The sequence below is a fragment of the Chiloscyllium punctatum genome, chromosome 20 (assembly GCF_047496795.1).
Source record: "Chiloscyllium punctatum isolate Juve2018m chromosome 20, sChiPun1.3, whole genome shotgun sequence".
NCBI lineage: Eukaryota > Metazoa > Chordata > Chondrichthyes > Orectolobiformes > Hemiscylliidae > Chiloscyllium > Chiloscyllium punctatum.
In genome coordinates this window covers 21,059,853-21,274,891 of record NC_092758.1, presented here as the reverse complement: position 1 = coordinate 21,274,891, position 215,039 = coordinate 21,059,853, and the positions used below count along the sequence as shown (strand labels likewise).

At 40.3% G+C, this 215,039-nt stretch overlaps 5 protein-coding genes across 18 annotated transcripts; 1 reads left to right on the top strand and 4 right to left on the bottom strand.

The window, feature by feature from the left end:
- Nucleotides 1-8,606: 8,606 nt before the first annotated feature.
- Nucleotides 8,607-96,143, bottom strand: hmgxb3 (HMG box domain containing 3). Of its 11 annotated transcripts, none has more exons than XM_072590479.1 (22): nucleotides 96,020-96,143; nucleotides 87,561-87,717; nucleotides 83,221-83,395; nucleotides 80,357-80,962; nucleotides 71,610-71,699; nucleotides 68,938-69,084; nucleotides 68,389-68,448; nucleotides 66,717-67,093; nucleotides 63,665-63,783; nucleotides 60,273-60,374; nucleotides 58,406-58,524; nucleotides 56,564-56,668; nucleotides 55,417-55,569; nucleotides 53,378-53,676; nucleotides 43,064-43,191; nucleotides 41,608-41,739; nucleotides 34,956-35,140; nucleotides 32,637-32,856; nucleotides 31,942-32,075; nucleotides 16,617-16,736; nucleotides 12,298-12,507; nucleotides 8,607-11,253 (listed from the first exon to the last, which is right to left on the bottom strand). In XM_072590479.1, exons 2-22 carry the CDS (start codon nucleotides 87,707-87,709, stop codon nucleotides 10,807-10,809), a joined length of 4,077 nt encoding a protein of 1,358 aa, XP_072446580.1. In that variant the 5' UTR covers nucleotides 87,710-87,717; nucleotides 96,020-96,143; the 3' UTR covers nucleotides 8,607-10,806. The 11 variants fall into 11 exon arrangements, 9 of the variants coding, with proteins under 9 accessions (XP_072446580.1, XP_072446585.1, XP_072446581.1 ...); XM_072590484.1 differs by having other exon boundaries at nucleotides 58,406-58,476; XM_072590480.1 differs by having other exon boundaries at nucleotides 95,959-96,034.
- A 6,235-nt stretch (nucleotides 96,144-102,378) lies between these two features.
- Nucleotides 102,379-120,892, bottom strand: LOC140491965 (signal peptidase complex subunit 3-like). The gene is made up of 5 exons (XM_072590489.1): nucleotides 120,750-120,892; nucleotides 108,729-108,793; nucleotides 106,848-106,924; nucleotides 105,578-105,693; nucleotides 102,379-102,547 (listed from the first exon to the last, which is right to left on the bottom strand). The coding sequence occupies exons 1-5, from the start codon at nucleotides 120,890-120,892 to the stop codon at nucleotides 102,418-102,420; spliced, it is 531 nt and encodes a 176-aa protein (XP_072446590.1). The 3' UTR covers nucleotides 102,379-102,417.
- Nucleotides 120,893-122,264: 1,372 nt separating this feature from the next.
- Nucleotides 122,265-131,021, bottom strand: sra1 (steroid receptor RNA activator 1). 2 transcript variants are annotated; one of them, XM_072590477.1, is made up of 5 exons: nucleotides 130,951-131,021; nucleotides 129,353-129,481; nucleotides 128,421-128,638; nucleotides 124,416-124,524; nucleotides 122,265-123,562 (listed from the first exon to the last, which is right to left on the bottom strand). In XM_072590477.1, exons 1-5 carry the CDS (start codon nucleotides 130,973-130,975, stop codon nucleotides 123,408-123,410), a joined length of 636 nt encoding a protein of 211 aa, XP_072446578.1. In that variant the 5' UTR covers nucleotides 130,976-131,021; the 3' UTR covers nucleotides 122,265-123,407. The 2 variants fall into 2 exon arrangements, with proteins under 2 accessions (XP_072446578.1, XP_072446579.1); XM_072590478.1 differs by having other exon boundaries at nucleotides 128,487-128,638.
- Nucleotides 131,022-133,205: 2,184 nt separating this feature from the next.
- nudcd2 (NudC domain containing 2) lies at nucleotides 133,206-144,875 on the bottom strand. 2 transcript variants are annotated; one of them, XM_072590476.1, is made up of 5 exons: nucleotides 144,792-144,875; nucleotides 138,458-138,648; nucleotides 135,856-135,904; nucleotides 135,511-135,662; nucleotides 133,206-133,763 (listed from the first exon to the last, which is right to left on the bottom strand). In XM_072590476.1, exons 2-5 carry the CDS (start codon nucleotides 138,644-138,646, stop codon nucleotides 133,680-133,682), a joined length of 474 nt encoding a protein of 157 aa, XP_072446577.1. In that variant the 5' UTR covers nucleotides 138,647-138,648; nucleotides 144,792-144,875; the 3' UTR covers nucleotides 133,206-133,679. The 2 variants fall into 2 exon arrangements, with proteins under 2 accessions (XP_072446577.1, XP_072446576.1); XM_072590475.1 differs by lacking the exon at nucleotides 144,792-144,875 and adding an exon at nucleotides 144,465-144,726.
- An 87-nt stretch (nucleotides 144,876-144,962) lies between these two features.
- Nucleotides 144,963-202,263, top strand: lars1b (leucyl-tRNA synthetase 1b). 2 transcript variants are annotated; one of them, XM_072590473.1, is made up of 32 exons: nucleotides 144,963-145,065; nucleotides 147,129-147,250; nucleotides 152,815-152,902; nucleotides 155,747-155,827; nucleotides 157,030-157,170; nucleotides 158,729-158,890; nucleotides 159,603-159,715; nucleotides 161,176-161,239; nucleotides 164,348-164,415; nucleotides 166,315-166,540; nucleotides 166,677-166,764; nucleotides 166,870-166,946; nucleotides 169,007-169,060; nucleotides 169,592-169,732; nucleotides 170,609-170,686; nucleotides 171,103-171,188; nucleotides 171,788-171,853; nucleotides 172,616-172,698; nucleotides 174,112-174,250; nucleotides 176,353-176,565; nucleotides 176,967-177,024; nucleotides 178,593-178,656; nucleotides 180,492-180,675; nucleotides 184,219-184,309; nucleotides 184,434-184,574; nucleotides 186,144-186,284; nucleotides 188,555-188,665; nucleotides 190,280-190,390; nucleotides 193,649-193,753; nucleotides 195,414-195,509; nucleotides 196,211-196,343; nucleotides 200,784-202,263. In XM_072590473.1, the coding sequence occupies exons 1-32, from the start codon at nucleotides 145,060-145,062 to the stop codon at nucleotides 200,987-200,989; spliced, it is 3,537 nt and encodes a 1,178-aa protein (XP_072446574.1). In that variant the 5' UTR covers nucleotides 144,963-145,059; the 3' UTR covers nucleotides 200,990-202,263. The 2 variants fall into 2 exon arrangements, with proteins under 2 accessions (XP_072446574.1, XP_072446575.1); XM_072590474.1 differs by lacking the exon at nucleotides 144,963-145,065 and adding an exon at nucleotides 145,140-145,156.
- Nucleotides 202,264-215,039: the final 12,776 nt, after the last annotated feature.

Below are 215,039 nucleotides of genomic sequence, written 5' to 3'. Positions count from 1 at the left end.
AGCTCTGCATCCTATCTAAGTCCCTCTGCAGCCGACAACAGCCCTCCTCACTGTCCACAACTCCACCTATCTTTGTATCATCTGCAAATTTACTGACCCACCCTTCGACTCCCTCATCTAAGTCATTAATAAAAATTACAAACAGCAGAGGACCCAGAACTGATCCCTGCGGAACTCCACTTGTAACTGGACTCCATGCTAAATATTTACCATCTACTACCACTCTCTGACTTCGACCGGTTAGCCAGTTTTCTATCCAACTTCGACCGGTTAGCCAGTTTTCTATCCACATGCATTACACATGCAGTAAAATAAAATGTAAAAATATCTAGTAAAAAATACATGCATTCGAACTCATGCAGAATATGAAAAAAAGGCTACTATCCAATGCAAAGGCACCTATTGTGCCTTGATCAGACAACTGTGATCAACACGATACCTGACCATGCAGAAGTTGTTGTTGTGTCGCCATAGTCTTAGCAGACCATAGGAGCTGCTCTCTTATTAGAGAGAAGTGACTGGTGGTGATTTAACCTGAGGGCCACCATACCTCAGATGATGGAAGAGGTTGAGAAGGAGAGTCCTTCATGGTAACCTAAAACCGGTGATGGGAATTGAACCCATGATGTTGGCATCACACCATTCTGTAACCCAACAATCCAGCCAACTGACCTGAACCGATTCCATGTGCAGAAGTGCCTTGAACAGAAAAGAAAACTTCCAGTAACCTGCATTTTAAATGTTGCTTATGATGACTGTAGAAACATGGGTAATTTAGGGCACAAAACAGGCCACTTGGTTCATTCAATCTGCTGGCTGAAAGAGCTATCCAGCCTAATCACACTTTCCAGCTCTTGGTCTATACCCTTTTATAAGCTATGTCATATTTCGTACTTCTTAAAGTATTTCTTAAATGTGAGGGTTTCTGCCTTTACCAATCTTTCAAGCAATAAGTTCCAAAGTTCCACAACCCTCACTGAAATAAATCTTCTCCGCATCTTGTGAACTTAAAATGATGTGCTCTGGTGGCACTTCATGAGTTACAGATTGCCAATCTGAAAATTACCTCTTATCCTAATCCTCTTCCAATATCCCAATATTCTATTAGTTAGCCAATCCTCTATCGATGCTTTATAAACTACCTCCAACATCATATGCTTGCATAGCTGCTAAACACTTCAATTCCATGGGCAGTTTCTGTTAAATTAACTTGGAACAATTCATGGAATCAATCTCTTTATTAGCATGAAAATAGATAACCTCTCTGCAAAAGAGAATTAGGACCCTATAATTTTATAGTTCTCACTTACAAGTTCTCTCCCCTTGTCTTCAGCTGGAGGGTGACCACTTCTTTGAGCATGCTCCCCATATCTCAGCCTCAGCAATGGGCTGCAATAAATAGAGCAAATACTTAACTTGTGAAACCCAGAGCTTGAGCTCCTCCAGCTGCCATCTCCTACACATACTAAGCAACGAGTTCTCCATAGTTCATCTCGCATAATTGATTAGAACGAGTTACCCTGCCATGCAATTTTTTTTAAATGGAAGAATTGCAGATACAGATTTGGAAATCAGAAACAAAAACAGAAATTGCTGGAAAAACTCAGCAGGTCTGGCAGCATCAGAACTGATGTTCTGAAGAAAGGTCACTGGACCCAAAATGTTAAATCTGATTTCTCTCCACAGACGCTGCCAGACATGCAGAGATTTCCAGCAATTTCTATTTCTGTGCCCTGCTATGCCCCTTTTATTAGACTAGCCAACGTTCTTAGTTTAACCCATCGCTTACCCGAAAAAGAAACTACAAATACCATCTAACCCAATTGCCTGCTGACCTCTGACACCGTTCCTTGGTTTTGTTAATATGTACCAGCACCTGTGCTCAGTTCGGAGTTTGCTCTGTTTATACTTAGCTTACAAGTTTCAATCACTACTTGATCTGGTTCAAGTTATAGATAAATGAAATGCTTACCTGCTGCATAAACCATAAAATTGTAGCAAAAGCCAGCACCCTCTTTCTGTATTCCTGCTAAATTTCCACAGGCAGCAAATTCTCAAGTTCTGCATTGTTTGCAATGCATGTCTTGCCACCAAACAAGGTATATTTTTGTTAGCCTTTTGAGTAATATACAAATTGCAGCTACAGATAAAGCTTTTTTGCTCACAGTAATTCACAGCCATAATGACTGATCATTTAATCCTCAACTCCACTATTCTGTCTTTTCCTTGTAACCTTTGATTCCTCTAGTGATTAGACATCTATCTATCTATCGCACCCATGAATATGGTTGAACCAACTTCTGTAGCTTTTGTCGCAAAAAATTCCACTGTCAGAGAGAAGAAATTCTTCCTCATATCTGTCTTAAATGAATGTTCCCTTACTCAGAGATATGCCCTCTGATTTCAGACTCTCCCACAAAGGAAACAACCTTTTCACATCTATGCTGTCAAGCCTCCCAAGAATGTTATATATACCAATTGGATCACCTCTCACTTTGCTAAACTCCAATGAATACAGCCCAATCTACTCCACCTTTCCTTGTAAGAAAGTCCTTCTATACCCAGTATCAACATAGGAAGCCTTCTCATGGAGTATTTCCAACACCAGTACGTCTTTCCTTAGTTAAGAAAGCCAAACTGCATAAAAAATTCTCGGTAACTAGTGCCTTGCAGAGTTTAAGCAAAATCTCTCTACTTTTATACTCCATTCCCTTTGAAATAAAAGGGACCTTACATGCTATGTTTTTATGTGATTAATTCACAAGGAATCACAAATCCCTCTCTGCTGTAGCTTTCTGGGACTTTTTAAATTTAAATGTTATTTAGCTACTCTACTCTTCCTGCCAAAATTTAGAACCTCACATTTTCCCAGTTTACATTCCACTTGTCAAGTTTTTACATTAAGCTGTCTGTATCCTCACCACTACAGCTATTTTTGTACAATCTGCAAACTTGGCTCTAATTTATTCACTTTACTCATCGAGGTCATTATATTGTAAATAATTACTGTAAATAAGCTCTAAGCGCTGGTGGCACTTCATGAGTTACAGATTGCCAATCTGAAAATTACCTCTTATCCTAATCCTCTTCCAATATCCCAATATTCTATTAGTTAGCCAATCCTCTATCGATGCTTTATAAACTACCTCCAACATCATATGCTTGGATAGCTGCTAAACACTTCAATTCCATGGGCAGTTTCTGTTAAATTAACTTGGAACAATTCATGGAATCAATCTCTTTATTAGCATGAAAATAGATAAGCTATGCTAAATAGTACATTATATTCTGCACATATAGTCAGACATTTAAACTTGCATACTGTTGGTTACCATAAGATTTTTTTAAAAAGTTCTCAAAGGGTGATGCTGCAGTTTTGAAGGATATTTGCCCTGCTTTCCACTTTGAGTTACTTTAGGATGAAACAGGAGCTCTATTGGTTGGCATGCAAGTTCCCCAATTCCTTTCGGTCTCCAAGCTATTTCTGAGGAGATGGATTTGGGGCGACCAGAGCTACCTGCGCATGCGGGGTCATCAATTGAGGTTATTTGAAAGGGTGATCTGAATTAGACTGAGGTATCTCTGTAGTCAGATTTCTCCACAAAAGCGATCCCACATTTTGGTTTGGTGCTATATCTATTTTTAATTTAAAGACTTTACAACATTGGAGAGAAGTCACTTCCATCTTGAACTACACTGTCTTTAACTTGCCTTTGATCACAACGTTTTGCTCCTCTCAAGTTGGAAGATCTCTGACTTGTCAATGCATGGGTTTGACCTTAGATACTATCACCTCCTGTTTCCCCATCAACAAAGGGAAAATTCAGCCCCTTCTTTTTCAGCTGCATTTAATCTTGTCCAATATCCATAAAACAATGGTTGATGATTTATACGACTGACACACCATTGATTTTTCATATCATAAAAATCCCTACAGTGTGGAAACAGGCCCTTTGGCCCAACAAGTACAAACCAGCCCTCCGAAGAGTAACCCATCCAGACCCATTTCCCTCCCCTATTATCCTATATTTACCCCGACGAATGCACCTAACCTACACAACCCTGAACACTATGGGCAAGATAGCATGGCCAATTCACCTACCTGCACCTCTTTGGATTGTGGGAGGAAACAGGAGCACCTAGAGGATACCCACGCAAACACGGGGAGAATGTGCAAACTCCACACAGTCACCTGAGGCTAGAATTGCATCCGGCTCAAGGCACTGAGGCAGCAGCGCTAACCACTGAGCCACCCTAAATGACCTTCCCTTCCAGCAAAGAACTATCTGACATTTGGTCAACATCTCCCTGCAATAACCCATGTATGGAAAGGCAAGGACAAACATTCACATCAGGTGTATCTGGAGCAGTCAGTCATAATATCCTCCCATTAAATATCAATTAACTTTTTGTCAGGATCATCTACAGTAAAGTCCTGAACTTTGACTAAATGACACATTGTCAGCAGACAAATCATTTATTATTTTGCACACTTTTTCATTTAAAGTCCACAATCTAAATAAATTCCAAGTGATATGCTTTCCTCTTGCACTTTAAAGGCATTATTTTTAGCTGGGACAAAACTGAGGTATAAATTTGATTTGCTTTGTTAGTATTTTAAATGTTTATTAATTCAGCATCCTCTCTGCCTGCCCACTTTCGCAGCTCCTTCGCCATTGAATCAGAAATCACAGTTCAAGGATAAAATACAGATACAAGTAACCTTCCCCTTCACCTGGTGACTCAGCTGTTATATTTTAGTGCATAATCCCACAATATGGGTCATTTTCCCTTGATGGCTGTGCCAGTCACTTGAAAGAAGAGTATCTGATTCACTTTAATGCTCTTTCCCCACAGTCCTCAAAATTTCCACTGTTAGACAAACATTAGGTTCTCCCCTGAAAATCACTAATGGGAGTCTCCTTCCACCACCCTTTCAGGTACAGTCAGATTATAGATTTTTTTTTAAAAGAAAAATAACTCTTGCAGCTTTATTGCCAATGGTCTTAAATCTGTGCCCTTTGAATACTAACCCTCCTACATAGTTGGTATATTTTAAGTAATTCCAATTGTTAATTTGTATATTTACTATTTGTAGTCTTTCTTCCATTGGTCATTTCTTCAGTTAACTACCTTGAAGAGAAAAAAAACAAGACACCCATGTAGGCGAAGGCTATTCACCTTGATATTTATCTCACAGCCTAACGGAACCCAGAAAGTAAAAACTGCTACTCTAGAATGATATACTGTGTGAGAATGTGTTTAAAAAGTGGACAGGGTCTCAATGAGACTTGAAGAATGATGTTGGATATAATTTTTCCAGTGATGTTTGCTATCAGCAGCAATGTGATTTCACTACTGGTAGTATATTAAAGAGGTCAATTAATGTAGTCATGATTTGGAGATGCTGGTGTTGTACTGGGGTGTACAAAGTTAAAAATCACACAACACCAGGTTATAGTTCTACAGGTTTAATTGGAAACACAGTAGCTTTTGGAGCGCCACTCCTTCATCAGGTGATTGTGGACAATTAATCAATTAATGTAGCTCTTTTACAAACCTTTGGTAACATTAATGCACAGGGGTCAGTGGATGGTTGCACAGGCTTACTTAAGGGTGCTTAAATAACATTATAATTATGGAGAGAAGGATAGAATACGAATAGTTTTGTTTTGGTCCCTTAATTCAATCACCCTTGATGCATGGACACAAATCTGGGATTTACGGGACAGTAACAGTGGTCCTGCTCATTGTCAGATTACTTTAGGGGTTCTATCATGTGTCAGTACTCTCAAAAACTTGTTCATCAATAGCAATTACTTACAGAAGATGTGAGGTGGCAACAATTACCGATTGAACTGAAATTCAGCAGAGACAGATCAGGAGAAAAAAGAATAACAGGAGGGAAAGGTGATCTTTTTAATTATTTTATGATTGCCACACCACGATGGTCAGTGGTTAATAATGTGCATCCTGTTATCTTCCATAATCATTCCTAGAAGATTATGATGTGCTAATTCAAACTATTGAGCAACAGCAAAAATAATTTTATAATGCAACTATTCAACCAATTTAATGATATCTCAGTCCAAGATATGCAATCATTAATAACATTGCCTATAGTTTGGCTGATGTGATTAATGCTACATTAAAATAGAGCATACATTATAAGCTGTATCATTCCACACATCATCACATAGGAAAATTAATTTCCATGAAATGTTTTTGATTACACTATGGGTAATTTTCTATACAGAAGCTGTGAACATATGTATTAAACACAAATTTTCTTTATCAAAGACAAAATAATTGTATATTTATTGCTGGCTCAATGTTATAGTGTGTTTTAAGATGTGTACTAGATTTTTTAACCACCGAACATTTTTAAAATAAAAATTATATTTGTAAACTGGTTTGTACGTGTTCAGTATTTCACATTTCAATTTATAAGACAGGAAATCATTTTGCATTACTATACCAACGGTACAAGGGCTAATTTCTTTCACCAGCCACTTAGAGAGGATCAGTTAGAAGAAGGGAGAATACATAATAAACACTGATCAGCAGAAGGTGCATAATTATTGGGAATGGCTTGGTTCTTCTAAGCAGCTACCTTGTTATACTACCTTAGTGCATCCCTTTAATCAACTAAATCTTCTCCAACATGATTTGTGCCCTGCCACAACATACATAAAGATTAATGAACTTTAATACAGCCATGTTCCTAACTTTTGCCTCAGCATCCTTCCTGTACCTTGGTGGCATTATTTTTTAGATTAGATTAGATTACTTACAGTGTGGAAACAGGCCCTTCGGCTCAACAAGTCCACACCGCCCCGCCGAAGCGCAACCCACCCATACCCCTATGTCTACCCCTTACCTACACTACGGACAATTTAGGATGGCCAATTCACCTGATCCGCACATCTTTGGACTGTGGGAGGAAACCGGAGCACCTGGAGGAAACCCACGCAGACATGGGGAGAACGTGCAGACTCCACACAGTCAGTCGCCTGAGGCGGGAATTGAACCCGGGTCTCTGGCGCTGCGAGGCAGCAGTGCTAACCACTGTGCCACCGTGCCGCCCATTATCAGTTTGCTCATTCACCCTGCAGCTCCTACTTTCATCTTTGCAAGCTGGAAGAATCTTAAAATAGTTGATCAATTCACTGAGGCCTCTGCAACTCTACCTTCTTCATCCTGTTGTCTGATCAGTCACACCTGCTTGTTCTTGGCTAATAACCAATCAGACTTGCTATGCTCATGCGAACCTTAATCAAAGTAATGTGACTGCCTTCTGGAACCGCATGTCTAAGTAACCTACTGCTCCTCCATCATCCCCAATCCTATATATTGCACCGTCTGCAACTCAAACTGCAGATCGCTGACTCAAGACAAAGATTGTTATTCATGGTAATTACGGTTTGAGAATGTTGTCCACAAGCTCCCACATGCTTCAGCCATAAGCTGTTATCTTTGTTGTGTTTGAATTAATCAAATAATTTATAAACATTCAATAAAATGTCTCTCCTCGCTACCATTAACTACATGAATTTAAACTTAATACAATAGAATTTTATCACTTAACCATGCCATGCTGTTTTCCTTCTGCTGGTGACCCTTAATAATGAATGAGATAGCCATTTAAGGACTATTTCTAACTCAGAATCCCTACAATCCATATAGAGGCCATTATCAAATCTCACCAAACCTCCGAAGAGCATTCCACCCATACCCATTTCTCCACACTATCCCCACATGAAACATGGCCAATCCATCGAGGTTACACATCCCTGGGCACTACAGGGCAATTTAACAGGGCCAATCCTCCAAACCTATACATCTTTGGGCAGTGGGAGGAAACCAGAGTACCCAGCAGAAACCCATGCAGACATGTGGAGAACATGCAAACTGCAATACAAACAGTTGCCCAAGGTTGGAATTGAATCTGGGTTCCTGATGCAGAGACAGCAGTGCTAACCAGTGTCACCCATAGCTTTTTACACATACTCCCGAAAAGTGTTAATTCACTCACCAAACAACTTACACTTTCCTGTGATATTATTTTGTTTGCATTCTGTTTCAATTCAGGGCACTCATACATTTCTCAGTCTTCCTCCCCAAAGATGCGTGCCACACTTTCCAGTCTTTGTTCCTCCCAGGAATTGATGACACAATCCTCCCAAGGTACCAAAGTCCACACCACACCATCACCCCCCACCTCCCCGCAGTCAATTATACCATTACCCTATTTTTTGGATCTTTATTTCCAGATGGTACAACTGAGGTGCTCAACTCGTCAACTTCTCATTATCCAAGAAGAACACATCATACATCATGTGTTCCAATGAGACTTCATAGGTCTGAAAATGAATTTTAATTTAAACACAAGGATAGCTGGGAGGGGAAAAGTGCTTTTAAAACATTTGCCAGATGACTCCAAAATCCTAGACACTGAAGATACCTCATGTGCGATAACCAGTGTGTGCATTAGTTTGTAGGTTAGGTTTTACATTTACAGAAAGGAAGCATGTAACCACTTAACTCGTTAATTCTTTCTGCAGTCTAACCCACCGGTAAACCTTAATAAGAAAAACTACTAAATGTTGAAAATGAATAGTTTATTAGGGATTTCCATAACTCTCTGAATAAATCATCTTCATGAATCATAGAAGTAAGCCCATTGTGCTAATATGGAACATCATCAACAGCACAATCATTTAAAGACTTGGGCACTGTCATCAAGACATGGGGCAACATTCCTGTGGATCTCCCATTCTTGTTACAAAGGTATCCAACCTGGACTTGGACACCAGTTATTTCCAGAGGCAGTTACACATGATAAGATACATATATATTTATGAACAATTAATCTTTCAAGGCAATGGAAATATATCTTGACATAGAGAAGTAATATTTCAAAAGTAAAGAGGGTAAATCATCCTATTGCCTAATTGTTTCAGCATCCTGCTCTCAGAACAGAATTTTGTCCTTGTAATAACAAGAAGCTCAGAATTACTCAAAGTCTTTTAAATTAATCAAATAACTGTGGTGTCAGTCTGTCAAACTGTAAATCAGCATTTACGATACTTAAACAGTATTTACTAAAATTGTATGAAATGGTCTTGGGAACAATTGTACAGTCAGCAAAATGGTTGAAAAACAGCTCAGCACATTATTTCTGTAAATTAAGAATGATGTTACATTTCCATTGTACTTTTTTTAATTAACATCAATGTCCCAAAGTGCTTGAAAGACAACTTGTGTACTGTTGCTAAGAATGTTTAGAAGGAAACATCACACTGTTGCATGGAGTGCTCTTCTGAGGTTGGGGCGGAGATGTGTAGAAGGGTCAGTTACTGTGCAACAGGCTGTTCTATTATCTGAGAGTGCCTGATGATCTAGATACTCAACAAGGGAAACACTTCTATTCACCAGAATCATCACTGCTCAATTAATGAGTATACAAGCGATAACAAATTTTAAAAATACTCAATAGTACAGATGTTGAATATTGCTGGAGAAGAGACTGTGAAATTTTTGTCTTGCATTCAAGACAAATTCAAGAATGGCAATTCAACTCTCAGGCTTTGCAGTGGAGAAATGAACAGGAACGATAGGTTCTCCATTCTGGAGGTAAATCAGAAAAGGTGCAAAGCTTGACCATATTCCTTTTGTTTGCAGAGAACGGATACCTGAGTATGAATGTATTTTGCTTCTAGAGAACATAAACAAGCCATGTTTAACTAATTATCTTAAGTTGATTGTTACTGTAGCTACTAGTGCATTCAGGTTTGCTCCGTGGGGGTGACACACCCGTGAAGTTACACTAAAAGCAGACACTTCATTTTGGACTTTGCAAGTCTGGGGTGGTTCAGTACAGCCTGTAGGAATATGGTTGATTCAATCATCCAGTCATTGGGACACAGGGCCTACACAACTAGTATCTCATAGGCACAGATTCATGCACAATATTGCTCAATTGTGTAATTATAGAATGTCTGTTTCGACTCACTGCAACACCAGAGTTAAAAATACCACTCAGCTTTTCACTGCATAGCAAGAATGTAAAAAGTTAGTTACGTTGCCTTTCCATGGTAAGTTAAGGTAGACTGGGCATTTTTTTCAGTACTGAGGCCAACAGCCTTTGGCTCACTTCAAATTTGTGCACTAAAGGTTTATCATTATATTCTAACTTAATTTTTATATGCTCCATTACTGCGTCAAGCTTTTAAGATGATCAAATGGCTATGGCCATATTTACAAGATGGCTGGTAAGGCTAATCTTGTACAATATGAAATTGTGCAAATCCCAATCCATATGTTGGCCCATGAAATTAGAGTTTTGGTACACAGCAGTGTGGAAATCATCTCTCAACTAGCATATCAAAAGAGGGAGAGTTTGTGCTCCAATACAACTTTTAATTGGAGCAAGGGATGGACTGCATTAAAGTATGAAGGGAAATTTTCAAATGCAGTTTATTGTTAATACTTCATTTATAATTTGGAAATGTGCCCGAGATAGGTGGTTAAGGTGCACTCCGTCACAAGAAACACATGGAAATGTTCATTAAAAAAAATTCTGAGCAGGTTTCTCTTTTTATCAATAGCAAATGCTCTGTGGTAATTTAATGTCATGTAGAGCCCAAATCAAAGCTAACCATCCCTTACCAACATGATCGCTGACAGGTTTTGAAAAAAAAACTTTAAGAAATTACAAACACAATATTTTTAATTAAATAGAAGCACTGAATAAATACATTACTTGAGAAATTATTTTCCTTAACTATTTTTAAGGATCAATTGTTATGCAAGCTCCTCAGTTTCACTCTCTGTGTTAAGGTGCGCTATTCCCAGTCTGTACAAGCTATCTCGTATCACCACCTCTCCAGGTTGACAGCTCTGCAACACTTCACTGATTTGTTGGTTTACAATGTCTCTGCTGGTGAGGAAGTCAACCAAACGATTATATAGAAAATAGTAAGTAGCATTTTCAAAAGTGATGGACTTTTGCCGCACATTTTGCACCTTGCTGTCTGGAATAGATTCGAGTACATCACTGTATGGTCCTAGTTCACTGCAAAGACTGATAGAGTGGTGTCCTGCTGTTGTGTTCTTTCCTGTGCTCTGGTCTTTATCATGGTATACAATTCTGCGAGCATTAGACTTGGTGATAGGATGTTGAATGTTATTCTCTGTTAGTAATACATCCATAGCATAGTGTTGATCAAGTAGCTCTGGACAGGACACATGCTGGAAAAGGAATCCAATATTAGGTCCAATAGCAGAATATTCACCAATGGGCTCTGATATGCCTACTTCATTACCTACTTATTTGTAAAAAGCAGAATATAAGAATACATATAACTAGAATAAAATGGAATTATTCAGGTGGGTAGTTGAGAACTGATTAGCAATGTTAGTTTGCAATACTGCTTTGTGGCTCCAAAACCTGAACTGTCGAATGAGTGGCCTTCTACTGTTCCTAGTCTCTATCAGTATTTTCACAAAATGCTATATTCTTGCAAAGAATAGAAAAATATGGAAATACATTGGTATTGCAATCTTCTCAGTGTCCAAGACAATCAATGCCAAAAATGGAAGAAAGAACAGACAGAAACTCAAATAAGCTCATGTTTACATTGCGTCTCTAATAGCCTCTGGAGATTTCAAAGTGTACAATTTTTTTCAAACAGAGTCATGAAGGAAAATATGTTAACGATTTAAATTGTTGATCTTGGTTCAATGGTATCAAATCTTGCCTGAGTCAGTTCAAATTGCACCCTAAATATCTACATACAAAATCTCATCAATGTATGGAGGGAATGTTGCACTGTTGGAGAGGAGTGTCTTTCAAATGTTAAACCAGAGCTCCAAAAGCCCCTTCATTAAAAAGACTGCAATTATTTCCTGAAGAAGTGACTGAAAGAGTTGGGTTTAATGGATTTAAAGGAGGGCCTTTAGTGTGAAAACTTAAGAACATTCAACTTAAATGGAATTGTTACTAGTCGGATGAAGAAATGAGATAATCATAAAGAGTGGGTCGTGACCAAAGAGATTAAATTGATGAATTGAAAAAGAAAAAAACCCAACAATGTATGTTAAAAGTAAGTCATACTTCATACTAACTAGCTGACAAATGCAATGCAAAAGAAGGTGGTATTTTTAGTTTAGAAACTGCTTAAATGCAGATTATAAAAAGAATTAAACAAAAATAATCCATTAGCTTTCAGGCAATGTGTACATAAAATGCATTAAATTTCAGATGATGCAGTAGTACAAAAATACAATACAAACCTTTGGTGCTTCCAGTGGATCTGAAAAACAGCCTTGTTTATGTCCCCATATTTGTCCAGCAATTTCAGGATACCGCACATCTGCATTTAATGCAACATGTGGAGCCATGTCAACCACATACACTGGAGGCCAATAGCGCGAAGATACCAGCAGGTCAACATGGTCACGTGCAGACTCTCTTCTCACAAGGTACTTAGATCCACAAACAACCTGATCACAAAATTTGACAAATTTATTTTGCATAAATTGACTGACAACGATGCTTGATTCAGCAATTTGAGACTGAATTTAAAAAATTGAAGGACCTGCATCTTTTACAACCTCAAGGTACCCAAAGCAAGTAGCAGTTCATGAAGTTCTACTGAATTGCAGGCACTGATGTACAGAAATGAAACATCTATTTTTAAACATTTAAAGAAAGGGAAACAGCAGCTTAATAATGTCATTGGACTGTAATCCAAATGGTCCAGGTTAATGCTGTAGATAAACGGATTCAAATCCCTCCATGGCAGCTGATGAAATCTGAATTCAATTAATAGATCTAGATTATAAAGCTAGTATTAGTGACGGTGGCAATTGCTAACTGTAAAAACACGTGGGTTTTCTAATGTCCCATCGGGAAGAAAATCTTCCATCCGGAGCAGGTCTAGCCTACATATGATTCCAGACCCAAAGGAATGTAGTTGTCTCTTAATTGCTTCCTTCAATGGTACAGAAAGTCACCGATTCAAAGGGCAATTAGGATGGGAAACAAATGCTGACTGCTATTATCTGTTTTAGTCACGTTAGCTGGAGGGTGAATGTTGGCCAGTATACCAAAGACTCCCCTAATATCAGAAGCTCCTAAGTTGTCAGTTACACTGCAGGACTAGAGCACAAAATTTAAATTGAAACACCACAGCTGTAGTCATTTGAAATTACATTCAATGTGCAGAGTGTGAAACCAAATGCTGTTGACCTAAACAGATGAGTGTTAAAAAGAATTCTTTACTCGACTTGAACACCACCAGGGAGTTCTCTAAATCTCCTGGTCAACATCTACCCTACAAAGCAAATCATTAAAATATTGACCCGAATTTTGCCATTTTTGAAAGCTTGTTGTTTGCAAACTGACTGTCACCTGTGCTTTTAATTAATTTTAATGCACTGGCTGTGAACGGTTTGAAAATATCCTGTAGATATGAAAGGCACTATATAAATGCAAGTATGTTATCTCTATCATAAAAAGGAAAAAGAACAATGTAAGTTAAAAGTTACAATGCAGAAAAATAATTCTCTGCAACACTCAGACAATTATGTTTGCATTTGAAGAACAGGCTTTAATACTCTTATTGTAGGTGCTTGAATCCAATTCTATTTCTACAAGATAAATAGGATAAGGTTTCCACTGTGTTAAAAGAAAGCTTTAATATAACTTTGATTGATTTGTTTCAAGAAAATTAAGGCCAAAATAAGAGAACTTTTGATTACCACTTTGTGGCTACAGGACTAAGATATGAGTTTCCTGAGGTACTTAGTCCAAAGAAGCTCAGATATAAGAAGCTTTAAAGAAAATAGCTCCGGTCTCAAGCAAGTGATATTATCAAGCCATCCACCAACTCACTTGGGCTTTTTGAACTACATACAATTAAATTAGGTTTCTATAGGGCGGCAGCAGACTTACAGAATAATCTTACTAGCTTCTGCAAGGTGGGAACATACCAGGGAGGCTCAGGGAAAAACTGGTCCTCATTGATGTAGTCTCTGCTGCTGACACATCCAGTAGGATAAAAATTATCAGGGCCATACTGACTGTCAAGTTGAATCTATCATTCAAGTTGGTCAAGGCTGATCTGTATCTCAAATCCATTTATCAGTCTTTTATCCATTTAACGATATTTTTACCCAAGTAGAAAATGTTCTCAAATTTCAACCGGTGCAGCATTTTACAGCATTTGTTGCAACTGCCTTCAGTTTTGAATTCCACCTTCCAAGAGACAATAGCCAACAGTTCATCAGAAGTTTGAAAAATATTGAAACATTTTTTAGTTATTGATATAAAATGAGCTTGCCCGAGCTCCAAGTCTCTCAAAATTAAGTAAATATCCTGATTTTTCTAAAGAATATGATAGTGCCAGTGACATATGCAAGGAGCTCTTTAAAGCACACTCAGTCCTTAAGACTGCTGATCAATCATTTGCTTGGTTTGTTTAAAAACATTTCGACTCTTCCTTCTATTCCATTTCCCAATGTACACTTTCAGGATTTTGTTATTTTTTTTAAAAAGAAAAAGAGCTAACGATATTATTCGGCTGCCCAGTTATGATTTCTAAACGGGCTTCTGTAAAAGTGGCCGAGATGATATACCCTCAATCGATCATTACTGTGAAACAGGGTGACTTCAGACTTCATTAACCAAACATTTCCATTGACCTGAATGATGCACACATACTGTCAAAGAAGCCATTGTGATTTCACTTCAACTCAGTCGTACCAAAACAATTTTTTTGCACTTGTATTTTAAATGCTGGAATTACAAATCATTGAAGGAAAAAAAAAGGTCTTTTTAATAAAAGCAAATTCCCACATAAGGCAGTCACATAGTGTTCCATTAATATCCTAGACAGTTTAAATGGAGCAGACCTAGAATGTTGGGTTGTTGAGCTAAATTTGGCCTGAAATTTAGATTACAATTCAGTTGCCTTTTACTTGTTGCATTATACATGATTAGATGTAGCTAATACATCATAACAAAGAGCAAAGCAACACCCTGATAATGCAATGTAAATCATTTCCCAAGTCTCAGCTGTCTCAGAAATGCTCTTTACCAACCACAGTATGTACTTCATTAAGGCAAATGCAGAATGAAAGGAAATACTGTGAAAGCCGTCCAGTGCCACTCCCAATTAACTCCCCAAAGAAACTCAATATTGTATCAAGGTAAGGAAATAGTATTTGGACTAACCATGAAAAGGAGAAGTTCAGACAACATTTTGTGGAAATCTTGTGGAAAAGCAAAATACTGCAGATGCTGAAAACTTGAAATAAAAATAGGTGTTGGAAATAGTCAGTAAGTAGGGCAGCATCTGTGGAGAGAGACCTATATTTCACTACCAGTTTACTGACAAAGGGTGGTAGATGCTTGGAACTCACCTCCACAAATGGCAGTGGAGGGAGGATCAGTAGTTCTTTTTAAATCTGAGATAGATAATTATTTTATTAAGGTTTTAAGAGATATGGGCAGGAAAGTACATGAAGTTAGGTCACAGATCAGTGGAACAAGCTACGGGGCTGAATAACCTACTTTTATTTCTAGGTCTGCGGGAAATTGTTCCATACTGTGCCATGGATTCAGGCTTATTCCAGATCTCGGTGCAACTAAGTGTAGACAACTCATTTCTCCAGCTGAGAAGAGGGGCAAAGAGAAAATAAAAATCAATCTGCATTGATATACTTTTCGGACTAAGTCTAACAGCAGGATTGGTACAGACGTGAAAGGAGATTACTTGGAATGTGTGTTTCAGCAAAGGAGAATTGGAATTAACCTTTAAAATAGGCAAAGAAAATATTGCAAATTTTGCAAACTAGTCCCTCAAAGTGGGACTAGTTCATTGTAGATTTAAAGAACTTCACTCAACTCTTCACTCATACCCATGAAATTGCTTCATTAATGTTTAAGACTTCATTTTCAGACTTAAGAAAATCACTTTTAAATTTATTATGAAATACTACCATATTAACATGGTTCACAATTTCCCAAAGGATCCTTTACTAGTTACCTCTAAAATTGCCTGTTCCTTACTTGGTTCCACAATGTATTACCATGAGCAAACTGTCCCAACTGCATTTCATGTACTCTTCTTCCAAGTTATGTACCAATTTATGAAAATTAAAGTTCCATCTGATCACTTTATTGTCACTGTTACTCACATCTCTAATTTCTTGCTTTATAGTCTACAATAATTATAAGGGTTCAATAAATGAATGTCACCAGTGTTTTTACCCCTATACTTTAACTCAACCCACTGATTTTTTTACAGCACCTAGTTTTCATAATTTGTTACATCACTAACACATTTAAGTGCATCAGTGTCTCTCCTCCACAAAGAAAAAGGACAATCTTCCATTCTATACAAAGGCTACTTATTACCTGCAGCACAAACAAGTACAGCTATTAACTGGAACAGTTTTAAATTGAGGTGGTGATGGTTGCAAAGTTCAAAGCTGACAGGTTTAAAATGGAAGAGTGAGAGTTAAATAAAAGGTAATACCTAGAAACTATTTTAATAAGCATATTTCAATTACACAGGAATATTTACTCTTTTCTACACATTCCTTACCTGATGTAGACACAACTTATAAACTTTTCCTCCTGTCACATCACATGGAGGTTGGACCTGTGCAGTTGATCCATCTAGCACATAGGAATATAAAGCGAATAATGAAGAACACAGATGTTCCTGCAAAATATGTATCAGGCAAATATGACAAAGGGAAGTCAAAGCATATATATTAGCTGCTTGTTTTGGCAATGAAGCAAGCTACATTTTGAAAATATTTTGGCAAGCAGCCAAAAAACATCTATTTTTGAGACTCATTTCTGGTGTACTTTCAATTTAAGGCTGTTTTTTTTTAATTGCGAACTTTGGAGAGAAAGTGTGCTTTATCAATAATGAACACAGTGAATGTGTTTTTGTTTCCCTTCCCAAATTTTCTCCATCATCTCTTGACCAGTTTGACTCTTGCTGGAATTTGTTTCCATTGAAAATCATAAACATTAAGGTCAATTCCTACTGACACACCACTCAGCTGATTCACTTGGATAGCTGGGACTTTAATTGTTAATGTCTTAATTAACTACAACCATTATAGCTAACTGAATAAGCTGCCAGAGGAAGGTGTAGAGTGGAGTTCAATTACAACATTTAAAAGACGTTTGGACAGTACATGAATAGGAAAGGTTTAGAGGGATGTGGACCAAACAGAGGCAAATGGGACTAGTTCAGTTTAGGACACCTGGCTGGCATGGACTTGTTGGACTGAAGGATTGTTTCCGTGCTGTATGACTAAGTGCCTATCCCAGCCAAATCAAGTTTATGTCATACAAAAATGCTATTATTCTTGCAGCATCTTCAGCTCTGTATGGCTTCACTTTTACAAAGGGCAGAACTTTTATGCATCAGGTTATAGGGAACTATGAATGAAACTACAGAACTGCTACTGCCATTAATGGAAAAATGTTGGTCTAAAGTTGAATACAAAGTCTACCACAAACAGAAATTTCAAAAGACCACACAAGTTCCAGTGCACTGTGCTACTCATACAAAGACAAAATTTGGGTAAGATATAACATGCTTGCAATCATGCTTCACAGAAGGTTTCACTGACACAAAACAGGTAATTGTACACCGAAACCTACACCGAATGTTCTAAATAAAACACTGTATTCAGTTTCCACTACTCCATTCCTGTCGAACATAGAACAGCATAATATCTGCTTATATATATTGCATAACACCTTTAATACAAAATGGTTCAAAACACTTCTAAGGCACATTATAAAATACATGGCATCGATCTACACATGAGATATTAGGTTAGATGATTTGTGGATTGCAAAAAGTCTTTTAAATGAGGAAAGTATGGTAGAAAGGTTGGAGCAGAGTACATAACATTGTTTCCAAGAATCATACAGTACAGAAGAGACACTTTATCCAATCCAGTCTGCTCCAAAAAAGTTTATTATAAATCTATACTCGCCCCACATTCCAGCACTGGGCCTTGAATGTTATGACATTTTAAGTGCTAATCCAAATACTTTTTCTAAAAAAGGTAGTCAGATTTCCTGCCTCAAGTATGCTCTCAGGCAGTGAATTCCAGTTTTCCGCCACCATCTGAGTGAAAGCTTTTTCCTCACATCCCCTCTATACCTCCTGTCTTTCACCTTAAAATCATGCCCCTCGTTATTGACCTTTCAACTAAGGGAAACAATTGCTTTCTCAGCACCCTGTTAAGGCCCTAGACGTTTCCTTGCTTAGTATTATTTCCCCGTTAAAGACAGCTAGTTATTGTAACTGAAAATCTTACTGAATATCACAAAGATTAGTTTTAACGTTATCACCTGTTGCACAGTATCAGACCAGAGTGATATCGTCTTGGGGTGTATGCATCCTCCCTCAGACTTGAGGCCACTACCAGTGCCCAGTCTTGTGATTTGCAGCCTCTTCTTGTGCCACATCACTGTTTTAGGTCTGCCAAGGAAGCTACTGCCTGACAGTCCAAGCCCACCCAAGCACCCACTCCCCCAACCCTTACCCAACACAACTGCCACGAGACAGAAAGCCCCAAGAGGCCTCTGACCCCAAGGATCCTTTTGGAAATAGTAGAGAGACCGCCCTAGACTGTCCGTGAACACTGCCTTTCCCACAACCCTGGCCAGATGAAGGCTGGGCATGACTTTACCCGGCAGCGTTTCCTTCCTCCTCAGAGACCGCAGGTGAAATTGTGGTGCCTTGCTGGTAGACTGCAGCTTATAGATGGCTAAAAATGCAGGCAGTTGGTAAACTCAATTTGATCTAGGACTGCCACTATTCTCTGCTCCCAATGTTATCCCATGGGCTGAAAGCCATGATCTGCTGCTGAAGCCCATGGCCCTTATTACCACAGAGATCAAGAGATAGAGATAGAGGGACACAGAGAGAGAGCGAGCCACGGGGAGAGAGAGAGAGAGCGCGAGAGAGAAAAGGAGCAATGGTCCAAGTGGACCCCAGAGATATTAACTGCCAGCAAGACAGGTGCTGCAATCATCAAGACAATGCCACCACCCAGTGCAATGGAACAGCCAGTGACTGTCCCAGCATGTAGCCTGGAACTCAGTGCATAAACGTGACCCAGTGGAGACCACGGATAGAAATGCCCTGGGCTCCACCTTTGGAGGGTCCACATTTAAACCATTGTATTCCTCTAATTTTAACTGTTTTTCCATCTGTGACTGTGCTCAATTATGTAAGGTGACATTAGAGTGTCCAGTGAAGAGTGGAGAAGTTGTGGTAGAAGTACTAGACAAACTCTCAGCTCCAGGAATACAATCTACTGTGGTTGAAAGGCCAGTGGAAACTCAGGCAACCGAGGTATTGCAGGAAGCATATCCTGGCATTTTTCTTGAGTGCGTGCTTACGAGGTCACAAAGTCACCAGTTGAAGCAGAAGAGATCAAAGAGTACAGATAAGAAAGTTGAAGCCTATTTGATCAAATTGTTGATATAAACCAGGAGCAATGGCTGACAAAGTAGAAATCTTTAGCTCAGAGTAATTAACTGAGTTATAGCAGATAGATGAAAATTTGAAGCAATTGTATTAAAAGGCATACACGGAAAAATAATCCAGATGTATCTCGGTGTGCTACTATCTTAACAATGATGTTTTAATGAGCAAAAAGAGACCATCACACGTTAGAGTCATAGAGACATACAGCATGAAAACAGACCCTTCTGTCCAACTCATCCATGCCAACCAGATTTCCTAACTTAATCTAGTCCCATTTCCCAGCACTTGGCTCACATCTCTCCAAACATTTCCTATTTATATATCCATCCAGATGCCTTTAAATGTTGCAATTGTATCAGTTTCCACCACTTCCTTTGGCAGCTCATTCCATACAGACACCAAACTCTGTAAAAAAAAAAGTTGCCACTAATGTCCTTTTTATACCTTTCCCCTCTCACCATAAGCCTATGTCCTCTAGTTTTGGACTCCCCCACCCCAGGGAAAAGACCTTGTCTCTTTATCCTATCCATGCCCCTCATGACTTTATAAACCTCCATAAAGTCATCCTCAGCCTCTGACACGCCAGGGAAAACAACACCAACCTATTCAGCCTCGACCAATAGCTCAAATCCTCCAACCCTGGCAAGATACTTGTAAATCTTTTCTGAACGCTTTCATGCTTCAGAAACTCCTTCCAGAACTAGAGGGCATAGGTTTAGGGTGAGAGGGGAAAGATAAAAGAGAGACCTACAGGGCAACTTTTTCATGCAGAGGGTGGTACGTGTATGGAATGAGCTGCCAGAGGAAGTGGAGGAGGCTGGTACAATTGCAACATTTAAGAGGTGTTTGGATTGGTATATGACTAGGAGGGGTTTGGAGGGATATGGGCCGGGTGCTGGCATGTGGGACTAGATTGGGTTGGGATATCTGGTTGGCATGGACGGGTTGGACCGAAAGGTCTGCTTCCATGCTGTACATCTCTATGACTCGATGACTGTGTCAAAAGAGATGCACCAAATGAATCGACCCAATTCAATCCATCTGAATGTAGGTTTGCTCGCTGAGCTGGAAGGTTCATTTTCAAACGTTTCGTCACCATACCAGGTAATATCTTCAGTGAGCCTCTGGATGAAGCACTGCTGGTGTTTCATGTTTTCTATTTATATGTTTGGGTTTCCTTGGGTCTGTGATGTCATTTCCTGTGGTGATATTGTTTTCTGTTCTTTTCTTTCAGGGGGTGGTAACTGGGGTCCAAGTCAACGTGTTTGTTGATAGAGTTCTGGTTGGACTCCCATGCTTCTAGGAATTCTTGTGCATATCTCTGTTTTGCTTGTCCTAGGATGGAGGTGTTGTCCCAGTCGAAGTGGTGTCCTTCCTCATCCGTATGTAAGGATACTAATGAGAGAGGGTCATGTCGTTTTGTGGCTAGTTGATGTTCATGTATCCTGGTGGCTAGTTTTCTGCCTGTTTGTCCAATGCAGTATTTGTTACAGTTCTTGCACGGCATTTTGTAAATGACATTAGTTTTGCTTGTTGTCTGTATAGGACCTTTCAAGTTCATTAGCTTCTGTTTTAGTGTGTTGGTGGTTTGGTAACCCACAAACCCACTGACACACTAAAATAGCAGCTAATGAACTTGAAAGATCCTATACAGACAACAAGCAAAACTAATGTCATTTACAAGATTATGTACAAGAACTATTATCAAACACTACATTAGGCGGCACGGTGGCACAGTGGTTAGCACTGCTGCCTCACAGCGCCTGAGACCCGGGTTCAATTCCCGCCTCAGGCGAGTGACTGTGTGGAGTTTGCTCGTTCTCCCAGTGTCTGCGTGGGTTTCCTCCGGGTGCTCCGGTTTCCTCCCACAGTCCAAAGATGTGCAGGCCAGGTGAATTGGCCATGCTAAATTGCCCATAGTGTTAGGTAAGGGGTAAATGTAGATGTAGGGGTATGGGTGGGTTACGCTTCGGCGGGGCGGTGTGGACTTGTTGGGCCGAAGGGCCTGTTTCCACACTGTAAGTAATCTAATCTAAGTAATCTAATCTAATCTAATCTAGACAAATAGACAGAAAACTAGCCACCCATACACCTGAACATCAACTAGCCACAAACAAACAGACATAACCCACTTTCACTGGTATACTTACAAACCAGTAAGCAAGGACACCACATCGACTGGGACAACACATCCATCCTAGGACAAGCAAAACAGAGACATGCACAAGAATTCCTAGAAGCATTGCATTCCAACTGGAACTCTATCAACAAACACGTTGACTTGGACCCCATTTACCACCCCAAGAGCAAAAGAACAGGAAATGACATCACCACAGGAAATGACACCAACCACCCAAGGAAACCCAAACATAAATAGAAAGCAGGAAATACCAGAGGTGCTTCGTCCAGAGGCTCACTGAAGATGTTAACTAGTAGAGTGTCGTAACGTCTGAAAATGAACCTTCGAGGTCAGCAAGCAAATCAACATCCAGAACCTCAACCTGAGCTACAAATCTGGTCAAAACTTTCTGTCAGTCCCTCCAAATTTGTTTTTGGGCAAGAACTGAGGGCCGCAAAAATTCGTTCAGGGAGAAATTCATGTCATAATTCAGAGACCACACATTTGGACTATGTGCCAAATTTTAGAGAACGATTAAATACAGTTGGCTAGACAGCACTTAAAAGTATCACAGCATACAATGAAACAGAAAGCAGACAAGAAATCAAAAACTCACAATTTTGCTATCAGTGATAAAAGTGGTGGCGTTACAGCCAGCGATAGGTGAATCCTTAAAAGCAAGTTTTAGTGGACCTTATCAGGTCGAAAGGAGGTTGAATGAAGTGAACTAATCTCACAGTGTGCCATATGAATAAGGTATTTTGACAGGGATGGAAAGCAAAAGGAGACTGTGTTATTAGTTACAACACAGAGTGACGAACGAAGTTCAGAGGATTTTGAATTGGACATTCCTCAAATTCAATTGGACAATGAGAAAGTTGTCAAAAATTGGGATAAGTTATTGAGTTACCTTCCAGAGGAAAATTGAAATGACCTGAAACAGTTATGGGGAGATATGTGGAAATAAGCTGAGAAGTACTAACCTAATTATGCATGATCTACATATAGGAGATGCTGTTCCAATTAAGCAACATCCTTATAGGCATAACCCTCAAGTTGGCACAGGTTCAAAAGGAGATTGAACTCATGCTCCAAGACAACAGTGAGTTACAGTGACTGGAGCTCACTCAAAGTAATGATGCCAAAACCAGATGGTACTCAATGGTTATTTGTGGACTATCACAAAGTCAATACAGTTACCAAGTCTGATGCATATCTGCTTCCACTTTTGGAAAATTGTGTTGAAAAGGTGGGACAAGCAACTTAGAAATATAAGTTGGACTTGCTCAGAGTATACTGGCAGGTATTGAAAGAGCAAAGTCAATTCTGGCTTTCGAAATGCTGAAAGAACTGTATCAGTTTAAAGTCATGCAATTGGATACGAAAAATGCAGCAACCACATTTCAGAGACTAACCAAAAAGGTAATTTCCGGATTACCGAATTGTGCAGTTTATACTAATGACCTGGTGATTTTTAGTCACACATGGAAGGAACATTTACAACTTTTATCAGAATTGTTCGATTGACTTCAGGAAGCAGGCTTGATGATAAACCTAGGTAAAAGTGAATTTGCCAAAGCCCAAGTCACCTTCCTGGGCCATGTTATTGGACCCCAGGGAATGCAAAAACAAAAGATAACTGGTGAGTTTCCCATACCATCGACAAAAAGAGCAGTGTTACGATTCCTGGGATTGAGTGCATTTTATCAGATATTCATACCAAATATTAGTAATATGGCTACTAAAGAAAGGCAAGAAATTTCAATGGACAGTGGACTGTCAGAAGGCATTTGACAGCCTGAAAGTTGTATTAACCACAGCCTCAGTGTTAGCCACACAAAGCCATTCAAGATGGCTATCGATGCAAGTGATGTGGTTATACACTGATCATAACCCATTGAAGTTTGTGGACAAATTTAAGGACAAAAATTCCAGACTGTTTAGATGGAGCTTGTTGTTATAGCCATTCAATTTAGAAACTGTGATTGTCGCAGGATGGGAAGATGTGATTGCTGAAGCATTGTCGAAATTTGGATAAGAAACTGAGGCATTCGGTGACAGGAATAAAAGGACTGAAACAGAATGTAGTAGTGCATGTTTGCAAGCTTATCGCTAATGTAATGTAGATCTGTGTTGTGGTATACTAACAATTTAAGATTAAGGTGTTTTAAAAAGAAGCCATTTTGGATACTGATATTCTTTTTTTTGGGGGGTGGGGTATAATGATGCTGTCCTTTAACAAGGTTATTTTGTCCTTGATTTTTTTTTCAAAAAACGGTTGTAAAGGCAGATTCCGATATGGTTGGAAATATTTTGCGCAGCATGGTGGCTCAGTGGTTAGCACTGCTACCTCAGAGTGCCCGGGGCCGGGGTTCAATTCCAGCCTTGGGCAACTGACTATGTGGAGTTTGCACATTGTCCTCGTGTCTGCGTGGGTTTCCTCTGGTGCTCCGGTTTGCTCCCATATTCCAAAAGATGTGCAGGTCAGGTGAATTGGCCATGCTAAATTGTCCATAGTATTCAGTGCATTCGTCAAGGCCAAATGTAGGGAAATGGCTCTGGGTGGGTTACTCTTTGGAGGTCGGTGTGGACCTGTTGGGCTGAAGGGCCTGTTTCCACACTGTAGGGACTCTATTCTGCAGGGAATCTAATCTACTTGAGAAGGCTTTTAAGTCCTTCTTTTAAAACACCTACACAATGGAAGGGCAGTGACCAGTTCTCCCAGATCAGGGTTTGGTTGGGTTTGGTTTGAGTATACAGTCAGTTTTGGAGCTCCTGGTCCAAAACGGGTGTTGATGGGGATGTTGCAAGTATTTGGAACAGCATCACTAAATTGTGATACAGTCAACTGGGCTTTCAGATAGATTAAGTAATTCTAAATTTGGTTCCCTTTTGTCAGTGTTTCATTCAGTAATCCGTAAATAAATTTTTTTTTGAAACGGAGTGGTTGGGCCAGCTACATCACACCTTGAATATCCACTTTACACATGCCTAGACTAACTAGAAAAGTTAGGGTCTGGGCTCCATTCTTGAAATGTTTGAGGGGGTCTGGCCTGATCCGTAACGCATCTATAGTGTAGGAGTAATATGGCATGACAAGTACTATATTTGAACTGACAAGGTACAAGATTTTTCTTTTCCTCTCTCTGCGAGGGAAAGGCTGTATGGAACCCAACTCCATTTTTAACATTCCAAATGCTCCACTTAAGATTTGCTTCACTTCAAATTTGCACTTTTCAGAATGCAGAATAGGTGAGGACTACCTTTAATCAAGAGCTTAAAGCTAGAAGTCTAGAATCATAAGTATCTGAGGGCTGTGGGACTGGAGGTGTTTATAGAATTAGGAAGTTCAGGGTTCCTGTGAAGATTTGTAGCTCGGGTGCCGTTTGTCACGGTTGTGGGTACATTGCCCTCTATAGTATACCAGCCACTACAACAAACAACCGGAACTGGAAGCAGCAGAAACTGAACCAAATAAATTCCAACTAAAGTACAGCAGCTCTTCACAGGAGGCTCCAAAGTACTGAAGATGTCACCTCGACAGGGGACGAAAAGCCTACAAATCAACTTCCCAGCTCAGTAAACATACCCACACAATTATGACTTGAAAGCAATGATAAATTATTTAACATTAAGACAATGTTTGAGAGGGAGTCAATGTAGGTCAGTGATCTTAGGGGTAAATTGGGATCATGCCTTGTTGCAAGGCACAAGCAATGTTTTAGAAGACCTTAAGTTTACACAAGGCAGATTATCAGAGACTTGCCATTTGTGTCTTGGATTAATTGAGTCTAGAAGTAGCAAAGGTACAAAGAATGATTTTAATCGCAGATAAACTTTTACAAGATAAAGTTACAATGGTGGCAATAGATAGTTTTAGTGATGGCATGAATCTGAAGTCCAATGTTAATTTCTGGACCAAATGTTGTGAACAGACGATTTTATTCTTGAGGATTGCCAGGGAGAGGGATGGAGTCAGTAGCCAGGGAACATAATTTGAAACACACACTGAACAAAGTATTTCCAGTATTTAATTGTTCAGTGTTGGATATTAAATTAGCAATCTGATAATTTAACAACAGGACAGGAGTCAAGAGAGATCATCACGAAAACATTAACATACATGTGAAAGCTAACACTGCTCTTTCAGATAACATCATTTGGGAGAAAAACAAGGGGAGTTCAAAGATATTTCCTCGAGGGACATCAAAGTCAAAGGTGTGGGAGCAGGAAGACAAGACACTGCAGGTGATTCTCTGGCTACAAATACATGGATCAGAATTTTTTCCCTGTGCTGATGACATTATGGGTACTTTAATAGTTTTCTAGGAGAAAGTGAGGACTGCAGATGCTGGAGATCAGAGCTGAAAATGTGTTGCTGGAAAAGCGCAGCAAGTCAGGCAGCATCCAAGGAGCAGGAGAATCGACGTTTCGGGCATGAGACCTTCCCGAAGCTGCCTGACTTGCTGCGCTTTTCCAGCAACACATTTTCAGCGCTACTTTAATAGTCTTGACAGGGAAAGGAGTGGAAAGCCTCAACTAAGGCAGGAGGAGATATCATCACTCTTTAGCCAAATTTTTCTTAATGTCAATGTATTCATCCACAATAAGTTAACAAATAGCACGGGCCTTGTTCACAAATGAATAGATATTCTGGAGTGAGTTGTGTACAGTAGTTGGGTGATGAGAGCTGATTTGCTGGCAGAGTCCACACAGTCAACAGCTGGAGAGGCCAGTTAGACAGGAAGACTATCAAAGTTAAGCCACAATTGGAGCCCAATGCAGAAGTTGCAATGAGTGTAAAATAGGACAACTGACCTGCTGCTTGTGATGAGTCAGGGGCAGAGGGAGGACAACTGCGATGTCAGAGTACAGAAGAGTGGAGTAGTGAAAGAGATATGAGAATAGCACAAAGTTAGGAGAACTAAGGAGAAAATAATTTTAAAATGAAGAACAAAAGTGAAAAAGAGTGATAGAATCAGATTCTGAGTGGCAAACAAAATGCACACAGGAACAGGCACAATAAGAGCTCAAGCTATAGGGGTCTGGTTAGAACAGAACAGAACCTCTACAGCAGGCCACTTGGCCCATCAAGTCCACACCAACCCACCAAACAGCGTTCCACCGAGACCCAGCCTCTAACTTATCCCTACAATCCCACATTTACCATGCCAAACCAACCAAACCTGTTCATCCTTGGACATAATGGGCAACTTACCCAGGCTAATCCACTTAACCTGCACATCTTTGGATTGTGGGAGAAAACTGGGGCACCCGGAGGAAACCCACGCAGACAGAGAGAGAACGTGCACACTTCCCACAGACAGTCACTAGAGGCTGGAAGCAACAGTGCTAACCACTGAGTCAGTCATTTTGCTGCCCGGTTATGTGAAGATGTGATAGCCAACAGGAAGTAGAAAATAGGTGGTGATAACAAAGACATATATATTAACTCTCAATACTACACCTACATCTATAGGGCCATTTGTATGCCAACAGTTGGACAGGCAGATAGAAGTTCTGCATTTGTCATTGCTTTTTTTGAGAATGACGTTTGCCTTGCAGAATTCATTGCAAATTGTTAATGTGAAATCTAACACTGGTTCACAACTTGAGGCTCTTGGCAATCTTCATCACACAGATGTGAAGTGCTAGCTAGATTACAAGGGTTAGAGTTGAAGTTCACAATGCACTGGAACAGTCTGGTAGAGGCAACAGTCCAGCTTAAATCTCTTCTTCATACTGGAAAAACCATGTCAACTTCTTTTGAGTTGTTTGAAAGCCAAATGGCACAAGTTTGAAATGGACGCAAACAAGGAAGTCTTCAGTCTGATAGTTAAATTCAAATGCCAAATAATAACATTTAAAAGGAATTATTCCATTCAACCTCTGATCATACTTGCAGAATATCAAGAAAATTATCTTGATTAATTGCGAACCAGAAGCATTTTGTTTGGACAGAAAATTTAGTTTATTCTACTCAATTGCTTCTCAGCAATTTTAGCAAATTCTCTTATTGAATCTTAGGCAATAAGCTCATTCATAGATGGTTCTGAAATGAAAAAGTTAAAAATTGGATTATAATTAAATGGTATAAGAGCAATTATATACATCACAATCTATAAAACTGCTCTGTTGCAGTTTTTATTTCTACACGTGAAGATTTTGCAAAGAAACTAATTCTCATCTGAACAGAACAATCTGTGAACCTCGTTCTGTAGAGAAATTAGAGCAAAACTAAATTGCTCAAGGACTGCCCTTTTCCAGACATTGCTGGGATAGGGTCATGATTAATGTTATTTAGTCGGACATGCATATTATGCTTCAGAATAAAAAATATTGAATAATAATTGTCTTAATGAGCTCCATCTCGCCTAATCTCAAATAGAGCACACAGTAGATTTACAAGAACAATACCTGGACTCCAAAAGTTGCATTGTGAGGGGTGATTACACAAAACACGGATGAACACCCCAGAATTTGGAAGGTCATTGGGTGAGATGATTGAAGATTTCAAGATATTGTTATGAAGATGTGGGTGTACTGTACCTTTAAGAAAGTCAAAAGCTAGAACTACCTGATAGCACCAAGTGTTCTGAAAAAGGTACAATGTAACCTTTTGGTCCAGCAGCTAGTAGCTGGTGGCTTGGAGACAAAAACAAATTCAAATTAGGCCAGTTTAAATTATACCCCCAAAGAATACCAAACTCCAATCAAGTGTGAATTTAGTATATTGATGATATTAAAAATTAATGACACAATCCGGTGCTTTGGGGGTATAAGACCAGGAGGACGGGAACAGTTGAGAGAGCACTGCCAAGCCACCAATATCTGCAAACTGCCCGGAAAATTAGCTCCCTTAAAAGGTACTGCTATCTATCAACCATGTCTGAAAGAGAAATCCTAAGAAGAAGAAAACCTACAGAGGAAGATACAAAGGGAAGATTTGACAGCTACCTGGTTTTGAAATCTGAATTTTTGGAAAATCTTAATCGGGAGATTTTATCGAGCTAATATTATAGAAGGGGAAGTAAAAGATAGGTTAGAGGAAGGAATTGTAAATTGTTGTTAGTTAATTATTCTCTGCTATACTTTAAGAAATAAAGTTGTTACTTTTTATTTTAACTCACAAATTTTCACAGGTTACTGCATGGGCGACACCCTTTCTATGTTACTGGTTTAAAATTAAGAGTGAGTTTACCCTGTGTCATAACAATATTCAAGGGGAGGAGATAAGGTAGTGTGGTGCAAGGTATGATATATAAATCTCACTTACTTTAGATTTTGGATTTGAGTGGCATGTTGTTTTTCATCTGAAGGCCTTGGGGTTTATTAATTATCATATAAGCATTCTCGTGATTACTGTTATAAAACAATATGAGAGGTAGCTCTTCAGTCTAAAGAGAACTTTGTTTACATGGAGAAAATTTTAAAAACAACAGGCAAAACTCTTGGGATTAGGCTTCACTTAGAAGCTTTTTCGTTGTCTTGGGGGCAACACCCATAAACACTGGTTGTAAAGCCCTTTTAGCTTTGTTTTACAGAAGTCATGACTCAATCTTGGTGTGTAATACAATTTCATCTGAAGAACTAAGATAGTTTAAAACAGTTAAGAAAGAGATTACCTCAGTGAAAGGGGTTTAGCCTTAAATGTTCAGACAAAAATTATTCAGTTAAAACTTCAAGGGATTATCTGAAGCTGAGAAAGTTGAAGCTCAGATTCACAAAGACTCAAGGAAGACATGATCAGATACTCGAGACTAGAAAGTGAAGCACCACTTAAGTTAAACCCTTCAGATATCAAAGATTTGAATTTTCTCTGGTGTTTTGAGTACTATAGAAGGGCATTTTTCATTTGTTCATAAAATATAGGCAAACTGGTAAGGTAAATGTTTATTATCCATTCCCAAGTCTTTTAAAGGTGTGGGTGAGCTGCCTTTATGAATACATGTGGGTACTTTGAACTTTGAAAACTCATCTAATGCAATATTGTTTGAGATGCCATTTACAGATTCTATGGAGACCACTGAAATTTTAATTTCTTTTGAAATCAATTTTCAGTAACATTCACCAGGTTTCTGGTGATGAATCAGAGAAAACTAATTTTTGTTAAATTAGAGAAGTAAACTGAATCATCCCATAATTACATGAAGAATAACAAAGTCTTTTTCGGGTACTCACAAGAAACTAAAATTAAACCAGCTTTACAAAACTATGTCTCCAAGAGAAGATCAGAGGCCACGAGTTCTCTATCAATAACTTCCTAAGTCAGAAATATGATAGGATGCCTTTAATTTGTCTGGAGAAGCAGTGCCAACAACACAATAGATTTGCCATCTTCCAGGACAAAGCAAAGCAGCCTATTTGATTGGTGACTCATCTACCACACCCTTAACCACAAACCTACAGCAATCACAGTGTGTAAAACCTACAAAATGCACAAACAACTGTAGAGCTTCCTTCTACAGCACCTTCTAAACCTGTGACCTCTTACCACCAAGAAGAACTGGGGCAGCAAATGCATAGGAAACATCACCTAATATTCACACTATCCTGACTTGGATCAATATCGTCAGTTTCTTCACTGCTGTTGAATCATAATTTTGGGAATCCCATTCTAACAGTGATAAGGGTGTTTCCTACACTCCATAGAATTTAGCGATTCAAGAAGGAAGCTCACTATCACTTCTCAGGTGTCAATTAGGTATGGACAGGAAAAGTCCAACCTTGCCAGTGACACCTACATCCCATTTACAAGTTAAAAAAAAATCTTAGTAATAAAATGGATACACCACATACAATTAATAATTCATGTACAACTTCTAAATTAAATATAAGTGAAACACTGTGGACCTTTCACTGTGACATAAAATCAAAATGCTGGAGAAATTTTGCAGGTCTGGCAGCATCAATTCTGAAGAATCATATTGGACTCAGGACGTTAACTGTTGCACTATCCACAGGTACTGCCAGACCTGTGGAGAATCTCGTAGGTTTTCTGTTTTATTTCTGCTAAATTAGATTTCAGCATGAATGCTTTCAGATTTCAGTTAAGTTTTAAAAATATTTGGGCTTCAAAATATTGTGGTAGTAAACTTTTACTCTGAATATTAGTTTTAAGTAGTCAAAATGTTACAGCACAAAATCCATCTAGAAAAGCTAAGCCCCGTGCATTTTGCTATTAAAGTAGCATCGGAATATTACAAGGCTATGGGAAATTACATAGCTTTCAGACCACTATTCAGGTCTGCAAAGTGGCAGTGGTAGAGTCAACGACCATGGGTTGGCAATTTGATCTGATTAGTCTCTTGCATGTTTTTTGAGGTTTATGATTAAAATAAAAATCTGATTGAAAAAAAATCTCTTCTCTAAATTTATCCCGATTTTTCACTTTCTAATTTTCACTTTTATGTTGATCTTTTGAAACAGAAAGTAAGAATGGAAACATTTCCCTGAAAATACCTGGGATTTTACCCAGCAATAAAACTATCTTTCCAGATCCTTGCATACATTTTAAATACATCTCTAAACTAGGACTACATTAGGTCTTGCAGCACTATTATTCAAAAATAAGAAACATTCCTCCCACTGCTTAATTTCTTTTTATTCAAGGATGTGGGCCTCACTGGTTGGACCAGTTTTTATTGCAAATCCCTAATTGACCAGAGGACAGGTAAGAGTCAATCACATTGCTGTTGGTCTGGATTTACATGTAGGTCAGGTAGGGATGGTAGATTTCCTTCCCTAAAGGACATTAGTAAACCAGGTGGGGTTTCCCCCGACAATCAGCAATGGTTTCACAGTCATCGTTAGACACTTCTTTCCAGATTATTCTCGATATACAATTCTATAATCTGGGTCTCTGGGATTAATAATCTCGTGATAATACGACTATGTCATTACCTCCCAAATTAAAAAAATATGGTAAGGATGATACGTTGCTTAAACCCTGAAGTTTAGAGGATGGGTCAGGCAACTACAGTCAAAACTTCAGTTACTCTTCTACTTCAGCACAATGGCAGCAAAAGTAGTTTGGTTGAAAATTGCCTGTAATGCGATTGTGTCCTTTCAAAAAGATCAATCATACTTGACGGATTCACCTTGAGTGCACTAACTAATCAATTAGTTGAAATATTCTACATTAAGTTACACAAATTCCTTCATGTAGATGAAGAACAAAGATAATAATGAGTTTTCTTTAATAAAAAGGCTATAGAGTGGGGAGTACAAACGGGTAGGTAGAATATTCGATGTTCGACTTTTTGTGCACAGATTACTTACCTTGGAGTCATCGGGGTGAAATGGGATATCACATGACACTAGCAAGTTTTTTATTTCAGTTTCACTGTAAAAGTTGAGCTCTTCTGGTTTGAAAACTTCATCGCGCAACAATTTTACCAGCATTCTTGGATTTCCTGTTGAAATGAAGAATGGGCATATAATTCATCCAAGATCAATTAAATAAGTTTCCAAATGATGCAAATGAAATTAAAGATCAATATTTAAAATAACATTTCCAGTTTTAATACTTTTCTCAAGGATAAAATCATTAGCATCCTTCTTTCCTCTATATTAATGCTGCAGATACTGTAGAAGTAATGATCTTATTTCTCAATGGGGTGGATGATGGATATCAGTAGGAAGTTCGTTCCTTACATGTTGCAAAGTTTCCAATTAATAGTGAGGCCCTCTGAATGCCTCATAGTTAATACATTATATTAAATTAAGAGATTAATGCTTACAGCATAATCAAAATCCAATTATCTAGCAATAATAGATTGTTAGTCAGTATAAAAAGTATTAACCAAAATAAAATGTTTGGAATATATTATGACGGTTTTTTGCTCCACTCCAATTCAGGGAAAATATCAGGAAATCCTTGCGCCTTTGGTCAGCGCCTTCTTGTTGTCCTTCATCAAGGCCGGAAACCTGTGGAGAAATGCCAAATTTAAATCAACACACTTGCTGAGTCTTACCAGCAACAGACTGTGGTTGAGGGTTTTTATCTTTCTCACTGTTAACTACAACAGGTGCCCTCAGGAGTGGTGGTATAAATGGAGCAATTATGGATGCATCAAATTTTGTGATTGGGATACTGGATGGAAATGCTGCTTGCTCTATGGCTTCATTCTCCATTGTGGACCAAAAATCCTCCACGTTTACTTCATCTGAGGTAGGAAAGTCAGGCCATGTAAACTGGAAAAGATGTTAGAAAAGGAAAATAAGAAATACAACTGAAAAGACAAAGGGGGACAATTGGTTAATGCCACCACCTGCAGTGCATTCTAAACATATCGACTTAACGTCCCATTATGCGGTTGGGGGGGCGGGGGGGGGGGGGGGCGTGGTTGTGGAATGTAGAAGTTGTCTGAAATCCACATTAGGGATTACTCCATGACTTTTAGCACATTAATGCATTTACACTGCTACTGATATGCACAGGTATTTGGTTGAATGTGCATTTTCTTGACTGCTAACAGACTAGGCAATTGTCTAGAAAGATGATTGGTTTCAGATTAGAGCTAGGAAGATAGGGGATATGCAAAGTAGCAGTCTGGGTTACTACCGCAGAACATCAACTCTATCTATGGACATCGAATAAGGAGAGGATTCATCTTCGTTGTGACAAGACCAATGTCCATATTGAGGCTTACGTTTGCACAAGGTAAATGAATTTTAGGAAATATTAAAGTATTAAATATTAATACTTTATTAACTATAAAATATTAACAAGTGAGAGGGAACTCAATAAAGCACTGCCTCCATTAGGGGCTCACTAATTAGGGTAGAGATGAGCAAGAATTTCTTTTGAGGGCAGTGAATCTGTGGCATTATTTACCATTGAGAGGTAAACGCGTTTGGCCGTTACATTTAGTGAAGGCTGAGACAGACAGATTTTTGAGCAAACGAATCATGGGTTATGGGGAAAAGATAATAAATTCAGCGATGAATTCACTGAATGGCAAAACAGATGCAATGGGCTGAATTGTCTATTTCTGTTCTGATGTCTTATGGTCTTTTCACACCATGTTGATATTCTTTCACAACCACTACCATCTCAAAGGACAAGGACAGCGGATATATGGGAATAGGACCACCTGCAAGTTCCCCTCCAAGCCACTCACCATCCTGACTTACTAATAGATCAACATTCTTTCAGTGCCACTGGATCTCCCACCTTAATGGCATTATGGGACTACCTACATCAAATGGACTGCAGCATTTCAAGATAGCAGCTCACCACTGCTTTCTCAAGGGCAACTAAGGTCAGGGCAAAAATTGCCAGCCCAGCCAGCATAGTCCATGTTCCCTCAATGATTACAATAATTATACTGCTCATTCTTGGGAATTTTCCCTGCATGGTTACTCCTCCATAACTACAAAACTGGAAAAAAAAAACACCTTTTTAAGAGAGTTCCTATTTCATTGAGAGTTCAGATGAATCCACAAATTACTCTGGAATTTTACTCATATTTGGGCAGCTGACAAAAATTCTACACAACAGTTGAGAAAATATGACATATTCTAAAACAAACTGCACTCTTAAAAGCAAAAAGTCAATTCACTTCCTCTCCCAACCTTAATGGATTCTTTAAAGAAAATTCAGGATCTAGACCCGCATCTTGGACAAAAACCAATCTGTTCTTTCTTCGTCCATTCCCAAGCCAAGTTTATTGAAATTTGTCCACCTGTTCTTTTAGATATATTGTTGAAGAACAGACCAAGAGGGGTGAAAACATTGCCTTCTCTCACCTTCAATACCGTAAGTCAAATGAGAAATTGAGTTGTGTCTTGAGAAGAGTACAATCAAGAATAAATTAATACCAACACTTTAGCTTCAATTAAATGACTCCTGTGAAATTAATAGCATTTTCCTCCTTCGTTGACACCCAATTACTTTGTCAATGCAGCTCATTTCCTTCCTCTAGCGGCTTGTCAAATTGGATAGAGAGATACCAAATGTACTGAAAGACCAGAATGTAGATAGTTATGGTATTTCTGATAAGTTCATATTACTTCAAGAAAGCAAAAATGTTTTATGATCAAATCTAGAGACACGAGAAGAAAAACAAATAAAGTTCCGATTGCTCAGCAAAATATCATCCAAATTAACATACATCAGACGTCTAGAAGTAACTGCAAGACAATAATCAGGACATAAACTTGAGATGGCTGAAACAATTTAGAGGCAGCGTAACACAAAGACAAACTGGCTTTTCCAATTAAGCTAGAGACATAAATATCCAGAAAATACGTAAAATCTGAATGATTAATTCACTAGTGTTTAAATATACCTCAACATTTTTCAGTGCAAGAATATTCTCGGGGCTTCTCTGTGCTACCTCGAGTTTGGGTGCTACTCCACAGATCCCACAAATCATGTCATTATAGTCACGAATGGTGAGGGATTCGAATGCCCAATAACCATTCCATAGAAGCTCTTGAAGCTGATTCAGCTGCTCGTCTGACAAGATTTTCTCTGAAAAATAAATCAGTCCACATATTAGTTAATAGCACCACATGTTAGTTGAGGCAAGAGGTTAGTGTGGGGCCCAGCAGCTGCTTGCCATGATATATTGAGATGAGATGGGATCCAAGGCTCATAATCATCACAACCTACACCATGTGCCCACATCTAGCAGGAATGACCTGGAGGTCAGCAGACAGAAGAGAAGGGGAAAGTTAGAAGGATACCATTGTGGACTTGCAGTATTTTCTGTGTGTTTGGTTTTTTGGACACATGGGGGATAGGGAGGTGAAAGATGGACAATGAAGGCCTGGTCGTGGTATGCACTAGGCGCAGCCATTTTGCCGCGAGCGATTTGGCATGGCCTGTTTGGCGCAGCCTAGTTTGCTGCAGACCCATTTAGGCACAGAACTATTTTGGCGCAGATATACGGTAGTCATCAACTAAAATCAACATAATAGTAGAATTATTAAATGAGCAGTTTCCAGTCGTTTGTAGTTATTATCAAAATAACTAGTCAAAGAAAAACAACTGTCGAGGGAACTTTACAAGTGATTAACGAGTGCCTAGAAAATTTGTCAGAAGCTTGCCAAGGAACGATGCCTAACAACAGAGCACTGAAGAAAATGGTTCGTAGGACCCAGTAAATCCAAGAAATTTAGAAGAACTTGAAAGGATTCAGAAAAGATTTCCAAGGATGTTGCCAGAGTTGGAGGATCTGAGCTACAGGGAGAGGCTGAACAGGCTGGGGTTGTTTTCCCTGGAGCGTCAGAGGCTGAGGGGTGACCTTATACAGGATTACAGAATTATGAGGGGCATGGATAGGATAAATAGACAAAGTCTTTTCCCTGGGATCGAGGAGTCCAGAACAAGAGGGCATAGGTTTAGGGTGAGAGATCTCTTTTATATCTTTCCCCTAAGGGGCAACTTTTTCACGCAGAGGGTGGTACGTGTGTGGAATGAGCTGCCAGAGGATGTGGTGGAGGCTGGTAAAATTGCAACATTTAAGAGGCATTTGGATGGGTATATGAATAGGAAGGGTTTGGAGGGATATGGGCCAGGTGCTGGCAGGTGGGACTAGACTGGGCTGGGATATCTGGTCGGCATGGACGGGTTGGACCGAAGGGTCTGTTTCCATGCTGTACATCTCTATTACTATGACTATAACTTGTAATTCCAAATAGCTTTAAAACATATTCTGTAAATGAATATAATGAAGAACAATGTTTACTAGCCGACAGCAGTAGCACCACCTGCAGAATTTTTATATTTGGAAGAAAAAGGAATGCAGAGTTTCTGAAACAATCAAAAAAGTTATATGTTGATGGAACATTCAAAATTTCCCCACCTCTATTTTCACAAATTTATGTTATTTTAGGGGAAATACATAAAGGTGTGTTCCCACTGTTGTATGCTTTACTCCCAAATAAGTTACGAACAACATATGATAAATTATTTGAAATGGTTCTGGAAATACAGCCTGAATGCCACCCTGACATTATCAACTGTGACTTTGAACTTGTACATCTCGTAGCAGGGCATGATATTCTGTAGAAATTATACAAATTCAGAGAACTTAATGGGTTATACCTTGTTTTTTTTTGAAGAAATTTTGAGGAACCGCAGTTAGGAGTGGACTAGTCACAGATTAAATGCAGTTGATACACAAATAACTGCAAACTACTGGAAACTACCCATTAAGTAATTCCATTATGATGTTGATTTTCATTGAGGATGACTGTATTTCTGTGCCAAAATAGTTCTGCGCCTAAACGGTTCTGTGGCAAAATAGGCTGCACCAAACAGGCTGTGTCAATTTGCTCGCGCCAAAATGGCTGCACCGAATGGTCCCACTCTGGAGCAACAGCAATGTGGCTGACACGCAACTGCACTCTGAAGTGGCCTGGTTGTAACAATTGCTACAAAATCTCCACGAAGAAATCAAAACGGGTGGACTACCTAACATCGACTAGACACCAGAAACAACAATGGCAAAATATCGTGCCCGTCAACTCTCCTTACAACATCTGGAGGCGAGCGCCAAAGTTGGGAGAGCTGTCTCAAAAGGTTGTCAAGCAACAGCCCAACATGGTCTGTAAGATATGATTCCATGAATATGCTCCAGACGCCACCATCACATCCTTGGATAGGTCCTTTCCCAGCAGCAGGACAATCCCAACAGAGGTGATAGCACAGTGGTATATAGTTGGGAGCTTCCCTGGGAGTCCTCAAAATTGACTGTGGACCCTTTCAGGCATAGGCAAGGAAACCTCCTGATGATTATCACATACTGTCCTTCTTCGGCTGATGAATCAGTACTGCTCCATATTGAACAACACTTAAAGGAAGCACTGAGGGTGGCAAGGGAGCAAAATGCACTCTTGAAGGAGCTTTCAAGCTCACCACCAAGAACATATCTCGACAGCAACATAACCAATTGTGCTGGTGGTGTCCGAAAGAACATAGCTACTAGATTGGATCTGCAGCATGTAGTGAAGGAATAAACAAGAGGGAAAAACATACTTGATGTCATCCTTACCAATCTGCCAGCTGCAGATGCAGAGGTCCATGACAGTATCATTAAGAGTGACCACTGCACAATCCTTGAGATGACAAAGTCTCACTTCACATTGAGAATAGCCTTCATCATGTTATGTGGTACTATCACTGTGCAAAATGGGACATACTTCAACTAGATGTAGTAACTCAAGACTGTGCACCTATCAACAGCAGAATTATATTCCAGGACAATGTGTAACCTCATAGCCTAGTGCATACCATGAGCAGCACCAGTTATACCTGAAAATGAACGTCAACTTGGAGAAGCTACAAACAGGACTACTTGCATGCCAAAAGCATTAAGTGCTCGACAGAACTAAACAATCCTACAGCCAATGGATCAGATCTCAGCTCTGCAGTCCTGCCACATTCAGTCACGAATGGTGGTGGATATTTGAACAATTCATTGCAAGTGGTGGCTCCACAAATATCCCCATCCTCAATGATGGAGGAGTCCAGCACATCAGTCCAAATGATCAGGCAGATACATTTGCTTTAATCTTCAGCCAAAAGTGCTAGGTGGATGATCCATGTACAATGGTATCCATCATCATAGATGCCAGCCTTCTGCCACAATTTACTCCACATGAGATCAAGAAGCAGATGGAGGCATTGGATACTGCAAAGGAAATGGGCCCAACAATATTCCAGCATCAGTAATGAAGACTTGTGCTCCAGGATTTAGTGATCCCTTAGCCAAGCTTTTCCAGTACAGTTATAACATTGGCATCTACCCAACATTGTGGAAAATTGTCCAAATATGCCTTGTACACAAAAGTCAGGACAAATCGAACATGACCAATTACTGCCTGATCAGTCTACTCTCCTAAATGTAAGATATCATCAACAGTGCCAACAGGGAGCACCTGCATAGCAATAACCTGCTCACTGACACACAGGTTGCCTACGATGACAACTCTGCTCCTGACCTAAACACAGCCTTGGGTCAAACAGTGACAAGAGTACTGAATTCCAGAGGTGGGGCAAATGCGATAGCCTTGATATCAAGGCCACATTCAACTGAACTGAGTGTGGTATCAAGGATCCCTAGCAAAACTGGAATCAATGGGTATAAGGGGGCAAACTCTCTGCAGGTTGGAGTCATACCAGAAACACAGGAAGAAGGTTGTGGTTATTGGAGGTCAGTCACCTCAGCTTCAGGACATCTCTGAAGATGTTCCTCAGGGTCATGTGCTAGACTCAACCATCTTCAGCTGCTTCATTAAAGGCCTTCCCGCCATCATAAGGTCAGAAGTGGGGATGTTCATTGATGACTGTACAATGTTCAGCACCATTCGTGACTTTTCAAATACTGGAGCAGTCCATGCCTGAATGCAACAAGTTCTGGGCTGACAAGTGGGAAATGCCAGGCCATGATCATCTCCAATAAATGACAATCAAATCACCCTTTGACATTCAATGGTGTTACCATCACCAAATCCATCAAAATTAATATTCTGAGGTTACCAATGACCAGAAATTCAATTGAACTCACCAAATAAATACAAGGGCTACTACAGATGCTCAAGGGCTAGGAATATTGTAATTAATTTATCTCCTGACAGCCCAAAGCCTGTCCACCATCTTCTACAAGGCACAAGCCAGGAGTGTGATGAAATACTGTCCACTTGCCTTATAAATAGTGGGCAGACTTGGGGAGTCAGGAGTGGAGTTCCTTGCTGCAAGATTCCTAATCTCTTAAAGCATATAAAGCATAGAAACTAGGAGAAGCAGGAACAGGTCATTCAGCTCTTCAAGCTTGGTCTGCAATTCAGTATGATTATCCCTAATCCTCTGTCTCAAAGTCATAGACCCATATTCTCTCTTGCTCTTGTAATATTTACATGGCTAGTTCAGTTGCTGATCAGTAGTGTTGTGGACCAGACCCGCAAAACATTTCAAGAAGGCAGCCCAGACCCTAACTTTTCTATCTCTTTTGGGTGGGTTATTCTTCAGAGAGTCGGTGTGGATAGGGTTGGGCCCAAGGGCCTGTTTCCACACTGTGGGGAATCTGATCTAATCATTCCAGGAGTGATGCAGCCAGCCCAACCACTCTGTGTATAAATAAATTCTGTTTTATTTAAAACTAATAAAAGAAAACTGAATTTAGAATAACAACTATTGGAAAACCCAACCAAGACAAAAGTGATACTTAACGTTTGGTAGAAGATTTGTAGCTCGGGTGCTCGTTGCTGTGGTTCTGTTCGCCGAGCTGGGAATTTGTCTTGCAAACGTTTCGTCCCCTGTCTAGGTGACATCTTCAGTGCTTGGGAGCCTCCTGTGAAGCGCTTCTGTGCTGTTTCCTCCGGCATTTATAGTGGCCTGTCTCTGCCGCTTCCGGTTGTCAGTTTGAGCTGTCCACTGTAGTGGCTGGTATGTTGGGTCCAGGTCAATGTGTTTGTTGATAGAGTCTGTGGATCCACAGACTCTATCAACAAACACATTGACCTGGACCCAATATACCGGCCACTACAGTGGACAGCTCAAACTGACAACCGGAAGCGGCAGAGACAGGCCACTATAAATGCCGGAGGAAACAGCACAGAAGTGCTTCACAGGAGGCTCCCAAGCACTGAAGATGTCACCTAGACAGGGGACGAAACGTTTGCAAGACAAATTCCCAGCTCGGCGAACAGATCCACAACAATGATACTTAACAGCGAGCTGTTCTAATTTCCTGCAACATCCCAAAAACACCCACTTGGCAAAAAAAAAGAGAGAGAAAGAATCACTATGGAACTGCTTGCAAATAAAACAGCTTGCTAAAACCAAACCAAGTACTGAACTGGGAGAACTGGCCACACCCTTTCCATTCTACAAGTGTTTTAAAAAAAAACGCTTGAAAGGTTTTTCAAGTAGATATTTCCAGACATATTGGAACCTCTGTCTTTACGACCCCTCTGAAGAAAAAACATGGATAACATAATCTTGTTAAAGGAGCAGCATTGTCACAATGGCAGTACGCAGGATATTGATAGAGAGGTATGCAATGATGGCAATGCCACTGAATGTGATGGGGCAGTCATTAAATTCTCAATTGTTGAAGATGATCATTGCCTGACCAGGATTCTTTGGATCAACAGCGATGGCGAGGACATATTTTTGACTCGTGCTCCTTTTCTTCCACCGTCTTTGCCCTGCAGCCTAGTGCTCTCTCCATCTTTCCATTCTCCTTTGGTGGAAGACTCTGGTGTGAAACAGGCACACCCACTATACCCAACTGCTTGCAAAACGTATTTGTTTCGTTAAAATAATTATTAAAACATGCCAGCATTTCCATATGATTATGACTGAGATGGCAGTAATTTATGATTATTAATCCATTTGTAAAGAAACCTTCAATCACAAAAGTTTAAGGCAAGTTTGCAAATACACAAATGTATTTTCAGGGCTAGTAAACATTATTTTAACTTTCAACACCCAAGTTATGGCACATCACTATTCAGTTACACAGGACATACAAATATTGTAACTACTATCATGCTTTCAATTCAAGAATATTTCATAATCAATCTCGTTCAGGAACTGCAAACAAAAATTATTGCGTAGCCCAAATGTTCAGAGCAGTTTAGTGAAGTTCCCACAGAGAGTAATTAATTAAAACAGCTACTGCTAAACTAATAAGTACAATAGCTCACAAAATGCCTCATAGCAAATGAGTGTACCACAAGACTGCAATGTTGGAACTTCAATACAGATTATCCAGAATTTCCTGGCTACATTTTAACAATGTAATTGTGGCCACTTAAAACCAACTCATGCAAAAGTTATTAAACCTACCTGTGATGGACTTTGAGGCGCAGTGGTAATGTGTTTGCCTCTGTGCCAGGAGTCCCAGGCTCAAGTGCCACCTGCTCCAGAGGTGTGCGTTAACATCTTTGAACAAATTATTAGAAAAAACAAAAAAAAATGTAACCTACCTGTGAATTTTTGGACAGAGTTCAATATGGGAATAGTCACATCCCTGGGATCTTCTCCGAGCTTGATATGGTTTCTTATTTTGAACAGCAAATCCAAACTGACCAAAAGCTTGTTTCCAATATTAAATAAGCCTGGATCAGAAATGATCAATTAAGAGAACTTTCATATTATCAAAAATTTATTGAAACCAGCACAGATGTTTGTTTTAAAATTGCTAGATTGAGAATTTTAGCAATTGTGCAACTAATTCATCAAGAAATAGAAACTAAAGCGTGCAGCAAAAAAAAATAGATTGAATGATAGTAACACAGATTCTTCAATAAATCCAATCTACCACTGCTACCACATGGTGAAAATAGAATGGACAGTCACAGCTATACAAGAGGTGAAATCACAACATTGAGACATGGCCCAACATACAATTCCTCCCCATTGCAATCTGAACCTAGATGGTCAAATCCTAAGACAAGTAAATCAAGACTTATACCTGCATATGGACAGGAGTTGTTCAGCAGCTAGTCACCCACAGTTTGATTCCACAACATAAATCACTGTGACAAATGGTATATAATGACTATATATACAAATCGTTTTTGGACTTCAAAATAGAGGTGATTGGTTGGTTTTTTATTTCAAGCATTTTCTTTGGAACAATGACAGAGCCCTTTTCTGGTTCAGGGATCAAATTTAGAATCTGTTAGAAACATGTGACTGAAGGTCCTGGTAATGTTACAGCTCAGGGCATCAGCTTTGTTTTCAGGTCACAGGATCCTAGGATTGAGCAAGCTTTTAAATTAAACTCAGGAGAAAGCAAGGGTTGAGTTCAGAAGCAACGTTAGTTGCTCTGGTTGGAGTTCAAAGAACCAGTCAATTCAGCAGAAAGATTCAGTTAGTGAAACTTCCAAACTAGGGTAGTTTGGTTAGAAATATAGAGGTTATTAGAAGTGAATAAGTTTAGAGTCTCAGATTTGTGAAAAGTTCATGTCAGCAGACATGTAAATAATTCAATGAAGCGGCTCCACAGTATAGAAACTGAGACATCAGTCAAGTATAAATTTAAGCAGTGAGATTCGGGTGTCTATTACAGAGAATGTCAACAGACAAAGTTTCAGCCATTTTCCGATGTGCTTTGAGGTCTTGCCTACCATCACTTTATTTAGAGAGCTTGCTTTTAAAAAGTACAATAAACTTCGACTCTGTTGTTCAAGAAACTTCTGGAGCCTCATATATGAATGTTTTAATGACTGTGTTAACCAATTAAACAAAACAAAATCCATCAAACGAATTTCTGGGATTACACTTGTCCTTTAATACTATCAGCTGAAGTTATAACAATAAAGCATGTTGACCTGGAGGAACTCCAGAGATTGGTGGCTCACAGACGGTATTGTCTGCAACCTTGGACAATTGTGTGGGATCAGAAAAATAAGTGCAACAAAAGAGTGAATCTCTTACCTGAGCTGATGTCCGTGAAGTTATGAAGTGCAAGACAGTGGGGATTCAAGCAGATTTTCGCCTGAACTATAACCACTTGAAACTGGCTTTCGGTCAATAGCCAGCATTCCTCAGGACCAGCTACTGAGCTGGAACAAAAGTGAAATACACCTCATTAGCAATTTGACACTCAACTATAGTAGCACTTACAAAGCTAAAAAATCTGACTTGCAGGAACTGGAATAGTTATTAAGCCATCAGGACTAAGTATATTGGTTGGACATGGAATGCTGAGAACTTTGTTTCCTCTCCTTGTATGCCCTGCACCTCAAAGCATGTATTAACTCTACATAAACTAAATAGATTGATGAAAAAGGCACAGGTGTTATACTTACTTCTGGGACATGCAACTTGATCATGAGATGACTTGCTTTCTGTATGTGTTTGGAGCTCAGGAGAGGTTTACCACTCTGCACTTACTCTTAGTTTAATGATAGGCTGTTAATCTATTAGAACTCCATTCATTTCTGCACATTTCTTAATTATTTGTTAAAACAATAACTATCCCATTCCTTCCTCTGTTAGGAAAATTTGCCAATTCTCCTGTTGCTTGGCTGAAGTGGTGGAGAAAAATCTACATACAAGGCTGCTTGGGCACAATAGCAAAGCTGAATTTATATTCCAATTCACTGCAACAAATAAACAAAAAGCATGGCACTGAAAAAGCACAGCAGGTCAGGCAGCATCCGAGGAGCAGGAGTCGACTTCTTGCGCATAAGCTCTTCATCAGGACGGTGACTCTCCTGTGCTTTTCCAGAACCACACTTTTCAACTCTGATTTTTCTAGCACCTGCAGTCCTCACTTTCTCTCAATAACAACAAAGTGTAGTGTGATTTAGATTCAGGTATCAGAGAAATACCTTAAGCTAAAAATTTGCCACCCCAAAATAGGCTGCATTTATTACCACTGCATTGGAGAAGTATACTCACCATCCACGCAGCTGAAGTGCTGTGACACCATAGCAAGGTGCCTGTATAAGGATTTGGAGCAATAAAATGAGTGCTTTTCAAATATTTTAAATTAAATTCAAATCCTGGACTCGAGATGTGCTCACTTCTCCCTCCCTCCCTCCCACTCTCCCTGTGCTGCCATGCTGTTCATTGTTTCTGGGACTTAGGAAGCAAGGCAACAAGTGGTAGAAAGGGAGCATGAGGTTAGGAGTGCTGACCAGTGAAATAGCAAGTGAGGTGCTGAATGGGATATGAGGGCGACTAGTGAAGTGGTGAGCAGGAGAGCTGGGGCCTGTTCTTAAGAAGTCACACTGGATTTGAAAAGCTAACTTTTTCTCTCTCCACAGATGCTGCCAGATCTGCTGAGTTTCTCCAGCATTCTTTGTGCTTGTTTCAGATTTCCAGCATCTGCTTTTGCTTTTATTAAGGGAATTGGTTATGGAGTTGAATGGGACGCAGGAAAGCGGCTGCCAAGGAAAGCCAGAAGTGGCGCAGGGGTGGCAACAGTGGTCACCAGTGGCATCACACACGCAAATATGAGCAGAGTCCACACCAGCTTCCAGTTCTAGGCACATATCAACGATGACAACGGCCATGACTTCCTCCACCAATGCATTAGTAGGTGATACTCTTGGTCCAGAAAATCATGCTACAGCTTGTAGACATGACTTCTTCCACTCAGATCTTGATTACTCAGTACTCTACATCAGAAGCTATTTGGACCATCTCACATACATAGCACTAGAACACTAACTAATGGAAAGTGGGCAAAACTTATTTTTTCTTCACACCATCATTAAGAACACAAGTAAATTTTCAAAACAGGTCTGGGTACATTCTGGAGTCAATTGGAAATCAAGGAAACCTGAAGAAAATATTTTTGAGTAAAAAGCAAAACATGGAAAGAGAGAAGTTGCTGTATATTTTAGACAGAAAATGGAGAGGGGGGCATTACCTTGAGGTACACATCACACACAATTGCATTCTTGGTGAGCTCCAAATTAATTTGCTGCATTCTTCTTGAACAATTACAAAGTCAGAGCACAGTTAAATGAAAAACGCAGCATAAACTAGTAATTAATGAGCACAAAGATCGCATCCAAAAATACTCAGCAAAAGTAAAATACTCTTACTGGATATGGTTCAGCGAAAGTGCATCTCGTTATACATTATGATAGACATCCAGACTCATTGCATAGCTGAAACTGAAGCACAGAAATGACCCGTGATGGCCTCAAAACCGCTACGTACACTGAATAGAAAACATACTGCCATCTATTGGTGTATGTTTGATATGTCAGACTAAGAAATAATACCTGATTGCAATGCACTTCTAGCATCCTTTTCATTCCAACTATTTAAAAGTACAATAATTTTGACAGTTTACAAAACAGATATAAAATGGACTCTATTTTTACATGTCACCTATGATTCAAGCAGATTGTAACAGTTACTATCCAACCCTGAAAAGATAAAGTTGCCATGATGCTACTGGACATAGGGCTGCTTTCACATTCAAGAGGTGGTTTAACCTGAGGGTTGCCATGTCTCAGGCAAGGAGAGAGATTGAGGAGGAGAGTCCTTGTATCTCAGCCAGTGCAGGACCTGAATTTACACTGCTGGCATCATTCTACAACACAAACTGACCGTTAAACCAACTGAGCGAAATTACTCCCCATATAATCTTTAGGACGTGTTAAGACAGTTCTGACAGGAAAACGCTTCTTTCGAGAGCAGTTCACAAAGCAAACACACTATACAAAATGTAACTATCATCATTATCTAATTAAAGACCATTTGTCTTTCATCCTGACTTTGTCCAAGCAGTGAATAGTCAGATCATAGATTGCAAATAACTGGTCCTAACACTAAACTAAAACATTTAATTACAGAGATCACAGAAAGGCATATATTAAAGAGCATCTCTTCCTAAGAATACTTCAATGACTGGTCCACACACTTGCATTGCCATCCTGGCTATTATGAAGTCAAAGAACCTGTTGCTCACAATAGAATATCCTGGCTTGCATGAGGAATATTCAACATCAGTGAGTCTGCAGGAGGGGAAAGTCGGGAGGATGGTTGGATTTCTCGTTGATCTGATTGTCGAGCTGGTTGATACTTTATTCCTTTTCTTGGCGACATGATCAGTGCTGTGTTGCCTCCTGTGAAGCACTGATGTACTGTTCAGCTTTGAATTTATGTAGTCCTGTTTGAACTGTTGCCAGTTGGTGCCAGTTATGGTATTTCCATTGTATATTGGGTCTGGATCAATGTGTTTATTGATGAAATCAGAGGATGAGTACCATGCTTCCAGGAATTCCCTTGCTGTTCTTTGTTTAACCTGTCCTAGTATTGTCGTAATATCCCAGTAAAACTCATGGTTCTTGCTGTCTGTGTGCATGAATACTAGGGAGAGTTGGTTGCGTTGCTTGGTTGCTAGTTGGTGTTCATGGATGCGGGTCGCTAGCTGTCTGCCTGTTTGTCCTACATAATGCTTAGTGCAGTCGCTACATGGGATTCTGTAAATTACATTCATCCTGCACACAGTGGGTAACAGGTGCTTTATTCTGCTAAGCTGCTGTCTGAGTGTGGCTGTTGGTTTGAGAGCTGTCAAGATCCTTAGTTGTCGGAGCAGTCGAGCTGTCAGTTCCTAAATGTTTTTAATGTGTGGGAGAGTAGCCAATCTATTGGGGCCTGTCTTGTCTTCTTGGTGTTGCTTGTCTGCCAGTCATCTGCAGACAAAGCTATGGGGGTATCCGTTAGGGCATTTTTTATTTCAATTGACATAACTTTAGCCAAAGTAACTACAACAAAACTCCTGGATAACCAGAACATACAAACAGACCACAAACCCATCAACAAAGACAGCATATTCAAATTACTTGACCTATGCCTGACAACACATTTCATCTTCAATGACCAGGTATATGAACAAATCAAATTAAAATCAAAGAGAGACACCTATGGGCTCACTCATTCAGGGCTCATAGCTGAAAAGTAATGCAAAGACTTGAACAGACGACCTCTCTCAGATCCAACCCAAGTTATGGATGAGGTACATGGTTGCCATTCATGTGATAGTCAGAAGAACTGAAATTGAGAACCAACACCAGAAGATCAACAGCATTTTCACTAAGATCAAATTTACTAGAGAGAACAGCAATCAACTCCCATTTCTAGATGTAATGGTAACAAGGACACAGAATGGTGAATGCACAGCAAGTGCACAGAAAGACCACACATACCGATCAGATCCTAAACTACAACAGCAACCACCTGAACATCCACAAGAGAAGCTGCATTAAGACCCTCTTCAAAAGAGCAGCAACGCACTGCAGCACCCCTGAACTGCGACGAGAGGAAGAACACCGCCTATACAAAGTCTTTGCTAAAAACAGATACCCAACAGCTCAAACAGAACCACATAAATTCAAAGCAGAACAGTTCAGCAGCACTACACAGGAGGCAACACAGCACTGATTATATCATCTGGAAAGGGAACAAACCTACCAGCTTAAGAGACCAACAATGAATCTAATCAGCTCCCAAGTTACATATCTTCACAAAAACTTTAAAGGGAAGAAGGTGCACGGGAGAAAGTCCTGAATTGGCATGCTCTCCTGCTGAGTGTATTAGCATCCTTTAAAGTTGCCTCTTTCGTCATTACTTAAAAATGCTGGAAATACTTCCAAGACTTTCTTTCCTAGCACTTGGGGATGTGTGCGAGTTCACAATATTAAAAATTAAGTCTTCCTTTTGCGTTTTCCACATCTAACCAAAAGGCTCTTAATGTTGATGCGAGCACATGCTTCTACTAATATCACTTTGATATAGATTAATACGACTGTTTCACTAGCTCTCTCTTCCTGACAAAGAAGCTTTTAGCTTCCTGTTTTCTTTGAAATTTACACATTTGTAAGTGCTCCCCTTTACAGATTTACCAATAAAAATCCTTACAGGTTGAAAAACCCCAAGATGACAAACACTTTGATAATCCAAAGATTAATATGCACAGACATTCTCAGTTGGTCACTCTTTGTTGTGATACATCACAGTATCAAGTACGCAACCTAAACTTGAAAAAAGCAAGTGACATTTGGACCTTGTATCAAATCCATACAACTGCAAGCAGAATGAAAGAAATTGCTGAAGAAAGGAACAAACATTCAGCCCGATGCACCGGCAACAAGCATAATCGTGATACAAAAATAAATAATTTTGCAGGACAGGCTGACCTCTCACTGAAAGAGGTATCAGACCAGAAAATAACATAACTTAATGCTTCTTGAGCCTGCTCTACCCTTAAATTAAATTAAGATGACTAGTGAATTTATTTGGCCTCAATTTCATATTTCTATCTGTTCCCCAAAACCCTTGACCACCTCCTGTAGAATTAAAGAATTCCCTACAGTGCAGAACGAGGCCATTCAGCCCATTGAGTTTGCACCAGCTCTCTGAATAACATTCCAGCCAGTCCCAGTTCCCACCCTTTACTCACAACCCTGTCATTGCTAATGCACATAGCTTGCACATCTCTGAACACTGTAGGCAATTTAGCATGGCCAATCCATCAACCTGCGCATCTTTGGAGGAAACCGGATCACCTAGCAGAATCAGGCACACGCAAGGGGAAAATGTGTAAATTCCATAAAGATATTCACCCAAGGCTGGATTTTAACCCAGGTCCATGGCACTGTGAGGCAGCAGTGCTAACCAGTGAGTCATTGTGCAGTCTTATAGTTTGACAATCCGTTCAACTCAGATTGAAAATATTTCATGACTCAGCCTTTACACAGCTTTTGGAGGCAGAGAATACCAAAGATTCACAACCCTCAGCCAGAAGAAATTTCTGCCCATTTCCATTTTAGACCAACAACACTTAACTCTGAATCTGTCCACAGTTCTAGATTCTGTCCTGAGGGGAAATTTTCTCTCACCAACTGTGAAATCCCTGGTAATTTTACACCATTCAGTTAGATTACCTCTCACTGTTCTGAACGCCAAATCTAAACTCCATGGAGTAAAGGCACAACTAGCTGAAGCTTTCCACATAAGACAATTTTCTTAACTTATTAACTTCCATGATTGCCCTGGGAAAAGCCTGTATTTTCTACTTGTGTGGTGTCCTTTTAAGACCAAATTGAAACCAAGTTAATTCTGACAATACGTTGAATCTCTGGAAATTGTTTGTGATTCAGGTTGCTTTACAGCTGGAATGAAAAGTATATAGACAGCTATCCAATTACACCTGGTCTAAAAATCCACAATAATAGATATCTGTGTTAAGAACAGAAGTTGCAATTCAAGAAAATCTTGGTGAGGAAAAAGGATGAAGATTCTGAGAATAAAGCAAGGGCTGGTTATGTGAGAGCAGATCTGATTTGGAGATTTTCACTGATCAATGTACAATGTTCAAAGCTATTAAGCTATTCGTGACTCAGATACTGTACCAGTCCATGTTGAAACACAACATTCAGGTTTGTGCTGACAAATGATGAGCAAACTCTGTGCTATAGTGTCGGACAATTACCATCTCCAATAAGGGAGATTCTAACCATTGCTCCTTGGTATGGCGTTATCATTGCTGAAATGTCAACTATAAAAAAACCTGGGATTATTAGTAACCAGAAACTGAACTGGACAAGTCACATAAATACTATACAAGAGGCTAGGAATTCTACAATCATTGACCTCCCAATTCCTCAAAGCCTTTTGCATCATCTACAAGGCACAAATCAGTAGTGTAAAGCTCTAATAACATAGAAACCCATACCAAGGACAAAACAGCCAGATCGTCTAGCACCCTATCTGACGTTCATTCCCTCCATCACCGATGCAGCAATAGCAGTGTACCTTCTACAAGATGCACCGTAAAAACTGAAGTCCCATAGAAGAACATCCAAACTTACAACCGCTAACAACTAGAATATCACTTTTAGCAAACGTGACTTGAAATGATATTCTATGTATTGGAGATCAAATTGATAAAATTGAGAGATTGAACATCTGCCTGCCACTTGTATATGGAAACTGACGAATGCGCTTGTAACTATGTGAAGCAAGAGCTTGTTATATAGAATACCCGAGATGGAATTCACCTTTTCAGTTGAAACCTCCTTTCCCCGCTAATTAACATTAGAATTATATTGATTTTAGCAGTAAACATTTTACAATGTCCAATTATTTCTCCTTATATAAGGAGACAACACCTGCACCCAGTACTCTAGGTATGTTTCATAAAGGTCAATGCAATAGGACCAATATTCCATGTGATTTCCTCTTTACTTTCAGAGTACTGCCAACATGATTAGTGATTTAGATTAGATTAGATTAGTGTGGAAGCAGGCCCTTCAGCCCAACAAGTCCACACCGACCCGCCGAAGCGCAACCCACCCAGACCCATTCCCCTACATTTACCCCTGCCCTAATGCTACGGGCAATTTAACATGGCCAATTCACATAACCTGCACATCTTTGGCCTGTGGGAAGAAACCGGAGCACCCGGAGGAAACCCACACAGACAGAGAGAGCATGTGCAAACTCCACACAGTCAGTCGCCTGAGGTGGGAATTGAACCCGGATCTCTGGCGCTGTAAGGCAGCAGTGCTAACCACTGTGCCATTGTGATTAATTGCACACTTCAGGTACAAGGACAACCAAAACACTGCGCCGCATAACATGCTGTTGTCACTTTTTAAATCATATTCTTTTTCGCCTATTCCTCCTACTAAGATAGATAATAATTCTTTCATTTCACCTCAGACGTAACAAAATCTTTGCATTTGTACATAGAGTCAGAGATGTACAGCACAGAAACACACCCTTTGGTCCAACTCGTCCATGCTGACCAGATATCTGAAATAAATCTAGTCCCATTTGTCAGTCTTTGGCCCATATCCCTTTAAACACTTCTTATTCAGATATACATTCAGATGCCTTTTAAAAGTTGTAATTGTACGAGGCTCAACGACTTCCTTTGGAGGTCATTCGATAAACACAAGACTGTGTGAAAAACTTTCCCCTTCGGTCCGTTTTAAATCTTTGCCCTCTCAACTTAATCCTATGCCCTCTAGTTTTGGGCTTCCCTCCCCCAGGAAAAAAACTGTCTACTTACCATACTCATGCCCCTTATGATTTTATAAGCCTCTATAAGCTCGCCCCTCAGCCTCCGACGGTCCATGGAAAATAGTCCCAGCCTATTCAGCCTCTCTCCATAGCTCAAACCCTCCAACCTCGGCAACTCCTTGTAAACCTTTGCTGAACCCTTTCAAGTTTCACAACATCCTTCCTATAGGAGACTAAAACTGCATGCAGTATTCAAACAGTGGCCTAACCAATGTTCTGTACAGCCGCAATAGGACTCCTAACTCCGATAAAGGCAAGCCAAATGTCTTCTTCACTATCCTATCTACCTGCGACTCCACTTTCAAGGAGCTATGAACCTGCACTCCAAGATCTCTTGGCTCAGCAACACTCCCCAGGACCTTACCATGCCCTGGTTTGCTTTTTCAAAAAAATGCAACACCTCACATTCATCGAAATGAAATTCCATCATTAAAAGGGTTATTCTAGTTTTTAATAATTGTAATTCTCTATAAACAAATGGAGATGTTCTTTGTTTACAATTGTTGCTCTAATCAGTTTCCCTGAAATCACAGAAGGTCAAACCTTCTTGGTTCTGTACAGCTCAGTTACTGGTTAATATTTAATTAGAGCACTGTTGTGCATAGAGTCAGAGAACACGTGAACTGCTCCAAGAGTGCTCCAAGTACATGCTGTCCTAACATCTTGAGCTATATTTTAATTTTCATGATCCTCAGGGATCAGGAGCCAATTTTATTTGTCTTAAGCTACACAGGATTTTTTTGTCCTCCTCTTCCCATGTTGAGCAATTTGATGGTTCAAATGTTCAGCAATGAGCTATGGATTGGTAAGACCTGGGTTTATGTCCGAGATTCATTACACAATCAGCTTTCAATATTAGCAAGTCTATCTGCAGAAGTAACTGAGCAAATGCAAAAACTGGCCACAAATTAGAAGGCAAATAAATAGAACTTGAGTGTGAACCTTCCCTCCTTCAACATAGTTACCAATCACAAAAATGGAACAGCCAATTTGTAGCCCAAGTCATCCAGAGCCTCTGCAGCTCATTAATGGTACATACTCTCTAATTAGTCTTCTTCTGCAAATTAAATATATTCTTTTAATGTTCAATTTGGGAGGAAGACAGTGGCACAGCAGTCATGTGTCACTGGAGGCCCAGGTTAATGCTCAAGGAACATGGGTTCAAATCCATCACAGATGTGAGGTGAATCCATCTGGCATATCAGTGTTGGTGACTTTTACAACTTATCACTGATTAATGCAAAAGGTCCATCTGTTTCATTAATGTTCTTTAGGGAAGGAAATTTACCATTCTTATCCAGCTTGATCTACACAGTCTTCCAAATCCACTGCAACCTTAACTGCCCTTAAAAACGACCTAGCAAGCCAACCAATTCAAGAATAATTAAGAATAGGAAATAAATGGACATTTCAGTGAAACACATACCACAGAAAATAAAATAAAAAATAATGATGCTCAAGAAGTACTAGCAAAAATGGTCTCTAAAGGATGATAAGTAAAGCATGCCAAAGAAGTCTGATGCTTTCAGGAAAAGCACACTATGTGAATAATTTTGCAATACATTGACACTTAATACATCTCACATGAATCTATCTCAATGTACAGTCAGTTTTGATATAACATGATAGTTCTGTTCCCGTATTATAAGAAAATGATTTAATAGCAGCACCATTTAAAATGATGGAGCCGGAATTGCATTATTGCGAACACAGGTAAAGAAAGTTCAGTTTCTACAAATAATGGTTGATATTCTTCAATCGTGTTATAGCCAATTCGCATTGAATAAACCCACATTAGAGCAGAACCAACTGTATTCAATGAACTTCCCTTTGAGGACGACAGCAGTTCAAGAAAATAGGTCATTATCACCTGCAACTACCCAAGGCAACAAGGGTGAGCAATAAATGCTGGACTAGCCAGTGATGCCCACAGGTCCACAAACAAACAAAAAAGCAGGCAGCAGCAGTAGATAAACAAATAATCTGGAATGCAGCTTCCTAAATGTTGAAACTTCAAATTATTTTATACAACATCACAGCAGTGAGCTTTGACCCTTGCTCAGCAACATCTAATTCCCCACAGTATGGTGAAAGATTAGTAACAGATAGACACACTTGTTTCTCAATTCCAAGGCATGCCTTGTATAACAATGCAGTACTCAAGTAGATAACACTGGAGTAAAAAAAGATCCTTACTTCTGTCCACCCTTGTACAACTGGCTGTCACACAAACCACAGATAGTGGCTGAAGATTCAAAGTAATTTGGCCACGAATTTTGTTCAAGTGTTATGGTCTCATTTACTGTCGATAAGATCAACCTTGAGCTGTTCATTTCCTGAATTAGACTAAAAACTTCATGAAGTTCAGCCTCATTCTCAGGGATTTGAACTGTTCTCCTGAGCAGTAGCAATGTAGTCTGGCGTTGTAAATCCTTTGAGGCCTGAGTTAGCCCCTCCTCTGGATTCAACAGACCCAAGGAAAGTGCGCTGTTTATCTGAAATTAAAATGGAAAACTTCATATTTTTAAAAATATAAACAAATAAAAAGGAACCAGAAGCTATCTGCAATACCTTGAACATCTAGTTTGGTAGTACAGAACATGAGTACGCATGACAAAAGGAACATGCTGCAAAAGTTTTTAATCTTGCACTCATCAAGGTTGTCAACTTGTGTAAAGGTTCACTCCTTGTTTTTTGCTGAAAAATACATGAACATATATGGCATGTTTTAGAACAAATAAGTGGGCATACGTTGTTAGGATCATTGATCAAATGAATGCAGTTAACAGTCCAATGGCATGAGAACATTTGTCAAATAGTCATCATAATACAAATGACTCAAGTTTGGTACTTGAAAGGGAGAAACACAAGAGCTATAGGTTTAGGTCCAAGCAGCATTAAAGATACAGCCTGTCTGCAGTTAACTGGGTATATCTGATAATAGGTTAAAAAAAATTGAAGGGTGGTAATGTTTGAAAACCAATTAAAGATACAGAATCTGGTCATACCCTTAAAGGACAAGAACTCTATTTGCCAAATGACAGCCATAAACAACAAAAGACATAAGCAGCAACATGAAACTTATCAGAAAAACAAAAAAAGACAGACTCTGAAAAATGAGAAAAGTGCAAAGCAAAGCAAAGCAAAGGGTGATAAAACATACAGTAAGCACTTCAAAAAAGTATGACAAAAAGACAAAGCATTTATAAAAAAAAAATCAACAAAATTTATAATTATATTCAAATATAAAAGAGGTTGTCAGGAGCAATGTAGGCCCTCGAAACCGATAACCTTTCGTAATAAGAGAAAAGAAGAAATGCCCCACTCCTAGGACGCCTCTGCTGTGCTTTTCCAGCACCACACGCTTGACTCCTCCCTGCTGAGCTAACACTGAGAGACAATATTTTCAGGATTGTTTGAGGCTGGAATGTCAGAGATTCAGAGGAAACAAATATGGAATCAGGTACTCAGGCAAATTAACAGAACCAAACACAAAAAAAGAGTGACAAATCCCCAACTTTAGATAGTTTCCATTCAAAGAATTTGAAAAATGTTGCAGATACCCCAAGTATAATTTTTTGAATTTCTCACAATTCAGTAATCATTCATTCAGACTGGAAGTCTGCACTCCACCATTTAAGAGAGGTGACAAAGATAAAAATAAGGGAATTAGAGACCAGTTCACCTAATCTGTTGTCAGGAAATTTCTAGGGTCCACAATTAAAGATGGGTGACTGAATATTTGAAAATCTTCAGTTGATCAGACACGGCCAACAAGGCCTGTGAATGGTAGATCCATGACTGATAAACCTGATTTTTTTTTTAAAAGAGATAGTTGAATTGGTAAACTGAGGAACTTCAATGATGCTATTTACTTGCAGTGCTAGAAACCAGTGGAACTGAAGGAACATAAGTGAGTAGTTGTGTCGCACAAAGTTCTGCATCGATTCCACAGCTAATCACCGTGTGCACTAATGAATTGGGTTGGATAGAAAACCACATATCTAAAATTACAATGACACAAAAATAGGTCACACTGTAAACAGTGCAGAAGTCATCCTTCTGTCATATAAAGTTCTGGTTGGATCACATCCAGAATATTCAGTAGAGTTCTGGACACCAAACCTTTGAAGAAGATGTATTAAATTATGAGACATGCTCAGAGGCTAATGGCTTACTTTGTTCCTTTCTGAACCTTGTTACTGTACACTATTTATCTTGGATACAGTACTCACAGCAGGTTTTGATGGCTTTATATCCTGTTTGTCTCTTGTGAAGTCATAGCCACACTTTGGACAGATTCCTGGTTTGTACCGGTTCATGTAGACATATGTACATTTGGGATTCTTGCAACGTCCTTTACCTCTGCAAGTTGCCAAACCAAGGTCCTTAAGAGCACAATAAATGTTAGATTATTGACACACACCATGCTAGAAACGTAAATACAGAAGACTTCATAAAGAATCACGTAATACACTCAGAATTACCTCAGGAAGAGAATCTAAAAGCTCATAATTCATAAAACAACAAACACTTTACAAGGTTACTAGGAACACAGCAACATTGGGACTCTTGGTAAATGGCCACATAGATAGGATACAGCTCCATACTTGGTTTCTTCCACATTCTACTGATGCCTGCAGTGCCATCAAAAGAAATTTGAGTGGACAGGTATTTGCTCAGAGGAACAAAACTCTCTTTTCGTTTTCTCACCTCTTCCCTCTACTCCTACTGCTGTACTATAAGTAAAGACACTGTAATTCCACTTGGCAGCAACATATAGACTATTTTAAGTTCCCAAAAAATGGGTGGGTTAGGGTATACAAAATGCTGAAATTTGACAAGGCTCAACCTCATCTCCAATCCATTCACCTCCAGGTTTAATGTTGGTAGGACAGATGAAAGGCAAATCAACACACTCCTGGCAGATTGGTGGAATTTTAATATCTTAATGAGATTAATAGTTTCAGATTAAAACCAGGTCACTTTGTAAATCTAAACAAAGCAAGTCAATTTCTGGGAAATTCTGCAGCTTGATGGAGCTAAAAATAACTTTGGGAAGAAGTGAAACTAGGTGCAATAATGTTGTCCCCTAACACCTTCTGAGAGCTCATATCTAATCCTCGGCTTCGTCCAAAGCCTTCTCAAGGCAGGGATTAACCCTTCTACGATTTCCAGTTTCTCAACTGGGGCAGCATTTCCACTCAACTGCAAGTCAAATCTGCCATCTGGGCTAGGATCCATTAAAGTAACAAATGACCAAAGAGCCGCACTTTGCAGGATGACTGATGCTTTCATTGTGGAAATTGTAATGATAATTAAAAACTACAGAATATTGCAATCAAAGTTCTAACTGAGTTTCAATTACTATACTGTACTTACAAAGGCGCTGGCTTTGTTTGTTTTTGGAAGAGTCAGACACACAGTTTTGACTGAAACAGCAGCCGCCTGAGGTGACCCATTCTCTGTGGCAGCTTTTAATCCTGTCTATAGATAAAGAAAAACAAATGTTCTTTATAACTACACAGTTACAAATGAATGACTTGCAGCTTCTGCAGCAGGACGTTGAGCCCCTGAATTTAAAATAATACCTTAACTTTTATTTTAAGTCAGTTCATCTCATTATTAAATTATTTCTCAAGACAACCTGTCAATAATGGTGCTATGACCATGAAACATTCTAATCTCTTGGAGGGAACACATAGCTAGACCTTTCTGCACCACCTGCCTAACAATTTTTTTAAAAAAAGGTGAATGTTGAAGATACAAAAACCAATTGCCCCTTAAAATGACAGAACAGACTTCATCAAGATCAAGACTGATATACATTTCTCTTGACTCAATTCACCTGCTCTTGCTCCATATTTGTTGATTCAATTATTAATTTAACTTTATATTCTAGTATTGCTAATAGCCTCAGATTAGATTATCCCTCACTCAAAAGGTATAAACACAAGAAAATAATATACTATGAGGTAGTGCAGTCTAGATTAAAGTGCTGCTGGAAAAACACAGCAGGTCAGGCAGTTTCAGAGGAGCAGGAAAATGGACATTTTGGGCTAAAGCCCTTCGTCAGGATGATGCCCTTCCTGATGAAGGGCTTTTGCCTGAAATGTCGATTTTCCTGCTCTTCGGGTGCTGTCTGACCTGTTGTGCTTTTCCAGCACCACTTTAATCGAGACTCTGATCTGCAGTCCTACCCAACTGAAAGGCAAATCTATCACCTAGACAGACATCCTTTAAATTAACATGCACTCTGGAGGATGATATCAAAGCACAAAGCAGCAATTTATCATTCTAACCAAAATATGGAGAAGCAATAGCTTGAAACTCTTTTGAAGTTAGCAATGGCCTGGTCGGCAGGAATAAGCGAAGGTTTATAAATCATACTAAGCTTAAAAATGATATCAAACAGCTTACTATTAAACAAAGACGGCTAGCTTGAATGCTACTTTTAGGAGAGTCCATTATGAAATGAAACAACAGTTTAGTCATTTGTACAGTGGAATAGAGCTTGATTTTAATTTGGAGTGAAACCTCTTCACAGAGAACTTGCATGAGAGCGACATGATTTTAACATGAAGTCTCCCAAAATAATGGACTGTGATTTGCCTGAAGTCAGTGGGAAAAGTCACAGGTTATGGTGGAAGTGGAAAATTCATCCTTTGAATGACACTGTTACAGGCATAAGGCAACAATGAGGAATGTCTGGTCTAGAGGAGCCGAGCACCTCTTGGTGCAACCTGGTAAAACACCTTTACTTCTCCTGGCCCTCAAAGAATCTCAAAGAGCAAGTTCACTAGGCCTTTTTGGCCATTCTGCTGTCAGATTTGATGCATTTCCATAGCAACCCATGGAAATGCAGAGAACAAAAAGAGATACGTACAGCCCCTCATGGATTATAGCTAATTAAGGGTTGACATTTACAATTTCAGTATAACAGTGAAGACATTATTCCAGGCTAACCTTTCTTTCCTGAGGGAGGTTGCCCTCTCAAACATGATCAGTAAAAGTGCAGGAATCGCAATTAGATTGTGGGACAACCACATTTTCCCTTCTTCCCTTCAACTCTGTCAGCTCAACTCAGATGAAAGCAAAATTAGGAATAATGCATGAGTTTTTAAAATAAAATGAGCTAACATTCTTTAGCTGGAATGCCTATTCAAGTTACTTTGATATCACAAAATATTAAAATCGCTCATTTTGGTAAATGCGCAAACATACCTGTTCTTCCTCTTCATAATTCGGATGTAAAACAGAATGCCCCAGTTGCTTTAAGGTGCTGGGTTTCAGACCTGATGGAGGAGGAGAACTCAATAAGCTCTTTGCCAAGGAACCTCTAGCTAAAAAAGAATAACAATTTTTAGTCTTCTCCTATCGCATGAAGTTTTGTTATTACATTATCTTTTGATATAATCATTTTGGACAATAGAACACTATGGTGACAAACTCCAAGATTCCTGCATAACGATCAGTTGGTTTAAATTTATTTTTTCATCCTAATCCTAGGCCACATGTTAAATTCCATGATACAAATTGCTGGTGTTTTTTTTTTAAGTAAAAATGTGATAATCTTCAAAATGAATTCTCAACTAGCTAAAGGTTCAGGATTCACTCTAATTTTACATACATGTTACAATAATCTCCCCATATCCAGCATGCACAAGCAATGGGGCTGCCAGTTACCTGAACATGTCAGTTGCATGAGAAATAATATTGGTGGCTGGGAAAATTCAGCTCATCACTGCCACAAGTTGAATGTGTTTTAACAACAAGCACTGGGACCAGTCATAAATACCCGTATCCTGGTCATTCTGGGTGCTTTTGTCTTGATCAATAATTCAAGTCTTGAACTAGCTTTATTAAAGAATCTGAACCATAATTCCCTTCTAATTTAAATGCCAGTAAAGTCCCCTTTATCTGAATCCCAACTATCCAGAATTCTCCTTTTCAATCTTGGATGTTGGTTGCATGACAATTCCAGATGCTTGTGATCCAGACAATGTGGACTTCACTGTACTTTGCCTTACTCGTATTTTACTTACAAAATTGATAGCAATTTCCCAGCATTAAACAGCTACAGAATGGCAGTCTTTCAACCATTAGCTATATACAAACAAAAGCACAAAAATTTATAGAAAGCTATAAATGAGTTTTAGGATTACAATTCCATGAATAGATTCCTATAATGTAAATAGTCTTCAAATTTTGAATTACACTCTCAAATTAGAAGGAAATGCAATGTACTAGAACAGAACAGAAAAGTTACATGCAAGTAAAATGTAGTGACATTCAAACTTGAGACACATAGGGTCAGACTATCAGAGACTAATTCAGAATGCAGTGGGAGATGAATAGTTGAAAAACAAACCCAGCAGTGGTGTCATGCAGGTTCATGCGACATTTGGAATGGAGGAGGCTGGGTGAGTTTCCAAACATGCCTGTGCTCTGAATTAGGCCAACTAAAGTAGATAAGTGCTTGTTAAAAGCCTGTCTTGGGGGGGCGGGAGTTGACAGCTGTCTTTTTCAAATCAACTGAAAGCAGGCAAAGACCATGCCCGGGCTTGTCACGGAATTAGGAGACGTTTAAACAAGTGACCATTTTGCTAGGTTACAGGGTTTAACTCTTTGCAGCAAAGTTGTAGCAGCCAAGGGAGTATTAAGAACGCCATCAGATCAAAGGCTTGTAACCCTCCTGATACCACTTAGGCATCAGTGGGCAAAATATTTTGGCTTTTAGCTGAGTATGAAACACCACTGTGGTGAAATGCAGGCTTCAACCCAAACTTATTCCCTCAGGAAAACAGCACCTCAGTGATAGCTTTTAATCCAATTTTAATTACATGCAGTTAATTCAAATGGCCTGGAAGACTGTCTTCTATAAAAGAACATTTGCCAAATATTGAATTTTGGAAAATTTCCAATCAGAGAGATTGTTGACAACAAAATTAGACTCAACTATCCTGCTTTCGGGTTAATATTCAGCACATGATATCATGGAATAGATATTTGATAGAGAGTTTTTATACTAGCAAATTACTAGGAAATAGAGTGGGAAATATTGCTTTTAATTGACTAAAAGGTTGCATACCTATGGCTTTCTGACTTGGTGAAGACACATTAGATTCTGCTGGTTCTGCTTGATTGACAGGCATTGTAACCACTCGAATATAGGTGACCCCAGACTGTGAAGCTAAAGAAAACACAGTATAGTATAACATTCATGACTGGGCTTCCACTAATGTCAACTGCCGATGAGCACATTTTAAGAAAAATGCCAAGATGTCGAGATCTATTAGAAGAATACCAGGGATACGTATTTTTATCGATGGGGCGAAACTGTTCTTCAGCAAAGGATATGGGGAAATTTGTAGAGATGGACAAAAGGGCACTTAAAATAAAATTGTTTGACATCCACACATATTTTAAGCAGGAGCTCTGCTAAGACACATACTTGCTGTGTTACAACGACAATGCATGATTTTGATTGCAAATCTAAAATCTGATTTCTAAAAGCAATATTGATCAAAGAATCAATTATAGCAATAAGGAGAGATAATATCATGAAAGGATCAAATAAAACCGATGGGTACAAGTGAAAAAAACACGAAAGGGGCAAACATGTTGCTGAGTGCGTACTATTAGGCCCATACAGTCAGCAGGACTTAGAGGAATAAATATACAATCAAATTTCAAAGAAGTGCATGTATAATAAGGCAGTAATAGCATTTATGAGTTTTTTAAAATACCCAAAATATTAACTGGATAGTTTTAGTACTGAAGGTCGGTAAGGAAAAAAAGTTCTTACGTAACAAAGAGAAGGTTTTTTTTGGCTAGCACGTAAAAAGCCGAACAAGGAAGGGGGCAGTTCTCGAGCTAATATTTGAAGGTGAGCTCCAGCGGGTCAAAAGTACACCAGTCAAGGAGCATTTTAAACAAGTTGGGAAAAGAAGTGCTAAATTGGGAAAAGGCTAATGTAACTAAAATATGATTGAGGCCAAGGCAGACTAAAGGAAAAAACGCAGTATTTTTTTAAAACGTGGAAAGGGTAGAAATAATGATACTGTATGGTCTAAGAAGATGTGGGCAGAGTCTTCAATAAAACTTTTATGCTGGCCTTCACAATGGAAAAGAATAGACAACTCTGGTATAGACATTAGGACGGAAGACTGCAAAACTTTAGAAAAAAAATTAATATAGATAGAGAATACGGAGATTTGAGAAGATTTGTAGCTCAGGTTGAGGTTCTGCATGTAAGTTCTCTCGTTGAGCTGGAAGATTCATTTTCAGACATTTCATCACCATACTAGGCAACATCATCAGTAGGACTCCGGTGAAGCAATGATGGTATGGCCCGCTTTTTATTTATGTGTTTAGGTTTCCTTGGGTTGGTCATGTCATTTTTTTGTGGCGATGTCACTTCCTGTTCTTTTTCTCAGGGATTGGTGAATGGGGGAACTTCAAACCAGCATCAACAGGAAAATAACACATACAGACCAAATACTGAACTACAGAAGCAATCATCCCAACACCCACAATCGAAGCTGCATCAGAACATTATTTCAACGAGCCACTACACACTGCAGCACAGAGGAACTACAAAGAGCAGAGGAAAATGACAGCGTATTCAAAAAGAATGAGTACCCAATGAACACAGTCTGCCGATTTTCTCAGCAACAAACCCAAACAAGCAGACAAAATGCATCCAGAGACCCTAGCCACTCTCCCCTACATCAAAGACATCTTGGAAATGACTGCCAGACTACTCAGACCTCTTGGCATCATGGTAGCCCACAAACCCACCCAACACAATAAAACAGCAGCTGATGAACTTGAAAGACCCCATACAGACAACAAGCAAAACTAATGTCATTTACAAAGTACCTTGCAAAAGCTGTAACAAACACTATATTGAACAAACAGGCAGAAAACTAGCCACAAAAAGACATGACCCTCTCTCATTAATATCCTTACATACAGATGAGGAAGGACACCACTTCGACTGGGACAACACATCCATCTGAGGACAAGCCAAATGTGTGAGAATTCCTAGAATCATGGCACTCTATCCAGAACTCTATCAACAAACACGTTGACTTGGATCCCATTTACCACCCAGAGAAAAAGTACAGGAAACGACATCACTAACTCAAGGAAACCTAAACACAAATAAAAAGTGCGCCATACCACCAGTACTTCACCGGAGATAATGCTGTTACCTAGTATGGTGACAAAACGTCTGAAAATGAACCTTCCAGCTCAGCGAACAAACTTACATCCATGGATAGAGAATAGGTACTGATCAATTGAGCTGCCTTAAAATGAGGACAAATCTGCAGGACCATATGAGATGTATTCCTGAATATTGAAGGAGGCAAGGGTGGAGCTATTAGGACCCTTGGCAGTAACTTTAAAATCCTCTCCAACTGCAGGTGAGGTCCAGAGGCGTGCTAATGTTGTCTACTTTTTAAAAAGAGCCAGAAAAGGACAGAAGAGGAAATTTCTGGCCAGTCTAATCTCTGTGGTGGGGAGATTAGAAAGAATTGTGATGAACAGAAAATATCTGAACTTGGACAGATAAGGATCAAGGATAGTCAATATAGATTCAGGGAAGATGGCATTTGACAAATTTGATCAGGCTTTTAAAAGCAGCAACCAGTAGCGTTGATTGGGCAAATTCATTTCGTTTAGTGAACATGGACTTTAGCAAGGCAGACTGATCAAGAATGTAAGAGTCAATGATATCCAAGGCAAAGTGGCACACAGCAGCCAAAATTCACAGAGAGACAGGTGATAGTTGAGGAATATTTCTATGACTGAACATCTACTTGCAGTAAGGTTCCACAGGGCTCAGTGCAGAGGCTGTCTGTAGTGCACGTTAATAATTTAGACTTAAATGTAGGGGAAAATGATCAAGCAGCACACAGATGATATGAAAATTGGTTGGTGGGTAGATGGGTAGGGAAGGGAGAGGAGGGTAAATTATTGTGAGTTATAGACAGACTGGTCAGGTGGGAAGCTGAAAGAAACGTACTTGGGGAGGGGTCATAAGGTAAGGAATTACACTTTGAATGGTAGGACGCTGGAAAGTACTGAAGATCAGAGGAATTTTGCTTTTTGAAAGTAGCAGGGCAAGAGTACATAAGGTGTTTAAGAAGGCATATGGGGTAATTGCCTTTACTAGTCTCACATTTAAAGGTTTGCCTAATTATCAAATTACACTCTGGCCTTGCTCCTTCCGATTTCCATAGCCCTGTCCACTCTGAGATCAAACATGCCTCCTCACCCCTCAAACTTTCACTGCCATGACCCTCAACTCTGGAATTATCCCCCTAAATACTTTACATCTTTGGAAGCTAAATTTGACCAAGGATTTCGCATCTGTCCAGATATCTCCATACGCAGCTCAATAATTGCCAATAATCTGATTATTTTTTTAAAGTATTAAGACCAAGATTTTTGTATCACCACACTAATACCTACCTGCATTGGATGGGGTTGCTGGCAGGATAACACGTGGACGTGACCGAGCAGCACCAGTCATCAAACTGGATTTTGCTCGCCCTTTGGCTTTGTTTCTGCGTCGTACTTGTAAACCTTGTCTATTAATATGACAGAGGTAGAAAAAAGTATAGCATTTACTTGATAAAATATATTCTGTGAAATTATTTACATTCTTCACTGGACATTAGGACTACCTTATTTCACCCTGTACACATCCATCTGCCATGATGGAGGCCTCCAATCCTTCAGTTTCTTCCTCTCCCGATGACCCAACCAGTACCCTTCCACTGACGCGCTCATTCGATTGGCTGAGCTCACCCTCAGCAATTGTTCCTTCAAATCCTCCCACTTTTTCCAGACTAAGTAGATTGCCATGGGCACCCGCATGGGCCCCAACTATGTCTGCCTCTTCGTCAGATATGTGGAACAGTTCATCTTCCGCAGCTGTATCGGCACAATTCCCCACCTTTTCCTCTGCTGCATTGATGACAGAATCGGTACCACCTCCTGCTCCCACTAAGAGGTTGAGCAGTTTATCAAATTCACGAACACCTTCCACCCTGACCTCAAGTTCATCTGGACCATCTTGGACACCTCCCTTCCCTTCCTGGACCTCTCCATCTCCATTTCCATTTCCACTGACCGACTCAACACAGGAATATACTTCAAACCCACCAACTTCAACAGCTACCTGGACTACAGCTTCTCCCACCTCGTCTCCTGCAAAAACACTATCCCTTACTCGCAATTCCTCCGCCACATCTGCTCCCAGAAGGACCAATTCCACCATAGAACATCCCAAATGGCTTCCCTAATCAGGGACTGCAATTTCCCCTCCCACATGGTCAACAATGCCTTCCAACACATCTCCTCCATTTCCTACACCTCCACTTTTGAACCCCACTCCTCCAATCACAACAAAGACATAAAACTCTGGTCCTCACCTTCCACCCCATCAACCTCCGAATACAATGCATCATCCTCTGCCATTTCCGCCAGCGACAAACAGACCCCACCACCATGGATATATTTCTCTTCCCACCCCTACCTGTGTTTCGCAGAGATCGTTCCCTCCGCAACTCCCTTGTTAGGTCTACACCCCCCACCAACCCAAACTCCACTCCTGGCACTTCCCTTGCCATCGCAAGAGGTGCAAAACCTGCACCCACATCTCCCCCCTCACCTCCATCCAAGGTCCCAAAGGATCCTTCCACATCTGACAGAGATTTACCTGCACCTTCACACACATCACCTACTGTGTCTGTTGCCCTTGGTGTGGTCTCCTCTACATTGGGGAGATAGGATGCCAACTTGTTCCCTGAACTGTTCCACATGTCTGGGACACATGCACGGGCATGGAATGCGCTGCCCGTGGGAGTGGTAGAGTCAGATTCATTGGCGACCTTTAAGCGGCATTTGGATAGGTACATGGATGGGTGCTTAATCTAGGATAGAAGTTCGGCACAACATCGTGGGCCGAAGGGCCTGTTCTGTGCTGTATTGTTCTATGTTCTATGTTCTATAAACCCCACCGCCCTGTGGCCGAATACTTCAACTTCCCCTCCCACTCCGCCAAGGACATGCAAGTCCTTGGCTGCCTCGACCACCAAGCTCTCGTCACCCCAAGCCTGGAGGAAGAATGCCTCATCTTCCACCTTGACACCCTCCAACTGATTTCACCAGTTTCCTCATTTCCCCAGCCCCCACCTTATCACAGATCCAACCCTTTAACTTGGCACTGCCCTTTTTTAACTGTCCTACCCGTTCATCTCTCTGCCCACCAATCCGCTCCACCCTCCTACCCAACCTATCTAAATTGCCCATAGTGTTAAGAGCATTAGCCCAGGGTATAGATAGGATAGAGGAATGGGTCTGGTTGGGTTACTCTTCAGAGGGAAGTGTGGACTTTTTGGGCTGAAGGGCCTATTTTCATATTGTATGGAATCTAATCTAATCTAATCTATCACCATCAGCCCCCACCTTCATCTACCTATGCATTCCCAGCTAGTTTCTCCCTAGCCCCAGCAGCCCCAGCAACCCCCCCCCATTCCTGATGAAGAGCTTATGCTCGAAACATCGACTCTCCTGTTCCTCAGATGCTGCCTGACCGGCTGTACTTCTCCAGCACCATACATTTCGACATTACCTTATCGACATATTTTATTTCTTCTGTGATTTTTTTGTGCATCAGTTTATATTTGCATGTGTGTTATTAACTGTTTTTGAATAAGGGGTAGAAACAAACCAAAAAATGCATATAAATCTTTGAAATTTTAACATCCTTAAAATGTACAATGGACAAATCAAGAAACATGATGTTTTGTCACCTTTGCCCAAGTATTCAAGTTAGCAAGTATACAATTACTCAGCAAATAACAGGGTTACACGCTGCTAAGGTACTTTCCCTGCAGATGACTTTACCAACACTTACTGTCTAGGATTAAATGTGAAAAGTGGATTAAAATATGACAAACGGTAACCATTCATAATAAATTAATATTCTCATTTGTATTTGCATCTGACCAGCAGTGAAGGGAAACAAGTAGCTTATTTTTAGCTATTTTTCATTCCCTCCCTTTCCTCCCGCCAAGTCTACTACATATGCTCATAAATACAAATCAGGGACCATGAATAGATCAGCTAATGTTATGTACTGTATTGTTATGTGTCAATATGCTGTAAAGCCAAACTACTCTCTGCTTTTATAGGGAATCATTATTTTCCAGTGCATGTTCTGATTTTGGTATTTGCTTTCTTGAAGAATGTGGTGCTGGTAAAGCACAGTTGGTCAGGCAGCATCTAAAGAGAGTTGATGTTTCAAGCGTAAGCCCTTCATCAAGATCTGCTTTCTGCTCGTTTTGCTGGACTCTGGGACTTGGTAAATAGCATCAACATTTCAACTTGGTTTTACTCCTTGCTGCAAATTACAGAAGTCTCCCAAAACTATGTCAGTCTTGATTTGATGCAATTTTCCACCATTGGCAGCAAAGTTCAGAAAAGTATCAAATTTGTGTGGCAAAAGTAAACTAACCTCGATCCCGGTTTCATATTGTTAACTCCATGGGAGCCACTGATTACGGTGTTACTGACACGTGAAATTTGGTGTGTTAGAACCTCCAGCTCCTTTACGACAACTTCAGACTGTGATTCCATTGTATGCTCATCTGTCAGTGCTGCATTGCAAAGCTGTACTGGAAGTACCTGTTCCTCTGTCTGTACAGTGGACATTGCTGTAGCTGATTCATCAGGTCCAACATGTACAGTTTGCTGCCAATTAGTTTGCATTTGTTGCTGTTCTTCCTCCCCTTGATCTTCTGACGCAACATTAAGCAGCTGGGTCACTGCCTGTGAACTTTCCAAACTGGACTGAGCTGTGTCTTTTGTGCCGATAGATACATCTGTTGTTTCCTGTCCGTTTACAGAGAAAATATGCTTTGAGAGCTTGCTAAACAAAATCTATTCAGTATTGTGTATATATTCTTGCTTTTACTTAAAGATTTTACCACAAAGCATAAGGAATAAAGCCAAATATTTTGTGCAATTTGTTTGGAAAGGAATTGCAAATTGAAAATGTGAATTCAGTCTATAATTGCTTATGAACTTCAACTAATCATTGCAACTGACTGAGTAAAATGACCTAAAATACTAAGAAATTAAAGATTGGAAAATAGTGCAAGTCCTTTAACTTTAATAATGTTTATTATCTTTAATCTAATACAGCATGTCTCCATTTAACAACAGAAATGTTGAGACTTTTAAGCAAAGCCACTTGACTTTTTCTTCTGAAAAACAGAAATTAATCTGTGAGCCATACTTCCTCTGGCATGAAAATATTAAAATAAACTAAAAATGATTTTAAAATATCTACATTTAAACACAATGTTTCTAAGAGAATGTATTTTCTTTTTAAGAAAGTGCAAAATTAGAAAGAGTCCCTCCATTTGGAGGTTTGAAGAAGTTCAATTCCTGGACACCTTAAATGAAGGCAAGGGCTTATGTCATTCAATCTTATAATCCTTCCATTGACATGTGTGATCAATATTAAAGCGCTTTGAGCAATACATTAAAATATGAATTTTGTTAAGTGGAAAAGTTTCAGCTGCTAGTTACAAATTCATGAATTTGAAATATTCACACTTGGTACAAACAATAATGGTTGAAAAAAAAGTCATTAAGAATTGGCTAAGTACAGCAAATGTTTTATTAATTAGCTTCTATGGGACCAGGAGTGTGATGGTTGATCAAATATTCTGGATAATCAAATATTCTGGATAATCAAGAGGTGCACAAAATAAAATAAAAACACAGAGTAATAGGAATGTAATGCAGGGGGTATACTCACTACTTTTATCTTTATTTACAGTACAAGTCACTTAAATAATAATGCAACTTTGCCTGAAATAAAACTTATTGGCAGAGAGCCTTCTCAAACCCACCAATTGACTATTTGAACATTGCGGTAGGATTGTGGTGTTTGAGGACAAATTGACTTGAAATTGAATCATTTGTTGATATTGCGTTAGGCCATTCAAGTGAACAAGTACATTTATAGAGTAAATAACATTTTTATAAACTATAATAATTGGATAGAATAATGTAGTAAAAGTCATGGTATTTGAGATACATATTTTTTGCAGGTTTATCAAGAATGTCAGTTCATAAGGTGCCTGTTAAAACAAAAGTTTGCTAAATATTTAGCTTACCTTATTTTGCTTCTCTTGATTACACTCCACATGTACATTTAATACCTGCAATTCCTTACCCTGTTATAAACAAATCAAAATCAAAACCCTGATACACATGAAAAAAAAGATTTCTCAAAAATGCAATTTACTTAAACAATGCATGACCCTCACCTCAAAGTCCTACTTCTAAAAATGGTTTGGGAGAAGTATGAAATAACTGATGAATCTTCCCTCCAGTGTTACTATGTTAAGTCCAATAGTAATCACACATAGGAACCAAAAGATTCAGTTCTTTCTAAAGGAAAATAGCAATCATCTCAAGTTGATGAATATTCTGAGTAAAGAGAATTTCCTAATATCTAAGCTGTATGAGACAAACAAGTCAGAAAACCACCTCATCTTTTGTCCAACTATAAACTATAAGTTCATGAAATGGTTTACGACAATATAACCTGATCTCCACTCTCAAGGATGGCCACGATAACTGAAATTGGCTTTTACTTTCAGATGTTCCTAACTATTCTACTTAACTAGATTTCACTGTTGTCAAATGTGTTACTAAATTACCTTTGGAATCCATTTCCCTCCCAGCCACTTGCCACAATTTGGACATTGTGGAGGTTTGTGTCTTGTGACATATGTAAACAAACAGCTTGGATTTGGACAACTGCCACGGCCTCTTCGTGTATAGGTTGTCTTGTGGGAAAAGATGGGCTGTAGAAACCAAAATGGATTTCAAACACCTTATTAGTTTCACAACATTCACAGCAACTTTCTTTGGACATAGAAAAATTCAAGGTTATGACTTAACATAGATGTACTATGCCACAGGGTGACTGGATGTCTCAGTCTTGCTCCCCATTAATTTATTTTCAAACCCAGTTGTGGTGCAGTTTTGGGATGTGAACGTAGATAATGTTAAATGTGTTGTTTCCTTCTACAGTTTGTTGAACCAATGAGTTAAAACTCATCCAATACAATGGAGATTCTGGTAATAATTCGAAAAAATAAAAAAAATGTAACAATGAACTTGGATTGAAAAATTCATAAAAGTTGAAAATACCAGTTGTCCTGGCATAATTCTGTGTAGGACTGAATGAATGGTTTGTTTGGTGAGCCAGCAGAGACAACAGATCAAATGGCCTCATTTTGTGATGCTCTGGACAACACAAAAACTACATTTTTCATAACACAGTCATTCAAACAAGATGGAAAGATACTAGAAATTGGGCAAAACAAAAAATCTTAAGTACTTAGCACGTCAGTTAATTCTTCAAGTGAGAAGAGACTTGTTAATTTTTCAAGGATGCAACATTTGTTGGAAATATGAATTTTTTTAGAATGAGCAACAGCTAATGCTCTTCCCCAAAGGGAAGCTGCTTACACTACGTATGGCTGAAAATGTGGAGTGTACTAAAAAGTATATTCCAAAAGAGCCATTTAAATTATAACACAAAATCATGGTCAAAATATGAACTCCGCTTAACCACATGAACTGAAGGTCAGAGCTTCCAAGGAAAATGGGAGATATAAACATTGGACTAAGGGGCTGTTGAATTCAGTTGGAAGCATTCCTTAACAGCACATGAACTGTAGTGATTCTCGAAGGAACCTACCAAGACCTTCACATGGACATCAAAATGACACAGAGATGAGCAATAAATGCTGGTCTACCTCGCAGAATCCACATCCAATACAAAATGAAAACTTTTGATAGGGAAACACAAATGACCATGATTTTCTAGGCTGGCTAATGACAACAGATTGGAAGATAATTAAATTGTTTCAATCGCTTTGTTTTATTCAAGTATTGATTTAGACAGAGGATATTAAATGTGAGATGCATATTGTGGCCTTCACTTGACAACTTTAAGGAATATGACGATACCAAAGTACTAAGGACAGAGAAGAGTGTAGTTCAGCACTGAGATATTTCTTCAAAATGTATAACTTGCTATCACATGAAATAATTAAAGCAAATAGTTTAGATACATTGAAAAGTAAACCAGACTTGAACATATTAGAAAAGAATAAAATAGGATATGCTGGGGAATTGGGAAGGGCAAGGGCTGAGACAAATTGAATTAAAGTTGACATGCATCTAGTACAAACACTGACACAGACTAGTTGGCCCATTTCTGTGCTGCATATTCCAAATAATTGTTTATAATCTATCAAGAAAAAACACTCATTGGAGCTTTCTACTTATTATTGTACATAAATATTCCTGATAAATATAAAATCAACTAATATCCTAATTTAAGGGTAATCTCAACTAAGTGACTGTGATAGTGTTATGGACTAGGCCAGACCAATCAAAATATTCTTAGGCAGGCAGCTCAGACCATAACTTTGCAATTTGTTTTGGTAAGTGTACAGTGAAAATTACCCGAAGTTGGCAAGGTTGACTACCAGGTTAAAAACAGAAAACTTTATTCATAAAGTTACACAACAAAACACAAAGAACAGAATAAAGACCCCCTACAGAACTCAGCCTATCCAACTAGACTTAATTCTGCTATTCTGAATATACACAACAGTCCCAATAAGCAAACTCCCTTTACAACACAGTACAAAAAAGGGTCAGATGCTTACAAATTGTAGTTAGAAGGGCAGCAGAGAGTGTTTCCACACAGGTCAATGTTGAACTCCCAGCCAGTTCTGGACTGAACTCATTTGCTCAGCTAGAGAGCTGACCACTCCCCTTTCATTCTACAGATCACTTCTAAAATATGACCACTTTGGCCTGAAGTCTCATCTGTTTACATATAAAGGCCTCTCAAAATCCTTTTCATCTCTGTACCAAACCAGTCTGATCGGAGCCCGGCCTAGTTTACTACCCCTCTGAAAAAAATCAAGGACAGAGTATCCTTGAGCCAAGGGACAGCTTTTAAAAACAAAAAGGTCTAGCTTTGTGACAATGGCTAGTCACAAGATGAAATTTTAATCAGTAAAACATGACTATAATTATCAAGTTTTCAGGTCATGAAAACTTCAAGAGTAGATTATTCAAATACAGTTTTGTAGTTTTCAAGTCAGAAAATAAACAACATATGCTTACAGAGACGGCTACCAAGAAAGAAAATGTACTTTTAAAAAGCTGAAAAAAACAATACGATGACCTAGCAAATTTTGTTCTATATTTCTATTCAAATATGGTATAACCAAGCACTTAGCATGTCAGTCAATATATCAAGTGAGAAGACACAGGTTAATCTTTCAAGGATGCAAGCTCTGACCTTTTTTGTTGGAGTTGTTGATGATTGTTTGCTCGTCAACGGTAACATTAAGAACTGTGCAGTTGATGCTGGAACATTTTCCCCTGAATCCTAAGAGAGAATTAATTCACGCTGTCACTTCTTTATGTAAGCATGTAAACAACGACCATTAAACTCAAACTACTCATTTCCATCAGAAATTCAAGCATTTTGTGAAGTGGACCTGTTAGAGAAGCCCTGCATTTGCCTCACAATAGCTTAAAAATTGCCATTATTTCCCCACCTACTACCTATTCCAGCAATACGTAAGCACATGAGCAATGCAAGATGTGGTTGCAGATATCACACATACTTGTGACAATGCTGCTCCTTTAACAAGATTGAATGGTCCTTAGTTTTCCCAAAAGTGTTATAGGTGGCAGAGTTGCCAAAATGTCTGGGTTGATCAACTTGAAGAAGCTTTTAAGTTTTTTTTTTAAAATTGTACAATGAAAGGGGAGTGGCTAGTTCTCCCAGCTCAATTTTTCTCCACTTTGGTTTTGTCACAAAGCTAGCCCCTTTCTTTCTAAAAGCTGTTCCTTGGCTCAAGGAGACACTGCCCTTGCTTTTTTTCGAGGGGCAATAAACCAGGCTGGGCTCTGATCAGTCTGGCTTGGTACAGAGATAAAAAACAATTTTGAGAGGCCTTTTGTTTATATGTGCACAGATGAGACTTCAAGCCAAAGTGATCATGTTTTAGAAGTGACCTGTATAATGAAAGGGGAGTGGTCAGCTCTCTAGCAGTCAGTCAGTTTTTGAGGCTGCTGGTCAAAAGAAACAGCTAATTGGAAGGAGGTGTGCCATGCTGAATCTCTCTGCCACCTCTCTCTTTTTCTCTCTCCTGTAAGATCCGGTATTGGATTTTACCTTTTTTGCCAAGGGGTATTTAGAGATTGTGGCAGGAATTTGGAACAGCATCATTAAGTTGGGAAAATCTGTTGGTTTTTCAGTTAATTTATTCTATATTTTGCTTCTTTTTGTTTGTGTTTCATTTGGTAATCTTGCAAATAAATTCTGTTTTGTTTAAAACTAAACAAATGTGTTTGGGCCAGCTGCACCACTCCTGGAATATCCACTTGACACCTGCTTTAAACAATTAGTAAACTAAGGGTCCGGGCTACTTTCTTGAAATGTTATGAGGGGGACTGGCTTGGTCCATAACATACTTCTCTGGGATTAATTTAGTATATTTTTCAAAAATATTGAGACCATCTTTATTTTTCTCAATTTTTGTTTGGTGCTGAGAGTTGAAGTTAAGAATTGAACTTTGAATAGTAGTTTGTTTTAAAAGGTCAGAACAAAAGATGTTTACTGTTCAGAACTGGCCTGGAAAGATTATGCAGTTAACTACAGATCTCAGGACACTGCAAACTATTTGGCATTGAGATGCTGCTATACTCAGGACTGGCAGAAAAAAGTGAACTGTTGCAGACTGGGTTTTGATCAGGAGGCAGTTGAGCCAAGGAAACTCCAGAATTCTTTTTTTGGATTTTGTGTTCTCGAACTTCTCTCTAGTTATGAATTGTTGAATGTTCTGAGAAAAGAATCTCAGTCTACAAGAAAGTATTAAGAATCTCTAGAAGACAACTACAGTTATTTACAATAACTAGTGAATTCCAAATTCAAGCAAGATGTTGAATTTTATATATCTGAAATATTACCCCTCATCCAAGGATTTCACAAAGAAATGGTTTTCATTGTTCAAACCTCAATCAAATTATGACTTTTTTTGTAATTTGTTTTAATTTATCCCTCAAATCTGTTTGTCTATCAGAGGCAATCTAAGGAGATCTAAGGAGGTTTGGTTTAGATAGAGTCATAGAGATGTATAGCATGGAAACAGACCCTTTGGTCCAACTCGTCCATGCCGACCAGATATCCCAACCCAATCTAGTCCTACCTGCCAGCACCTGGCCCATATCCCTCCAAACCCTTCCAATTCATACACCCATCCAAATGCCTTTTAAATGTTGCAATTGTACCAGCCTCCACCACTTCCTCTGACAGCTCATTCCGTACACGTACCACCCTCTATGTGAAAAAGTTGCTCTTTAGGTCCGTTTTATATCTTTCCCTTCTCACCCTGAACCTATGCCCTTTAGTTCTAGACTCCCTGACCCCAGGGAAAAGACTGTCTATTTATCCTATCCATGCCCCTCATAATTTTGTAAACCTCTAGAAGGTCACCCCTCAGCCTCCGCGCTCCAGGGAAAACAGCCCTATCCTGTTCAGTCTCTCCCGATAGCTCAAATCCTCCAACCCTGGCAATATCCTTATAAATCTTTTCTGAACTCCTTCCAGTTTCACAACATCTTTCTAATAGGAAGGAGACCAGAAATGCACACAATATTCCAACAGTGGCCTAACCAATGTCCTGTACAGCCACAACATGATCTCCCAACTCCTGTACTCAATACTCTGACCAATAAAGGAAATCATACCAAACATCATCTTCACTATCCTATTTACCTGCGACTCCACTTTCAAGGAGCTATGAATTTGCACTCCAAGGATCACAGACATTAAATGCCTTGTTGTTTATTGGAGCTCACCAAAGCGACACTACTAATAATAAATTGTTAACTTTAAGTTATAAACTTAGTGCTGAGGATCTGTTACTTGTAAAATTTGGATAAGAACAATTGAACAAATTTGAGGTCATTATATGTTTTGATGTCACTATGTTGTGAATCCAGTGGTAGTGAGGATGTTGGATTTGGATTACTATCTCTGTCTTATAACTACAAAATTCAATTTTCTGCACAGATACATGAATTCTAGTCTGGAGGGTTTGATGAAATGAAAGGTAAAAATAACTTGCAGAAATCCCTTTGGTTCACATCCAAATGCTGGCCAATGTGTTGTGCAGGATTTTGATTTGAGACAAAAAGATCCTGATTGCTAAAACTTCATTCCTGAATGAAGTCAATTGGACAGGACACATGCAAGGAGATCACACAATTTTCCCTCCAGTTTTCAATTTCTTTTAAAAATGCATTCACGAGATGTAAGCTTCACAGGCAAGGCCAATAAATAGTACCTTCTTCAACTGCCCTTGGCTTATTATTGCCTTCCTGAACCACTGTAGTCCATGTATGTCAGCACACTGTATTGTAAGGAAAGGAAGTCCAGGATTTTGATCCAGTTACAATGATTGATACTGTGGGGAGTTAACCAAAAGCTAAGGTATCCGTTGGCAATTAATTCAAACAAACCCACTTTCACATTGGGTCTTTTGTGGCCTCAGGATATCAAGTTTTCTTTTAATTCATTGGGATGTAGGTACCACCAGTTAGGCCACCAATTATTACTCATGCCTAACTGCAATGATATGGGACTGCTTAGAGTTGATAGACTGGTCAATATTTGAGAACTCAGTAGCCAACCTAAATGAGTACGCCACTACTATTACGGACTCTGTGCTAAAGAAGGTAATCTGAATGCTTCCCAAGTGGAAACCACAGATGAACTGAGAGATCGACTCCCTACTGAAGTCCAGGTCTGAGATGTTCAAGTCCAGTGACACTGACCGACACAGGAAATTCAGGTATGACCTCTGCAAGGACATCAGGGACTGTAAGAAGAGAAACTAAACTAAGCTTGAGACCCAGATGAACCAATTAGATACCTGTCGTTTGTGGCAAAGCTGGCACAACATAACTGGCTACAAAGCGAAGTCAAACAGAATTGCCGGCAACAGAACAGCCCAAGCTGATGAGCTCAATGCATTCTATGCTTACTTTGAACAGAAAGACAGTGAAACAATATCGGCGAAAGTGAGGACTGCAGATGCTGGAGATCAGCGTCAAGATTCTAGTGGTACTAGAAAAGCACAACAGGTCAGGCAGCATCCAAGCAGCAGGAAAATCGACGTTTTGGGCAGGGACCCTTCAGCAGGAATGAAGGTTGGGACCCTCCGGGGTGGAGAGATAAATGGGAGGGAGGTGGGGCTGGGGAGAAGGTAGCTGAGAGTGCAATAGGTGGATGGAGGTGGGGATAAAAGTGATAGGTCGGAGAGGAGGGTGGACCGAATAGGTGGGAAGGTTGATTGGCAGGTCGGACAGGTCATGAGGATGGTGATGAGCTAAAAGGTTGGAACTGGGGTAAGGTAGGGGGAAGGAAAATGAGGAAATTGGTGAAGTCCACATTGATGCCCTGGGGTTGAAGTGTTCCGAGGCAGAAGATGAGGCGTTCTTCCTCCAGGCGGCAGGTGATGAGAGACTGGTGATGGAGGAGGCCCATGACCTGCATGTCATCGGCAGAGTGTGTGTGGCGGGGGGGGGAAAGAGTTGAAATGTTGGGCCACGGGACGGTGGGGTTGATTGGTGCGTGTGTCCCTAAAGCTTTCTGTGAGAAGGCGTCCAGTCTCCCCAATGTAAAGGAGACCACATCGGGAGCAATGGATGCAATAAATGACATTTAGATTAGATTAGATTACTTACAGTGTGGAAACAGGCCCTTCGGCCCAACACGTCCACACCGCCCCGCCGAAGCGTAACCCACCCATACCCCTACATCTACATTTACCCCTTACCTAACACTATGGGCAATTTAGCATGGCCAATTCACCTGGCCTGCACATCTTTGGACTGTGGGAGGAAACCGGAGCACCCGGAGGAAACCCACGCAGACACGGGGAGAACGTGCAAACTCCACACAGTCAGTCGCCTGAGGCGGGAATTGAACCCGGGTCTCAGGCGCTGTGAGGCAGCAGTGCTAACCACTGTGCCACCGTGCCGCCCACATTTGTGGAAGTTCAGTTGAAACTTTGATGGATATAGAACATACAACAGAACAGGCCCTTCAGTCCAAGATGTTGTGCCGACCATTGATCCCCATGTAAGGTAAACCTAATGTAGGAACCCTCAAATTTCTGTGACCATATGCATGTCCAGCAGTCTCTTAAATATCCCCAATGACCTTGCTTCCACAACTGCTGCTGACAACGCATTCCATGCTCTCACAGCTCTCTGCATAAAGAACCCGCCTCTGACATCCCCTCTATACTTTCCGCCAAACAGCTTAAAACTATGACCCCTCATGTTAACAATTTCTGCCCTGGGAAAAAAGTCTCTGGCTATTGACTCTATCTATGCCTCTCATTATCTTGTACACCTCAATTAGGACCCCTCTCTTCCTTCTTTTCTCCAATGAAAAAAGTCCAAGCTCAGTCAACCTCTCTTCACAAGATAAGCCCTCCATTCCAGGCAGCATCCTGGTAAACCTCCTCTGAACCCTCTCCAAAGCGTCCACATCTTTCCTATTATAAAGCCACCAGAACTGGACACAGTATTCCAAGTGCGGTCTAACCAAAGTTTTATAGAGTTGCAACAAGATCAAACGACTCTTAAACTCAATCCCCCTGTTAATGAAAGCCAAAACACCATATGCTTTCTTAACAACCCTGTCCACTTGGGTGGCAATTTTCAGGGGTCTATGTACCTGCACACCAAGATCCCGCTGTTCCTCCACACTGCCAAGAATCCGGTCTTTAATCCTGTACTCAATTTTCAAGTTCGACCTTCCAAAATGCATCACTTCGCATTTATCCAGGTTGAACTCCATCTGCCACCTCTCAGCCCATCTCTGCATCCTGTCAATGTCACGCTGCAGCCTACAACAGTCCTCTATACTGTCAATGACACCTCCAACCTTTGTGTCATCTGCAAACTCGCTAACCCATCCTTCAATTTCCTCATCCAAGTCATTAATAAAAATTAGAAAGAGTAGAGGCCCAAGAACAGAGCCCTGTGGAACACCACTCACCACAGACTTCCAGGCAGAATACTTTCCTTCCACTACCACTCACGGTCTTCTGTCGACCAACCAATTCTGTATCCAGACAGCTAAATTTCCATGTCCCATTCCTCCTGACCTTCTGGGGAACCCTATCAAATGCCTTGTTGAAGTCCATATACACCACATCCACCACTCGACCCTCATCAACTTGTCTAGCAACATCCTCAAGAGAATTCAATAAGACCTGCCACTCACTCACAAAGCCATGCTGACTGCATTTAATCAAGCCATGCTCTTTCAGGTGGTCATAAATCCTATCCCACAGAATCCTTTTGAACACCTTGCAGACTACAGACGTAAGACTGACTGGTCTGTAATTACTGGGGATTTCCCTATTTCCTTTCTTGAAGACAGGAATTTCATTTGCCTCCCTCCAGTCCTCAGGTATGACTTTGGTGGAGAGTGAGGATGCAAAGATCTTCGCAAGCGGTGAAGCAATCACGCTTCTCGCTTCCCAAAGCAGCCGAGGACAAATCTGGTCTGGCCCTGGCGACTAGTCAATCTTAATGTTTGTCAAAACTTTCAGCACATCAGCTTCCTCTATCTCTATCCATTCCGCCATGTTTACCTGCTCCTCAATGGTTTCATTCACTACAAGGTCCTTTTCTTTAGTAAAGACAGAAGCAAAAAACTCATTTAGGGCTTCCTCTACCTCCTCAGACTCTATACTCAAGTTCCCTATGCTATCCCTGATCTGCCCTACTCTTTCTTTGATCATTCTCTTATTCCTCACATAAGTGTAAAATGCCTTTGGATTCTCCATAATCCTTCCTGCCAAGCCTTTTTCGTGTCCCTTCCTGGCTCTCCTCAGACCATTTTTGAGCTCCTTCCTTGCCTGCCTGTAATCCTCTCGAGCTGAGCAAGACCCTTGCTTCCTCCACCTTACGTAAGCTGCCTTCTTTCTTTTGACGAGAAGCTCGTCCTCTCTCGTCATCCAAGGTTCCTTTATCTTACCCCTTCTTGCCTGTCTCAGAGGAACACATTTATGCATCACTCGCAACAACTGTTCCTTAAACAATCTCCACATGTCTATAGTGCCCTTTCCATGGAACAATTGCTCCCAGTCCATGCTTCCCAACTCACATCTGATGGCATCATAGTTTCATATCCCCCAATTAAGTATCCTCCCATTGTGCCTGCTTTTCTCCTTCTCCATAGCTATGTAGAAAGTGAAGCAGTTGTGGTCGCTATCACCAAAATGCTCTTCCACCACAAGATCGGACACCTGCCCTGGCTCATTGCCAAGCGCCAAATCCAAAGTGGCCTCTCCCCTCGTCAGCCCGTCAATGTACTGAGTTAGGAAACCCCACTAAGCACACCTTACAAAAACAGCTCCTTCCAAACTATCGGCTCAAAGAAGGTTCCAATCAATATGGGAAAGTTAAAGTCACCCTACCACATTCACATGGAGGCTTCTTTGGGGCTTGGGATGGAGGTGAGGGGGGAGGTGTGGGCACAGGTTTTGCAATTCCTGCTGTGGCAGGGGAAGGTGCCAAGAGGGGAGGGTGGGTTGTTGGGGTTGTGGACCTGACCAGGTGGTTGGAAACGGTCTTTGTGGAAAGCGGATAGGGGTAAGGAGGGAAATATATCCCTGGTGGTGGGGTCCATTTGGAGGTGGCGGAAATGTCGGCAGATGATGCGGTTCATGTGGACGTTGGTGGTGTGGAGGGAGAGGACCAGAGGGGTTCTGTCCTTGTTGCGGTTGGAGGGGTGGGGTTTGAGGGCGGAGATGCGGGATGTGGATGAGATGGTTGGAGGGGAAATTACGGTCTTGAAAGAAGGAGGCTCTCTGATGTGTTCTTTGGTGGAACTGGTCCTCCTGGGAGCAGATACACCAAAGGGGGAGGAATTGGGACTACGGGACAGCGTTTTTGCAGAAGGTAGAGTTGGTAGATGTGCAATTCAGGTAGCTGTGAGAGTCGGTGGGTTTGTAAAAAATGTCACCTAACAATATCACCTATCCCATCAGCTGCAGACGCATCTGCACCCTCAACCACCACCACAGACATTAGGCTAACCTTAATGTGAACCCATGGAAAGTGAGCAACCCAGATGGAATCCCCTGTCAGGCACTCTGATCCTGTACAGACCAGCTGGCTTGAGTATTCTTAGACATCTTTGATCTCTTCTTACGACCATCTGAAGGCCACATTTGCTTCGGGGGGCGGGGGGGGGGGGGGGTCTGCAAACAGGAGGTCAGGTGAGTCAGAATGTGGGTGAGTGGGGTGGGGAGGGGTGCAGGGTGGTCGGAAGAATCCTCCAGTCGTCTTCATAGCCACTCTCCTCACCCCCCGCCTCAGTAAAAGCCATTTGAATGCGCACACATTAACTCAATTAAAATAATGCACAATGTGCATATATATGATGTCAGTAGCAGACTTTGCCTCACATTAAAAAAGACGCGATATAAATGTTGTTTATTACTGTTTCTTATGAATGACATGAATTATGCTTGGTCCTTATATTGTATTCTTTCAATATAAAAACATGCAACCACAGGAAATTGGAGCACGACTAGATCATGCAGCCACTTGAGCCTGCTCCTCCATGAGATCATGACTGATCATCGACCTCATTTCTATTTTCTCCATGTCCCTTTATGTCTTTACTGTCTGGAAATCTCTCAATCACTATCTTGAATGTATTCACTTACAGATCCCCGACAGTCATTGGTGAAAGAAATGTCCAAAGGTTTACACTGAGTGAAGAGATTTCTCTTGATCTCAGTCCTAAATTGCCCATCGCTTATTCTGAGACAATGTTCCCTAGCCTCCCCAGCCAGGGAAACCACCTGTCTTATATCTATCCTGTGAACCCCGTGAGAAATTTTACTCAGGTCACTTCTCAATCTTTTGAACTGTAGAGATCACTTTGGTTACAAATCTCAATACTTATATGTAAGGAGTGAAAAAGCAAACTGAGTTTCTTACCTGTTTGTTGTTAACACAAACAGCCTGTCCTAGAGTTTTATGAGAGGAGAGATTCCCACTTGGCTTGCTCTGATTCGATAATACTGCCATCACAGGATTAGCCTCCATAGTTTGCTGGTTTGTGCAGCTGGTGACACTTTCTGAAGCATCACTTCCTGTACCTATTAATGTTCCTTCAATGACAACACAAGGGGAGTCATAAGGATGGGTCAACTCTAAAGTAGTCTCATTGGTGGTCAGTTCTCCTGCCACTCTGTCATCTCCAGAATTAGAAAATTGAGAAAGCATCTCAGATGTAACAATCTCCTGCATTGTTTCAGTGTGAATGAAAGCTTCATCAGTAATTCCATCAATAGCAATGCTCTCTTCAGTGCTGTCGATAGGGCCTGTAAAAAGGCTTTGTATAGTATCGTGGGTAAGAGTCTGCCATGTTGGATTGCATTCACCTCCCCTCGGTGTAGGAGATTGAGCCAGCTGTTGACCATTTCCATCACCAGGTAGACCAGAAGTGGGAATTATAATATAACTAGAACGAGGAAGAATTTTGCGGAATCCTGGAATATCAGTTGGAGGGGCACCAGTTGAAGCATTGACTAGCTTATCGCTCTGTAGATTGCAAAAAGGAACACACATGAGCACATCTCATTTGTGTAGCATTTTAGTTAATTGTGTAAAAAAGGGGCAAACTCTTCACTTTTGCTGGAAATGATTATTATTCTAATGTCAGTAGCATGTTTGAGTGCAAAAGAGAAATGATATTTGAAAACAATTGTTTGTAAAATAAACACCAAATGCCATTATAATCAGAGCAAAGGACAAATAATAGGTTGATATTTCAATGCAAGAGTACAGCTTTGGGATTAATACTCTTTAATCAAATACAGCTTGTTTTCATAAAAGATGGCCATATTCAGGTTTACGTTTTTGTTGACAGTACCTTTTCTAAAGTACAGATGGAAACATCCAATATTTTGTTACTAAAGGATGATGACATCAGCACAACGATAAATGATTAAACTAAATCATTGCAAATGTAAGTTCTCATCGACAGTCAAATGTGATCTAGCTATGCTCCAGTCTCCAAGTTACTAGTTTTCAGCCAAGTACTATTTAATATTAAACAAAAAAAACAAAGAACCACAGATGCCAGCAATCAGGAACAAAATCAGGAATTGCTGGAAAAAATTCAGCAAGTCTACCAGCATATGGGGACAGAAACCAGAGTTCATGTTTTGGTTCCAGTAATCATTCTTTAAAATTGATTGTAGCTAGAAACAGATTGGTATATGCTAAAGAAGGGGGAGAGGAATGTGGGAAGGAGTAAAGAAAAATGGTGGAAATGAAAGCCAGTCAGTGTGGAAAAAAAACTGTTGTGCAGACAAATGAGTGGGTAAAGGTCAGCCTGGGTGAATGAATAACTGCTAATGAAGATTGTTAGGGGCTGACAATGGGTTATTTGTGGTAGCAGCCCATGCGATGGCAAGACCTTGTGTGGGGTTTGGAACATTCCTTGTTCCAGTCCTACTCAGCGTACTTCTCCAGTACATCAATGTCATAGTCGATACAGCTTCCAGCTCTTGTCCAGAATTGGAAAAAAATCAAAGAGTTTGCTTTCAATTTGCATCTTTCTCTTACAGTCACTTAGTTCTTCTCTGATACTTCCCTTCCCTTCCTTGACTTAACCTTCTTTTCTGAGGATAAGCTATCCACCAATATCGATTACTAACCCACCAACTCTCAGTTACATTGACGGCACTTCCCTACACCCTGCTTCCTGTAAGGAATCCATTCCATTTTCCCAATTTCTCTATCCAATCATGCCATTTTTTGCAAAGGTACCTTCTGTTCCCTCAACTGAAGATTTGCTCTCATGTTTGTCTGGTCCTCCAGCCATATCCAATCCCATTTCGGACACTTCTGCCTTCGCCCATTCCCCTCCCTCACAGAACGATAACAGGATTACTTGTTGTAACTTTCCAACCCATTAGTCTCCACATTCAAAAGGATCACCCACTATTATTTCTGCCAACAGGATACCACCATCTCATGCATCTTCCCTCCCCTCCTGCCACTATCAGCTTTCTGCAGAGACCATTCACCTCCACAATAGCCTGGCCTAATTCCCCAATACTCTCAAGACCTTTTTCACTCCAACCCATGGCACTTTCTCATACAATCAAAGAAGGCATAACACTTGCAATTTCATCCAAGCCTCCTCACTGCCAAAGACCCAAAACACACAGTCTAACAGTCGTTTACTTGAACATCTTTCAGTATAGTCTACTGTACATCCTGGTCATAATGTGGTATCTTTTAAACTGGTGAGACCAAACACAGACTGGGTGACCACTTTGCAGAAAACACCCAATCTTACAGTCATTTGACATTTCAACAAACCATCTTGCTTCCATTCTCACATTTCCATCTTTGGTCTGCTGCAGTTTTCCAATGAAGTTCAATGCAAGCAGAAGGAAAACCACCTCATTTTCCGGTCTTCTTGATTCCTCTGATCTCTTTGACTTTGATCTTAGCGGAGCAACACTTTTTTTTTCCTTTTTCATATACCCCTATTTTACATTTCATTTGCTCCTTTACCACCGTGAACACACTTTTTGCCATTTGTTTTGGGTACCCTTATCATCTGTTCAACTTATGTCTTCCTTCCCTCCTGTCTACACATAAAAAAAAAGCACATTTTCCAGCCCGTTCAGTTCTGGAGAGTCATATCAGACTCAAACTTTTAACTCTCTCCATAGATGGTACCAGACGTGCTGAGTTTCTCCAGCATTTGTATTTTTATTTCAGATTTCTAGCATCCACAGTATTTTGTTATTATTATTGCAGCTAAGAGAGAAAGCTTTTACCGGATCTATTCCTTCTTTTTCCAGCTTTGCCTTTTCAAGGTAAATACCCTTTTCAGCAACACTGAGTCGCCTCCAGCTTTCACTGATCTTCTTGTTTATTTCAGACCGGGGCAAATTTGGAAAATCTTGTTGCACTTTTAAATGAGTGTCATAATAGTACAGTAAGTATGCTGGCCTGAAATAAAGAAACAAAAGCTCAAAACAGTTTTCATCCAGATCAATGGTATGTACAAAAACAGCAGAAATCTAGTAAAATTTATCATTCTTGTAATATTCTCCGAGACACCTGTGTTGGTCAAAGATATGATTGAAGCATGTCTGATTTTAATAGCTTTTGGTAGCTATGTCTTCAGTTGACTAATCTCCAAGTTCAAGGATACCTTCCATGCACCACTCTGCCTTGCTTTCCCACCTCTAAGACATTCTTTTAAATGGAGCTCTTAGTTGTCTGACATAATGTCACCTGATGTGGAACAATGCTCTTCTGAGGCATTTTGGGACACTTTGTTACATTAAACGTATTATATAACCAAACAGTGCTGTAGTTGCTGGAAGAAAGCCAGATTCAATATAGAGATAGTCCATAAGTGAAAAGATTTTGAAATACTTTTTAAAATAATATTTATCAAAAATATAGATATTGCTCCAGATTTGCTTTCATGAGCCAAAATGTTGCTGTCTTATCTTGATTTTTGTCAATCTCAGCTTTCCCTTCTAATTGCAACAAACTTATTACTGCCTCAGTCAGAATTCACTTAATCAGCAAATGAAGGGATTGACCTTAGCTCTTTACTGGTTCCTACGGCTCAGCTTCTTACTGGATAAATTTGGAAAGTGATAACAGCCATAGGATTTATAAATAAAGACGAAGCTTTAGCGTCAGGGAAATAAGAAGTTTCAATGCATGACTAGGGTTTTATCCAAATATGTTGCAAATAAAATTTCAAACACAAGCCACATGACTATCAAGTACCACCATATTATTCTTTATGTACTTTTATTCTGTTAAACAGAATTGTGCCGTTATTGATCAGTGCATTGAGTATAGGAGTTGGAGGTCATGTTGCAGTTGCACAGGACATTGGTTAGGCCACTATTTGAATACTGTGTGCAATTCTGGTCTCCCTGCTACAAGAAGGATGCTGTAAAACTTGGAAGGATTCTGAAAAGACTTAACAAGGATATTGCCAGGGTTGGATAGTTTGAGCTATAATGAGGCTGAATAGGCTCGAGCTGTTTTCCCTGGAGTATCAGAGGCTAAGGGGTGACCTTCTAGAGGTTTATAAAATTATGGAGGGGCACGGATAGGGTAAATTGACAAGGTCTTTTCATCGGGCTGAGGTGTCCAAAACTAGAGGTAAGGGTTAAGGTGAGCGGGCAAAGATTTTAAAAGGGACTCAAGAGGCAACTTTTTCATGCAAAGCGTGTATATAATGAGCTGCCAGAGGAAGTGGTGGAAGCTGATACAATTTCAACACTTAAAAGGCATCTGGATGAGAATATGAATAGGAAGGATTTAGTGGGATATGGTCAAATGCTGACAAATGGAACGAGATTAATTTAGGATATCTGGTCAGCATGGATGAGGTGCACCAAAGGGTCCGTTTCCATGCTGTACATCTCTATAATGTTATGAAATATTCAACACAAGTCTGTGAATCAGAGGATCTTACATCATAGAAGGAATCCCGTGTTCAGTACATCATTCCTATGCTGGTTTACTGAAACAGCTGTTCAGTCAGGCCCATTGCTCTAATTCCTGCTTACCTCACCCATTTCCCTCTAAAAGCTGGGACAGTTCTGAGAGGCTATTCTATTTCTGGATAATGTTTTTGATACATGTAGTTCAATGGTAGTGTTCCTACCAGTAACCAAAGAGGCCTGGGTTCAAGTTCTACTTGCTCCGGAGGTACGTAACAACATCTCTGAACAGGTAAAATAAAAAAAAACCTTTAACATGCTTTGTTTATATGTTGAACTTAAACTTATGCCACCTCGCTTTTAATTTGATTTATTATTGTCACTTGTGCCGAGATACAGTGAAAAGTATTGTGTGTGCTATCCAGACAAATCATACCTTACATAAGTATATCAGAACATAGCATTGCAACCACAGAGAATGATCAATTCTATCACATTAGAGATCCATTTTCAGTGTGATAACAGCAGGGAAGAAGCTGTTCTTAAATCTGTTGGTATGTGTTTTCAAACTTTTGTATCTTTTGCCAAATGGAAGAGGGTGGAAGGTACAACTGGGGTGGGAGGAGTCCTTCGTTATGCTGGCCCTTTTCCTGAGGCATCGGGAAGTGCACATAGTCAATGGAAGGATGCCAACTTGCAGAATGTTTCCTAAAATGTCTCCAGAACACACACACCAAACAATCCCACCAAGCTGTGGCCGACCACTTTAACTCCCCCTCCCATTCAGCCATGAATGGGAGAGTCCTTGGTCTCCTCCACCGCCAAATCCCAGTCACCAGATGCCTAGAAGAAGAACGCCTCATCTTCTGCCTAGGAATTCTTTAACCACACAGCATTAAAAGTCGATTTCACCAGTTTCCGAATTTCGTCTTCCCCCATCTTATCCCAGATCCAACCCTCCAACTTGGCAGCGCACTGCTGAACTTCTCTCACCTGTTCATTTTCCTTTCCACCTATCTCCACCCTAACAACATCACCCCGCTACCTGCATCCACCCATTGTCTTCCTTGCTACCTTCCCCTCCCCAGCCCTACCCTACCCTATTTATCTCCGTCCCCTTGAGCCCCCTTTGCCTCTCTCCTCCCCACTCCTGATGAAGAGCTTCTGCCTGAAACATTGACTATCCTACTCCTCAGATGCTGGGTGACCTGCTGTGCTTTTCCAGCCCCACACTTTTTGACTCAGTCCTCTCCATAGTTACTGAAGACGTCTATGACAATGATGACACACTCATTTAGGTTACTTATTGATTCATAAACTGATGAAAATTAGCCCAGCAGCCAAAGATTGGATTTGGTTGGAGTGGACTTATATGATTAATACATAAGTTATGTCAGAGACTAAACAATCCACACTACTGCTATATTTTACATTTTGAAGATCCCATTGCTGCTCTTGTGCTTACAACCCACCAAGCTGTCTTTCTGATTTTAGAATTTACATATCAGAATCAACAAGTCTACTTGACTCCCCCTCTAGTTTTAAAATTTTGCATCATATTTCTTTTCCTCATTCTTCTTCCAAAGTTGTATCACTTCATATTTCTCAATGTTGAGGCTGGGAACTGTATAAATAATTAATTTCAATAAAGTCAAGCATAACCATTTAAAGAAATTATTCAACCTACTTGACAACTAAACAGCCTGTTTTTAAAGTGATGCGAGAACCTCATCTGTTTGTAATTCGGATAAAATATCCCAATTCAATGCTATAGAACACATTCCAGACGGACCCCCTCTATCAGTGATCACAAGTATAAAATGCAAATATTTCACATTGCTCCCAAGTTTGAGAAACATGCTCTCTTGTCTTTGGAAAGTCTGTAGTATCACTACTTCAAATCGGATTTTGGGAATCCTGCAGAAGCAGTTTTAGAATGAGATTGATGTCATTCAGTTCATCACATCTGGGCTAGCTCTGTAAAAGAGCTATCCAACTCATGCTCTATTGCTTTTTTCCATTATCTTTCTTTTTACAAATACCTTCATTTTTATAAGCCAATATCATTAGATGCTATATTATCTAACATCTGCTAAAGTATTCTATTTTGTAGAAATGCTTTGAATAAAAACAAATTTCTCCTTACTTTGTTTCTATATTTCTAATTTTATTATTAATAATCTTTGCATGCATGTCCTGCGTTGCCCTACTCAGTTCATCAAGTCTCAAACTCTGTTTGGATATACACTGCAAAGACCATGTCATATAGTCTCCCCTCATAACTCAAGCATCTCACTCACCCCTGATACAATCTTAACTTATCTTTTAATTGGCCTCTTGAATAGCAATCACAGCATTCTGACGGTTGGGCATTAAAATCGAGACGCTGAGTTTATCGTAGCCCAATAAGTAATTCTGTTTAGATTTTTTACTCTCTCTAATCAGAATAATTTCTGCATCAGTCTAAGCATGTTTTATACACTTGCAAATAATCCTAATAATCTAGGTATCATATTATTAGAACTGTAGGTACAGGTGTGCTGCACAGAAAATCTGCTGCTTCCAATCAGTAGATTTAATCCATTAAATACACAGACGGGATGACTGAGATACCACTTCTAGATTAAACCTGACGATTTCAGCCTACATGAGATTTTACATGAGTAGTATCTTCTGGATGATAAATAATTGGTCTTTACCTGGGCTTCTTAATTTTTTTACCTCCATCCTCACTTTGATCTTTCCATTTCTTTTTCTTTTTAGGTGAAAAGCTTTTTGTGCAGCTGTAACAGCCTTCGATTTCTTCAGTTACCAATGTTATCTCTGCTCCATCATATGGAGTGTCCATTCCTTATGCTAAAGTGGAAGCAAAAAATTAAACTGACATGAAACCATCTGAAAAGTGTATACCACTACCCAATAGATTACAAAGTTGGACACAGTCAAGTTAAAATACAAATGGAAAAATTACAAAATGCAAAACTAAACAATTTGGATATGAAGATTCATGAGTTTTGAGGCTCTAAGTCAAACAAGTATAATCTACGTGCAATTAACAGAACAAGTGGGAGATTGCATACAAAGTATGGGTTTTTGCAGTTAACAAAAAACTTGATTTGAAACGTTGTGACTTATTCAGTCCTGGTTTACACACATTGTAACATATAGGATTCTTTAGGGGCTTGACAGAGTAAATGTTTTCCCTCATGGGAAAGGCTACAACCAGAAGGTAATTGTCTCAGAATTAAGAATGCAACAATTTTAGAATGGGAAGAGGAGAAATTTCTTCTGATCGTCTTCAGCACTTATTGGCAAAGAGACCTATGGAAGGAGCAGAGTACTTGTCTGTTATTAATGCTGAGTCAAATAGATTCTTGATAGTAAGGGAATCGAAGGTTATGGGGAAAGGAAAGGTAAGTGGTTCTGAGGAGTGTTGGATCAGCCATGACCCTTCTGAATGGCAGAGTAAGTTCAAGGAGCTGAACAGTCTACTCCTGATCCTGTTTCTTATGGTCTTAAAATGTATCATACAATCCGTTAATTGCTGATCACTCTCAAACGGATTTCAATGAACTCTCAAGTATTCACTAAGAAAGACGTTTCCATCAGGGATTCAGCATCTGCAAGCCTCAAGGCTAATTGCACAGAATGGGGGTGGATTTATTTTGTTGCTCAACAAACAAGGAGTAAAACAGATTGAATATTACACATTAGTGCACAGATAAAGCTAACAGAAGTTCTGATGCAACACTTTCAAATGATTATTTTTAATTCTATATAAGCACATTGGTAGCGCATTGGTGAACACCTGCAGGAGTTTGTGATGCTTTAAGACACAGGCTCAGTGAGTAGAGGAAAGTGGCAACTGAAGACACAACACTTAGATATAATGATACTTTTGACAGGCTTGTGTATCGTTTCTAGTAAATAGAGTTAGCTTAATAAACAAAGACAACATTTCCATGTCTGATCATTCTTCCTCTCTGCATCAATAAATACACAGCAAGCCAATCATTTAAGATAACCAACAAGACACAGAAGAGGAAAAGATACAACAGGATTTTTGTGTTCTCTTTTCTCTCTAATTTTGACATTTGCAAGAAAATTGTCATAGATAATGCAATAATCTAAATTGTTCATCCAAAACTAAGTAGAATGAATGAAGTAACCTTATAAGCAGATAGTAAAGTAAGAGGGACAGTGACACAGACAAATGGATTTATGCCGACAGGAAATCTAATTGAGCCAAGACATAGTGTCTGCCTAATATTCTGAAGCAGGGTAACACATTAAAATACTGAAGCACTGTATTCAAGAGAGCCCCTCACTTATTTGACATTTCAGATGACATCATAATCCAACAGATAATCTGCTTCCTGAAATATCATTAAGTTATAAATATCAGTCAGGTCGTTAATGAAAGCTCCATTAATTCTTTTCATATAGTGTAATGGAATCTTTGTATGCTCATCTGAAAGAGGAGATCAGCTTTAAGATTTCATTAAGAACACATCAGCTCCTCTGACAGGATAATATTCTTTAAGTACTGTAATAAAGCATTAATTGAGACTGCCTGTTCAAGTCTCTGCATCTGCATGGACAACTTTGCGATTCAGTTGCAAGATTGTTAATGCTAAGGTATATGAATATAAACATTTGAATTTGAAAATGTAGACCACTTGGTCCTTTGAGTCTGTTCTGTCACTCAATAATAATCGCTGATCTGGTTTTAAACTCTAACGGCAGAGATAAGACCAGGAAAAAGGTTGCATTGAGGAATAATGAACAGTTTGGTATTAAATTATAAAGCAGACCAGATTATTACCTTAGTCACATGCAAATTGACAGTAGAACTAAGACTAAAGGGATAAATGCATGGCTCAAAGATTAGTGTGGGAGAAATGCATTTTAATTCAGGAGGCACTAGCACAGACCTGGAGAGAGAGGTATTCTATTACTTGAACTATCGTGGACTATTTGAGACTAGAGTCCTGGTGAATTATACAGCCAAGGTTGTAGATAGCTCATTCAACTAATTAGCGGGGAAGGAAGTCAAAAAGAAACAAGAGAGCAGATATGCAGGGCAGTGAAGAGGCCATTGATAATCAAAGCACGACAGGAAGGAGTTCAAAAATATACGCAAAAAAACAAGCAATAAAAATTAGAACGAGAATAGAATTAGAATTATTGTCACACATATCAAATGTAGAAATGAGTACAGTGAAAAGTGTACAAAGTCGCCATTCACTGGCAGCATCTTGGTTACAAAACCAAAATAAAAACAATATTTTTTTTTTTTAAAAGTGCTGAAAGGAAAGGAAAAAAAAAAGTCCAGATCTTAAAGCAAGAAAAACACCTTATCTTAAAGTCCTTGGCTTGGGGCAAGTCTTAAATTGAATAAGTAACAATGGTGAAATATCAAATCTGAAGGATCTTTACTCAAGTAGATGAGACACTTGTAAAAACATTAGATGAGATTATGGCAAAAATAGCAATTAATAACATGACTTGACAGTTTTTAGACAGAAATGGATGCAGAGAACCCAAGACTGACAACTCAATATTCAGAAGAACAGGCAAAAAGGAAAAGCAATTGAATAAGCTTTATTAATAAAGGAGAGTATGAGTAGAGCATTAGTGAGCTGGTGAGTGTGATATAGATGCAATAGATTGCAGTGTGGAATCAATTCAGATGGAAATAAAGAAAGCAAGGAAGTCACGTTGGTCTATTGGCACCTGAAGAGATGCCCAATAACAGCACAAAGCATAAGTCAAGAAATAATGGTGTATGTGCGAAGTGCACTGCAACTGTTATGGGTGATTTTAATCTGCATTTCGACTGGACAAATCAGATGGATATGGAAACATAGAAGACAAATTTGTGCATTGTGTCAGGGATTATTCAGTAATGGAGAAAGTGTAAAGAAGAGGGCAGTGCCAAGTATGCTCAAAGAGTTGACTCTCCTGCTCCTCAGATGCCGCCTGACCAGCTGTGCTTTTCCAGCATCACACTTTTTGACTTACTCAGTAATGGGCTATTTTAGATCTAGTAATATGCAGTGAGATAGGATAAATAAATCATCTCACAATTACGGATCCTCTAGCAGGGAAGCGATCATCAAATGTTAAAAATTCAAATTCAGTTTGAAAAATAGCAACTTTGGTCTCAAACAAGAGAAGGTACAGAGAAAGATCAACTCTAATTTACAAGAGGTCCATTCAAAAGTCTGATAGCAATGGGGAAGAAGCTGTTCTTGAATGTGTTGGTATGTGCTTTCAAACTTTTGTATCTTCTGCCCAATGGGAGAGGGTGGAACAGAGTATGACCCAAGGTGGGAAGTGGTACACATTGATGAAGTTATTTCTGACAGTTGAGCCGAGGACAGTTCCTGCAGAAGTTTCCGATAGCTAAGTTTATGGTTTCCACATCAATAAGCTTTTGCGTCAGATAATTACCAACTGGTTGATTTTATTCAGCAATTTCCATTTAATTAATTTTTTCTTTGTCCCACAATCGCACAGATCCGTTTTGTTCTCAAGCAGTCACTCTCACCTCACCCACTGGAATTCAGCTTTTTCAGCGTTTGGACCAAAGTTAGAATGAGACAAGGTGACTCTGACGGAATCCAGAATGAGAATAAGAAAGCAATTAATTGTTGAGCGAAAGCCTCTTGATAGCCCTGTGGACAACTTTCCATCATAATCAAATAAAAAAACTGAAGTAATCCAGACTCTGGAGATCTGAAATAAAAATAGAAAGTGCTGGAGAACTCAGCATCTCTAACAGCATGGAAGAGGAGTTAATAGAATAGATGGAGAGTGGCAAGAGAAAAGGAAAAGACACAAAAAGGAATTGCTGATGATAAGCCAAGAGGGAGATATGGTTAATAGGGTGCTTATAGAAGTGCAAATGATTGAAAATGGCTGGCTGTACTGGGAGCAACTCAGATGAAACAAAACTCAGGCTGTGGGGATAGGTAATGAACATGAAGGCATTCACGTTCTGGAATTTTTAAACTCAATGTTGAGTCCTGAAGGCTATAAAGCACCAAGGCAAAAGATGATAATGCTGTCCAGCACAATGCAGCAGGCCCGAAATAGAAACGTATGAGAATAAGATAATGTGCTGAAATGGTCATAAATCCCTAAGATCCGGAAGCGTGGGTGCTGAGCAAAGCAGTCACTCGGTCTGCATTGTCTCCCTGATATACTATTATATCATATTATTAGCAGGAGAAAGTGAGGACTGCAGATGCTGGAGATCAGAGCTGAAAATGTGTTACTGGAAAAGCGCAGCAGTCAGGCAGCATCCAAGGAGCAGGAGAATCGATGTTTCAGGCATGATTCCTGAAGGGTTCATGCCCGAAATGTCGATTCTCCTGCTCCTTGGATGCTGCCTGACCTGCTGCGCTTTTCCAGCAACACATTTTCAGATCATATTATTAGCAGTCAATATAGAAGACCAGATTGAATAAAGCGAGGGTAAATCGCTACCTGACCTGGAAAGTATGTACAGGTCTGGTATAGCGAGGAGGATGAATTAAATGGACAAGTGTTACATCTTCTGTGATTGCATGTGGAGGTGTCATGGGGTGTGAGGACATTTGAGGCTGGAGGAGTGGACCAGGGTACCCCAGAGTGAACAGTCCCTATGGAATCCTGACAAGGGACAGGAACAGTTTGTGTATCTAGTGGGTGGCATTTTGCTGAAGGTGGTGGAAATGGTAACTTATGATCTTTTGGATGAGGATGTTGGCAGAGTAGAAAGTAAGGATCATGGGCACCCGACTGCAGATATGGGATGGAAAGGAAGGGAAGTGGTGAGGACAGAAGTGCAAGAAATGGGTTGGATACAGCCAAGGGCCATGTCAACTACTGTGGCGAGAAATCCTTGATTGAGGAACAAGGTGATCATTTCTGAAACCTCCAAAGAAGCTAGCATTGTTAGATGTGACAGAGACGTAGAAACTGGGAGAATGGAAGACACAAGTCATATGCCAAAAGTTCAGGAGTGAGCAGGCAAAGCTGAGTATTATGGCCATCACCAAGGAGAAGGTGCTAGAAAAACTGAATGGCCTGAAGGTGGGTAAATCACCCGGACCTGAACCAGTTGATGACACCCCAGAGTTCTAAGGAAGATATCTAAAGATATAGTGGAGGTTTTAGTGGTGATCTTTCAGGAATCGCTAGAGTCAGGGAGGGTCTCAGAGGATTATAAAATTGTTAACGTGACACCCTGCTTAAAAAGGGAGTAAGGAAAATGGTGGAAAATTACACACAAATTAGCCAAATCTCAGTCGTGGGTAGATTTTCATGCCCATTATGAAGGATGAGATTCCTGAATACTTGGAAGTGAATGGTAAGATACGGCAAGCTCAGCATGGTTTCATCAAGGGGAGGTCATACTTGACAAATCTTTCAGGAAGGAACAAGCATGTTAGACTGAGGAGAAGCAATGGATATTATCTATCTGGACTTTGACAAGATGCTGCATCGGAGGCTGTTGAGTAAGATAAGGGCTCATCGTATTAGAAGCAAGTCACTAGCATGGATAGAATATTGGCTGTCTGGCAGAAAGCAGAGCATGGGGATAAAAGGATGGCAGCTAGTGACAAGTGGTGCTCCTTAAGGGTCTGTGTTGGGACACCTCTTCATTTTATACATCAATGATGTAGATGAAGGAACTGACAGAATTCTGGCTAAGTTTGCAGATGATGCAAAGATAGATAGAGGGACAGATAGTACTGAGGTGGTGAGGAGGCTGCAGTAGGATTTGGACAGGTTTGGAGAATGTACTCTATCTGCCACTTCTTTGCCCAATGTGGGAAAGCGTGAGGCCATTCACTTTGGTACAAAGAATAGCAGCATGGACTATTTTCTAAATGGAGAGAAATTTCAGGTCTGAAGTGCAAACAGACTTGGGAGTTCTAGCCCAGGTTTTTCTCAAGGTAAACTTGTAGGTTGAGTCAGTAGGAAGGCAACTGTAATGATGACATTTGAGAGGATTTGAATATAAAAGCAGGGATGTACTTCTGAGGCTTTAGTCAGGCTATATTTGGAGTATTGTGCACAGTTTTGGTCCATATCTCAGGAATGATGTACTGGCCCTGGAGCACTTTCATAGGAGGTTCACAAGAATAGTCTCGGGAATTAAAAACTTAACATATGGCAAACGTTTGAGAACTCTTTGGATGGCGTTTAGAAGAATGAGGGAGGATCTAATTGAAATTTAGTGATTACTGAATTGCCTGGACAGAGTGGACATTGGGAAGATGCTTCCATTGCTGGAGAGACTAGGACCAGAGGACACAACCTTAGAATAAAGGGAAGACCTTTTAGAACGGAGATAAGGAGAAACTTCTTCAACCAGAGAGTAGTGAATCTATGGAATTCATTGCCACAGACGGCTGTGGAGGGCAGGTCATTGAGTATATTTAAGACAGAGAAAGATAGGTTCTTGATCCTCAAGGGGTTCAAGGGTTACAGGGAGAAAGCAGGAGAACGGGGTTGAGAAACTTCCATCGTGATTATCACTCGATGGACTGAACAGACTAATTTCTGCTCTTATGTCTTATGGAGTTCTTACAGGAGCAAGGTGTGAAGAGGTGTGCTAAGCTAACTGTGGAGTCAGTGAGTTTGTAATGAACATCAGTGCCAGTCTATCCCAAACAGAGACGTCAAGGAAGGGAAGGGAGGAGTTGGAGATGGACCTGGTGAAGTTGAGAGCAGGATGAAAATCGGAAGCAAAATTGCGAATTTTTTTCCAACTCTGGACAAGAAAGAGTTGCAGCACTGATGATGCCAATGTACCAGAGAACGAGTCATGGTGATGGACGAGAATAGGAGTACAGCAAAAATGTTCCACGTGCTCCATGTACAAAGAGACAGACCTAACTGAGACTCATAGCCATACCTCTGACCTGAAGAAAGTGAGAGACAAGTTAAAGGAGAAATTGTTCAAAGTGAGAATGACCTCAACCAGACAGAGGAGGATGGTGGATGGCTACGGTTCAGGTCTTGTTTCAAGAAGAAGCTGAGTCCTCTCAGACTACCATTTTGGGAGATAGACATGCAGATTGTACATCCATGGTGAAGAGAAAAGGAGCTTGTGCCAGAAAAGGGAGGTATTGAAAGCAGTACAGTTCAAGTTATAGATTAGCAATCCAACTTGTCTATATTTAGTAAATGGGAAAGAGGTTGATTATGCTAACTTACAAAAAGTATTTTCTTGTTAATAGGAGGCAGGCCAAAGTGGTGTGCATATACCTTAGACAGTTAGGCAAGCTTGAAAAATTCAATGCTGTAATCAAATATTCACATTTGTGGCAAACACAGGGATAGAGCAGCTGCAACACCAGAGAGTTGCAAGAAAGAGTAAATTGATGATATAGTAATTGACAAGCTTGAATTTGTCCAGCTTTTTGGTGACAGAAAATATATGACCAATTTTCTACAGTCAGTTTGATACACTGTAACATCTTGACCAGGGGGCACAACTAGTTATGAATAATAAATCTTCATTACTGAACAAAATCTTAATTACTAAAGCCCAGGGTCTTTGAGGTGCTATCAAGCATTTCTTGTCACAACTGTCTTCAGTCCACACTGTCATTCACTCATCCCCTTTTTGTCATCTTACCCTCCTATCCTTCCACTTAACCATTTCACTTTCCCCTCTGTCCTCCTGCTTTGTCTACCCTTTCCTAATCCTGTCACCACGTTTCTTTGCCTACTTTTCACCTCCTGTCTTCCCCCTTGCCTGCTCTCCTTTTGCCCTACTCTTCCCGACTTTGCCAGCTCCCTCCATCACCCCAACCTCACCTACCCCTTCCTCCGACAGCCTTCTACCCCATCTCCTCTTTCCTTCACTCACTCCTGCCCTATAGTCCCCACGCTCTCCCCCTGGCCCTCTCTCCCCCACCTCCACCATGATCCCAGCAGGTTCGGGCTCTCTGCTGCTCACATACTCACGGCCAATGAGCTGCAGCCTTATTGTCCTGTGTCTCTGCCTACGCTGCCCACACAGGGAAGGGGGGGAGGGGAGGGAGTGGGGAAAATCCCTGAAACACGCCACGCCGCCACGCCCCAAATACAAACCAGCCGCCTCCGGTCTGCACGCGCTCTGCCTCCGCCGCCGTGGCGTTCTATTTTCTCTTACCGGGACCACTCCTGGTGATTTTATCAATTCCAGTTCCGCACCTTCCTCGGACAAAATGGCGCCGTTGCTACGTTGGATTTCTCCAATCCGATCGGGTCGTCAATCGGTCCTGGCCGCGGCCCAGCCAATCCCAGCGGCCGTATTAGGCACGTGGAGACGCGACGTGACGACAGCCGGACGCTCCCCTGTGTGCGCAGGCACAATCCCTCACCTAGTGCCGGCCGAAAGGCGCCATTTTGGTAAAGGACAGCAGTAGCCAACTGCTACACGCTGATATCCTCCAAATACCAATAAGATCCGCGGCAGATAATAACGTGCGGGGGCATTTAAGGAAGAACTTCTCTCACAGAGCGAGTGGTTCGGGTCTGCAGTGCTTCACTACCCACATGAGGCAATTAGTCATCCAATCCGCGGGAGAGGTGGGGCGATTCGGACATTGGCACCAAGTCATAATACTCATTTGAAGGGCTGGTGCAGACACGAAGGGCCGAACGATCTCCTTTGTTCATCGCGATACTTCTCCGATGCTGCCCAGGTCACTAAACAATAATTCAAATCGAAAACAAAGTGTTGAGAATCTTTAAAAAAGCGACATTTAAAAGGCATTTTGAAGGGAATTTAAATGGGAAGAGTTTAGAGGAGTGTTCGCCAAATGCTAGCATGTTGGACTTGGTCAGATTGGGATGTCTGTTCGATGCAGATGAGTTGGACCTAAGGGTCTGTTACCATGGTGTATGACTGATTATAAATCCAGTCTGTTCCAGGCAGCAGCTTTGGTAGCATCTGCAGAGCCAGAAACCAAAGTTGACCATGCCCAAGTTCTGAGGGAGGATCTCTGGACTTGAAACATTAACTCTTTTTGTCTGTAACTTTATAAATGTCCCCATACTTAATGAGTTTCTCCAGAAATTTCTATTTTTGTTGCTGGACTATATAACTCTCTGAGCTTTTTTTGGAGACCATGTGTGGATTGAGTTGCAAAGTCTCACTTCGGACTGCTTTAAAATGAATTATTTTCTTCTCACCCACCTCCTTCAAAACATGATTGGGGTGAACCCTTGTCCATTTTTATATCATCATGTAGAGTGCCAGTGTTGGACTGAGGTGGACAAAGTCAAAAATCACATGACATCGGGTTATATCCAACAGGTTTCTTTGAAACTGCAAGCTTTTGGAGCCCCGCTCCTTCCTCAGGCAGGCCTCGCTGCTGGATCAACCTGTTGGCCTATAACCCAATATTGTATGATTTTTGACTTTTAAATCAGACAGCTGATTTTTAGGTGCTCTAGGTAAAAACAATGACTGCAGATGCTGGAAACCAGATTCTGGATTAATGGTACTGGAAGAGCATAGCAGTTCAGGCAGCATCCGAGGAGCAGTAAAATAGACGTTTCGGGCAAAAGCCCTTCATCAGGAATTTAGGTGCTCTAGTCCTGACTGACTGGTATTTTTAAACACCACCTGCCTGTTGCGAAAAAGGAATGGACCACATTCTATTGTACTCTCTTTATTACAATAATTGTCCATCCCCAGGAGGAGTGAGTTTGTACTGAATATCATAAAAACAGGTCTCGAGCAGTGATAGCAGCCCAGAGAAGTTTTGGGAGTAATCACTATCTCAGAATGCTTCAGTTGCTGCTGCAAATTCCTGGAGCATCAGAAGCTGAGGGGAGAATTTTTAGGATTTTATAAATCATGAGGGGCATAAATAGTTCATGTGTTTTTCCGAGAGTGGGGGATGTCCAAAACTAGAAGGCATAGGTTTAAGATAGGGGTGGGGGGTTAGGATTTAATTAGGACCTGAAGGGCAAATTTTTCAGGCAAAGGGTGATACCCGAGCTGCCAGAGGAAGTGGGAGAGGCAGGTACAATTACAGTTAAAAGGCATCTGGATGGGCATTTGAATCAGAACGGTTTAGAGGAGTGTTGGCCAAATGCTGGCACGTGGGACTAGGTCAGTGGGATAACTGATGCAGACGATTTGGACCGAAGGGTCTGTTTCCATGCTGTATGACTCTAATTATAAATCCAATCTCTTCCCAGGCATCAGCAGCACCTTCCCCAATTTAACTCACTCTCTGTACCAATGGTTCCTTCCTCCTTATTTCCCAGCCCAGCAGAGAGGGTCCCCACATCTCTGGCTGTACCAGCTACTGCTGATTTAGTAGTAGCAGCAGTAACAATTACACAGAGGCAGGTGAATGTAGCATCCAAGCCAGAAGAAAGCAACATTTTCCTGAGGCACAGCCACAGGAATTTGTTACACAAATATCCCTATCTCATCTGCAGATTTGTGCTGAAAGCACAAGTGTGTGTGTGTATACCTTGCTAATTCTCCTTACTGACCCATATTGCAACACTAGCCCTTTAGGAATGGATTAAAGAAATGTCTCATACCCATTTGAGCTCAGGTAGTAACTGAGATCAGACAAACACTGCCATAGAAAAAGCTTAATTTGGCAGTGGCAAAATGCTTTTGCCAGCATTTGATGCTTAAAAAAAATCAAAAGATTTGGTATTACCACAGTTTGAAAAAGCTCAATATTTTATGTAGATTGATAGTTGTTTTATAAAACTTAGTCTCCAGCAGGTGAACGCTCTTTATAAAATTTGGTATTCATATAGGGTAGGTGATAACCTCGACGTATTATCGCTAGACTATTAATCCAGAAACTCGGGAAATGTTCTTGGGACCTGGGTTTGAATCGCAGCATGTTGGAATTTGAATTCAATAGTAAGCTGGAAATAAGAGTCTAATAATGACCATGAAGCCATAGTTGATTGTCAGGAAGAAACCATCACTGATGTTCTTCAGGGAAGGAAATCGGCTGTCCTTACCTGGTCTGGCCTACGTGTGACTCCAGACACACAGCAACGTGGTTGACTCTTAACTGCCCACCTGGCAATTAAAGACAGGCAATAAATGCTGGTCTAGACAGTGATACCCTCATCCCATGAATGAATTTTAAAAAAAGCTGAAATAGTTCAGACAAACCAATTGTTACCAATTGGGCATTCCATCGAATAATATAAAAGTGACAAGTATCAATGTAGAATCTCTGGTTTGTGAAGTTGGTAAATGCAGCTAGTTTGTGCTGCATTTTTTATTTTAATTGAGACATCTGTAGCCAAAGTGTTAAGAGTTTAAATATTGTTAATTTGTATAAAACAGATAGTTTGTCTTTTTCTTTCCCCTTCCCTTTACCTAGGTCTATTTTGTTCACTGTAGAGATTATTTGAGAAATGCCCTGGAAAGTTTCTGTAGAAGAAATTCTGTGAGCCACTGCTAGCAGACTAATCCAAAATAGTTTTTGATTCAAGGATACATAGAGTCATAGAGCTATCCAGCATGGAAACAGACCCTTCCATCCAAATTTTCCAGGCCGACTAGCTATCTTAATAGAGTCCCATTTGCCAGCATTTGGGCCATACCCCTCTAAACCCTTCCTATTCAAGTACCCATCCAGTAGCCTTTTAAATGCTTTAATTTTACCAGCCTCCACACCACCTCCTCTGGCAGCTCATTCCATACACTCACCATTTTCTGTGTGAAAAAAATTGCCCCCGAGATTCCTTTTAAATCTTTCCCCTCCCACTGAAACATATGCCCTCTACTTCTGGACTCCCCCACACCTGGGAAAAGACCTTGGCTATTCACCTTATCTATGTCCCTCTTGATTTTATAGATCTCTGTAAGGTCACCCCTCAGCCTCCGACACTTCAGAGAAAATAGCCCCAGCCTATTCAGCCTGATAGTTCAAACCCTCCAAACCTGGCAACATCCTTGTAAATCTTTTCTGAACCCTTTCAAGTTTCACAACATCTGTCTTACAGCAGGGAGACCAGAATTGAATGCAGAATTCCAAAAGTGGCCTCACCAATGTTCTGTACAGCTGCAAAATGCACTAACCAATAAAGGCAAGCACAGCAAATGCCTTCTTCACTATCTTATCTACTTGCGACTCCACCTTCGAGGAACTATGAACTTCCAAGGTCTCCTTGTTCAGCAATACTCCCCAGGACCTTACCATTAAGTGTATAAATGCTGCACTGATTTGCCTTTCCAAAATGCAGCATCTTAGATTTATTAAAATTAAACTCCATCTGCCACTCCATAGCCCATTGGCCAATCTGATTAAGGTCCTGTTTAACTCTGAGGAACATATTTTCAAAACTTTTAGCAATGAATGAACCCCCAGCTAAATAATAATATAAATTATGAATTTAAAGGTACAAGATTTCTGAAATATTTAGTAAAGAACACTTAAATGCCAATTGGGCCATTAATACACTAACAAATATTCAAGTAGCTTTCTGAGATATGTAGGTGCAACACTGTATCACGGGCAGTGATTTCTTCATCTGTCATGTAAATGTAATAATGGCGTACTGAGAAGTTGAGTGATTGATGTGGCTGTGGGATGAGAAGGTTTGGGGATCACAGCAAGCACTCTGTTTTGATATATTGCACTCGTCCTGCACCACATGGGAAGCAGTGTTTCATAGTCATAGAATACTGTAGCACAGAAAGAGGCCCTTTCGCCTATCATGTCCATGCTGATTATCAAGTATTAATTTACTGCAATCCCATTTTCCCACAGTTGGCCCTTAGTCTTGTATACAATAGTACTTAAAGTCGTCATCAATATATTTCAATGCTGTGGTGATTCCCAAGTGATTTTACTACTCTTTTGGATGGTGAATTCCAAAAATCCACCAGATTCCTCTCAGAGCAACAAGTTCTCCTTTAATCCCCTCTAAACTTGCTGCCTTAAATCTATTTTCTGCCATAAGTCTGAATCTGACTGTAACTGTAAAATTTGAAAAATAATTGAAACCTCACCTTGAATCAAATTCCCAGATTCTCCAGTTCTGATGAAGAGATGTACCAGACTCAACATTAGCTCTCTCTTTCTCTCTCTACAGATGCTGTAAGACTTAATGAGTTTCTCCGGCTTTGTGTGTTTGTCTCAGATGTATTAAATTACCTTTAAGTCAAGCTCCAGGACTTGAGGACAAACATTCAAAGCTGATACCAGTGGATGTTGATGAAGGTGTCACTTTTCAGTTGAATTATGAAATCGAGACGCTGTCAGCTGGACATAGCATACCGATGAGGGGCTGAGGCCATAAATCAGATATTACTGGGGAAAGAGATTGCAAGTCAGAAGGTCAGGGAAGAGGACAGGCTACAAATCAGATGCTCATGGGAAGGAATCAGCAGCAACCAAAAGTAACATGAGGCACTGTGATCATAATTTCTTAAATTAGAGCAAGTTATTTCATTTATCAGCACAATCAACATAGAAATTTAGCAATGGAAATGATTTCAACTTTCAGGATATATTGTTTTAATGTTTGTTTCCGATACGGAAGACCCTACAGAAGTTAACTCCAGTTTTAATATTGATTCTTGTGGGAATTTGTATTTTACTTAAAGTTTTAATTTTCATGAATGTGACTTTAGTGTGTTTTAACTTTCTCAATGAATAAAATAACATTTGTTGAAAATAATAATTAAAGTTGTATGTCCTAATTGGATTATGAATTTGATTTTTGCACTGAATTTGACAAGAAAATTTAGAATCATTATTTGAAACAGTTGAGCATGAGGTGATGGTGAAAGTGGATTTAGTGCGGGCTAGGGTAGCAGAGTTTCAGTGTACTGAAGTTTCTGGACAATATGATGAAGCCATGAAGCAGTGGATTAGTCAGGGCTTAAAGTGTAATAGCGTGAACAAAGGATTTAGCAATACATTAGTTGACCCAGAAGTGCTAATGAGCCTGTTTGGAAAGTAAAGTTGGTGCTTCTCACAATGGAGAGAATATGGAATCCGAGCCCAACTCCCAAGTCAAAAAGGAACAATAGTTGCTGCCAGAATTTTTCAAACAAGACAGTGGAGGGAGAGGGAGATCACTAATCCTCAACATGTATATTTAATCAAAATTGATGGAGAAACTGAGCAGGTCTGATAGTATCTGTGGAGAGAAAGCAGAGTTAATGTTTTGAGTCTATGGACACTTATGTTCTGAAGAACAGTCAGTGGACTCAAAAGATTAACTTTGATTTCTCCCCACAGTTGCTGCCCGAACGTCTGAGTTTACAGCAATTTCTGTTTCACATTTCCAGCATCTGCAGATGTTTGTTTTATGTATATTTAATGCTCCATCTGGAATAGAATAATCACCACTGTTCAAGAAAATAACTAAACCATAGTTGAACAGCTATTAAAAATAGTCTAAGCAAAAACGGAGGTGCATTTTCTTCAGCAGTCTTTTATTAAAAACATTTTGCATTGTTTAGTTAAATTACAAAAGGTTTAGACATTGTAATCAGATAGTTTTCCAAATTTTGTCATGTCTCATGGTTCATACCTGTAACCAACCCTTTTTTTTTTATCAACAACTTCTGATATTTTCATATTTTTCAGGTAATGGTATTACTTTGTGTCCAGAAGCAGGTATCAGATACAAGATTCCAGCATTTGGAACAATATTCCATGAAAGAGATAATGAGACGTTATTTCCTCTAAGGGGAGGAGGAACAGAAAGAAAGTGAAAAAAGTCAACAGTATGGTCTTGTCAATGCTGGATCTTTAGATTCATTTTAGCTTATGTTGAAAATTGCCCTCACTTGTTCCAAGCTACAACACTGAGTACTATTTCTGCACTGTGGAGTGACATTTATCGTCCACAGCAGTTTATCATTATTTTTTCAAAAAGTATAATACCAGTGGAGTACAAGGGTTAGAGGAAAATCATCACAATCTCAGAAAAATACTAACACTACTTCTGCACTCTTGCAATTCTGAAATTTAATTGCAGCACCACAAATGGTCATGCATTTATTACCTAAATCCTGAAGTCTCTACTTCTCCCTGAAATTGTCTACCTCTCCATCCTTCTTTATAATGCTCCTCAAAACTTCCATTTTTATAAATCTTTTGGGATCCTTGTATGGCTTAGGGCCAATTTTTTTGATAACCCTTCTGTGAAGCAACTTGCAATATTTTATGTTAAAGGCACAGTAAAATACACCTTGTTCTTGTGTAGGAGCTTAATTATTGCTTCTGAAGCTACTAAAGTTTAGCACTTCTTACAACACTTTCCGCCCATCTGCACAAAAACGAAATAGACAGCATAAAACAGGCTCACACGAACTTAATCTGTCAGTGTGCCACACTGTTACGCTCAAATTAATTATTCAGCCCTGGATGTAAATTACAAATTCCTGATCACTCCAAGAGGCAGAAAAGTATTTCACTAATATGTCACATTATTCATGTAAAAATTCCCAATTTCTTACAGGAAATAAGAATATCTTGCAGAAGCAGTGGAAACAACTAAATAAGCAATGTTGCAAAAAAGTTGAAAACTGTACTTGAAACGCTATCTAAAGATTCACACCAGTGACTGAACTTCTTTTGGATATTTACTTTCTTGTTCCTCCACATGTAAAAAGTCTTAAGGAATGTAAACATATGAAAGTCGAAAATAAGCCAAAGGAAACTGCATAAGGTGAAGAAGAGAATGATGATGCAAAATAGATTCACAAAGACAGCTTTCAAGCTGAATCTTAAGAGAGGTGGATGGAGAAGTTTAGGAAGGAAATTCCAGAGCTCAGGGCCAAGGTAGCCGAAGGAAGGCTCCCAATGATGAGGGAATTTCAGAGAGCACAGGAGGCCAAGACAGAAGGAATGCAGATTTTACAAAGGATTGCAAAGTTGGATAAAGGTACAGAGACAAGGGGTGATGGCACAAGGGAATTTGACAAGAAAAGTTAGAATCATTATTTTAAACAGTTGAACATGAGGTGATGGTGAAAGTGGACTTAGTGCGGGCTAGGGTAGCAGAGTTTCAGTGAGCTGAAGTTTATGGACGATGTGATGAAGCAGTGGATTAGTCAGGGCTTAAAGTGTAATAGCGTGAACAAAGGATTTAGCAATACATTAGTTGACCCAGAAGTGCTAATGAGCCTGTTTGGAAAGTAAAGTTGGTGCTTCTCACAATGGAGAGAATATGGAATCAGAGCCCAACTCCAAGTCAAAAAGGAATAATAGTTGCTGCCAGAATGCTTCAAACAAGACAGTGGAGGGAGAGGGAGATCACTAATGTTTAAGTAATGGATGTTATGACATAGCCGGTAGGCATGTTAGAGCAGTGTTGAGAGAAGTAGTGAAGAGGGAGTGGGCATCGTCTGCATACATGTACTGAGTTTTTGGATGATGTCACCAAGAAACAGCAGGAAGATGAAAATGACCTAAGAAGGTGGACTTCAGAGTTAATGATGCAGGAACATACAATGCATGAGAAGACCATTTTGCCCTCAAACCTATTTGCAATGCAATAAGATTAGGGTTAATATGGTTGTGGTTTAAATTCCACTCTCATGTCAGTTTGCTTATAATCCATTGGAATATTGGAAGGAAAGTTACTGCTAGAGGTAAGAATGGAATCAAGCAAGAACAGTGTCACTGAGTTAAACAATAGACAAGAGGCTAGTTGTCCCAAAAGCTGCAGAACAATAATGGGATTATGCACCGATCCCAAATGTGAATTGGACGAGGGCTATTTACTGTTGGACAGAAAGCTATTTGGAGAGATTCAAACACAAAGTTGATGGTAAAACCTGGCTATTAACATTGCACTCAAAGGATGGAAAGAAAACAAAGCTTTAAAATGGGGTAGTCATTTTGATGAAAAGACAATGGCATCAGTTTTAAAGATGTGCCTGAGAGAACACAATTTTAAATGTCAACTAGTAATAGATCAGAAAAAGAAGGTTGGATCAGTGGAATTAGGGTCATGGGAGCATTTTACATTTATCTTCATTAGTACCTCATGTCTCCCAACATCCCATTTTTCCTATTTACATAGACCTGAATGGTTTTACTGTTCTTGTACATGTATGTTAGCAGTAAATTTTGATACACATTTTTTTCCCCCTGTGAATCGTACTGAATCTTGGAATACATCACCTGTGCAATTTAAGTAAAATAGGTGAACCCTACTCCTTTGTTCCTAATCTAGCAACCCTACATTCCAACTGTGCTACTACATCTTTCCTATCCTATAAGGTTTTTTTTGTTTAAACAAGCCACCCAAAGGATGTATTATCTAGTGACTTCTCAAAACTCTCATTTATTTAATATTCAAAAGTTCTAAAGTTTTCACATGTTACTCAACCTTAACAAATTTATGCTGGATAATTTGAAGCATTTCTAAGTGCTAAGTAATTTAACCTGGAATTACAAATTTTAAGACGTTGTTCATGAGTGTTATTAAACAAACTTATAGATAGTTACTAGTTTAGGCTTCTTGATCATCAATTTTAGAATCAATTTTAGAACACCAAAGCTAGGAAATACAATCTTGTATTGTAATCTCGTTAAATCTACTTTAAACTCTGATTTTAATTAAGAGAATAATTGGTGCAAAATGTCAACCCTCCAAAACATTGAATCCTACAGGAGCAAAATGCATTTAACAATGAGAAAGCTTTTATAGTTCATCAATAATCTTTTACTTTTCTTGTATATAAGAAACATTTTTCACTTACATCAGGCCATTTCCATCATCCAACAATAAATATTTAGGGCTCATATTCTGAACATTAAGTCTAGTGTTCTCTCCTCGCTGAAGAATTTTATCCCATAGAACCACTTGATTCAATTTCTAAGTTGTAAATTAGTGCAGAACAAAAAAAAAGGAATTATCAGATTTCAACAAACTAATTAAAATAGTTGCAGGAAGGAATTTCAAGATTGCACTATAATATCAATGTAAATATTATTATAAGGCATAGAATTAAAAAGAAATGTACTCTTGTGCAATACTAAAACTAACGTGCCACTATTTAAGAAAGGTGGTAAGGAAAAGCCAGGAACTATAGACCGGTGAGCCTGACATCAGCGATGGGCAAGTTGTTGGAGGGAATCCTGAGGGACAGGATTTACATGTATTTGGAAAAGCAAGGACGGATTAGGGATAGTCAATGTGACCTTGTGCGTGAGAAAACATGACTCACTAACTTGATTGAGTTTTTTGAGGAAGTAACGAAGAGGATTGATGAGGGCAAAGCAGTGGGCATGATCTATATGGACTTCAGCAAGGCCTTCAACAAAGTTCCTCATGGTAGACTGGTTAGTACTGTTAGATTTCATGGAATACAGGAGGACTAGCCATTTGGATACAGGACTAGTTTGAAGGTAGAAGTTAAAATCACAGAACACCAGGTTATAGTCTAACAGATTTACTTGGAAGTCGTAGCTTTCGGAGGACTGCTCCTTCATCAGGTAGCTGTGGAGTAGGATCATAAGACACAGAATTTATAGCACAACAGTGTCATGCAACTGAAACGATATATTGAAGAAAACGATATATATTAGATTGCTGTTACGTCTTTCATCTTTTAGCATGGGTTGCAGGTTTTGATTCATTAATATATAAATCCCAGAACTTCTTTCAAGTTACATTTTCGAGATAAAGTTATCTGTGTATCAAATGAGCTACCAGACAAAGTGATGGAGGCTGGTAAAATTACAACCTTTCAAACGCATCTGGATGGGTTTATGATTGGGAAGGGTTCATAGGGATATGGGTCAAAGGCTGGAAAATGGGACTAGATTTATTTAGGATATCTTGTTGGCATGTATTAATTTGACTGAAGGGGCTGTTTTCATGCTCTATAAAAAGGAATCAGGTTGCTGAAAAACATGGATAATAGGTAAAAAGATAATGCTTAAAGGAATGAATATGGAAATAGCACATCCACATAGATGTATTTTCAACAGTTTGCACAGCGTAGTATCTGCACAAACTCAACTTACATTCTTTGCTGTAGCATATTCTGCAGTTAGATATAGGAAAAGCTGCTTAACATTCCAGTTGAATACTGGTCCGAGATGTAAATAAATGGTTAAAGAAAATATGGGTTCAGAATCAATTCACACAATAGAAGTCCTCTACTGCAACAACTGCTTTGATAAATTGATGATGAGCCAAATGAAAGTGATTTAAAAATACTGCATAACTTCTTTCGAGGGTTGTACTCTGAATTTCCTTTTCTTGATCCTATTCATAGTTCTTCAGGTGCACAACATCAAACAAGCATGAGTGTTCCTGCAATCTACTTTCAAGAGAGACAGAGAACTGATAAAATTGGCACTTTAAATGGTTATAGCATTCAGTGTGAGCAATATATTACATCGTTTATATAAAATGCTTGGAAAGAACAAGTAACTTTAGGTCTATGATTCCCAGTCATTTTCACAACTTGCTTGGTTGCTTCACATCTTGGATCAAGAATCACACAAGCCAATTGTGCCTATACTGATTGTTTGAAAGAGCTACAAAATTTACCATTTCCCTGCTCTTTCATATTAGTTCCACAATTTTCTCTATTCACTTCTTATGAAAACATCTATTGGATGTTTTTTCTTTAATTAATTCACAGAATGAGGGCCAGCATTAATTGCTTATCTCAGAGGGCAGTTAAGAGTCAACCACAATGCTGTGGGTCTGGAGTCACCTATAGTCCAGATGAGGTAAGGATGGCAGTTTCCTCCCCTCAAGGACACTGGTGAACCAGATGGATTTTTCTGACATCTGCTGGACAATGAATTCATGGTCATCATTAGACCCTTAAATCCCCAGATTTTTATTGGATTCAAATTCCATGATCTGCTATGGCAGGATTCAAACCCTGGTCCCCAGAACATTACCTGAGTCTCTGGATTACTAGTCCCACAATAATATCACCACGCCATCACTTCGCCCAAATTGGCACAGTTTTTTCAGGTACTGTGTACTAGATTGCTTCTGTATTTGGATTTTCTTGTGAGGAGAGGTTCAGCGGGTTAGACTTGCACTCATTGGAATTTAGTAAAAGAAGAGGAGACCTTACTGAAATATAAGATTCTTAGGGGGCTTTACAAAGTAAATGTAGAGTGGTTGTTTCCCCTTGTAACGTCTAAGATCAGATGGCAAAATCACTGAATAAGGAATCACCTATTCAAGACAGAGCTATCTCTTGGATGGTGGTGAATCTGTGGAATTCCTTACCACAGAGGGTTGAAGAGGCTAGTTGTTTAAATATTTAATGCCGAGACAGATTTCTAATTAAGGGACACAATGGTTATGGGGAAAAGTCAGGAATATGGAGTTGAGGATTATCAGATTACCCTGATGTAACTGAATAGCAGAGAACACTCTGGGCAAAATAGCCTTCTGCGGCTTCAATGTCTTATGCATTCTAGTTTCTAGCAACTTGGTGCAGAACAAAATGTTTAGTCTTTTCTCCTCTGGATTTCTTTGCTCCGCCCATTGTTTCCTCAGATTACTGACATTTTTATTTAATTTATTATTTTTGGTATTGTGTTTTTTTTTGTTAGCTTCAAATATTTGTTCTATGCTGTAACTGATGGGAGGAGGTGGATGATGCTTCTCATGTTTCAAGTTGAGTGAAGAACTCAATGGACCAAGGATTTTGCATGTTTCTGTGTTGGTGTCAGTTGTAATCTAATTCCATGATTAGACACACCATTTTCTTTGTAACATGCAATACCAGTATGGTAGAAAGCAATGCAGATGGACTTCAGTCTTTTACCATTTAGCAATTCCAACAATCTTCTCTCTAACTTGGGATGGCTGATGTCTTAGCCCTCAGCTTGCTTAGCACAACGATTGAATCAATTTTTAAAAAAGGATATCAACAAAAATGCTAAAATTTATGGATCCTAAATCATGGTTTCCGGTGTAGTCTTCATTTATTTTTCTGAAATGGATGCAAAAAATCTTCAAACACACATAACACGCTTCTTCTTGCCCAGTACTGTGCACTTATATCCTGTATGTTTACAGCAGATGAGGCTTTACCTCAATATTTCACATACTTGATTTTTTTTTCAAAATAGCAATAAAGATATAGAAATCAAAAAGTCTTATTTTATAGATAATAAAACAGGTAGTCAATCACTTTGGCAATATTCTAGTGTACACCTATTACAATTTACATAAGCAAAAGACTAGAGGATTTCTTTTCAAAGTAGAAATCTTTCAGCATTTCGCAATATTTGCTAGACTGAACAGGCTTTAAGATTTGCACTGGCAATGGATGTTTTTGCTATTGCAAAGACAAACAGCTTTGACATGTATACCACACACTCATGTTAGCTGGTGGGTAGCAACTGGGTACTAATTCAATCAGTTCCAGTATTATGAAGTGCAGGAGCAAATTCCACATAATACCTGGCTATAAACTGACACTTAGTGTTGTATGCTAGGCCCAACAATCAAACCATGCAGTAATATCTTTCATGCATCATGACATCCACACTGCAAGAGTAATGATGGTGACATCATTACTGTAGGGAATCTTTAATCTCATAGGATGTAAAATTAATGGGTGTATATTAAAAGCAAGTTTATATTTGTTTTACCATTATTACTGCACATATTGTTACAATAAATTGGGTAAATCAATGATTAAACTACTTAGTATATCAAATTGACCATAACTTCTCTGTTGTTTGTAGAATAAATCATTATGATCATCTGAAAAAAAACCGATCAACTTCAACGTTCACTCTCTTCACCAGCGATGCAGAGTGATAGCATGTGCATAATCCACAAGATACACTACAGCAACTCACCCTGTCTCCTTTGACAGCACCTTCCCAAATGATGGTCTCTACCACATGAAGAACAGAGTAGGTATATCACTACCTGCAAATTCCCATCGAAGCCACTCACCATCCCAGACGTTTGACAAGGTTCCGCATGGTTGACTGGTTAGCAAGGTTAGATCACACGGAATCCGGGGGAGCTAGCCAATTGGATACAAAATTGGCTTAAAGATAGGACACGGAGGGTGGCGATGGAGGGTTGCTTTTTGGACAGGAGGCTGATGACCAGCGGTGTACTGCTAGGATTGGTGCTAGCTCCACTGCTTTTTGTTATTTAAATAAATGATTTGGATGTGAATATAAGAGATATGGTTACTGAGTTTTCAGATGACATCAAAGTTGGTGGTGGAGTGATCAGTGAAGGAGGTTATCTCAGAGTACAACGGAACCTTGATCAGATGGGTTAATGGACCGAAGACTGGCAGATGGAGTTTAATTTATATAAATGTGAGGTGTTGCATTTTGGTAAGGCAAACCAGAGCAGGTCTTATATTGTTAATGGTAAGGCCCTTAGGACTGCCACTGAACAACGAGAGCTAGGGATGTAGGTGCATAGTTCCTTGCAAATGGAGTCACGGCCAGTGAAGAAGAGGTTTAGCATGCTTGCCTTTATTGGTCAGTGCCTTCAACAGTATAGGAGTTGGGATGTCATGTTGCAACTGTACAGGACATTAGGGAGGACATGATTAGAATACTGCATTCAATTCTGGTCTCCTTGCTGTAGGAAAGATGTTGTTAAAACTTGAAAGGGTTCAGAAAAGAAATACAAGGATGTTGCTGGGATTGGAGGATTCCAGCTATCAGGAGAGGCTGAATAAGCTGGAGTCTTTTACCCTGGAGCGCAGGCTGAGGGGTGACCTTGATAAAGATTTATAAAATCATGAAGGGCATGGATAGGATGAATAGCCAAGATGTTTTACGTCGGGTAGGGGAGTCCAAACCAAGGGGCATAGCTTTAAGGTGAGAGGGAAAAGATTAAAGAGGACCTGAGGATCAACTTCAACATGCAGGGGCAGTGCATGTATGAAATGAGCATCCAGAGGCAGGTACAATTACAACATTTAAAAAGCATCTGGATGGGTACATGAATAGGAAGGGTTTAGAGAGAGATGAGCCAAATGCTGGAAAATGGGACTAGATCAGTTGAGAATATCTGGTCGGTGCAGACAATTTGGACTGAAGGGTCTGTTTCTGTGTTTACAACTCTATGACTCCACCCTGGGACAATATCAGTGGTCCTTCACTGTTGCTAGGTCAAAGTTCTAGAAACACCATGGGTAAACTGCAGTAGTTCAGGAAGAGCACAGCAGTTCAGGCAGCATCCAAGGAGCTTCGAAATCGACGTTTCGGGCAAAAGCCCTTCATCAGGAATAAAGGCAGTGAGCCTGAAGCGTGGAGAGATAAGCTAGAGGAGGGTGGGGGTGGGGAGAAAATAGCATAGAGTACAATTGGTGAGTGGGGGAGGGGATGAAGGTGATAGATTAGGGAGGAGAGGGTGGAGTGGATAGGTGGAAAAGGAGATAGGCAGGTAGGACAAGTTATGGGGAAGGGGAAATGAGGAAACTGTTGAAGTCCACATTGATGCCCTGGGGTTGAAATGTTTTGAGGCGGAAGATAAGGCGTTCTTCCTCCAGGCGTCTGGTGGTGAGGGAGCGGTGGTGAAGGAGGCCCAGGACCTCCATGTCCTCGGCAGAGTGGGAGGGGGAGTTGAAATGTTGGGCCACGGGGCGGTGTGGTTGATTGGTGTGGGTGTCCCAGAGATGTTCCCTAAAGCGCTCTACTACGAGGCGCCCAGTCTCCCCAATGTAGAGGAGACCGCATCGGGAGCAATGGATACAATAAATGATATTAGTGGATGTGCAAGTAAAACCTTGATGGATGTGGAAGGCTCCTATAGGGGCTTGGATAGAGGTGAGGGAGGAGGTGTGGGCGCAGGTTTTACAGTTCCTGCGGTGGCAGGGGAAGATGCCAGGATGGGAGGGTGGGTTGTAGGGGGGCGTGGACCTGACCAGGTAGTCACGGAGGGAACAGTCTTTGCGGAAGGCGGAAAGGGGTGGGGAGGGAAATATATTCCTGGTGGTGGGGTCTGTTTGGAGGTGGCAGAAATGTCGGCGGATGATTTGGTTTATGCGAAGGTTGGTAGGGTGGAAGGTGAGCACAAGGGGCGTTCTGTCCTTGTTACGGTTGGAGGGGTGGGGTCTGAGGGCTCAGGCATCTCATCACCATCTTTTCAATGGATGAACAATAACTGCTGGCGTAGTGAGTGATGGCCATATCCCGTCAATAAATAAAGAAATCAGGTTTTAGACACAATGTGTATTTTTTCTATATAATTTTTCATAATATTTGTGATTAACAACCAATTGAGTAGCATATATTATAAAATAAGAGCATTAGAGGATTAGGTGATAATGAAGAGCATAGCCAATAAATATCAATAAAACATAAAAGTTCTGATGAAAGAAACATAACATCAAGTCCAAAATCGATTGAAGGAGAGAGGTTCAGAGGAAGATCCTTACATGTATCCCCTTTTGAGATAGGAAACAAAACTTATTTCTTAATCCTCCTTTGTACTATTCTGCAAAATCAACAGACCAAAGAGGGAGACTTTGGTGAGTATTAATCAAAGGCTTTGCATCAGCTCACTCCAAACACTCCAATGATTGATACCACTTACAATTGGATATTGCTCGAAAGGCATCAGAGCTAGAAAACTCAGTACATCAAAATAGGCAAGATTTGAAAAAAAAGGCCTGGATTTTCCCAACTACACAACACTGAAAATTGTGGGAATTCATCAGGTGCATCCAAGAACTCTGTGGGGAGCTAAGGAAGTGACTGCTGGGCCCCTTGCTGAGATATTTGTACCATCGATAGTCACAGGTGAGGTGTCGGAAGATTGGAGGTTGGCAAACGTGGTGCCACAATTTAAGAAAGGTAGTAAGGAAAAGCCAGGAACTATGGACTGGCGAGCTTGACATCGGCAGTGGGCAAGTTGTTGGAGGGAATCCTGAGGGACAGGATTTATATGTATTTGGAAAGACAAAGACTGATTAGGGATAGTCAACATGGCTTTATGCATGGGAAATCATGTCTCACTGACTTGATTGAGTTTTTTGAAAAAGTAACAAATAGGATTGATGAGGGCAGAGTGGTGGACATGATGTACACGGACTTCAATAAGGTGTTCGACAAGGTTCCTCACGGTAGATTGGTTAACGAGGTTACATCTCATGGAATGCAAGGAGAACTAGCCATTTGGATACAGAACTGGCTTGAAGGTAGAAGACAGAGGGTGGTGGTGGAGGGTTGCTTTTCAAAATGGAGGCCTGTGACCAGTGGAGTGCCACAACGATCGGTGTTGGGTCCACTAATTTTTGTCATTTATTTAAATGTGAACATAAGAGGTATAATCAGTAAGTTTGCAGATGATGCCAAAATTAGAGGTGTAGTGGACAGTGAAGAAGTTTACGTCATAGGATCTTGATCAGATGGCCAGTGGGCTGAGGAGTGGCAGATGGAGTTTAATTTAGATAAATGTGAGGTGCTGCATTTTGAAAAGGTATATCAGAGCAGGACTTATACACTTAATGGTAAGGTCCTGGGGAGTGTTGCTGAACAAAGAGATCTTGGAGAGCAGGTTCAAAGTTCCTTGACACTGGAGTTGCAGGTGGATAGGGTAGTGAAGAAGGCATTCGGTATGCTTTCCTTTATTGTTCAGAGTATTGAGTACAGGAGTTGGGAGGTCATGTTGTGGCTGTACAGGACATTGGTTAGGTCACTGTTGGAATATTGCGTGCAATTCTGGTCTCCCTCCTATCAGAAAGATATCATGAAACTTGAAAGGGTTCAGAAAAGATTTACAAGGATGTTGCCAGGGTTGGATGATTTGAGCTATAGGGAGGGCTGAATAGGCTGGGGCTGTTTTCCCTGGAGCGTCAGAGACTGAGGGGTGACTTTATAGAGGTTTATAAAATAATGACAGGCATGGATATGGTAAATAGACAAGATCTTTTCTCTAGGGTGGCGGACTCCAGATCGAGAGGGCAGCAGCAACACCACTTCAAATCTTAAGTTGCTCCAACAATGAAACCACTTTACAAAACATCATTTGCCCAAATTCCCCACTGTCAAAAGTCTCAAACATTCAACACCACAAAGACTGATTCTTTTCTGACCCGCAAATGACCAATTCATTTGATTTTGTAGGCTCCATGTTTTCCAACACAACCAACACTAACATTTTATACTAAGTAAAAACAAAGACTGCAGATGCTGGAAACCAGAGTCTAGAAGTTGGAGCGCAGAGCTGGTCGGGAAAGTAAGTGATTAATACTTAAGAACTTACCTCGACGCCAACGGTCTTTTCACAGCAGAGAGCGGCGCGAGCTGGGCGGAAGTGAAGTTGGAGCGCAGAGCTGGTCGGGAAGGTAAGTGATTGATATTTGAGTGGGTGTGTTCTAGACCCTACAAAATAGGGCCTCCTTCCCATCCTCCTCCTCTAACCTAACTTTAAAGTCCGCAGGTAAGCTACTCAGTGTTCTTGTTTTGGAGACTAAGTGTAGAGTAATGGCAGCGCAGGCAGTGGCATGTTCCTCCTGCAGGATGTTTGAGTTAGGGGTAACCACCGATGCTCCTGCCGACTTCATCTGCAGGAAATGCAGTCAGCTCCTGCTCCTCACAGGACGCGTTAGGGAACTGGAGCTGGAGTTGGATGAACTGAGGATTATTCGAGGACGGACAGAGTCGTCATCTCTGGGTTGTTGCCGGTGCCACGTGACAGTGAGGCAAGGAATAGGGAGAGAGTGCAGTTGAACATGTGGCTGCAAGGATGGTGTAGGAGGGAGGGCTTCAGGTATTTGGACAATTAGACTGCATTCTGGGGAAGGTGGGACCTGTACAAGCAGGACGGGTTGCACCTGAACCAGAAGGGCACCAATATCCTGGGAGGTAGGTTTGCTACCACTCTTCGGGGGGGGGTTAAACTAATTTGGCAGGGGGATGGGATCCGGACTTGTGGTCCAGCAAGTAGGCTAGCTGTTTGTCAGGATGTCCAAGAATGTAGGGAGGCTGTGGAGAAGGTAGCACTGATAGGGAATACTTGCGGACACAGAGATGGGTTCAAGTGTGTATACTTCAACGCAAGGAGTATCAGAAATAAAGTGGGTGAACTTAAGGTGTGGATCGGTACCTGGGACTATGATGTTGTGGCCATCACGGAAACGTGGATAGAAGAGGGACAGGAATGGTTGTTGGAGGTTCCTGGTTACAGATGTTTCAGTAAGATTAGGGAGGGGGATAAAAAAGGAGGGGGGGGGGTGGCATTGCTAATTAGAAATGGTATAACGGCAGCAGAAAGGCAGTTCGAGGGGGATCTGCCTTTGGAGGTAGTATGGGCTGAAGTCAGAAATAGGAAAGGAGCAGTCACCTTGTTGGGTGTTTACTATAGGCCCCCCAATAGCAGCAGAGATGTGGAGAAACAGATTGGGAAACAGATTTTGGAAAGGTGCAGAAGCTACAGGGTGGTAGTCCTGGGCGATTTCAACTTCCCAAATATTGATTGGAAGCTCTTTAGATCAAGTAGGTTGGATGGGGCGATGTTTGTGCAGTGTGTCCAGGAAACATTTCTAACTCAGTATGCAGATTGTCCGACCAGAGGAGAGGCCATATTGGATTTGGTACTTTGTAATGAACTGGGACAAGTGATGGGCTTGTTAGTGGGTGAACATTTTGGTGATGGTGACTGCAATTCTGTGACTTTCACCTTGATTATGGAGAGAGATAAGTGCGTGCAACAGGGTAGGTTTTACAATTGGGGGAAGGGTAAATACGATGCTGCAAGACACGATCTGAGAAGCATAAGTTGGGAGAATAGGCTGTCAAGGAAGGAAGTCGTGGAAATGTGGAACTTTTTAAAGGAACAGATATGACGTCTCCTTGATATGTATGTACCTGTCAGGCAGGAAAGAGATGGTCATGTGAGGGAACCTTTGTTGATGAGGGAGGTTGAATGTCTAGTAAAGAGGAAGAAGGAGGCTTACATAAGGTTGAGGAAACAAGATTCAGACAGAGCATTGGAGGGATACAGGATAGCCAGAAGGGAGCTGAAGAAAGGGATTAGGAGAGCTAAGAGAGGGCATGAAAAATCTTTGGCGGATAGGATCAAGGATAACCCCAAGGCCTTTTATGCGTATGTGAGAAACATGAGAACGACGAGAAAGAGGGTAGGTCCGATCAAGGACAGTAGTGGGAGACTGTGTATTGAGTCGAAGAGATAGGAGAGGTCTTGAATGAGTACTTTTCTTCAGTATTTACAAACGAGAGGGACCGTATTGTTGAAGAGGAGAGTGTGAAACGGACTGGTAAGCTAGAAGAGATACTTGTTAGGAAGGAAGATGTGTTGGGCATTTTGAACAACCTGAGAATAGACAAGTCTCCCGGGCCTGACGGGATATATCCTAGGATTATGTGGGAAGCAAGAGAGGAAATTGCAGTACCGTTGGCAATGATCTTTTCGTCTTCACTGTCAACGGGGGTGGTACCAGGGGACTGGAGAGTGGCGAATGTTGTGCCCCTGTTCAAAAAAGGGAATAGGGATAACCCCAGGAATTACAGGCCAGTTAGTCTTACTTTGGTGGTAGGCAAAGTAATGGAAAGGGTACTGAGGGATAGGATTTATGAGTATCTGGAAAGACACTGCTTGATTAGGGACAGCCAGCACGGATTTGTGAAGGGTAGGTCTTGCCTTACAAGTCTTATTGAATTCTTTGAGGAGGTGACCTAGCATGTGAATGAGGGTAGAGCAGTGGATGTAGTGTACATGGATTTTAGTAAGGCATTTGATAAGGTTCCCCATGGTAGGCTTATGCGGAAAGTCAGGAGGCATGGGATAGAGGGAAATTTGGCCAGTTGGATAGAAAATTGGCTAACCGGTCGAAGTCAGAGAGTGGTGGTAGATGGTGAATATTCAGCCTGGAGCCCAGTTACAAGTGGAGTTCCGCAGGGATCAGTTCTGGGTCCTCTGCTGTTTGTAATTTTTATTAATGACTTGGAAGAGGGAGTCGAAGGGTGGGTCAGTAAATTTGCAGACGATACGAAGATTGGTGGAGTTGTGGATAGTGAGGAGGGCTGTTGTCGGCTGCAAAGGGACTTAGGTATGATGCAGAGCTGGGCTGAGGAGTGGCAGATGGAGTTCAACCCTGTCAAGTGTGAAGTTGTCCATTTTGGAAGGACAAATAAGGATGCAGAATACAGGGTTAACGGTAGGGTTCTTAGTAAGGTGGAGGAGCAGAGGGATCTTGGGGTCTATGTTCATAGATCTTTGAAAGTTGCCACTCAGGTGGATAGAGCTTGTAAGAAGGCCTATGGTGTATTAGTGTTCATTAGCAAAGGGATTGAATTCAAGAGTCGTGAAGTGATGTTGCAGCTGTACAGGACCTTGGTAAGGCCCCATTTGGAATACTGTGTGCAGTTCTGGTCACCTCACTTTAGGAACGATGTGGAAGCTTTGGAGAGGGAGCAGAGAAGATTTACCAGGATGTTGCCTGGAATGGAGAATAGGTTGTACGAGGATAGGTTGAGAGTGCTAGACCTTTTCTCATTGGAACGGCGAAGGATGAGGGGTGACTTGATAGAGGTTTATAAGATGATCAGGGGAATAGATAGAGTAGACAGTCAGAAACTTTTTCCCCGGGTACAACAGAGGGGACATAAATTTAAGGTGAAGGGTGGAAGATATAGGGGGGATGTCAGGGGTAGGTTCTTTACCCAGAGAGTGGTGGGGGCATGGAATGCGCTGCTTGTGGGAGAGGCAGAGTCAGAATCATTGGTGACCTTTAAGCGGCAATTGGATAGTTACATGGATGGGTGCTTAAGCTAGGACAACTGTTTGGCACAACATCGTGGGCCGAAGGGCCTGTTCTGTGCTGTATTGTTCTATGTTCTATGTAGATTAGAGTGGTGCTGGAAAAGCACAGCAGCTCAGGCAGCATCTGAGGAGCAGGAAAATCGACGTTTTGGGCAAAAGCCCTACATTTTATAGCTCTGTTGATCTCCACATGTCTCAGCACATTGTTTTCAAAATCTTCACATTCCATCTTGATTTCACTCTGTCATCTATTACAGACTCTTCTGATAATTAATCACTTGACAGCTCTTTCTTTTTCTATTGCTCCACTATGGACCTTAGCCACCATAGCCATGTTCCTCAAATATGTCTGAAACCTCATTTCCTTGCCTGAACTCTCTTTATCCTCAATCACTTCAGATCATTTTTATATTCAATCTTTTCTTGTGCTCAATGAAAATTAGCTTGGTATGTCCGGTCACATAAAAGACATTAAACAAATGTACCTTATTTCTCAAAGGTACAAAACAAAATATAATAGAATTTCTCCTGTCTTGAGTCAGAACAGTATTATGATCAATGACATATATGAAAGCTATCAAGTTATTAATCACTTGAATACTAAAACCTATACATCTATAACATTTTAAAGTTATGATGCAGAGATATTAAAAATTTGATTAGAGTTAAGGTTTAGAAACTCATACATCAATCCTCAGATAACATTCTTCTAAATTATCAGGTTATTTAAAATGAAATCAAAACAAGTCAGTTGTGTTGTGTTAGACAAAGAAACATTCAAAAGAGAATATCCAGAAATGTGACATTTTGTCTATGCTGGCATCTCCCAACTCACTTGATCTCACTTGACTAACACTTCATTCTGGAGAAATTCTGCAGGTCTGGCAGCGTCTGTGGAGAAAGAACAGAGGTAATGTTCCAAGTCTGATATGCCTCTTTAGCACACATATCAAAACCATATTGGACTGAAACATTAACTCTTTCTGTCTCCGCTGATGCTGCAGAATTGCTGAGTTGCTTCAGCATTTTGTTTTATTTCAAATTACAGCAATATTTTACGTTAATAAATACAATTTTCATCTTTTCTCCCTCATCTCCTTCCTTAGTTACCCTTTAAAGGCATTGATGCTAGTTGCAACTCAGCTGTGGGCAAAAATGTATCAGATGGATAAAATGGGGGCAAATGTGAGATCATGCACTTTGACAAGAATAGAAGAGCTGAATGTTATTTAAATGTGGAAAAATTGCAGAAAATTACAACACTGAGGAATCGTGGGGGTCCTTGTGCATACATCACAAAAAGCCAGCAATCAAGTTCAGTAGTAAATAGGTAAGGCAAATGGAACATTGGCTTTTATTTCAAAGGGAATCAAATATAAAAAAAAGGGAAGTCTTGCTAAAACTATACAGGACACTAGTGAGATGATAGCTGGAATACTGTGAAGAATTTTGGTCCCCTTATCTAAGGAAAGATATACTGGCATTGGATGTTTCCTCTGTAACTTCTGGCAGACTGTTAATGGTTACAGATTTGTCTGGGTGAGTTCTGAAATTTGTGCAGAATGATTGAATGACATCTATTCCCAATACTGGATTAGTGGTGCTGGAAGAGCACAGCAGTTCAGGCAGCATCCAATGAGCAGCGAAATCGACGTTTCAGGCAAAAGCCCTTCATCAGGAATAAAGGCAGTGAGCCTGAAGCATGGAGAGATAAGCTAGAGGAGGGTGGGGGTGGGGAGAGAGTAGCATAAAGTACAATGGGTGAGTGGGGGAGGAGATGAAGGTGATAAGTCAAGGAGGAGAGGATGGAGTGGATAGGTGGAAAAGGAGATCGGTGGAAAAGGAGATAGGCAGGTCGGACAAGTCCAGACAAGTCAAGGAGACAGTGCTGAGCTGGAAGTTTGAAACTAGGATGAGGTGGGGGAAGGGGAAATGAGGAAGCTGTTGAAGTCCACATTGATGCCCTGGGTTGAAGTGTTCCGAGGCGGAAGATGAGGCATTCTTCCTCCAGGCATCTGGTGGTGAGGGAGCGGCGAAGGAGGCCCAGGACCTCCATGTCCTCGGCAGAGTGGGAGAGGGAGTTGAAATGTTGGGCCACGGGGCGGTTTGGTTGATTGGTGTGGGTGTCTCGGATCACAACACAGCTAACAGCTTTGGAAACACATTCACCCTTCCCTTGTCATTTTATTTAATAAAGAAATCAACTTTTGTTTAAAAAGAAACAAACTGGTACTGAAGACAGTCTAAAGAAGTAGGTTAGCCCCAGCCATGGAGGGAATGTCTTCTGAGAGGTTGAGTGAGTTGGAAGTGTAATCATCAAAGTTTAGAAAAATAACAAACAACCTTATTGAAACATTCATGATTCTTCGGGGAATTGACAAGGTAGTTATGGTAAGGCCATTTTCCCTCCTGAGGAAGTCAAGGTCCAAAGGGCACAATTTCAAAGTAAGGACTCACCCAGTTAAGAGAAATGAGAATGTATTTCTTTGCCGAGAGGGTATTGAATTTGTGCAATTCTTTACCACAGAAAGCTGTTAAGTCCATTTAAGGCTGAGATTGATTATTAATCAGTAAGACAATAAAGAAATTGGAATTGAGGATTATCAGATCACCCTCAATCACATGAGCAGTACTTTAGACTTAATGATCTGAAAGGTTTTCACCAAGATCTGTAACTTAGATTGTGAATGAGTTGTTTGGTTAGCTCACTGAACTGCTGGGCAAGCTCATCAATTATCTCAATAATCAGAATGCTCTACTTCTACTCCTAGGCCTTATGGTCTTAATCATACAGTAGCAAGTGCCCTCGTCTACTACTCTATGGTATTATTCCTGAATTAATTATTGAAGATATACTTGTGTGGGGATCGGGTTTGGACTCTTCACAAGTAGACATATCTTCTGTCCGCCTAACCTATAAAAGTTTGAACAGCTCCCTGTTTTAGGCCACCCTTCAGTCTTCTCATTCTAAAAAAAACACCTCCCTCCACCCACCCACCCAGATTTTCATCACAATTATAACGGAATGGAACTGGCACAAAGTCAGATCTCCGGCGGGGTTTCCACTGTGGGTCAGAGGGGATGGGTCTACACACACCCCACCCACCCACAGCCTGCTGCAGGATGATGAGCTGAGCCGAGCCGGCGGCCCCTGGCTGTTTGGGTACCACACTCACAGAGAGATGCTGCTCACACGGATGCTGACGGGTACCCGGGGTTGCTGGAATATTGTACTCAGGAACACCAGGAAGGTCAGCGCCGCCAACACTGTCACCGTGAAGGCCAGCAGCGAGTTAAACCGCGACATCCAGCTGTTCATCTTCCCCGCACCAGCGGCACCATCTAACAGATACATCTGGCTGCTGTCCTCCTTCCCCAAACACACCCAGCGCACAAAGCAGTCCGACCCACCCACTGCAACTCGGAATAAAGGTTCCCTGCCCCTCCTTCAACAATACCCCATTCTGTCTTTGTCTCGCACCTGACTTTCCCATTCTCTGTCAACTCTTATCATGACTGACCAATGATGTACTCCATAAGAGATAGGATATTGATTCAGTATCTGTTCAATTGCACACTGAGTTTTGGTGCCCCAGGAATGCTGCACATCAACCTTACCCTTCTTCACAAAATGAGAAGATCGCCCATTTCAACACGCCGCAGATTCCCACCCCTTTCTAAATTAAAAGAACAAATAACTTTCCACGATAACGTTTGCTCATTAATTTAATCTTGATCCACTGACAGCATTCATTTCTGGAAGGGGATGCATTCTATGAAGTTTAAGAAACGTGAGATGTCAGAGCAAGCAAAGTAGCAGACTACAGACAATATCGAAATATGTGTAGCGGTTTGTTTTCCTCCCCCGCAGAAACACACACAAACACGGCCTCAGGTCAGAAACACAAACGAAAATAAATAGCACTGGATATGAGCAGGACTCAACAGTTCATGTCACAATTGCTGTTGAAAAGTAACCAAGATGACAAAATTCTTAAAACTTATTTTTGTCACTGCATAAAGCATTTTTTTTTGCAATTTCAAATGCTCCAAGGTTAATTTGTTTTTATTAATTGAATTTAAACATTCATAGATTGATTCTATCCAAAAATGTTAAACTGAATCAAATCATAAAAAGCGATCAATTTAATCTTAGTAGGATTCTCCATTAGTTACTTGAGCTCAATAGAATCTCTCAATAACTGGCATGTACGAGTACAACTTTTGCACTAAAGTATTTTTAACGATTAGATTAAAGAAGTCCAAAGACAGGATTCCATTGCAGTTCTTTAAAGCTAATCACTATTTAGTAATCTCATCTGATTGTAGATCTGTAGTTAATGACTGTGACAAGATCAGTTTCTCTCCATTCTATAAGTCAGACTTCTGATGGAATTGCAAGCTGACAGTGTACCATAAATATTTGCATGGACCTGCGACAATTTGCCTTCCTCAACTTCATGTAAGCAGGAAGTGAAAGATAATATCCCCTTTGACATGTAAAAAAAACACCGAATATTACATTCATAATTTCAGTACAAAAATGAAAGTCTACTTAACTCTTATCTCCAACTCTCTCTTTCCCTCTCCATGTATCCAGGATACCAAAATATAGCACATTCACTAATGCAAGCAACCCAAACCCATTTTGTTATTTTGCTATCTGTCAAAAAGTAGAAACATAATCACAATGATATAAACAAAAACTTTATTTGTGATGAGGATTCTGATTGCATTCTGCAAAGCCTCCCTTCCATTGGAAGCATAAGAAAATACCAACCAGCATTCTTTTCTTAATTGAAAAGGCAATTCAGGAGATTTGAAAAAGTATTGACATTATTCTTGATCAGGTATGGAGAGCAAGGGGTTCTCCTTCTGCACCAACACCAGGAATGATAGGAAATTGGCTGTGAAAGTATCAGCATCCTATATTAAAAGTAACTTCATAAACGGAGTAATTACGAAAACAATTGAAAGGTCAAAAAACAATTTTACCATTATAATTAATCACAACACAATACCAGGGCAGATTTTCCAGACAAAGGAGGGCTATATATTGCTCCTATCTTTTCCAGACAGTACATCCAAGTCTAAATTTGATTAGGAGACAAGGGAAGGAAAACATCCTTCACCTTAATGCAGCTCTGGTTAGGCCACACATGCAGCTAACCTCATTAACACCTTCCAAATAAGGGAAATGATGTACATAGATGTATGTGAATGAAAGAAACTGGTCTTTTTTTCTATAAAGAACAACTTTACACACACTCAGCAACCCAAAGCTTTCCAGATGACTCTTCACCTTGAATCTTTAATAATGGTTTTAAAAATATAAAATGCAGCAGGAAAGCCACAATTCTTAATTACTTGGAGTAAAATTAAATGGAAAGCTTGTTTCTACAGATGTCAGTAAGACAAGCCAAGTAAAAGAAAGAACTCCTCTCTGGAAAAGCCCTACTACTTGCTTGTAGCAATGAGGCTTCATTTTAATCCCTGTGGCAGAGGAAACTTATATAGTCAACATCTGACACTTGCCTTCCAATCAGAGCATACAGAAAGGATTTGACAATTGCAGCAGCTTATTGGCAGCTTAAGAATGACCAAGTCATTGAGATGCTCAGTCTATTTCTTTAAGGCTAAAGTGCTTTTGTAAACTCTTGAACAGTACAGCCTGAATACATGTTTTCTTTCCCGCTGAATACAGGAAACATTCACAACTTTTATTGTTATTCCTTCTGTCAATATTTTCTAATTTTGATCCATTGCCGCATTTTCACTGAACAGTATTCTCATTGGATCATCGTGAGCATAGCGCCACAGTCTGTATCTCAATTTTAATTTGCACAGTCAGTAAGATCAGATGGTAGATTTTTGGTTTCAGCAATGAGGCGTTTCACTCCAACCATCCACTGTCCAACTTCATTCACATGGTCAACCATCAAAGATCTGTGGATTTCATCAGCAGAATCCCAATTGTAGTGCTCCATCTCTGTCAGCAAACAAAGATACACAACGTGTTCTTAGAACTTAAATATGTCATTAACCGAATGCTATTTACAACAGTGAAAAAGACAGTGCAAGAAGATGGAGGAATGTTGCAAATGCCATCTCTTGGTGGCTCAGAGCATGCATCAGTGAAGAGGAACCAGATGTCAATGTGAAGTGAAAGGAAGTGAGCAATAAAAAGAAACACATAAAACAGAGAGCTGCTTGCGTTCAATTGTTCAATCTGCCAGGAACAATGCTCCATGAGTTATACGTCAGATGTTCCTGCATTACATTTTGGAGGACTTAATCTGAAAAGCTGACTAAAATAAACATTTTCATCATTGGAGATTTTGTAAAAGGGTCTCATTTTACAATGGCTTTTCTTGACAAATATTTAAAAATTCGAATAAATATTTTGCTACCATTCCCCATTTGCCCTACATAACACCTACTTGTGAAATTATCTATCCAGAAAGATGTGAATGCTCTGTCACTGAGTACATTTAGAGCTGAAGTAGACATATCTTTGATCTCTCAGGGAATCAAAGGAAACTGGGTCTGCTGGCAAAGCAAATTTGAATTGGAAGGCAGTCCATGACTGTACTGTGTGGTGGGACAAGATCTACTCCTCCTCATAGTACATTCTTGTTAGAAAAATACAAACTTGTCCTTACACCTTTGGCCTTCACAGAAAACGAAGCACTGTGCCTCTCACTTATACTTTTGATTTTGAGACTTGACACCTTTACAAGCACAACTTGCACTTCTATGCATTTTATGCAATCTCTAAGCACATTCCATTCTGGCATCTATACAAGGACCTTAACAAAGTATTGGCAACTATAAAAGATTACCTTGCGTGAGTTGGTGCATCCTATTCTGCACTGGTACAGAAAGTTTTCCCGATTGCCACATGTCCCGAAGCATTAATAACCTTCTGCCAATATCATCACAAACTTGTTTCTAGACATGAAGTTTAAAAATAAATTGAGTTATCTTCTGTTATAGCCACGGAATGTTGCAACTTCTGCAGTATTCAACATGATGCAATAGTCTTCATGTCACTTAATACCAACCATCAAAATATTGCTTTAGTTAAAATAAAATTTTGACATATTATTAATAAATTACTGTTTCCACTATTACATCATCATTTCGTTCGTTAATATCCATCTGCACCACTCATTAATTCCTACACATAATCAGTCAATCCATTGGCAATAGCTTTTGCAACAGACTAAATTTAATTTTTTAGGATATGAAGTGTTATGATCACTGTGGGGCAGCATGGTGGCTCAGTGGTTACCACTGCTACCTCACAGTGCCAGGTACCCAGGTTGCATTCCAGCCTCGGGCGAGTGTCTGTGTGGAGTTTGCACATTTTCCCTGTGTCTGTATGGGTTTCCTCCCACAATCCAAAGATGTTCAGGTTCGGTGAATAGGCCATGCTAAATTGCCCATAAATGTTCAAGGATGTGTAGGTTAGGTGCATTAGTCAGGGGTTAAACTTAGGGTAGGGGAATGGGTCTGGGTGGGTTAGTGTGGACTTGTTGGGCCGAAGGGGCTGTTTGCACACTGTAGGAATTCTAATTCTATCTCATTGATATTATATTCCCTTTATGATGAAATGCCTGCTTTTCAGTCTCAATTGCCTCTTCAATTTCTAAATTAAAATTAGGAACCATGGACATGGGCAATGATAACTGTCAACCAATATCTCACTATTCCATAATATATCAACATTTTGTTGAATCTTTACCGATGCTAGATAGCTATGCACAGGATTCACTTGCAATGGGAACCCAAAGGAAGAAGAAAATCACAACTTGAAAGATAAGTATGTATTGTTGCTTACAGTTGCCATAAGTTTAAAGATTCAAACTTTGGACCATGTCTCAAAAACCATAAGACCATGAGAAACATGAACAGGAGGATGGCTGTTAGGCCCATTGAGCCTGCTCTGCCATTCAATAAAATCACGGTTGAGCCAATACTCCTCATGCACTTCCTGCCTTCTCCCCATAACCTTTGATGCCCGTACTGATCAAGAATCTATCTCTGTGTAAAACAGACAAAAGAACTCCGCTCCAAAAGCTCTCTATGGCAAGGGGCTCCAAAGACACTAAATCCTTTGAGAGATGAAACTTCTCCGCATGCAGTCTGCAATTGGCTCTCCTTAATTTTGAGATTGTCTAGGACCAGAGGACACATTCTCAAAAGGCAAAATATGTTCTCAGCATTTACCCTGTCAAATCCCTTAAGAATCCTGTATGTTTCAATGAGGTAACCTCTCATTCTTCTGAACTCAAGTGAGTAGCATCCCAATCTGTTTAGTCTTTGCTCTCTAGACGAACCCTCCATACCATGGATCATCCTTGTGAACCTTCTCTGACCTGCCTCTAACGAAATTATATCCTTTCTGAAATATGATGTGGAGGTGCTGGTGATGCACTGGGGTGGATAAAGTTAAAAATCACATCAGGTTATAGTTCAACAGGTTTATTTGAAAGTACAAGTTTTTGGAGCGCTGTTCCTTCGTCAGGTAGCTGTTGTGTTTGATTTTTTAAACTTTTCTTAAATAAGGGACTAAGACTGCTCACAGTACTCCAGATATAATCTCACTAGTAGGTACTGTTGCAGTAAGTCTTCCATAATCTTATCCACTACCAGTGTTGAAACAAGGGCCAACATTCCATTAGCATTTTGATATCTGTGTTCCTGTGTGCTAGCTTTCTGAGTTTCATGCAAAAGTACCCCTAAGTCCTTTTGTGTTTCAGTTTTGTGCAGTTTTCCTCCCCCAAAATAATGCTTTGCTCTCCCTCCCAAAATGAACTTCACATTTCCCTACATTATAATCCACTTATCAACGCTTTTGCCCACTTACATTACCTATTGATATCTCCCTGTAAACTGTACATATCTCTCTCATAACCTACCTATTTTTAACATTGTCTACAATCTTGGCTTGAGTACATTTACTTTCTTGATCCAAGTCATTCATATATAATGTAAACAGTTGTGGTCCCACCACTGATCCTGTTAAACTCCACTGGTTACAGATCACCAACTTAAAAAAATGAAACCCAGATCCCCACTCGCTGTTTCATGCTCATTAGCCAATTGTCTATCAATGTCAATATACTGTTTCCAACACTTTGGGGTCTTATTTTATGACTTAATCTTTTATGAAGTATCCAGTCGCATGCCGCCTGGAAGTCCAAACAGAATGTATCCAATCTATTCACTCTAGTCGAGACTTCTTTACAATGCTCTCATAAACTAGACAGACATAATTTCACTTTAATGAAGCCATGCTGATATTGATTGATTAGATTATGATCTTCCAAATGTTATGCTATTACTTGCTTAACAATTGATGCCAATATTTTTCTAATCATAGTCAGCCTATAGTTACCCACTTTTTGCCTTCCTCCCTTTTTGAATAGGGGCAGTTTTCCAATCCTTGACTTGAGTATATGATCAAAGCTGAGATTTTGTTGTGATACTTTATTCTTAAAGTTGATTTCCTTCAGATATGGTGCTAAACCAATGCTTCACTTTCCTATTCCACTGGTTTGGTGAGGATTAGAAAATCTATATCATTACTCAATATGCAGCTACATTGTCCTGGAGCTTTGGTCAGTCGTTTTCTTTCTACCAACAGCACAAAAGATAAAGCTACTGGGTTCTGGGTGGCACAATGATTAGCACTGCCACTTCACAGCACCAGGAACTCAGGTTCAACTCCAGACTTGGATATTTATCTGTGTGGAGTTTCCATGTTCTCCCCATGTCTATGCGCGTTTCTGGCAGGTGCTGCAGTTACCTTGTACAGTCCAAAGATGTGCAGATTAGGTGGATTGGCCATGGTAGCTGCAGAGTTGCAGGGACTGGGTACGGGTGGGATATTCTTTGGAGGGTCAATATGGACTCAATGGACCAAATGACCTCTTTCCACACTGTGGAAAGGATTCTATGACTCTACAAACGTGACATCCATCTCACTGTGGCTTGCAGGACACATAAGGCAATGTGCAAATTTAACAATGGTACATCAAATAATTTGCTGTGTGCGAATTACCTTTGGAATGTTTTTAAGAGAGTAATAAGTTTCTATAAATGTAATCTTTTTCTACAAAAGTAGAAAATTTAGGTTTATTCTGTTCAACAGTTAATTGAGATTATTCTAATACCCATTATATATTTACAACATGATTTTCTTCTTACCTCAACTTTGCAAGTATTGATGTCAAGAGTGTGGTGCTGGAAAAGCACGCCTGATGAAGGCTTTTTGTCCGAAACGTTGACTTTCCTGCTCCTCGGACGCTGCCTGACCTGCTGTGCTTTTCCAACACCACACCCTTGACTCTAATCTCCAGCAGTACTCACTTTTGCCTGCAAGTTTTGGTGCTAGTTGTATTTGCACAGATATTCGATATTCTGGGAATATGTATACAACATTGTTCCTCCAAGCTCTCACAACTGTCAAGTTAACTCCACAATCAAGTACTGTGAGGAGTGTTGAAGTGCGGGGCGATCTGCTCATTTTGTGAAAACCATCTTGACTAATGTTCAGAATTCCTGAGGCACAAAACTCAATGTGCAATTAATTAGTTACCTGAATCAACATTTTATGTATATCACTTTACACAATTGTTTAGTTGTGTTAAGTGTTTAACATTGCAGAGGGGATTGATTTGAATAGGTGCATACCTATATAGTCTTGTGTTGATCACTTCACGTCAGCCAGCATTGTATCTGCAGCATTGTCACTGTTTTTACAACCTAATGGGATAAGATTTCTTAAGCCTGAAGCAACTACTTAATTTCTGAAACAATATCATTCATTTTCCACTTACCTTTACATGTTTCCTACAAGTCTCCAGTGTCTTATTTAATGGACTTAAAACATCTTCCAAATTTACCTCATAATCAGACATAACTGTAGCATTTTGCACTGGCTTACAATTATCAGATAAACTGGAATGCTTCGGAGGTGGTGGCAGTGGCTTCTTCTCACACGTTACGGGAGGAGATGGTGGTATAATTGCAGAAGGAATTCCTGTTGGTCTATAATCTACAGGAAAAGATGCACAACACATTGGTAGAATCAAGCTATTGGAAAAACATCTCTTATCTATGCGACTGGCAGTAATTGAAATTGATGGAACTTTATAGAAGAAAAGCATAACTTGGACTAGATTTTAAGAAAGGAATGGAGTAATTTCTGAATTAAATTCATTCTATTATGTTAATGTTTTGCCAGAGATCTACATCATGAACAGAATGATAGGAGGTAGCTTTCCAGGTTCATTTTCCCATGTGGTCAATTCCCATTCGTGTTTAGGAGGAAGTGCAGAGCAAAAAGCAGATGACAAGTCTCAGGAGAGGGAGAAAAGGAAGTGAGCCAGATAACTACTATAGAAATCCTAATGATACAACGAGAGATCATCCTACAGAGGTTGCCTGCCCACTCCTTAGAACAAAAAGAGTAAAATATTTCAGGAAATTCACACTGGAAGATGAGTTGAAAAAAATGAGCAGGTAAAGGTTAAAACTATTTTAACATTGCTGTATTATAGTGCAGATTTAAGTAAATGGCAATTCTTACTTGCTCCTCATACTTTGTCAACAGACGTACAAATAGGAGTCTCAAATGGGAAGGTTTGATCACACTAAAAAACTGACACACACAATTCTGACATAACTGTATTTCAAATATTTATGATTATCAATACTAAACAGATAGTCTGCCTTTTGTTGAACATGTAATGTGGTAATTAATGCTCACCTTTTGGTTTATCTAGCTGTGGTGCCGATACTCGCTTAGTGAGAAAATGCTTCCTCGGACCTATCTGTGCTTGTGTCTGCAAACCATACGAAAACTGGGGAGGATCATTCCAGCCTCGCTCCTGATTTCCTTTTAAAAATAGGAATGTTTATTAAGTAACTCCGTGAAAGTGACAATACAAAATTAAAACATCCCAAAGTACTTCAAGACTGAAATGTATGTAATATAGAGAATGCTTTGAATATTTTCACAATTTTTTTTCATAACTATATTTCTCTGTAAGCAATAATTGATTACAATTATTCTCCAAAGCTACACTGCCAAAGCTACCTGTTAGTATAAGTATTTCCTTAACAAACAAAGAAAATGACCTTCTCCCTTTTCTTTCTGTTAAACCACAAATAAGCATAGCCTGAAGTAAATACCAGTTGTGGATATTAGGACACAGACAGATATTATGATCTCCTACCAATGAGCAATTAAAATGCTTAGACAAGTTTCATTTACTCTGCTGCTTCTAAAGTAAAGATCTCTGTCATTGTTCAAGTTATCTACTATTATCTTAAATCACTTACTCAATCCATAGAAAACATAGTTTTCATCTGCTACAAAGTGTTTGATGTCAGATCCTCAAGAAAGAAACACTCATACTATAACATGACTGTCACTTCAAAGGGCACATAACCCCTCATTTGGTGGTAGCACATTTATTTTTAAAAGACAAGTATGATCAAATTACTTTCATCGCAGCTCATGTACTTCAAGGTAAGAATATCACTGAGCACCATTCAAATGTATTTCTCCCTTGGTCACACGATAGAATCAATTAAAGTTTCTCTTTCTCTACTCAAAACGTACGGAAACAGTGTCAACCTTTGCATTGCAAACCCTGAGTCAGAGAACTTTAACAAAACAACAGCTGTTCTCCAAACTGATTTGCGTTGACGTTAATGCACCACACCCTGACATTCCTATCTCCCGTGTGTTTCCCGAGCTTGCCTTTCAACACGCCCGTTTGGTGACAGCTTTCAATCAGTCACGTAAATATCGCGCTGACAAGTGGCAATGCTTAATACAATGTGAACGTGTGCAGCAGTGACTGACAGCCAGATGAAACGAGCCTGGTGCAAAAGTCAATCAGCACCATCTCCCCGGACCAGGACATGTCATTTGACAGGTCTTTTCAAAGGGAAGACCAAGACTTTCCTCCGAAGCATTCTGCGATTTAAACGTGGCTTGTTCAACAGCCAGGGGAATAGACACCTCATTCCATTAAATATATTAATCTCCTTTATAACACTGAGATAGACACCCCCTTCGACTAAACGTATTAATCTCCTTCCGAACACAGTCCTGGTGCCTCAGGTTTAAATGTACAGACGTGACCCGCTGCAGGGGGGCAGCACGTTCCTCACCGCCCACTGCTGACTCCATCCAGCCTCAGTGCCACGTAAACCGGGGCATCACTCACCGGGCCCTGATCCCCACACAGCCCCCCCCCCCCACCACCTTCATTCCCCCCGCCCTTCCTCAGGGAGTCACCAGTCTGAACTCCAGCTGCTGTCCCCCCCCACACCAAGCCCCTGTGCCTCTCTCACCGGGTTTCACGAACAGATCCGACATCTCGCCGCCGTCACCCGCTGCACCGCCTCCACTTGGCCGGCGGCAGGCTTCCGGCGCGCGTTCGTCACATCCGCTTTCGCACGGCATTGCGTCGCCGTACGTCAAAAGCTGGAGTTCTATCTGACGTGCAGCCCGGTGTGTGTGGGGCTCCATTTGCCGTACAGCCCGGTGTGTGTGTGTGTGTGTGTGTATATGTATGGGGTGGGGCTCCATGTGCCATACAGCTTGTTGGGGGGAGGGAAGAGGGAGATCCATGTGCCGTGTGTGTATCAGGGGAGGTGGCTCCATGTGCCATACAGCCCTGTGTGTGTGTGTCAGGGGAGGTGGCTCCATGTGCCATACAGCATGGTGTGTGGGGATGCTCCATGTGCCGTACCACGTAGTGTGTGTGGGGACCTCCATTTGCCATACTGCACTGTGTGTGGGGGTTCCCTGTGCCATGTAATCATACAGCATGGAAACAGACCTTTTGGACCAACTAGTCCACGCTAATCATGTTCCCAAACTAAACTAGTCCCAGCTCTCTGCCTATTCATGTACTTACCCAAATGCCCGACAGTACAGACCATATAATGCTCTCTGCGCCATACAATGTGATTTTTCATGCTCGCTGTGCCATATTGTTCAACCTGCTGTGCTCCCTGTACTGTACCATGTGATGGGTGTGCTATTATGCCTGTGCCATATAGCCTAGAGCAGTGAAGAACCCCACCACATAGGATGAGTGCTAGAAATGTTGATGAGAAGGGAAGGCACTTCCAGATGATATTGGTGGAGTGGCCTGAATAGGTTCTTACTGATACCTAAGCAGCATCTTGTTGCTTTTTAACTCGGTAAGCTATCTCCCCTCAACTCACCACCAAATTGGCATTTTGCAAGAGAATGGCACAGAAACACAATATACTAGTCAAGAGTCACAACGGATGACAGCAGGAAGATGCAGAAGTCTGCCTCTAGTTTCATTTTAACTGCTATTTAGAAGGATTGATCAACATTTCAAGTGGACTACCTAAGCCCACAGCAATGCCTCAATCTGAACCTTCAAACACCAATGTAATTTTAAACATTCTCAATAACAGCATTTCTTTGAGCTCAATGAGATTGGCATTATGAATGATCTATTTCCATGAATGGTCTTTTTTTTTCCAGAAGTGTCTATTACAATGGAATTCTATTATTTGCAAATGAGTATCACAAATTAGATTGTAGATTTCCAGACTTATTTTGCACAAAGAACCTAAAGCTACTGGACAGAAAAAGGTTTCAGTCTAGATTAGATTAGATTAGATTACTTACAGTGTGGAAACAGTGTCTATTAGTCTGCATTGGACTCGAACTTGGATCCCTTGATGAAAAGCCAACTCTATAATCACTGCATTTTTCATGATGGCACTCCGATGCTAATTACATAAGGATAATCAATTCCAATTTTAATATACACATCCATGACATAGTTTACTTTTTAAAAAAAAACTCTTCAATTATTCAAACTTTATTTTTTCTTCTGAAAGAACAATCGAGGAATTGAAGCCAAATTAAACAATCCATATATCACTGCAAGTTTAATGAGAGTCTTACTTTTAATTCCGTTATGTGCTTTAAAATTGTAAATAAAGGAACTGTCTTCAACATATGAATGGTTGTGTAGGCTTTCATTTTTAAAGCAGAAATATGCATCCTTAAGCTCGCATATCTGTGCTCCAGAATTTGCTGGTGGCGAGCATTTTGTGACAAACATCCAAAATATAACTTCCTTCTCAACTTCAGGCTCCAATTATTTTAGTGCTAGAAATTACTAAAATCAAGAATAGTGCAATGGCAGCAACGTGGTATATTGCAGGAAAAGCAATGAAATAGTGGAAGAAACAGACATAAAAAATAGGGGGTGATCACACTCTGCTTCTCATCCGCAGCCAGGGAAGAAGTAGTGTCCAGCAGTACACTTGAGACTTCCCTAAGTGTCACATGTAAAAGACTTCATTCTCCAGACTGCACATAACATTAAGAATTTAGGTTTCCTTTTTATAAAAGGGAATTTTTGTTTTTGCTATTGGACCACTTTATAAAAAAAGGACATTTCTATTAGATCATTACTATTCTAATGAAGAGAAAATAAATCAGGATCGTTAGAGAATAATGTGAAATTGAGTCAAATTAAATGCAGAAAACAAAATAGAAAAGTAATAAAGATTAAATTGAGAGTGAGAACACAAAGGAAAAGCAAGAGACATTTGAAAGCCTCGAGAGATTCCAGTTTTAATTGTTCTCTTTCTGAGTTTCCAAGGTTGAGTGGCATGTCAAGACTACTAATCACTCCATTTAAAGCATACTTACAATATGCAATAGCTGTCCGAACTTTGACTGACTCGTTTCATTGTATTCACAATGTAAATCCAGGTATTCCTTGAAATTCAGAGGGACTGTAGCAAAAAGATCTGTTTTGCAAGGCCAATGGTGGTGCATATCAAATCATTCTGCAATTTGCAATCACTCACAACACAATGGTATTCTTTTTTCCCCTCAAAAACACAAATTCCTGGGTTGTTTACAACTAAAAGCGGTGTGCTTTGCAAATTCATCCTTATTTTCACAGCAAGTTTTGCTTCAGAGTCCTGCAGAGGCATTTCCAACAGCTTGTCTTCTGTACCTTTCCTCTCAAAGTCCAGTATTACTCTACAGGAACAATTATGTCTTTGAATTGTCTTCACTTTCCCAAATTTGAGAAATCTGGACCTCCACCGCCATAGTTTCCAGAAATGTCAGCCCCACTAAAGTCAAAGCCAGGATGCTGTGCAGGAAGAAAGCATAATCCATTACAGTGATGAAGTTTCCAAATGTTTAGTGATTATTCAAATGAAAACAATCCTCATGGTTTACTCTGTGATGTCTAGAATCCTATTAATTTGTCACAAGGCTTAGCATGCCAAAGAATTTCTAGCAAGATTAAAACATTTCATACAATCCCTACAGTGTGGGGCCATTTGGCTCATTGAGTACACATCGATTCTCCAAAAAGCATCCCACCCAGACCCATCCTAGCCCTGTAACCAAGCATTTCCCATGGCTAAGCCCACCTAGACTGCACATCCCTGGATACTATGGGAAGTTTCGCATGGCCAATCCACCTAACCTGCACATCTTTGGACTGTGGGAGGAAACTGGAGCACCTGGAGGAAAATCACGTAGACACAGGGAGAATGTGCAAACTCCACACAGACGATCGCCCAAGGATGGAATTGAACCCAGGTCCTTGGCAGTGGAGGCAATAGTGCTAATCACTAACACAAACGTGGCTGCCCCACAATCTTCTGCCAAGTTTCAGTTTGACCTCCCCATCTCTCACCTTGCCCATGGTCTTGATATTTTTTCCTGTAATGTTAAGGCAACTGTAACTTCTCTCCTCTTTCACCTTTACACTCTACTGGATAGACAGGGTTATCAAGTAATTTATATCAATGTCTTTGATGCAAGAGCAGAAGTAGGCCTTTCAGCCCATCGAATCTGCCCTGCCGTTCAATGAGATCATGGCCAACCTGATCATCCTTAACTCCATTTTACTGCCTGTTCCTCAAAGTCCTTGATTCCTTACAGATTGAAAATCCATCTCAGCCTTCAATACACTTAATGATCTAGCTCTAACAGCCCTCTTCAGCAAAGATTTCCACAAATTCACTAACCGCAGAGACGAAACTCCTACTCATCTCAGCCTTAAATGGGCAAACCTTTCTTCTGAGATTATGGTCGCTGGCCCTGGGCGCTCTCACAATAGGAAAACAGCCATTTTACATCTATCTGGTCAAGTTCTCTAAGAATCTTGTATGTTTCAATAAAGTCATCTCTCATTCTTCTAAATTCAAAATCAACAGAACATTGCTTTTTTTTCCTGAGAGAACAGCACAAAATTCAAGATGATACACAGATGATGATAAAAGGGAAATAAGATAATGGTTTCTGGTATTTCACTCAAGTGGTCATTCTTTACTTTGAGTGTTATCACTATTACCAGCTCATTAACTCCCGAGAACATTGCAGTCAAGCCAGCAGAGTCAAGTTACAATGCTGACAACTCAAAATGTGCACCTTACACCCACAAAAAGGAATATTACCACTCATCAGTAGACTTGTAGAAAAAACTGCAAAAATTAAGTCATCCTGCACAGACTTCAAGGGCATTGACAGTAATACTGGGCGTGAATAGAGAAATAAAAGTACATGGAATAGTGTAGGCTAGATGGGCTTCAAATTGGTATGACTGGTCAGCGCAACATTGAGGGCCAAAGGGCCTGTACTGCACTGTAATGTTCTATAAAACAAATTACAAAAGTTTGTCTGATATTGAACTACATATACTTATAGCTACTTAGAGGGAAAATTAGCTTTTTGTCATCAGAAGTTTGCGTAATTTCTGGACTGGGTTGCTAACATATTTGCTTTACATCTTATCATTTTTTTTTCAGATCTTGGAACAGATCTACTCTCAATCTGCTGACATTAACCAACAAGTGCCCTTTATTTTATATGGTTCTATTACTCACCTCCCTTTGGAACCTCTCTAGTGTAAGTTTCTTCTGCATTTCATCTTGCAGCAGGGGATCAGCATGATATTGCCCTTCCAGCAATGAGGACCAGCAGTTCCCAGCTTGGCGGTTACTTTTCCTTAGCACAATACTAATCTGTTTCTTATCCTCTGCCAAAAAGCAAAGTCTTGTTAGAGACGGAAACAAATAAGAGATGAAAATATACACTTTTTAGTTGCCCAAATGTTTGTCTGAAAAGAGAGCTTAGGAATAGCACACATTCTTATCATGGAACATTTAAGAATAGAAAAATAAGGTATATGGATTGTGAGGGAAGCATTTTAATTTAAGATTGTTGCCTACCTAGAGTCCACGTTCCTTCATCAGATACAGTAGAATCGAAGAGCTTCCCCTGAAAATTAAGTGACATTTGCCAGTAACAATTTCAACAACTGCACAAAAGTCAAAATTCAACTTCCGAGGTTCTTTGTCTTTAACTTCATTTGGAATATTATGTTCGCCCATGTCTCCAATTCTACTTGACTCAAAAATTTGAGAGTTAAAGGCCCAGTTTAGGGCTTGAAAACAATCCAGCACTTCAGCGCAACATTGGGAGATTCCATCATTGTTACTGGTGCCACTTTTCAGTGGTACACTTCTTTTAAAAAACAAAAAGCAGCCCATGAAACATTTTGTGGCATATAACGAACATGAAATATTCTGTAATTGCAATTTACTTCTTCCTTCACCTATTAGAATTGTTCTCAAAACAGTTTGCATGCAAATACAGTATCTTGTATGTTTATTCAAACTAACAGTTCTTTAAGGTATTTCTGGATTTCTCAGTGCATGTCTAACCAATATAACTCATCATACTCAATTGCTAGCTTGCACAATTACCACAGGTCTAAAACAGATCAGAGCTCAGATCAATGCTGGAATTCCAATGCAAACTTTTCATGAGCAAATATTCCTTCATAACATGAAATGAGGTGAAAAAAATAATTTTCTGATACTTGCCTAAAGAAAGACATTTGTTGAACTTTTTCATCTTGTACTCATCACAATTCAAAAGAATTATTAGATTCCCTACAGTGTGGAAACAGGCACTTCGGCCCAACAAGTCCACACCAACCATCCAAAGAGTAACCCACCCCGACCCATTTCCCTCTCACTAATGCACCTAACACTATGGGCAACTTAACAGGGCCAATTCACCTGCTCCCAGGAGGACCAATTCCACTACCGAACAACTCAAATGACCTCCTTCTTCAAAGACCACAATTTCCCCTCCGACGTGGTCGGCGACGCTCTCCACCGCATCTCCTCCACTTCCCGCACCTCCGCCCTTGATCCCAGCCCCCCTAATCACCACCAGGATAGAAGCCCACTGGTCCTCACCTTCTACCCCACCAACCTCCGGATACATCATATCATCCTGTCATTTCCGCCACCTCTAGACAGACACCACCACCAGGGATATATTTCCCCCTCCACCCCTATCAGCATTCAGGAGGGACCACTCCCTCCGCGACTCCCTCGTCAGGTCCACACCCCCCACCAACCCAACCTCCACTCCTGGCACCTTCCCCTGCAACCGCAAGAAGAGCAAAACTTGTGCCCACACCTCCCCCCTCACCTTCCTCCAAGGCCTCAATGGATCCTTCCATATCCGTCGCAAATTCACCTGCGCCTCCACACACATCATTTACTGTATCCGCTGCACTCGATGTGGTCTCCACTACATTGGGGAGACAGGCCGCCTACTTGCGGAACGTTTCAGAGAACACCTCTGGGACACCCGCACCAACCAACCCAACCGCCCCGTGGCTGAACACTTTAACTCCCCCTCCCACTCTGCCAATGACGTGCAGGTCCTTGGCTTCCTCCATCGCCAGACCCTGGCCACACGACACATGGAGGAAGAGTGCCTCATCTTCCGCCTAGGAACCCTCCAACCACACGGGATGAATGTAGATTTCTCCAGCTTCCTCATTTCCCTTTTCCCCACCTTATCTCAGTCCCAACCCTCGGATTCAGCACTGCCCTCTTGACCTGCAATATTCTTCCCGAACTCTCCGTCCCCACCCCCTCTCCGGCCAATCACTCTCACCTCCTTCCACCTATCGTATTCCCAGCATCCCTCCCCAAATTCCATCCCCCCCTACCTTTTATCTCAGCCCGCTTGGCACCTAGCCTCATTCCTGAAGAAGGGCTTATGCCCGAAATGTCGATTCTCCTGCTCCTCGGATGCTGCCTGGCCTGCTGTGTTTTTCCAGCACCACACTTTTCAACTCTGATACTCCAGCATCGCCAGTCCTCACTTTCTCCTACATAGCCAATTCACCTGACCTGCACATCTTTGGACTGTGGGAGGAAACCGGAGCACCCGGAGGAAACCCACGCAGACTGGGGGAAGAATGTGCAAACTCCACACAGACAGTCGTCTGAGGCTGGAATCGAACCTGGGACCCTGGTGCTGTGAGGCAGCAGTGTTAACCACTGAGCCACTGTGCCACCAATTAAAGAATACCAATTAAAAGAAGAGATCAACATTTATATTGCACAAGAGAAGGCTGGCAAGTGGACTCCAATTGGTTAACAGAATATACCTGTTACTAGTGATCAACAGTCAACTTCCATGCTTTGTTTAAATATAGTATTGTAATAGAAGAGAAGATTTAAAAATACATAGCATGCATCTCAGAACCTCCACAGAAAAGCTAGAAAAATTTCCTTTAACGTTTTGATAGTCTTGTCCTGTTCGAATATCCAGTTATCAATTCAATGCGTCTCAGGTAATTTTACCTCATGTGTGTGGCTGGAAGCTGTGATGACAGATCTGTTATCAGAATAATGAAGATAAACTTCTTTAAACCAAGTATACAACTATATTCGTTTGATCAAGTGCATCATCTAAGTTAGATTTGAAACGGAAGAAACATGACAGACAAAGGATCTTTACCTTCAATATCTCTTGCCCCTTAACAGACAATGCTATATCTTTACTCCCCAGGCTACATTTGATTTCTTTTGCAGATGTTCCAACTGGAACATGGACATCAATGAAAATTTCTTCCATGGTCTGATACCATTCACCCCATGGGGTCTTGCAACGAACAGTCCCACTTCTTTCATCAAAATGAACTGACATGGCTAAATAAGTGAAAAAATTATCACATTACAAACAAGGATAAAATTATATTGAACAATGACAAATGTTAAAGTAAGGTAACCAGAAAATTTTGCAGAAACCAACTAATCCTAGTTATGTAACTTTAGAATGGCTATTTCCTTATATTTATTGAAATTATTCATTATTAGCAAGTTTTGGAAGACTTGTAGCTAAGGTTGATGTTCTGGATGTAGGTTTGCTTTCAGACGTTTTGTCACTATACTAGATAACATCATCAGTGAGCCTTGGGATGAAGCATTGATGGTATGGCCCGCTTTCGATTTGTGTGTCCAGGTTTCCTTGGGTTAGTGACATCATTTGCTGTAGTGATGTCATTTCCTGTTCTTTTACTGAGTGGGTGGTAAATGGGATCCAAGTCAATGCGTTGCCGATACGAGTTCTCGTTGGAATCCCATGCTTTTAGGAATTCTCGTGTATGTCTCTGGCTTGTCCTAGGATGGATGCTTTGTGTCAGTCGAAGTGGTGTCCTTCCTCATCTGTATGTAAGGATACTAGTGAGAGTGGATCATGTCATTTTGTGGCTAGTTGATGTTAGTGTATCCTAATGGCTAGTTTTCTGCCTGTTTGTACAATGTAGTGTTTGTTATAGTTCTTGCAAGGTATTTTGTAAATATAAAATACTCTTATTAGCATAAAATTCACTAAAGAGGAGGAAAACAACAACAAACTGCCATTCCTAGTCACAGTAGAGCGAACAGTCAATGGGGAACTTCAAACCAGCGTCTACAGGAAAACACCACATATGGACCAAATACTGAACTACAGAAACAATCATTCCAAACACCCACAAACAAAGCTGCATTAGAATATTATTTCAACAAGCTACCACACACTGCAGCACAGAGGAACTACGAAGAGCAGAGGAAAATCACTGATACGGTGTATTCAAGAGGAATGGGTACCCAATGAACATAGTCCGCCGATTTCTCAGCAACAAACCCAAACAAGCAGACAAAACACGTCCAGAAACCTTAACCACTCTCCTCTAAATCAAAGACATCTCGGAAATGACTGCCAGACTACAAAGACCCCTTGGCATCATAGTAGCCCACAGACCCACTAATACAGCAGCTAATGAACTTGAAAGACCCCATACAGACAACAAGCAAAACCAATGTCATTCACAAGATACTTTGCAAGAACTGGAACAAACACTACATTGCACAAACAGGCAGAAAACTCACCACAAAAATACATGACCCACTCTCACTAGTATCCTTATATACAGATAAGGAAGGACACCACTTTGACTGGGCCAACACTTCCATTCTAGGACAAGCCAAGCAGAGGCACAAGAATTCCTAGAAGGATGGCATTCCAACTGGAACTTTGTCAACAAACACAGTGACTTGAATCCCACTTACCACCATCTAAAAAAAAATCAGAAATGACATCATCACAGGAAATGATATCACCAACCCAAAGAAACCTAAACATTTAAATAGAAAGCGGGCCATATCACCAGTGCTTCACCCAGATGATGTTACCTAGTATGGTGATGAAACATCTGAAAATGAACCTTCCAAATCAGCGAACAATCCTACATCCATTATTCATTATTATTCAACATTAAACATATTTATAATATGGGAACTGTTCCTTTATCAGTTTTAGCACAGAAATGAAGATCATACTGGATATTATTTTGTTACACTCTATAGCCATTCCTCAACTATTTATTTGCTGCAGGAAATAAGATTCAACCATGACACATATAAACAACAATGATGGATGGGTAAAAATCCTCTCGCCTATCCAACCTGTTCCATATCTTGGGAGGTTTTTCCATATAAATTAGTAAAGCATCAAGACAAGTTCCAGGTCCCCATCCTGCCCCAGGACATGGATGGGAAGAGTGGAAGCAAGAAGTAGTCACAGCTCATGATTTCTGTGGATGCAGTCTACTCCTTAACTGAGGCATGTCGGACATCCAATTCATGGGTACGGGATTGACGTGAAAAGTGGGATAGATTGAAAAGACACTGGGGTAGCCATTGCTGAGGCAGTCATTGAAGGAGGAGATGCAGGAAACAGAGAGGAAGATATCAAACAGAGAAGTAGAAAATTTGTTGTTGTTATCTTGTTGTTATCCCACATTGGTGGAATGGAAACTGATTAGTTGATTTAATTGATAAGGCTTACTGACCAGTTATTTGGCAGTTTGGTGGCTACATGCATGAAATCTATGACATCCTATACTTTGGAGAATTCAGTGATGGATATCCAGCCCTTTGCACCTATGAGGACCCCATCTGTTTGAAGATGAATGAAAATATCAGTGGCCTGCAAGATGTGCTGTTGCTAGCAATCCCCCACAAATGTCCGCAGATAATTCTTAGAAGTAGTGAGTGGCAAAGTCATTAAACAGCACAGTAAATTTGACAGCTAGTGGCTGAGATGTTAGCTGATTGGCGATACGTGTATGAAACTCAGTGACAATCTGAATTGAATTGAACTGAATTGAATTTATTGTCACATGTACAGAGACACAGTGAAAAGCTTTGTCTTGTGAGCAACACAGGCAGATCACAGAGTTAAGTAGCATAGATAGTAAACAATAGGTAAGAGCAGCAAAACAAAAATGCAAGTACAGGCGAATGTTAAGAGTTTGTGAGTCCATTCAGTATTCTAACAACAGTAGGGTAGAAACTGTTTCGAAACCAGCTGGTGCATATGTTCAGGCTTCTGTACCTTCTCCCCAATGGTAGAGTTGTAGAAAAGCATTGCCAGGGTGGGATGGTCTTTGATAATGCTGGTGGCCCATCCTTGACAGCGGGGCTGGTAGATGGATTCTACAGATGGGAGGTTGGCCTTTGTGATTGTCTGGGCTGAGTTCACCACTCTCTGCAATCGTCTCTGATCTGGAATGGTACAGTTGCCACAGCAGGTAGTGATACATCCAGACAGAACACACTCAATGATGCACCTATAAAAGTTGGCAAGGGTATTCACCGTCATGCCAAATTTTCTCAGCTGCCTGAGGAAGAAGAGACATTGTTGGGCCTTTGTAACCAGTATGTCCACATGAAGAGTCCAAGAAATCTTGTTGTTGATGATCACTCCCAGATGCTTAGCACTCTACACTCGTTCCACTTCTGTGCTGTTAATGTGTAGGGGGCCATGAGTAACATCCCAACGAAAGTCAATAATAAGTTCCTTGGGAGCTTGGTTGTTCTCAGTGCACATTTTTCCAGATCTTTCACCTCCTGTCTGTAGTCTGTTTTGTCACCATTTGAGATTCGAACAACTACGGGGATGTCATTAGCAAACTTGTAAATGGCAATAGTCTGGTATTTGGTGACCCAGTCATGGGTATAACAGTGAATACAGTAGGAGGCTGTGTGCACCCCGTGGGGGGGCAGGGGGGGCTCCAGTGTTGAGTGTTAGTGAGAACAAAATATTGTCCCCAGCCTTCACTCTTTGGGGCCTGTGGGTCAGGACACTGGGGTTCCAGTTGCAGAGAGTGGGGGTTTAGTCTGAGATCACTAAGTTTCATAATCAGTCTCGAGGGGTTAACAGTGTTGAAGACTGAACTGTCGTCAATGAGTAGGATACTTATGTAGCTGTACTTGGTTCAAGATGTCCTAGAGAGGAGTGAAGGGCAAATGATATGGCATTTGACGTGGTTCTGTTGGTCCGAGAGGCACATTGGAGTGGGTCAAGAGTAGTGGGGAGGCTGGAGTTGATTAATGCTATGGCCAGCTTTTCAAAGCACTTCATGACCACTGAAGTTAGGACCACTGGTCGATAGTCATTGAGACATGGCTGCATAGGCACAGGGATGATGTTGGTCCTCTTGAAATAGGCAGAGACAGTGGCCTGCTGCAGGGAGAGGTTGAAGATGTCCGAGAAGACCTCTGCCAATTGATTTGCGCTTGCTCTGAGTGCACTGCCTGGTACTCCACCTGGTTCCATTGCTTTCCTTGGATTCATACGAAGGAAAATTGATCTGACCTCTGATGCAGTGACTTTTGGGATAGGTGTTACCTCTCCGCCAAAATCCTGCTCAAAGCGAGCATAGTAGGCATTAAGATGATCTGGGAGGGATGTGTCATCGTCTACTATATTGCAGTTTCTTTTTAGAACCTGTGATGTCATTCAGTCATTGCCATAGTCGCCGGGTGTCTGTCTGGGTCTCTAGTTTGGATCGGTATTGGTCCTTGGCTATCTTAATGGCTCTGTGAAGGTCATACTTGAATTCCTTATAGTTGAATGGGTCTTCCTATCTGAAGGCCTCACAGCTGGTTTTTAGCAGGTTGTCTATGTCCTGATTCATCCAGGATTGCCTGCAGGGGAACACCTGGACTGACTTCCTCAGTATGTAGTCCTCTACACACTCGCTGATAAAAACTGTGACGGTGGTGGCGTACTCGTCCAAGGTACCTGCGGACTGTTTGAACATGTTCCAATCAGCTGATTCCAGACAGCACCGGAGTTGATTCTCTGCCTTCTCCAACCAGCACTGGACCTGTATCCCTCAGGGGTTCTCCTCTTTGAGCTTTTGCCTGTCAGCCGGGAGAAGAAACACAGCATTGTGGTCGGAGTTCCCAAAATGAGGGCAAGGGATGGAGCGGTAGGCATCTTTTGGATATGCAGAGTTTTCCGTGGCTCTGGTTCTCTAATGTGTCTTGGCAGCCCAGTCTTCACCAGTACACTAAGCTGAGGATATGGTCTCTCATCTTCCTGCCCCTCTTCTCTCACCTATGCTGCTGAAGATGTTGTTCTTCATTGTCCCAATATCTCAGAATTATGCTCCCAATGCCAGCTGGTGTCTTTGATATGCTTAGCTGGTGTCTTAGATATGCTTAGCTGCACTCACAATAATGTCTGAAACTTTTCTTTTATGTCTTCATGATGCCAGATTTACAGAATAAATGGCACCTCAGTACTAAAGGCTACGTGCATCTTGTAACCTTGCTGCCTTCTTTAGGTACGTTTCAGTTAATTGTATCACTATGACTTCATCCCTGTGATACCTCTACCATCATGCTCTTTGTTGAGAGGATAATTAGCAGCAGGAGGGGCAGCAATGGAACACCAGCTCCTGGTGCTCATTTTCACCTCACCTTCCTCCATGTCCAGCCATTTTTGGACATAAAATTCCAGCCCTTGACTCGCACAACATGTACACTTGCTACCCCACTCAGAACAAAATATGTAGTATGCTGAGAAGAGACAAAAACAAAGATGCCAGGTGGAGTGGAAGAAGGGATTGAAAATGATTCTACCTCACCTGATCTTTTGATGTGTACCTCTGGACTATGGGAGGAAACCATACAGATATGGGAGAACTCCAAACAGATAGTCACCCAAGGCTAGATTCAAACCTGGGTCTGAGGCAGCAGTGCTAACCACTGAGTGCTTAGTAGTGCTAACCCTGGAGAAAATTCTGGCCCAGAATCCCAAGCAGTACTTATAGTCACAAGAGATTTTAAGATAACCAAAAGAGCCTCTTTGGCCCATCATGCCCACCACAGTCACCAGCATTGATCTACTCGAACACCATTGTCCATCAAATCGCCAAAACCCAGGTGTGGTGTTTCATGTGATCATCTAAATCCTTCTGAAGTGTCTTAACTGGTGCCATCACTACCACACTTTTAGGAAGTGAGTTCCAGATACCCTCTACATTTTTTTTTGCCCCCTTCTAAACTTCCTGTTCCGTCCCTTAATAGTATAACCCTGGATCTTGATCCCTTTAAGGAGATAAGGCTTCTGCCCAGCTGTGCCCCTCATAACTTTGTGTCCCTCAATCAGGTATTTTTTAAGGCCTTACCTTCTATAATATTAACACATTGATACTATTAAAATTGTATCAAGTTAACTTCATCATCTGGTCAACATTCCATCCTTGAATTGATTTGAGCTGCACAGAGCAGCCACAAATCCTTCTTTCACTTCACATTTGAGACTCTCTCAGGCTCCTCGTGCAGCACAAAGTCACCTCCCTTTGCAGAGATGGACAGTTTTACGACACTGTCACAAAATCTAGACACGGACACCCACACACACACTCTCCCTCCCAGAACAAGCACACCAAAGCTGATAATAAATATCCAGTAACCATTCAAATTACTGTATTTGTAAATAAAGAGGACTTTACCGGCGAGTTTGTCGCTGGTTTGTGGGGTAGAGGGAACTTACGGACAGGAAGAGGTGAGCCGGGGAAGGTTAGAGGGGATGGACGTTGCGCGGTGTATTCCGGGAACTGTAGGCATGGCACCGGACATGGGCCGCCCATGACGCGTTAAGGCCGCGGGGGAGAAGACTACAACTCCCAGCATGATGTGCGGCGGACCGGCGCAGGCGTGTCCCACTTGGTGGTGAGGGGAGTGAGAGAAGCCGGGTGTGTGTCTGTTACACGTTTCAGCATGACGGTGAGTTTTCACCACTCGGAGCCTTCACGTGTCTTAGTGTTGTTATGGTCCTGGAAGGCTGGCCTAAGGCGTTTCACATCGGAACTTAAGGGTAATAGTGAGAAGGTGTCGTCCTCACTCAGGCCCGTGGAGAGTGACAGGTCACTAACTGTTCCAGAAATGAGGGAAGGTACCCCTCCTGGGGGAGTGTGACCCAGGGGTCAGTGAGGGTACCTCCTGGGGGAGTGTGACCCAGGGGTCAGTGAGGGTACCTGCTGGGGGAGTGTGACCCAGGGGTCAGTGAGGGTACCTGCTGGGGGAGTGTGATCCAGGGGTCAGTGAGGGTACCTCCTGGGGGAGTGTGACCCAGGGGTCAGTGAGGGTACCTGCTGGGGGAGTGTGATCCAGGGGTCAGTGAGGGTACCTGCTGGGGGAGTGTGATCCAGGGGTCAGTGAGGGCAACGTCCTGGGGGAATGTGACCCAGGGGTCAGTGAGGGTACCTGCTGGGGGAATGAGACCCAGGGGTCGGTGAGGGTACCTGCTGGGGGAATGAGACCCAGGGGTCGGTGAGGGTACCTGCTGGGCAGAGTGATGACCCGGAGGTCAGTGAGGGTTGTTTTTTGGCAGAGTGATGACCCGGAGGTCAGTGAGGATACCTGCTGGGCAGAGTGATGACCTGGAGGTTAGTGAGGATACCTGCTGAGGGAGTGTGACCCAGAAGTCGGTGAGGATACCTGCTGGGGGAATGAGACCCAGGGGTCGGTGAGGGTACCTGCTGGGCAGAGTGATGACCCGGAGGTCAGTGAGGGTTGTTTTTTTGGCAGAGTGATGACCCGGAGGTCAGTGAGGATACCTGCTGGGCAGAGTGATGACCTGGAGGTTAGTGAGGATACCTGCTGAGGGAGTGTGACCCAGAAGTCGGTGAGGATACCTGCTGGGCAGAGTGGTGACCCGAGGGGCAGTGAGGATACCTGCTGGGAGAGTGTGACCCGGGGGTCAGTGAGGGTACCTGCTGGGGGAGTGGTGACCTTGGGGGTCAGTGAGGGTACCTGCTGGGGGAGTGGTGTCGCGTGGGTTAGTGAGGGTACCTGCTGGGGGCGTGTATCCCAGGGGTCAGTGAGGATACCTCCTTGGGGAGTGTGACCCAGGGGTCAGTGAGGATACCTCCTGGGGGAGTGTGACCCGGGGGTCAGTGAGAATACCTGCTGGGGGAGTGTGACTCAGGATTCGGTGAGGATACCTGCAGGGCGGAGTGGTGACCCGGGGGACAGTGAGGATACCTGCTGGGGGAGTGTGACCTGGGGGTCAGTGAGGGTACCTGCTGGGAGAGGTGTGACCTGGGGGTCAGTGAGGATACCTGCTGGGAGAGGTATGACCTGGGGGTCAGTGAGGATACCTGCTGGGAGAGGTGTGACCCGGATGTCAGTGAGGGTACCTGCTGGGAGAGTGGTGACCTGGGGGTCAGTGAGGGGTACCTGCTGGGGGAGTGGTGTCGCATGGGTCAGTGAGGGTACCTGCTGGGGGAGTGGTGTCCCAGGGATCAGTGAGGGTACCTGCTGGGAGAGGTGTGACCCGGATGTCAGTGAGGGTACCTGCTGGAGGAGTGGTGACCCGGGGGTCAGTGAGGGTACCTGCTGGGAGAGGTGTGACCTGAATTTCGAGGGGACAATGGGGATTCACAATGCGGGGACAAGAGATCTCAAATTATGGTTTGTTGTGATCAGTCGCAGCCACACTCTGTCAGAACCTTATCATGCATGTTATGGTCCAGGGTCCAGAGTCCAGGGCACGTGAATCGACGTAATGTCTCGTACTTGTGAAGTGCTGCACTGTCGGGGATGCTGAGTTTCCAAAGGAACTCTTGTGCGATTATGTACTGAAATCTCTGGAGTGGCACTTGAACCCAAAACTTTCTGATTCTGTAACGGTCTGCTCACAGAAGTCAGTCTGTTTCTCCCTGACTGAGTCATTCATTGTCCCAGGACTGTTAAGTTATGGACTTCAGGAATGAGAAGTCTATTATAATTTAATGATTTGGAAAACTAATAATATTTTATATCTTTTCAAATTTTCACCTCAAAAGGAACGCAAAGGAACAGCTAAGGTTGACTATCTGAAGAGGATTGAAAAAGACATCCAGAAAAAATGGGATGAAAGTAACTTGTTTGAAATTGATGCTGTGAACCCAAGGAGTGCAGAGAGTAGGTAAGATAATACTGGTAAGGTCGGTGGTTATCAATAGCTATTTTGTGAGGTTTCTTGTCTTTTTGATTTTGTATTAAGGCATGTGTGACAATGAAGTGAGGTGGATGAACTTGGGTCCTTTCTTTATCAACCTTCTCAGTTGCCTGTCACTATGTCTCATGCTGAGAAGAACTTAAGCTTCGGACTTTCTCCAGTTAAACATTGCTTTGTTTTTTAACTGTAAGCAATAAGGATCCGATCACATGGTTTACTTGAATGAAAGTGAGCAATTTTATTATCTGCTAACCCTGAGGAAAATAATAAGCATGCAACTGTCATGCAGTTAGTCTTCCGTATGAATGTACAATGTTAAAAGTTATCCAGAACTCTCAATAAAATCATGTACAGTTCAGATTCCTTTGTGAGTCCTTAATATGCAGATTTAATCTGAGATCATGGTTGGTCAGGTGGTTTCATGGGCTGCCAGCACAAGTAAATTTTTGTTACCTTTTAATTCTTGGTATTCGTGCCTTGCAGTTGAAACAGGCACTTCACTTCTTGAGAGAGAGAGAACCTTCTCAGACTGTGTCTGCAGTGAATTGGATGCCAGTCAAGCAAGCTGCTTTGTTCTGGATGGTGTCAGGTTTAAATGTTGGAACTGCACTCAACAAAGAATTGGAGAGTATTGCATAACATTCTCAAATTGCAACTTTAAAAAAAAAATTCACATGAGGGCCATGTGCATTGCTGGCGAGCTAACATTTATTGCTTATCCCTAGTTGCCCTTGAGAAGGTGGTGGTGAGCTGGCTTCTTGAACCGCTGTAGGTTATATGCTGCAGGTACGCTCACAATGCCATTAAGGAGAGAATTTCAGGATTTGACTGAGTGACATTTGAAGGAAGGATATATTTCCAAGTCAGCGTGGTGAGTGGCTCAGAGGAGAACTCACAGGTAGTGGTGTTCCCATTTACATGCTGCCCTTGTCCCTCTAGATAAAAGTGGTTGTCGGTTTAGAAGGTGCTGTCGAAGGAATTTTGAATTTCAGCACTGTTCCTTGAAGATGGTGCACACTGCTGCTACCGAGCATTGGTGGTGAAGTGAGTGGATGTGGTGACAATCAAGCGGGCTGCTTTGGCCTGGATAGTGTAAAGCTTCTTGACTTTGTTGGAACTGCACTCATTGTGCACTCAGGCTATTTATCACTGGACTGTTAATCCAGAGACCCAGGGAATGTTCTGGGGAGTGGTGTTGGCATTCCACCAAGGCAGAATTTAATAATAAGGGAGAACTGGAATTAAGAGTCTAATGGCGACCATGGATCCATTGTCGATTGTTGGAAAAACCTTTTTGGTTCACTAATGTCCTTTAGGAAACGAAACTGCCATCTTTACATATTCTGGACTACACATGACTGTAGACTGACAGCAATGTGGTTAACTCTTAACTGTCCTTTGTGATTGGCAATAAGTATTGGCTGGTAATGCCCTCATCCCGTGAATGAATGAAATCCAGGCAAGTAGGAAGTATCTCATCACAATCCTCACTTGTACCTTCCAGACAGTGGTCAGGCTTTGAAGAGTCAGGAGTTGAGTTACTTGTTTGCAGTATTCCTAGCCTCTGGACTGTTCTTGTGGCCAATGTATTTCTGGTTAATAGTAACATCAGGATGTCGATAATGGGGCATTCGCTGCCTTTGACTGTTGAGAGAAAATTCAGTTCTAGTGTGCATGTTTAGTTCAGGCCTGAATGTTGTCTGGTCTTGGTACTGTATCTGAAGAATGGGGAATAGTACCTGATTAATTCTGATGTATTTTTGATCAATGCCATAAGATTAGGGTAGGCTATTCAGCCCATCACGTCTGCCCTGCCATTCATTGACATCACAGCTGATTTATTCATGATGTAGAATTCACTGTCAAGACTGGCATTTATCACCACCCCTAGATGTTCCAAGTAGAGGTTGGTGGACCTGTAACCTGTGTGTTGACAATGCTTTTAAGTCAATAGTTCCAGGATTTTCACTTAGTGAATATGTGGAGGTGATGTGTGCTAGAATTAGGATGGTGATATTTGGAGGGTAACCCCTCTGTAATAGTTTCAATGCAATGTGGAGAGTCATTAGCTTGGTGATATTACTGCAGTACAATTAATCCCCAGAAACTGAGCCGATTTCCTTTGGGCCAATGATGGAATTTGAATTCAAGAAATACCTGGAATTAAGAGTCTACTGGTATGTCCTATCCCACAGGCAGGACAGACCTAGCAGAGTTGATTGCACAGTGGCATACAGCTGGGCGAGAATTGCTCTGGGATTCCTTCAACATCTGCAGTTTCCTGTTTTTCTCCCTTCCTCCTTTTTTAAATATTGGGCTTGCATTTTCCACCCTTGAATCTGGCCAGTCTGTTCCACATTTGCAGAATTTTGAATGGTCATTCCGTGGTCATTTTCCTTAAATCACCAGTGAGTATGCCTTCAGCTGCCTTAGCCATAAACTTTGAAATTCCTTCCTCCACCTCTACTTGATTGATTGCAGCTCCAACAACACTCAAGAAGCTTAACCCCGTGTAAGTCAAAGAAGCCTGCTGTGTTGGCACCACATCCACTAATACTCAGTTGCAGCAGTGTGTACTATCTACAAGATGCCCTGCAGAAATTCACTAAAGATCCTCAGACAGCACTTGTAAATTCACAACAATTCTATCTAGAAGGACGAGCAGCAGCTACATGGAAACGCCTGCAAGTACCCTTCCACACACCATCCTGACTTGGGAATATATCACTATACCTTCACTGTGGCTGTGTCAAAATGCTTGAGTTCCCTCAGGACATTGTGGGCCATCTGCAGCACATTGACTGCAGTGATTCCAGAAGGCAGCTTGCCTTGAAGGAAAATTGGAACAGCACCTAATGCTGGCCCAATAGCAATAGCCATAAGTGATTTTAAGAGACCTCTTTCCTCCTTTACGGCACACATTAAAACCTAAGTCTTTGACCAAGTTTTCAGCCATCTGCTTTAAGATTGTGGAGTGTAGCTATATGTCCACGTATTCTGGTAAAATTGCTGTTAAGTACCTCAGAATTTTCTCTTCAGTTTGCTACATTGATGCAATACTTTGTTCCCTTGTGCTTTACAACTGATGAAAAGTCTCTTGGGAGATGAAATGAGGCATTCACTGCAAAATTCCTGACCTCTGTCCCACTTTTATAGCCACAGAATTTATCTGTCCTGTCCAATTATGTTTCTCATTATTAGCCGTTCCTAGAATGTTGTGGGGAATCCTGTCATGATAATGCCATTGAATATAAAAGCAGCAATGTGCTACGGAGACTTTATAAAGCTCTGGTTAGGCCCCATTTGGAGTACTGTGTCCAGTTTTAGGCCCCACACCTCAGGAGGGACGTACTGGCACTGGAGCGTGTCCAGCAGAGATTCATACAGATGATCCCTGGAATGGTAGGTCTAACGTTCGAGGAACAGCTGAGGATCCAGGGATTGTACTCATTGGAGTTTAGAAGGTTAAGGGGCGATCTAATAGAAACTTACAAGATAATATTTGGCTTGGAAAGGGTGGACGCTAAGAAATTGGTTCCATTAGGTGAGGAGACTAGGACCCGTGGGCACAGCCTTAGAATTAGAGGGGGTCAATTCAGAACAGAAATTGCGGAGACATTTCTTCAGCCAGAGAGTGGTGGGCCTGTGGAATTCATTGCCGCGGAGTGCATTGGAGGCCGGGATGCTAAATGTCTTCAAGGCAGAGATTGATAAATTCTTGATGTCACAAGGAATTAAGGGCTGCGGGGAGAATGCGGGTAAGTGGAGTTGAAATGCTCATCAGCCATGATTAAATGGCAGAGTGGACTCGATGGGCCGAATGGCCTTACTTCCACTCCTATGTCTTATGGTCTTAATATCAAGGGAAGTAGTCAGTCTCTCTTCAGAGAAGTCATTGCTTGGCACTTTTGATGCAGAAATATTGAATGCCATCTATCAATCAAAGTCTGACTATTTTCCAAGTCTTTCTACGTGAGTACGCAGACAGCTTCATTATTTGAATGGAACCGAATGGTCCAAATATCAAAGAACATTCTATCTTTTACCCTTGCAATTGAAGCAAGATCATGAAGATTTAGATGTTTGCCACTCTAGCATTGATATCTTAGAGTCATAGAGATGTACAGCATGGAAACAGACCCTTCAGTCCAACTCATCCATGCTGACCAGATATCCCAACCCAATCTAGTCCCATCTGCCAGCACCTGACCCATATCCCTCCAAACCCTTCCTATTCATATACCCGTCCAGATGCCTTTTAAATGTTGCAATTGTACTAGCCTCCACCACTTCCTCTGGCAGCTCATTTCATTGTACCACCCTTTATATGAAAATGTTGCCCTTAGGTCTCTTTTATATCTTTCCCCTCTCACCCTAAACCTAACACCTCTAGTTCTTGACTCCCCCACCCCAGGGAAAAGACCTTGTCTAATTAGCCTATCCATGCCCCTCATAATTTTATAAACTTCTGCAAGGTCACCCCTCAGCCTCCGAAGCTCCAAGGAAAAGATCCCTAACCAAATCAACCTCTCCCTTTAGCTCAAATCCTCCAAACCTGGCAATATCCTTGTAAATCTCGTCTGAACCCTTTCAAGTTTCACAACATCTTTCCGATAGGAAGGAGACCAGAATTGCATGCAATATTCCAACAGTGGCCAAACCAATGTCCTGTACAGCCGCAACATGACCTCCCAACTCCTGTACTCAATACTCTGACCAATAAAGGAAAGCATACCAAACACCACCTTCACTATCCTATCTACCTGTGACTCCACTTTCATGGAGCTATGAACCTGCACTTTGTTCAACAACACTCCCGAGGACCTTACCATTAAGTGTGTAAGTCCTGCTAAGATTTGCTTTCCCAAAATGCAGCACCACACATTTATCTAAATTAATCTCTAATTGATCTCCAACAGCTGCAGTTCCCTTTGTGTTAGGTGTGACTCCCATTCTGCTAAAGATATCCCCCACTACCACCTCACTGCTACTGATTGACATTGGTTTCGATTTTGAGTGTTCCTCAATGACACACTTGCTCAGATATTTGCTCTTGGTGTAAAGGACAGTCACTGTAATCTCACTTCTGAAATTCTGCTCTTTCGTTCGTGGATGGGTCAAGACTGTAAAGAGTTATGGAGCGTATTCCTGACAGAACCTTGAGTACTGAGCAGGTTATTAAGATTAGACTGTACTTTATTTTTTGCTGCCCCAAAGAATAGTTTCCCACACAATAAGGCTACAGGCCCTTTTATGAGGTTCTATTCTCAACATAGTTTAAGCTTAATAGCATGAGTTTCGATTTGAATTCTAAGATGATAATCCCTTGCCCAGAACTCATCAGAAGAAAGTTTTGGGGAGCATTTGAAGGATTTCTGTGGTGTGATATATGAAATCTTGTAAGATTTAAGGCGTGTGGTTCTCCAGATATTGCACCTGATGTTGTCAATCACCTTTTTAATTGTGTAGCATTGCAGAGCCCTAGTAATTGATTTTCCTGACTTGTTGCTCATTACCTTTATATTTTACAGTCAGCCCAAGTATATGGTAACTTTTCCCTATCCATACATGAATGGGCGACTTCATCTTGGCCATACTTTCTCTTTGTCTAAATGTGAGGTATGTCTTTTTTCTTTCTTTGCTGAGACTGATTGCGTGTTGTCATGATTCATCTTAAGATTTTCAGTTGTCTTTCTGACCGAGATTTTATTTAAAGCAACTTTAAACAAAAGTTTAAAAATATTCTGAGATGTTGGGCGAAGAGTTATTGTTATTTTCTAATCTCGATGGAACATTTCTTTCAAGAAACCAAGGACAAAAACAGGTGGAGTTGTATTCTTATTTGACAACTAAGTTTATTGGATAGGCAGCTCCTCCAATAATTTTAAAGGAGCACAGATTGATAAAAATTGTCACTTGATGCCCACAGGAGGGAAAATATTAGAATCTATTACAAAGGAGGTGATAAATAAACTGCAAACTTGGGAAGAATAGAGATGGATTTATGAAAGGGAAACCTTTTCAAGTTTTTTTTGGAATTTTCTGATTGTTAGTTGTTCTATAGACAATGGAGGGCCAGTTGCTGAAACATATTTGGACTTTCAGAAGATTTTTGATAAGGTAATATGCAAGAGGTAAGTATATAAAATTTAAGCAAAAATACTGCAGATGTTGAAAATCTGATACAAACACAGAAAATGTTGGAGAAGCTCAGCAAGCCTGGAAGAACCTGTGGAGAGAGAAATAGAATTAATATTTTGAGTCTCGTGTGATTCTTATTGTTCTGAATTTCCAGAACAGAATTTCAAACTTGCTGATGACCTCAAACTGGTTGGTGACCCAGACTGTAAAGAAGGTGCATTGAAGCTTTGAAAAAATTTAACGGATTAAGTGAATGGGCTAGAACAAAATAATCAGAATATAATATAAATAAGCATGGAAATTATTCATTCTGGTAGGAAAAAATAAAGCTTCTTGTTTCACAAATTGAGTGATTAGAAAGTGCAGATATCCCAAGAGAACTAAATGTCCTTGTCTCTGAATCACTAAAATCTAGATGTCAGACACTATGAGCAATTCGAATGGCAAACAATATGTTGTCAGTTATTTTGAGGGGATTTGAGTGTTGAAGTAAAAATGTCTTGCTGAAATTGGACAGAGCCATGGTGTGATCTCAGTATTTTGTTTGGTTTGGCCTTCCTCTGCGGAAGGATAGACTTGCCATAGAGGGAGTTAAATGGAGATGTTCCAAATTAAAGCCTCGGATGACAATGTTTTCTGAAGGGGAAATTGAGGAAACTGGATCTGTATTCTGTGCAGTTTTGAAGAAATATAGGTGATCTGATTGAAACTTGCAGGCATCTTGTGGAGCATCACAAGTTGGAAAAAGAAGAGATATTTGTTCAAGGTAGTATTTCTAGAGTCAAGGACATGGTCTTAGGGTAAGGGGCAGGCGATTTAAGGGTTGAGTTGAAGAATTTCTTCAACTGAGGATGATCAATCTTTGTAATTCTCAACTAGAGAACTGTGAAGTTCAATCATTCAGCAAGGTTCAAGACAGAAGTCGATGGGATTTTGGAGACTGATGATTTTCAGAGACATGGAGGACATGCAGTGAAAATGGCATTGAGGAGGTAAACTAGCCATGATCTAGAATCCTCAGGCAGGCTCAGTGGACTGAATGGTCTAATTGTGTCCCAAGATTCCCACTTGTACAAAATACTGCACGGTTTCTGCTCTTTCCCAATAGGAACAGGATTACCAAATACTGCAGAAAGACAAAGAAATAATTGAGAGTGGAGGCATATTGAATCACTTCCATGTAAATACAACTTAGCTAATGGCATTTTTATGTTTGCAGTATTTGGAGAATACCAGGAGATTTGGAGAAGAACAAGACATTGCCATGTGACTGTTTGTACCTAGCATGTAAATGAACAAACTTTCATAGACCCGCTTTCATAGTACCTGATTATATTTAACTTGCATATTTCCACTTTTCTGAAAATTAACAGAATACGTCAATCAGGAAACTTTGTGAACGAGCAGACTAAATTATTAATTGCATAACTTGGGTTAAATGTGTACAGGTGAAACACACTTATTAGGTAACTACTTGTGCTGCAGCATAGTGTTAATATCATTAGACTAGTAATCCAATTGCTCAGTCTCATGTGTTGGGGCCTTTGATTCAAAACCATCATGGCAGTAAATGGAGTTGAAACCTAAACAGTATCCCTTGAAGGAGTGGTTCATGAATTAATGAGGTTAATTTTAAGAAATTTGTTTAAAAGGAATACAGAGACAGTTTGTCACTGACTTCCATAGCGTAGTGATTATTATGTTTGCTTTTAATATGAGTCTGCAGTTTGATCCTGGGTAAAATGTTGTGTGGGGAGATCTTGTGGCACAACAGGTAGTGTCTTTGCTTCTGAAGCAGAAGCTCTGCTTTCAAGTTACACTCCAGGATTTGATAGTTGAGTGACTTCATAGTGTAGTCAAATGAGTTAATAATCGACCTGTAAATCCTTCCGATATGGTGGATGGCAGATAAGAGTGGGAAAGTCTCCTGGTCACCCATTCTGCAGGAGACAATGGCAAACCACTGCTGTACCTTATTAAGCATAATCATGGACCAAGGCCTGTGGTCACCGGTTCCTCCTTTGGGCATGGCATCTGGAGAGAGATGGAGAAAGACATTTATGATATTCGTGATGAGTTGCAAATTTTGGAGCTGTACATTTTGCAATGATCACATCTAAAAGCAAGTAAAGATTTTACTTCCTGGGTCTCCTTCCTCAGCCCCTGGCTGTAAAAAGGTTAATGTAAATGCCAGTTCTAATTGTCACTGGGTGGGAGTTAAATGTGATGAGTAGCAACTTGTTGTGCAGTATTGGAGTTGACTTGATTGGGATACTTGCTGATATCACTTATAACTTGTATTTTATCTCCCCTTTTTTCCAGTTTGCTGTAGGATTTCAGCGTTTAAAGGGAAGAAGATGCCTGTTTCCTTTTGGATTGCATTGCACTGGCATGCCCATCAAGGTTAGATATCTGGCTATATGTGTTAATCATTTCACTTTTTATTGCTTTAGTTACTCTTGGTTAACGTTGGTTTGTTCCTGCCTTTTAGTTTTCTATATATTGTACCAAAATCATTTAAACTTTAATTAGGAATTAAATTTTTGCTTTAATTTTTAATGTTGAGCATAAATTTCAGACCAAAAAGTTGAATGAAGATCAGGTAGTTTAAGTTGCATTTGGATATTCCGTTCAGTCAAAAGAACAAAAAGGCGAATTTTGAGTTTGAAGTGTTTCACAAACATGACTAAGCTAATCAGAGTGCTTTGCAAGCATAACTTGGCTAACCAGAATCCAGTTATTTTTGAACATACACTTTTTGTTAGAGTCCTCTTATTAAAAATGAATAGTCTCTGGTGGAAGTGCACAGATGATGGCTGCTGTCAAATCTCAACAATGTAATCAACACGGAACTATTTGACCATGCCCTGTATAGTTGTTTCCTGCTCTGTCCTCATATTTCAACACACTCACATCGTACTCTAGATACTGCTGAGTAACTATCAGAAATGGCTAGCTGGAGAAATAGTTATGACACTATTTCTCCAGCTTGTGTTGACTTGCCTATTTGAACACTGACCATAGTTTGAACCTATGATTGATCAAATTCTAAAGGTTAATATCATACCATGTCACCAAAAACTCAATTTAGACTGTAAACAAATCTGTATTCTAAAATCCTTAAATGGTACAATGGGCAAATGTATCATTAATTGGGGTACTGAGCCATTTGGGTCAGAAGTTTCCTGTGATTCAAATCTATTAGGCTAGCAAGAAGTAGCTTCTGTTCCCTTATTCAATCTAAAACAAAAGTGGAAAATTCAAGCAATTTCATATCAATGATGTTATAGCCTGCAGTTGGAGCTTTTGGGTACTGCACCACCAAGATGGAGCAATACATTACTCCGTTAGAATATTATAACTTGTCAATTAGAAGCAAACATGAATAGCAAATGTTGCCATGGATACCCAAACTGGGGGAAAAAGGTGTAATGATTATTGAATCACAAAGCAGTATCGTTATATTCCATGTATGATCCTTTGTCAGGATCTGATGTACATGTCCAATGTTTTCTGGTTTTACACAAGTTTGACTTTCAAGACTTTGGGTGCTATGAGTTGAATTTGTCACAAGTGGCTTTCTTTCTCTTTGTGTGAAACACCAGGCCTGCGCTGATAAACTGAAGCGGGAGCTGGAGTTGTATGGTAACCCGCCTCAATTTCCAGAGGAGGAGGAAGAGGAGGAAGAGTCACCAACAAAAAATCAGGAAGAAACTATTATTAAGGATAAGGCAAAGGGCAAAAAGGTACAGAATGTTGTTATTATTTGATTTACCAAAGCATGTGTGACATTTAGTATTTGACAAAAATGTTAAATAAGTTCAAACATGAAAATCTCCTTTTTAATCTTTATATTAAGTAGCTAGAAGTACAATGCACATGCGTATTATGAGTTCCTTGATTGCAGCTTAATTTTGACTTCTGCTGAATAACAAGATATAACTCCAAAAGCCATTTACAGTGACAGTAGACTGCCTACACATCATCAATCGGGCAATTTTATAGAAAAAAAAACTAAAATAGAGCAAAAACAATTTTTTAAGTGGTTGGGTGAATGCTAGTAGGTGAAATTTGGGAATATTCTGTTTATGTTGACTTGTTTTGAAATTGTACAGTAATGGCTTCTTTTTTTGTCTCTAACTCAGCTATGTGTATGAATTACAGAAATGGTCATTTTAGAATAATGTTATGTTTTAAAATGGTTAATGTAAGCGTGGAATCTGTCCTGTGGTGTTAGGTATTTGTAGTTTTCACTAGATAATCTTTAAGGCTTTATAACCAGACTAATTAAGAACAGGGAGAAAGTCAGGACAGCACATGCTGGAGGTTAGAGTCGAGAGTGTAGTGCTAGAAAAGCACAGCAGGTCAGGCAGCATCCGAGGAGCAGGGGAATCGGTGAATCAGGCAAAAGCCCTTCATCAGGAATGATTAAGAACAGGACTGGGCCTCTTGAGCATCCTCTGCCATTCGATAAGATCATGGAAGATCTGAATAATTCACATTTTTGTCTGCCTTTGGTAACCTTTTGCCACCTTGCTTGTCAAGAATCTAATTCTGTCTTTAAAATATTCAAGAAAGGTGCTTCTGCTGCCATTTGAGGAAGAGCTTCAAAGACTCACTATCCTCTAATCTATCTCTGTTTTACGTGGGTGATCTGTTACTTTCAAACAGTGACCCTTTGTTCTAGGTTCTCATGTAAAAGAAAAAAATCCCTTCCACATCCATCATGTTTGAGACCCCACATCTTGCATATTTCAATCAAGTAGCCTCCTTATTCTTCTAAATTTCAATGGTTCCAGCCTGTTAAACATTTCCTAATTAGATAACCCACTCATTGCGGATAACAATCTAGTCAATCTTCTCTGAACTGTTTCCACTGTATTTATCCATTTTGTTATACTCTGTATAATAACTAGCTGTACTGTCACCAATACCTAGCATAAATTAAGCATATTCTTCCTATTTTTGTATTCAATTTACTTTACAATAACTGATAACATTCTATTAGTTTTTGTCATTAGTTGCTCTAGTTTTTGTACTTCAGACATTGGGACACCCTCTTGGAGCTCTCCAGTCTCTCTCGGGTTCGGCAATTTGAATCTTTTTTAATTGTTCCTATCAACATGGCCGATTTCCCATTTTGTCCAGGTCATTCATTAAATTCAATGGACAATAAATGTTACTAACTCCATTGAAAACTGAGATGAGAAAAATTTGTCAGAATTGACCTTTCGGTGTTTGAAGATTTGCTTCTGCAGTTATCTTTTGGTTGATATAATTTATGTTTCCTCCATGAATCTTCAGAGTAAAGCTGCTGCTAAGAGTGGTGGAGCTAAGTTCCAATGGATGATCATGAAATCTCTGGGTCTGTCTGATGAAGAGATTGTGAAGTTTGCAGAGGCTGAACACTGGCTTGATTACTTTCCGGTGATGGCTGTCCAGGACTTGAAGAAAATGGGATTAAAGGTTTGTATCATGTCTCTTGATAAGTTAAACATAAAACTCTGAACTTTTATTTTCTTCCCATAATAATTTAAATGCCTGCTTTGTTGTAAGGCAGTAAGACCCAGATATACGTCATGAATTAAAATGTGCTTTTGGGTTCATATGCAGTCATATTTTAATCTAGGCTTCAATGTGGATCATCATAGAATGACACTTGACTACCTACAGAAGGAACCTATGTAAAATTTATAGATAATCTGATTTTGTTTTCAAATGAGTATAACCTTCCCTCGCATGTTCCTTTATTCACAAATAAATTGGCAGCCTGGCTTTTGAGAATAGCTTAGATGGAAAATGGGAACAAAGCGGCGGCTGATACAGTAAGGAACTTTATCCTCTGGTGGAAGTTGAGCGATATACTTGGAAAGTGTAGAAAGCGCTTTCCTGTGCAACGTGACCCAATGAGGATGTACTGATACTTTGGGAAAATTCTGACTCTGAAAGTACGATGAGGTCAATAAACCCTGTTATCTAAAGCCTAGCTCCAACCATTTTTGGGTAAGGGGAGGGACTGTTTGGGTTAGGAGGAGTTTCTGGCTGGTGTTAAGATACAAAGTGATTCATTATACTCACTGATTAGTAACTGAAAATTTGTTCCACAAAGATTTCATAGTGTTAAGTCATCTCGGTTTAGCATTGAGGAATTTAATTTCATATTTGTGAACTGTAACAGATTGATTGGCGACGCTCCTTCATCACCACAAATGTAAACCCTTTCTATGATTCGTTTGTGAAATGGCAATTTCTGATTTTAAAAGAGAAGAAAAAAGTCAAGTTTGGTAAAAGGTATGGACTTTTGACATTGCTGCTGCACCAAATGGAATGTGCCTTTTTGACATGCTTGTTCATGGTGAATAGTTTCTTCCAGACTTGAAAGAATAGTATCATTAAGTTTATGAAGGTATCCATTTATACTTTGTTTCTGCCCTTTTATTCAATCTCTCAATTGTAAGTAGCATCTTTCATGTGTCTGCTTCTCTAGTGTCAGTAAGGTATCAATGTGTTGTAGTAATCAATGATGAATTAGAATCTGTTTCCAACATGCCCACACAGTGTATTCCTGATCTCTGACATAGTCCTGGGGAGTTGAAGTTTAGATGCCAGACCCACAACATAGAAGGGAGAGCTGTAGCATAGTTTACAGGGAACAATCAGCTTTTTAGTTCCTACCCTCATTCTGCAGATGTTGGAAAACTCCTATTTTCTGATGGCTCGCAAGCAAAACGTTGATGGTATAACACCAATTCTCATCCCTAATTATGTAATAATTAGGTCAGAAGTGACATGACACCAGGTTTATTTGAAATCACAAGCTTTCGAAGCTCTGCGCCTTCATCAGATGAACTAGACCGCCAGAACTTGGATTTCTGTAGAGCTTCTTGTGTACAGGAAAATCTTTAAATTTTCTTCAACATAAAGTATATTACTGGGTATTAAACAGAACTAAAAATGAGGGGTAGTAACTTGATAGTTGGTGTGTGGCTGTCATGCTGCATATTGAAGGCACAGTCAAATTTGATAGAATTTTAGAATTAGCAGGTGGGGCAGGGAGGGCTGAGCTTGTGAACTGAACATTAGAAAGGTGTTATATTTCTCCTGAATTTGCCTGAGTTAACAGCCAAATTACTGAATGAGTTTAAACCAAAGGCAGCGATTCTTAGAGAAGCAGAAAAGAATGGTTCTGGTTCCAATAACAAGGCAGAAGACATTAAGAAGGAAGTCTGTCTTGGAGTGTGCCTGGAGACAGCCCTTCAGAAAAATATTGATACATAGAATGTTACTCCTCCCTCTCTCAGGTATTTTGTAAATGATTTGTGTTCTATAGAACAGTTACATCATCCTAAATCTGTAAGGAGTTTCAAAATGTCTTATTTTGTCTTCATTCTAATTTTTCAGTGGTTTATATCTATTTAGTGAATAGAATTCTGGAAGTATATACTTGTACTCCATTTCAAAATGATAACCATAAGACCAAAAGAAACAGGAACAGGAGCAGTGCATTTGGCTACTTGAGCCTGCTCTGTCATTCAATAGAATCACAACTGAAAGAACATTCCTTCTGTCCTTGCCCCATAACCTTAGATTCTTGGTCAGTACGGGAAATCAATATCACTCAACCTTAAATGTACAGAAGGACTCTGCCTCCACAGAGTGGCAAGGAGTTCTAAAGGGTCACAGCCCTCTTGGATGATCAGTGTTCTTTAGAAAGAGGGTTGTTTTATTTTAAGTATGAGCTCTTTTCTCAGGTACACGATTTATTCTCCAAAAGATGGGCAACCCTGCATGGACCATGATCGACAGAGTGGAGAGGTAAGACAGTTTCTTATCATATATGGAAACGTTATTAATAACATCAACATTAAAGACTAAAGGAAATATCTAGTACCTTAGAGAGCCAATGCTGGTCTAAACTACTGTAAAATATAATTTTTCTTCGCACCAGTTAGTTGAAAAAATTTAGGGATGTATCAGTGCAGAAAAGTCTGCACCTATACTTTATATTTTTGCCATTTTTACACGAGATAGATTTCCTTGTTTCAGTGTTACAGATGACTCCTATGAAGGAGGCCCCCAGGCTGCACTTTATGCAATAATTGTTAACCTGTATTGTGTGCAGGATTACAATTGACAGCCTTGCAAATTCAGTTTATTTTACCAGGTATGTCATGCATCACCATCATTTACCTCGCTTGAAAGGGAAGAAAATTGAACCATGGTTCAGACCAGAATTTATTACAGACAGTTAACAGATCAGTGGCCAGTGCTAATACATATTTATTTGGTCTTTGTAATATAGCAAATAATATATTCAGTTTTGTACTATTGCTAAATCTAAAATTGAACATAAACATAAAATCCTTCTATTTCGTTAAAAATCGCACAACACCAGGTTATAGTCCAACAGGTTTAATTGGAAGCACGCTAGTTTTCGGAGCGACACTCCTTCATCAGGTGATAGTGGAGGGCTCGATCGTATCACCTGATGGAGTGTCGCTCCGAAAACTAGCGTGCTTCCAATTAAACCTGTTGGACTATAACCTGGTGTTGTGATTTTAACTTTGTACACCCCAGTCCAACACCGGCATCTCCAAATCACTTCTATTTCGTGGCTGATTGATCACTAACTCGCGACAGAATTTCTCAGTTAACATATTGCAGCTTCAGAATGGCTCCTAAGTTAGGCAAAGGCAGCACGTTGTCCAATTCCTGATTACAAATTTATCCAACTGTATGAAACATTGTCTACTTATCCTCAAAAGCTCTAACATCATACACCAAAGCTAATTTTAATTTTTGTGTCCCATTCAGGGGAAGGCAATGGCCTCATGGTTAGATTATTAATTCCGAGACCCATGTAATGTTCTTGGGAACTGGGATGGTGGAATTTGAATTCAATCAAAAAATCTGGGATTAAGAGCCTGATGATAACCATGGAACCATTGAAAAACTCATCTGGTTCACTAATGTCCATTAGGGAAGGAAACTACTTTCCTTTTCTGGTCTGGCCTACATGTGACTCCAGACCCACTGCAATACTACTGATTTTTAGGGTTGGGCAGTGAGTTCTGGTCTAGCCAGCGATGTTTAGGTTTTAAAAAAGAATCAAAACAATCATTGTATGTGGCTGTTCATTATAGTATGATTCCACGACATGACTAAGTGTGGAGGAGCCAGTTTTGGACTGGGGCTGGACCAAGTTAAAAATCACACTACACCACCTGATGAAGGAGCAGTGCTCCGAAAACTAGTGTTTCCAAATAAACCTGTTAGACTAGAACTTGGTGTTGTGAGATTTTTCACTTTGACCAAGTGAGCCATCAAGAAATGCCTTTTGGAAATAATTCTGTTAAAGATATCATTTTCTACCATAACTGCACTAGTGGAGCTCATTCATTCAATAAGGCAGGAAACTACAGGCCAGCAAACATGTTGAAAACTGTTATTTAACAAGTAATGACTGGGCATTTAGACAAGTTGATGGTAATCAGAGTCAATATGGTTTTGTGAAAGTGAAATTGTGTTTCACAAGCTTATTGAAGCTCTTTGAGGAAATAACGTGCTGTGGATAAAGAAGAGCTGGTGGATGATCAGCACTTAGATTTCCAAAAGGCAATTCTTAAAATGCCACATCGAAGGTTATTGCAGAAGATAAGTATTTGTATTTGGGCGAAGGAGGTGACATAATGGAATGGATCAAAAATTATCTCGCTAACAGGGAATAGAGTAATCATAAGTAGGTCCCCCTCTGAATGGCCAGATGTAACGAGTGGTGTACTGCAGGGATTGCTGCTGTGGCCTCGCCTTTTTGCAATTCCTATAAATATCTTGGATGAAGGAATCAAAGGTATGATAACTAAGTTTGCTGATCTCATAAAAAGGAGTATGGAAGAAAGTTGTGATGGGAGTTAAAGAAGCTGCAGAGGGTAATATATAGATTTAAGTGAGTGGGCAAAGGTCTGGGGAATGGAATATAATGTGAGAAATTATGAAATAGTCCATTTTGGTAGGAAAGATGAAAGATGCAATTTACCTAAATGATGAGAAATTGTGGAGCTCTGAAATGCAGAAGGCTCTGAGTGTCCTAGTATGGATTCATAAAAGGCTAGTATAGAGATATAGCAAGTAAGTCAGAGACCAAGTCGAATTATGCCACATGTTATGAAGGGAATTGAATCCAAAAGTAGTGAGGTCATGCCTCAGTTATGCAAGGAACTGCTGAGCGCACATGTGGAGTACTCTTGTGCATTATTTAACTTAATTCAAACATGAAATACTGACAGGTCTTGACAGGATGCATGTGGAAAGGATGATTTCTCTTGTGGAAGAGTTTAGAACTAGAGGTCATTGTTAAAAAGTATGGAGTTAGCCATTTAAGGACAGTATTTTTTCTTCCCTTGCATGGTGAACCTTTGGAACTTTCTTCCTCAAAGCTGAACCCTTGATATTTTTGAGAGAGGAGTGACTAGATTTTTGATGAACAAAGAGTTTAGAATTTTCAGGATTACATGGGAATGTGGAATAGCCAGATCAGCCGACATGTTATTTATTGGCAGAACAGGCTTGTGAAGGACTAAGTTATCAACTCTGCAGCTAAAAATAACTTGCGATAGCATTCTAAGTTACAATATTAAAGAGATATTGACCACCTTTTATTATGAATGTGACCAAAACTATCTATTTTTCATCAAAAGTAATTGCTTCAAATCTTTTCTTCAATCTGCTACCCACAATCTTCTTGAGAAAGTTTGCTAAATTTGAATAACAGGCACAATTAAATTCATGTAAACAAAACGTGATGTGACTGATGTAACTTCTGCTTCCCAGATCTATCTACCATAGTAAACCTTGTTCACAGTATTAAACAAAACAAACTCTTCATCCCTTGAACTCATATTTTTGCCTCATAATTTGTTTCAGGGTGTGGGTCCTCAAGAATACACGCTAATTAAAATGAAGATCCTTGAGCCTTATCCAGAAAAACTAAGGTAATGGCATCACTTGTGAATCAGCTCATGACAATTCTCCTCAGTCGTTCAAAAGTGAACATCCCCTTTCAAACCAAATTGCTGATATGAGATTTCATTGTAATAATAATAAAAATAAAGTACCATTTGCAGAATACTTCTATGTTTATTTGAAGGAAAGTAGCAAATGAGTTAAAATCAGAGGGGGGGGGGGGTTTAGAGTCAGAGAGTCATACAGCACAAAAAACCCTTTGATCCGACTTTTCCATGCCGACCAGATATTCTAAACAAATCTAGTCCCATTTACCAGCATTTGGCCCATAGCCCTCTGAACTCTTCTTATTCATGTAATAATCCAGATGCTTTTTAAATGTTGTAATTGTACTCACCTTCACCACTTGCTTTTGTAGCTTGTACCATACACACACCATCCTCTACATGAAAAAGTTGCCCCTCTGGTCCCTTTTTAATTTTTACTCTCTCTACTTAAACCTATGTCCTCTAGTTTTCAACTCCCTTACCTGTGAAAAAGACCGTGGCTATTCACCGAATCAATGCCCCTCATGACCTTCTAAAACTCTGTATGGTCACCCTTCAGCCTCCGAAACACTCGGGAAAAGAAGTCCTAGCCTATTTGACCTCTCCCTATTGTTGAAACCCTCAACCCTGGCATCATCCTTAAGTCTTTTCTACATACTTTCGCGTTTAACAAAATCCTACCCATATCAGGGTGACCAGAATTGTACACAGTAAAAGTAGTCTCCCCAATATCGTGGACAAATGCAGCATGATGTCCCAATTCCAATACTCAGTGCACCGACCAATGAAGGCAAGTGTGCCAAGTGCCTCCTTCACCACTCTATGTACGTAAGATTCTGCTTTTAAGGAGCTGGCACCTGTACCCTGAGGGCAGCAATAGAGAACCAATGACAAATGCAGTAGGTCACATCTCCAGATCATCTTCATTTTCATTTAAAAAGAATGTAATAGAGAATGGTTGTTAAATTGTTCTAATATCAATTCTCTGGACTTAAATAAATAACCTGTATGTAGATTTTGAACTGTAGATGTTGCTTATCAGCTGTGGCTGAGTTGGTAGCACTGGTTCTTGCCCTCACTCAATATTAAGAGAATGTTTGCAGGAGTATGGTTGTGTTTTTGTTGTGCTGCAGTAGTGGCTACACTTGAAAAGAACTTTACTGGCTATAAAACATTTGAGAAATCTTGTGGTTGTGAAAGGCACTATCTAAATGAAAATATTTTTTACTACAAATGCAGAAATATGGTTATATGGTGCTGAATATCTGCCAGTTTGTGAAAATAATTTCTTTATCAACATCTTCACAATAAAATAAAATAAATTGTGTTCCATGCTGACCTGCAGTTCCTCAACAATGTTGGTGGAGTCGGACCAATTGTACCACCTTCCCCTTGCACTTTCTGGTGCAAGAGAACACTGAGAGTTATACCTTTAAGTGCTTCTGAGTATTGCTGTTAATGACCTGTAAATATCCTTCATAAAAATAGGAGTTGATATTTATTAAATTCACCAGAATGAACTTCTGTTTCTGCCAAAGTTTAAAGATGATAGTTAAAGAGCATTGTAAGAAATTCATCTGAAATCTAGAATTGGAGAAGGGTTTTACACATGGCAGAAGAATTATTAAGAGAAAGTGAGGACTGCAGATGCTGGAGATCAGAGCTGAAAAATGTGTTGCTGGAAAAGCGCAGCAGGTCAGGCAGCATCCAAGGAGCAGGAGAATCGACATTTCGCGCATAAGCCCTTCTTCAGGCTTATGCCCGAAACATCGATTCTCCTGCTCCTTGGATGCTGCCTGACCTGCTGTGCTTTTCCAGCAACACATTTTTCAGCAGAAGAGTTATTGTCCACTGTTACCAGTCTTGTTCTCTTTCTTCCAGTGGCCTTAAGGGAAGAAACATCTATTTGGTGGCCGCCACACTGAGACCGGAGACCATGTTCGGACAAACTAACTGCTGGGTCCACCCCAACATGAATTATATTGCCTTTGAAACAGTGAATGGAGACATTTTCATCTGTACAAAGCGAGCAGCAAGGAATATGTCATTCCAGGGTTTTACAAAAGAAAATGGAAAAGTGCATGTGATTCTAACAATTATTGGCGAGGTAAATTCGTCTTAAGAATAAATTATTGAATGGGCTCTGGATTCAATGTCATTTTGAATTGAAAGAGAAATGACCTATTTATTTCTTTTCTTGATTACTTAAATTAAGAATGATTCAAAAATTTATTTTTCAATAGGACATCCTTGGTGTTTCACTGAGTGCTCCCTTGACATCCTACAAGATTATTTATGCTCTCCCCATGCTCACCATTAAAGAAGACAAAGGTATTTCATATCTTATGCCTATACTTGGCCTGTAAATGTTTAAGTAATAGGAAGAGATCGCTTTCTCTTTCTTGTTAAAATTCCTCTTTTTCACCTATTCAACAGGCACTGGTATAGTCACTAGTGTTCCATCTGATGCCCCAGATGATATTGCAGCTCTCCGTGATCTTAAGAAAAAGAAGGTACAAGTTCTATTTTTCATTCCTTTTCTGACTATTCAACTACCCTTCAATGCTGAAGCCATTGGTTCCTTGCTAATCCCAGTGGTTGTTATTTGTATTCACAGCTGTCAAAAGCCCATGGAAATCCCAGTGAATATTTTGTGAAATAACTTTGAATCCTTTTACCACTAAATACATTCTGTAAATGACTTAAATGTTGCATTCTTGAACGTGCAGTAAAAATGCTTAAAGTTATTATAACCTTAGAAAAAAAACTAACTCCAGTCTGCAATTAGATTTGAGAACTGTACTTGGGATGCTGGAGTTGAATTGTTGAATAAAATATGTATTTTCACAGCCTTTGATTGCAAATAGACCTGTTCATATGGTTGACCTCAACCATTTAGTTGCAGGTATGTTATTGCACTGCAATCTTGGGAGGAGGGGTCGGGATTAAGGCTGAGACTGAAGTTCAGAGCTGAAACTGGTCCTATCCACTCACACCCTCGAATGTCTTACTGGGAGTTGCTAAGGAACTCTAGTTGTTTTTTTCTCTCTCTTTCTTAAAGTCCCAGTTTTTAAAAATGTATATTTTCTTGGAATGGGATATTGGAATCTGAATTGCTTTTGAGAAGATGATGGTAAGAGCTGTTCCCTTGAATCTTTGCAGTCCATCCACAGTGCAGTTAAGAATCAGCGATTCTAGTTACAAATCGAGATGGTGTGTGGCTTGGATGGGAGCTTGCAGTTGCTGGTGCTCCCATGCACCGACTGCTTTTGTTGTTCTTGATGGTAGAAGTCTTACGTTAGGGAGGTGCTGTTGAAGGACTCTTGATGAATTGCTGCAATGTACCATGTAGATGGTATAAAGGTTTGCCACTATGCAATGAAAATGAAGGGAATAAATTTTGAAGGTGAGAGATTGGATGTCAGTCTCGCTCCTGCTTTGTCTTGGATGGTGCAATTTTTTTTTCAAATTGTTAGAAGTGCACTTATGGACAAATTAAGAATATTCCATGACACTCCTGACTTCTGCCTTGTAAATGGTATGTGGGCTTACTGAAATCAGGTGATGAGTTCCTGCCAGGTTTTTGATCTCTTCCAGCCATTTATCTGGTTGATCCAGTTCAGTTTCTGGTTCATACTGAACCCCAAAAGGTTGATAATAGGGGAATTCAGTGATAATGATATCTTTGAATGCAAAGAGAAGATGGTTCGATTCTGTCTTATTGAAGATGATCGTTGCCTGGCACTTCAGTTGTGCATATATGATATGCTACTTTTCAGTTCAAGCGGGATGTTTTCCATGTCTTGCTGCTTATCAACAGGTAACATTTTCAGTATCTGAAAAGTTGTGAATGATGCCAGAATGCGCAGTCACCAGCGATCCTCACTTAGAGTCATAGAGCTATACTGCACAGAAACAGACCCTTCGGTCCGACTCCTCCATGCCGATCAGATATCCTACATTAATCTAGTCCCATTCGCCAGCACTTGGCCCTTATCCCTCTAAGCCCTTCCTACTCATATACCTATCCAGATGCCTTTTAAATGTTGTAATTGTACCAACCTCAATCACATCCTCTGGCAGCTCATTCCATACAAAAACCACCCTCTGCATGAAAAAGCGTTGGGGAGAACGTCAACCAAGGACACTACCATAGGTGGATAGTGATTGTTTATGGAGTAATGAATACTTGAGGCCTAGAGTGATTATTTAGTTGACATAAATTTGAATTCAATTTGTATAATTTGAAAATTTTCATTTGGTTTATTATTAATGAACAAATTGGAAATAAAAATCTAATAACAGTAAAGTTGTGGAGTTGTCTAGCTGCTGCAGCAACAAAAAAAAGGTCATTTATGGTTTTTAAGGTGGCAGATTTCTTTCCTTTACCTGATGAAACTTTTAGACATCTTCAGCGTTGAGATTTCTGAAGAAGTACTTGGTATGCTTTATATTATCTGCAGAGTCGGATGCCTTCACCAATCAGACATGTTCTGTATTCATTGCATTTAAAATTGTAAAACTATTATATCCTGATGTTTGAAAGAATTTAAAGCAGTCTTTCTTTCTTTAGGCATTGAGGGAGAAGTATGGAATTACTGATGAAATGGTCCTACCATTTGAACCAGTGAGTATGCTTAAAGGAAACTGAAAGCATAATTTTGTTTTTTGGCATGCATCAAACTTCTTTTCTTTACATAGATTCCAATTTGAAACATGAATGCAGCTTTTAAAGAGAATTTGAATAGTGTTTTGATAACCAAATCAAGTTTCCAATTTGCTGAGATATATGTGTGCTTTTATTAATTTCAACAATTAGATATATTTTGATGGATGTTTAAAGAACACTTGACTCTCTCTTTTTCTCTTCCAATGTCTGGATCCTCAGCAGCAAAGCAGCACACCATAATTTGGGTGTCCAGGTAACCTGGCTTTCTGACATGGTCTCAACGTCCTTTAGAAACAAAATCATCACCATGGTTAGGCAGCAGGTTTTCACCAAGCATGTAGCTTCTAAAGTGACCACCAGAGGACCTCATGAGCTTTAACAAAGCAGGACCGTGACTGAAAAGAGAAATGGATTTCTACTTAATATGTTGAGATTCAATGTTAATTAGCGCTTCGTAATGCTATTTTGTCTGTGTTGCTTGTTTGATAGATTCCTATAATTGAAATCCCTGGGTATGGAAATCTCTCCGCACCAACTGTATGTGACGAACTGAAGATTCAAAGCCAGAATGATCGGGAAAAGCTTGTGGAGGCCAAAGAGCGAGTTTACCTGAAAGGCTTTTATGAAGGGGTTTGTAATGGATTCAAGATCTTGCATAGGGGAAAAAAAACTAACCAAAAATACAAATTGTTTCATTTATAAACATTAGTTCATCACCTGTTGCATTGCATACAAATTCAAAATCAAGTGTGATCATTAAATTTCTAGGCAGCGATAACTGGAATGTGAGATGCTGCTTTTTTTCAAACCTTCTAAAGTTCAAAATTCTTTGAACTGCTCACATTTTTTGTATTTGTATTCAAAATTCCTATTTCGGAATTAGTTTTTATTGTCATGCGTACTCGAGTACAATGGAAAATATACAAAGTCACTACTCCTGGTGCCAAGTAGAAAAGTAATGAGTTAAAAGTACAACATGACAGTTCTTTTCAATATAAAGTAGTAAATGAAGAAATAAAGTTAAGTTCAAAATTACAGTCTTTCTTTACCCCTGGGCCTACAGTCACTCCATGCTGGGCTGTCCCCACAAGGGCACAATCTCTCGCTGCACTGAGCGATCCCCACGCTGACCTCCTTCCAGGCTCACCAGCCGTACTGGCAAATTTATCATGATATAATTATACCATATAGTCAAGTGGCTCTTCAGATTAGGTATTGGACTCTTGAGTGGTTTGAACTCTCACTTCTCCAACTCCAAGGAATGCCTGTTGTCGGTTTGGCTCAGTTTTTATTTGTTTGTTTGGAGTGAGGCATATTTGATCACTGTAAGGAAATTATTTCTTAACCTGTAGGACTGTTGTGATGCAGTGATGGTCTGTCTATCTCTGGCCCAGAAGGCCCAGGTTCAAGTTTCGTCTGTTTCACAGATGTGTCATAACCTGTCTGAACAGTTTAATTAAAAATATCTCCATTTAGTTGTATGATCACAACCCTGTTCTCCTATAGATAATGCTTGTGGATGGTTACGAAGGGCAGAAAGTTCAAGAAGTCAAGAAACCAATTCAACGAAAAATGATAGACAATGTAAGTATAATTTTTGATTTATTCAATGACTTACTAAAACAACAGAATGGATTATAAGTTCTCATTGTAATGTTAAAGTAATAAGCCTTGCATAAACAACATGCTGCATTAAATTGCTGTGCTATACTGCAGACTCTAATTGCTATGATAAAGGATTATACTACTGGCTATGTTTCCAGTTTGAGCTTCCTATTTGATTAGTTTTTGCATGGAATGCAACATCAATTTGGTAATTGCCTATATTTTGGTCAGTTCGTACACTCCTCATGCACTGATTTGAACAGAGACATTGCGGGAAGCACACAGTAGCTAACTGTCCAGAAATGCAAGCTAAGAAAAGTAGGTTAAAATGAATCCAGAAAATAGTATTCTCGAGTATCCCAATTCAAAAAACATGTTTCTCATAACTATTCTAGGGAGAGGCCATGATCTACATGGAACCTGAGAAGCTAGTTATATCTAGGTCTGCTGATGAGTGTGTCGTAGCACTGTGTGACCAGTGGTGAGTTTTTATTTTGAAACTTTTTTTTTTGTTTCTCCTCTTTTTCAACACCCCAAACCAACAATTGGATGAATCTAGAGATAACTGAAGCCCTTTGATACATATCTAATTCATCACAGGTGCTGTTTAATGTCAGTGTCTGGGGCACATTAAAACATTGGGTACATGCCAATTGAATCTATACCTGTGCACTTTCCAGTTGGACGGTAATTAGAATTGGGAACCCTACATGGGTTTCACATCCCTGATTACACACAGCAGGTTGGCTTTTATGGTTATTGAACATTGTGTGACTCACTGCTGATGAAATGCAATATACATGGTCAGGATGTGGAAGGCCACTCCATTCATTTTACACTTTTATTTACAGTTGTAATTCTTCCTCTTCATCACAGCATCTAACTGCTTCTTAGACTTGAAAACAAAAATGCTGGAAATCATAGCAGAACAGGTAGCATCCATGGAGAAAGAGCAAGCTAACATTTTGAGTCTGGATGACTTCATCAGTGCTGACTTGTTTCTTTCAAGTATATCTAGAAAATGTTGATCAATCTGTGTAAAGAATAGCTTTAATTTTAAAATGTTCACATTCGATGTAGGTACCTGGATTATGGTGAAGAAACCTGGAAGAAGCAGGCTGTAGATTGCCTCTCAACTCTGGAAACGTATGTGCCATTCATTTTGTTATCATCTTCTATTCTCAATAGTTCTTTCCCACATCCTTTTGAGAGCATGCGTTTGTACTTTTGACATCATAGTAATTAGTCGATTGAATTCCAACAATGCCAATCAATGTAGTGCATCCAGGATTTCAGCTAGTCTGTGGCAGGTTTTCAACTCCATAGTCCCAACCACTGCTTTAACTGTATCACAAGGTTGTGTAATGTTTCAAGGGAAGTTGAAAATTTTTTTGTATACCCACCCTCAGACCATCAAGTCTCAAATGTTCTTTAATCAGATAACAGTTCTGTTGCTGATGTCTGTCCAAGTTACTGTTGAGGCATCTGGAAAGAGTTAGAGGAAAGGGATCCTCGAAGCTAACTTGGTTTTGACTTTCCTGTCCACTCTGAACGATTGGGGCTCAGCACAGTAAGAGGTGGAGCCAGCACTTGTAATTTTCTTTATTGCTGTGTGGAACAATGATATATCACACTTGTTCAGAAAGGATTTTCTTTACAAATCAGCAATGCTGTGAATTTATATTGGAAATGTTACTGCATTTATACTCTGGTTAGGTCTCTAAAATGCAAGGAACCCGCATGTTATTTGGAACATACTGCATCGTAGCAACCTGAGATATTAATGTTGACAGCTATTGACTACTGTAACAAAGGTGACCATTCAAACAACACTTTTAATATAGTAACGTATCCTGTTATAAAGGTGGAAGAGTATCTGCAACTATGCATATTATCTTAATTTTTCAGATACTGTGAGGAGACTAGACGGAACTTTGAAGCCAGTCTTGAGTGGCTACAAGATCATGCCTGCTCAAGAACATATGGCCTGGGTTAGTGTAACACTTGACTTTCTTTTCTGTGGAGCAAGTCATGAAACGCAATGTCTTTTAAGGAGAGTGTTTTAACTTTAAGGTGATTGTTTTCTGAATACTTGACATTCCTTGCAAGACCTTTGAGATCATTTATCTCTTTGGGCAAACTGTCCCCATGACTTACTTTGTACAAACTAAATCCTAAATGATGAAAGACAGAATTAGAGACACTATGCCATCCTTAGCACGTTTTAATGTGTATGATTCATTGTTTGCAGAAGGTCCCAACCTACATGTAGGCACTCACTGATCATTTTGAGTAGTTATTTGGAGATGAGGATCCTTCTACTTGGGAGGAGCCTAGCTATAACTTGTATCATTTGTACAACTCAGGAATTAATGGAGCAATTCAAATAAAGGAAACAAATGCAACATGTCAAAATATGTGTCTACTATATTTGTCTGTGCAGGGTTTTTATCATTACTCTTCCCATGTGTTAGCAACTTGACTATTGTTTCTATAAGCATGTGTGTCTTATAAATTGAAAACTGCTGTTTATTTCCTGCTATATTTTGGTTAGTGAATCTATAGACTTAACTTCCAGTACAAACCCACTGGCTCCCACAATTACCTTGACTATACGTTCTCATACTCTGCTACCTGGAAAGACTCTATTCCATTCTCCCAGTTCCTCTGTCCCTGTGGCATCTGTTCTGATGATGCCAACTTCAACAAGAGGGCCTCCAAAATGACCATCCTCTTCCTCAACCGATGATTCATCACCTTCAGCCATGTCCGACTCATCTCCCACACTTCAACCTTTGCCCTATCTGTCCCTGCCACAGCACTGATAGGGTTCCCCCTCATCCTCACCTACCATCCCACCAGCATCCACATCCTAAGGACCATTAGCTGTCATTTCTGCCACCTCCAGCACTGCCACCACCAGCACATATTTCCCTCCATTTTCTTGTCAGCCTTCCACCGGGCCATTTCCCTCTTGGTCCACTCCTTTCTCCAGTCTGAACACTACCCCACACTCCCATGGCATCTTCCCATGCAATCGCAGAAGGTACTCTTTATGTCCTTCCTCCTCCTCACCCATGATTACAGCACACCTTCCAGATGCAGCAGCAATTTCACCCCATTACACCAAAATGGATGCTATCTGCAAATTCTACACATCTTTTGAAACTACTTCTAGGAATCTTTTGTAACTGCTTTCCTTTCATCTGTCAAAGACTCAATTCTTTGTGCCTTCAGCCCCCATCTGCCTATTTTTCAGCTTTTTTATTAGTTCTTCTGGACCTCCATCATATCACTTCCTCAACACATAGCATTTCAACATCTTGCTTTATGTTAAGAGCATTATTTCTCCGCAAATAGTTCTGCAGCTTTTGAGTAAATTTATATGTTTTTATTCTTTTCAGGTTCTCGACTGCCATGGGATGACCAGTGGCTGATAGAGTCTCTTTCTGATTCCACCATTTATATGGCTTACTACACTGTTGCTCATCTATTACACGAGGGATATTTAAATGGTCAGACCTCTGGCCCACTGGGAATCAGGTAGGAATAACTTCTCAAAATGCCTGTTTTAATTTGTAATGGAACTTATTTTTCACAATGCTTGGTTATCAAAATAATTGGCAGTTATGGTTGATTCTGTGTAGTTAATGTCATGCTATCCATGCATAAATGGATGAGCTTCTATCTTGTTTAAAGGCTGGGAACAGGTAATCGTCTACTTTTAAGATTGTGTTGTGATTGTAATGAAGTCAGCCAGCAGACCTTCTAGAAATTAAATTCCCTGATTGGGGCTATTAATTTGCTCCAATCAGGCTGGCATAAAGGGTAAATAAGAACATAGGAATTAGGAATGAAAGTAGGCAATTCAGCCCTTTGACCCTGCTCTGCCATTTTAAAATGATTATGGCTGATCTCAACTCCACTTTCCTGCCTGTTCCTCCTATCCCTTTATCCAGCTTTTTAATCAGAAACATGTCTGTTTCTTCATTGAATTTTCTGATAGGATCTATCTCCACTGCACTCTGGGGCAGTGACTTCCACAGATCCACAAAGAGAAGTGGTTTCTCTTCATCTCAGTTTTGATCCTACCTCCTCTCACTCTATATCCAAGACCTTTTTGTTCGACACTGTCTCACAAGGGGGACATGATTTGGAGATGCCTGTGTTGGACTGGGGTGTACAAAGTTAAAAATCACGCAACACCAGGTTATAGTCCAACAGGTATAATTGGAAGCACACTAGCTTTCGGAGCGACGCTCCTTCACTAGGGGGAGCATCTTACCAATGTCCACCTTATCAATCCCCTTTAGCATATTATATATCTTAATCAGATTCCTTGTCATTTTCCTGAATTCTAACAATCAAGTTCAAACTATTGAACCACTCCCTATATGACAGCCCTTTCATCCCTGAAATCAACCTGGTGAGCCTCCTCTGAACTGCCTCAGTGCCAGAGGTATGCCAAAGATATTAGGCCCTGTTTATGCCTGATTTGGTGAGAGGCAGTACTTTTGTTAAAGGCTATGTGTTTGTAACTGAAGGGTGATTGATGAAGAGATGCTGGCCTCTGAAGAGTTATTTCAAGTTGCTGTGAAGTAATTTTAGTACAGAATATCTATGCACATATTTGTTCTTAATAGAGTGTAGTAGTATAGCAGCTCTGTTATTAGGCTAGTAATTCAAAGGCCAGGACTTACCATTCATGATCCTGTCACTATCAAATTGTCATGAAGATTGTATCTGGTTCAGGGAAAAAATCTGCTCTCTTTACCTGTGACCTATGTGACTCCAAATCTACAGCAACTTCACTTTGAGAGGTGAGTGTGGTGCTGGAAAAGCACAACAGGTGAGGCAATGTCCAAGGAGCAGGACAATCGACGTCTTGGGCATAAGCCCTTCATCAGGAATGAGGCCAGATTCCTGATGAAGGGCTTTTGCCCGAAACATCGATTCTCCTGCTCCTCAGATGCTGCCTGATGTGCTGTGCTTTTCCAGAATCTCACTCTCAGCTCTAATCTCCAGCATCTGTAGTCCTCACTTCTGCTTTGAGAGGCTAGCTCAGGAATTTCGGTTGTATACAAGAAGGTGATCCTCTCGTCAATTAAAAATGAGCAATAAATGCTAACCGAGTCATCCTCTGACTGAAAGAAGTGTCCTGATTATAGGTCAATAAAGCAAGGATAACCTTTTCATGTTAGTTTAAAGCAGTGTGAGTTTGTTCTTTTTAAAAAGACAGAAGATCCCTTTATTTCTTGACCCATCCATTCCTATTACCAATTCAGTTGATGCAATTTCATATCACAAATAAAATATTTTCAGTCAATGTACTTAAGCCATTTAATACTACTGAGCATCACAAGTTGGAGTTAATAATTCATATTCCTTCCTTAATGACCAGCCCTTTTTAAGGACTAGATACTGTACCTGTTGGCTCTTTCCCCTCTGAAATCTAACTTCCAATCCAGTTGTTGTGTGACCTGTGTTTGAAATCAGTTTTCGACAGTATTAAACTTAATTCATGATGAACCTCAATGTTGTAAAAATATATGCCATTTTTAGAAAAGAAGTGTAATCATTACACACTCCTTCCACAATCGTTGATATCTACCAGTGTTGGTATTTTTCTTTATTTCTCTCCTCAGGCCAGAGCAGATGACCAGAGAAGTTTGGGATTATGTGTTTTTAAAGACTGCTCCATTTCCAGAGACTCAGATTCCAAAACAAAATCTAGATCAACTGAGAAAAGAATTTGAATATTGGTATCCAGTGGATTTACGAGTCTCTGGAAAAGACTTGGTTCCAAACCATCTCTCCTACTACCTGTATAACCATGTAGCCATGTGGCCTAGTGACAGGTGAGAGCACGTCATTTAGTAACATGATTTGCATAAGGTGCATGATTATTTGCAGATCGTGATCATTCAACTGTTTGTTGGGAGGGCCTACACATTTGCTAATGAAGGTGGGGTGTCTTTGAATGGATAATTGTCCAAAAGGCATATCTCTTGGTATTGAGAGTCATGACAAGGATTCTTGTGGGGTAGTGGCACAGTTCCTACTTTTGAACTGGAAGACCTGGGTTCAAGTCCCACCTGTTCCAGAGGTGTGTCACAATATGTCGAGGGTCATTAGTGTACTTTAGCAAGCTTGTTATCTTGACTAAAGATGCTAGTTTGTTGAAGGGAAATGTGCATTTGAGGGGAGACTATTACTAAAATATTTTTCTGCACAACTAACTTTATATTTTAAATTGTAGAACAAAATGGCCTCAAGCTGTAAGAGCAAATGGACACTTGCTACTGAATTCTGAAAAGGTGCAATACAATTTTTACTATGTGATTTCCATTGCATTAACATTTAATTGGATTTAATATAGTTCACATTTGCATGTTCCTGATAAACTTCTAGGAACATAGGAACAGGCTTGAGGAGCTGAATGTTCCAACATTTAATGAGATCATGGCTGATCTGTGGCCTAATTCCATATCTCTGTCTTTGGTCCATATCCCTTGATACCTTAATTCAACAAACATTTGTCGATTTCAGATTTAAAATGAGCTGATCCTCCAACCACTGCTGGTTGTGAAAGAGAGTTCCAAGCATCTATCATCCTTTGTGCATAGAAGTGGTTCCGAATATCTCACTGAATAGAGTGGCCTGACTTTGCAGATTATGCCCCCAGGTTCTTGAATCTCCAACTAATAGAAATAGGTTATCTTTATCCACCCTGCCTTTCCTGTAAATATCTTCAGTCAGATCACCCCTTAACCTTCTCTTTTCTAGAGAAAGGAGGACTAATTTGTATAATTTCTCCTCCTACATTAACCCCTGACATTCAGGTATCATTCTTGTAAGCCTAAGGTACACCCCAGACACCTCGGCCAGCATTTCCTTCCTGACATGTGGTGCCCAGATCTGCTTGCAGTACTCCCCCAAGTGGGGTCTCGTCAAAGTTTTGGTTAACTGCATTATACAATCTGTACCCTTGTACTTCAGTCCTCGAGATATAAAGGCCAGCATTCCATTCACTTTCTTGGTTATTTTCAGTACCTGCTCATGACATTTTAAAGATCTGTACTGTCGTCAACTTGAACGCATAGGAGATAAGTTCCAAGACCTACCACGGAATCCCGAAACCGCAGATCACAGCCAAGCCATTCACTTAAGTTGCAAACTTACCTATCTGGCAGCCCTGTGGTCCCTGGTTCTGTAATGTTCAATGTAATACATTCAGGCCACGGGTAACTGAAACCACAGAAACCGACTCCGCATATATGGCGGTCACCCTGTACACCAAAACCCCCAAATACCTTTGAGCATCCACTGAATTTAACTTTGTACCATCCATAAATGTTGACCTAGTCAGTAACATTTTCATCCTGGGAATGAAAGTTCTAAAAATCTAGAAAATTAGATTAGATTAGATTACTTACAGTGTGGAAACAGGCCCTTCGGCCCAACAAGTCCACACCGCCCCGCCGAAGCGCAACCCACCCATACCCCTACATTTGCCCCTTACCTAACACTACGGGCAATTTAGCGTGGCCAATTTACCTGACCTGCACATTTTTGGACTGTGGGAGGAAACCGGAGCACCCGGAGGAAACCCACGCAGACACGGGGAGAACGTGCAAACTCCACACAGTCAGTCGCTTGAGGCGGGAATTGAACCCGGGTCTCTGACGCTGTGAGGCAGCAGTGCTAACCCTGATCGAAACTTTTTCACTTCAAAAATGGATAACCTCATGCTTGATTACTTTGTACATCATCTGCCACAGTTTTGTTCATTTACTTAGTCAATCGATATCCCATTATAAATTAATGCTACAATCTACACTGTCTACTATGGTGCCTAACTTTGTGCCACTTCTGTTTCCATTAGATGTCCAAATCCACAGGGAATTTCCTTACTCTGGCTGAAGCTGTGGAAAAGTTCTCTGCAGATGGTGAGTCCTGCGATCTCCCCGTCTCCTCAGCATCTTGTCTTGACTCCCCTGTGTGTTTATTTCATCATGACTGGAAGTTTCTCTGTACATTTGACCAATATTGACATTACAGAGCAATTACTTATATGAGATGGTATATGGAAAGAGGAGTGCAGTTGTGGACTGTAATCTATTAGTGGTGATGTTGGCTTACCAGATGCCACCAATTATGTGAAGATATTTTTTTCCTAATGAATTATTGTGGCATTATTACTAGAAAAATAACTTACAATTAATTCCCAGTTAATATAATCAGAATATTGCAGGAGGATAGGAGTAGAATGGCAGATAAGTGATTGTTGCAGCTCACTTCATGATAATGATTTTGGGGGGAAGGGGGGCACAAAGAAAAGTGAAAGCATGTATTCTCCAGCTAGTATACTTCACAGATTTTTTTTAAAGAATAGGAACATAGATTTGGCTGTGCAGGTGCATAGATATTGCATGGTCAAAATACAGATTTAAAATTCCATAATAAATGCATTTTTGTGCCGAGGTGAGTAATGCTGCACTGTTACAGGTTATATCTTTTGCATGAGTCAATCTATGAAGCCCTTTTGACTACTTTGAGAATTAAAACAAAAACAAAGCTTTCTATGATTGGCTGCTGGAATATATTTATCCTTTACAAACTATTGAATAGGTAATGTGCCATTTCTCATGTTTTGTGCAATCTTGCTGGTGCAAATTGCTTCAAGGGTAAATAAACTTCAAGCACTATTCTGTTGTACTTTTGAGATCATGAGGTTCTGGAAGATGTTGTATGAATGAATGTATTTCTTTCACACTATAATTTAGAATTTTGCACAAACAAACATTGAAATGAAACTCAAGTTTTGCCGAATAAGCACAGTGAGCGGTTAGACCACTTCGGGAATTTTTGTATGCAGTTTTTGGAATTCCATAATAGGAAGACTGTTAGAAAAAGTGGAAGAACACTGATTCACTGAATCATGGAGTTTAGAAGGAGATTGGTTGGGCTCTGTGAAAGACCAAACTATGGAGTCTTCACCTGCTTTTTCCTAATAGGCAACATTTTCTCCTTTTGAAATATATACATTTGAATCTCTTGAAAGTTGCTGATTGATTTGTTCCATCTCCTTATCTGGTTGTACATTTCAAATGCTTAATGTGCTGTAGATATTTTCCAATCAACCTATTGGTACACAACTCTAAAACAGGTGACACTTAAACTAGGGACACCTCCTCAGAGCAGGGCCAATACCACTGTGCCCCATGTGCCCTGAAACAGATAATTGCTGATATTTTCTCAGTCATCTGCTCAGTGATGTTATTACACATGCTTGGAGCCGGTGGGACTTGAACTTAGTTCTTCTAGCTAAGAGGGACGGGACACTATTATTAAGTCACAAAGATCCCTCCTTATGTACATGTACTTGTATAACTCCCAATCATCCTGCCAATGAGCAGCTTCTTCCTCTCTATTAAATCGTATACTTCAAAATTGCAAGAACAATTCAGTTTATTGTTGCAAAGGGATTGGTGAATTCTGAAAGTGGAAAAAGAAAAGTCAGTAGAGATAGGAATCTGATAAATTTTCAAAAATAGGAAAACGTTTGAGGAGATAAGTAACAAAGAAGTACCACTGTGGTGCGTAAAGGTATAATCATTATTTAAATAATGGAGACCAAACTTATTTGATTTCTTGTGGACTTTCTTGGTTATGTTTTAGTTCTAAGAGACAGTGACAGATGGTTGTTTACAGCATCTTACCAGATAAGATTATTCATAAGCAAACCATCTTCTTTACTCCTTTGGTAAAACCTTGTCCCCAGGAATGCGTCTTGCTCTTGCTGATGCTGGAGACACTGTGGAAGATGCAAACTTTGTCGAAACTATGGCTGATGCTGGTATCCTGAGGCTCTACACTTGGGTGGAATGGGTCAAGGAGATGATTGCTAATCGTGAGAGCCTTCGGAGTGGGCCTGCCAACACCTTCAATGACAGAGTCTTTGCCAGGTACTGAATGGCCTTTGTATTTAAGCATGTCACTCCAAAATAATTGCAACATTATTTAGTATTATTGTAATGGTCAGTTATATTGTAAAAGCATTTATTCGAAATAACTTTTTTTAAAAGCTCCTTACAGTTCTTCAGTCTTATTGTATTCTGTTTTGTTTATTACTTGTATGATAGGAAACATGATAGAGTCCATCTTAAATTAGCTTAAAGACATCCATGATGGTTGAATATGGTAAATAGTTGTGCCTGTGCTTATTGTTGTGATTGTCCATAGTCAAACCTTTTGTGAAATTTCGATCAATCCATCACGTGCTTGATTTGACTCTGATTTGCCCTAGTCTTTGAGAAGCAAAATAAAATTCAAGAACTCGAAACAAAGCAGAGATGAAGCCGATTCAGAGTTGACAGTTTGAGTTGCGTAAAACTATTGAAAAATGCGGGCAGCAACATTCAGAAATGTACTCTTGCTGGTTTCAATACTGAGGGAGCTGATACATGGGAAAAATATGCTGATGTTTATTGCCAACTCCTCTAGCATGGTATGTGTTAATCAATAGACTTGAAAGGTGGTGGTTCAGGTAATAATTAATGCTTGGGAAGCATGCAAAGTGGGGAAATTTTGACATCAGTCAGTATTTAATACTGATCCAGATCTCTGATATTCTGTGAAAGTCCCCTCTTAAGCATCACTGCGCACTCGTGCTGTTTCAAGACATCACCATTCAACATTGTCAGTGACCAGCAAAGTCACTGTAGTCTTCAATTTCTGTGTCAGGATCCTTCCAGGCTGGAGTGGGTAATGTTTATAAATTTGTTGTGCTTTTCTGCACCAGGGGAGGTATGGAAGGCACTATCGGTATGGCAAAAAATTAATTGCCTGCCTTAGCAGAGGGAAGAAGGAAAAGTAACCCTAATGCCTTGCCAATATGTTGGCATTCTCAACAATGCAGTGAGCCATAAATTATGCCCACATGGTTCTGTGGATGGTACATCTTAGAAGGGAGACATATTGCAACTCTGTAGGTTCCCATTCCCAGAATGTGCATTGGTGTTCAACTATTCATAAACCGTAATGTTGGTGAATTCCTACTGTCCTGGTATCATGGCTTAAAAATGTGTTGCTGGAAAAGCACAGCAGGTCAGGCAGCATCCAAGGAGAAGGAGAATCGACATTTCGGTCATTAAGCCCTTCTTCAGGAATTGATTCCTGAAGAAGGGCTTATGCCCGAAATGTCGATTCTCCTTCTTGGATGCTGCCTGACCTGCTGCGCTTTTCCAGTAACATATTTTTAAGCTCTGATCTCCAGCATCTGCAGTCCTCACTTGTCCTGGTATCATGTCAAATTAGTGTGTTGCTGCTTGGTGAGAAGTAGTACCTGCTTTTTATGTGACCATTGACTCATCTCTGCCACCAAACAACGCAAGAAAGGTTTCCTGCTATTGAAGTCTTGTTGCAACATTGTGAAGGTGATGATCAGCACCCAACAGTTCAGCCGCCTGGACGCTCAAGGCAGAGGGTGGGATGCAATTCAACAGTAATCACTAAGTAGTATGTTGGCACAAGAAGTAATCAGGAAAGCTAATAATGTTCTGGCTTATTGTAAGGGAATTGAGTGCAAGAGTATGGAGGTTTATACTTCAATTACACAGGGCATTGGTGAGCCTGCATCTCGAATACTGTGTACAGGAGTGGTCACTGCATTTGCATTGGGAGCAGTTCAGAGAAGGTACTCAACTGATGCCAGGAATGATCAGACTGCCTTATGAGAAACAAAGCTAGACAGGCTAGATCTGTATCCTGTGCTGTTTAGAGGTGACTTTCTCAAAATGCTAGTGTGCAGAATCTTTAGATATTTTTAAAGACAGGGGTAGATAAATTCTTGATTACCAAGGGGATGAAAGGTTATTGGGAATATTTGGGAATGTAGAGGTGGGGTTAAAATCATATCAGACATGCCCTTTTTAAATGGCAGAGCAGGCTTGAAGGGCTGGGAAGGCCTGCATATGTTCCTTGTTTATAAATATGTAACTCCATGGAGAATGTCTCTCAGTTTACAATGGGTTGCTGCATCTGACACAACTTGGCCAACATGGTGCAGTCTTTGTCACCAGATCTTCAGCAGCAGCTCAGGAGAAGGAGGAAGTATCTAGGACAACATCACATATTATGGACGTACATGAGTATTTGATCGGATTTCAGCTCCTCAATTTGACATCCCCAGATTTTCTTCACACTCTGCTTCCTTTTGATTCACCTTGTTATGGATTATTGCAAAGCAATGGCTGAAGCAGTCTGTGTTGACTGATGAAGGCAAACAGCACTGACAAAATGCAAAGCACAGCTTTTGTCATCGAGGATAAGACAGAAAACTTGTTCAACGCGTCAGGAGACACTCTTAAAAATCAGGAGCTGACTGTTCAGAACATTAAGTATTTTTTCTGAAAAGTCATGTTATCTTTAGAACGCTGTTCCTGAAAAGAAAGTGGAAGCAGAGCCCTCAAATTCTTCTTACAGAAGAGGTGGAGAGATTTATGTTCAACAAAGAGTGAAAGGGTAGCAGGGCTTAATAGGACTGCCATGATGGAGCAGGCTTGAGGGGATTTGTGTGTGTGTTTGTCTGCTGCTGGCATCATGTCTGTGGTTATGGTGTAATTGCACCATAATTAATGGGCTGAATTCAATTTTTGCCTCTTGGGTTTATCAACTGGAATTGTTAATCTCTGTGTTACCTTCTACGTATATATCAGATCATTAAAGGAATGGAAAGAAGTAAATGTGGACGACTACTAGTCAGATTTTAACTGAGGCATTAATTTAGCCCATACTTACTTAAATTTAGAATTAGTGTCAGGAAGTGTTCTTTGCACAATGATAAACATGTGAGATTTCTTTCCAGGAAATGTAGAGAAATGAAACTCTAATTGATGAAAAATAATTAGGTATTCAACTAGCAAGGTTTTAAGAACAACTGAATGGATTAACAAAAATTGTAAGTTTTTAATGGAAGAGAACTAATTTGTGTTCAAAGTTTAATATTTAGGTTTAACTGGAGGTGGAAAACAAACACACTTCAGCTATAATGTCCTATCTTCAGCAATTATTGATGACCACGCGTAGACTACATTTGCTTTTGTTTTGTTAGTAACTTAGAGTCATTGAGATCTACACCATGGAAACGGACAGTTTGGTCCAACTCGTCCATGCTGACTGACATCCTAACCTAATCTAATCCCAGTTGCCAGCATTTGGCCCATATTCCTTTAAACCCTTCTTATTCATATACCCATCCAGATGCCTTTTAAATGTTGCAATTGTACCAGCCTCCATCACTTTCTCTGGCAGTTCACTCCATACACTCACTACCCTCTGCATGAAAATGCTGTCCTTTAGTTCCCTTCTAAATCTTTCCCCTCACACCCTAAATCTATGCCTTCTAGTTCTAGACTCCTCCACCCCAGAGAAAAAACTTTTGTCACAAAATATTGAGTGTGCTTTTGGGTATATGTGGCTAAACTACTAGTTTCTGTTTATTATTCCAGTGAGATAAATGCTGGCATTCTGAAGACCGAGCAGCATTATGAGAAAATGATGTTTAAGGAAGCTTTGAAAACAGGTTTCTTTGAATTTCAGGTATGTTCAAGTTCTGAAAATAAATAATTCATCCTGTCAGGGATTTTTTTTTCTATCTTATTTTAACCCCCAGGGAGAGAGAGAGTCAGAGTTTTGAATGATGATTTTGCAATTTATGTTCCAGGCAGCAAAGGACAAGTACCGTGAAGTTGCTGTGGAAGGAATGCACCAGGACCTGGTTTTCCACTTCATTGAAATTCAGACTCTGCTGCTGACTCCAATTTGTCCCCACCTTTGTGAGCATATCTGGGCACTTCTAGGAAAGGTGCTGTTATTCACATAATCCTCTTCAATAACTAACACACTATACTTGAACAAAGAGAGGCTCTTTATGCAACCAATTGTACTGTTTACAGTTGCACCTAGAAAAAGTAAATGTTGGGAGGAAGTTATAATAGTTCTTCTAAATTTTGAGCTTATAGTAAAGCATCACCATTAATGAAACAGTTTAAATTATTCTTGATGGGCCCAACTCCTTCTGTGCATGGATCCTACTAATCCACAGTCAGTTCTATGTGAATGTGATGCAGAGTCCATACTGTAGCCTACTTAGAACATTGGGATTAATACTGACTGACTGACTGACAGAGGACTGAAAGTGTGGTGAAAATTAAAAATTGAAGGATGAGTGTCCCACCTTGCTGCATAATTGATCATTACTGTTTTACTGTGTGGCCCATTCTTATGTGGCAGGAGGCCTAATTACATTTTTAAATCAGTGTCCCAATAACGAAAATATGAACTGGATTAAAATTCAAGACTGAAATGTCCAGATTTTCCAGAAATTGGGAAAGCAAGCCAGCAGATTATAGATAGATGCAGCCAAAGTCAGCAGAGGAGCTTTTTACGACAACTTTGAGCGCCAAGAATAGTAGTAGACTCTTGTAAACATTTTGTTGGGTGCTGAGCCCTCTCACAGTACTGAGATCTCAAGCCTTCCAACCAGCAATCTGCCGAATGATACACTCCTCCCAGTTGCCAGTCTGACCCTGCAGGACGAGACATTTCCAGCTTGCCTGACCCTCATAAATATTCGTCTTCATGTACCTATAAACACCAGGAATATTCGTTTTGATTATGAGAAGCCTCAATCACAGTTTACTTGGTTGGATCAAAAATAAATATAGATAGCTCACTCACTCCCTTACTAATCCATAAAAGCGGCAGAAAGATTTCCCATCTTGGGATAGCTTTGAAAGCAATGATGGCAGAAAAACCAGAATGGAGGACAAGTTCGTACTTATTGCTTTAATTTTGCCAGATCTGAATTTGCACCTATGCAATTTGAAATATTTGAAACAGCTCTAAAGATCCTAACAAAAGTGTGTTGGAACAATTTTAATCTATTTTGTAGTGATTGTAAATCTAATGCACAGAACACAGCAACTACTCAACTGCAAAATTCCTCAAATGGGATTGAAAATTGAAGAAAATATGTCAGTAGTTGGTGGTATTGATTGAGGGATAAATGTTGACTGGAAAACCAGAGGATGCACCTTTTGCATCTACTTGAGAGGACAGACGAGGCATTTTAACTTTTTTTATTCAAAATGATGCTTGAACCTATAACATTGTGATCCTGAAGTGTGTGTGCTACAACTATGACAAGTGGTTTGTCTAGACAACCAACTTCTGGGCAGAAAGATGGATAAGGAAGACATTTTTTTAAGTTCTGATGAATGAAAACTTGAGGGTTTTTTCATTTCACTGATATTTTAGTTAGAAAGTCATGCTCTGCATTTGCACTAATTTAGGGAACCAATGTGTGTCTAACATCTGTTCATATAGCTTGTGTTTAATATTGAATTTGAATCCCACATTTAACTTGTTTCAGACTGAGTCACTGATGAAGGCACAATGGCCAGTAGCTGGACATGTGGATGAAATCCTCATTCGTTCATCTCAATATTTAATGGAAACTGCTCATGATGTTCGACTCCGTGCCAAGAATTATATGGTTGCAGGAAAAGGAAAAGTAGGAAAACTTATATAAACAATTAAAAGCTTACATTTAGTTACAAAGTGCAGGCTATCTTTTGTTGTTCCTTCCAAAGTTACATTGATGGAATCCTCTCTGAACAGATCAACCTGGCTATCAAATTACTATCAATGCAATTTAATGGCCTTGTTGCTTAATGATGATTGATTGCATTGGTGATCATTTTCTTCCTTCTCCCTTGCTGTGCACAACTTACTCCCATCTGATGTACTAAGAATGACAGGTCCAACTCTGTTCAACCATTTCATAATTGTGTGTGAAGGAGCTAATTATTGTGCTGCTTTGGCAAATCCAATCCCAACAGTGCAGAAAGACGTCATTTAGCCCATCGAGTCTGCACCGACCCTCCGAAGAGAGTCCTATCCAGACCCACGTCCACACCCATCACCCGAATTAAAACTTGTTTGTGCTTGTCTCTTGCACAGGTATTAATAGCATACCAAGCAACTAATATTTGATGAGTGGTCTGACTGGAAAATCTTCAGGTTTGATACAGATTGTGAATTTGCATTATAAGATTTAATGAAGTGACTATAGTATTTCAGATTGCATTGTTAGTGTGGTTGTGTTGGTAGTGCATTCCATTTTTCCAAATTTCATCTGTGACTGCAGGATTTGCTGATTGGAGTGTAGGTTTGACCGCGTGAAGCAATTTCCTATGGTCACCCCATCAGCTAAATGAAATGGTAGAGAAGGGTGATATGCTAAAATCTTGCTTCATTTTCTGAAAGGAAAGCCAAATACTGTGGGTTTTGGAAAAGCTACATTTCTGCTGTGATTCACCAAAATTCTCCATGTGTGCTTCATTTTCTATTGTTTATAGGAATGTAAATTTTCACAACTGTTAGGGAATTTAACCAGACATCATTTAGATCATCATTTGTCTGCCTTTAAATTAAAAAAACATAACATCAGTCTCACTGAGAAACATCTGTTTTCTTTTCTCCAGAACTGTTCTAGTAGATTATTAAAAGGGATGACCATGTGGCAGAGAAAGCACAAGCAAGTTTTAATTCACGAGATGTGGTGTAGATGTAGGTCTGGATGAGATGCTCTTGGGAGGGTCAGTACAGATTCGATGGGCCTAATGGAGCTGTCAATCTGCTTTATTTCTGATACATTTAGCACTTTAGCTTTTTTCATGTGTAAACTCAACTTAGTTTTGCAATTTTTGAGAAGAATTATAGCTCGGGTTGAGGTTCAGGTTGTAAGTTTGCTCGCTGAGCTGGTAGGTTTGGTTTCAGATGTTTCATCACCATGCTAGGTAACATCATTAGTGAGCCTCCGATGAGGTGCTGCTGTTCAGTCATGCTTTCTATTTGTATGTCTTGGTCTATTAAGGTGGATGATTTCATTTCCTATACTTTTTCTCAGAAGTTGGTAATTGGGGTCCAGACTACTCCAACCTCTTAGCATGATGGTAGCCCACAAACCTACCAACACACTGAACCAGCTACTTATGAACCTAAGGAACCCTGTACCAACAACCAGCAAAACAAAGGTCATTTACAAAATACCATGCAAGGACTGTAATAAACACGACATCAAACAGGCAGGCAGAAAGCTAGCCACCAAGATACAAGAACACCAAGTCGTACACCAAAAGACATTACCCACTCTCACCCGTATCCTTACTTCCAGACGAAGAGGGGCACCACTTTGACTGACTGGTACAACACATCCATCCTAGGACAGGCTAAACCGAGACATTCATGGGATTTCCTTGAGGTCTGGCATTCAAAATGGAACTCATCAATAAACTCATGGATTTGGACCACATTTACCAACCTCTGAAAAAAAGAAATGGAAATGATATTACCTATCTTAACAGACCGAGGCATAAATAGAAAGCAGGACAGAACACAAGCACTTCCCAGGAGGCTCACTGATGTTACCTAGCATGGTGACGAAACATCTGAAAACAAGCCTACCAGCTCAGTGAGAAAACTTACAACCTCAGCTTCGTTTTATTTCTGGCATAAGTCAGCAGTGAAGGATTTGCAGTATGAATAACAACACTGTAGGTTCTGCAAATCCACAGTTGTTAAGTTAACGGCTCAAGCAAACTTAAGAAATTTGTAAATATTTTCTTCACAAATAAGACTTGAATGTTGAAATCAACTGATCTCTCATGTTCTTGTTTACAAAGTTCCTTTGCAATTAGCTAATTAGTTGCTATTTGCATATCGGCTGTGCCTGATACAGCATCCGTTGTTCTTAACTGTTGTGAAAATGTTCCAATACAGAGAGAAGATCCAAAACCAACACAGAAACCTTCTCACTGTAATATATATGTGGCAAAGAACTACCCTCCGTGGCAACACACAACACTTCTGTTGCTGCGTAATCACTATGAGGTAAGTTTTTGTTTCCTGATGTGAATTGTATTGACTTCTGATGTATGTGTACAGCAACTGAGCCATTCCTTTAGTTTTGTGTATTCTTGCCCCCGCAACTAATGAATGACAGTTAAATGGTTACCACGTTAGTGTTGTTTAAAATACTTAAGTATTTCTAAAATTCTGATCATAATATTTTACTTTGCTCCGTTCTGCATCAGTCTTTGCTATTGAGGGGATGGGCAGTATTCCAGAAGCAGCAATAAATAGGATGAACTATGGAAAAATCAAAATTGCCAAAAAAGTCATACTGAACAGATTATTCAAGCTTCAGGCTGACAAGTGCCTGTGCCCTGATGGACTTCATCCTCAGATCTTACAATAAGTGGCTATTTGGATAATTCAGGCAATCTTGTATAAAACATTTCATCCATTGTAAAAGCAAAGTCAGTTCCCAAAGATGAATTTTACTCAGTGTGGACTGTCATAAAAGTCATGAATGCACCTTATATACCTTTTAAAAGTAATGAACATGGCCTACATTTGTTCATTGTTCCTATGTTCATATATCGTGTCTTTATTGAATATGATACAGGCTTTGTACATCTGTCGCAAAATTACTGCTCCTTCATTCTAGCTCTTGATCAAATGTTATTCTGTCTATTTCATGTCTCTCAATATATTTTGTACCGGATCACTCTTTTGCTGGTCTGTACATATGGATCTCCAAATATCTTTAGATCTCAACTGTTCTTGGTTTTTGACTATTTAAGTAATATTGCAAATTATCCTTTTTATTGATCCAAAATAGATGACCAATCAGCTCCATGTTCAATCAGGTGCTGTGTTAGCATGGTCCACTGTAAAATAACGTTGGAAAATCATTTATTTTCATCACTGTTATCCAAGCAAAATTAATAGGTTAATTATTGTTGACTATCACAGGGTTTTCTTGAAGTTTGCAATCAACCAGGTGGGTGTGTGGTTTAGCAATAATGTCACTGCGCTAGTAATCCAAAGACTTGGATTAATGTCTGGGGGCATCAGTTCATGTCATTAAAGCTGTATTTTAGATTTATGAACTTAATTTAAAGCTAGTCTTAGTAATTATGACCATGATAGCTATCACTCATCATTAAAAATTGTTTTGGTTCATTAATATCCATTAAAGAAGAAAATCTGCATCCATACTTGCTCTAATCTAGGTGTAATTCCAGACACTTAGCAACGTTGCTTACCCTTAACTGCCCATGAAGTGCCTAAAAAGCCACTTAGTTCAGGAATGATTAGGGATGGACAACAAATTTGGTCTAGCCAGCACTGCCAGTATTGTATAATATAATAAAGAAAAACCGTTCTGCTGTCCAAGTCTTGGATGATTTTTGTTTAAGGCAAGTTTACAAAATTGTGTATTTGGTACCATTTGCAGCACTGGCATTTTCAGAGTATTCTCATTGATTTTAATACAACATAAGTTAAAATGTTTGTAGAGTATTTTTGTGTGAATTGAATAGATTTTGACAGAGAAGGTTTACAAATAATGATGTTTACTTTTGAGTATTTTGAATATTCCTGATATTCCAATGAATATATTTGCAAAATCTTTGACTGCAATATGAATGTTTTTTTTAGAAAAATGGTGGGCAGCTACCAGACAATAAAATCATCGCAGGTGAACTGAAAGACCTGCCAGAGCTGAAGAAGTATATGAAGAAGGTCATGCCCTTTGTTGCCATGATCAAGGTAAACATTTCTCCTTTGGTGTATGTTTCTGCATTTGTAATAAACTGTGTATAGGTTGAAGAAGGCCTTATTCTCCAGAGATTTTGATAGACTGACAACTATCCCTGTCACAACCCACTTAGGAAAATGCTCTGATATTTGAGCACCCCTACTCCTGGGTTGTCACCAAAGTTTAAAAATGTGTTGCTGGAAAAGCGCAGCAGGTCAGGCAGCATCAAAGGAGAAAGAGAATTGGCATTTCGGGCATAAGCCTTTCGTCTTTCCTGAAGAAGGGCTTATGTCCAAAACGCCGATTCTCCTCCTTTGATGCTGCCTGACCTGCTGCGCTTTTCCAGCAACACATTTTTAAGCCCTGATCCCCAGCATCTGCAGTCCTGACTTTCTCCTTGTCACCAAAGTTAAAGACTTTTATTCAATGTGCCCTGCTGATATGAAGGGCTTATACCCGAAACATCAGATCTCCTCCTCGGTTGCTGCCTGACCTGCTGTACTTTTCCAGCACCACACTCTTCAACCCCTGATCTCCAGCACCTGCTGTCCTCTCTTTCTCCAAGTTATTCAAAGTACCCAATTTACTTGTCTAATGAACATGGATTAACAGAAAACACCTGATCAGGTCTCTGTACTTAAGAAGAAACTACTAATTATTACAAATAAATGTGTTATAACCTCAGGCAAACAGAATATGAATTATTCAAATTTTAATTTTACCCCTTAAACCCCTAAACATAGTTACAAAATGATAGATGTTATGGATGATGAAAAAATATTAGGGAAGCACAATGCAGTACTTTCATCACTTGGGATTCAACAAGGTATCCTTTTGCTGCTCCCAAGTTCTTCCAGTCTCAGTCATCTTCTTTCCATATCCTTTCAGTCCTTTACTGCAGACAGAGGGCGGTTGGTGCACCATATGTTTAGTCTCTGTCAGAGTTAGAGGCAGCAGCTTCGACCGATGTGTGAGAATAGTTTTATTTCAATTCCTTTTCACTTCTGTGTAAGGTGAGAGAGTTGTTGTCTTGCTGATCACTCCTGACTCCCACGACTTATTCTGATTGTTTTTGTAATCAACCGCTTGTCTCTGGACAACTGTCCTGAACATGCACCCATGATGCCAATGAGTCCAGCAATTCTCTGCTACAGTTTGAGCAATGTAAAAATGTAAATAGAACTCTCAATGAGCTCTAGTAACATATTTTAAACTGTGACATCATCTACCAGAGTCTCCTTGGGTCATTTTTTCTCCATTCTTGTATGCAATCCAAAAGTAAGGAATATCTTTAAAAATATTTTTAGCCAGGGAGAAAGTGAGGACTGCAGACACTGGAGGTCAGAGTCAAAAAGTGTGTTGCTGGAAAAGCACAACTGGTCAGGCAACATCAGAGGAGCAGGAGAATCGACGCTGCGAGCATAAGCTCTTCATCAGGAATGTGAGGAGGCCCAAGGGGGCTGAGAGATAAATGGGAGGTGGGGGGAGGGGGGTGGTGGTAAGGAGACAGGTAGGTGAAGGTGGGGGAATGATGGTGATCGGGTAGACCGGATAGGTGGGAAGGAAGATGGACAGGTAGAATGGTTCAAGAAGGCAGTACCGAGTTGGAGGGTTGGATTTGGGATACTATTGGGGAGGGGAGAAACTGGTGAAATCGACATGGGACACTCCAACCACATGGGATCCAAGGCAGAAAATGAGTTCTTCCTTCAGGCCTTGGTGGCTAGAATATGGCGATAGAGGATGCCCAGGTCTTGCATGTCCTTGGCGGAATTAGAGGGGGGATTTGAAGTATTCCGCCACAGGGCGTTGGAGTTGTTTAGTGCAAGTGTCCCAGAGTTGTTCTCTGAAAGGTTCCGCAAGTTGGTGTCCTGTCTCCCCAATGCAGAGGAGATCACACTGAGAGCAACGGACACAATTGATGGCGTGTGGAAGTGCAGATGCAGAAGGATCCTTTGAGATCCCCCTCCCACTCCACCAATGACCTGCAAATCCTGGGCCGTCTCCATTGCCAAATCCTAGCCACCCTCATCTTCTGCTTTGGGACCCCCCCCGCCACCATACGGGATCAATGTTGATTTCACCAGTTTTCTCATCTCCCCTCCTTCCACCTTATCCCAGCTCCAACCCTCCGACTTGGCACCACCCTCTTGAACTGTCCTACTTGTCCATCTTCCTTCCCACATTCTGCTCCACACTCTGCTCCAACCTATCACTATCACCCTCCTCCTTCATCTACCTATTGCATTCCCAGCTACCTTACCCCCCACCCCCCTCTCATTTATATCTCAGCCTCCTTTGGCCCCCCCTACATTCCTGATGAAGAGCTTATACTCGAAATGTCGACTGTCTTGCTCCTTGGATGCTGCCTGACCAGCTGTGCTTTTCCAGCAACATGCTTTTTGCAACTGATTTTAGCTTCACTGAGTCTTAAAGAACTCTTGTATTACCCCAACTCTGGCCTCTTCTTCAACTAGAAATCCCCCTTCTGTTAATAGTTTTCCCATCAAGGCCCAAAACTCTAGACTGTTCTCAGTTGTTAAAATTCATCTTTGTAATGAAGCTTTTGGGTCACCCTTCCTAATATTTCCTTGTTAACCTGGTGTCATGTTTTATATCTGATTACACTCCTATGAAAAGCCTTAGACTATTTTTCCACATTAAATGGGCTATATAAATGTACGTGCAAATACTTTATAATTTGTTTTTATCTACATCCTTAATTATGTATTCTATAGTTTCTGAGCAACTTTCACTTGAGTGATATTGTTTAATTACCTATGACAATTTACCATAAAATGTCTCAAGAAGAAACCACTTAATACTGCTAGTCTAAAATAAATGCTGAAAATTTACATCCAGTCAATCAGCATTTGAGAGAAAGAAGACAGGCTAACATTTCAAGTGGAATTCCAAATAGAAAACTTATTATTTGTATGGAAGTTAAGGGATTTTGTACAGTAATTTATTTAAAATGATGCATGATAGTTATTGGTGTATATTGAATGAAGATATTAATTTTATAACAATATGGAATAATTGGACTAGTTTTTCTTTCCCAAGAGAGAGGATGCTACCTTGTAACTGCAGCAAGCTGCCTAGTTCTTCCATTCTTTAATACTGACGAACTGTGGAATATGACAGATACTTCAAGCTACCATGTGTACCTGCAGCTCCTTTATTCAGTCTCACAAGCAGCCATTATCTCTGAATATTGTTATCTGTAATTCTGCAATCTTGCTTTTTTTTAACAACCAAAAAAACTATAGGAAAACCTAGAAAAGAGTGGGCCTCGAGTTCTTGATCTGGAGCTGGAGTTTGATGAACGTAGTGTTTTGATGGAGAACATTGTCTATTTGACAAACACGTTGGAGGTAAGTACTAATAGGTAAACTATCTGGATCTCAACCATCAATAAAAATTATTGATGTTCAGTTAATTTCTGAGGGAACATCAGTTAAGCTCTGAACCTAAGCAAATGCCTGAAAGAACTTGCAGTAGAAGTCTGACTTTTGTATGATATTGGGTGTGCTCTCATGTAGTACAAATGCAATGGGGAGAGGTCAATGTGAAAGCAGCAAATGTAAAGAAATGTGAGAGCAACAAATGTAAAACCTTCTGACAGTTTGGGGAACTTGCCATTGTCTTGACTTCACATTTGCTAAATGGAAATATATCTGCACATTCCTGATATCACATTCCTTTTGCAGTACTTTTGCAAGTACTCATCTTGAAATTAAAATTTCTCATCTGATTTTAGAGCAGCTCTTTACCAATGTATAGTGATCACAGATTTATAGTAAAATACATACTTGCAAATTATAAATAGTAACATAAAGGGTTTTCTTGTTGAGGGTATTCTCACTGAAGGTATTCATTCCATGGACATGAATTTAAGATTAAATATAAAAGATATACCAGCACTCTGAAATTAGCCAATTAAACAAATGGACAGTAAATTCCTCTGTGGCTGATCACAGTGAGGAATGGGATGATATCTCCATCTCCCCAAGGAGCCATTAACTTTCTGATCAAAGAAGGACATTTATTTAACACAGATTTGTTGACAATTTGGTATCCACTGCCTGAAATGTGAATCAGTTAATAGCGTTCACAAGAAAACAGGACAGACACTTGGAGAAATACATTAAGTGGGAAATTTGATAGCCTTACTAAAGAGCAAATACATTCAAAATGGATTGACTGACAAGCAATTGGATCATGTTTTATTTAGTTATGAGGGAGGAATTCCGAGCTGTTGGTGTGAGAAGAAAGGGTTGGGATTTGGAGGTGCCACATGATAATGTTAATTTGTTGAGAGAATAATTTCCTTGCTATGTATTGTGATGCTGTGATCTAAATGTTGTGCTTGTATACGTCAGCACTTCCTAATTTTAGCTGCAATTTTGAAAATACGGGTGCTACTGAAACAAATATTGTCAGGAGTTTGTGCTTATGTGCAAGAGTCATAATATGTGTTTGGGTCGTATTAAAGAGTCTGGTGTTTTCCTTGATTTGTAATGATATAATATGTCTAGTGTAGAGACCTAGCGAAGTTCATGGCAGAAATATAATGCTATGAAATTTCCCAAAAAAACTTTTCTTGATCGAAGTTGAACTTGATGATGGTAAAAGAAATGATGGAATATGAAATCTGTGAAGTTAAGTTGCTAATGTGGGCGGCACGATGGCACAGTGGTTAGCACTGCTGCCTCACAGTGCCAGAGACCCGGGTTCAATTCCCGCCTCAGGCGACTGACTGTGTGGAGTTTGCACGTTCTCCCCGTGTCTGCGTGGATTTCCTCTGGGTGCTCCGGTTTCCTCCCACAGTCCAAAGATGTGCAGGCCAGGTGAATTGGCCATGCTAAATTGCCCGTAGTGTTAGGTAAGGGGTAGATGTAGATGTCGGGGTATGGGTGGGTTACGCTTCGACGGGGCGGTGTGGACTTGTTGGGCCGAAGGGCCTGTTTCCACACTGTAAGTAATCTAATCTAATCTAATCTAATTAGTGGTCTGTCTATCTTTCTGTCACAGCTGGACCATATTGACATTCTGTTTGCAACAGAAGCAGATGATAAAATCCGAGAAGAGTGCTGCCCAGGAAAGCCCTTTTGTGCATTTAGGACAGAGGTAAAAGGGGATTGTAATATAGCAAACTAAAACTGTGCCTTAGGTGAAGTTGTCCAGGAAGAGGTGTTCTGTGGATTTTTTACAATCTTCGACAAGTCTAGACGGAGCTATTTGTATTGGAATAAGTGAATCACAGAATGTCCTCTGTTGTGAGAGATCCTAAAATAAGGAACTGAAGGACCTTAATAATTAAGCCTCTGATATGAAAGAAGTTTGGGTTCAGGATGAACCTGTGCAATCTTTTCAAACTTGTGCTTAATATTTTATTGCCCTCTTGTGAAATTGCCAAACTAGTTCGATCATCAATTTGAAATTACAATGCAGACTTTAAATAATCTCAGGTGTTCCTGCATTTCAAAACAGAAAGTCATCTTTCCCTAATTCCTGCAGTGCAGTTTTAGTTAAAAGCATATAAAATTTAAGTTGCTGTTTCCTCAAATTTTAATTCTACTTTGGGCGAAATGCCTGTGTTTTGATAATCTATTGATTGAGAACAAAATAATGTTGGAAAGCAAAATAAGTTGACCACGAAATTGTCATATTGCCTTTTGATACAGTGCATTGCCAGACAACAGTGTGCCTGAACTCTGTCCTGAACCTGTCCTGAACACTGACTGGTTTTGGGTTTCTGACCCTGCAAATGGAATTTTAAAGTGTACAACTTTATCAATTTCTTGAATTGTTCTCGTGTTTTTTCGCAGCCAAGTGTGTCCCTTTTCCTGGTAAATCCCCAGCCAGCAAATGGACATTTCTCTACAAAGATTGACATCCGACAGGGTGACAAAAAGGACACTGTAATTCGTAGACTGATGAAGATTGACAGGGGTATTAAAGGTATGACTGAACTTAATCATCTCATCAACTCTCAACTGTTAAAAGATTTAATTCTTTGACTGCATCTCATCCCTGAACTTGGAGGGTGGATGACGCAGATGGTGCAAGAATATACCAATAGCCCCTCTATATATAAATCCAAAATACTACAGATGCTGAGAGTTTGGAAATAAAAACAGTTATGCTAGAATGCTTATCAGATGAGACAGTATTGTTGGATATGAAATGACTTTATTTCAGGTCAATGGCCTTTCATCAGGAATAAGATAAAATGTTATAGGTTTGATGAAAGTAAAAGAGGAAAGGAAGAGGAAGAACAAAAGGGAAGTGCTGTGTTGGGGTGGAGGGCAAGCAAGAGTAAATGAAAAATTTTCCAAAGTACAAAAGCCAAAGGAATTAGTAATGAATAAAGAAATTTAAGGATGTGTTCTGACAAGGTGCAAATGGCTAGTTGGGGAAGATGTTTCTTTGAATAGATGTGTACATCTGAGCCGTCAATCATGCCAACATCACCCCCATGGCACATGCGCGCAGACACATACATACGCAAACATTTATATATAAATTTTCCCTGGGTTAGGGGAGTCCAGAACTAGAGGGCATAAGTTTAAGGTGAGAGGGGAACAATATAATAGGGGCTCAAGGGGTAACTTTTTCACGCAGAGGGTGGTGGTTGTATGGAATGAGCAGCCAGAGGAAGTGGTGGAGGCTGGTACAAATACAACACTCAAAAGGCATCTGGATGGCTAAATGAATAGGAAATATTTAGATGAATATATGTCAAATGGGATGGATTAATTTTTAATATGTGGTCGGCATGGACAAGTTGGACCAGAGGGTCTGTCTCCGCGCTGTACAGCTTTATGACTTTACCACTATGAGTGAGCAGACTGGCAAAAGAGGAGGACACTGCCTGAAATGTCGTCTGCTTCCAAACTCACTTCAATATGGATTCTGCTGAGGCCAGCTCTGAGTGTGGTCCACCAGAGGCAAGCCAAGGCCCGTGTTGATTAAAACTAACTCCTTCACTTAGTTTCCATCCTTTCCGCCTTCCCCAGTGATCAGAGTTTGGAGCCAAGTTTCTTTTTTAGCTGTAGCACTATTACTTAAATGAAAAGGGGTTAAAAAAGGTTTTCATTTGTTCACTCTGCTATGTCACATTTTTTAAATGCCATTTTTATTGGTTACTCATCTAAATTATCAGTTTGTTACTTAGGATTTTTTCTGCAATTCATGTTTACTTCATCAAATTTTCTCCTCTCCCTCAGAGTGACAACATTGAAATGTGTGCAAATGTTGAATAAACCTGGTGTAGGAGTATTGAGTATCGATTGTATATGTAGTTGTCTAAGTATACTTCACACTGTCTTAGTATCTTTACCCCAATGTCACCTTATTAAATTGTACGTTAGCATCATATCCACAGCATGTTGTGAGTGTCCACCTGAGTTTTAAATGCTGTGGGGCATTTCTAAGTGCAATCCCACACTAATCTGTCAGTGTTGCAGCATGTCAATTTGACAAACCACAGTTATAGTCAGCAAACATTTCTTTAAATGGTGATCAGTGATCGATTCAGGTCAATAGTATTTGATTTCCAAGTGATTAAAATATTTGCATTAAATTTAGGATTATCCTATTTATAATGCACTTCATTCTTTTCTAAATTAAATGTTTTACTCTATTTTGTGAGGATCAGTTTTGTGACTTATTAATTTGAATCGACACCAACATCCTGGGTTTACATTTGGCCTGAAACCTAATTTGACCAGCTATATTGTGACTGCAAAGGCAGGTCAGAGACCGGACTAATCCACTTGCTGACTCCCTAGAACCTATACAGAACTCCAGCAATACTCAGGAAGCATGGTACTATTCAGGGCAAAGTAGTCAGGTGGAACTGGATAGCATCTTTCATTTTAAAATTTCATTCCCACCACCACATACAGTAGCAGAAATGTGCGCTATCTACAAGATGCAACTTAGTGTTTGTTCATAATGCAACTTTTATTGATTACTTATTTATATGATCAATTTATTATTTTGGATTTTGTTTCTGCAATTCATGTTTACTTCATGGAATTTTCCTCTGGCCCTGAGTAACTCGTCAAGTTTCTTCAACAGCGTCTTCAAATCCACAACCTTTGTCAGCTAAAAGAACAAGAATAGCAGATGCATAGGAACGATATTGCCTGCAGGTTCACGTCCTAGCTGCACAGCAGCCTGACTCTCAGTGCCTTAGTTTTTGTTGACTCAAATCCTGGAATGCTGGTTTGAGTGCGTTCAATACATGGATTGCTGCATTTCAAAAAGGCAGCTCACCAGAACTCCTTGAGGGGCAGTCTACGGTGAGCAATTAATGCTGGCCTTGCCAGTAAGCCCCACACCCATCAATTAATATATAATTTAAATAAACAATTTCAGTCATGTAATGGAGAATATTTATTTTCAATTCAAGTTAAGTTGTTACGTATCTATCTTTAAAATTATATTGATGAGCTATAAAGTCCCCAATAAAACTTGGGGCTTTCTGTCTGGAATGTACTCCTGTTAGAGAGTCGCCACTAGAGCGCCTACTTGCTGCCTGTGTATGGGGGGGGGGGGGGGGAGATCTCATGCCTTTACTGCACAAAATCTGTGATTAGCAATTAATTTGTATTTTGATTGTTTCACTTTAAGCGATGTGAAGTGTTGATATGTAAACTGGTCAGTCAGATTATTCCACGATTCAACCCAGTTATCAGAAACGTTAAATGTTTCAGTGCCATCTAGGTTCTTTAGTTAGTCAATCCTGTACTCGGATTTGTGGGATCACTATAATGTTTCAATCTGCTTTACCCAATGAGTTTGAGACAGTCGTTTATTGACACTCATCCTAATTCGTGGTGTTTATTTTAATTGCTGAATCTTGAATAATATAACTAGACAGAAAGTAGAAAAATGAATCAGTGAATTTTAGGGGAAGTCCAGCTATTTCTGACTTTTGGGTGTGTGCACTAAGACCACTTGAGTTTTCAGTATCTTCCTAATTGTTTTTTCTTTCAGCCCAGAATGGGTAAGTAATGATTGTCAACTCTTGGTGCTGTATTCTGACATCAGGAGCATGTCAGGACACGTGATTTGAAATAGCAGATTGGTGCAACACATTTGTGTTCTGACATGCTATTATCAAGAGGTATGTAGTTTTGCTGAAAGATTACTTTGTCATCATGTGAATTATGAGGAATAACTGAAGTGCCTCCAGCCTGTCTCTCGCAACCACAAATGACATGATATTGGCTACCACCCTAACCACAAACCATGTACTCCCCTGAGAAAGATAAGAAAATGATAAATCCGAGGCCAAAGAGAAGGAAATAAAGTGGAAAAGATCCTCTCCTATGCTAGAAGAAAATCAAAACTAGACTCTATGACCACTTGGACTCTGAAATTTTATACAGCATCAATCTTGTATATGGGGTCACCTGCATCCCAGTCAGATTATCTGATCAGTTCTTAGTTGAAGCAGCATTGACTGCACATGCTGGCAGGCTGTTCTATTTGCCTGTTATGATCTGGGACAACTTAATCTCTGCTGGATGTTCTTTAGATGAAAAGATGCTGTGAAGCGATGGCCCTCTGAGGGAGAGAACCTCAGACGAGAAGGCAACTCGTGTTGCTGCTTTTAATGGAGAATTTGCAGCAAAAAAGGACCATTCAGCCCGGCTAGTCGAGCCAACATTCCACATGAGTCTCCGCCCACAGCACTTCATCTGACTTTAACAGCATATTCCAGATAATTTGCTGACTTTTAGTTTTGCATGTGATTGTAAAACAGTATGAGAGGAATCGGTTAACAGCTTATGTCTTCTATTCACAAGTTCAGTGAATAGTGAACTTGCATCACTGTCTAGAATTCTACAGCACCTTTCTGGTATTTGTATGCTCTGTTATGGGAGCATCCATGGAAACAATTCTTGTTCCAGGTACTTACCGGTGGTCAATCAGTGTGGCTTTGGCAGATACTTGAGCATTGGCCAGTTGGTGAATGAAAGCTATTCCAAGACAAGTGTCTCAGTTAATAAGGAAAAATATATTTTGATACAATCACTATCAAAGATGCAATTACTCCATTATAGAGACTGCCATTTCTGGTGTGGCCCAGGCTTCCTGTGTGTTTTTATTATTTACTAAATATTTAAAAGTAAAATGTTAATCCGTATTAGATTATTATTCAGTTGAATAAACTTTTATTACTCAAAGCATATATTGGGGAATTTTGAAATATTTGCTGAACCAGGGATGTGGGAAAATCTTGAATCTAACTAAGTTGTTTATAAAGCTATACAAAGCAAGTTCATCCTCAAACTTGATTTAGCCAATATGCAAACCTGCAGCTGCATTTGTCTATTGCATCATGTGTATTGTAACAGAATAAAACATTTTCTTTTGTTATTTCAGATCTTACACAAGTGAAGCTGATGAGATATGAAGACCCGGTACTGGGCCCACGACGGGTTCCAGTCCTTGGGAAGGAATCAGTTGGTAAAGTGGCTATTTCTGAGAAAGCAACTTTTCACATAGACTTCTCTGCAAAAAAGATCCACTTGACTGACAATGGCTTGAAAGTTGATGTGGGTGATACTTTGATCTACCTGGTTCACTGATGCACAATAGAATTGACCCTTTGTCTTCATCTTAATTGTCAACTGCAATACTTCTGTATTGACAGTGATACTTTTGCTAATACATTTTCAAAACAAATATTATACAGTTTAGTATGTAATTGAATGAAATAACTAGAATAAAGTGAAATAAGGAATCAACATGTTATTGAATTTTCCTTCTGTGGGGTTCACCAACATTGTGTTGTATCTGGACTGTCTGAAGCTTGAATTCTTAAGCGCAGAAAAAAGGAGCATCTTGAAATGACAAGAATGTTGGTCTCTTGTAACCTGTCATTGGGTGTAAACAACATAGCAGCAAACTTGCAGTTATGATCTACCACTTGAGACCACCCGTAGCTGCATTAGGACTGCACCTTTAGGTAATAGTGTTCCAGGTTGATTCACAGGGGCATTATAAAACTAAACATGACACGCAGCCACATGTGGAGATAATCAGTCAGGTGATCAAAAGCATGGCATACAGGGAGAACTAGCCATTTGGATACAAAAATGGCTCAAAGGCATAAGACAGAGGGTGGTGATGGAGGGTTATTTTTCATACTTGAGGCCTGTGACCTGTGGAGTGCCACAAGGATTGGTGCTGGGTCCTCTACTTTCATCATTTATATAAATGCCATGGATGTGAGTGTAAGAGGTATACTTAGTAAGTTTGCAGATGACACCAAAATTGGAGGTGTAGTGGACAGCAAAGAAGATTACCTCCGATTTACAACAGGATCTTGATCAAATGAACCAATGAGCTGAGAAGTGGCGGATGGGATTTAATTTTAGATAAGTGCAAGATGCTGCATTTTGAGAAAGTAAATCTTAGCAGGACTTATACAGTTAATGGTCAGGTCCTCGGGAGTGTTGCTGAACAAAGAGACCTTAGAGTTCAGGTTCATAGCTCCTTGAAAGTGGAGTCGCAGGTAGCTAGGATAGTGAAGAAGGCATTTGGTATGCTTCCCTTTATTGGTCAGAATATTGAGTAAGGGGTTGGGAGGTCATGTTGTGGCTGTACAGGACATTGCTTAGGCCACTTTTGAAATATTTAATGCAATTCTGGTCTTCCTATCAGAAGGATATTGTGAACCTTGAAAGAGTTCAGAAAATATTTAAAAGGATGTTGCCAGGTTTGGAGGATTTGAGCTACAGGAAAAGGTTGAATTGGCTGGAGCTGTTTTTCCTGGAGCGTCCGAGGCTGAGGAGGGTGACCTTATTGGGGTTTATGAAATCATGAAGGGCATGGATAGGATAAATAGACAAAGTCTTTTCCCTGGGATGGGGGAGTCCAGAACTGGAGGGCATAGGTTTGGGGTGAGGGGAAAGATCTGAAAGAGACCTAAGAGGCAACGTTTTCACGCAGAGGATGGTACGTGTATGGAATGAGCTGCCAGGTGGAGGCTGGTACAATTACAACATTTAAAAGGCATCTGGATGGTATATGAATAGGAAGGGTTTGGAGGGATATGGGCTGGGTGCTGGCAGGTGGGACTGGATTGGTTTGGGATGTCTGGTCAGCATGGACGGGTTGGACTGATGAGTCTGTTTCCATGTTGTACATCTCTATGACTCCACGGGTGGATTTTAAGCAGATTTTGAAGAACATGAGGTAGAGAGGCACAGTGCCGTGAGGAAACTATTCAAATGCTTGGGGCTGAGGCAGCTAAAGGTGTACCCACCAAGTTTAAATAACAAATTAAATTTAAAATTGGCAATGCTAAAAGTGCCAGAATTAAAGGAGCTCAAGATACCTCAAGTGTTGAGAGATTGGTTGTAAGGAGGGGAAGCATGGATTTGGGGGAAAAAAGAAGGGGAAATTCTAAAATTGAAATAGTTTGGCTGGGAACCCATGTAGGTGCTGAGCATAGCAGTGATGGAGTAACATTACTTTGTGTGAGTGGAGTCATGGGCAGCAGAGTCTTAGATTAACTCAACTCCTTGAAAAACTTTGAAATTCTGAGACTACACTTTCAAAGGCAGCATGATCGGTTGTTGGATGCGGATTCATTATAGTGCTGTCAGGTTTTCTGACCCTATAGTTTCTTTCCAAATTAATTTTCTATTTTTGTCCAAGTATGAAGTCCAGTCTGTTAGGTATGTTGAAAACGCGACCTAAAAACAGATCATCCAATCGCTGTTTAGCTATTTGAGTGCTTGCTGTACACGCATTACCTGTTTTTTTCATACAGCACAATGTGAATTTGTTAAACACTTTAAATAAAGCACATAGGGGCTTCATGAAGTTATGAAAGGTGTGACATCAATGCAATTCTTCATTTCTTTTAGCAGTTACATGGAAAAATTAGTTCAGTATAAACAAACACGTAGCTAACACGATTCGAGTTTGGTTCAAATAGTTACAGCTCTGACCAAATTAATTAGACTAAGTAAGTGTTCTTGTGAGTGATTGAGGGCATCAGCTAAAGCCTTTTTAAAAACAAAGTTGCAAGTCAGTGTTCTAAATTTAATTATTGTTGTTTTTCTCTGGAGCAAAAAGGTTTCAACCCTAATTTGAACATCCACATTTTAAAATCTGATGGCTGGATTGTACAAGCAGAGAGTGAATTGTTTACATTAGACTGTACCTAATGTGGGGAAAAACTGATAAGTTATGCAGCTAAGATGTATGTACAGATGTGAGAGGTTGAAATTTGAAAGTTTTCCAAGTGACTGTCAATGTTAGCTCAATTGTTAATATTGAAATTAATAAGTTTTTGTTAATCAAAGATACTAAGGGCTACAGAATTAGATCACAGATCACAGATCAGTGACAATTTCATTTGGAATACGCTCAAGTGGCCTAACCCAATTCCCAGATTCCTACGTATTTTTAAATACAATCTGCATTGATATATATCTATTTTATCCTGAATTAAATCAAAATATTTCTGTCGATATATTGCTTTATCATTTGCTATGGTGCCTTCATACAAAAGATTGTCTTTGGGGTGCACTATTTGTTTCATGCATTTTGCTAGTGCATGTCTATAAAATACGAGATGAATTGCTGCTGATTTTGGATTATATTTCATTGAGAGGTAGACGTAAAGTCGTCGTAGTCCCGTTGGACCATGGGGTTGCTCTCATTAGAGAGAGAAAGATAATTGAGGTGGTTTAACCTGAGGGTCACCACGCCTTAGGCAGGAGAGGACTGAGAGGACTGTTCTTTATGGTAACCTAAGCTAGTGTGGGAATTGAACTCCTATGATATAGGGCCAGAATTAGGCCATTCAGCTGTTCTGTGTTTTGATCATGGCTAATGTATTTCTCAAATCCATTCTCCTGCTTTCTCTCTGTAACCTTTGATCCCCTTATGAATCAAGTCCTACCTATCTATCCTTAGCTTGGCATGTACACCGCTCTACAGCAATGAGTTGCACAGATTAACTACCCTCTGGCTGAACCAATTCCTCCTCATCTCAGTTCTATAGCATTGCTCCTTAACTCTGAGGTTGTACCCTTGGGTTCTCGACTCTCCAACTGCTACAATATGTACCTTTAGAAGGATTTGTTCTGTCTTATTTCTCTTCAAGAGAGGTGTTGTAAACCTGGTGCTGAGGTGTCTGCTCCACGGAAAGCAGAGTCAATAGTTTTTGTCTTTTATTTAAATTAGGCAAAAGGAGCATGACTGGGTGGAATCAGGTTCACATAGACCCAGGGTTTTGTTTTGCATAGAGTTGTTGCAGTTGGGACCTTGGGGTTTGAAGCTGCTGGATGCAGCTCTCTGCTGCTTAAAAAAAGCTGGAGTTATCTCTGTCTGCTGATGTGTTCATTCTTTCCGTTTTACCTTCCTCCTGAACTGGAGAAGATCGCATTTAAGAGAAATCTGTTTTGCTGAATTTGCCCTTGCCAAGGGTGTGTATATGGGATGCTGCTATATTGGAACAGTTGATGAGTAGTAATTAAAATATGTATTATTTTGATACAATTAAAAGTTGCTAATTGTTCTATTTTTGGTTGCATTTTATCTGTGTTGTAATAACAAAGTGTTTTGCTTAAATCCTACTAGTTTGACCAGTCAAATTGCTTAGAACACAGCATTTTATATTTGACTTTAAATAAGGTGAAATTAGGATCTAGGCAATTTGAAATGTTTTGAGGGGAATTGGTCCAGTCCATAAAACTACACTTTGAAACATCAACTCCACATCTACTCTATTCAGACCACTCAGGATTCTATAAATTTCAATGGGATCCTTCTAACCTCCAAATACAGACACAAGAGTCCTCGACTGCTCCTCATATGACAAGCACTTCATTCCTGGGATCATTCTTGTAAACTTTCACTGGACCCCTCCAAGACAGCAACATCTTTCCTTAGATACAGGGCCCAAAAGTGTTCACAATATTCCAAATACAATGGCCAGAGCCTTATATAGCCTCAGGAGTAGATTTCTGCTCTTGTAGTCTAGCCCTCTTGAAATGAATGCAAACGTTGCATTTGCCTTCCTAATTGCCAATTGAACCTGCATGTTAACCTTAGGAAAATCCTGAACTAGGACTCCCAAATCCCTTTATACTTTGGATTCACAAAGCCTTTCCCCATTTAGAAAATAGTCCACACCACTATTCTTGCTCCCAAAGTGCAAAGACTTACACTTTCCCATATTATATTCCATCTGCACTTCTTTGCCCTAGCTTTTCCAAGTCTGTGTTCTTCCTGCTACCTCAACACTACCTGTCCCTCCATCTCTCTTGGTGTCCTCTGCAAACTTTGCAATAATGCCTTTCATTCCTTCATCCCCATTGTTTATTATTGAGGTCCCAACACAGACTCCTGCGGATCTCCAGTAGTCACTAGTTGCCTTCATGAAAAATACTCCTTTATCCTTACCTCTGTCCATGCCAGTGTCTTACCCCGAACACCATGGAATCGTGTATAAGTAGCCTCCTGAGTGGGGCTTTGGGGAGATAATGAGCAAGTTAAACGAAGAATTCCATTAGATTCGTCAGGTATGGCTTCTCCTTGATGAAGCTGTGCTAACTCAGCCCTATTTTACCATTCATTTCCAGGTACTGTGAAATCTCATCGTTCATAATGAACTCTAACTCATTCTGTTGGCATCTATTTGCACCACAAACCAGCCATATATTTTCAGGAATTGCTCATGAATGCTTATTTTCAAATTATACAGGCACTGAATAGGTGTTGCAATTAACAAAAACTATCAGCAGGGAGAGCTGTTGAGCTACATGAAGTAAGTACTCTCCACACTGTCACTCATCAGGCATCTGGGAGCATTGCATCTTTGAAATGCAAACGGTCTTGAATGCACCTAATTTTGAAATCTACAAGTCCTCATTCACAGATCTGTAATGTGCATGCTCAGTCCAGTTTAGCTGCATTTTTTAAAAAATTGTCAATGCCTTTATTTTTACACCAACCCCCACCTAATCCTCCTCCTGAGTTTAATATCGCTATGGTGATCGTCCGCGCTTGAGGCCGCAGGTGATGTCAATACTAAGAGGATTGAGAAGCCACTGAATACCATAGACGAGGAGCTTGCAATGTCTGTTAAATGGTGTACGGAAAGAGCTACTTCAGCTGTTCACTGTATACATTGAATACATTCATCAGCTCTTGGCTGCTGTTCAGCACAAATTGCCCAGGCAAATGCAATATCAGATAGTTATCACAAAGTAGTATCTTCATACAAAAATTAATAATTCCTCCATCATGTATGTTTGTAAACAGAAAAAAAACCCATTGATTTTCAGCATGTGGGATCTGAGTTAAATGGAAAAGAAAGAGAAACATTGGTTTTTCGACCTGGGAAAGAAGTGAGGGCTGTTCCACAAACCTCTTGTAGAAGTTTATAAAAATGTTGAAGGTGCTCAAACAGCCAAGATATTAATCTAAGGTACAGAAGTGAAACAAGGGGCATAATTTGTAAACTGATAACAAGAAATTTATTCTTTACGCAAAATGCTTATCTGTATTGGAATAAGCTTCCAATAAAATATTGGAGACAACAACCCAGAAACAAGAAGCAAATGTGTGTTGTGATCTGTGTGAACGGATTATTTAGCTAGAATGAAGAATTGAAAAGGGCTGAGTACACTTGCTGATTTGCAATTATTTTATGAAAGTTGGACCCAATTCTGTTCAGTTCACTCAGGAGGCACTGTTAATAAATTCTCGCAACGAGTCATTCAACAGCCTGTTTCGTGAATTTTTTTTTTAAAAATCCAATCATGGGACATGGGTATCGCTGGTTGGCCGACATTTATTGTAGATCCCTGGTTGCCCTTGAGAAGATGGTGGTGAGCTGCCTTCTCGGACTGCTACAGTCCATGTGCTGTAGGTAAATTCTCAATGCCCTTATGGAGGGAATTCCAGGATTTTGATCCAGTAACAGTGAAGGAATTGCAAGTCAGGATGGTGAGTGGCTTGGAGGGGAACTTGCAGGGAGTGATGTTCCCATGTATCTGCTGCTCTTGTCCTTCCAGATGGAAGCGGTCGTGGGTTTGGAAGGTGCTGACTAAAGATCTTTGGCGAATTTTTGCAGTGCATCTTGTAGATAGTACACACTGTTGCTACTGAATGTTGGTGATGCAAGGAGTGGATGTTTGTGGATGTGGTGAAAATCTAGTGGGCTGCTTTGTCCTGGAGGATGTCAAGCCTCTTTAGTATGGTTGGAGTTGGACCCATCCAGGTAAGGGGGAATATTCAATCACACTCTTGACTTGTGCCTTGTAGGTGGTGGACAGGATTTTGGGAGTCAGAATGTGAGTTACTCGCCACAGTATTCCTAGCATCTGACCTACTCTTGTAGCCACTATATTCAAATGGTGAGTCCAACTGGGTTTCTGGTCACTGACAACACTCAGGATGCTGATAGTGGGGAATTTAGTGATATGACATGAACCAGTAAAGAGTTTTCCCAAAATTGGAATCGTATCGATTCCAGTTTTGCTAGGGCTCCTCAATGCCATACTTTGTCGAATATGCCCATAATGTCAAGGCTGTCATTCTCACTTTGCCTCTGTAGTTATTTTTTCCATGTTTGAACCAAGGCTGTAATGAGGTCTGGAGTTGAGTGCCACTGGTGGAACCCAAACTGGGCTTCACAGAGCAAGTGCTGATTGCCTGATAGCAGTGTTGATGACACCTTCCATAACTTTTAACTGATGATCAAAAATGGACTGATGGGGTGGTAATTGCCTGTGTTGGATTTGTCCACAGGACACACCTGAGCAATTTTCTGCATTGTTGGGTGGGTGGCACTGTTGTAACTACTGGAAGAGCTTGGCTGGGGAAGCAGAAAGTTCTGGTGCACAAGGCCTTAGTAATATTGCAAAGACCAGTGTCTCTAACTGATTTTTAATATCCTATGGAGTGAATTGAATTGGCTGAAGACTGGCATCTGTGATGCTGGGGACCACTGGAGGTAGCTGAGAGGATCATCCACTTCCAGCTTAAGATTGTTGGAAATGCTTCAACCTTATCTTCACACTTATATTGTGAATGAATTTAAAAAAAAAGGGTGTTGCTAGCTTGGCCATCATTTATTGCCCATTCCCTAACTGTCCTCTGAGAGTCAACCACATTGCTGTGGGTTTGGAGTCACATTGTAGGCCAGAACAAGTAAGGATGGCAGTTTCCTTACCTAAAGGACATTAGTGAACCAGATGGGTTTTTCCAACAATTAACAATGGATTCACAGTTTTCATTAGACACTTAATTTGCAATTTTTATTGAATCCACCATCTGACATGGCGTGATTTGAACCCAGGTCCCCAGAACTTTACCTGGATCTCTGGGTTAACAATCCAGCAGTAGTACCACTAGGCCATTGGCTCCCCATGATGTGTCTGGCTCCTCCATCCATTAGGATGGGGATATTTGTGGAGTCTCCTTCTCCAAGGAGTTGTTCAATTGTCCATCACCATTCACGATTGGATATGGCAGGATTGCAGAACCTAGATGTCTTGTGGGATCACTTTGGTCTGTCCGTTTCTCTCTCTTTTGCATGTGAGTAGACCTGTTTGGTTACTTCAGGCTGACCCCTCATTTTTAGGTATGTCTGTGCTGCTCCTGGCATGCCCCACTGACACTGTGATCTTTCACTGAACGGTATTCCATCCACTGGCACAATCAAAATCCGATTCATCAAATATAGGGTTAAATTTCTTAAAACATTGTAACTGTCACCGATTGAGAAATTCTCAGTCTGAGACAATTCATAAGTATGAAGGAAAAGCTGCAAGTGATAGAAATTGAGAGGTTTAACACCAAGGAATTTGCAAGTGATGGAAATTTGATATACAAGCAGAATATTTCTAGCAGCTGTATTGGAATCTAGGAAGGGCAATATCCTCAATCAGAAATGAAAGATCTGTATATCCAACATTTTCTATCTAAACTTCACCCCAAATATTTTGTCGTCAGACACATGGGTACAAAATTGCATGCTGTACCAGCTACAGAATCATTGCAGCTGCCAGGGAGATTTCAATGTATTGTTGTTAACCTGAAGCATTAAGTTCAGTTTCTTCCCTCAAAGACGCTGGTAAACCTGTTGAGTATTTCCACCATTTTCTGTTTTTCTCTCTCCAAACATTAGCTCATTGACTATTGCCCAAGTTTAAACATTTGAATTTTTACTAAATACAATCGAGTTTCGCTCTGAACATGCACACAATTCCTGTCCTTAAATTGCAAGACTTATGTAGACGTGATAGCATGACTTGATTTGCTAACTGTTAGCACTGGCCTGGTACTGGTATGTTTGATGTTGTAAATTCCTTGATGTTAAACCTCTCAATTTCCTTTAGTCACATTTCAGAAACTCTGCACAATTAAACCCTGCTTTATTAATATCTCCTTCACCCAAGATTCCATTAACATAGTACAAAACAAACACATCATAATTTCCTAAGAAGTTCCACATTCTTGTACGACAGTCCCAACTTTCACAGGTTCATTACTGTGCAGTGTTTTCATTGTGCCCTTGTCCCTACCTGCTTTCACATTCAGTGAACTAAGCAACATGTAGAGGTTGTCTTACACATTATATTTTTACATCACAAGTACTGCAGAAGAAAGATCACACATATCATGTAGTCATAAAATAAATACAGATGACATTGATGTGCTGTTCTTAAACGTTCCCCATGAGTTTTTAACTGATTCCTGTTCAACAGTTCCATCTCAGCAATGTAAATGTTTTAAACATTTATTCTTTCATGGAGATATGGATGATTTCTCCCTCCTTTCTATTTTGTGTATTTAATGTTTTCTTCAACTGCCTTATTTTGAGGTTGAGTGCTCTGATGTGATTGCTGATGTCCTTTATGGGGGCTTTGGGGGGTGACCTGAGATCACCAAAGTGAGACTCTGCCCTCTAACCTTCCCTCTATTGTATTGGGATGTTTCAAAACTGTTAATTGACACATCCTACAATTCAGTTCAGATCATAAACTGATCAGAGTAAATCAAAGACGTCCTTGCATTTGTGTAGCACTTTAACACTTTACTGGAAGAAAAACCTCAGAATGCTTTTCATGATATATTCCTCTTGAGCCACTGTCATGCAAACAAATGCTGTTCTGTTTCACAAACAACAATAAGACAAATGCTTAGCCAATGTACATTTTTCCAAAGGAGACTGCTACTCTCCTTCCAGTTGTGCAATGGAAAGTTAAATGATGACTACAGACATGCATTCAGTATTGCAAAAGTGTCTGCCTTTGACAATTAACTCAAGTCCTAGTATGATATTCAAGCCCATCTATGGCTGCATGTGTTATAACTCTAACAGACAAACAGGGTAGTATGATACTCCTCAGTACCTTCAGTTGTCATTTTAGTTATGCATCTCTCACTATTACTTCCTTGTGTGTTTATAAATTCAAACAGATACCTCAGGATAAAACTTGTGACTCTAAGTGCTCTGCTCCAGAACGTTTGGGACCAAGCCACTTCTGGATTTGGGGATTTCCTGGATAATGCAATGATGTTAAAATGCAACACAAGTGTGTGAACTGGAAATGACTAGATGTCAATATTTACCTGAAACACAAATTAGTGTTAAAAAAGAAAGCAATATTGTAGGGAGGGAGTAGCACAGTGGTAATACCTACAAACCAGTAGTCCAGAGCTTCAGACTAATGATCAAGGCATGAGTTCAAATCCCACCAGCATAGATGGTCAAATTGGAATTTGATAAAATGTGGTATATATAAAAGTGAGTCTAATGGAGAATGTTTGACCATTGTCAGTCGTGTTTTTTTTAAAAAGCCCTCTACTTCCCTAAAGGACATTAGTGAAGCAAACTCTTTATCCTTACCTAGGCAAAAGTGAGGACTGCAGATGCTGGAAATCAGAGTCTAGATTAGAGTGGTGCTGGAAAAGCACAGCAGGTCAGGCAGCATCCAAGGAGCAGGAAAAACGATATTTTGGGCCCGAAACAGCGATTTTCCTGCTCCCTGGACACTGCCTGACCTGCTGAGCTTTTCCAGCATCACTCTTATCCTTACCTATCTGCCTTACATGTGACTCCAGGTCCACAGCAATGTGCTTGATTCTAAACTACTTTGTTAAATGGCCTAGATAACCATTCAGGTCAAGGGCAACTCGGAATGCGCAACAAATTCTGGCCTTTTCAGTGACGCCTACATCCCATACAAAAATGAAGAAGTAGTAAAAGTGATTTTACTTATCCAAGTACCAATTCTCTTTCTTTATTATGCCTTCTCGGTTTGTTGCAGGTCCCAAAACATCAAATGGCAATTTGGTGAATTGTTCAGGTCTACTCATTTGAATCAACCCAATAAAAATATCCATTTGTGTAACAAAAATATTGATATGGTAGAACATTGTGCAAATGTTATTTTAAATGAAAGGGAAGTGGTGAGTAACTAGCACTAGTATGTACTGTAATTTATCTATGGTCACCTTATCAGTCACCGTATCAGATTAAGCTCATTGTTGCAAACTCTGAGCATGAGTCTCATGGTAAGAGTTTGATCTCTCTGCATTATAACAGTAAAGATTCATTCAAGCAGGGAACAAGTTTACACTTGTAATGGCAGTAACACAGATCCATTTCACGGTCTGCATCAGAGCACCTGATTCAATTATAAGTTGCAGAAGTTTGGATAAAATCCCTTGGGCTTTCAGTTCCCAGCTCTAAAATCAAATTCAAGAATTTGATACATCATCTCAGTCACTGATATAACCAACATTAATGTTTTCTTCTCTTAAGTAAATGTGTCCTCAAGTTTGCAATGTAGAACTGAAAATGATCAGAAAGAAACAAAGTTGATTGACGCGAATGACCAATTACTTTCTTGTCAAATTTGACTTGTTCACAAAGTAATAATCAATAATGATATCTAAAGCAGAAACATATAAGTGTGACCTCGTGCCCAATATTTAACACCACCTCTCTTCTGACCCCAAATCTAAACATTTGTTGCTAAATTCATACTAATTTGTTAGGTTTCAGTTGGATCAGCTGTTGCAGCATTGCACTTGGCTTAGTTCAAGGCAACATAATCAAAGTATTGTAAGGAAATGGATTTTATCCAGTTTTTACATAGACTGAGCAGTGTGGGGTGAAAACTTATTAATGTCTGATTAAGGTCATAATCAGAATAAAAATACGCAACTTGGTCCTTCAGACCTGCTACATCACTATCATGGGTAACCTGATTTGTTTGTTTTTTTGTGGGAAATGGACATTATTTGTTAGGCCAGCATTTATTGGTCATCCCTAGAAGCATTTGGAAGGTAGTGATGAGCTTCCTTATTGAACTGCTGCAGTCATGGGGGTGGAAGGGCCCCCATAGGGTTGTTAGGGAGTGTGTTTCAGAATTTTGCTCAGTGACAGTCAAGGAAAGGTAATACAGTTCTAAGTCAGGATGTTGTGTGACTTGAAGAGGATATTGCAGACAGGTAGAGCTCCCCCACATCTGGTTCATTTGTCCTTGTAGATGGTAGAGGCCATGGCTTTGGAAGGTGGTCTAAAAGGAACATTGGTGAGTTACTATGGGGCATCTTTCAGATGAGACTTATTGTTGCCACTGTGTGTCAATGGTAAGGTGTAATTTGTGATTCAAGCAGCTTGCTTTTGTTGTGGAGGGTGTGGATTTTCTTGGTTGTTGTTGAAGCCTTATCAATCTAGGCAAATGAGGAGTATTCCATCAGAATCCTGACTGGTGCCTTGTAGGTGATGTATAGACATTGGGGAGATGCTAATTGAGTTCTTCACCACAAAATTCCTAGCCTATGACCTGCTCTTTTGGGCACGGTACTTATATGGCTGGTTTAGCTCAGTTTCTTGTTAATGCTAATTCCAGGATGCTGATAGTGGTGATTTAGGTAATGAATTGGATATTATGGGGAAATGGTTAGATTGTTTCATTAGTAGCACATGTGAGGCAGGAATGTTACTTGACAATTATCAGGTCAAGCGTAGATGTGTTCAGGAAATGGTTATGGACTGGTTCGGTATCTGGAGGAGTCATGAACAGTCCTGAACATTATGCAATTATCAATGAAGTGCCTATTTCTGAAGTTATAATGGAGGGAAGGTCATTGAGAATGTAGCTGAAAATAGAAGGAGCCTACTGAGATGATTGTCATCCAACAGCCCCAACCATCCTCATTTTGGGTGTGATTCCAATCAGCATGGAGTGTTTTAACTGATTCCTACTGACTGTAGATTTGCTCATGCCCCTGGCATGTTCAGTCAAGTGCTGTCTTGATATCAGTGCGTCACTCTCACCTCACCTCGTGAGTTCAATGTTTTTGTCCATGTTTGGACCAAGGCTGTAATGATCAAGACACAGATGGCACTGACAAAACCCAGACTAGAGTCAGAGAGATGCAGAGCACGGAAACTGACCCTTCAGTCCAACTTGTCTACAGTGACCAGATATCCCAACTCAATCTAGTCCCACCTGCCAGCACCCGGCCCATATTCCTCCAAACCCTTCATATTCGTATACCAATCTAGATGCCTTTTAAATGTTGCAATTGTACTAGCCTCCACCACTTCTTCTGGCACCTCATTCCATACACGTACCACCCTCTGTGTGAAAACGTTGCCCCTCAGGACTCTTTTATATCTTTCCAGTCTCACCCTAAACCTATGCCCTCTAGTTCGAGCCTCCCCCAATCCAGGGAAAATACTTTGTCTATTTATCCTTTCCATGCCCCTCGTGATTTTCTAAACCTCCATAAAGGTCACTCCTCAGCCTCCGACACTCCATGGAAAACAGCCCCAGCCTATTCAACCACTCCCTATAACTCAAATCCTCCAACCCTAGCAACATCCTCGTAAATCTTTTCTGAACCCTTTCAAGTTTCACAACACCCTTCTGATAGGAAGGAGACCAGAATTGCACGCAATATTCCAACAGCGGCCTAACCAATGTCCTGTACAGCCACAACATGACCTCCCTACTCCTGTACTCAATCCTCTGATCAATAAAGGAAAGCATACTAAACGCCTTCTTCACTATCTTATCTACCTGAGACTCCACTTTCAAGGAGCAATGAACCTGCATTCTAAGGTCTCTTTGTTCAGCAACACTCCCTCGGACCTTACCATTAAGTGTATAAGTCCTGCTAAGATTTGCTTTCCCAAAATGCAGCACTTTGCATTTATACAAATTAAACTCCATCTGCCACTTCTCAGCCCATTGGCCCATCTGATCAAGATCCCATTGTAATCTGAGATAGCCTTCTTCGCTGTCCACTACACCTCCAATTTTGGCATCATCTGCAATCTTACTAACTATACCTCCTATGCTCACATCCAAATCATTTATATAAATGATGAAAAGAAGTGCACGCAGCACCAATCCTTGTGGCACTCCACTGGTCACATGCCTCCAGTCTGAAAAACAACCCTCCATCGCCATCGCCACCCTCTACCTTCTACCTTTGAGGCAGCTCTGTACCACATGGCTAGTTCTCCCTGTATTCCATGAGATCTAACCTTGTTAACCATGGGGAACCTTGTCAAATGCTACTGAAGTGGGCGGCACGGTGGCACAGTGGTTAGCACTGCTGCCTCACAGCGCCTGAGACCCG

Bases quoted from the DNA above. Each gene is read 5' to 3' on its own strand.
- hmgxb3 (XM_072590479.1), bottom strand. From the start codon at position 87,709: ATGGACACTCCATATGATGGAGCAGAGATAACATTGGTAACTGAAGAA. The intron at 60,375-63,664 runs GTAGGTATTAGT...TGTTTTCTTTAG, and splicing joins AGCAACCCCATCCAATGCAG to CTTCACAGTCTGGGGTCACC. The intron at 41,740-43,063 runs GTAAGAGATTCA...TTTCTGATCCAG, and splicing joins CTTCACGGACATCAGCTCAG to GCTTATTTAATATTGGAAAC.
- LOC140491965 (XM_072590489.1), bottom strand. From the start codon at position 120,892: ATGAACAGCTGGATGTCGCGGTTTAACTCGCTGCTGGCCTTCACGGTG. The intron at 106,925-108,728 runs ATATCCTTTTTT...CCATTTATTTAC, and splicing joins AAATTTTAGCATTTTTGTTG to ATCTCGGACCAGTATTCAAC. The intron at 105,694-106,847 runs GTAAGTTGAGTT...TTTACAACTTAG, and splicing joins AATATGCTACAGCAAAGAAT to AAATTGAATCAAGTGGTTCT.
- sra1 (XM_072590477.1), bottom strand. From the start codon at position 130,975: ATGTCGGATCTGTTCGTGAAACCCG. The intron at 129,482-130,950 runs GTGAGAGAGGCA...TATTTTTAAAAG, and splicing joins GGATCTGTTCGTGAAACCCG to GAAATCAGGAGCGAGGCTGG. The intron at 124,525-128,420 runs GTAAGTGGAAAA...CTTCATGTCTAG, and splicing joins CTTGTAGGAAACATGTAAAG to AAACAAGTTTGTGATGATAT.
- nudcd2 (XM_072590476.1), bottom strand. From the start codon at position 138,646: ATGTCAGTTCATTTTGATGAAAGAAGTGGGACTGTTCGTTGCAAGACC. The intron at 135,905-138,457 runs GTAAAGATCCTT...CTTAATTTTCAG, and splicing joins AGGGGCAAGAGATATTGAAG to GGGAAGCTCTTCGATTCTAC. The intron at 133,764-135,510 runs GTGAGTAATAGA...CTTCCTGCACAG, and splicing joins TAGAGAGGTTCCAAAGGGAG to CATCCTGGCTTTGACTTTAG.
- lars1b (XM_072590473.1), top strand. The intron at 164,416-166,314 runs GTAATGGCATCA...TCTTTCTTCCAG, and splicing joins CCTTATCCAGAAAAACTAAG to TGGCCTTAAGGGAAGAAACA. The intron at 176,566-176,966 runs GTGAGAGCACGT...TTTAAATTGTAG, and splicing joins GCCATGTGGCCTAGTGACAG to AACAAAATGGCCTCAAGCTG.